Source organism: Cygnus atratus, chromosome 11 (assembly GCF_013377495.2).
Source record: "Cygnus atratus isolate AKBS03 ecotype Queensland, Australia chromosome 11, CAtr_DNAZoo_HiC_assembly, whole genome shotgun sequence".
NCBI classification, from domain to species: Eukaryota; Metazoa; Chordata; class Aves; order Anseriformes; family Anatidae; genus Cygnus; species Cygnus atratus.
Genome location: NC_066372.1, coordinates 17,084,967 through 17,373,324, shown reverse-complemented (window position 1 = coordinate 17,373,324; position 288,358 = coordinate 17,084,967).

The window sequence follows — 288,358 nt, the reverse complement described above, 5'->3', positions numbered from 1 at the left end:
GGATGTTCCCAGCTTGTACCAATACAACAGCATATTGTACCATTCCCTTCTGTCCATAACCTTTATTTGTTGGAACAGGACCTCATGGTTGTGCTGGAGATGACATAATCTGGTTTGGAAGAGGCAGCTATAAAAATCACAGTTCTTGAACCAGTTGTTAAAAACAATAGCGCTTTTTAATAGGTCTACTCTCAGATGTTACCCTGGAGCCTTTCAAGATCTGTCCTTGGCTTGGTGAGTGGCTGTTCCTTCCTCCTTTTGCCCTTATGTCAAGCTGAGACCTGGAATTGTCCAACCCTTGCTGGCAGTGCACATTAGCTGAAAGCTGTGCTTGCTTCCACCACCTCAGCTGTTCTCTCTTCTCTGATACAGTCGGTATTTCTTTGGCAGCACAAACTTACCTGGATTTTTTTCATTATTATACTCATATGGCAACACCAAAAGTCATTAATATGTGAGATATTCTATAGAGAAGTTTTGGCAAATCCAAACCTGGCACGTATTTAACAGCAAATCATTTCAGAAGTAGTTGAACATTTTAAAAATAACCATTTATGCAGCCTTTTCTTTCTCTACTTGCAAAGCCAAACTACCTTCATTTGCCAAGAGTTCAATTCTCCAGACACAGTGTAAGGAGAATGCGTTTCAGAAATCTCAGAAAAAAAAAAAAGCCTCCTTTAGTTAGCCATTTAATATATAACAATTTGAAGATAAAGTATCTCAGTGCCAGACATTGAGATGACAGACTTGCCAGAATTAGAAGGAAGCTCCAGGACTGCGGGAGCACGGGACAGATTCTTGGTATTGGCAGCAGAAGACATCACTTGGCTTTTCTGGGAGAAGGGTAGAAGCACCTTCATTCTGTGCTTGTTTTATGTTGTGTGTTGCTGATTTCCATAGCCCATGGTGGGGATTTTCTGCTGTACTCATAGAAAGAACATCATGAAATATTCACCATCTGTGTCTGGATGTGCATGTACTGTCCTCCAATTTGAAATGTTCAATCATTTCAAGGGAGATTTATTGACCTTAACGTAGGGAACAGCAAGCAATCCAGTCAACATTCTCCAAAAAGGGGGAGCCATCTTCAATACATGTCTAGTGGTGATAGAAATGTACTCCTGCCATTTCTGCATCAGCCCCTCCTGGCACATCAGACTAGATATCTACATTAACAGGAAGATCCAGGTGTCATTTTTGGGAGGATGGAGGGAAAAGCTCCACAAGCAGGTTGAAAAATTTCCTTAGTTATGTTTTTTTTTTTCAATCCTTTTCCTGAATTATTTGAATTATATCCTGAGTTGTATTATATTAACAAAGGCTTGAAACGACACCCTAACAGCACAAAAAAGATTATTAGTGACTGCACTAATAAGATAGATGACATCATGAAATAACGACTGATTATCTCATAGTTTTCCAGGTTTTACAAGCCTCCTCAATTTATCAGATTATTATTATTCTCTATCTTTTCAAAGTTTTAGCTGAATTTTTGAAAGAGAAAATCTTGAATTCTAATAAAATATGCACTAAAGGAAAGCCTTTTGCAATGATCAACAAGATATTTAGATCCTGGTTTAGACCGGGATATTTTATAGTTGATTGATAAATGACATTGCTGTTTAGGTACGTAGTAATTAATGGTAAATAACATATTTACCATTGACACACACAGCAAATGAACAGAAACCATATTTACTCCCCATCTACAATACTTCATATCTACTTAAACTAATACTTTTCCTGTAATAAATAATCATCACAAGACCATAAATCAGCATTAAATGGAAGCACTGTTTCAGAAAGTCAAACGCTACATTATATGCTAGAACAAAGATTTTCAGCTTTTCTTAATAATGTCTTGTTATTAGATTTCTTTAGTACCATTCACACTCCTCATTTTTCCTTAGTTAAAAGCATTTAACACCAAGCATAACCACACACGATTTACCTACTAATGAAAACATCAGACACCTAAGTCTCAGCTACATAAATGGGTGCCTTGCCTGAAATTTGCACCCAATGTTAGCCCCTCTCACACAGTCAGTATGTTTTTTATGTACTGAAGACTAGTCTTAGACTGGACATAGCCCTACTCAGGTTCTGTTGTATGAGATATTTTTCACTAATATGCTGCTGAAGAGGACCAGCATTAAACCTTTACACCAGTGCAGCTGTTCTAGGTAGTTACTGGTTTTATAAAGCTGCAGCATGGTTGAGGATGGCAGGATCCATTTGCACATTCTCACTTTGCCTAGCATACCTCATACAGTGATGTCTGTGCTTTACATCAAAACGGAATCAGGACAGGGCCATATGCGTTTGATAGTAAACTGCAAAATTCTGCAGTGGCTCAGATGAAGGAATGAAGAGGTCCATCACGACTCTGCAAAGGTTTTTAGCTGGGGAGGGAAGTTTAGGTTTTTAACGGCCTTCAGAAATACAACAAGCTGGAGATAAAACTAAAATGCGCTGCCATCCAGTGCTCCAGGGCTGTCTCTGACTGATCCAAGAGCTTTTGTTTACGACACGGAGACCAATTGATTTACATTATTTTGCTTTCAACAAGCCTCTCACGAAGAAGACAGTGACATGCTAAAGTGCCAAAGAAGAAGGAAGGCACACTGATGAAAAAAAGACACTGCAGCCATTAGCATCGATCAGCCATTGATCAGTGTATAAGTAAGCAAAGAGGTACAGGATGATTATTGTGTATAAAGAAACCTGATTTAATCTTGTTCAGAAGGCGTATTTTCTGTGAAGAGGCACTTTGGTCGGGAGGCACAAACTTCATTAGCACAAAACCAAGAGTCATGTGAGGAGGTTTGTCTTGGAGGTTATGGAGGCCCATCCTTTTGCAGACAAGAGGATACAAAAATATTTTTAGATGATACGTTTGTCAACCGGGAGCTTTATGTCAAAGATTCCATGCAGGACCTCACCTGTGTCCTTTGCTTAATTAGATGGTGTTGGTTTTTTTTTGTTTGTTTGTTTTTTGTTTTTGTTTTTAGGACTAGCTTAAAACCGCACTATCACATCACTACATGAATATGATTAATTTGGGAGAACAAGCAGGGGGATGTGGACAGCTGAGAAAGAATTTGGTTTTCTGAGATGCTCGAGATGCTGCATGTATGTTGAATAACAAACATTTTGTTTATTTAGTAATGCTGATTTTGTTATGAGCAGGTTCTTCAAACTTAGGCAAACCTGAAAGAGCATTCTCTTAAGTGAAAAAAACCACCCAACCATCAACTTGACAGAGGCATGAGTTAACTCTTATTACACTTAGTCTGAGCTAAAACGACATCACTTTTCACTCTCACCCTGAGACCTAATGAGCTTCAGCACTTGAGACGTGAAAGACCAATAACTTAATCCACTGTTTGAAGCAATCTCTATTTTTAAAGCAGTGCTGTATTTGATTAAGCCACTGTAAAGCTCAGCAGAGCTGTGTCAAGTTAAACTATATTCTTTAAAGTAAAAATGCTATTTTACATGTAACATAAAACTTCAGTCTTATTGCATTTTTATAAGAAAACCAAGTACTATTTATTTACAGCCAGACAGCCCCCATTAATAGCAATCTATAGCTGGCAGACATTGCAGGACTGGATGCGTTTTTAAAGTACTAAAATATTATCATGCAGATTTATAGATTTAAAATATTGAACTATGTTTTCAAAGGTACTTACAGATCCCCTAATTCAAAGGCAGAAGATACCCTTGTGATAATCACTGAGTGATTATGCAAGTCCCAATATGATATAAACATTGTTGCTTTATCAACCAAACTTCTAATCTCACCCAAAATGTCCTTGCTAGCTCAACAAAGCATGTTTCCCACGATCCTACATTGACTGGCATTTGTAACGTTGCCCTTCTTAAGCCTGTTACCTGGGTCACTCCGTTCGCACTCTCTAAGTATTGGCACAATGTTAGATTTCTTCTAGTCCTCTGGAAACTTACCAGTGTTCAAGGCATTAAAAATCAACACTAAATGCCCGGACAGTTCCTTGGCCACCTCTAGTTGCAGATGCAGGTTGTTCATATTCAATGTTTTTAAAATTATCAACTTTGTCATTTTGGAAAAGAAACTAATACAGCAGCATCATAATAATATATGACTATGTAGCTTGGCTTTTCCTCATATACAGAACAGAAATGTTTCTTGTGCACTTCTGCTTTTTCTGCTTTGTTATTAAATATTCTACCATATCCATCCAGGAATAGACCAGCACATTGTTCAGGTTGTTTCACTATCTCGACTATAAATTCTCTTTGTGTACTTGAGTTCTCATCATTTTTCTATTCTTTCTAGCATCTGCACAATGTGGTGTTATAAAAGTACATTTTCTCCATTTCTTATATAATAGTGATAATAAATACTCATTTCCCTTCCAAGCTGGGCTGTTCAACAAGTTTTGCCTTTCTTCTTGAACATTATATTGTAGTTTTTGAGGGATAAAGAAAAATTCTGAGACTGGCTGTAGTGGGGCCAGCACACCATTTCCACTAAACTGCAAAGCTTATGAGGATAAGATGATCCATTTAGCTTTGCCAACAGACACCAAGCCTGTTCTTGTTCTATCCACGATCCTCTAGATATTAACCTGTCATTGCAAAGTTATTCGATAGTGATATTCCATATAGAGCAACATCAACTTGAGATACTCAAAACTTGTTTCGTTTGTGACCTGAATCATATGTGCATTGCTATCTACAACAGTAAAGATTAACAAATATTAGACAACAGACATGAAAATTACCAATGATGACACTTAGTGTGTACCTAATTCTTTCATTACAAAAAAAAATCAGCACCACCAGGACTTTCACTGATTAACTTCCAAACTTAGAAATAAGATATACCATCAGTCATGTCTGTGAGATGTACATCTCTCTGATGAATTTATAAAAAATATATGGGACACACTGGAATGGATGTGTCTTTGGCATTGGGATCTCAATAGCTCAATATGTTCTTGCAACATCAGCAGTATTTCAAATGTGCAGATGTTCTAGCAGGATAAACAGGATACTACATACCAAAGGCTATTTTTAGTCAAACTTCTTCAGATTTGGAGGTCTTCAGGTCCTCAAAATATCCTGCCATTTTCTTTGGTTATTTAAACTGAGCTTCAGCCTGATATTAGTTGCTCAGAATTGCAGATATTGGCCAAAAAATCGCAAACCTCAGCAACAACCAACCTCAAACTATCTCCTAAATGTATATCCCACTTGCTCTGTTTAACTGGGGAAGCACCTGATTTTGTCAGCAGGCTGTACTGGTGAGAGGAACAAAGGTGAACCGAAGCACTGTCAAATTGTTGTCCCCTCACTTGTTACTACAGAGAGAATGATTGCCTTGTGCTATCACATTGGGGCATTTGGGAAGATAGCAGTAAATTTTATAAAGGTAATCCCACTATTAATTTCCCCTATACTTTATTAATTGACCATACATATGGTGTGAAATTCAGCCATTAAACTGAGAGCTTTCTGGCTGAAGCAGTGCAGACCATTTACCAGAATGCCTTGGGAAGCTAAACAAACTTTCTTTCCATGCTGTGCTCATGGGAACATGAAGTTTTCTCTCACAGAGGTTAAAATGTTTGAAAAGTGGAGCCCTATATAAAATTCTGTTTGTGCAGCTGAAGTTCTGACGCTGTTTACCTGAAATGTTTCTATAATTCCTAAACTTTTGAGTTTCAGGTTGGTGATTTGCGAGTAGCAGATTGCACTCTCCTGAACTAAATCTAACAAGCGCCACAAAGTGAAAATAAACTGGAGAGACTTGAAATAAAAATCACTTCAAGAAATCTAAGCACGGTGGGTTTTTTGTGTGTTGCTTTTTTTTTTTTCCTCCCACTTTAAGCCAACTAAACTCCCAACACATTCTGATCATCTCGCCACAGTGTGTCTGTGCTGGTGACAACTGATTCATGTGTACATTTACATATCCCCTCAGTGCCAGCAGCAGAATACAAAATGGGTCCTCCTGCTCTGGCAGATGACACAGCGCTGGCAAATCAGGAGGAGCTGTCAAAAACAGCTGTCCATTAAAAGAGTTTGCTGAAACAACTAAGGGCTGTTTGAAAATGCTAGGTGGTAGAATTTAATTGGAGTAGCAACTGTTCAAAATTAAGATTAAAAAGGACCAGTCGGTACGTGTGGGTTTCAGGTTTAGGGGGTGTTTTTATATATGGATATTTACATTTGGGATATGAACAATTAAGTCTGCTGATTTCTTCTGCCTCTTTCTGCGTATGCTCATGCTTCATCCCTTGGGTCAGAAAGTTCAGGCATGTCCATAACCGATCTGTTGTGCTTTAAGCACAGCAAGTATCCACACTGGTACCCAGGCAGTTTTATTTTAGAGATACAGGGAAAAATGTGAAATTTCTGTTTTTTAAAAGCAGCCTGCCTGTGTGGGTGCAAACGCTATTATGCTGCACTGCTGGTACATTATTAGCTGCCCATGTGGACAGGGGACGTGGCTGGTTTTCTGCAGTGGGAACAAGATGCAGGCACAGACGGCCCAAACGTAGCTTCTAGCGAGTGTGTTTGATTACACCATGCACCCTATTTAAAGACCGCATTTGTCTCAGCACATAAAATTGCATGCACATAAATGAAGGGCTTTATGAAGTTTTCCCCATAGTATGAATATAGTCTTGGGAAAAGAGACCAGTGTAACAGTCCAGGAAATTTCATTTTTCTCTAGGATCTTGATACGAATGAGCTGGAGGCAATGCTAAGTCCTGGTCTGGCTTAGGCGGTGTCTGAACTAGAAACTTGACTATGGAATAAATGTAACAGAATTGAAGCACAGGCAAGCAAAACTGTTTGGCAAAAAAATAGAGATCCTGCATATTCTCTCTAGCTTAGCTGAATATTTTGTTCACCAAAAACATTTGCAAAAATACTGAAATGAAGTCAGTGTTTCATTTTGATAGTGTCAAAACAAAATTATTTTAATTTTGCAACTTAAAAGGTTTTACATTTCAAAAAAAAATTTTTTTTTTCTTCTTCAGAGAAAAATATCCAAAATCCCAGGAAAAAGTGTTTTTTTTTGAGCACAAATAAGTGTTTCTTTTTTGGATATTTTTTTCCCTTCAGTAGGCTGTAGCATAGGCAGGCAGAAGATCTGCATTTAGTTCTTTGTTTTGCCATGGAGTTCTCATCACAGTGCCTCAGGCACTGACTCTACTTATGTGCTTTAGCTCAACGCATCTGTAAGTGCGTGTCTAAAATGTTTCTAGTACTTTGATTACTTAGTACTTACTCTTTTACTGATAGAAGTAAAAATCTCCTGGTTGTTTCCTTTTTGAAAGCAAACACCATGGGGCACTAACTTTGTCCTCTCCATTGCAAGTTGATGGACTTGGTCTCAGGCAGTGAATCTAGAGAGACAATCAATAGGTAGTAATTACATAGCCTAGATTTCTTCCTACTTGAAATACATCTTAAGTACTTGAAATACATCTCAAACAATTTCAGAATGGCCATGGACATTTTGCAATAGTATTTTGTAAGCTTTAGTGCCCCTGAACTTTTTCCTTGGTTATAACTTTTTAATATGTTGGCCCCCAGTTTGGGTTTGTTTGCTTTAAATAAAATCTGCTTGAAAATGTAAAACAAACAAAAATAACGCTGCAACAAATGAGGAAGCATGCAAGCACTAAAATTAAATTTCCCATTCTGAAAGAAAAGATAGAAGTTGAAAAGGCATTAGGCTCAGCTTCCCAGCGGAAACCTTACAGTAATGCCTGTGACTGCAAGTATATAGCTCAGTGTATGCAATACATTGCAACTAGAAGTAGCAGTGACAGCTGGTGGGTTAGTAAACAGATTTCATTTCAGTTTTTGTCTGAAAATTATACAAATTTTTCTTTAATATGATTCTTCGCTACATCTTCTGTTTCCATTCAACGATGAGGCCATTTCCAATTTGTATCCAAGCTCTGCTAAATATTTTATTGGACTTAACACACATAAATGAAACAAACAAAATTCATTCTGAAACACTTGAGTGAAGTTTGTAGTCTATTGGAATGATTAAAAAATAATAGAGTTTAGGAGAGGGTAGGAATAAAGGGAAAGCTTTTTAACAGCCTCATACACACACACACGCCATTAAAACCTGACGCATCCTTTTAGGATGTTTTACTTGAACAGAGATATATTTTTTCTTTATTCCTTTCTGAAATTTCCTTCATGAAATTCCTCAAATTCTCCCCCTTTTCTTCCCTAAACTGCATCAAAAGCCTCTGAACTGATGTAGGTTTGAGGAAAAAAAAATACTTATGCAAAAAAGCAGAAGAAAGGAAGTCTATAGTGATCCAAAAAATGTTATCTAATGACACAAAAACGCAATGGTCTCTATATTTATTTGCATAGCTATGTTTTAAGAATTGTTGGTCTAGAAATTACTCTAACCAAGTCCAGTGAGAGCAGATGGAAAAGGGAATTTAAAGGAGATAAAGAATGTACAAGTTAACTGTGATTTTCGTCCATAGGGAGCTTTAATATTAACACCTAGTAAGCATGAAGCAAACTCATTACTGGATGCCCTCTTTTATACATGTTTCAAGATTGCGTCGTTCAATGCAAAGAACAGAGTGCTGTATCACTGCAGTGGAAACTCTCAGCCTTCCTTGAAACGATACTAAAACCTCTGCACACCAGGCCACTGAAAAGCTATTTGAACTAAGTAAAGCTGTCATGATGTTATCCGCAGGGCAAAATCCAAAAGCAATCTCTGGGTCCAGCCACATACAAAGGGGTCAACTGCATAGGCAACACTGATCTCAGCCAGAGCTAAGGCAGCTCTAAATAGAAATGTAAATTGAGAAACAAAAAAGGGGAATATGAAGAAATGAGGGACCATTCTTAAATCAAAAGCTATGGCAGGTCACACTGCTCACTCATCTGTGTGTGCACTTCGTGATTCTCATTCAGTTCTTCTGGATTCTCAAACAAAGTGCGGAGTCCTAAAAATATTTGGAACTATTACAAAGCATAAATTATAAATGTGTCGAGAAAATGGAAAAAGGTGTCTTGGGCCTACTTAGAGCACAAAATGATCTCAACCATTATTCAACAATGATATGAAGATCTTTTATTTCATTTCTTCTTAACAGTTCCCTGTGTTTGCTATCATTTCTTGCCCAGCACCGTGTCAATAATTACTAAATTAGCAGGACGCCTGTACAATTTCAGCTCAAGTGTTATTACTGACAAGTCAAACAAAGAAAGCTGATCGAAAAGATGGGACTCCATCTCCTTATTTAAATGGACCGTGTTCACAGAAGAAGATTGAAACTCCTTTTTCTTCAAAGGAAGAAGGGAAGGGTATAGTTTACATTTTGTGCTGCGCAAGGACAGAGAGTCAGAGGAAATGCCTTTTTAATGTAAACCTCTTTTCATTTCCAAGGGACAAAAATGAAGGTTATTTAAAAGAATCATGCTTGGTGGAAGAAGTAATTATGTATTTTTTTTTCAAATCTCAGAGGAATAATGCTTTTATATTTCCCTGAGATGACCCAATTCGCTTGTGATGTGCTCCCTTAAATGTAAGTGTGCTGACTTCTTTGAACCTCATTGTTTTTAGTGTCTAAAGAAGCTCCTCTTATACCACATTGTTGATTGATTTCGGCTCTGTACCAGTGCCCAAATATCCATAAAGCTATTGCTGGTTTATACAACCCACAAGTGAAAATGGTGTGTAATCTCTACTCCCGGGTATCTCTGAAATGCTTACATGTAATGACATGTTCAAGTTAATTCTTGGAAAAGTATTGCTCCATTATACAGCATCTAAATTTGTAACTCATTTGGGCTGGAGAGATCGACAGTCTTGAAAACACTAACAGATTTCCAAAATCATGCAGACCCTTCTTAATATTTATTTGATGTTATCTCTCAGGTCATTTTTGGTGGAATAAATGTGAGCACCTATTGGTCTGCCTACATACGTAAAATACAATGCAGTCCTGTAACATTCCTCAGAGGTATAATGTCTATACTCACTGTTTCATTTATCTATTTTTTTTTTATACAAATCACCTACTTTGACACTGTTGAAAGTAGGATAGGTTTTTAGGCAGCAACTATGAAAGTGTGGGGGAAAAAAACAAACAAAAAATCTACAATCACTTAATATAGTACAGCAGAAATGGAGACAAATTCCATCAGTCTTAGTCATCTAACTATTACTATGTGCTACTCCCCTAAATCTGGAATTTATTTAGTTGTTGTCACTTGTCATGTAAACAAGCCAACAGGGACTATTTAAATCTATAAAATTAGACACTAGGTTTTAGGCCCTTCCATGTTTTTTTGATTAGTCCTAGGAAAGATCCTAATCACTCACTGGCTCTCTGGGCACTGCCTTAATGTAAACAAATAAACAATGATAAAGTTAACTACAACATCTTACTGACATTTTTTAAACCTTAAAAACTCTTTTATCGCAATTTTTTGGCAAAAGTTCTGAGTTGAGTTCTCACTAGCTCCAAAGCAAGTGACTTCTGTTCCCACAGAGATGATTCCAATTAGTAATTTCACTTGTATTACAACCTATTCTATTTCTTAATTCATAATCAGAGGAATAACTTGTTCAATGTCTGTTATCTGCTACTTGCAAACCTACAATATCACAGGCTAGGGTACAATTATAAAAATGAAACCATTTTCTAGGCTAGAACTATTTAAAAGTCATATTTTTTTGTTTAATCTGTCTGAAACTTACTTCTTTTTGTTAGACAGACTGTTCTCAAAGCTTTAATTTTCATGATGAGATTGAATACAGAAGACTTTTTTTTTCTTCCCAAAACAAAAGTGTTTCAAAAAAAAATGTGAGCAACAGGAAGCAAAGAAAAAGATTTTTGGAAATGAGTAGGGGTATTGCAGTAGACTTCACTTCAAAAAAGCACCAGTCCTTTTTAATGCTCAAGGTATTTTTGAGGCTAGCTGCAAAGTGATCTAGCAAATATGCTAATGACTTATTCAATTATTTTCCTTTTATTCAAAATTATCTGGAATTCCCTTAGGAATGCCATATCAAAATTATTATCATCTTTCAGTTTCTGAAGATGCCACAGGAAATGTAGAATGAAATAACAAAAGAAAAATAGATCCTGAATCAGACAAATTTTGAATTTTGACTTTATCACAAAGGTATCACATTTTCTGTGAAAATGACAGAAAGCAGACATTTGAAAATACTTCTTGCAGTACTCAGAAATTAATCAGTGATGCTCTAGGCCACAAGATATCTACCGAGGACAAAAGTTTAGCAAGAGACAAAAAAACGACTAAACACATATTCTAAAAGTTTGCTTCAATTACAGAAAATTAAGTACTTTAAGTGGTTCTTAATCTCCACAGAAAAAGGAAAAAAATTTCCTTTGAAATGAAACGAGTAGATTATGCTATATAGGCATAATCCAGGCATACTAGGGAGTTTCTTGCACCCTCTTGTAAAGCATCTAGTTCTGCTAGATTCAATCTATGGAAGTAAGTGGAACTGTTCTGATCCTCCACCAGTGCTTTCAATCCTACCCAAACAGGGCCATATCTGGGGTAACATGCAGCTACACCTCAGTAATGAGCAACAACATTACAAAAGGAGAGATGAAATACATGTTCCACTGGTACTGTTTGAAAATATTGGCAGAAAAGGTATAGCTATCCAAACTGGATTTAGAAATGAAGAATTAATACCCACATTTGGAAAAAAAAAATATCTAGACAGTTTTGCATGAGATTCATGTGAAATCATTCTAGGCAGTGAGAAAAATAGATGTCTGCTTAACCATCTGTATTATTATTCCAGGAGAAATGTTCTCCTTATTCATACATTCCCAGTCCATGCAGGAAGGAAATGATGATTGCTCATTCTAGGATGGATTTTCTTTCAAGCAGAATTGTGATGGTGTTTACTTTGGCAGGGAATAAATTTAGTGCTAGTTAAAACCTTTTTTGTTGACTTTTACACTCATTACATGCTGTTGCAGCAAATCTTGAAAATTATTAATAGTAATCCAAATAGCCAAATGTTTTTTAAAATCACTGTTTGTTGCCTTTGAATCAAGTAATCAGATCTTCCTATTTAGAGAACTGCAATACTGAAGAAAAGTATGGTATTCTGAGGAACTAGATTCATTACAGTGTATTTTGCAATATTAATACTGCATAAAGAAGCTGAGAGTCTGGTATAAAGTTTTAAAGAAACTTGAAGGATTTCATAGCTTATCTCTAAATTATTATTTTTTATCAGCAAGATTCCTGAGGGAATGTTCATAACTTCAAAGACATCACAGCAACAGTGCAATGTCAACAATTACTTCCAACATGCAATCTGTTTGGCCGAGATTTATCTCCCCTGTATGAGGCAGCTAACTCAAGTACCTACCGTAAAAGCTTTGTTACCCCACAAGTAACTAAATAGGTGTTGGAGGGAAACAGGAATCTCATAAGGACAATTCAGATCACAGACAGACTAAATTGCCTCCTTAAGGTGCCTCTCTCACTCCATTGACTATGGAGACTGACTGTGGAGAGCCACAGGAGAGTGTATCCTTAAGTACCTTACTGAAGTGCCTAAAGTTAGGTCAAATAAACCTGGGCCTTGTGTGTGAAAATATTTTATACATATACAGGCCTGACTCACGTTTACATATTGGCCTCAAGGCACTGTACAATAGACAAGCATCTTACATGACAATAGACAAGCATGGTTTCAATGTGCACTCTCAGTACCTTGGCCCATTATTACATATATTTTCTTCCCATTATAAGTAGAGTGAAAAAAAGACAGTTTAATGAAAATGGCAGTTTGCTCAACAGTATTTAATTCAAGACAATCAGCTTGGTGTATATATAGGGGGATTCTCCAGAGTGCTCAGTGTGTGTCTAATTCTGCTCCTGCTGAAATAATGTTATATCTAGAGTAGGTCTACCACAATGCCATGTTAAATTCTCAGTAAGTACAATTCCATGGTGACTATTAAACAGGTGACCTTAGTAAGTGATCAGATGTTTCTGTTTGGCCTTCCTTCAACATCTATGAAATTCTATAGTAAACATACATGCACACATAGAAATGCATGCAAGCGTGCATGAACATTATTGCCTTAGTGAATTTTAGACACAAGGTAATTTCTTCTGTCAATGATAACCCACAGGAGGCAATTGAATCTTTTAAGTATCCCCTCATGGAGCTCTCTTGTAAACACCATCCCCAAGGAGAAAGCGCTGTATCACACTAGACTTTACAGGAATGTGATCACTGACAGTTTTCAGAGCAGGCACAGGTCTCCACAGCTGGTGTTCTCCTGATTCCAGCATCCACACAGCTGTGCATCCAAATTTCTGCCACCCCTGAAAGTCTTCAGCCATGAAGAGTGGACTCCTGTGTTTAATATTCTGGCTTTCTCCTTCAAAATAACTCATAGCTTCCTGCCTTTCCATAGGAAAATGATGATTTAATTGCAAGACCCTAACTTAGAACTAGTTCTTAGGAAGGACAGAAATAGTGCATAAGGAAAAACCAAACCCAACGCCATGGTCTCAGTGCCTGGTGTTATCTGGAATGAAGTCCTCATATGCGCTCCAGGTCCAGCAATGCGAAGTTGGACTTATAGTGGAAGGAGTCTTTAACAAAAGCAATTTTGCAGGATCATCTTCTAGCAACAAGAACAATGTTATGGATGTCTGGGGGCTGGTGCATCTTCTATGAAATTACTCTTTGGAATGGGTGTGGTTCTGGTAATTTTGTAAAAAGATGATTGCTCATTTGAAAGGGACTGCAGGCTGGGACCTTCAGCTCGTGATCTGACATGGCTTCCAGAAGCCATGCCAGATGACACCTGCTGAGGTCCTGGCACACCAAATTTTAAATGGATTTACAAGTTTCTTTCCCCAATACCAAATGCTATGATGTCTACATCAAACAGTCAATTATGTGTGGGCTGCTTCTAAACAAAAGTTTTCCTAATTGTTTCAGATACACCATCTGTTTCTGATCAAAACCATGGTGAAACAGCAAACCCTTATAAACATCATCCTAGATTTCTCTTTTGAATGAAATAAGATTAGTACTGAGGGGTATAATTTCAAAGATCTCCGAGCTGCTGTTGTTATCCAAATGTACGTGAAGCTCATGGGCTTTCCTAGTTGACAGATCTCAAGGGAATGGCTTTCATGCTAGTTTTTTTTTTTTTTTTTTTTTAACCTATGGGGAAGAAACCTTAAAGATACCCTTTGCCAGCTGCTTTTTGTTGTTGTTGTTTCATTTCTAGAGAAAGTTAAGCAGAAGTGGCTATGGATTTCTTTATTATTTTCATATAAAAACAATCTCAAGATTGGTGGTTACATAGATGTCAATAAATATTTCAGCTGAAATCCTTAGAGTGCTTTTTCTTTTTCTAAGGGCATCTCTTCCCTTCTAGATACAAGTTTTGTCTTTAACTTCAGGATATTTCTTAATATACTGACCACAATAGTGTTTACATTCCCCAAGCAGGGCTCCCTGCTTAGCCCATTCTTCTACTCAGAAATATACTTCAGTGTAGCTGGCATGAGACAAAAAAGAAAACTTCCCTTGGACCAACACCAACACATTTCAACAAAGCTTCTGATCAAAGTGCAAAGAAAGAAATGAAAAACAAGAAAGGCAACAGTTGCAACAGCTATTGTGGAATTTTTTTAGGGAACCAGAAACCATCCTTAAAGAATCTATATGGTGGCTTTAAAGTGTGAGCAGCATTTCAACAAAATACCAAGTACAAAACTTTCATCAAGGAGGTTTAACCATTTCTGTCAGTTTAGGGGTCAAAGAGGCAAGATGACAGTACAACCCAGTGGGAAAAGGCTTCCTCTGTAGGAGGTGAAGAGCAGGTGAAAAGGAGGAATGCATCTAGTTCCAGAAGTCTGGGTACCACGAGTACAGTCCAGCAGCGTGGGTTTGTTTTATACAAAATATGTGACTGTCAGTATGACGATATAGGCAAAAGCTTTCTCCTGGTTATTCTTATAAGGATGAATTGATCATAGCTGAATAACTCCAGATGTAATAATGGGGAATCTGTCCCATTATATATTTCAACCTGAACTTAATGGATGGAAAGAAAATCCTTTGAATGGTAATAATGAAAGAATAAAGAAAAAACAATACGACTATGGCTTAAAAACACCAACACTGATCACAAGCCTGGTAATGAAATAGTGTTTACTGGCCATGATATTTTTATTTTCACTTAATCTCAAAGATTTCCTGTGTGTAATTGCTTTGGAAGTTACAGCTCTAAGGCACGACACATTTTTGTGACGGTAACATCAACGTGTAGAGAGAAACATTAGCGCTCAGTGTCAAGCACACTTGAGTTTTTCAATACATTTGGAGGAAGATACTCATAAAGGCTCATCACAATGGCATGGAGGACTAATATTCCAGACAATTAGGCTTTCTGCTTCAAATGGGACAATTCAAATGCGGATGTCTTTAAAGCACATTTTCATCCCCTTTATGGCTCACAGGAGGAAAAGAGATGCCTTTTTTGTTTATAAAATGTAGGGCTGAAAACTGTCTGAACAGATGCTGGAGACCATAATGTCTGTTTCACTGTTACAGAAACCACCACTTGGTCATCTCATACCCCTTTCTCACTAAATCTCATATAAATATGATTATGACTTAAATTGTTATGGTTTGTGGAGGGTTATTGGGGTGTAGAAAACATAAAGCTGGAATCAGCCATCTAAAAATCTTCCCTTTCCCTTCATGACATTTTCTTTAAAACTTACAAAATCTATGCTTGCTAAATAAAAGTGAAGGTCTTTGCCACCTGAATCTAAATTGAATATAATTGGGTACTTGTATGTCAAAGCACTCAGAGACATAAATCCAAGTACCAGCACATCAATAGGAAGGCAATTGGGTCACAAGATAACCTATAGTATATATGATATATCTTCTTAAGGCTGTTCTCAGAATCCAAGGAATTCTTTTGTTAGACACTGAGTGGATGTCTCTTATTAAGGGGGTGTTTATAATGGTGGACAATGCAATTCAGATATAGAGCCTACAGTAGTCTTCCATCAAAGGTAGAGAGACACCTAATAGCCTAAAATAAATCCCTGCAATACTTCAATAGCAGAACATTTGAGCAATTTTTAAACATAGTCGCAGGTATCAGAAATGTATCTGAAACTAATGGAGAGCACAAAGGTAAAGGAGACCTTGAAACGATCAAAACCCACTTGTCAATGTAATTATGCAGACAATTTCTAACATTTACTTTTCATGCCTAAACTAGTTAAGAAGCCTCAGCCAACACAAGAAGGATCCCTGGCCTAGTGATATGGACAGAGGATTTCATGTTCCAACAAGGGATATGAAAGTGAAATGCTAATTGCATGGAGGAAGTCTTACAAAATAGTCCTATAAAAGAAGAGAAGTCAAGAATAAAATTAAGTGACGAAATCCTAAACAGGATAAAGTCTTCTAATTTTACCTTGTTCCTAATTTAAGAAGCTCCAAGTTTAATCACAACTAGAAGGGCCAGTGCTTACAGTAAAACACATCAAATCCATAATCATTTAGCTGAAAATGGGGTTATGATGACAGGGCAGCAGAGTTACATTGCTACTGCTGGCTACTAAGTAGATCAACGCAGCCAAGTACCTGACAAGCTGAAATGTACAGGTTTTTTGATACGGTGACTTGATTTAGCACAACCATACACACAATCAGACAAACATAATTCTGCTTTATGGCACTCCTTACTGCAGCATATGCACAGACTTCCCTCCCTTCCCACCAAGCTATATAGATTTTCTAAATGCATGCAAATGTACCCAAGATGGCTCATTTTGTTATCAATTCCCCAAGTGCTAGCATTCTAATCATTAACTAATTGTCTCTGTGCTCTATTGACAACTTGGCCACCTTCTTGCTAATTTTTGCTGACATGATGGAGGCCCTGAAGAACTGGGTTAACCTTTCAATGTCCATTGAAGATCCACAGGTCTGATGACGATTGATTGACCTGGCCTCTATGTTAGATAAAACCTCATCAGCTTTCCGAGCGATTTGTGTAATGAGGCGTCAGTAACTGACAACAGGTAAGTGAACTTAGAAGTCCCTTTCTCTATTGCTTTGCTAAAATGAGTAGAAAATGCATGTATCTATGATGGGTGAAAACTTGTAAGAGTTAACGTAAAACATAGATACATACGTGTGCATTGTAGTATCGTGTATTTCGTTCCTACAGATATACATAAAAACACAGGTATAATGTGCATAAAATATATGATGCTTGGGGTTCTCTTCCTACATATATGTGATGTGTGTAATTTATATATGCATGTGTATATAAATATAATACATACATACTGTATTATATTGTATTGGTTTGTTATGGAGGCATATGCTCTATCCCGTGTTCTCATAAAATCTTTTGCATGGTTTATGCAGAAGTCTATATAGTATGCATCAGTCTGGGTTATGATAACAAAGCTACAAAATGTCTTCTGTTTCCAAATGCTTACTGCATGTTCAAGCAGTAAATTGGAGCTGGATATCTGGATTCTTGGCTGCCCACCTAGCCCTGAATCTATTAAGAATAAGAATTAAACGCTCTCAGATGAGCACAGGATAGTTGCCTAGCTATATTTTTTACAGGTAGTTTGCACAGCTCTACATGTGTTTTCTCAGTGGTGCTACATGGATTATGGAAAGTGCCACATTGTCATCTCTATGTGAGTCAGCTCTGCTGCTCCCCTTTCAAGTCATTTCTATGTGTTTCCAAACATACATTTAAAGCACAATTCACATTTTTGCTATCAAGACATATTCCAAATCATTGAAGCTGTTCTAAAAATAGAAAGGGAAAAACTGAATTTGCTGTACCATAAATGTTTATGGTTGTCTTCTTTTAATTTTACATTAAACAGCTATAAAACTACCCACATAGGACAATAATACAAGTTGAAAAAAGAGCAAGTACTATTAACAATGAGTGTTTCTCTAGATGACTCATCATAGCCAGGTGGAGAACATGAAATGTTCTATCTGTGCAGATAGGCACAAAGATATATACACCAAAAGCACACAGAGAAATGCTCAAATGAAATACAAACATAGTATGTCCATTCAAAACGACGTGATCAAATTGAAAATAAAAAAAAAGTTGCCAGAATTCTGGATTTTGTATCCTAGTTCATCTGTACAGAAACAGAAAAATCCCTTGTCTTCCTTCTTTCCCTCAGTGTCCCTACACTTTTTTCATTCCTTCCAATTTTTTTGTGCCAAAAAATACTTGCAGTTTCCAGATAACTCTGTGTTGCAGTCCATGTGGCCATCAGTGCTTTTCATCTGATGACACACAAAACTGGCAGCTCTTGTCATAATAAAGCCAATATAATATCATACACGTATGTAAATTATTGTTTGATTATTTTGTGGAAAATTGTTTGTATCTTGAAAGTTTTCAAGAGTCCATATACTTTATCTTCATCCATTATGTGGATTTGGCACTGTATCACTTTTAATAAAGTTCAATTAATTACAATGATCATTACATAAATAGACTTTCACAGAAAATAAGACATTTCTGTAGAAATGAGGACTCTATAGATATTGTATTCAGAAAGAAGAAAATGGAATCTCATTTGCATGTATGTTGTTTAAACTACCTTCTTTATACATGTTTTATTTATCTTCTAGAATTTTGGAACAAGGGTCTGAGCTGTGTCATGATGAAATATGTCTACTGGAAAGAACCTGTTTTTAATTGAAATTTATAAGACTTATCTGCATTTTTTAAAACATCCGTTTAAAAATATTTAAAATAAACAAATAAGCAACCTACTATTGTCCAACAATATTTCAATAAACAAAATATTAAATACTTTAGAAATATTACCTAATATGAAAACTGCATTAGTTGAAATTAAATATAATGCATAAAATCCTGGCACAACTGAAAACAATGGCAAAACTCACTGAATTCAGTGGGCAAAGGATTTCTCTAACATTTCTTGTGTATCACAACAGCTTGTTAAGTTCATCTCCTGATTTTATTGGAGTAAACTACCAATTTCTTCATCTGAACTTCTTACAGGCTGTCCCTTGAAAAACAAGAACTTTATCAAACATGAAAATGAAGATACACTGACCTTTCTACTAGCCGCTATCAAAAGATTACGAATGTCCCCAACCCTCATAAAACGTGTCTTCCTCCCTGCGATGTTATGCATAGTTTTGTTTGTGATACAGCTGTTTTTTTTTTCCCTTATTTTAATTAAGCAGGCATTGTTGTTCTTCAGGGGCATGCATATTCAAAATTCTTGTCAAGAATTCAAACAGAGCATCAGGTGAATCCTGCAAAATGACTTGGCACAGACCCTCCCTGCACCTCTGCTTTGTACTGTTCACTTTGATGAAGCCAAACATGAGGTCTAACCTTCCCATAGGCAGAAACCTTTAGATAGCACAGTTCCTAAATATGACTAGAGACCAGCGCAGTCCAGGAGAAGAGCTGTCTGCATTTGATTCTAGAAGAAAGTTGGATTTGGGAGAAGATCATGCAGACAGACATTTTTTATTTGGGTTGACAGCAAGATTACTTTCCACAGTGAGTTATCGCCTCTCTTGGGCTGCAAAACCCATTCTTCATAATTGTCCTGCACATCAGAGGACTAACACAGCATAGGTACCTTTGTATGTTCCTTATCATTTTTGAGAAGTCTATAAAATTTAGTTAAAATAAGGCAACCAGGGATCCCAAATAAAAATACAGGAAATACTGTATAATTCAACAAAATAACATATTTTTAAAAAGGTGAAAAGTATCTTGAATCCTAGGAAATGAATCTATAGGAGAAACACAAAATGAATAACCTAAGTTGACAGGAATTTCCTTTTTTCCTTAAGATACTTTTTACTTTTTGTTTTAACATTGCTCTCTAGAAAAAAGTTTCTCTACTTTCAGTTTGGTGATTGGATGTAAGTTATTAAACCTCATAATAATCTTTGTACTTAATTATGTTTGTCTATATCAAAAAAATTACATCAATGTGGAAGAAACAGATTGAAATTATTCTTACATATATATGTATGCACACACATATTTTATACACATATATAATCCCTGCAAAAAATCTTGGTAATAAAAAAAGTATATATAATGGTAACTCCTACCGATCGTTTAAAAATTTAAGTGTTAATATAGTGAAGTTTTAAACTGCAAATAATTCTTATTGAGTGCTATTTGCTGTATGTATGAGAGAGGTCTAGAATGCAATAACAATAAAAATATTCTATTTACATTTGTATTAAAACTATTGGAAATAGAAGATTACCAGCTAAGTAAAAACAGAAACATGAGGTCTTGATTGAATATATTACATTTAAAGTACTGATTTTATTGATATGTTGCATCTTCTATATTAGATGGTATGCAATAAAGAAAAATCTAAACTGTGTGATGATGTTTATGTTAACAACCAATAGTGAAGAAGGACAGTTATCAGTGTACTGACTAAAGAATTCATCAATTTTATCTAACTGCCTATATTTTAAAAATAAAGGCAACAGCAAAATTTTGTGAGAACGCATGAGCAGTGTTGATAGTTGAAGAGACAGAGACTTCATATAGATACAGAATATATGGGTAACATTTTCAAGAGCACTTAAATGATTTAGGAGTTTGAGTCTGACTGGCTTTCAAAGAAAACGTTTTAAGCAGTTTTTGTAGCACGGATCTGCTCCAGAGCACAGATAACAATGGAAAGTCAATGGAAAGATTCACATTTCGTTCAGCTACCTTATATCTATACCTTGTTAAGATACATTTGATGCATTCCTGCAGCTTTTCAGCTGCAGTGATGAAGTTGTTGTGACTCTTTGGGGCAGGCACGGGTCTGGTGAGAGAATTCATCAAGTGGACTGCATCTTTGGCTAATATGAGTATTAGCAGTAGCTTTGTGTACGTAATACTGTGTTCAGTGCTATATTTCCTTTGCAAACATCTGCACTTTTTCTCTGTTAGGTCCACCGTGGAATGATTCACCTTGATGAAATCCCAGACAGTAGTGCAAAGGCAGCCTACGAGCTACTTGGATGGTACAACAAAGGGCCCATGTTTCTTATTTTACCTAAATCGGTTAACACAAATCTTAGTTTTAGGTTGAAAGAACAATGAATCATGCAGCAAACGCTGGGTGAGGACCATTTGTGGTTATGTTTCCACATTAAAACAAGGTAGGTGTGAAAATTCCACAGAACTAGCAGGATCGATGCTCACAGGAACACTCCTTCCTCTCTGCTGGTTCCTATTACCATAGGCAAAGCAGAAATCTGGCATCTATTACTAACGACAATAAGTAAACCTGGTGCTTAATCAATCTAATAAAGAATGTTGTTGCCTTGGGCAATTGCTTATGTATGTTGCTTACCCACAGGACCACCAAGCTGAGCATCAGCAGAATTCCATCTTCGGCTCAACCCACATGTGCTCATGTTTTCCTCTTTCTAATGTAATTATTTTAAGATATTCACAACATTATTAGTTTTCCTTATAAAGGGTGTTTTGGTGGTTACAGTTTTCTTAAGGTGATCTCTTTAAACCTCTTTCATTATCTCATGACCTATCTTTTTGAGCACTTGGTCTGAACACAAATATAGCAGTACAAAAATAACTTCTCCTCTGTACAGCGAAAGTACCAGCACGGGCTGTTTCAGATGCACAGCTGGGAAAAGAACTGTGTCCTATGTCTAACATAAATGACTTAGGCATCAGACTAGAAAGACATCCAGCTCCTCTACTGTTGTACTTTTTCTAAATATTCAAGAAAGTACATCACGCCCTCTTCCTTCTTCTGCTCCACCCCAGCTTTGACCAGGGATTCTTGTCCGAAACCCAAGAGCTCCACATGAAAACAGTTTTGTCAAATGTGATGTTAGCTTCGCTAACAGGTACTGCCTGGGCTGTTTTCAGTGATGAGTGTTTTCTTAGAAATTCCCAGCTGGCTCTTTTGCAATTCCCAGTCCCCCACCCAGAGCTTCAGTTCTGTGTTCTCTTGCTTGATGCATTCTTGACTGAATACAATGGCTGGAGCTCAGTAACAACAGCCTCCCTAAGTTCATTTTTATCCTATGCTTCCTGCCTAGATTTCCTCCAGTCCAGAAAGCTGAGGGGGCATCCCTCTAATGATCACTGTTGAAGGGAGACAAGGCCCTCAGACCTCTCAGATGGTCTGTTAGAGGCATAAATTGCTCCTGAAACCCTTATACCAAAGTTTCACAGTTAGGGGACCCCTTACAAAGGGAAGCGCACATGAGGACTCGAGAGCACTTTCTCGCCATTTCCCAGTGAACAAGGATCTCCGACCCATGAAGGGCAGGATGGTCCCCAGTGGGTCTGCAGGAGATGCAAACCATGAAAGGCACCATGAAGGCCTCATTTTCTTCACACAGAGATCCATGAATACCTGGGGTTTATTGCCTCTGGACAGTGTGTTGGGGCAGGGTCCCTCTTTTGAAGTCTCTGTGCCAGATAAAACTGCATCCTGCAGAATCAATACACAGCTCTCCTTCTCCAAGTGGGGCTTTGAGATGTTGCTCTGCACTGTGCTGAGGTCACGGGGGGATTAGAGGAAATTTATGAGAGATTACTTTAAAGATGCTACTGACCCTTGTTTTCTACTAGTGCAGAACAAGCCAATTGTTATCAGAGAACATAATGAAAGCTTAAATATAGTTCTCTGCCATGATTACAATATCTTATTGCTAGCCTGGCTATTTATTCTCTAATTAGGAAGGCAATGTCCAAGGCCCTCAGTAGAAATGCCCACAAAGATGCTGTTTCTGCCTGTGTCGAGGAGCACGATTCCCCGCTGTCACTGCATGGGCCCACTGCCGCATAAAAGCCGTGGCAGCTCACCTCCACCAGAATTAACTCTGCCGTCCGGTTTCATCAGAGGCATAATTTTTCCCTCTGCACCTACAGCTTTTTCTAAAAGGTCTGAAAACAATCAATCCAAACCCAAAGATTTACTTTTGCTTTAACACCTTAACAACTGACTCGCTTTACCTTGCGTTGACAAGTCATTCCTTTCCCCGTCAGTGTTGCTACCTGCACTGCTCTGTTTATGAGATTTCCACTGTTCTCCCCTGAGTTTCCATGGAAATAGTTTATTATTGTTGTCAAGGATGGACAATCCAAATACATTTTAAAGAAGTGTAATGTAAAAACTGAAAAACACACCTGTAGCTGTCAACTTCTTCCAGCAAGATTTTCTTTCATTCTTTCTTTTGTTCTTTCCTTTCTTTCTTTATTTTCTTTCTTTCTTTCTGAGTAGTTTCAATGTAGGCATTAAATTAACAGTGGTATTACAAGAAAATATTACCTTAACACACTTAGAAACGGAGAAATGGCATTAGAGGAATAAATCTCAGAAGAACGTAGATAGGCTTCTTTCACTAACTTTGGTGTGTATAGCATTTTTTCTCCATTGCAGTGTGGAAGGCGGAAAAGCTAATCAATATTAATCGAGGCTCATTTAAGTAAATCAAAATTTTAATAAACAACCTAATATTTTTTTATTTAAAAGGAATTTATTGCAATTTAATATTTATAGGGTCACATTACCCATCACGGTTCTGTAAGTGCACAGCACAATTACTTGCACGAAGACTGTGTATTCCCAGGACTAGGGCTATTGGGAGTAGAGACACAAGACTCTCAAAATATTCACCCTTTTCCAAACAATTTTCACAAATACCTGAACTCCCAATCCCCTTTTTATCCCTGCAATAGAGGTCTATATGTGGGTCCTGATGCTCAAAGCTTTTTGGGAGGGGGGTCTTGCACATCTGGCCAGAGCCCCCCTGAGATCAACCTGAAGTTCCCGGGACCTGGGCTGCAGACTCAGCCGCGAGGCTGCACAGCAGATGCATTTCTTAGCTCAGTGATCCAGGACCATCACGAGGAATAAAATGTAGGGAAAATATAATCTTTACATATTTCTATGTATAATTTATTTGAGGAGTTTATTCAGTAAAATTCCCCCGCATAGGATAGAAACCTAACAATGTTCCTGAAGACTAAATAATAGATTCTCTAAAATTTTATGTGCAGCTTTCTATTTCAAAGTAAGTTTCCCTATTGACAGCATCTGCCAAACACCACCTTTTTATGTCTGGGAGCTGAAAAAGGGTGTCAAAATTAAAAATTCTCATCTCAGAACCAAGTGATGAACTAACTTAGCTGCAGCTACTTCTTTTACAATCAAAAATAAATAAAAAATGTGGCCAATATTTAATCAATTACTATTTCAGCTTCAGTAAAAGGTAGAGTTTCCCCTAGCCACCTCTGTTCACTCTAATTCACTCTAGGCTTTAGTTTGAAAATAAGACAAATGAAAAAATAAAATAAAATAAAATGAAATAAAATAACAATATAGACATTAAGCTCAGGTACACATGGATACTTGCTTTATTTAAGAAAGCACTCAGGATCATCTGTAATTCAGCCAGGCACATAGCCACATACTAGTCTTTGTTTTACCTAGAAAAATAGATTTTAGTATGAAAATCCCTTCACTGACTCATCATTTTTTGACTAACAATCAATTGAACATTAAGCACTTTATATAAGCTATGTTAAATCTATTACTGAAATAGGCTGTTGAAATAATGTTTTTACAAAAATTACTACAAACAAGTGGGAAGTTTTGGTGACAATGATATTCCTCCTGGAGATTACCTCAGGCCACTTGCAGAACTCTGCAGCAGAGAGAGCATCCTCAGCTGCGCTGTACTAGGTGGTTTAAAGCAAAAGTATGAAAAGTTAGATGTTTTCCCTTAAAGTTCTAGGACTGCTCCACAAGGGGCTTTAAAATGTAAACAGATACTGAAACAGCTGTGTATTGTCTTTTATTTCCCTTCAGTCATGTCTTTTTTACTAGGCTTTTATTTTTATCTTATCTTTTATAGTTACAATGTCTGATCCAAAACTAATTTATGTCAATAGAGAAACTTTCTGTTCAGCAGACTTTGAATTGGAATGTTAATTTTGTATCTTCTTAAGCCTAACTTCCTTTTAAAATAATTGTTATGTAATGCCTTGAGTACACTCTCATGGGAAGTATTTCAACTGAAGTTATTCCTAAAGAATAATACTCTTTATATGTCTGCTGCAAAACACATATATTAATTTTATACGCATGCACAGTATAAAATTTTCATATACACATACAATACATGTGCATAGAATAGTAACATACCTCCTTTTTCTTTTCTTTTTTTTTTTTTTTAAATAATATTTTATTTTATTTACTAGAGCCTGTGGCTGGTAAAAAATCTTATTCTTTGCCTAAGAAATGTAGCATTGGGTGAATTTTCTCTTGATTTTCAAGATAAACTTTGTGTTAATTTGTAATTTTCTATTTAACAGCTGATGAAAATTGACAAATGGGAATTTCCTATGCAATTTGTGCTTTTCCAGCATTATTTCTGTGGCTAAAGCCTATTAATACAAATTACATTAAAAACCTCAGTTCCATTGACTGTTAGCACAGTCAGAGCTTTCAGTATAATTTTACTATTTGATAGATGTCAGGTATTTAACTTGTGACTTTTTTTTTTTTTTTAACAGGCAGTACAGCCCAACAGCAGCAAAATGTCCTTTCAAAAACTTTTCTTACCTTAATGTTTTGAAAGGTACCTTTTATTTTTTGCGCAGCTAAAGAAAAAAAAAAACAACATGAATTCCTTATGTGCTTTTGGAGATTGGTAAGAAAAATGTGAGCAGAGCGACGAGCATGGGGTATCTTTTTCAGATGTTGTGATGTGAAGGATTTTCTCTCTCATCTCCCAAACCCTGTAGATGGAGCCCTCCACTAAGATCTTGCTGTATCTCTAGCACAGATTGACTTCTTTTGGGTTGATGATGATTGATCGTGTTGTTTTCTTCATTACTTTAAACCTAATCAGTGCTTGGTGTAATTTGAGTAATGATTGCTCATTATTGGCAATTGTGAAGTTTAAGGCTTTCTTCATTTTACCTCACAAGACAGCCAGTTGGGAGATGCTCGTACATCCCCATTTGGGCAATGCTTGAGGTAAGAGAAGGGGGAACCATCATCAGTAATAGGCAGTAGCGAGAGCTCTGTGCAAGTTTATTACTGCATGTTTTCTTGGCAGGGAGCTCCTGATCTGACCCCTATGATCAGATCCTAAAAAAACAAGTTTCTTAGCAGTCTCTATCATTTAGGCCTTACTGAAATTCCTCAGCTCAATAAATCATTCTATTTCTTAATAATGTGTCTTATAAAATGATATGGATGGATTTGAAAATGAAAGGTTTTCCATTTCCTGAAACAAAAGGGAAAGAAGAAAAGATAATGAATGAGGATCATCTGTGGGCCAAAACTGTATTGTTTCTCATTACACAAATTCTGCTGCTAACTTTGGTATTTTGAATGAAGAATAAGGGGTATTATTGCAGAATGGAGTGGTTGATTTACAGGTGATAAGCTTGGTAAGCAGAGAAAAGGATAAGTTGTTCAGTACCTGGAGGACACACCATGGGATTCTGGCTAAGCCCTTCGTTTATGCTGAAATTATGCTAAGGACATAAATAAAATCTATATAAATTGGAAAATTTTACATTCACAATTATGGGAGCAAGAACAGTTTTTCTCCTTGGGCCTACTTCCACAGTTACAGCACTAAGTATAGATGATTATAAATAATGATTTATCCCAGCATAAGAAGAAGGAAAATATATTTCCTTTCCATATTATTGGTAATTCTTACCACTTGCTTCAGCCATATTTAGCCAAAAGTTGCACGTGATACTTCATGAAATGTTTTACCAATTAAAAAAAAATAAGTTGCTGTGGAGTTACTTGGGATAAAATATGTGATGCTTGTACAAGGTACCACAGTTTTATCCACTCTATTTTCAATGCTATTATTTTATATTCCTATTGACAAAAATCATTCTAAGAATATTTGCTAGCCAATTCTTTAAAATGTTGTTGTTTTTTTTTTCAGTTGTCTCTTACACCCATGAAAAAATCTGCACTAAACACAAAACATACAAACCTCAATTTGTTCTACAGTAAACCAGCTAATTCTGGGGTGAAAAGGTGTCCAGAGACATCAATGGAGCTTGCGTGGAGCAATTCTCTCTTTGTAATTCCACGAGGCACTTTGTAGTAGAGGAAGCAGGGATGCTTTCTCTCTCCATCTTACCGAGCTGACATTGGACAGCCGAGAGCGTGGTATCAGTGACACGCTCAGTAACTGAGGTGCCTCCAGATGAGGAGGTTATGCGTTTCCTACCCAACGTGATCACACTCAGCCTCAGGGGCAGTTCCAGCGCATGCGGCAGCACTGATACAGAAAGTCTCAGTGGCAGACCAGGCGCTTGCTGGAGGGGACAAGATATATCATTTGCTTAAGTTAGACCAGAGGACCCCAGCATGGATAAAGCTCTGCCTGCACGCTCTCTCTCTCTTTTCCTACTTTGCTTTTTTTTGGAGAGAGAGTACTATGACTATGCAAGTAAAAATAAATACATTCTGATATTATAACATCACAATAATGTGATCATTTGAATTCATACTGAGAACAGTAAAAACAATATGCTTTCTGATTGAATTATTCAAGCTCTTAGCTTTAAAGTTTCAATTATAGATACAAACAACTGTATGCAAGAGAAACTGAACAATAAACAGCATTTTCTAGCTGAGGTATAAAAAGCAACGAGTTGCAGAAAATGATTTTTTTAAAGATGAAAGTGTAGCCCATCATTAAGATCAAATCTAAGAGAGCAGAAGCACTGCAAAGCATGATGTTGCTATAATACACTACTCCAGATGTAATACCACACTGACTTACTTGACTGTGATTCTGACTTATTCAGTAATTACAAGCAACAAAGAAAACAGGCATGTGATGAGTGTATGTTCAAATACCGAGTTTAGATGAAAAGTAGCATGCAAAACCTTGAAAATAAGTATAGAAGGCAAAAAGATGTTTTAAATTCTTAGAAGTGCAAAAACTTGTGCGTGCATTTTTTAAAAACAGAAAAAAGCACAGCAAAATAGGAAACACTGTGTGTGTTTTGTGCGTGTTTTCTCACATACAGATTTGTGCTAACACTTGTGTCTCAGAAGACTTTTGCAAAATGTTATAGTCTTACAAGCCTACGTACGCCGAGACGAACTATCTAGTGTATGTAGTGGAGCATATGCAGATGTGAAGTAAAATAAATAAGAATCACTCAGTTTTAATAAAGATTAAAACGATAACAGGAAAACAGGATATTTATAGCTCTAAATTAACTCACCATGTTGTTACCATAATCCATGTTCCTGATTCTAACCTCCCCCCCCAACAATTCTCTGATTTTATGTCTTCATTTCGGGCCTGATGCTACAAGCATGTGTGCATGTATTTACAATTGCTTTAATAATATCACAGCAGCCAGCTGCATTGTCTTGGTAGCTGGCGTTGCTGACCTAATGAGACAAAGCCATGTATAGCTGTTTAACTTTATGTGCTGTGAATGGCCATACTCACGGCAAATGTGGAAGTTCTTCCCTATCAAAATGTATAGAACTGAACCACTGAAGGTTTCAGCAGCTCTCATGTTTTTTCTTTTCATCTTGGGACAAAAAAACATTACTGCAAGTCTCAGAAATAGTTATTAGCAAATTCACTAGTTATAGGAATTATCTTTTTGGATACATTTTAAAATACGGACTTCCTTTTCTTTGTAAGAATAACAAACAAACAAAAAGCACAGTTATTTTGAAAATGTAATTCTTCCCCCTAAAGTCACCTTTCAATGAAAATAATTCATGGTCAAAGCGCTTCAGTTTCCTGCAGTCCCAGGAAATATTTTGGACATGCAGGCACACTGGAAATTCCTGTTCCTCCTTAGTTCCTGGAGGTACCAGAACCATTAACTCCTGAGAATCTGTGGCTCTGGTTTCGGACAGCAATGCAGCCCTCCCTCTCTTCAGTCCTTGGACACTCACTGCTCTGCCAGAAAACCAATAAGAAAAGACATGTTTTTGTCTGACAGGCTGGTTTTCAGCAGGATCAGGTTAATTTTCAGCTGGAGCAGTCCCAGCACCTGATTCACCGTGTGGCTGCAGATGTGCTCCTACAGGTACAAGCCGCGGGGGTGGGGGAGGGCAGGAGCTCGGGCAGTGCCGTGTGCTATGCAGTGTGGGCAAGGCAGCTTTTAGTGGCACTCACTTGTCTAATAAGCCCATGGCGCATACTTTTAGCTGGAAAGGAGGGCAGCAAACACGTCCGAGAGCACTAAGTATGCAGTAGGACTGTTAGTGCCTCACAGCTTGCATTGCTTCCCAGTGCTGTGCTGCATATGGAAATACCCACTGAAGAGAGCCTAGCAAGGCTGGGTCTACCTTTTCCATTTTCTTACCATGCACTTGTGGCTATTTTTTATGCATGTAAACACATGCATAAACATAACATAACATAACACATGACCAGGTTACATTTAAATAGATGGCAAAAGCATAAAATCTGACCCACAAAGTTTAGATATGGGCACCAACTGAATTTTCTTTTTCCTCTCTCATGGAATTCTGACTTGAGATCTATTTTCTTGGTAAGCAATAGATATATATGCATTCACATACCCATAACTCAAGAACTTCTAAAACAAGGATTTCCACTTTTTGGCATATTTTTCATCATTTATCATCATGATTAGCTTTAGATTAGACCAATATGTATTCCCATTTTAAGTTGTTTTGAATGAGATCCAATATTGATTGCACGTGTTTTCCCACATCAACATGAACAGAAAATGAATGATAAATACACTCTCTATGGATGTTTTGAATACAGCAACATTTGGGGGTTAATGAAGGTAAAGGAAAAACTCTCAGAATCATTGGCCTCCTGCCACAAAACTAGAGAAGTAAACTGGAGCTGAAATTTCCAGTTTTGGGGAAGCTGAAATACAAGCACAGAACTTCAGGACTCCAAGCACAGCCCAGCACCCTGCACAAAGATTTTAGGTCCATTCACTCCATGAATGGAGAGGCGGAAAGTGCTCTGATGGAAAACACAGTCTAGAGGTTGCAGTAGCATTCCTCTTTCATGTGCACATATTGGAAGAAGAGGTGGATAGATGATACCATATGTCAGAAATAATTACAATGCTATCGAGTCTCAGAGGAAAAAAAGAGTAAAGTAATGACTTTGAGGAAATAAAAAAAAAAAAAAAGGAAAAGAGGAAAGTAATGACTTTGGCTAGCGCCAGAGAGAATATAAAACAATTATTTATTTATTTATTAGAAAGGTCAGTGTCTGGGAAGATCACCAGAACTGGCAGTGGGTGAGAATAGCAAATTTTGAAGCCAATTCTTCTGTTTTTCAAGCAGAACAGCAGTCTATATCACTGATAATTCATGGGAAAGTTTAGTTATCTATTTTCTGTACCCTGGAAGAAGCCAAAAGTGTCTTCTCAGCTGGATTGCCACATTCAAGAGCTGACTGACATTTTAATGTGATATCATCCAAAAGCAAAATCACACTTGCTCCCCTTGGTGTGGTTCTTCAGGCTGAGAGTTCAACACATCACAAAAGGAACCCGTAAGAATGAATCTCGTGGGGATTAGCTTTTGAGGAAGCAGATTTTGAAGAATCAGGACACAGCCATCTTCCCTTTGAAAACTATAAGATTCTCCCACAGAGTTCAACAGGCCTCTACTTGTACAAACTATTTTTTTCCCAACGACCCAGTGAGCCGTACTGCTGTGCCGTTCCATTTCCCAGGCATTAGTCCCGCAGCCCAATGATCTGCCTCTCTGCCCTAGCTTTTGTCAGCCTCTCCCCTGTGCCTCCTTTATTACCAGTTGGGCAAATGTGCCTGGATTGAGAACTGAAAAAATCCTGTCTGTTTTGAAAGAATTTTAGGTGCTTCACTGAGCAAAGGAAACAGCTACAGGACTGTATGGTTGTCCTGAGAGATGATTTAGAGGCATAATTTGCCTGAGAAATTGGTAAGATCCTGGAACAGCAAAATATTGCAGCAATGCACCCCTCAGAGAGAAAAATGAAGCCAATCAGATGAACATTATAAAGTTGATCCTTGCAACATTTATTTAAAAATCAACCACCAAAATGACTGGAAAGTTTAAAAAACTAAAGCTGAAATAACTAAAATATACCCTCCCTCTGCTAAAGTGCTCCTGCCAGAGGACTTCTTGTCTCTAAAGTTCCTAAGTATTCCCACTGGGGAAGAGCAGCAAATACGAGCTATTTTCCAGAAGTCGTCTAAGGTAAGCCTTATTTCCCAAATCCTCCTTAAAAAATGTTCAGTTCTATCTAAAATGACAGCAAACATTGTACAGCAGTAATGGTTAGCACAGGATCAGAAGAACAGGGCCAGTTTACACCAGATGAAGAGCCAACACACAGAGGCAGCCTGCTGGTACAGGGCTGTGGCTCTGGCTCCACAGACCTGAAAGCTCACGCTCAAGCCCTCCAGGAGCTTTGCTGATAAAGGGATTTAGGAGTCTTTTTTCGACCACAGGTGGCTCAGTGGCAGAACTTTCTGCAGCTGGATGAAATGCCTGGAGTTTGGGATCCTTAGATTCCCTGGGCACTCCCCTGGCAATAGAGGCAAGTAGTGCAGAGGTAACAGGAGTTCCCGAAGGACGCTTTGGATCATGTGGCTGGCTGCTACGCGAGGATCCTGCTCCTTCTGGCTGAGGTGGTCCCGTTCACTCCTATCCTCCTTTTTCAGTCTTGTTGGATAAGCATGTCCAGTTATGCCACTTGACATTAAAATAGCTGCCAAGTGAGTCTGCTTCTATGACAGGATTACTCTAGTGGGAGAACAAACTAATACATTTCCCAGACCTTCTCCCTCTCCTCCTTGATAGCGAATGCACCCATAATGTACATTTTTGGGTTTACTCTAGACCAAAGGGCAATATTTTGTGAAGCTTCTTGTTCAAGTCCTTGGAACATATAACTTTCAAGCATGCACTTTGACCCTCCCTGAGCTTGGAACGTTGCTCTCTGGCAATTGAGCGTATTTTTCCATCCTGCTGATGACTTAATTATATAAATAAATCTTTCAGGCTGATACGGTCGCCTCTAAGTTTCATTCCTTGGCTGAATGCCTCTTCTTCTCCAAAGTACTGTCAAGTATGAATAGGACAGCATGGGAAAAAGAAGATTATGGTCCCTGCTAGTACTCTTATCATACTGTACTAATGGAAATCAGAAGCCTTAACATGGACCTATAATCCTAAGAAAAAGAACTAGAATAGGACTAGGACAACCCCTACCCTGAGGCAGAATCAGTATGAAAATTCTCTTTAAAGCAATATGAAGGAAAGAGCTGAAAATATTCTCCCCTTTTAAAAGACACTGAGTTTTTGTAATGTTAGTGGAAAGTATCTGCATCCTTCAAAGAGGAGCAAGCATATTCAACTCAATCCTTTAGACAACAGTGCTCCATAGGGGAAACAACAATAACTATTTATTTTATACATATTGGTGCAATACAGAGTGTAATACTGAATGTCATCTCTTATCTGCCACGAAAAGACACTACCACCATAAACACCTGAGTGGAAACAATCCCCTGCAACCCTACATCATCTCTGCTGTATACAGCCATTTCCTCGCCTGTTTGTTTACTCAGATTACATGCCCTTGAGCAGTATGTCAGAAATCTGAACACTGATTAAACCTCACAGCTGACCTAACCTATTGGGAAGAAATGTTCATGTATCAGGCAGAAAAAATTCTGCCGAGTTATAACTGCGAAACCCAAATACTATTCAAAATAGGCCAAACACATAAACCCAGATCCAAACTGGGTTTCTCTCAGCTCTCTCAGGCTGTCCAAGTCTAGATTCAAACTCTGCTACAAAACAGCAACAGTAATAGAGCTGCTTCAGCATGACTCTGGGGTCAGAGAGATGTCACGCGATTTAAGATAAAATGGGACTTATTTAATACTAACAATATATTTTTTATCCCATTGGTTTGGGTTATTTTGTTTTTCTTTTCTTTTTTTAAGAGCTGAGTCTGAAAAGGCAAAAACAAGCTTTCCTGATGCATGTCAACTGTGAGACCAAGCATTCCTTATTGGTTATTTATGAAAGACTCTCTTGGCTGACTCTTAGAGTTCTCTTTATCAGTTTAATCATAATTAGTTTATTATTGCTCCCTGTAAAGTCTAGGAAATCAAACTCCAAGTACAACATGATTTAAAGAGCTTGTTTTATAATTTTGCTCTCAGTGTCCTTTCACCGTGTTTTCAGATGGCAGGAAAAACTCCTTGGAACTCAACAATGTTCAGAAAATTGTTTTGATTAGTAAAACTGTTATCCAGTCCTCTTGCTTGATCCCCAGTTGATGGACTTAGAGATAAAATTTAAGTCCTGAAATGCTCAGTGACTACAAGGTGTATAATACAACCACCCCCAGAGGATTCAAGCATTTCACAAACTATTTCCAAATGGTGCTCCATAGTTAACCCTGCTTAAAATGCAAGCTGCTCCAACAGGTGGAAGCAGTTTTGTACAGCGTATCTCCTCTGTCAGGTTGAGAAGGGATCATTTGTATCACAAGAACCCCAGGTACTGTAAATGTCACTGTTTAGAGTTCAAAACACTGAACTGAGTGAGTTTTTTGCTCTGGTGCTGGCCAGAAGGCAGTGGTATACGCCACAGGAAAAAAATCACAATTAGCCTGCTGCAGCATGTTAGTGTTCTCTTTCTCAGCGAGTCCAAGGGACAGAAAAGCAGATATTTGCCCTTTTGGCCTTTTGCTCTTCTGTCATTACATGCACTGGACCAATCTGCTCCAGCCACAAAGATAGCTCAGAACAGCTTCTGGTGAATTCACCAAGTTCTGCCAGCAGTGTTTTTGGTGGGTGGCAACGAGGGGCACAGCTTATCAAATAAATCAAAAGCTGCAATGGAAATGCCGTGGGATGTTCCTGAGCCTCAGTAGTTTGCAGAAGACATGCTGCAGTTCAGTGACTCAAGCCCACCTTCACTTGAAAAAAACAAACCCACTATTCCAGTATTTCATGGCAAAGGAATACCGGAATTCCAGCCTTAGTTTGAAACCACAAGCATGTGTAGGGTTATGTTGTCACTAAATGCTATTTTAACGTTGGTACTGTGTAGAAATTTTGATGGTAAAGTAAGAAATTTTTAACTGACAAAAACTATGAAAATAATATGGAGTTATTGAATGTAACCATGTGTGGCAGGAAATATCTCCTCTGATATATCTTCTACATTTCCAGTAGCAGTGTACATACATATTAAAAAGGAATTTGCTCGAAAGTATGTGATTAGATAACCCATCTCATATTTAATGTTAATTTATGAGCATTAGACAAGTTCTCATGAAGCCTTTTTAAATCAACTCATTGCCACGGAGATGATCATTTATATCAGTCCTTGTACTCAGGTAGTAAAATTCCATAATTCACTTCACTTCACTAGATAACTCTCAGCAGAAGGCTTTGCTAGCGCTCAATACATTACCATCAATACTGAGGAAAACTATTATTTCTCACTAACAGCATTATTCATGATGAATGAAGATGCCCTGTATCTGCTACTGGTACCTTTGATGCTAAATAATCCTATTCTCTCCGAATGTAGAGGCACGTGGCTGCTCAGAGGAACAGGGAGACTCAGCAGTTCTGTTCTTCAGTCTCAGCTCTGCCACTCACTCTTAGAGACACGGCTGAACCATGTAAAACTCCTAATCCTGTGGCAGCTGCTTACTGGCAAAGCAAAGCTTGACTTCATTGCACCAAGATGCCACCACTTTGTCCTATTCTCTATCAAAGCCTTTTAGCAGTAATTGGGAGTGAGTCAACATGAAGACATAAGACACCTGAAGCTAAGAAGTTATGGGAATCCAAGACACATGGAGTTGGGGCTATTGACACAGCGATTGCATTGGGAGAATTATAGAGATATAGCTAAAACCTTACAGCCTCAGTTTCTATACACTGCTACAAACAGAATACAGACTTTGCCACAGCCCAATCCTGCCTTTGCTTTCGGGTGGTATTTCCAGCCAGCTTGTTCACGTGATTTGAATTGGGAAGCATGATTCATCCGATAAATAATTTCAAAGTTCCTAAGCTATTGGAGACTGTGAAAGGGCAAAGTATTATTAGCATTACAAGCGTGTCTGAAAGACAAAAACCAGATTTGGATTTATGGGTTTGATTTCTTTGCCAAAGCTCAAGTCTGGACATTCAGTTCAGTTTAGTCTGCACATAGAGACCTGCTCTGTCTGATCTGATTTCTGGTTTCAGATTCCAAATCCACTCAAAGTTTCTAATATTTATTGCAAGAGGTCAGATTTGCTTTACCCAACCTCCCTGCAATGCTGCTGTAGCACTGTGGCCAGCTGGCATTCCAGTCCCACAGTCACATCCATACCTTCTCCTCATGTCCCCCCGGTGGCCTGAAGAGCTAGACAGAACACGAACTTCAGGAGGAAAGAGACAGACACCAGGCTACAAAAGTTGATGTGGTGTTTCAAAACGGCGTTTGGTGAAAGGACATCTAGCAATGTAAGTACTAAGACTATACAATAGGTTTGTGGAGCCCTACATTACTCAATAAATTACTAAATAAAACATGCTTGATATGTACTTGCCATGAATTAATCTACATTTCAATATAATCCTAAGTACGTGGGATATATCTAATCTAACATTAGCAATCTCTCAAAACCCATCTCTTTTCATTGAGTAGGAAAGCAACAGGAAACGCCCATTCCCTTTCCGGTATTGTGCAGAGCTTGATTCAGATGAGGCTTCAATTAGCATTTCTCTTGATGAGTATTTGACAAACTATTATTTAAACTATTTCCACTGCCAGGTCTTTGGGAAAGTTACACTCAGTGCCAAACAGTCTGTTAAAAATCTTGCCTAACAAGTCTGCACGTTCCACACTTGAGAATTTAAGCAGATGCTTTATACAGCTAAGAGGAAGAGCTCCCTCCCAGCGTCCACAGTGGAATTTCAGGTTGCATTAATGGTGTCCAAATTCCTTCCCACCAGACACATTTCCTACCAAATCATGAATAAAATACATCTTCTGCTCAGGCATTAAAGCACAGAGGAGAAAACACATCAGCTGTGATGTCTTAATGAGGAAGGCTGAGAGATAAAAGGTATAAATTAAGACCCACAAACAGAAAATAGTATTGCTTTTTGGGCCATATGCCTTCTGTATGAACAACTCATAATGTCAGTTGGCTATATGTTAGCTAACGTAATAATAAAGTTTGAAGGTGTACATATTGTATTATTCAAGGAGTATTTGAAGACTGAATGCAATCATGCTCAATAAAATATTATAGTTGTCTAGCACTTAATGCATTAGAAAAAGGGCAAAGAGGTAATGTCTGATAGCAAAGAAGAAAAGGATTACAAAGTGAGTTCAGAGCATTCAAATCCAGGTAAAGTGTTTTTGAGGAAATCTGTTACCCAGACCCCAGAATTCTCAATGACTCTGGATGATCTCTAAAGTGCTCTAGTCACCAAAACAACTGAGACATGTTGGAAGCTGGTATTTCATGAGATTTCTGCCATTTGGGGCTGCAGCCACCTGAGAATAAGCTTTGTGATATTCCAGGCAGAGAAAGACCAGGAAAGAAGGCTCTTCTCTCTTTGAATTGAAATAGAAGATGAAAGCCTGCGATGAATTCCACTCAGGGACCGAAAATTCACCACTCTCTTGTAACATTCACAAGGCTATTTCATTTCTAAAATAGAGTACAAGAAAGCAAAATAATATAAAACAAAATGAAATAAAATAATGCTTACTGCTGTTAAGAACTCTGTAACAGAGGACCGAGGACTACAGGTTGCTAAGACATACACTGTACTTTCAAAGTCTTGATCTATGCTTTACTGCTTTAGTCAAGATCACGTACAAGTTAAGAGCTGTTTCCTATACAATGTCTGCCAATAACTTCAGAAAGTTTTATGGGGGACTGTGCTGGCTATGAGGTCCCAAGTTAAGGCAATAGCCTCAGCATATAAAATGACTTCCCATATTCCCCAAGTTCCTCTGACCTATGTGGAAGAGATGGCTACAACATTGACCTTCTTATCCAAATCTCCAAATGGAACAACAGTCATCTGTTCCTCTTCATATTGCTTTTTCCTTATGCCACAAGGGAAATTACATAAAATGCATAAATAACCTAGAATGAACACAGCTAGACACATCTTAGACCCTTCAGAGAGTATAGCTTACCATCTCTCTACAGTCATTCAAAGATGGGGAAATCATTATTATCAAGTGAGAAGTTTGCTTGAATAGTTATGTAAACTAGTCAATCCTGTAAAACCCTCTCTTTCACCAAGACAGATAGTTTTGTCTTTATACACCCAGCACCACAGGAAGAATTCTCTCCCTTTCTTTGCTCTATCCTTTGTGCTAAGGCAGTACCCCTTGGACAGGTCAATGAAATGGGACTTCGGACACGTGGTTTCCCTTCCTGGGTTAGCACTAAGTGATATTGTGACTTGATAAAAGTCACCTCACCCCATTCCAGTTTTCCCGCCAGCAGACTGCTGTCAACACCTACATATTGTCTTTGGCCTGGGGTACCAATGCTGTGGCCCCAAGGAGGTGTCACAAAGGTCAACACTCAAGGACCATGGTCAGCTTTGAGAAGGAAAAAATCTGTTTCCCTATACTTCTCTACCATACTGCCTCAACATGGAAGTTTCTTCAAGGGTTTCCTGAAAAAACTTGTGTATTTTTGTGGTGGACAGATGGAAAGGAAAAGGTCTTTCTGAGCTCCTCATGCTGGATATCTAATATCAATAAACCTCACTGAAAACCTTAACTCCTGTGAGCTCAACCATCCATGTCTCATAAGGTCGTAATCAACCAATCTGTAACAAGCCTGGAACAGTCACAGGCAATTCCTTCCTAAGCACGAAGTGAGCAGTTTTACATCAGAAAAAAAATCTGTTTTCTGAAAGGTTTTGAATATTTTGAGAGGCTTTTTTTATTTTTTTTTAACTTTATACTGAACACAGTCTACAGATCACTGTAGTGTATTTGTATAAGATTCTGGATACAAAGGATTGCCTTGATTTTCTTTTCCACACAAAGTATCAGGTCTGGATGCTTACTTCACTAACCAAATGAGGTGCCAAAAAGGTACCATTCAGTGTCATCAACGATATGGTTAATTGTTTACTTTGCTACAATAAATAATTGTGACATCTAAAACAGAGCAGTCAGGGAACCACTGGTGGAGGATGAAGCTTATGGTAAGTGTACTGAGATACTGCTGGCCCAGATTCCCTGTACAAATTAACACTGGTTTCCAGCTTTGCTAATGAACGGCTGTTACACTTTGCAGCTGGAGGTTTCTAATACAACAAATTCTGAAAGAATTTTTGAGGTAGAAGAAGGAGAGAAGGGACAGGCACAGAGACCGAGAAAGCGTAGTTATTGCAAGAGACCATCACTTGGACGTTTCCTTTAAGAGTGAATTATATATGATAATGGCTTCATTGTCATCAAATAGAATACAATTAATTTTATTTTTTAGTATGTTATCAGCAAGCAAACCACCAGTATTAGCTAGATACCATCTGGGAGTGACAGTTTCCTTATTACAAAATATGTAAAAATATGGACTCCCTTAAGGAATCTGTTGCACTACATCTGCTCTGATTTTTGTTATATGCTAATGGATTTTAACCCAGCATATGAAGCATGTAAAAAAAAATAACAGAAAATTTTCAACTAAATTACTTGTTTCACATTTAAAGTGTCACAAAGACAGAGACAGCCACATATGCAGCCTTAGCTACAGGGGACTGGGAAGAAACAAAGAAGTAAGGAAGAGGCATTTCTTACCTGCTGTTTTGTTATCCAAGCCTCTCTCTCAAGAGGGATTCTAGCTGCCCACATAATTAAGGCCACTTGATATGTGAAGGAAGTATTGGAACTATACACAGCTCAATCTCCAATAAGCTTAGGTGATAACAAAAGATTGTGACTGCTGAAGCACAATTATCTTCCTTATTTCCCTCTGTTCATAATATTTTAAACAATCACAATGATTAAAATGGGCTATTACAATTAAGAGACTATTCTCCAGGGTAGAGGGTTGAATTTTCGTGGTCTTCACAAATTTCCTGAACTTTCCTTGCAACAAGCAGATCTTGAAACTCAGCTGGAATGACAAACGGTTCAGTTAGGTAACGAGGAGCTGTCTGGATTAGACTGAGAATATGGTGGATTAAAAATCCTCTCTACTGAAATACTGGTGTCATCATCTTTGAAAGAATGACCCATTGCCAGAGCTGGAAATAAATGACTGTGCTGCAAGCACAGGGCAGAGGAGGGCTGCTCTGTGGTTTTGTTTTGTCTTTTTTTTTTTTTTTTTCCGTGTACAATTATGCAGAGCTGTAGCTTTAGGCTAACAGAATTTTTGCACTTGTAAAGCAGTTTGGTATGAATTGCTTTTCCATGGATCTGTGTCCCCAGGCCCTGCACTGTGAAATATACCAGGCATTACGTTTTCATTAGCATCAACACAGGACGTTTCTATGTATTAAGCACTAAAAAATATTTCATGATCTGTTTACACTTCATATATATATTAATTAGAGCCGGGAAGTTTTTGACTGCACATAAGCTTTTTGCGTAACTTTTCTTTAAATAAAAGTAATGCACTGCCAGCTGTGGAGTCCCAGAGATTTTCCAGACTATTTGGAAAGACTATCTCTTCTCTTGCTTGTGCATGTATATAAACACGCATATATAAATATATATATACATATATGGCCACACACATAAATGCTCACACAAAAAATATTATTTACAGGTGCAAAGAAGTAATTCACAATGAAGCTCTAAATGCAACATTTTCTAGAAGGGAATATTGTGTAAGTGATTGTACTCTAAATGTGTATAACTTCAATTAACGTTAGTAGGAGGGAAAACTGCTTTACTCCTTTAAAAATTAGTACTTACATGCTTTATACACAGTCTCCTGGCTGATAAATTGGAAGAGCTTTAAAAATATAAATTAATTAAATTTCACAACACACTGGTGAGCTAGTTAGGTGTTCTTATACTCACAAATAAACCCAAAGGGTTGATTTAGGCGTAAAGAAGCTGCTTGAGTGACAGAACCAGGAAAGAACTCGGGTGTCCCCAAGGTCTATCGCCCCTTTCCTAACAACCAGATCGCATTGCTTCCAGACAAAGGAAGAAATCCCTAATCAAGAGAGATGTATAAATCAAAACAGAATACTCCCTCTTTTATCCTTGGTGGTCCAAGTTCAAGATTTACAGTGTCTAAAATTTCTCTTCTATTACTCAGGAAAACACCTAGATTGAAAATAGCTATGGCCAGGTCAGAAAATTGTAATGGTACTACTCCTACTAATTAATAAGGTATAAGAAAAAAAAATGAAAATACAAGAGAAATGTGAAAGATGTTTCTGAATAACGTGGGGTGGTTTTCAAAGAATAAAACTGAATAGAAATATATTCTAAGATACAATACTGCGAGCTGTATTTTGGTGCTTCCCATTGTTACATGACTTCGTACCTGCTGATTCCAGTCTTACTCAAGCAGGTTAGACAGTTTGACCTAAATAAATCAATAAGTTTAGACACATGAGTGTCATAACAGGAAGCAATGGTTTATGGTAGATGTTTCTGGCTAGACATTACAGCTTGCCCCTCCTCGCCAAATGGGTGACTGCTGTCTCCCTGCAGAGAAAGTGCAGCTGGTATGACAAGGGACGGATTTCTGCTGGGCCCAGGGCAGGGGACGGCATCTGAGGAGTGGGACCTACTGCCCTGATGGCCAGGGAACACACAGCCTGGTGTGGCCAACCTGAAGAAGGAGCCTAGATTCAAATGCCTCAAGCCCCTGCTTTAGAAGAGGGACAGGGAAGGGGGAAAGCAAGTAGCTTGCTGTGTTAATGGTATAATGAAAACCACCCTTCAGCACCTTGCTCCCCTGTGCATTCAGAGGGGAACAGACCCCTGCAGCACTCATTTACATTTACATGGAAACACTTCATAGTAAGTGGCAGAGCATTATTGCCTCCTCTGGTATGCTGCAATAGCAAATACTTGTGCTCCATTTCACTGCAGTAGCTGTGCACCAAGACTAACTCAGCGAGCCACAAAAGCACTTCATCAGGCTTGCGTGAGTGCTCTGATCAAAACTATTGTTTCCTTTCTAGGGACAGTGTCACCCAAGAGAAGCCCACTTTTGGTATTTTTCCTAATGTTTTGGACAAATCTCCCAGGGAAGCTGAAGAGAGGACTCAGACTACCTTTGAAAGGGAGCAAGTCCTGATGGAGACAGTGGCTCTTGTCCACACGGCCCAGCTCCAGCACCTTTGGCACTTTGATTGAGTTGAGATGTGCTCTCAGAAAGCACAGCTGCATTCAGCTTCAGCAGCCTTTTTAGACACTCATTTTCTGATTCCACATCAGCGTCTGCCTTGATTTCTGTGTTGACACGGTCAAGAATGCCGAGGTTTTCTGAACCGATAGTGTGGTAGCACTGACTTTGTGGTGTGTTGACTTTGGACTTGAGCAGTAACTGCCGAGAGCTGGATGGGAGAATTAGAGTTCAGCCTCTCAAAGAGCTGAGGATTCTCCAATGGCGTAGTCAGGTGTGTGTAGAAAAGGCCAGGGGGGAATTTATAATGGATCTCAATGAAGTCAGAGCCAGAGTATCATTCCAGTATATTTTTAACAAGATGTTCAGGAACAGATTTAAGTGGTACTTAATGTTCCTCCACCTACAGTACTCGCTGTCACTAGGCGCTAAATAAAAACGACTTACAACCTAGCTTTGAACTTGTGAGCCAGCACAACTGAGCAGGGCTTGCTGAAGGCCCCACAGAGTTCAGGTTCGCGGAGATATAATTAAAATACACAAGACAGATGCTCAGTGAACTCCACCTTTTAATATTTCACAAACAACCTGGATGCCTTTCCTCCTGACTTCCAACACAGATTTTTTTGCCTCCTGATACTCAGTCCACTTGTGTTTAAGATTAATGGCTAGCCGTTTGGCTAAGGGCAGTTTTGCCATAATAACTTTAAAAAGCAGTTTCATACCATTTTTCCAGCCATATTTCCCCCCTAGTAGTGATAACGAAATGAGAGAGAAGCATACACCAACAAATGAGAAAGGTCTTGGCCAACTGATATAGAAAAGTGAGCTAGGATAGTACAAGAAATCCAGCCACTGTCCCCAGACTCCCACAGTACCCATATTGTACCTGTATTCTGCTCAAAGCAGGGGTCTCTTAAGCATAGTTAAGTCATAAGCTTAATTCTGGGCACCAGTAATTCCTGTGAGTTATTTGCCCAGTATCCCCATGAAGGGACTACAGCAGCCAGCAATGCGTGGGGGAAATCTGGGATATAAATATGACAGGTTCTGCTGGATCAAGCAGAAACACGGGGAAGCATTACGTTTTATGGAACGTAGGAAGGACTGAGGTATTCTGTAACAGGCAGACCTGGAACACCCAGTTGGGAACAGGGAAGCACACATCCCATGCTGTTTTGGCACTCGTGTAGACATGGTACTCAAGCTACCCATTATATGCCTATACCATATGCCTATACTTTTACTTCCAAAAATTCCTTTGTGGAGAGAAGAGGAAAGTTTTTGCGTTGGCTTCATTCCATGTGTTACACCATACTGGAGACTTTCCATTGCTTTCTTGTCATGCAAGTTCTACATCCCCCTGAACCACCAGCCAGTATCCTGTATGTTACAGTACTCCTAGAGTAGAAAAAAATAGTTAATGAAGCCCATGTTTATTATACAAGATACCTAAAAAGAATTGGATGTCTGTGAATCCCAGGCTCCCAAATCAACTTACATATTCTCTCTTTTCTCTTCTCGGTATTCATACACTTACTACCTAATCATTGCATCACTCACAATAGAGGAGAACACTGCAATTCGAACCTGGCACTGACCTCCAAGTGTTCTTAAGAAGACACCAGCGAAGGAACTACTAGAAAGGCAGACCACAGCAGAGGAAGAGTGAGAGGTCTGTTTCATGTCAATGTTTCAAATTACCCCAAGGAAAGGAACACACATTTTTGCTTCTGGGAAGCTGGCTTTGGCAAGTGGGCGAAACAGTGCAAGAGATCTGATATGATGTCAATACCAGATCAAAGAGACTCATCAAGTCAGCTAGTGAGTGAGCTGCGAGCCCTGGGAATTGCTGCTGGATTCCCTCTTGCTTTGGTGCTTTGCAAATTTCTTAAACTTAGCAATATATCTAAGGGCTGCTCTTTCCCTTGTCCTTGCAGATTAACAGATTTTTACTGAAGACATTATTGTAGATATTATTATTTATTAAATAGTATTGTCAATTGCTGTAGATGAAGATGTTATTTTAGCTTATATTTTAGATATTATTATTTCCCTATCTCTGTCTGCTTTAAGCACTCCGCTTTCACAGCACATTAGCAGCCCCCACAGCCTTGCTTTCCACCTGCAGTCCCTGTAGTTCAGGGACTTTGTTTTCTTCTGCTCTCTCCCTAAATTTGGAGAACTGGCTAGTTAAGAAGTATTAGGATTGATTCAAAGATTTAACACATTAACTTCAGCAACAGCAAAAGACTGGCAATGTGTTTTTAGAAATGCCAAGGGGCTTTTCTTACCTTTTGAGAAAAGAGCTCGGAAAAAGGAACTGGAAGACTCATGTCAGTGATCTATTTAAGGACCCAGCAACCAACAATGTAAGTTTTATATTTTAACAACTGAAATACTCATGTCGTTGTAACTTGAGACATAAAAGCAAATCACATTTTAGATGGAGGTATATTCATTTTTAAGACATACTGTCACGGAAACTGCTTTACACAAAAAGCTTCACTATAAGTTTGGTTTTGTTTGTTCAAAAGCAGGCATATCTGGATGTCTTGATATTTAAAAGACGTGGGGATATGATCTCATTTTGCTGTAGATACATGGCATGAGATTTATGCAGGATAATTCAAAACAAGTGTTCTCAGACTCTCTCCTGGCTGTGGATCACAGCTTCAGAGATTCTGAATGGATTGCTAATTGGTGCCTGACAGGCAATCAAGTACAGCAGCCACTCCACAACTCCGCTCTTACAGCAAAATAGGTAAGTGTACTGTGTGTACACAGTTCCCTTCTAGTATGATTACAAATGAGAGAAGGAAAACAAGTTGCACTCACAAGGAGCACTCAGGACCACTAGAAAGTGCCAAAAGTACAGACTGAGAGCCCCTGAATGCAGAATATTCATCTTAAAATGTCAAATTGATACAGGCTTAGAGTGACAATCTCGGGGATTGGCTGACTTAGGTCAGGGAAGTGTTCGTTCAGCTAACAAGGGCTCTAATGCCCAACAAACTCTTTCCATTCATTTCAACAGCCTCTGTGCAGGCCCTGCAGTGGTCCTCTGCCTGTATAATGAGCCTCTATCTATGTAGCAGTGCACAACACCTTCCCCATTGCCTGCTGTTCCTGCAGATGTAGGGCCATGGATGTTCGCAGCCGCTTGCTCTCCCTCCTTCCAATCTTCCCCCATTCCCTCCTGCTCTTTATTTTTCACATTCCTGCTCCGCACTTCCCAAAGTCTCACCCCAGGTCCAGTCTCCCTGGTCTGTTTCTTAGGGTGCTCACCCTGTCCCCTTTCTCTCCTATTTCCCTACAACTTCCAGCTTGTCTTTTCCACCTTTCCTAATCTGCTGCCCTGATGATTATAATCAAAGGTTAGCAAAGTTGGCACAACAGATACAAGTCCTGCAATAGGAAATGACAGGTGACTTTTCACAGCGTTGCCTGCCTGCCTGTTGCTTATTTGATACTAATAATGCGTTGCCAAAAATAAAAAGGATGAAACAATAAGGCAAATCTGTTCAAACATTTAGTAATCCCTTAGATATCCATATAGCTACTCACACTGCTGTAAATCCCCGGTAGCTTCTCTAGGTTTAGTGAAATTATTCTCTGTTTACAGGCAGGAAAAACAACACGAGAGTCCTGCAAAGTAATCTTAGCTTACAAAACAAACAAGAGTCTGGGTGCTCCAAGAGATCTACACTCAAACAATTGGGACCCTCCAGTGAGTGCAAAATTTGGAGGCATGCCAAGCTTGCCATTTATTTTTGGTTTTGTATGTTTGTTTCCAAGCACAGGTACTCTCTTTTTATTTATTTATTTATTTATTTTTCCAGCAGAGTAGTACCCTATTCCTTTAAAAGCTCATGTTATTTTAGTGCAAAAGGGTCTCTCTCTTTCACTCTGCCTCTCAGCCTTGAGGTTTGCATTGCACTGATAGCACTAATCTCTGAAGAACCTTTTCAGGATCAATGATTATAGTACTGCTAGCCCCTTGTTTTGCAGACTTTTAAAAATAAAATAAAATAAAATAAAATACCCAGCACAATCAGGACACATTCCTTTTCATCTCCGTCTTTCTCATAATTTTCCATGGCAGAGTTCATGTCAAAAATGCTTGGTTTCCACCCTCCACCCAATTGTAAGCTCTTCAAAGGGAGAGAATAAAAGTTGGAGCCTGAATCCCAGAGCAAATGCTCCTGCAGCCATGCTCAAGCCAGCTTTTGAAGTCTTTCGGCTCACCTCTTGATGCCAGGCAGGCCCCTATTATTACCAATGTTGTTAGCCATTTCAGCTCCATTTCCAGGCCTACATGGACAAGAGAGCAAGGGAGGCCCTTTCATGTCAGGCTTTGCAAAGCTGCTTCAGTGTTTGAAGGATGAAAGTCGCTCTTGTTTGTTCTTGCTGCGGTGCACAACATTTGGCTTAAAAAATAGAGGATGTTGCCTTTCTTGAAGTGGACTGTGCATTGCTGGACACAATCAACACTAATGGCAGCTCTGCAGTCAGGGTTTTCAGGATTTTTTTTTTGCTTAAAGAATGTAAATAGCCGAGCGTAGCGGCAGCAGGATCTTTTTTAATTTAGAAAAGAAAAATACATTTGTGCAGATATCAGGGGATGGGGGGGGTGTGGAGAAACAGCCATTTCCTCATGACACAAGTACAGATGAGAGATTATTTTAATGAGGCCTGAGTAATGAGAGCCCTTAATTCAGGGAGAGCAAGAGGAAAAGCTTTTCCCCTGTCCTCGAAGCAGCCAAAACAAAGCTGACTTATCCCAGACACAGGAGTGGTCCGCGAGCCCCGCAGAGAGCCTCTGCATGGCTTCGGCATGCGGCCCACGGCCGGACTGATCCCTTCCAAGGGGAGGTCAGAGCAGGAGGATGAAACCTTCCTCTCTTTGGTGCTGTATTGACAGGTAGAGGTTTTCATCACCATAGCCTCTTTTCCAGGCTCGTTATGTCCTCTCTCAGTCCATGAGTTTCTACCCACACTTGCGTTTTGAAGGGAGCCAGGAAGGGGAGGATAAGGAAAAGGGGAAGGAAAAACAAACCCCCTGAAGCTGAACATCCTTTTCCAGGGAACGAAAACCTGAAACTCTGCGGCTGACACTATCCCCCAGCAAAACTGCAGCAGCGAGGTTGCCAAGATAAGAGAACCCCAAGCTAGCAAGCAACTAAATAAATAAGTACATGGAGAAAGGAAGTTTTTGTTTTGATTTCTCGTTAGTCATGATATTTAGCCTTTTATCGCAGCAACGTTCCCATCCACCCCCTTGAAATCCGGTGCTATATATTCTTCACTAGTAACAACAACAATGCTAAGAAGTCTGAGAGCAGGGAACAGGCGGTCAAATGTACTTCTTGGTCCAGCTGTGTTTAGTTTTCAGATGCCCATGTGTTCCTTGTTAGGCTGTCTTCCAGCCCTCCTCTGCCTTCTTTTCTATTCTTCACAGTCCAAAACTATGAACCAATTACAGACCACAGAGTCAGCTATTTACCCCCTCCTGCCTTTACACAGCTATTTCCTGCCTGCTATCAGCAAAGTTAGACAAAGATGACAACAAGCCCAAGGTTTTTACCATAAGTTGAACCATAAGTGGGGACCTGAAAACACCCTAAAGCTGTTATATTTTGTGTAGGGGAAAATTTGAAAAGGATTATCCGAGGAAAGCAATCAGCTCCAGACTGAAATCTATCTCACTGGTGTTTATATGATAAAATAATTGCCATTTAGGCCTCTATCACACTTGGAATATGAATCATATGTCTGGAGGGGTCTCCTGCAGAGGTTCGGGGGCAGAGCTTCCTTCTTCTCCCTAGTAGCCTCTCTGGAGGTGCACATGAGTCTCTGGGCCAAAGAAAACAGTTGTGATTACGGAGTGATAGAGGCAGCCACACGCTGATTCAAGGACCTATAATCTTCTCCCCTTCCACCCTCCCCATCCCAAAAGCAACAAGTCTGTAAAACTCATTCACTTGCCAGAGGCTGTTTATTCTGTTTAATGGCCACCTATCACCCCTTCACTCATTCTTTTTAGATTTACTAGACAAGCACAAAGCAAATTAGTGCAAAATGCTTTCAGTCAAGTGTCAGGTGGAATCAGACTTGATGAATACTATACTGCTGGGCTTTATAACTCTAGGAACACATATACTGACAACACTGTCTCCTTCAATTAAAGCTATGCTGCCTGTTTTCTGGATCCCTCATCAAATCCTCCGTCTGCCCCCCCACACCCCCACCCCAAGTCAAACCTATAACTTTTTAATGTCTTATTTTAATAAAGACATTTGGACATGCACTGTGATGGTGCAAATGGAGAAATCTCAATGCTGGAATTTTTATGATGTGTTTCAAAAACTTACTCTTCAAAGGAAATGTTTCAGTGACATGCTGACCTGCGGCAAAGTGTGGATATGTTCGAAAATATCACCGTGTCTGAACCTTGTAATGTAATATTTATAGTATAAAGCCTGCTAACTTGCCATAAAAATGAGTCTCCATTGTTGCTCATCCATAAACACACAAGGCCAAAGGGGTGGGGGTAAGGGTGGAGAGGGGACTTGGTTGCTTCTTGACAAGGCAGGGCAGAGGTGTACTTTCCCCTTAAAGCTGATGCGTGGCGCAGTCTACAGGCATCAGGGGAGAGCGTAACCCCAAGGGGAGCACAGGGGTTTCTAGCTGCGTGACTCCCATTAAAGTCAATAGGAGCCATGTGGCTGAAACCCACACACAGATCTCAGAAAATTCCCCCCCTGAGCCAAAAACATTCCTCTGAAGATGGATTGTATCTGATGGGCACAGCTCAGAGTAATGAGCTGCTGATGCCGTGCTGCCCCAGGGATGCGGTGTAATGCAGCTGGGTTTTGCTGGGACACTCAGCTCGTGGAGCAGGGCAGCACGGAGCGCAGGACACCCCACACCACCCTAATGTGCTCAAAAAGGCTTCTTTTTGGTTTTCCCTGAGCTCAGGGATTGTGATCAAAGCGGGTTTCTCCGAGCACTGGGACATCAGCCACTGTAATTACAGCAAGCAGACAGCTAAACCAGAAATAGGCACAGAGCGATAACAACCCCACCGACGGACAGGGAGCTGCTTTGAAGAGGGAGAGACCGCAAGGCTGCCTGGAGGAACGACATCCGTCATATCGCTGTGGCCACACAGGGGCCACTCTGCTCCAAGCCTGTGTGCCCGAAATGCTCCTCCAGCAGAGAAAACGGAGCGATGGCTGCAGACTGACATTAGGATACGTGGTTTTTTTGTTGTTTTTTTTTTTCCTGGCAGGTAGAGCAAGCTGATGTTAGTCTCATGAAAGGCTGTTGTCGTCAGAATTTTCATAACAACAATTTAGTAGAAAACAGACGTGTAAAGAAGCTACAGAGAAATGACACACTTTTTGAGGCATTCTGATACCATGGTGATGAGAGTGGTATAAATAATATAGCAAGAAGGACGGATCCAGTCCTCTGAATTGAAACCATCTTATGTCTCTTTTCAAGGCCTAGTAAGAATAAACAAAGATACTTCAACCTGATAAATTAAATAAGCAAAACATCATCATTTCATGTCAGCTGCTTAAATTCCAGATAAACTGCATATGACTGTGAAGCTGAAAGGTAGTATTATAAATAAAAAGTATTGCTATTCTCTTTCTTCTTCAGGACACAGTGGATTTCACAGGCAATGTCTGGTTCTGTAATATATTATAATTCCTAAAAGCAACCCTAAACAGGGATGAGAGAGACAAATAAGGACCTTTACGCAGGTGTATTCCATGAAGGTTTTTTATGGATGCCGAGTTGAGGATAAAATCTAATTTACAGCTCTAAATTGGAAACATGCACAGACCCTTTGGAATGTGTGTTATTAGTAAGCTAGCTCAGAAGTCTGCATTAACTCATGCCCAATTGCTGCAAGGAGAAGAATATTATAATTATTTCCTCTACTGCTGTTTGCTCCACCTGAGAGCAGAAAGTGCCCAAATTAATGCAAGTATAACTGAATGGGGCTGACCATTAATTTTGTTCTAATTACCCCCACCCTCCCCAGTAAATTCAGTGATGGGGAAATAAGGAAACTATTTTCACTCGCTCAGCATTTGCACTTTTAACATATCTTTTTTTTTTTTTTTTTTCCTTTTCAAATCTACTTGTAGCCCCTGGAAGCTACCCGCATGCTGATAACCCTTTCAGGACAAACAAGTACAGTAGGGGAAGGAGGACAGAAAAAAGACCATCTTGAAGATATTGCCCAACACACTGGCTCTCCCTCTCAGCCATGATCAGAGAAGTGGCACTTAAGGCATAAAGACGGTGCCAGCTGTAACTGATCTGCTACATACAAATGCCCTGGAAGTCACAATATTTGATACAAAACTAAAACATGCACTTCATATAGGAATAAGCTGTTGATGTTGGGGCAGGGCCATTTGCAAAAATGATCCAATATTTGACACCATACAAGGTGTGTGTACCAGTACTTACTGACATTTCATATACAAGTATGCAGTAAATTCAAACCCTCACGTACTGCACACTGCAGTCCTACTACACGGGAGCTCTGGGATTCTTAGAAATCCCCAGCTACTACAGTTTCTGAGTGTCCCTCACTGAAAATATATGGTAGAAAGGGAAAAGCTGTTCTCCCTCCCCTTTTGTTTTCCTAGAGAAAAAACAGTGATACAAAGAATAGGATTAATCAACCATGTTTCAGCCATCTCTGTAAGTTTACATGTCTGGAAGTCTTAATTAGTCATTGAGGCTCTGTCTGTAGCCAGTGAAGGGAACATGGTAAATATTTTTCTCATGCCATCTTATTTTTGATAACAAACTTATAAATAGCACCTTATGGAGGCTCCACTTCCTACATGGAGGGACCTAAGCTACCCAAAATGACTGTTCCAGATTTGGCAGGGGCATGCCACCCATCCTCAGTGCTGGGCTGCTCCTCTGAATTTGTTCAACTACAAGGTGGAAATTCTTTACCAGAAAATGTCATTTCCCTTTTCCTGGGAGCTTGCCTTAGCAGCACACACATGACACCAAATCCTGCAGCAGAATTTCAGCAGATATAAATCAGAACAGTTTCATTGTCCAGCCCGAGCCTTTTGACTGTTCCAGTCTTTTTCTGAGGCAAGTGAAGAAAGAGCACATTTTTGTAAACAGTGGAAAAATGTATCATGGAAAAGTCTACTAAGGAAACCTGTGAAAACAAACCTGTAATGTTTACAGCAATTGTCTTCTCTCATCTGTGGTTTAATTTCCTATAGTATCTATCACAGGGCTTTACTAATTCCACAGAGAGCTGAGAACCTGGTATTTAATCCTGCCAGGGAAAAGCAGCTAAGAATAAAAATTTCACCTACAAATCAAAGGTGCAGAGTTATCCTTCCTACTAAATAATTCACCAAGATTTAATACACTAGCTTTAAAAACAATTATAGAAACAAAACCTGTTTCAATTTCCTCTTTCATTTTAAGGTGTGGCTAATATTAAATTAAGATCAGAGGCTCGTATTTGAGGTACTTAAACCAGACTCCATGTGTGTCATTGCTGTCTCACCTGTTGGTTTTTTAAGGTCATTAGAAGAAATGAAAGTTGCCAGATTTAATTACTCTTCCTACACTGGGAAAAGTGGAAGAAAGTATCAGTAAGCTGGATTTATGTTTGGTGAAAATGTTTTCCAAAAATAAAACAAATAGGATAAATAATAAATAAAAATAAAAAGGAATATAAGGCAGTTATTGAAATTAAAATTGCAACATTTAAAAGGATGAGAAACATAAAGCATATGACAATATAATTGCCATATAGGCTTATGTACTCTGGTTAGGGTTGTTGGCTCTGTGGACTCTAGAAATGTTTTCAAAAAATCTTCTTTAATAGTTCCCTGCCTTCTTGACTAGATAATGAAAATGTAATGACAGATTCTAATCCTCCAGTCCTTTTATCTTGTAACATAAACAATCCTACAATAGTTTAATTAATAAAAAACAGAAGCCCAGACACCCAGCTTCTCCCACAGAAAGGGTGTCAGTCAGAGGCCACAGAGATTTACCTCTGCATTGGTGGAAAGAGAGGAGATGTTCTGACACCAAATTTTCATTGGAAACAAAGTTTGAGAACTAGATAATAAAGAAATCTTTTTTCTGGAAACCAAAAGATGATGATTCGGCATCAGTAACACAGAACAGACAAAATAATCATTGGCAAAAGCCTAACATGGTGTCTCTGTTGAGGAGTCTCACCACTTCTAATTCTAATTCTAATTCTAACCATGGGATCTGGAGGTGCACAGTGCTGCTGTGGGGCTGAGGCAGCGGCAGGACGAGGAGGACGCGGCAGGCCTCATGCTGTTAAACAGCAGGAACATCCCCAGCTGAACGGTGCCAGTGCAGCAGTTACTCAATGAAAGCGATCGGGGGTGGGAGATGGGGCATGATCCTGGTGCTAAGGCTGCGGCTGCCACCTGGCCAGGAGCAGCAGAACAAATTTGGGCTTAGGGTGAGGTTAGAGGTCTGCACAAAAGCTTAGGAAAATGTCCTCCCTTTCTGATTCAGTGCTGGGCTTTATCGGCTATTTGCCTGCAGGTCTATGTGAGAAAATGTGTAAGGCAGGGCAGGGAGGAACAAAGGGGCTTCCTTCTCGCCCAGGGAAGGCATGAGACTCTGGAGAGGGACTCAAAGCACCAAAAATGGCTTCTGGCAATATCTACAGGCAGCAGGGACCTCAGCATGAACTGGTGAGGAGCCTGAACATGGTCGGAGGAGGACAGCCAGCCCTCAGGGAAGTGGTCTGGGAGACGAGACCACGTATCCAGAGGGATTGAGTCCTCACATGGACTTTGCAGCATGTGGCTGGTGGGAAGAGGCCACGCTCTCTCCCTCCTTAGTGCAGAACTACTTCTCTCGTTATACCTACGTCACTGCAGTCAGCATATGGCTCACTATCTCCAAAGGTTATTTTACTGACAGCATTTTCTAGCGTAACACGAAGCCATAATCTGCTGCTGACTGGCTCTGAGGAAAAGCCAACGCTGTCTGCTGGCTGAACCACAGAGCTGGGATTCGGGAGCCTGAAGAGCTTTTCCAGCTCAGCCAGTGGTTTGCTCCACACTTTTGACTACGCCGCTTGGACTCAGTTCTCCCTGGTGAAAGGAAAGGGTAACAACATTCTCCGTTGTGGGGTAACTAGAAACTTAATTAATGTTTGCTATGTGTGATGATCCTCAAAGGGGAGATGCCAAACATCACAAAGCACTTGGCACCTCGTTTTCTCTCACAGTCTCCAAGTCAGCCAAGCATCTTGATTATCATAAAATCACACAATAATCTGTGTCTTTTCTGCCTGTTACTGCTGGTGGATTCATGACAAGAACTGCATAAAAATGATTCCACTTTCCCAGACTCCACAACTCATATGGCAGGCCAAGAGAGAGCCTGACAAAGAGGTGAACTCTTCTGCACCCATGTCACTTTTTCCCATATTTTACAGCTTCAGAGAAGTGTGTTGAAGTTCACTGCCTGCTACCTGGTTGGCAGGTCTTGCTCAGAAATTATTTCATTCATTATCAGTACATTTTCAGAATTGGGTGCTTTTACACTGCCAAAGAGTAAGCGCCATAAAGTGGTTGTGAAAAATGCGTTGGCTGACATAAACCAGCCTCTGTTGGATGCACTAAATATGTCAAAGCAAACTCAGATGGTCCTTTAACTCAGTATATGCGGCATCATGGGGAAAAGTGCATTCTTCTCCCAGCAAGCAAGAATAACAGCTCAAACACTTAAGGACTCCACCTGATTTCTCCCTTGTGAAACAAAATGTAGATTTTATTACCCACCGTATAACTCACTCTATTTATGGTTTGCATAATTTTTCCTCTTTCCAAATACATTTCATTTTATCAGCTTCAGGGGCTTTACACCTGATAGAGCCAAAGTCTGAACTGTGTCATTTAAAGACATCTCAGAAACCACAAGGCAGAGGTAAGGCCTGCTATCATGTATATTTCCAGGCCAAGTTTTTGCCTCTGTTATTACTCCTACAATACCTCCCTGGACCTTCACAACTCTCATTTTATCCTCAGTACAAATTAGGATAATCCCTGGTTTTGGACAAGATTCACTACCCAATCTAAACAGCCCATATACTAAATCTTTTGCAAAGCATGATTTCCTGAACATTTCAAAGATGGATTACAATATCAGTTGAGTACATGGTTCTAGAAGAGAAGGAAAAAAAAAACAAGACGTAAGTATGTCCTCAGAAAAATGATACCACATCTTGCAATGTTCCTTTAAAAAAGGGAAGAAAAGAAAAAAAGAAAAGAAAAGATGGCTGACTGCCAGAGTTTTGTGTTAACTTGAAGTGCAGAGGTGATTTTTAATGCTTCAAACATCATTCATGAAATATTATATACATAATTTGTACTCAAAATAACATGCAAGCTCTCCAAGGAAACATTAAAATAAATAGCTTCTTTAACTCTTTTGTACCTTGATCGTATCTTATTTTGATGAATCAATAAAAGAGAGACATAAGATTGATGTAGGACAGATCAGTAGGGCAATCATGTACTTTATTACATATTTATGAGTCTGAAAGATCAAAGGATGTTTTTATGCACATAACTTGGCAAATGTGTTTTGCCACATTCAGATATATTCCAAGTGACTTTAGCAGGAATGTGAAAGAAGCTGGCATGCTGCCCACAGTGCTATTTGGTAAGACTTTGAATGACGGTGGGATTACAAACCATGATAATAAAAACACATACAGCATAACATTGATGCATGTAAACAGTATATACAAATGCATATGTGTGATCTTATAATGTGTGTATATACAACATATTGCATTTTCTGCACACGTGCATACATATGCAAACTACAGCCTTGATTCAACATTTCTTTAAGTCACTGGAAGTCTTTCATTTTCCTTAGAAGACACCACATCAGGCCTTTAATGCAAACAAGAGAGGGGAAAAAGGTTGCCCTCCAACCATAAAACATTAGGTTATGGACTGCCACGAGCAAAAATCAGGCAATAACAATGTTTGCAACTACATTCATTCATTGGCATGGCACACCCATTCCTCTTGGGGTTACCTTCAGGTGCTACCACTGCTATGTGGGCAGCGAGATGGAAGAAATATCTCCTTTACTATCAGAACTGTAATTCTGTCTTCTCCCAACTTTGGCACATGGACATTTCAAACCCTTCTCTCACACCAACACCGGTTTTTGACATGAAATGCCTCAGTGTAAATGGACAGGGCACCCAGCTATGGCTTAATCAGAGCCAGAGGCAGGTTGATCCACACACATGCTCCGACACCCAACTGCTATCACAACTCTGCACCAGTGCAGAGGTTGCAGACTGTGCAACAGGTTTCCTATGTGATCCAGGACAAGTCACTTTTTAACATGGTTCGGAGAACATCAGTTTCCTAACAATACAAAATATTGCTGTTTTCAGAACTGCTCATTACAAACAACCCAGCTGAGGAGCTATACTCTGCAAGTCTGACCCAAAGTGTGTCTCAAATAGGGCTAAAACATTCATGCACCCAGAGTCATCAGACCCCCTTCTTACATCCTCAGAATGAAACTGTCACTTACTGCCTATTTTCAAAGTTAATAATAATACTTCCCAAACACAGAAGGGGATGAATAAGAAAATTGGCTCCTGTGAAGATACAAAGATTGACAAAAAAGCATGTATCTTCCTAAAACTGAGACAGCAGGACTGGTACCATTCACCTCTTAAGTTTTCTTATTATTATTTAAAAGTTAATGGTAATTTTTTATTAGATTTAGCAGAACTTGATTGACTCAAAGATGCTGTAGAAGCCTGTCAAAATGTGCTAAAATATACACTACCTGCCAACACCACATAGGAAACATCAGGATATTACCTGCAGCTACGGGAGGGGTGGGCCTTGAGATCTGTCACTGCTTGAAAGGTGCTACCAACATTTAAAATAAAAAGCTAGTGAAAATGACGCTACTAATTCAGGCTGGTTATTAGAGTGCCAGTGCAGAAGTATTACGGATGGAAGAGACACCATCTTCGTCTCCTACTGCATTCTCAGTTCAGGTAAATACTCCCTTACCCAGGCTAGTTTAAGTGTTAAGCAACAGTATTTCCTCCACTCCCTTTGAGCAGCTGCTCGATGGTATCACAGATCACACCAGGAGATTTCAGCCTATCATTAGGGCTGTGATGGATTCCAGTTGGTGGTTCTGGCTATTAAAAAACACCACAGAGAGTTTCCCTTTCCTTCTGTTGCTCTCTTCCTCTTTGCTCATGGAAGCAGGCAGCTCTCCTCCACTTCCCCTGCCCCACTTCACTCCCAAATCCTCGCAGCTACATACAAATCCCCAAATCCTCTTTGCTACTTGGCCCATTTGGCTATTATACATTTTCCAGCACAACCCTGCTGACTATGAACCTCAATATTCCTTTTCTAATTTATTTCATGTCAGTGTGAGTCAATGCCTAGAATAATCATTTGACCTTGGTATTTACACCCTTCCAACGTTGACAAGGTGTACTCATGGTCCGTAGTAGATGTTATTTGGCCAGGCCATATTACTTTGTTAATGTTTTGTTCATTCTTTGTAAGTCTTTCTCTCAATCTTCCTGATCTATTTATTTCTATCTTTTCTGGACTGTCTTCCTTTTGTCGGTATCATTGTCACTGAAGTGCCCAGAAATGAAGTATTCCAGTATCTGCAGTATCAATCCCTACATGCCGTGTCTACCCTAAGTACCATTAGGAAATCTCTCATACTGATATCTTCCCAAGTGGTCACCTTAATGGCTGTCCTAGACAGCCTGGACTCCAAAGTAATTTCTACCATGCTATCTATACCGGCAGATTTATTGCTTTTAGCTTTTTTTCCAAGTTTTAGCTGTCTTTATCAATAGTTACTTTCACAAAGGTCTCCTTAGTGTCTCAGGGGTTGATTCAATGAAGCCTTTCAGCTGCTGTTTAGAGTTAAGCACATGAATAAACTTCCATTTGAAGACAATAGGACTAAATAGCTTAAAAGACAATATACATTTAAGTGTTTTTGTAAATTAAGCTGTAATTGTTCAGCAGTCTTGTGGGATTTTTCTTTTCTTTTTTTTTTCTTCTCCTTTTTTTTTTTTTTTTTAAAGGAAAAAAAAATCTAGCCAGCTCATCTCTGTATTTAAGACTACATTTCTGGTTACCCGCTGGTAGCAAGGCTGTTATTTTTGAAAACTACTGATGGATTCTTTTCGACCAAGCGTTTATTAAGATAACAATTATTTAAAACCCCACCTCACCACATCCCCAAGCCACACCCGGATCTTTCTGTGTGCAGAATTTAGCAAACAAGGGTGTTACGAGACAGCTGTGAGCTCCAACAGCACTAGGCAACATTGAACTGCAGCAAACTCAACAACTTTGTTATCCTAAATATTAGCACTACTGATGAACCTTTACTCTGTTTCAATAGACACATAATTAATTCATTTACAAGACCTGCAGGAAGAGGTTTGTCTCCACAGGAAGGGGCTTTGGAAGATTTGTTGGCAGCGTTTCAGGTGGGTGGGCTCCATTTACAGTGCTATTCATGAGCTTTTGTTTACGATCAGGAAAGTGCCCTGAAGTTAGTCTGGGCTTAATTATTCAGTTATAAGTCCCTTTGACTACAGGATGATTTAGCCCTTATTCTCTCTTGGTTTCATCAGGGCATCCTTTCTCAGGGTGACATCAAGTGGGATGATACAACCAAAGCATCTCTGCTCTTTCCCACTCCCTCTAGAGGCTTCCGAGGACTCAGATGTGGACAGATGTCTGGGCCCCGCTGCTGGTGAAGTCTACATATGAAATACTCTGCTTTTGGGCATGCAACACAAATCCAGTAGTTCCTAGTGAAGAAGCCTCTAGTCCTTTTTTTCCCTTCTCTGAATGGTGGAACATCATTAAGCCCTCAGGTCCCTCACCACCCTTGTTCTGCACAGGACCTTTAGGGAAGAAGAACAATTTTGTTATTACAGACATGGTACAGACTCAGGAGGCTACAACCACAGGAGAAGCCTAGAAGCCTGTTGGGAACAGACATGGCATCACTTTCTACGTGCCCCCAGAATGGTTTTGGAGAGTGACAGGCAGGATGAGCAAAACCATGGCCAGGACCGTTCTCACAGTTCACCGGGACAGATGATCCTGTTTAATTTACTAGTACAGGTGTAGCCAGGGGAAGGCAGTGAAAGCTTTCCAGTTACAAGAGATACATACATCAAAATACTCCACAAAGAGTAAGTCAGGGTGAAAAATACTTAAAATTAAAAACCGCTGAATGTGGCAAAGCAACATATTGTCAGCAAGCAACTATATAAACAGGCTTTCCTGTTCTTGTCTTATTTAGACAGAAAAAGAAAGGAGAAAATTAAAGATGGCAGCACACTGATACTGTTCGGGGATGCTGTCATCTGTTACACTCTCTAGCTGACTACTCGGCTGAGCCAGCTAGAAAGCAGTATCCACATAACTGAAGGTGAGAATTTAAAGCGAGAGTTAGACTGGTTCACAAAACTACATGGACATGTTTATTGCAGTGTAATAGTGGCTTAATTTGAATTTGTTAAAGTTAATTAGAAATGGATTTAATGAACTTTGAGTAAGTTGCCATTATGCCAAAGTAAAATTATCCATACAGCCTTTTATTCAGCTTAACTATCTCAGTTATCTCAGTTTAAAACCTCTTCAGATCATGCCAGAATAACTTTTTTTTTTTTTTGTCTTTGTGTAGACAAATTCCTACACAGAAAAAACACCATCGCTCAGCTGAAGACAGTGGCCTGAACTTATTCCTTATGTAATCCCCTTTGTCAATATGTTTATTGTCACATACAGCTCAGGATCAAAGGACATTCAGCTAGAAGATATAATTAAAAAGTGAGGATGTAATAGACAAGCCCATCTTCTGCTCAATCAGCTCTTACTTAGTCCTGAGATCTGAATTTCACGCAGGCTTGCATAGGCCTAGAGGTCAAGAGTTTGGTTCTTCGAGTGAATCTAGAGAGGCTTCTTGTCTTGTCCTTTGCCTCTGAAAAAACAAGATCACCTGTCTTGCGCAGCTAACCCAACCCAGCCCAGCTGCAAACTTTTCGTGTGATCCAGCTGTGATATGTTTGGCTATGATAAAGATTTCTTTGTCTTCAGTTTATGGAACTCTCTACTACCAAATAACTGCAGCATAACCAGCAGTTCCTTTTCCTTCTAGATGAGGTGGCTCTGTACAAAAACATGAAGAATCCATTCATGGTGGGTCTGGGAATAATAATAACTCTGCTCTTTTTTTTTTCTCATTTAGGGAAGATTATGGTAACTGTGGTATGAATAACAACGTCCTGTTTGGCCTGGCCCGCACCTAGGGTCTGAGGTAGGATCAGAGGATCCTCAGTGACCGAGTTTAGGCACAAAGCTTTACTGCCCCTCACTGAGAGAGGTTTCTTGAATGACCCCACACAGTTTACATGACCTTGTTTTATTTTGCTATGTGATAGACTATGATCATATCTGTTCTTAACCTTTAGGATTTCATGTGTGTTTTCATCAGAGCTGCTTACACTTAGAACACTGATCACAGAATTACAGAGTACTTTAGCCTACAGGGGATGCTGGAGGTCATCTAGTCCAACCCCTAGCTCAAAGCAGGGCTAACTTTGAAGTTAACTATTAAAAGTGTTTAGTTCTATGAAATCATCTCTCTGGGCTTTGTGAACACTAATCAAGGGAGGTTGATACCAGACCTGTGCAGTCAGTATGAACCTCATTGAGGGTACAAAGGTACAGAAAGAAGGTTTCTACCCTTAAAGTTAATAGAAAAGCTTCCAGTGAGCAAGAGAGGAATCCATCTCCAAGCCTACAGTTGACCAGGAAATATAATGCATGCCCTCAGTTACACAGCAAAACTCTTTTATTTCTCTTAGTCATTCTTATGACAAACGTCTTTCCTCGAGCCTTTATTTTATGTCTAATTATGTTCAGCTTTCTTTCTGAGCTTAAAAAAAAAAGGTTAGATTTCATATGGGGAAGGACACGTGACTTTCGCTGTAGACTACAGCTTTTTAACGTCTAGCAGTTTGAGCTGTTGGGTTTATTATTGCTTCAAGTTGAAAAATATTGGGAAACTTCTACAGAACAGTTCAGCCATTTCTAGGAATAAGCTTCAGGAGGAAAAAATGCACCAATTGTTTTGAAAGGCTTAGATTTTTTTTTTTTTTACTGAAACTCCACTAATGTGCATTGGGGGACAGTCTCAAAATGTGGTAGAGGCCAATGCAGGAAAGAGAGGTATCGTTCACTGTCCTCATGAATATTCAACAAAACGTGGCCAAATTGTAATCCTCTGCAAATCACCATCTGCATAGGCTCAGTAGAGGTTTGTTAGAGGCTAGCAGCACAATTCCCAGAGCATTCTGTCTTAATTGCATATATGCCATATCTCCCACAGGGCTGTATGCCAACCACATGGGCCTGCTCCATGCCCACCTCATCCACTGACCTAGATTCTTCCACAAATTGTACCTCAGGAGTGGCTGCAGCTCAGCTTAGATTTACACACAAGGAAAAAAAGTGGATATTTCCAGAACTTGAGAGTGGCTATGGGACAAGAAGAGGCAAGTTCTAGACATAGCAAGAAAGTACAAGGGGATAAAGGTGGTGCAGTTAGCACAGTGTTCAGGTTACGTGTTTGAATAAGAGATTAAGATGGTAATAAGGTATTTTGCCCACATTAATTTTGCCTGGTGATAAAGCATCTGGGATGAGATGTCAAAGAGATGAGCAGATGTCTAGGCTTGGCTGCTCTGAGGCAAGTCAGTGCAGCAGTATCTCCATCAGGAAAGGAGCTGAGTTGATAAAAGCCAAAATTATTATTACGATGGAAATGATTTGGATACAGATGAAGATGAGGTCAGAGAACACTGCCCTGAAGAGTTTAAAAAAAAAAAAGAAAAGTGTCTTAAGAGGTCATTGAAAGAGCAAACAGGAAGTTAAGGGGAGGAACAGGTTCCAGGACAGAGCCTTTAAACCAAGATTTCAAGACAGAGATTATAATCAGAGCTGTCAGATGTAGCCAAAATGTCAAGGAACATATGAATGGAATAATGGCCTTGAGATTTGGCCCTGAAGAGGTTACTAGAGACCTTGGCAAGAGCAGTTCCAGTGGAGTGGAGAGAACAGAAGCTAGAATGAAATACAGAGTATTATTACACACTAGAGTGATTGGCACCAGAGGGATCTGTTCATCCCACGGGCCATTTACTGGAACCTGATGGGCTAAATCCTTAACTGGGCTAAATTGGCTTAACTCCTCCGGAAGTTTTGTCAGCTTACATCCCTCAGAAATTCCATCCAGACAAGAAAACCTAAAACATGCTTGTCTTTTTCATCATCATCTTTTTCTCCTTTTTTTTTTTTTTTTCTTTTAAATGAAGAAAGAAATTTCAAGTTTATTTTAGGCCCTCCTATGTAAAATAATCCCAAGGCCTGCAATGTAATCCTTTTCCCCAAAGATCTAGGAGTGGAACACTTTCTGTTTCTTTATGTTGTCTAAACAGTATAAAATTAGGCAGATCTCAAGCTAGCTGCTCGCGTTACACAGTCTGATGAATCTGAAAGGGTAACAAACTCCAGGATGAACAATTAGTCATTTAGTCTTAACAACAGCTTTCTTCCTTTACCCACTCCTCTTCCTATAAATTTCTTTTAAAAAATGAAAACAAAAACAAAAAACCCACTTGCTATGAATTAGCTGAACTATTAATCTCTTGTCCTTTGCAGACTTTGTGTGTTGGACAACAGCCAGGGGATCACAGCACCATGTGCTGTTGCAGGTATTCCCCTTAGAGATAGAAGACATATATATTCTTAGACATGCAATAAAACTCGGATCTTTAGAGTACATATGAGATGATCTCCCTTGACACTTTGTTTTTAAATCATCTATTCGCTGATTTAAAACCAATGAGTTTGAGCAAGTCTGGAATCAGATCTATTTGACCATCTTTAGTTCCAGTGATGTCGGAGCTAGAATTATATGGAAAACAGAGTGCTTAGACTTAAAATTAGCAAGAGCTCTCCAGAAGGAACAAAAAAGGTATAAATTATGTCTGATTGAACAAACACAACTCCACTGTTGAACAGCCACTCAATGAAGAGGGCAGGGAGAGGCAATGGAGCACGGTAATGTGTAATATTACTAGTCAATGGGCTGTGTGCAGCAGTGGGCTCCCAAACGCTGGAGGTGTCAGGGAGATAAATAGCAGAGTGTCCTCCTCAAAAATATGATTAATACCCTCCTCGGTCCACTGCTGAAGATGTAGTGGGTGCAGCTGGTTTGGACAGCAGTTGCATAGAGGAAAATTACAGGACGATTGCAGCAGAGCAGTAAGGGCAAAGAGTAGGACAAGTAGTCAACTGAGTGGGAGTGCTGAGCCCCAACAAGGGAAGAAGTAGGCCAGAGCTGGCAAAGGTCTTTTGGCTGCTGTTTAAGTAATGTTTATAGAACTTTCATGCATGCACAACTGAGTTTCGAGTTCGTGATCTTTGGAGGAAAAAAGGGAGAGAAGCATGTTCGAGTTCATTGTCTCTTGTAATAGTCATGCCAGAGGTGGCTTTCAAGGAGCCATTCTTCTCTCCTAGCTAGCCTGCCCCCCGAAAAGCCTGTACGTCATAAGGAAGCAGGTGGAAAACTGAGAAACGTTAAAAACAAACTAAAAAAGCATCATCTTTTTTTCCTACAGTAAATCGCAATTTCCTGAAAAAATCAGGAGTGTGTCAAGTGGGGTTTTCACATTGTCTCATTTTCAAGGAATCCTCTAAAATTCTCAGAAAACATCCTTTCATGCATCTGTTGTCACAGCACTCAGGGGACAATGTCCAGAGCTCAAATTCCCAACATTAGAATCTGAACACAGTGTAATGTAACTAATGCTCCTGAAATCAAACAAAGGCAGAGGGCTACGGATGGCTTTATTTCTTAGGGCAGTGATCCCTGCCTTTGTTGGTTTGCAGGCAACAATACCAAGCAAGCAATATATTACCAGCGATGCCATATTATCTACTGTCTTGCATCCACAATGAATGTCTCAGGGTCTCCCCTGAAAGCCTTGGGTGGGGACGAATGCCTCAGGCAATCAGTCTCCAGTCGTCAAGAAGGAACTGCAAAAGCTGCAGGCGCAAGGCTGGTGCTTTATGGAAGGACACACATGTTGTTAAACACACAACACTAGCAGGATACACGTGTGTACTTCTGTTTATCTTAAAATGGCCATAAATAAATAAATAATCAGATGGGAGAAAGGAAAAGTTCCAGTGGATTATTGATCTGAAAGACAGTGATTAATAATCACCAGTTTAGTATTCTGCATCACACTGCCTGTCACACTTCCCTGGAAACAGGATTAATATAAGAAGATATTACATATGTGAGCAAGGCACGAAGGTAGCACTATATTGATCTGAACTTTAGAGCTGTTCAGTGCCATTAACCAAAACAAAAAGAATGCATGCACTTGTAAAAAGGAGAATGGCTGACAAAAATAAAGTCATTGGTTTTCCTCCTGCAAATTCCTCATCTCTTCAATCAGATTCAAGAACTGCCAGCTGCAGATCTCTGGTAAACTCAGCATAACCTGCGCCAGACCATTCAGCACAGGCAAAAAGCCTTTCTCCTCCTTGTGTTTGCACGATCAGTCCCTGTCTGTTACACAGAAAGTTGATGCAAGAGCTTACATACCCCCAAGGACTCACTTCTTATACTACAGAAACAGCATTGTTATCTAAGAGACTTTAGAGAAATATATACTTTTTGAAACTTTATGTAAACCAGAAAACTATAACATCATTTTTATTTTATTTTACTAAAAAAAAAAAAAAAGAAGTCTAGCCTGGCATACAGAACATATTTTAAGAAAAACAAGGAAAGTAAAATAAAGCTAGCTAATATATTTAAAGACACTTTCAATGAAATGAAAATCATTTAACTGCTATACTAATCTGCCATCTCAAATTCACTTTGTTCTTTTCCTATTATTATTTTTTGTTTCTGTGTAAGGAGGGGGCACCACTATTTGTTCAACATAATATTAAGCATACTCCGCTACTCAATTAGTAAACATGTCAAGAGGTGGGTTAGTTATTCATGGTTCAGGGGCACAGCCCCCTTTCAAAAAGAACTTTTTTTCTCTCTAATGAAATGATGGATAATCTGGAAGTAGGTGCTTTAAGAAGATATTAATCATTCTCTGTGGTAATGTTAATCATGCGTTCCATCATCTCCAGATGCTGTGCATCACCTTCCTCAGAGATAAAGGGCACCCAAGCCAGCAGAGTCCTTTTGATCACCTTTCTCACAGTAACTCTCATAAGGCATTAAAAGAAGTCTTCACATTTCAGGGCATCCTTAAAAATGAAATAGAAAGTGGGAGAGTGAGGTAATGGAGGGATTCATGGACTTCAATCTTGACCCTGTCATTACTTATGCTGCCCAGATGGGAGGTGCATAGTTCTTTCGTCCTTTGTCCTAATCTCTGACATTTTTCAATGCAATGTTTGGTATGAATGAGGTATGAGAAAAACCCTGATCACAGGAAATAGAAAATTAATTCACAAAAGATTTCAGAGAGAGATATGAAGGGGAAGCAAAAAAATCAACCCTCATTTTCTGTGAAGAAAAATCCAGCAAAATTATTCCCTCATAGCCTGCTATTCCATTCTTAGAAAACATTAGCAGAAGTCAGGTCAGATTTATCTCAGCATACTGTCTGTGATGTCTCTTCCAGTTAATAAAATACCCTGCCACTGGAGAGACTTCTGGCCAATTAGACCATTTTTACGACTAATCTTTTATAGTTTTCTTTTTCCTTTTTCCTTTCCTTTTTTTTTTTTTTTTTTTTTTTAAGTTATGTATAAACCCAGGGCATATCTTAGATGGCTGACATATCTCCTTTTGCAGACTTAGATGCTTCAGAGACCTCAATGCCTCCAGAAGAAACTTTGAAGGTCTCCTAAAGCTAGGAACTTACTTTGTATAAACTGTTGAATAAAGATAAACCACAGGGGACCATACCCAGTCAAAGGCAGGCGGTGTTTCTGTCACAGCATGTAAGTGCTAAGGAGAAAAGAAGTTGAAATAAAATAATACAGCTTTCTTATATCCATGTTTAAATAGTAAATCCATATGCAGAGGAACTGCCGCCTCTCCTGTACAACCATGATCCCCACTTAATGTCACTCCTGAGCTACTCTATGGGGTAAGTGGGGAAAAAAAAAAGTCACAGGAAATATAAAACGCCTTGAACCAATAAATGCTTTTGAAAATGTCAACCAAGTTGCTTCACCACTTTTTGTGGTTTAGATGAAATTATGATGAAATATCTTTTCTCCCAGAATTGAAAGTACACAGGGTATCTAAATAGCCTTACAAAGTATTTAAAAAATAAATAGTTTTGCTTACAAAAAGAATGACAATTCCTAGAATAACCATCTATGCAAAGTCTCTATCTCTTGTTCTGGTAAAGAGTTTTGTCTTGCTAGCTTGCAAAAATGGATCATGTTGCAAACCCTCATTTTTACCTATTTTGAGTTGGCTTGTATCTTCGTCAGGAATAGCTACACCATAGGGCTGACACTGAGCACTACCATGTCACCAGCAACCCTTCAGAGAGCAGGTAACACAAATACTTGGGCAGCTGCGGTAAGGATATTCTGGGGAGTAAATGGCCTGCACCTCACTGAGATTAATAAAGTATTCTTTCACATGTAAGAAACATTCAATAGTCTTATCTAGGAGACACCAGAGGGAAGAACCACCACCTAGATGCCTTGCCACTGATATTAAGGAGTTCTGTTATTTGTATCGAGTTATGCACATGCTATACTCAGTTGCATTGGAAAGCATGGATAGACAGCATTATCCAATACTCTACAGAATATATGCCAACTGGTCTCTTAAGTTTTCATTTTTCTCCAGTAATTCCTGGGAAAACAAAGCCACCCTTCTTTTGATGTAACGCTGCCTCACCTATATGGACTCATTTTTGAAGCTTTGGACAAATTATATCCTAATGTACTGAGGAGCTTTGCAGTGAGTTTATGGAATGCAAAAACTTGATTCCCTGCTTGCAACAATTTATGTTCTATTTTACATTCCCCCATATTGCCATCTAAGTGGTACACACCATATTAACTTAAGATCACTAGTACAGGCCCTTTGTAGACAGCAAAACCGAGAGACTAATGGATATCTGAAATGAGAATGCTTTTTTTATTCCTTGTGCTCTTGTTAGCATATGTGTATTTGATGGTGGTAGCATTATTTTCGACTTACACCATTACACTACATTACAGTTGATATTAATTATTCTTGCTATCAGGAACGGTTGCATGTTTACAGATTTTTCTTTTCATGGTCAGTTCTAACTCACTTTTTGTAAAGACAACTGTTGTATTATGCACAAGTTTTTACGGTCCACATAGAACTATGGGAAGTTTATTTATATTTAGGCAGGCACAAGACAAGGTATTGCCAAATTTTGGAAAAGCAGTAAGATTTACAGGACCTTGCTAACTAAAATTCTGCACTTAGAAGATAATAATTCACTCTTTTTGTAAAGTAAAACATCTTAAAATAAATATATATGAAACACAATAATAACAATAGGCCAGAATTTCAAGGTGTCTTCAACTCTTCCTTCACTCAAGTGTATACAAATCTGTTTTGAACATCGTAAGAACTGGGATATCAAAACATTAAAGGGAGCTTGATCAGGGAAATTAGCAGATACAGAACTGAAGGGTATCTGGTTGATCCAAGGTGAATATGCTGATATACTTGCTTTGTGAAATCCTGGAGTGGTTTCCAGGAGAAATAGGTATGTAGTCTCCCACTTTATTTCTTCTGGGAAGTGAAGTACTCTTTCATTATCGGTAAGATAGAGAGCTGCTTTTTCTATTCATTGCACTCAGCTCAGAGCTCAGAGATGGTATACAAAAAATTCATTTTGGATGGAAAAATTCAAGTACAGTGATACAAAGGTGCTTTGTAGATACAATCTATAAATCTTGAAAAAAAAGGGGGGTGAAATAGTGCTTTCTCTCATCATAGATAACAGATTTAGATCATGAAAGTTACCCATAATGCTAAGCCAAATGCATTCACGAGGTATTTTGGTTGGTACGGTCAGAAAATAGAAACTTTGCTAAATTTCTTCAGACATCTTCTGTAAGTATGTGTGTACATGCAAAACAGGAGTTTTTCCTGGATTCTGAGGTATCCTGGAATCTATCCAAGGTATTGATGAAGAAACATTTTTTTGGAATTTACTGATTAAAATTTTGCATGTAAAATAGATATCCTCATCTGTATTAGGGACTCTGCAAAGTGGAAGAACATTTACCTGGACTATGGGCCAAATCTGCATTTTAAGATTTTCCTTAGGCTAAAACCCTAATATTGTCAGAATGAATTTCCTTGAATAGAGAAGAAATAGTGGGCTAAGGCCAAGCAATTTGACTTTGATACTTTGACTTCACTACTTCTGGAAATTCTTCTCGTAAGTATTTGGCAATGAAAGGTGGAAATTTCCTGAAAAGTTAATCTGAACCAATTGTTCACCACCTTGAACCACTGTTTCACAAGAATGGATGTCTTCTATTTTCAAAGGTCTGTGATATTTCTGTGATGAAACATAAACTCGACAAGGAAACACAAAGCAGTCTGCTGGAACCATGTTGGAGAGACAACTGAACAAACAGCTGGTTAAAGGATTAAAGCCAAAACAAAGCACTGTTTGAAGGTCTCTCTAAGTTTCAGATAGCAATGGGAATCTTTTGAAATGGGGGCACAGTGCAGCTGCTATAGAAAAGGAAAGGTTTGGGACCTTTACCCATTTCAGAGATACTGAAACTCTGCAGCACTATCTGGTGAGTCTTCAGCAATGACAGAAGGCAGTAAGGATAATAAGCAGATGAAAATTACACCCTGATAATCCCAATTCATGTTTTTAAACAAAAATCTTCAGTCTGTGGAAGGACCCTATGCGCTCCTGTTTATTAACTGATTGTCTTTATTATGTTACAGTTTTTATTACCTTCCCCTCCTTAGTCCACTTTACCACTTGCTTTAATGAGTTACTGCTTTTCAGCACAATTAAGTGTTTGAAGCAACCAGGAGGTACAGTTTAAGCACAGTAAACATGTCCGATTGAAAAGACTAAAGATCAATATCACAGGTCTAAAAGGTTAGACCAATTCTATCAGCTTCAGGGAAAATCTGGTGCTTAGCTACCAACAAAGAAAGAAATAGCTAATGGCCCACAGACGATCTTTGTTCAACCAGGGTCCTCCTGTTTAAAAAGAAATCCTCTCTTTATTGAACACTAATTTTCACATGGCTAAAAATGCAGAAACTTTAAATTCCAATTTTAATTGTGCTGAAAGATGGGAAATAGTTTCTTTTAAATACTTTTCTTTATGAAAGAAGACAATAAAGGCTGCCTATTGGCCCTCATTATCCCCACCTCGATTTGACTTGCCTACCTGCTCCACTGCACTGGTTCAAGACAATTAATCCTAATATTCAACCCTCCTGGTGTAATTTCTCATCTTGGCAGGTCTCTTTCTATAATGACTAAATGGGAGTGGCCAAATTCTCAAAACCTCTGGGGTGAGCGAGATACATTTCCACAAACACAGACAACAATTTGATCCTGATACGTTAACGAAATTTTGTGTTATCAAACCAAAGCGAGCATTTAAAGCCACTGCCCAAATAGCCTGGGTAATAAACCACACAATACAGGTCATTATATTATGGACACAATAAAGTACAATCACAGAGATTTCTGTTGATATGAAAAAAAGGACATTGCAGGCAACTATCAGTTTATGTCTAAGACACAGCTTATGTTGAAGAAATATTTGTATTATTTTCCTGTCTGGAAAACACAAGCCCATCCAAAACTCACCAAAAACTCTGCACAAGACTCTCAGCTGCTGCTAGCTGGCACAGGTCCCCAAACTTGTGAATTGACCTCAACAGCACAATGTCTTATTAGCAAATGAGTGACGTCTATTTGTGAAATGGTTGTTTGTATTTGGATTATGGTCAATAATCAGTTGTTAGATATAAACGTGTTAATTTGAAGTTACTCACACCACCAATGGTAACAGCTAGTCCAGTTTCAGAGATCTGTAAAACAGCAGAGTTTGACTGGGACTCTGCTCCAGTCCCCAGTCCTGTTCTTCCTTTTCATTTTGCTCCCTCCTCTGACACACCAGAACGCTGCCTGACTAGGAGAATGGGTCATTGATTGCTTTTTTCCAAAGCCAGTGCCATTTAATGAATTGAGTCTTCACCCCCCAAGGGACAAATAGGTAGCCCCAGAGAGGTAACTTCAGGGTAGAATAGTCTGTTGCTACAGTCCTGCCATTCTGGTTACCCTGAGCGTAAAACTGACAATTAGGCACAACTTCTTTTAATGTGAAGATTGATTCTTATTTGCATCAGGTACATTTTTGAGTTGCAGTCATACAATACATGAAAAAACCAGAAGTTGCACTGGGTTTTCTACAGGTTTGGAAACTCTGTATTTACAGACTTAAAACTAACCTTCATATTCCATTTCCTTTTTGTCTCAAAATACCTCGCTAAAATGAAACGTTTCTAAGGCTGAGGACAACATTCACTATAATCAATGACAGCCACTCTGCAGCTAATGGCGTACCTCTAAACTGTGTTTTGAATGGCTCTGCACAGTTAGGTGTAGGGTATTTCTTTTGTTAGGAAGGAAAATTCCCATGATCTTGATCAGATCCAGCACTTGCATCTAAACATGGAAGATCCACAGCGCATCTCAGTTTTTGAGTCAAGACTCAGTGACACAATATACAAGAAGTGAGTTTGCATTAATTTACACCAGCTGAAGAAGCTGGCAAAGATAATTTCCTAGCTAGTAAAACTGCTTTAGCTTAGTTAAAAAAAAAATATGCATATATATTTTTATAGCCTTTTTTTTTTTTTTTTTTTTTTTAATGGCTGTGGTTTCACAGTAACAGAATTAGTCTGCCACCTCTTCTTTGTGCCATGGCTGCTTATAAATGAGTGGTGAATGGTATTGGAAATTGATCCATCAAGAAAGAACCCCAAACTCATCTCTTTTATGGCCTTTTCAGGCAAATCATTTCCTCAAGTCGGGTTACTGCCTGGCTACACATGGAGGCACACCAGCTCGAAGCAGGGTAACACATGGAACGGAGAACAAGTAAGTGGGAGACAGAGGAAGTGCTGTATTGTTAATTTTGGCACCATGACTAAATAACTGTGAGCTGCATCTCCTTGCATTTGTGCCCAAATACAAAGGTAAAAGAGTGGTCCAAATAGAAATAAACTTGTGTGTAATACTTATAAAAACATTCCAAAATATTGTTAACAGCACCTTACTGGCATAATGTCAATATAGTAAATATTTCTCAATTGCATCCAAGTCCACAGTCTCCTCAGATCTAAAAGAGATATTTGGAACCTATATCAATTCCCACTGAAACCAGCAGTCAGGCCAGTAGTAAGCTCATTCCACACCACCGGTGCAGTGGAATGTTTGCAGACATATTTGCAGATCAAGAACTATTTGTTGCAAAAATTCACAAATGATTTCAAGTAATCATCAGATTGATGAATGTTGTGATCTGTTATTAGAGAACCAGGGAATAGGAAAAACAAGAAAAATTAATTGATGAAATTTATTTTCTATAAATTCTTTGGTCACTGGAGCTATACAAGGTGATTTGAAATCTCATATTAAAGAATAAATCCCTAATAAATTAGCCTGATAACCTGATTTCCAAATTAACTGCTATGAATTTACCTGTGAGAAGTAATTCTTTGGTGGGTATTCTATGAGCGAGATCATTATACTACTGTCTACATCTGATAGCTATTTTGTACCCTGAGGCATGTGGCTTGATTTAGCCTAGACACTAACTACAAATGTCATTTTCATTTATATGGCCCTAACTCGGTTAAAAAAAATAAAAAAAAATAAGCATATGCTTAAGGCCCCGAGAAGTCAACTTCTCACATGTTGAACATTAAGCATAGTCTTACGTCCTTCGTTAGATTCTGGGCAGAAGGAACAGGATCATTCAAGTGCTTAGAGCTGAGCATGTTTTTATTTGCTTTGCTCAATTACCACTATAATGATCTCATTCTGTTTTGCAAATTCCAAAGCTCTCTGCTTCAATAACCATTATGGTTTTTTACTCAACAATGATAGCTAGAATTTTTTAAACTCTCCCTGGTTTTAACTTCAGTAGTTTGCTGTCCACCCACTCTTTTGCTTGCGGCTGAAGTTCTGCAGCTCAGGTGAATGGGCAGCAGTAATTCTGGATTACAGAAGGATATTGAACTACCAAATTCTGACGACCAAAAGCTCTGATTCATAACCATACTGGATTAACCACGGTGGCGCAAAAGGTTACTGCCCCAGCTGTCTGCCCCCCCCACTTATCTTCAAGGTTACTCTGTTGGAAGTTATCTCTTCAGTCACTGCAGCTAAACCCAGCAAGGAACAGGAATTAAACACTTCCGGTTGTTTCTGAGGATGGGAAAGTGTAAACATGATTGATCCCTCTCAAGTCCTGAAAATCCTGCATTTCCAAAATCCTATGCTCTGTGTCCCGGTCCAATTCTTATTAAAGAATACAGGTGAAGGCTGAACAATTTCAAAGGGAATTGGAAGAGTCATGGAGGAGATGGAAAAGTGAGTTTCCACACCTTAAAACCATATGAATGTTAAGATGTTCTTAATGTTAAGCACAATGTCATTGTTCTGTATGTTTATGTCCAACCATTATTTTCAGAACCAAAAAATTCTAGCAAGGTAGCGGAGCCAGTATTATAGAACTATGTACTTAGAGGGATCTAGAGAGTACATTATTTTAGTTCTCAAATACTTCTGCTAGCCAGAAAAGATTACAAATAAAACCTACAGCTATATATTCTGCAAGACTCTGCTAGTCTTGCTAACAACTAACTACAACATATTTTTATTTCAGTCCTTTGAGGTGTGTTTCCTTTGTACAATTAGAATAATGCAAATAAGTCTATTTCCACAGTTACCACAGAGCTTTACACTCTGCACAGCTAATCCCAGCACCTCACAACCAGTTGTGCATCTCCCCACTTTGCTTCTGTCTGAAAACACCGGGTAACCTCCCTTTAAGCTGCTTTCTGGTGTCAGGAGCAACTGCTTAGTGGCAAAGTATCATAGGTTATGTTGTCGCTAGCTCTGGAGTGACTAGAGACAGGAGAGCGCTTTGCTGTCTTTGCCACACAAACACACAGAGCAGAGAGATCTTCTGTTTTTCTCCTTTAAATGGCTGAAAATCAGTAATAACTAGACTGAAATCAATGGAGCTTTACTGCGGTGAGCTGTGCTAACACAAGATGCGAGTCTGCCTTTGGGTCCGGTTTCTGCAGAGCCAAATGGTAAGCAGGAATGCTCAGAATGCTTTGACTTCACTCACCATTTGCTGATATTAACTCTATATATTTTAAGCAGACACTTGCAGTTTCTCAGATGTCTTCTCTTTCTCATTTATTAGTTGAGTTATATTTTAACGGTGCTGAGAGATTTACTGTCAATGTATTAGATGTATTCATTTTGGTTAAGGCAAAATCCTTGTGCTATGATCCAAATGTTGGACACATCTGTTAGCAGGCCAAGGACTGATCCTGTATTATTATTATTTTTTAAACCTGACAGCTCACACATTTGAAAATTCCATTAAAATATGTAGCTTAGCAGCTCTGTCTTCTCTTTGTACTATTTGCTCACATCCGGATCCATTTTTTACCCTGCATCAAGGCAGGGGGAAGGATAACCCTGTATCAATCGCTCCCTATGCCAGCTCCCATTAGGGAAACCCCCAACGTTTCGTTTCAAATCAGCGGCATCTTTCCTTTGATCCAGGAGACCACAGCTGGGAAGCTGACACGGCTGCTCTGTGCTTCCCCTGCTCCGAGCCCCGCACCCACGCTTTGCTTGTGCTGCTCGAACCAATTTGAGCAGAGTCACCTCTGCTCGGTTTTAGCAGAACCTTTTCCTCCCTGTCACCGACAGAGCAGCCGTATTAATCACACTCAGCCCAACTAACGTTAACAATCCGTCAAAGTGGCCTACGGATTGCTTCATCTACTGTAACTAGAAATTTCACCTGAAGACCTGCTGATTTGTCCTGACACTTCTGCCTGTAGGACAAAACAGACAGAAACCACTTTTTCCTCTCTTTCTCGATATTTTCCGCCACCTCTTTTGTTGTTGGTTCTCTCTTTTTGTTTTATTCCCTTACAGTAGTTCAGAAATCATTGAGCGTGAACTACACTTCTGCTTAAGGAAATGCTTACTCGGTGTTCTCTCTTTCATGGTACATGCACCTTTACTGTTGATGGCATCAGACTAGGGGTTGTTGGAAGTTCCTTTGGCAATCGTGCCAGCAAGTTAATACAGTGACTTTGTAATCCTGGTGCCTTGCTGTATTTTGACAACCTCTTTTCTATTTTTACTCCTAGCTATTTGGCTATCAAAGAAGGAAGCCACTTTTAGCTGGGCACTGTGGATAAACTCTCCCCTGTGAACAGATCTGCCCTCTGCAAGCATCTGGAAGGGAATTCACTGTTATCTGTCTAGGACAATACTGTAAGGCATGGGCTTCACCTTGTAAGAGCGGCTCTTGCAAGCCAAAATATCTAAGTGGCTCCAAAAAGTGATTTTTTAATGTTGTCTTTCTGAAACTATTTTATTAAGACTTTTTTTTGCACATCCCACCAATGGATTCCAATCACCCTTGTACCAAACATTTTTCCATCTCCTTTTTACTCCTGAGTAAAAAGGATACAAAGTCACACATCAGAAGGACAGCTTTTCCAACCCTCTTTAAAAAGGCATAAATGACAACACTGTGCCACTGACAGAAGCTTTTGTCAATTATATCAATATGCGAACCTATTTTTACAGATTTGTTGCTTTGAAATTGGAGAGGGATGGAATTTACTTAAACAATCAATGTGTCTCAAGCCACTTGCTTACAGGGCAGATCAACAGACCCCAGTGCAAGTTTAAGTTCAGTCCCTGTGGTGGATTTGCTAGCACTACCTTGTGCTAAAGTAACACTCCCAAGGAACTGCTTTTTGAGGCTACCTATGGCGGTATAATAGTCAATATTTTCCTTGATATGGGGTAGAGGCGATATTGAAACTGTGGCATTCAAGTGGTTTTAACCTCTGCAGGCTAGATATGTAGCTGGCTGATATGATTAACACACTAGTTGGTCATCCTGGACTTCTCCTTAAAGTTGCTGTCCCCAGAGCAGAGGTGGGGATGTGTTCCTACATTTGAGCCACTTCTCTGCTAATGTATTTGGACTGAAGTTTAAAGCTGAGTTTAGACTACGAAGTATGTGTATTCAGGTCCAAATGTTGACACAGTTCTCATTCAGCCACCTATGCTGGAAGGCTGCAACATTAAGGTGAATGGGGGGAGGACACCAAATATGCCTGTGAAGATCAATCACATTCCTTGTACTCAGTCCTATAATGGACCCCACTGAACAGCTGAAAAAGGTCAGCCTTCATTTTAGGACAGAAGTGTGATCTGGAAGGCAAGAATGGACAAGGAGCTATTAAGCTGGGTAGCTACCGAGCCTTAGCTTTCATTCTCTTTTTCTAGGACTACTTCCACACTCTCATTCATTTTTTCTCTTCTTTCTAGTAATAAAGATGCATGAAATATATTTCCAGTTGCCAAGCTAGCTTCTAGGCTCCTCATTCAAAACCACTGGACTTGCAGGAAATGGGGACCCTGGGATCCATCCCTAAATCAGCAGTTTCTTGTAATCAATTTCAGTTTTTTTTAAGGCACTCTAGGCCTTTCAAACTTTTTTTTTTCTTTCCTGGATTTACCATCCCACAGACAATCTCTAAAAACTGATTGGTCTTGTTGTAGTTCCCGAATGTAAGAAAAGAGCTCTCTTCTTCAAATTTCCCAACTCTCAGAAATTCTTTTCTCCCTTTCACATTGTAAATGCTCTAATACCCACTGATTTAGGTACACCAGGAGATCAGTGGGAGGCTGCCAAGATGTATGCAGTGTTACATGGCTTGCAAGGTTGGGAAGAATCACAAAGCAGTATCATTCGGTTGTGGCAGGAAGAACACAGAACAACTATTTTTCATTGTTATTTTTAACAGAGCCAAGTGCAAGGTATTATTGGCTAGTAACATCAAGTGGCAAACTGTTAATGCATTTAAGGACCTTATTCAACAACACCCATAAACATATTTCTAACATCTGCATTTAAATATCTGTTTGACTTCAATAGGTTTTGAGCATGTGCTCAGAATTAACCTCTATGCTTTTCCTGACTTGGGGCTCTATGTAGGTAAAATAGTATCTACTGTATCTGCAAAGCCAGGTTCAAAATCCAATCCTTCCCAACCTCCAGGTACTATTGAATACATAAGCCTAGAGTTGAAGAGGTAGGTATGCACTGGCAGAATATGAATAGGCCCAAGATTTTGAGGCTATTGTTGGGGTCTGGTTTGTGTTTAACAGACTTCCAGTTGTTTAGCACAAAAAGACTTTATGCAATTTCTGAACATCTCCATTTTATGGCAAAATTCCCCTCTCAATAAAGAATTAGGGTATGCCGCCACCTCTCAGACAGCAGTATCTGAACCTCCTGGTGCCCACAGTCTGCCCTGGTAGTCTGAGCTGGGACACTGAGCAGTGGGGGACCAAAACACCACTGGGGGAAACACTTAGAGGAGCTTGCTGAGTGACATACGAAGAACTGCTCTGTTACATGAGAGTCCTTTTTGTCTGTATTTTCCTCAATAAAATATTGGGGATGAGACATTCTCCTGAGAACTGCTAGATTTTCTTTTGCCTGTAGCTTTTCCTCCAGAAGTTCTTCCCATCAAAAGAGAAAATTAAGCTTAAATTGGGACCAATATGTCTAATCATTCATGAGAGTACTACATATAATCGCTCAGTCTTTGCTTATTCCTGTAAAAAGGATATGTAGTTTGAACCATGAGAAGCCATTCCCTCTTATTTGTGTGTTTTTTTTTTCTCCTGTTATACTATTAAAAGTAAGCAACTAATTACTACTACACAGAGAAGCAAATTAAAATATCCACTTCCTATTGGAAAATGTGTGCCTTAAAATGAAAACCAAACCATGCCTCCCCTCCGCAGTAAAACACTGCAACTGGAACTAATTTGCTGGTAGCCTCAGAAAAGAAGCAAAAGGTTCAGTTACGAGGAGGGGAGATGGTCCCCAGATAGGTCAAAGCCGAGGTAATGCAGCCAGGCGGGGGAGGCTTGCAGAGCTCTTGGCTGCATGTGGCAGGTAACAGTAGGCCTTTAGCTCTCCAGGCTGTCAATCTGGCACAATTCACACACACTAAATTCACTTCAGTATTTAAAGAAGTGGCATTATTGATTCTTTTCAACTTTTTTTTTTCCCACTCCAAGGCCACTACAGGCCACTGAAAAAGAAAAAGAGACACACAGGCATACACACAGACGGCAAAACTCAGGGAGCACTTTAGCACTAAGTAACAAGTACTAAAAATACTGACCTCGCTGCAGTCTTTTTAATCAGGGGATAGTAATATATGGCCCAGATAACACTATATTTTCTTTATTACCCTGAACTGTACTTAATTGACATAATTCTGTGGGAGGATTAGCTTTTATACAAGTATCCACATTTTATTGTATTGCCATTCCCTAATGAGTGCAGTGCTCATATATTTCTCTTAATGTGACTTTGCAAATAGGTCATTGCACAGTCATATGCTCAGCAACAGTACTTAGATGTTTAGAATTCATTGATTTTTTTTTTAAATGCTGAATTCACTGGAGTGACGGATGGTTGCTTAGATATATAATTCTTAACCAATGACTACGAACATCTTCTGACTCAATTATAATTATCAGGTGTATTTTGTTACATATATATATATCTTCAGTTGTGATGTGGGGATAGAAAAACATAGATGATGAATTGAGATGGAATGACCCGATCCGTAATTTAGAGGGCGGGTTGCTTTCTGAGGTGAGCGGATAAAGAACTTAATTGAAACTCCAAGGCTGCCTGTTCCCTTTGGGTGAGCTCTCCCCTCAGGGATTTACAGACTACCTAAGTGTTAGCACATTTAGCAGGTTCAAGGCCAAATCTCATTCTGAAATGAAAGCAAAAGTTATACCTGCTCTGCTGCAGGAATTTGCAGCAAGATTGCAAAGGAAGGGAACAAAACATTCAGGAGGATTCAGCAAAGGAAAAAATGTCTGAGTAGGTAGGGAACCCAACAGATCTCAAGAGTACCATGGCCTGCTAACACCAGTACGTCAGGAGTGGCAATGGGAGCCAACGTGTTGGGGCTGAAAGCTCCGGAGGAAAGCTAGAAGCAAGGTTTGCCAGTATAACTCAAAATTACTGACTCAGCAATGAATGTATCTGTCATCAGTCTAGGTATGATATTCACATGTAAAATATGAAACGTGGGATATATTTCAAGTGACACAGACTAACTCCTGCCCTAGGTCACCAAACCATGACGATGCAGTCAAGGCTGAAGGAAGCACTGCTTCTTCATGAGATAAACAAGAGGATGACAGGCTTCTCTCCATTCATACTGCCTCGTGCTCCACAGCTCTGAGGGAACACTGTGTGCTAGCCAAGGGGCTGACTACATCTCTTACTCCACTCCAAGCATAAAAAGTGCCATCTGTAACATTTGCCTGAGGAAAGTGTTAGCTGCTGCCACCACAAAATGCACGTGAAACATAGCCCACAAATATAAAACCTTAGCTAGCCACTAGGCATTGGCAGGTCTGCTGAAAAGGCAGTTCAGAAATCCACGCAGTGACCAGCATCCTGCTCTTCCTCCTCATCATAGGATAGATTTATTCCTACATAAGGAGAAGAAATAGTACTACTCAACAGCATACGAATAACCTGTCGTGGTCTGCATATTGATAGATAGATTACATACACGGAAAGAGAGGGCTGTCGACTGACAACAAAACATCATTGATTTAAGCAGCAGTACCAGGGAATCACATCAATTTAGGATGGTGAATCACATGCCTACATGGAGCTCAGAATTGCAGGCTTACAAATGTTATCACTGTTAGTGATTTTCTTAAAAGTACTGTAGTCCTCTTCACATCCTCAAGTCAGAGAATCATAGGATTTTCAGGTTGATTTTGAAAGACCAAAACCTACTTTTATAGTCCTCACAGCTACAAAGGTAACTGAAAATATCAGATCTGAAACATCAATCAAGCTTGAATGTAAGATTCAGAATCCACAGGGGAAAAAAAAAATAAAAAAATTAGATGACTATGGCATCTGTTAATTTTATAGCCTACTTTCTGAAGAGAAAATGTATGTGATCTGAAGGTGTTTATGTTGGGGGAAGAGAAGGACATACTTGACAAAAATAATTATGTTCATACAAGCCTTGTGAAAACAGGTGGCTGCAGAGAAGTGACTGTAAATGTTCCTCCTATTAGTGGTCAACAGGAAAAGCACAGGCATGGGGACACGCAGTTATGGCAGTATTAGGCACAAGAGCGTCCACCAAAGAAACTGCAGCTACAGGAAAATCTGTTGAAACTGGCAGACAATAACGAAAAAGAAATCATAAGGAACTAAGTGTTTCTTTTGTGCCAGAATTCACAAAAACTAATTGCTTTAAAAAAAGGCTCATGATTTCTACACCAATCTCATAATTTTTGAAAGTTTAGGATTGGCAGTGAGACTTAAAGCAATTTGCAAATACCGAGCTGAATAGCATTGCTCCAGCATAAGTAGAAGTTGCAGAACCAGGGTGCTAAACCTTTGTATTGCCACTGAAGAATGATTCCTGCTGCAGTAACCTATAGCATCGCTGCACATGCAAGTAAAACACAAGTTAGGGTTAGAAATGAAACAACAAGGGAATCAAAGCATCAGGAGAAGAACAGGAAGGCATTACTGTGGATGATCAGAAAGATTTTGCTGCTAGAGAGACTTAAATACATCTAATTGATACTGAACCTCTGGAGCTCAAATGCATGTTAATAAAGACATGCCTGTTTTCCATCAAAATCATCCAACTAAATTCCCGCATACAAGAGTCCCATTTGTCGGCAAGGAATGTGCACATATAAAATCTAGCCTGTCTGCAGATTACATTCATAACAGACACATGGTCAGGATCTCACTTCTGGTTTTCATAATCCAGTGAGTGCATATTTATTTATTGGTCTCTGGATATACCACAGATTGGATCCTTTCCTCTGTTCTAGAAGCCTCCCATGGATCTATTGGTGAAAGGCTGCCATACACGTGATTTACCTTGCCTTGTGCGGTTCAGGAACCACCAGTTGGTGCTGGGGACATCCTAATGACTCTTTTCCTTCCTACAACCTTTCTGAGGACCCCTGATAGCACTGGCTACACTCTAGCATGCTTTGCCTGCCCTGCTTTCCCTGAAGGGAGGTAGAAAAGCTTAGAAAAGACTGGAAATCTCTCCAACATATACTGTTGGGTTATCTCAAAGCCTGGCAGATGCACCACTGGAGGTTAACATGGATGGCTTCATGCAGCACCACTGTTTTTGTTGGTGGAAATCTCATAACCACAACAGAGTTACAAGGCAGTTTAGACCACCTGCAGAACCTGCCTGCAGCCAGGCTGGTGGCTGCTTGGACATCCCTAAAGACATGACTGAACACATTGCATTCCTGAATTTTAAATGGTTTTCTTTTCACAGAGTTTTTGTAGATCAGAAAGTGAGTGGAGAGTTCAATCCACAGTCCATTTCTTTTTCTTACCAAAAAGATTCAGTGGAAATGCCAACAACAGCAAAACCAACAAAAACAGAAACCCACCAGAATTAAATTAGGACAATAACAAGCATCTGCATGATTTTCTCATCTCCTTTCAGTGAATTTGGAGAACAGTCATTCCCTATTAGATATACGAGAAGTCTTTTGTTGATATCATAGTGCTGACAAGTGTAATAGTGACAGCAACATCATATGAAATTATAACAGGAATCTTCCTTTCAGCAGTAGGTCTTGATAAATTGGACATACTGATTCCTGCTATTTGTTGCAAGGTAGTGTGGCATCTCTTTTTTTCTTTAATAGGCGCTAATTATTGAGCATCAAATAGCGTAAAATATAACAGCTGTGCATACTGTCAGTGCTATATGGGCTGCTGAAGGTGTCTGTGCATGCATATGCCGATGTGTGAGCAAATGACAGTGGGTGGCTTTGCTGTTTGCTTTATAAATACATTTGAATAAACTGGATTATTCTGCAGGACAGTAGAAATTCAACTGGGTTACAGTTGAGTTAACAAAGAGAAGCCAATTTCTAGAATGGCCCTGATGACTTTGCTGCAGTGCTGGATAAAGAAGCATATTTGAGACTACTGGGCATGGTGGTGGAAGCAGCTAAGGTAGGTGGAACTTCTTGCAGACTAACGACATTTTGTCCTTTTCTGTATGCCAATCGCACAAATCCCAAGTAAATTATTAACATATTGTCAGGAATCATGAATAGGAAGTTCCAGCATTTGAAAAATGGGAGACGAAAAGAAGGAAAAAAAAATCAAGAGAAACCAAAATCCTGAGGTGCTATTTTAAGGTTTCATAGACAAGCTGTGTCAAATAGTGGGAACAGTTCACGTAGCAGGTGAAAGTTTGCTGCCGAAAGCTTTCAGTCCAAAGAAACTTTTTCCTTTGTGAGATGATTTAAACGGTAAACCATAAATACCCTGGCACCTCCCTGACCAAGATAACAACCTCAGGGAAAAAAAAAAAAAGAAAAAAAAAGAAACCCCTAAAAATATTACTGTGACCTGTTTTATGGTAAGGTCAGGCTCTTAATCAGTTTCGGGGTATAGCTCTTGAAATGAGAATGAAAGACTTTCTCCCTGAATAGTTTGCTCTCCTCAGGTTATAGTGAAACAAAATATGTAAAGTTTTTTGCTTCTGAGTGTTAGAGCTGCTCTTTTAACTTTCCTTTTAAGTTGGAAAAATGCAGTGAATAGAATCATTCTTTTCAACTCAAAACTTCTTCATGAAGGGTTGAGTCTTTTTTTTTATGGTTGCACTGGTACTAACACACCAGCTTCAGATGACCTTTACAAGTATCACATGGAGGCTTTATCCTGATTAAAATGGTTTTCTACACAGAAGGGGAAGGCCTGTGACACCACTCCGAACAAAACCTCTGCAGGACAAGGTGTAAAAGGATAAAATATATTGCTTCCTCTAAGAGGAATGGAAAAAAGGACCGAGAGATTCTGAATAAGAGAGAGACATGAAAACCTGTGTTTCATTTTGATTAATTCTGCACAGTTCTTCTTTAAGCAAATGACTAATGTGGCCTTTGACCCACCAGGAGAATTCTTTTAGCTCCATCCTTCAGGAAACCCAAAGAAACAGTGCTAGGGTTACACCTAATGCTGACCTACCTCATCCATCTGCTTTCAGTGAGCAAATGTCAAGTTCATATTCTTTTCCCATCGATGAAGGGGTGGGGAAGGGAAGAGAGAGGATAAAATTGCTGTAACTTAATACTGGCATCAAGATTTATTTACTGTTGATCACAGCTGGTGAACTTTTTGTATCTTGCATATGCACAAGGTTGTTTGGGTCAAGGTGCATATGCCAACAAGAGAGAAGCAGGGAAAAAGAGCAGGAGAAAGGAAGGCCCGAGGATGTAGCAGAATGGCAAGGGAAGAGAAGCTCAAGGGTAAATTTATAGTTATGTGATCTGAGCCCAGAGGGAGGCCTAAGCAAGAATGCTCCCTGACCGTAAAAACGCACTCGCTGGTAATGGCTGTTAATGGCGCAGGGTGATTTTACGGAGTTAGATGTTGTGGGGGTGGCGGGGCAGGCGGTTGGGAAGTGAGATGATAGTGGGGTAAATGCAGCAAAAGACTGGAGGTGGTGAAGTCATGCTCACAACTGTGCACGCCCCGCTTCCAACATGCACAGGTAGGGAAATTAAGAGTCAAAAACAAAAAATAGAAGAGAAGCAGAAAGAAACACGTAGGAAATATGATAAGGAGCCCAAGTGGCATTTTGTGCTGCTAACGTGCATGACATTTCAAGAACTGTACTTTGCATTTTTCCTTTTAATTGTTCTGCCCTTTTGCTCTCTGTTCACAGTGTGTGCCATAGCATTCTGCCTGCCTGAGGACAGCAATGAGCAGGCAATGGATGTGCGTATAAGCACTTTGGGTTCACAAGCCTCCCATTTTCAATTAGCAGATGGATAAAGGATGTAGGGCAAAGTTTTATTTTTGATAGTGTATTTTCAATTAAAATCCTTTCTTTCTCTTTTTTTTTTTTTTTTTTTTTTTTTGCCCCTTTCTAAATAAGTCTCGCCTCTACTGAATCCATGCTCAGACCATTAGACAGTCCTTCCAGCTCCAGTGCTTGCACTAATTCCTGCTGAACTTGGTGGAAAAACTGCATTACAGGCATCTGCTGCTCTGATAATCATCAGCAACTGGGGATGCTGGCTCAAGGATGCAAGGTCTCTTGAGCACCAGTCCCCATTACCCTGTGGCAGCTGGTTCCCACAGAGAGCCAGTTACTCCCCATGATAAGATCACAAAACACACAAACTTTCTTTGATTGTGATTTCCAGTCCAATCAGCAAAGAAAGGAAAGTGCTGTCTTTGAGCAGTCTAGAACCTATCTATGCCTTTCTACTCTGAGTTGAAGCAACAGTCCAACCTAGGATCCACTGACCTAAGGGACTACTGGATCAGGCCCAAGTTAAGTAAATAGGTTTATTTTTAATGATTTTAATATGGGTTTTCTTTTTCTCTTGTTTAATAGAAGTTCATTTAGATGGCTAAATCTCATTGTCTTTCAATGAATATCTGATGATGCATTATAATTGAATCCCAGCTAAGCCTACATTTGATCAGGATGGAAAAAACAAACAAACAAACAAAAAACAAATATGCTACAGCTAAACACACAGTTTTGCCAGAGACGTAGCTGCTCTGTAAGTGAATAGAGTAGAGGGCTATTGAAGTAGTTATTGCTTTTGCACAGAAGCAATCCATTTTATAATTACTATTACAGCTAGTAGCCCACTGTTCCTGGAAGTGTAGTTGTTCCGTTCAAACGTACTTCAGGGCCAAAATATCACCCACAGGTTTCTGCATAGATGTGCAAGAGCCAATTAATAAAGAATATCTTCCAAGTTTGAAACCTCTGAGAATCCCTAGCTTTCCAGGTACAAGAAGATATATCACTCTTCTCTCCTGTGCTACATCATTATTTGTTGTACTTAAACAGTTCTGGAAACTGCTAGGCTCATACACATATTTTGTATATGTATACAAAGAAGATGTTCAAAGTCAGTGACAACTTTTGGGGTGTGTATAGGAAAGAGTGCCTATAAAACACTAACAGAAAGACTGGATAAATTGTATCATATTTACTATAGCATTTTTAAGGGAAGAGCATAAGACCTTGTTTTTCATGAGCATTCAGAAGTCTGTAAATCACACCAACCCATATTATGCTGAGTACACATTGCTACTTTGGGCTCTACTGAGACTATCCTGCACTCGTGGTCTTTGGGCTTTTTTTGACAGACAAGCAATGTTTAAATTAAAATCAAACCTGTGACCAGAATTAACAAAGTCAATTTCAAAATAGATCTTTTAAGCTGGGGGTAAGGGCTAACTTGGTGCAAAAACAGAACTTTTGGGTTTGCCTTCATTCTGAACTACCTAGTTCAAGCTGTTTGTAAGGGAAAATCATAATGTGATTTATTAAAGCAGGAGATAATATTTTATCTGAACCTTATGCATGGGCTAACTAGAATAAATGTTGCTGATTTTTAATCCATATAGTTGCACTCTTTTTCTTTTTTTCCTTTTTTTTTTTTTTTCCCCTTAAGGAGCACACTGGTCAAACATATCAAGTGCCTCTTGTTAGAAGTTATCACTTTAGAAATGAATTTGCAAGCTGTAGCATTGAAGCCCTTGGATCAGCTAGTGAGCTCCTCACCTCCACATGCCCGGCCTTTGAGCAGAACTTGAGAGAGGGAGGGGGAAGAAGGAGGGAGAGAAAGAGAGAGAGAGCAAAAGGATGAAGAAGAAAAGCAAAATAAATCAAAAGCAGCTTTCTTGGTAACACCAACATCTCAAAGGCCAAGTGTAAAAGGACCAGGGCTCTAATGATATCAATTAGGCTCAATCCTCTATGTCATTTTAGATATATTGTACCCACTGAGTATACTTAAGTCCATATGTATAAGGTCATTTACTGGGTCCAGAACATAACAAATTATCAGCAAAGATGTTTTTTTTTTTTTTTCCTTTTCTCCTTAACGCTTTCCACTTTCTGAAATAAATTACAGCTCATAATGGATTCATGTAGAGAAACTAATTTTACTTAATTTTTTCTTGCTATACCAGGAAAATGATTATTATATCACTGCATATCTCCAATGAACAAAAAAAATACTTGTTAGATTTTCTTGGATAACTTGTCTAAGACAGGTGACTTCCTTTTCAGATGTCATGGTATAATTGGTATCAAAGATGCCAAAGAGATAGCCTTTACAAGACATTATCTGCCTTGGCTAATCTTTTTCAGTGTCCCTCATTACACTGTGGGCTTCTTCACAGCAGTGTAATTGCATATTCGTTCTGAAGGGAAATCGTAAACTGCTAAGAAAAGCAGAATAAGAGCCTTCGATATTGTCTGTTTGAATATTTTGGCAGCCCTTCAGAAACATGTCATCTAGTTCTATCAGCAACATCTCAGGATGTGGTGACCACCTAAAGGCACACTTGAAGGCTGACAATAAACTTGTGCTACTCCCTACACTTCCTATAACAACAGGCTTCATGCTGGATTTGCCGTCATTTTTCAGTCCCTTGGAGAGGAACTATGCCAATTTGGGCAAACACAGCAGAATCTTGTTACATAAATTGAGTCAGTCAGTTCAGACTGTAGCTCAACTGTGCTTTTCATGATTAGGCAGAAATGTTGTCTTTACTGAAGATATATAATTATTGCTTATCATGTCGAATAACAATGCCATTTCCACTGGAACAGTTAGAGAGAGGTTGTTTGATCATAAATAAGATTAGATATCTGAAGCTATGCCAGACACATACACCTCTTCCAGAGCAGTGGATTCCTACTGGCTACTACGCAGTATGATTTTCATAGGGTTTACTTACGTCTCATGTTCTCACGGGGCATCCTGCAGGCACCCTCTATGCCAAGTAGCTGATCAATGAAATATTGATCAGTTGGAACAGTTAAATCAATAGTGTGGTGGTCAGGGCACTCACCTCGGCTGTGGGAAACCCAGGCTCAAGACCCTGCTCTAATGAACGCTCAATTATTTATGCAAAGTGGAAAGCTCCAACAGAACAGATTGAGGAAGCCTACCCCAGAGTAACTACCCATTTGGGGGCAGAACAGTCATTAGGCATGGAGAAGGCTGTTAAACGTGAGCCTCTGGCCTAACCAGAAAGTCTCTCCTAGAAGAAAGAACATTTTTTTTAGGTTAAGTGGCAAATTTCCAACATGTTTTAGTTGAAGTGATTGGGCATTTCAACTAGCCCTGTTTGCAAGCTTGTCCTACTAATCCCCGCTGCGTCGTGGGCCATTATGCTCCTTGGGGAGAAGCAAGGCTCAACCCATGCTGTGGATGCAGCTTGTGAAGGGTGTGAATTCCTCCCCATGCTGCCATGGCTCCACCAGGGCTCCTGAGCTCTGCTGAAACAGCAAACAAGGGTCAGGGCAGGACCCTGGTGTTTTGATACATAGCCAGAAACAACCAGACAGTTGGCCAGAGGACTCTCGATTACAAGCCTTACCATAAAACTCAACTGCTATGAACTTTTTTATCGCCATTTCTTGTCATTAAATCTTGCTTTCAACTCCCATCTTGGCTTTTTCCACCAGCTTGATAAATGTTATATAACCTAGAATTTACTTTTACTTGCACTCTCCTTCCTTCGTTTCTCTTCCTCATCCAGAATCTGCACATCTGTTTTATATTTATTAATGGGGGAAAAAATACTGTGTTTACCCTCCTCTATATTTCTTACAGTTTAAACGAAGTAAAAGGAATATTCAGGAAAACTAAAAAATAAAACAGCCTTTAGTTTGGCTCTTTAAAATGTGAAGTTTCAAGCATTCCACCTTTTTTCATCCTTTTATATCCCTCTTTAGTAGGGATGGCCCCCTTTGTGCCTTATGTCTATTTGTAAACTGCTCGGGCTGGGGACCAGTCCATGGTGTGTCCCTACTCTGGGGACTGCATGGGGAGCCCCAGTCTCCGGGGCCTTCAAGTGTTTCTGCAATACTAATGTAGAAGAGAGAACAAATGTGCTATGTTAGTTCCTCAACAACCTGGCCAGAACAGAGCACTCATTACATTATGATCAAACCTAAAATTACAGGACAATGCCTGTTTTCAAGGACTTACAGTATTATTTCTATCACTTTTCAGGAGAAGTGTATAAAGGCTTTTGGAAGAGGTGAGGGAAAGAGGGAGTGGACAGGCAGGACCACGTAACATCAGCGTACCAAGATTTCAACCTAGCTAATAACTGCAGAGATGATGGTTGCTCTTCTAAGAGATATAGACAGACAAATTAGACAGGGGTTCACAAGTCAGTGCTGATCATTTACCTGGCCATTATCACTTGTCAATGCCTGCAGCCAGCACACTGGAAGTGTAGCACAGGAGGCAGGACAAGGTAATGGTTTCCCAGATCAAAATAACCCTGTTTGTCCATGAAGACAGATGCAGCCATGATAATTATGGGTTTTCAAGGTGGTGCTATTTCTGCCCTGTTATGTGAGGAGATGAACATCCAGGAACAGTTAGGGACTGCAGATCTGCTTCTACTTGCCTGCTAAATCTACCTCTCGTCTGTTCAAAGTGGATATTTGCATGTCATGCCTAGAGCAGTCCAGATTTATAGCTTGGCATAGCTTCACTCCTGCTACTGTAGGAAATTAAGTAAGGTCCTAACTGGGAAATTTCTTCGTCTTCAAGTCCCCAGACAGGATGGATACTCAACTCACGTAAAATCAAAATTACACTCTGCAAAACCATCTACCTCAATTAATCTGGAGAGCATTAGGCTGCCTCATGGTTCTATAGTTTGGACTTTCAGGGAACTAAGGTTGATTGAAAAAAAAAAAAAAGATGAAGTTTAGGCAAGGTGGGAGGACTCTTATTCCTTGTAAGCAGAGATACCAGTGGAAAACAGGAACTGCATCTTAGTTGTCAACTCAGAAATATAAAACTTCACCAACTTGAGTTAACAAACTGACTGCGCTCACTGTGAAAAAACAGGAATGGAGGCAGAGTTAGCTACTTTTTTTTTTTTTTCCCCAAAATACTTCTTGGGAAGACTGCTTCCTTCACTTACGTACATGGAAGAGTTCCTGAGCTAAACAGAGTGAAACAACCACACAGCTGCCCATGTAACACTTCACAGAAGTGAAATGTTAGGTCTCTATTGACCAAAGACCACTTCCTTTCCTTTTTTCCTGTACCACATCTCCAGCCTGTAAGATTTCCTCCTGTACTGCTATTTCCACTGATCGAATATGAATACTACAAAGTGATATGAAAGCCAAGCAGTGAAGGGTCTCTACATGCCTTTTAATTTTTTAATTTTTTTTAAAACTTTAAACTGAAAAAACAATCTGATAAATTAATGCTCAGGTGTGAGCATAAAATAAGACGTCCTTTAGGAGTTGGGAATTAGCCCAAGAGCATCAGGGATACAGTGGCAAAGGGCATGCTTTAAGAATACCAAAAAAGATTTTGTAACAAATTAAGCTGGGGATGAAGCTTTGCCTGATGTTACAGGCCATTATCATGCACAGTTATGAAACACTGGTATGCATTAATAATAAAGATCAGTGTCGCCTTCTAGGGAAAAATTGAGCATTCTTTTAATTAACTTAAATTTTTCATCAAATTGATTGAAAAGCTCTCATCCTTTTTTACTTTCATGTAGCCCTACATTTTATGCCGTAGGCTGAGAGCAGTTTTATCTCAAATACTCGGTGTTTTTGAAAGAGTCCATCTGTTATGAGGTTCAAAAAATAAAATAAAATCACAGCAACAACCTAGAAGCAAGCTGGGCCATGAAATGAGAAAAAATAAGTAGTGGTTTTCAAGTAAATCACCTTTTAAAATTTTGTGTTTACCTTAGAAGGGAAGAAAGAATATCTTTTCCCTCCCGCTGGGGCAGGGCTTTGTGGCTGTGCTCAGGCCAGGGGCTGGCCAGTGTCTCGGGGGTCAGGCCTGAGACAGGGCTTCCAGCTGGAATCGGGGATTGCTGCTGACCTCTCGATGACTAACAGCTTCCGCCTGCCGCAGGAACACTGCTGAAAGCCTCCGGCTCTGCTTGTGCAGTGTGAGAGCTGGAAGCCTTTGCTGGAGCATCTGGCTGGGATGCTGCTAGATCTTTTGGGGGTACTGGCTGGAGCTTTGGCACAGCACACCTGGAAAGCCACGGCAGTTTCTCTGGTGTCATCTCACCCTGCTGCAGCGTTGCAAGGGGAGAAAGAAATGCAAACAAGTTTGGCTTTCTTTAACTAGAGCCTCCTCAGAGGAATTTTCTGCCTTTTTTTTGTTCATAGACATCCCATCCCCAGAGATGTCAAATAAGAAAAATGTTCTTCACATACACCTGCTCCACTGTTAGGTAACCTTCTGCACAGCAGGGCCTGGAGGTGACGCTGAGCCATCATGCCCAGTTGATGCTGGGCGAGCAAAGGCCCCAAACCAGGGACATCCATACTCCTTCAGGAAGGTTCAGACTCCCATTGCACCATCCTAGCTGAGCTGAGAACACCTGGGACTTGTCTACAGTGACAGGCACGGATACCTATGTGCTGTCTGTCCATGCTCTGGTCTGGGTGGGCAGCTCAGGCGAAGGGTTTGGCTCCAAAACCACGTAGCTGCAACAAGGTAATGCCATGCCATAGTCCAGCTGTAAGGCAGCAAGAGTATCCGAGGTGCGTTCCTGGTGAAGTGTAAGACATGGGCAGACACTTTCGGACCATTATTTTTACCCCAACCTTTACGATGCATGTGTAAGCAAGCAGCTTTGTATTTGCATCACACAGCTCAATATCTAAACCTAATCAATAGACGATTGTCATTAAGATGAGCATTAAACCCTTCTGAAAGGCGAGCTGAGGGAAAAATAGGAGGGAGGGAAGGAGAAAGAAGAGGCGAATGGATAGAAAAAAATGTTTTTCTTATTGACGACACAAATATATTAAGCTTTGCTGCTTATATTTCCTGCGCATCTACACAATCACAGTCCTTTCCTCCTTGTTGCCTATTAGCATTCTACAGTAACCGAGTAGAAATTTTAAAACATGGCCTACATTTTTTTAAAACATGGCCTACAGTCATATTTTATTGTTTGAAAAGTATTTTAAAACATGGCCTACAGTCATAAAACCTTACCACGTGAGATCTGACAGGATCAGCACAGCAGAGGAGCTATCAGCCTGGGCACTTGTATGGGAAATTACTTTTTTACTGGAAACCTCCATGGAACAGCTGTGTGCGTCAGGCTGATTCTGCAGCTGACATTTCTATCTGAGCTGGAATGAACCAATATCCCACGCTGGTGGGAAAGGCCACAGGAGATGCTGGAGCCAATTCTCCTCTCACTTTTACGGGTGTAAAACAGGTGCTTAACAAGATTTCATAGCTATAATGCTGGATTGAGGACCAAGGCGATTCTTCTGGAGGAGATGAAAATAAAAATCAAGATCCCGCAGACCTTTCTGCCTACAGTATTTCATTAAATTTTTCATAAAGGTAGAGATATGAGAGGAATTCCAACTTCATTTGTAATCAACAGCAATATTCTCATTGACTTCAGTCGGGCCAGAAATTGCACCTATTAAAGATACTATTCTCACAAAATTCTAATTGAAGAAATTACATCCTACCATCCTAAATCCCACCTGGATTTTCAGCTGGATATTGTGTTCTTCAATTTCTGGCCCTGTACCCTTGTCTAGTGTTTCCATGCGCCATTAAACAACTGCTGCATTTCATATCTGAAGCAGGTGCAATTACGTCTCAGTTTTTTACACGTGGGAAGTACTTTAGGATATTCTGGGGTGAAAGGTACAATATGACTATGAGATATTGAGACCTTCTCACAGTGAAATTTGCTTTATGGCTCTACACTTTTCTAGAGCAGTGTAACTCAGGATTCAGCGTATGCTCCTTAGTGTAAAAGAAACTTTAGGAAATGATTTTGATTAAAAGAGTTACAGTGCAAAAAGACTTTCAGTACATGACTGTTTTAGGCAAAATTTTCAAGCTGTTTTAAAGCAGAATTTTGTTGCCGTGTTTGCAGTTGCTAATAAATAGCTCCTAATCTATATTTTTATCCAGGCCTATCCTCTCCTTACCTTGCCATTCTTTTAATGTGTACAACACCTTATGCAGCAGTATCCAAGATTAAAGTTCCTCTCATTGACATAGAATGAAGGCAAATTATACCGTTTGCAAGAGAAGAGATAATAAAGGGGGAGTCTATAGAAATACTTTGATGAATTATATAGTGGCAATTTTCTGACATTAGTAATGTAGGGCAGAAGACAGTGTTTCTGATATATAGATGTAAATTCATCATCTAGACTGCATTAAAGAAAACTACATAAGATTCCTTGATTTTTGGATTGCTTACAAGAGCAATCAGTAAAATGTTACAGTCTTCTCCAAGGAAGCTCCCTGAGTGCAAGAGGTGAAGAATTACACAGATGAAATAGCTACCCTTTTGTGCTAGCCATCATAAAAACAGAGCCAAAAGACTTACAGGAGCCTGCACCTACATATAAAGGGAAGGCCTTTGTACTGTCTGGTGAATGACTAACTGCAGCTGGAAAAATCAGATGGCAGTTATTTATATGTGTGTATAGATATAGATAGATATATAGATATTTTTATATATGTATATACATATGGATGGTTTTACTTGTTTGCAAAATAAGAGGGTAGACAATTCTCTGTTTTTAAAATAACATATGAAAGACCAGCTTGCGGAGAAGGGCAGGAGGACATGATACAGATTGCACACAGTAAGTCCTGTGAAAGAGATCACAACAGTAGGTCAGGCAAGTCTTGTTTACCGGCTCTCTTCTTCTGAAGTGTTCAAAGTGCTTCATTAGTACAGAATATATTACAAAAAAGGATAAACAAACTACTCGTGTCATAAAATTAACCATTTTCAATCTAAAATTTAGGAAGTGTATTGCAGCTTCATTACTTTGAGCCAGGAACCAGGTGTCCTTTTCATTTTTCTTATTTAAAGTCAGAGTGGAAATTTTGGAAAAGCAGTGCTTTGGGGGAACTGTTGTAGATGTGGAGAGCTCAGATTTTTATTACCCATTCCTTTCTATAAGATTGAGGCAAGGAGAAAAAGTGGAAAGAAAGAGAAAAGAATTACAAATGAAAGGCAATGTTTGAAAAGTTAATAAATGAATTCTGTCAATAGCATGAACTGAGCAGTCCCCAAAACACTGAGGGTTCAGAGCAGCTGATGTTTGCTCCAGCTGCTACAGAGAAGCTTGAAAATACCATCAGACACCAGAGCCTGACCAAAGCTGCTGGCCAAGTGTTTCCTAATCCCTGGCTGCCTCTGCCAAGTCTGTGCCGCATTAAGCACGCAGAGGCTACAGGGTGACCAGCAGCATGGGATGGTGTTGGTTTATTTTCCTAGGACTTGTTCTCCACAGGTACATGGACCTCATGAGCATGTCCATGGCTCGGTCCCACCAGCACAGCTTCATTCAACTTTTAGGACAATAACAACAGGAAAAAATTTCTCATAGACCAGAGATTTCAGCTCATTCTGACCTTCAGGGCTCATCAGTGTCTGCGTTCTCAGCACACCATGTCCCGGGTGCAAGGGAAATGTGGAGGTCACAGTCACATCCTGACGGCTATGTCCAACGGGGTGCACAGGCACTTTCTGCAGTGCTCAGAATAGCTCCCAAATGCATGGGATTTTATTCTTTTATTTATTTATTTCATTTCTCTCTCCCACCCCCCCCACACCGGTTTTGGCCGTTACAGAAAATAATGGCTTTGTGGGTGGATTCAAGATGTCAGACAGAGAGAACAAGCACTGCTGTTCACTTTGTAGTGAGGCAGGGAACGGTATTAAAGTGGCAGAAATCAAGGAGTGGGGCCGCAGCAGCAGTAGCTCATCCAAAGCAATAACAACGCGCGAAGGCAAGCCATGGCAACTGAAGGAAGGCTGGAATCTAGCATACCTATGGTCTTGTTCTTATTATTACAACACAGCGTGACTAAAAATATCAAACCAAACAAAAGAAATTCCTGCAGGCAAGGGGTAAGAGAGGAGGCCGACCACTGCTGGAAATGGAACTTATTGTTCACCTAAGTAGTGCAGCGGGGAACAGAAATCACAGAAGCAAAGGCCAAGATCAACAGCAGGAGCGGCGCTGAAAGTAACAACAATGTTCCTGAACAAGGAGCCACAGACTCCAGAAGAGGAGAGTTAGAAAGGGGCTTCCCACCCTCTCGATCCCTCCAACAAATCTCTCGGAGCGAATGCAGGAGAGGTGGATAGGATGGCTCGGCTTCCCAGTGGTGGGATGCTGCGTCAGTGATGGACCTGGGAAGGGCTCGGGGCTTATGGGCCCTGCAGGGACCAGCTCTCGGGAGAGCCAAAGAGCAGATTGCTCTGAAAGCTGGGGCGAATCCTTGTGTGTACCACTTGGCGAGGTACCTGACACTGGGGCAGGCTGAGGCCAGCGCTGTGGGCTCCCAGCTGAAGTGGCCTTCAGGGCAAGCCAAAAAGCCACTGGATGCTCCCGCGTCTGCAGGAGCCGTGCAGCCAGGCTGCAGGTGGAGCAGTCAGGGAGCCTGGCAGAGCTGGTGCCTCAAAACTGGGGAGCCCAAGGCTTTGGGACCCCTGGACATACCCCTTTGAGAGCCTGGGACAGGAGCTATAGGGGCACCAGGATTTTGACTCCTTGCCAGGTGAGTGGTTCTAGCAGAGACCTGCTTGGTTTCTGCAGTCAGGCTGTCTCCACAAAACACTGCTTTTTGCTCAGTCGGGCATTTTCTGATGGAAATCTTTCCATGAGCAGCTGTGCACACTGAGAGAAGGCTGGACTCTGGATGTGGAAGGAATTACGCAGGAATTATCTATATAGCTAACTTGTAATAAAACTATTACTAATGGTCATATTGTTGCTTTGCTCTTTTGTGATACCTTCCAGAAAATCCCCAAACCTTTTTGCAAATTAACAAACTAAATAAACTTCCCTGCTGATGCGCAAGGCAAAAAGTTTTACTACCTCTTTTTCTCCCAGCTGCTCCAGGCTTGATCAGTTTTCTTTGGCCAATCTGTTCACTGGCATCACACCTCCATACCTCGTATGAGAGCTGTTCTTTCCCATTTCATGCTCCCCTCCATAACTCTGCGCAGAAATGTGAAGGAAATCTGGCTTACAGCTGACTCACATGATATGAATTGAGTGGCCAGTCTAAGACCTAGAAGAGGAAACTGTGACCTGCTGCGCTCAGAGTGAGAGTTTTATAAGGTAAAGAGCTTTGGAGGATTGCAGAGGCTGAAGGAGAGGCAGCTGTTCGAGGCAGTTGAGAATTGGGAATAGGTGTAAGGGACATGCAGGCCTGTTGAGTCAGAGTCTCAGCTGGTATAAACCAGCACAGCTCTGCTCACTAAAACTCTGGTGCAAAGTTCATTACAAGAAAGAAAACAATGGCTGGATAACACACTGCTGAGAAATGCATCTTCCTTTTATTTAAAAAGGGATGAGCTGTGCGGCGAGATGGTGACAGGCCTAGAATTTGATCTTTCCAGGATAGAACTGCTGTCTGTTTTCTACATCTGCATAATTTTCCCTTTTAGATTCTTGCTTAGTAATGAATAAATATTTGTTTCCCATGCCACAGCTCCTTTCCCACTCCTTCAATTTCTCCTGCATCAGGCTGTTTATAAAGGATGCTCCTGGGATGGAGAAACAGGCCCTGAGATCTCCGAGATGATCCTGTCTTTAAGCTTCTACTGCTGCTCCACCTGCTTCATTCCTTCCATTTTAGTACTGCACGATGCACTGAATACATAATTTTCTCTCCCTCTGTCAAACACACACATTTTTTCTATGCCTCTATAACCCAATCTATAGAAATTCCCACAATTTCTGCGCCCATCAGCCACATAGTAAAACAAAGGCTTTTATGTATTCCAACTGATGATAGATGGATTAGAAAGACAGATAGCTAATGTGACTTGTACTTTCAATGGAGCTTTAACTGACTGAAAACACATAGTTCATGTTAAGTCTTTGTTGAAATTCCTATCAGTAATAAGCATATTGAATCATGAGAATAAACATAAAATGTCACAAGCTTCTTTTTTTCCTCGTGGTGGTTGCAATTTCAATATATTTGTTATAATCAGCAAAAGCAGTATGCCACACTGGAATAGCTGAGCCTCTGATTCATTTCTGAGGATTGGTGATAGTGCATGCTACAGGCTGGAAGAACGTTCCTTGCCACCAGGCTGGTATTAATTTCCTGTTCAAAAGGGGCTATATTGTCAATGTGACACTTTAATCAGCTACCAAAGTGACTCTGGAAACACAGACTTCACAATCAATGTCAATGTATTTCATGTAGTTTCAATACCGCTTAGTCATTTTGCTTCAGAAGTGCGCAAGGAGGGTCAATACATTTCATTAGTTTGTTTCATCTGAAGGACAGTACAACATCAGAACTTTGATTATATTATAAGAATTGCCTTAATGTGACACCAGATTCCCTGATTGTGCAATACCAGACACGGGAGTGCTAGAGGGCAGTCAAATTATCCTTCACCCACACGTACCCAAGAAGCACCACTGAAGCACACTACAAATGGGAAGAAAAAAAAAAAAAAAAAGATAAGAAAAGAAAGGAAAAGAAGAGGATGCTGATAACTTGCATAACACACAGTAGATTAGAAGTCCCCTAAATATATTGTGGAACTTGAAAAAAATATCCTTAATTTTCAAGGATACCAGTAGTCATATATCAACTGGTTTTTACTTAGAATTCCACATTATAAAAATTATTGGTGTATCTAAGCAGAGACATATTTTCATGTAATTATTTACCATTCCTAAAAACACACTAACCACAAATATGCATTTGTATATGAAGAATTCCTTTAAAAACAAAACCCCAAAAAATTAGAAATGTGAAATTTCATGAAAACATGAAAGTGAACATTTTCCAAGGCAAACACATGCAAGTATGCAGATTCTTAGTATTTCTACAACTGTTTTGCTAGGAGCCTGATTAATAGGGTCGGAGACAGGTGCATCTTATTATTTAAGTAACTTAAATAGAAATGTAAGAAATGACAGGAAAACATAAGTAGGTGTTTGGTTGAATGAAATTCCAGGAAAATCACTGGCAAAAAAGAAAAGACTCAGACTGCTAGACCCCCTCTGAACTTTTTATATATAACAAGAAAATGCTATTCAAAATAAGACAACAGTGTCTGAGGCTATGTTTCCAAATCCAGTTTACATAGATCGGTCAGAGTTTTTCATTTCACCAGCTAAAATCAGGTAGAAGAACGCTTTTACTTTAGCCACAAGGTCTCTCTTAAGAAGACAGGAACTTTCTTAATATTTTCTCACAGTATCAGGTGCCATTATGGGGAAAGCCAGATATCTGGTCATGAAAATCAACAACCAAGCAAAGAAAAATGCTCAAGGAAACACCTCGTTTATGCCATCTCTCCGTGTTGTAACCAAAATAGAAATCAAAGAACAAGAATTATACAACTGATACCACTCAGAAACAATAAGCATTACTGTACAAATGGGATACGAACTTTACAAAATCCACTGCTTATCCTAGTTCTTTAAAGAAAGGAAGATGAAATTACTTTCTCTCTCTCTCTCTTTTTTTTTTTTTTTTTCTCTCTCCCATTTGAAATACCTTCAGCTGAGAACAGGCAGAATAGAGGAGCTGGGAAACTTGGCCGTGGTCCCAAAACAAGGACAGGTTAACCTCAAAAGATTCAGATGTCTCAGTTCAGATAAAGTATCAGGGAGGATTTTTCAAAATAACTCAGTGTTGATCTAAACTTACTTCAGCTGAAGTCAACAATCAAACTCCCTGTGGAAGAAGAATCAGTGACTTTGAAAATGATACTCATGAAGTCTTACAGAAAAATACTTCCAGCGTCTTTGATCATGTAATTGAGATAGGAGTTTAACAATATTAAAATTCTTAAGACTTCTTCTTGCACTTAAATATTAACTCCTACATTTTATTACTGCCTACATTTATTAACTGTAAAGTTCACAGACATCTGTTGTTTCATCTCAACAATAGTACAAATCCAACCAACGCTGTGTGGACTTGTTCACATAAGCAGACGGGAAAGCCTTTTAGTTACTCTTGAATATTTAAATACTGTAAATTGTGAATTGAAAATGTTACAGATTAAGATGCAGTCAAGTTTTCATATTCATAAAATAAATGAACTGAAGGATTTTGGAAAATTCACGCTCCCCAGCTTGCATCATTTCAGATCCCAGAGTTTCCACATCTGACATAATGTGGCATGGCTAATGGCCAGTCCTCAGGAGGAACCATAAACTGCTTTGGAAATGTTGCTGGTGAGGAAAGAAATGTAACGTCACTGTGAATAAGCCTAAGAAACGTGTGTCTAAACTTGCATTACAGCTTGATCTCATCAGCTCACTTCAAACCTGAAATTTTATTAAAAGCCTTCCTCAAGGAAACTTTTCTTTAGCCTACAGCTAAAAACCACTGGTAATTCAGACACTGTTTTAAATGATGCTCCTCATAACTTAAGACAACAATTTCCATTCAGTTTTGTTATGAAACTTTCAAGTGCCCATCTCGTATCAAGTATTTGCCATTGTGAGACAAAAAATGGCTTAGCATCCGGCTGTGTGGTCTTGCTATCAGCAATCCTATTCTACCGACAAGCTCTGGACAGACTTTCAGATTATCTTCTCATAAAATAGCTCTACGGAGACAAGAGTCAGATCTCCTTTTTTAAGAAGTGGTGTTGCACAGAAAGGGTGATTTTGACATAAAGAAGTACAGACAGTTTTATTTTATGTTTTATTATAGTACTAAAAAGGATTTCTTTAACATGCAATATCTACGCAACACTTTCCATTACTTTAATAAACCCCAGTGCCATAGATGTTAATTTTAGCTGGATAAGGTTTTGGCCCACATGTAGAAATTTATATGGGATTTTATAGACTTTTTTTTTAGTAGGAAATGTAGGAGATTTTTGTAGAAAAATAATAATAAGATCTTGCATTTATGGAGGATCTTTTCTTCCATTCCATTTTGCTGTTGGGATATCCTTGGATGAGTATCACAGTAATCTGAATGAATAAAAAGACGGGAAGGCACAGAGGTCTACACTAAAACAAGGACTTTCTGATATCAGTAAATTATAGAATCTGAAAGGAGTTAGCACCTTAAAGGATTTGGCTTAATAGAAGCAATGAAGCCTTCATATTTAACTGCATATTCTCTTTGAAGCACAGAAATTATGGCAAAATTCCACTGGAAATAAAAATTAATAAGGAATGTTGAACATACACACACACTTAATATGTGAAAATAGGAACCAAGATATGTACGTCCAAAATTAACATTGTAGGAAACTTTTTTTTTAATTCCTTAAAGGCAGTTGTAAAAGACTAAGACAGTGAATTCAATTTGCGTTGCTGTTTTTGTTGTTTGTTTTTAACAATAATGGGAGAGGTGTATAGCACTGGAAGGGAATAATCCTAACGGAATTCACCAAATCTTTTTAATTACATGAAAAGAAAAACCACATCAAGCCAAAAAATCCTTTTGTAAAATAACTTAGCTTTAGAAATACAAGTGCTTTTAACAGTGCATTTATAAGGAATATCAAAAATTACAGAAAGAAAAGAAGAGAGTTGCTTCCGTGAGCTGACGCTTTGCACGGGCAGGATTCCCTGAGCGGTGGGACACCTCCACCTCACGCAGCCGTCTGCTCAGGGCAAACAGCTGAGGCAAGACCTTTTCCTAAGCCACCCTTTTTCTAGGGCTCAGGTGTTAGCCGGAACCTCCAGCAACCTTTTAAAACTGAGAGAAGTTCTCCCGTTTTGAAGGACCCACAAGTCATAGCCGCAGTGCTCAACCAGCTGTATCTGGCTATTAGGAATGGAAACAACCAAAGGGCTTCAATTGGCTTTCAATGGGAAAGGTCCACTTGAAAACAGGATTGCCTATGAACACATGCCTGAATTTAATCACCAAAAAGGCCTCAAAACTGGTGGGATGAAACAGAGTTAGGACACATGGGAAAGATGTGTTGTCTCCAGGAAAACAAAAGGTACGAGGGGAAAACTACTCCTAGGATCAAAAACTGGGTCTTGTGTTATTAAAAAGGAAGCCTGCCTCGAAGGAAGCGTATGTCTCTATGCTTGCAGGCCCAAATTCATTTTAATGCACTAGATTTTGAAGAGGAAAATTCATTTTAAAAGGACAGAATTTTAAACAGTACTGTGATAAAAAATTTTCAAAATATCAGGCAGATATTGATCACAAAACAAATTTGCTAAATCCAGCTATTCCAAAAAGTATCGTTAGTATACACTATAGACATTCCCTAAAAAATGTTCTGAAAACCTTTGACTGTGTATGCATATTCCAATCTACATAAAATCATAACAAAAATAAGTTGCATGTTTAAAGTATTTTGAAATGACATATTACATATTGCACTGTAATCCTCCCAAAATAATAACAACCTTACATGGATTGGGCACGTACTTCAAAAGCGGGATGTTTTCAACTGATTTCAATAACTTACAAATAGCTGAAGTAGATTTGCTTCATTAAAAGGAAAAAAAAAAGAAAAAAAAGCAAAGTCAAGACCTTTCTTGCCAAGATCAAACCTAGAGAATATTTTGACAGCTAAATTATAAACTATGAGAACCAGGGGAGTTGTTATGGACCATCAACTGCAGTGAAGCCAGGGAGTGTTATTCAATTAATCATTTTACTCATTAGAGGTAAGTAAAAGCCAAAATAAAGTTAATCAAAGTCCTTCATACCCTGTGTTTAGAGCAGCTCCCTGTGTCTTGATGAATTCTTATTGTAATAGGAACATTTCAAAAACTGATCAATGACCAGAAATTCCTGAAATCTTAAAAATTAACACCTTTCTCTAGTTATAAGTCAATGAGGAAATAATACCCAAAAGAAATGAGGAAGTCAACACAAGTTCAGTGGGACATTAACATGTGTGTCCCAAATTGTTAGATTTAAGTCATTATATTTTTCCAAGCAGCTAATTTTCCCTTTTTGAAGTACTCACAGAAGGTCAGGACGAGTTTAAACATCAAAGCTTTACGAATTAAACAGTTTCATAGAAAACAGAGGAAGAAACCTTGCCTGAAGTAAGACTGTAATGTGATGTGACATGGCCCACCTTCTGTCCAGGACAAAATACAGCAGGGAAATCACTCCTACTGCCCTGGCATAGTGGAGTAGAGCTGAAAGAATGGCTTACCTTAGGCACACACATGCATAAGCATACAGTCCCCACCCCAGAGGTATTTTGTCCCTGAAAAAAAACACCTCTCCTGCTTCATAGCTTGACTAATTCCACACTTTCCACTATTGGCAGAAATTTTATGAATTCTTGCTGACATGTTCTATACCCATGTTTCAACCCATGCTAAGAATGACAATGCATGAGATAGGAATGTGAGTTGTTATAAAATAACCCACAACTCAGGGACTCTGTAAATTTGTCAATAAAAGAAGCTGAACGGCAATAGCTTTCCTTTAGAAAAAAAAAAGACTTTAAAAAATCCATTTCTAAGACAATGCAGCTTTGACAACTATCCTTTAGATGTCTCTTCAACAATTGTTACTGTAACTTCGTTTCTGTTGGGCAGCCTTGAACATAGCATATACATTTAGAACAAAATTAGTAAGAAATTAATTCTGAACATAAGGACATTTATGATTAATAACCTGTTATTGTGATGACTAATGGAAGACTCCCGTGAGAACTGCAGTTTTGATTCCTTTGGGAATTTTAACAGAGAGCACTTATCAGAACATAGCTAAGTCTCCTTGGCTTAACAACTGAGCCAGAAGTCTAGCAAAATCAAATTCACTTCTTTAGCCAAATCTAGGAATCCAGTGAAATGATGAAACAACAAAAATCCTCATAAATTTTCGGTATCTGCAAATTCTCAGGCTGCACACGAATGGGCAGAAAAACAGAACCTTGCCAGAAAAAAAAATGTTAAAGATGGTATCTGTAAATGTGCAGCTTACCTGCTCCCCCAGACACTTCTTAAATCTGTTTGCCAGAATGATTGCCTTCTATTTGCTGTTGCATCAAACAACATACAAAGCATTATTCAGCAAATCAAAGGTGCATCTAACCGCTGAAGATACACTCCTATCCACAAGCCAGTTGAAGTCCTTGTCATGCTGAGTTGATATTGAGAAACATTTCCCAGAAGTACTCAGCCAGATTCTCAAAGCTAAGTGCCTCGGCACGGCTCTGTACTGCATGACTTGTGCTGGTGGGACTCCGCTAATTTCACTGGAATTGCATCAGCAGTAACATCAAGGAAAACAGTGATAAATAAGATTTATTTATTTTTAGTTTTTACCTTTGCCATCTCTGCCACTGAGCTTTAGTAGAATAAATGGTGAAAAAGAGCAAATTTAATACCACCAAACACGTGGAAGATATGTTTCATTTTCCACAAACAACATTTGTTTCAAGAATGGTATTCCAGGAGTTACATGCTTCATACAAAGGAACAGAGAAGGACTAAGATTTGAAAAGAAATATTTTCATAAAAATGTCTACCACCAAAATGGGTGGTGGATGCTTCACGTGAGGGAACATTCACTATACTGATCAGATAAATTTGCTGGTTCAAGCAGCTCCATCCATGACACCATTTGCACATCTTTTAAGTAGGACTATTTCTATTCCAAAAATACACTGTACACTAAGAGATACCAGACAGAAAGGAAAGAGATAAAAGCAGCCAGTCGGAAAGAGAAGATATGGCCCTCAATGTGTTAATTCACCAATGCATTTTTAAAACAAGTAACTTATAATGCAGATTGCTACTCCCCGGCATTTGGGCTACACATCTTGCAGAATGTTCTTTTAAAAAAATTGTACTTGAAGTGTAAGTAAAACTATGTTCAAAGTGTATTTTTGTCTCAGGCCTGATGATAACTTTATCGTTTTTTGGGAGTAATGGGTTTCATGAATTTCATGGGTAACTGACATTCACTCCCCTCTTTCTTTAAATTCTGAATAGCAATGGCTAAATTTTTTTTTTTTTTTAAACTGCAAGTGTTGACCTTTCAGAGGTGGGTCCCCATATGGAAGGTGAAGGGCAGGTGTCCTGCTGAGATAATGTCACTCCTCAGCTTGCTGAAAACCATTGTGAAGTGCACTCAGAGTATGACGTTATCTCAGCATGAGCCACGCACCCTGGAGTGCCCTACTGCTTAAATGACAATGCTGAAAGGTGGTAGAAGGATGGCCACAAAAGAAAAGTTTTACATAGGGATGGTGGCTAGATGTACTACAGCTGGTTAAAATAATTAATAAATACAGAACTGACAGAATGACCAAAATTTTAATCCCACCCCAAGAACAACTTCCAGAAAATGCCATGAGTACAGTATTTCATCCAATATCTTGTCTAATATTCAATACTTGAATCAGCTGCTAGAATCATATGCCAGTCAGAGCTGTTCATAAGAGTGAAATCTGCAAAACTTAATAAAAGTCAAGTGGATGTCAATGGGACTATCGTGAGCTATTATGAGAAATATATTCAAGCTATGATACAATGCCAATGGACAATTCATGACTAAATTATTTGCTGTGATTTATTTGCAGCCGTAACTCAGTTTGTGGCAAGCAAAGAGAGCTGAAAGCTGGGAGGTTTTCCAGGTTCAAAACTAGTTCTGGAGCCAACAAGGACTGCCTGTTAGCTCGCATTAGACCTGGAGGGAATATCAAGCTAATTTCTTAATCAAACTAAACCCAAACTTCTTTCTTACTCTCCTTAAGGCTTCCCTCCAAAATAATTCCTGGTGATGTTAAAACAAACAAACAAACAAACACCACCACCAAAGCCCTGTACCAGATCACAAGGATATAACAGAGATTGCCAGGGAGGAGGGGAAAGGCACCCCACAGCTCAGGTTGCAATGAGGCTAAAAGAAAACTATCGCTACTAGGTTTGTAGAAAATACAGATCCTTGTACTGACACAACCAAGTCGCTGGTCAGTGTAAGCTGAACTTGTACTCATACGCTTTCAGGAACAGAATGGGAGAAATGGTCACATACTTCCTGACTGGCCCAGGTTTCTATTTTCTACCTGCCTTTTTATCCTCAGATATGAGCCCCCCTCTTCTAAGAGGCATCTTGCCTGGCATTGAGATCAGACAGCGCAAACTGAGAACCTGAACTTTTTGCAGCGAGCATGAACACAGACAGCAAAATACAACACGCCCTACTCAAAGACAGGCAAAATCCGTATGGCTGAAGGTGCTAGCACTTTTCTAAACTGTTTTAGTCCATCTCTAATGGAAATCTAATGGAAATCATAAATTACTGAAAAAGGTCCACAGGTGCTGAAATTTACTACTGTGTTGACTGCTGGCAAGGTCTGAAAGTGAGGAACAATGCAAGATGTGCTATGAAAATGAAATATTTATGACATTCATATTCTCCCTCAAGCTTAAAAAAAAATAAAAAAAAGCAAACCTTTTGCTTAGTGACCAAATAATAAAGCTAAAAATGAAAAACAAAACAAATGAGAGAGTAAAAAAGAAAACGTCAACAAACCAAATCAAACCAAAATCCAGACCTTGACCTAAGTGGGTGTTATCTGAACTATCTTTGCAAGGGGGATACTTCTGATAACAGGTCATCGGTATTTATTTATTTATTTATTGGTATTGTAACATTATCTTACTGCAAGAATAATATGCTCTCAATGAAGAGAAGAACGGAATGGCTCATCATGTTAAACTCTGAATAATCAATAACATTTCTCAACATGCTATTCAGTAGAGCGCATTACTTGATATTATATTCACAGAGAGGAAGTTGAGATAATTTTTCCTACAAGTAAATGCTTGCCATAGTTATCGTAGTTTGCATGAGACAGGAATGACTTGGAGCAAGGACAATAAAAAGCCAGGGGGGAAATTACACTACAGATTTGATCTGGCTTCCACAATCAGTTTGGCAATTGGTTTCATTGGGAACAGCTTCAAGCCTTGCAAGAATTAATGAAAAATAAAGGTTGGCTTTGAGCAGAATCGGCACAAAAGATAATGTGAATGGCATGGAAGGTTTTGATTTTATGCATTAGACTTGGGCAGGGGGTGAAGAGCAATCACTTTTAGATTTTCCAAATACAAACTTTGATATTAACTTGGTGGCAGTCCTGTTTTAAACAATTCACACCTAGTCGCACCTTGAAAGCTTAGAAATCACACTGATGTCTACCATATGTGCGGAACGACAATTTAAAAAATGGGGTGACACAAAAGCTAGGATCTTTCCCATCAGGTGCAGGTATATTTCTATAGCATACTTTATTTTTTAACACTAATTCTTTAAAAGTAAGTCTACGATGGAGAGCCAAGGACAGGTTGGTTTTTATGAAGCACAAAGATAGGAAGTGTTGCAAGTACAGAGGAACAAGACAATGCTCCTACTATCAAACCCATGGACAAAAAGCCGGCAGAAGACCATGTGTCCTTCAGATGCCCATCACTGCCAACCCCAGAACCCTCTGGATCATGGCTCCTGCCTTTCTCCCCAGAGCATACTGTGCATAACAGATCAAGCCTGATTTCTAAAGGACTCCACAAGAGGTCACCACAAGATGAACAAATTGTTGTCATACATTCTGTAATGTTACTGCTTAAATTTCACAGACATTGATATGTATCTGCTGAGCTGCATGGGAAGGAGTTCAAGTGAAAAAGCAACATATGTCATCCTTGCAGTATCCTGCACTCCAGCAAGGTCAGAAAGGCAATGGTGTCAGAGTCTACTTGTGCAATGCCTTGTGTTGGTGAGTGGTGTTACCCGTGTGACACAGGAGTTGCCTTGTACGTGGAGTTTGGGCTCTGAGAAAGCATCTGCACTGTGCGAGGGTGTGTGCCAGACAGATGCCCAAGCCTCAGAGAAACGCGATGGCAGTTGGGTATGTCCTCAGGCTGTCTCCTCCAGCCCACCGATGAAACCCATCAAGTTAAAGCAAAAAACAGGGGCTTGGTAAGAGTTAATATTTTAGACAGTCTAATGAGAAACTGTTGGAGGTCAGAGTGACACTAATCCCCAACAACACAAGAATAGACTTGGAAGTGGCTGAAAACTTCTTCCAGCCCCCACTCAGCAAAACATTTAAGCTTGTGCTCACCTAGAAGCATTAGCATCAACTGGCTTGATCACATACTTAATACGGAGCATGGGAGAATCACATGCCTTAAAAAAAAAAAAAGAAAGGCGCTGTCTGGGATCTAAAGAGACAGATAAACCAATATTTTCATTTTTGATTTGCCTGTCACATTCTAAAGGTTCAGAAGCTGTGAAATTCTGAGTCTGGAAACAGTTTCCAAGTGCTATTTTGTGTGCTGATTTGATTTGTACAAGGATCAGCCTGAGACAGGTCATGGAGAGCAAATCACTTTAGTAAGCTAAACAGTAGTAATAATTTTAAGTGCTATTTTCCCCTTGAGATTAATTTTATTTTCTAGTATAACTAGAGGCCAGTCAGAGAAAGAGGAAAAGAGAATGACATTTGCTGAGACCCTAAAAGAAAGCTTAATGACGGAAAGGGGGTTCAAAGATAATGGTAAATAGGGAGAGACAACTTTAATAACACAGCAAGACTTTACACTTATGGAGGATGAAATTCCCCATGACGCACGGGGCTAGTACAAGGATCATAAAGTTTAAATGTTTACCCAGCAGAGAGGTGAGCTTCACCCACGGTTACTTGCCTGTCCTCCAAGAGTGCACACACAGAAGCAGGCAAAATAAACAGACCCAAACCCAATGGTAAGTCCCTCAGAGCAGCAGGTTAGCACAGGGGTATTTCTATTTTATGCACAAAGAAACAGTGTCAAAGAGGCACTAGATAACAAAGATTGCTTTAAGAATTTCATTAGGATGGTGTGTGCGTAGAGATGAGGAAAGGTGGTTCTGAATCAACTAAACCAAGGCAAGTGGCAGGAATGTCCTTGCCTGTGCACAACACCGTGAGCTGGATGAACCACGAAGCTCGGCACAGCCCTTCCCTAGCCCCTGAAAAGCAGCCCATGGCAATGAACCCTGACTTCTCTGAGCAAATGGATCATACACAATCCCTGGGTGTCAAGCTCAGCTCTCCCAGCTCTTCCTTCAGTTCGCTGGTCCTGCTGGATGCACTTTCCTCTCTTAGTTCTTCATAATGTCTTTGCCATGCCCATCTACCAATTCCTATATAAACACAGACACTTCCCCAAAACATTCATTAAATCCCAGTGTTTGCCAATACTGTCATAAACTTCCCTACTCCGTTCAAGGGCTGAGTAATAACTTGTTGAAACATCCTATAGCAATTGTAGGTTGTGTGGTTCTGCAGTCACAGTTAGAAGAATGGAGAATTTCATATGAAGAGTTTCTATAATTCCTGTAGTTAGGACTCAGATAGGTTGTATGGGATTTAAATCAGCTTACAATAGAGTTAATGCAAAAACAGTTACTAGTTTTTGTGGGATGTGGGTTGTGTCCTATAGCCTGTTATAAAAAGCAGTGATATTTAGTTAACCAAAGGCCTCTGACAATGATTTTGGTAAAATGTTGAATGAGAGAAGTAAAAACTGGGATTTTTTTAGAAAGAAAATGTATTTCTACATTTCTTTCATTTGTACTTATGTTTTGAAGCTGGAAAAGGTAGAATATAAGATTTTAAATCCTGTGAATTAAATTCAAGACTTTTTTACTTGTAGGAAAAATAAACCGAAACAACATTTATCACTAAAACTGAAACTTCCAGTTTAGAATGAAATGGCTTTGACTTTTATTTTTAAACATTTTTTTTTTAAATCTTATTTATGTCATCTTAAAACTCAAAATATAAAATCAGCCTAACTAATGAACCAAAGGTTCATTTGCACACTCAACCCCTGAAGTAAGTCATCTGAAGCTCCCTCTGGATTGTCCGTAGGACTGTACAACCAGGGAGGATTAAAATGTTAATCAAACACTACCTACAGTTTTAATCTTCCAGGCACTTATGTGCATTAAAAACTTCCTGTATGCAAGTTGCCCTTTTGAGTTCAAAGCTTTTTCTTACCTATATAAAGTTATTTACATGCACAAGTGTTTGTAGGTTCAATGCCTATAACGTGAAAAGCAACAACATTTTCAATAGTCCTTCTTCAGCTACTTCTTGGAAGCAGTTTGCTCTAGGGAGGCAAGGAGTTTCTGAGTATCTATCGTTTTAACTAGTGTTCTTCATCAGGCGTCTCTCTGATTCTTGACAACTTACGAGATTTAAACTGCAAAATACAATATTTTCTACCACAACAGTGTTACTGGAAATGCAAAGCATATGATAAATTTTGAGTAAACTTTACACCCTTCCCTAGAGAAAATAAATTTAAAAATAAACCTGCTATAGAATCTAAAAAAGGAATCACATTTACAACACAGAACTAAGTCACTGCTGCACATCATGAAAAATTAAGTGAGCTAAAATGAGTACAACTTCCCAAAGCAAACAAGGGGAACAACGGGGAATTGTTGCAAAAAATATCTGAAAACTTAACCAACATTGTTTTCATCTATTAAAATCTCTTACTGTCATCTCTCAGGAGATTTTGTCTTCTGCATTAGAACTCACTTCATGGTTATCCTCTAAACTCTCTGTCCTGCTTTCAGACTGGACAGTCTGCTTCGCCTCGGGTTGATTCAGCAACTGGATCTACAAGGATGCACATCTGCCTTGTTGTGAAGCCCAGTTCATTTCCAATATAAAATGCTCTATAGATAGCAATTTTTTCCACCATTACTAAATATAATGAGTCCTGGAGTGGAACTTGGCAGCTTTTTAGCATTGTACAGCAATTACCAGGAAGAAGTGAAGAACACCATCATTTCCAAATGAAAGAACAGGGAATTAGATAAGCATAATGCAATTCTCCATTGGAGTAAGGATGGGACACCAGAATTCTGTAGCATATTTTTTACATATACAAATGGGCTCTTCTGAATTTCAGAGATGCTCGATGCAGCATAAATAGTCTTTTTTCAACTAAAAATCAGCCAGTCCCCAAGCTGAAGTTAAAGGAATTCATGCTACCTGAAGAAAAGATTCTTTATTTCTTGTCATAAATATCCTGTTGGGGTGTGGAGAGCAGGTTTTAAAGAGAGAATAGAAAAAAAAAAACTGCTCCTACCAAATAAAAAAAAATATACTTCACCAGCTATTTAGATTGTCCCAAAAGAACTCCTTTCTCCTTTTCTCCTGAGCTTGAGCCTACATGAGAAAAGAGTGACCCCTCATTAATACCCTCCTTACAGACTGCTTATTGTTTTTACTTGTTTTATTTCCTTGCACTTGGAAATAGAAGCAATAAATTTCCAGGGAAATGAAACTCACTTATCAGATTTTCCAGGCATCAAGTTTCATATTAGGAAAGAAAAAAAAAAAAGAAAAAAAAAAGAAAGAAAAAAAAATCATTCTAACTGGGCTCAATATAGCTGTAAACCAATATATGGAAGCTCTATCAGAGATTAAACCTTCCTGGTAGGCTCGCTGTCTTAAGCCTTGAGTTTCAGTCACAAATTTTCTTGTAAGGGACAACAAATTTACAGAGCAAGTATTTAATGATTCACAATCAAGGCGCCTCGAATCAAATCAATGCAGCTGACATTTAACAAGATCAAATACTGCCCATGTAAGAAACAAAATGTGGATGGGCACTGATCATCCCTACCCTTTGCAAACCCTTCTTTACCAGCTTAATTACCTAGGTGTTCAGATTTTTTTCCCTTCCAATAAGCAGTTTTTTTTTTTAATGTAACGCTCTGATAGGAAAACACAAATAAGAAATTTCTCAATTTAAAAAGTTTTGTTTATTCCTCCCAAATGCCTGTGTTTTATTTTTTTTTCCTCTTGTTTCCTGGTAGACAGATATTTGCCTTAACGCTGCTCTGCTAATCACTGCCTGCTTCTCTTTCTCCTCTCGACTGACCCCGCAGAGATTTGAGCTCGCACAGGATCAGGCTGACTGAGAGAGTATCTTGGACCAGGTTCCACCAGTTAGAGCACTGCAAATCAAGGTTAACTCCACAAAACTTAGTGCAATGAATCTAGATTTAAATCATTTCAATGGGGATTTGGTTCACACGGTGAAATCCTCCCGCAAGGGTAAATACAGCTATCGGGGTGGGGTGTGCAGGGCAATATCTTCACAAACCGCTGGCAGAAGGGAAAGGAATTTAGCAGAATTTTAGAAACCTCATGAAAGGTAATGTCTGGTATGAAAAGTACCTCCTGCGTGTGTTTACGTGCCATTCCGCGTAGCTGTACCCAGCCACGTGCCTTCCTAACCCCGGGAGCAAGGACGGAGGTTGTTAAAGGTCTCTGAGCTGAGTGCACATCTCAGCCGTGGGGTCACCCTGTGAGCAGCATCGCGCCTGGGACTGTGTTCAGACAGACGGATGGCCACGGCTCCTGCTCCTCACCTGCCAGCTCAGCGTGTCATACAAGCCTGGAATACTGCATCAAAGTTTCTGTTAGATGTCAACAAGGAGACAATTCACTGGGTCCCAATCACGCCTTAATCTCTGTGTTGTTTTTTTCCCCTCTCACTTAAAGGATGCTTTTTCTTTTTTTTTTTTTTTTCCTCCCCTCTCTCCCCAAGAGCTCCAAATTAGCCAAAGAAAACATCGGTGGGCTCTCAGAACAAGCAGGAGCGAAACGAGCCCCTTTTTCTCGTGGTTGCCACGAGGAGGCACTGCAGCCTGCTTTATGGAAGGTGCTTTTTTTTTTTTTTTTTTTTAAATAATTAAAAAAAAAAACAGGAAAGAAAAGAGAAGAGGAGAGGGAGAAAAAAAGAACCAACCACCCTGGTGAAGTGTCTATTCGACACCACCACGGCTTTGGTGTCATTCCCTATTTAATGGCTGTCAGTGAGGGGGAAAGACAACGTGGTGGGTAATTAAAACCAAATTGCAGGCAGGAGATGACTGCAGAAGAATGATATTGTCATTAATACTGATTTAACATGCACCTGGGTAAGGTGAGAGAGTGCAGCTAGGGAAATCGCAAAGGCACGAGGGTTGCCTAATTTAAAGATGTAGGGTTTCTAGCCTAAGCATGTTTAAAACCTAAATAAAACCATCGTATTATGACAGCGGATATAAAACTGAAACAAATGCGCTACACATGCCAGTTAAAAAGAAAAAAAAAAACTCCAACCCTGTGTTCTCTGCAAAGCAAGCGCTGCATCCTCTCTGAAGTTCAAAAGTATTTTTTTTTAAAGAAGGTTTTTTGTTGGGTTCTCTCATATCTCAGTTTCTAATGTGCTCGTTGCTTCCTCTGCTCTTACAAAGCTGGCTGATGAGAAGGGATCTTTGTTAGATGGAGGGGGAATGAACCACTGAAATATCCAGTCTGTCTCATGGAAAAAAATCTGCTCCATTAATATTTCAGTGAGTAAAGATTCCCCACCTGGTATTTAGTGCCGGACTGCACTGTGATGCATTTATAAAGAAAGGAAACTGTGGACTAGCTACTGAGACAGGAGATAAAGCAGGGAAAGTTTGTTAATGATAACATGTTGCAGACTGCACAGTTTTGTACTGTTAAAGCCCTGATTGGATTCTTTTCGAAAGCTCAATCCCACTTTCAGTAGAGCTAGGAAAAGCTCGTTGTCTGTTCAGCATACAGCTAATTGCAACGTAAATCAGCAGCCCTTAATTATAAATCAAAATACTGGATTTTTTTCCTTAATGAAACAATTTATGTTCAATGCTTTAAGAATATTTTTATGATACCTAAGGATGAAAAAGTAAATTTTACAAAGCTTACACTTTCTTTCTTTCTTCTTTTCTTTGTTTCTTTTGTTCATGTTTTTTTTTTGTTTCTTTTTGACAATTTGTTCGCTGGACATCACATCAAATTCAAATAATAGGAAGAGCAACATCTGAGGCAACATATTGCTATAGAAGAATATGTTTAACCTGCAGCTGAAACCAGCTGCATAAACTAACTGACAAATCTTTTGATTCAACAGTAAATGAATGCCTGTGTTACGGAAATGACCATCCTTCTGCCCTACTCCTAAAACACGAGTAATTAAAGAAGTTGTGAAGATGCACAAATCCACAGAGAAAACATATTCGACGTCTTGACCTCAAAAGAAAAAAATAAAATTAAATTAATTTAAAAGTGAAAAGAGCTTGGGTAGAGAAAATGAAAGTGTTGGGTCCTGACTCAAAGCCTGTTGAAATCCACAGTGAAGTTCCTATGAAATTCAGTGGACTTGATCAAACTCATCGCCCCATTAACACGACAGGATTGCAGATTCTCTCTTTGTTTTCCCTTTTTGTATCATCTGCAAGAATCTAAAAGGTTCGCTTATACTTTTAACTGGATCCCAAAAATGTTTGCCATCTTGCTCTGATCATTTGTACAATTCCTCCTAAGCGAAGTGACTGTGAGCAGAACACCCCTCTCCCCGTCCTGCCACGCAGGCTGGCAAGCTGCCCCTGCTCCTCGCGGGCTTCTGCTGGGGGGCACAGAAGCAAGCTTGCCCCGCTGCCTGGAGGGAGGGAGGGAAGGAGGTCGGAAAATGCTCGTGTTCAGAGGGAGCTCAGCGCTGGGTCGGAACATACTCAGACATTTTAAAAGATAGGTGTCCAGTATGTTGAATTCACAGAACCCCATAAAGCCGGGTGAAAGACGACAGATGCAAAGCTAAAGGAACGCGGCTGACCCAGGTGTGGGTTCTGGCTGTTCCACTGGCCCCCGGTTCCCTTTCACAAAGCTGATGGCAATTCTCTGCCTTACTTGGGGGCAGTAAAGATAAAGCCATCGCTGCCTGGGAAGCCCTCGGATTTTGTGATGAGAGGCCCCAGAAGAAGCAAGGCAGGCAGGTGCTGCTGGGCGCGGTGCAGGCGAGCTGCGGCTGCTGCGCCTTGCTGGGAGAGGCCGGCAGGAAAAATCCGAGGTCTGTTAAGTTCGAGCGAGTTTCACCGGCTTTACTGAACAGGCTTGGAAAACAGTTTCAGCCTTTACAGACTCTAAATTAAAGCCTGCTAGGTGATCATCAGATCATGTGTGTGCTCGCCCGTTTCGCTCCAATAACTCTTTTCCAATATTGTAAAAACCAGGACTCCAGTGCCATTCACAAACAACATACGTTGGTCAGATGAACATAACATCAGTTTTTTGTTTTTTTTTTTTTGTAGATGAATATTTTATGGCTCAGTATTTTCCAGATCCTAGATCAGAATTCAGCTATCTATTTTCTGGACCCTGACACTCCATTTTCTTAATTGATAGTAATTTAAAAATCAAGTGACTTATTTGCAGTCTACTTTCTTGTTTAAGAAAAAAAGGGAAGCAGACATCTTTATAATAGCTGCCTAGAGAAATGTCATGACAAATTGCAGCACAGATCAGAAATACTACTTAGTAAAGAGCTTAATACAAGCAGCTTAATACATAAATATGAAAAAATAGGAGCAGGGAAAAAAAAAATAGAATCCTAATCTCTTTTGCTCAACTTTGAAGTCTCTAAGGCCGACATCCTAAAAAACCTCAGTGTTTTATTTTACCATCACAAGCAGTCCCACCTAACTCAAGGTAGTAACATGAATACAGTACGTATGCCAATATTCACGATGATAAGACCTAAAGTACATTGTGTAGTTGGGAATATTAGCTGTGTTTTTCCCTTCCTGTTCCTTCTTTTCTATCACTTGTAAACCACATATTATGGTGTTATTGCATCTGCCTAAACAGAGAGATTCTGATAAACCACTTCCACTGCTGCATCAAAGCACATTCTAAATGTTTGGATATAAATCAGTTAAAATCTCTTTTTCGCTTTCAAAAACGTGTAAGATGAATAACTTTCTTTACTCCTTAGTTTTCTGAGACTTAGACAGGATTTTTTTACCATATGCAGGTTCATACAAAAAAGCTGTTTGGGGATGATAAAATTAGAAATGTGTTTTTATATCCATTATATAATTAATATATATATATATATATGTATATAATGGATCCATTATATAATGGATCATTTTGTGAATTGATGATTTTATCATAATTTTGTAAAGGAACCCCCGAATACTTTCTTATATGACGTATGAGGAGAGGAGAAGCACAGGTCTCTAACATTTTTTATGTTTTGTCCACCCTGAATTCAGAGAAAAAATCCAAACGCAAAATAAAGCCAGCTTCCAAATCATTATCTTATATTCAATAAGCCCTGTGCTAATAAGGCGTCAAATACCATCAGAAAGTTGTGCGTTTCTCACATAAACACAGGAAAGGAAGTGATCAGTCTTCAAGGCGATTGATAATTCATTGGCAGAAAACAACAATGCTCAACCGAAGGAAAGCATCTCTTCTGCAGTGAGGTGGAAATGTGACCCCATTCCCAACAGCTGACTGCAATAACGCCTTGAAAATCATAAAGCAATTACCTGGCACTTAATACTGGGTTATTATTAGAAAACTATTTTCTCCTGAAAAAAAATCATTTTCTTGAACTGCTACAAGCAAAAGGCAAATAACATCCCTTCCACCTTTTAAAAATATTAATGCCTCTATATTGAGTTTATTTGCTGTTGAAGTAAGAAATACATGGGACAAATCCTCCCTAGGTGCAAAGTGATATTGCTCTGTGGGCTTCCATGTAGCTATTTTCATTTATTCTAGCTCTGGACCTGGCAGAGCAATTTTTATTTTTTTTCCCCCCAAGAAAGGTAACAGCTGCCAGCAGCAAACCCAGAAACATCCAGTTTCTGTTATATTTTGCTTTCACATGAAATGGAATGTCTTCGGGGAGCACACAGGCATGCTAATGAGACAGGTTCAATGGAGATAGACATACTGGGCCAGCACCTTAGCCCCTGGTCCGGTTACCCTGTGCTGCTAAGGCACTGCAAAGCGGCTGGGTAGCTGCCCTAAAGGGGGCATGGGAGGATTTCCATTGCGTAGGGATTCTTGCTTATGAACTTTCATTAACACAGGGTTAATTTCTAAGGACACTGAAGAGTCAAAATGTCTTGCAGTCATTCCAGGACTGCTAAAAGGAGCCATTTAAAAAAATAATAATAAAAAAATTGTTTGGATTCATGTAAATGTGTTTTGTTTGCAAAGGAGAATATTGAATGTTGGACTTGTTTTAACTCAGCAAATACTGTAATATTAATGTATTCACTGAGTGGATTATGAAATTTATCTTGTAATTTGTTGCTGCTACTAGTTGTCATTTTTGATTCCTGGAAAAATGAAATAAGATTTAACTTCAAAAAGTTCTTCTTTATTATCTAATTAAATAAAGGTGGCAGATTAATTGACTAATTGGTGCTCATGTATAGATGGAGACATATGGAAAGGATTTAAGATTAGACATATGGAAAGGATTTCTAAGATCTGTAAGACTGTGAGCAGCATTTTATCAGATGTTTTGTATACAACACGTGACCTGCACAAAATGCTGCATTCAGCATATAAGCCAGATTCATAAACGGGTACATCTGAAATTCAGCCTCATGGACATATTCACAATCAGCAAAGATGCAGACTATAATTCCGTTTTGGACACAAACTCGGCAATGAGGAGGAATCCTAAATACATATTAACATATCACATTAAAGAGCGATTTTGTTGGGGGCAGAATCTACCATTCACACTCAGTGTGAGTTATAGCCAAATACTTGAAGAATATGAGCGAGAAGGGGCCAGAAGGATGTAAGCCCCTCTTTTTCAGCATTAATTCACAGGGAGACGGTCTAGACAGCGGAGCTCAATGCCACAATGTACACACAGGCTATATACACATACCTAACATACAACCATGCTTGCAGCAAACAAAAAGAGAAAGACCAAGTCAGACAAGCCCTGCAAGAGAAAAACAGTTACGTTTGGTTAGGTTAATGGGTTGCAATATCCCTGCCACATCTGCAATGGTTTTAGAGGATTTATACCTATAGTGAAGCAAAAGATGACCGCATTGCATTATCTTCTTTCAAATAAATATAATATATTCTTGAAATACTGCTTTGGTCAAGTGCCTGGGATTCTTGTTCAACTCTCTGGAAAAGACTTTGGCTGCAACTCAGTATTGTAATGCTTATTTGGAAATTTTAATGGAGCAACTTGCTATGAGAAAAAAATATGAATTCTTTTACACACACAAAAAAAAGTCATTGCTACACTGAAAATGACACTTGAACTTGGGATTTTTCTAAATGCAGTGATGAAATCTTGAAACTCTGCAAGCATTTATCTCCTAGAGAACTATTCACACAGGGCTAAATAAGCAAAGATGGCACTCTATGTAAAGAAACCACATAGAAAAAGGAGCATTTTTTTCTAAAAGACAGGTAGAAAGACAATAGTCACCCTATAGAAAATGGAGCTACTGCATACAAGTGTCAGAAGAGCTATTCAACTGTAATAAGAAATAATCCTATTTATGTTTCAAAATTCCTGACATGAAATCGGAATCACCTCCATCAATGATCTTGGCCCAGTCCCTGCTGAATTCTTTCAATTAGCTGCATCTCTTACAGCCTCATCCCAACACCCCCATAAAGTTCTGCATGCCAGGATATTAAAAAGAACTAATTCTTTCAGCTTTTAATGCTAATAATGCCTGCAAGTAAGGCATGATACATTTCAAGATACTGACTGGGTTTATCCGCTGGTGTGTGGGTACCCACTTATTCCGGCTCTACCTTCCCTTAGTTACTTAACCCTAACTGTAACAGGAGCTCTCAGTCAAAATATGCACAAGTACCCGTGGTGCCCACAAATAATGAATAATGAATTTGAAGACAGTGATACTGTTCCTCCATTTACTTTTCTGGAAATAGCAAAATACCACAGTTCATCAAAGTTAAAAGCCCTAACTCCTCCTAATCCTAACCATAACCTTCACCCGGACCCGGACCCTGACTCCAAAGACGCCTGGGAACTCGGCACTGCCTGCAAATTTAAAAGAATGATTACTTCAAAGCTAGTGAGATTTTGCTCTTGCTTTATCTCCAGGAACTTGCAAAGTACCACACTGATCTTGGCTGCTCTCCCCCTGCTTTTTCTAACTCTCAGCCTCACTCCAGCTAAAGAGACAAGCGCTTAAGGTTTCCCACCAGAACTTTCAGCACACCACGGGCTGTCACACTTAACATTTTTCCTGACCCTAACCCTAACTCTAACCTAAGCAAGCATGGGAACTGAATAAAGATGAACAGCTTATTCATGGGTTTTGTTCACCTGTCTGAAAGTTGCAGGAGACCGCAGCTGCCCCTGCACTGCAGACCCCGCTTTTCCAGACCTGAGCCTTGTTCCCAACCTTCCACAGGCACAAGAAACCTCTGGCAGCCTGAAACACGGGGCGGGGGGAGAGCTGGCAGCAGAAAAAATGCTGGGTTTCAGGCCAGCATGCCCAAAGCAGTGCTGATTATGGTAAACATTTTATTAAAAGCCTCTCTAAAGGTATATTAAATAATTTAGTAGCCCTCACTTTATAGGAAGTCTAAGAAAGCAGGTATAAGCTAATCTCACAAATAAACTAATTTTGCATAGTGAACAGTGTACGGCAATTTCCTGGCTGTTAGTAGGAGAATAAACAAGACCATAATATGCCATGAAGAACTGCAACAGTCAAAAAAACATACAAAAATACACCAATAATACTATTAATAATTTCTGAATACTACTTTATGAAAAGTAAAGAGGATAGGGAAAATATATGTTGGCAAATGTTATTTTTGGAAGGTTATAACCCAGCCTTCAAGTTCACTTGTATGACGACTTCAAATTTCCTTATCAATGCAACACTTAAAACAAAAGAGATATAAAAGATGGAATCGAGACTCTGACTTCATTGCTAAAATAAGCAGTAATAATGTCCCAGAGGATCTTAAAACCTGTTGACAGACCCATGTTTCCCCCTATCCTGCTAGGCTGCTCTCAGCTATGTGGGTGCGTGCTGTTCCCAAATCCGAGCTTTAGCTGTGTCAGGTACTACCTCATATTTTTCCTGCTTTCTGACATGCGCATCAGTGCCCCACAGCTGGTCTCTTTCTCTAACATGGGAATCACAAATTGCTGCAGAGGTGAGTCCATAGAGATATGTCCCAATGACGAGTTAAGTGGGGAGAAAAAAAAAAGTAAGATTTGAAAAGCAAAACTCTTTTAATCGTGGTTTCTGGTTTTGCTGAGCCAGTCTCTTTCCCTGCAATCCCACCCAGGTTGCCCATTCCCAATTTACAGGGCCCGCACGCCTTTCCATACACCAGCTGCGGCAACTGAAAGTAATTATCACTCCAGACACAATAAGGTGTTAAAGGTAGAGGCGAGCATTTTGTGCAAAAAGAAAAAAATTAGGAAGAAGGGAACCTGATGAAAGGAGATTAGTGTCTGTTAGTCTTTTGGAGAGGAACAGGGGAAAGCAAAGAGGGGGAGCAAAATAATAAATAACCCAGTTCCTTAGAGAATACTTGCATATGTAGCAGACAATGAAATAAAAGTTTTCTTTGAAGAGTGAGTTCCTTTTTGTATGAAGTAAGCGGTACCAAATGAAATCACAGAGTTATGTTACAGTTGATGTATAACTGATCAAAAGAGTGACAGGACGGAGTTATGAGAACAGAGACTGAAAAAAAACAGAATTAAAATAAACATACTCCTTCGGAAAATAATCTACAGCACCCAGGGAACAGGAATAGCCCACTGCTAGAGAGCTGACGGAGGCTATATTTTAGGGTAAGCCCATCAGACCATTTGATACCTGCACTGAACTTCTTTTGTGGGGTGGGATTAAAAGAGGAGAGAGCAAGCGCGCGGAGGGAAGATCTTACTGGAAAAGTTGTCAGAGGCAAGGCACAGAGGGCACAGAAGAACACGCGTTTGCTCCCAGAAGCGGCAGGGAGGTTGGATCCGTTCTGACTCTCAGTCTCTTTCCAGGGGATCTCATTTGCAGCGAAGCCCCCGGGACTCCTGCCACCGGCACTAGTAGGGATGAGATCACAGCCTGAATATTTGTTCTACAGTTTCTGAGAAAGTAGATTTTAGTACAGCAAAGGACTCACATAAGGATCTCTGTGAACAACTAAGGTACGCGTATGCTGAGAAATATTACCGCACAGGAGCTATAGAGGGAATGGATTTTTTGAGCTCTTTTGTATTTCTGCAAGGGGTACAGGTTTATTTCTATAGATTATAGCTGCTCAGTCTGATCTGACTTACAGCAGCTTTTTTCTGAATTAATTCCTCTAATGATTTACTGCCCACTGAAATGCCAGTGTGGATATTCCCTAGGCTTTTCCAGAAGCGGTCGGCTCTGCTATGGAGCAGTGTCCAGCAGCTATACATGAAATTGGTGATAACCCCTTCGGCTAGCACATGGAATACGTGCTGTAATCAAGACTGTTTAGTCTTTACATTGTGTAAATTCACACTTTAGTTCTTTGCCATGAATTCCTCTGAGAAGTCCTAGATGCTGCTCAGTGTCCTCCTCCTTTACTCAAGTGAAATAAAAGTAGAGTCAGGCATGAAACAATGTGAAATATTTCACGAGAAACTACACCCAGCTTGCCTGCTTTATTGGAAGCTTCCAATTCAACTGAGCTCAAATTAAAAAATAAAAATAAAGAAAATAAAAAATAAATAATTAAAAAAAGCAGTTTATGGAGCATTCAAAGCAAGGACTGTTTTTGTACAATGGTAAACTAATGTACATTTTTTCACATGGATTTTCTGGTTTTGAAGAGCTCTGACTTCAAGCTACACAAACCTTTCCACTTGCCTTTTGTACTGGAGATTTTTGAATGCTACAAAATCCCCAACTTTGGAAATGTGAGCAAATACAAATTTAAGCAAGTAGTTGCGATTTGGTTTAGTTTTTGCCCACAAATCTCTGCAAGCCAAAGACACCCTCACTGGTAGAGCAAAAGAACCCTTCCAGTGCCCCTTACAAAACATCTCCCAGCCTCGTGGACCCAGGAATTAGTGCAGATGTTCTGGAGTAAAAAGAAACACCCGAGGCCAACTGGAAAGCATCATCACTTATGCCACAGCAGGCCTGCAGCATTGGCTCTTGATGTACTTTCCTTGACACATCTTCTGCCTAGCTGGGAGAAGAAAGGTGGTGTCGACAGGTGACTAAGGGAAGCAGAGGTAACCAGTCTAGTGCTTCTTAAACCAACATTTTTGTGTTGCCTTTTTTTTTCCCTAGTTTCTTGATCAAAAGTAAGATGATAGATCATCTTAGAAGGCAGTCAGCTGGAAATGATGCCAGAGTGGATGACGTTCCCTGGACTTTTGGGGGGAATACAGGGATCCAGTGATTGCATGTTTCTTTAGAAGACTGTTTCTTCAGTAAAAGTCCTCCCTCATTTTCTCCTCTCACTTTGTAACCTCTGTACCAAGTGCCAGAAATGAACCTTTATGTTTTCATGCAACAGACACTTCCTCAGTGCATACACACATGAGCTGATCAGCACTTCCTGCAGCTCAGTTCCTTTCCATGACATACACTGGTGCTAGAAGTTCAGGTGATGCATCAGTCAGATATTCTATATTCAAAAACTATCAGTTTCTGAAGTTACAAAACTGTCTAAGCAGAATTTTTAAATAATAGATATTGAGAAGAAATAAGCCAATCTGCAGAAGGAAATGTAAGTAAAAATGAAGCTGTTTATTACTTTTTTTTTTTTTAATTGTGAGAAAGAGCTATTTTATCCAGGTTAAAATAAATAAAAATACTGGATGGAGGAAAATGTCTGGGGATTACATTTCTAGGGGAAGTAGAGAATTTGGTTAAGGGCCTATTCCTTCAAATGTTTATACATGTAAGTAACTTGCAGTCAGGTGGTCAAAGGGACCTTTATATGCACACATTTATCTGAGTGGCCTCGAAGTCGCCGTAGGTGAGCACATGAACTAGTGACACAGTGGTGGGTACTAAGTAAAGTAGCTGTTGTTGGACTCAGAGCTGTGTGGCACGTGGAGGCTATAAAAGTGTAACGCAGCATAAGCATTGAATGATGATGCATTGTTAACACAAGCCATTACACTGATGTCCTGTAATGTTTCCTTTGCCGCTGTCTCTAGTATTATGAGAATGTTTTTCTAGGCCTTCATCATTCCCTGAAGCAGAAACTGCCTTCTGGAAAGAACAAGAGCAAAAGCATTATGTGGCATTATCTGTTCATCTGCAGAGCACATGCATGAAAGGCAGCAACGCCATTCAGCTCCTCCTGACTCGAGATGGGGCAATTAAGAGCAGAGACTACTCAGTAAATCTCCAGAGCCATTCCTTCCTCAGCCCTTTTGCTAAATATTCAAATTGGGGAAAAAAGATTTGCAGAATTAGGCAGGGAGGAGTCTGAAATTCAGTTGATCAACAGCCAGCAATTCAGATATTAAATTGTTTGTGATCCATCGCTTCATCTCGTTCTGAAATTGCCTCATGGGGAAACACTACAAAATAAAACTTCAATACTACCATAAGCTCCAAATAAAGCTTTTCTCTTTGATTGCCTCTATCTCATCTGTCTGCTTAGATTTGTGTGTCTAGTTAAGTGAATACAGAAGACCATACACTTGAAATGAAAACTACACAGAGTACTCTTGACTTGTTACCATAATTTACCTTCTAAGTAGAACCTCTTATGAGCCTACTCAATTATATTAAAAATGACTGCACCTTTATTTAAACACAGTGTACACACTGAAACATGTGGTCTAAAATCCTGAGCTGATGTAAAATTGCAGGGTCTCATCAAAATTCATAGGGCATTCCTGATTTACACCAGCACACACAGGGGCCCCCAGAACCTTTCATACTGCAACACTTTTCCCATGTGGAGCAATATCAGTGCTAAGCAATAAAATGAAGTTGCTTTATGTCTAATGTTGATTTCCTTTCTAAACTGATAATTTACTTTATGCTTTTTCATGCAACAATACCTTGAATGCATGGCAGGTTTACACTGAAAAACACAGTTTAAAAATACTTGCTAAATGCTGAAGGCTTGACAGTTCCTTTAAATAATACTGAAAAAATGCACAAGAACATTTTGGTAGTGGAATGAAAAATGCTGCAGTTTACAGCTCTGTATGTCACCGAGAAATTAGTATAGATTTTTTTTCTGGGGACACTGTCAGGGCTGGCAGGCCTAAAATTAGACATACCAGGTATGCACTTCGCACTGTCCCTCAGGTCTGCCTGTCAGCTCCCTGGGAACAAGATTCCTGTATATTTCAATACCCTTCCTGCTCCGCGCATCCCGGAGAACAAAGCCGACGGGCAGAGCGCAGCACTTCATGACACGCAGATCTGCAATCAGGAAGCAACCCATCACCTTGGGGTTTGCTCCTGGCAGGTCACCTATTTAAAAAGCAGCGAGACGTTGCTCAGAAATAAAGAAACATTTTTATGTAATCTGGCATGGCGGAAACCGAACCATGGGCAGCTGAGCTATTTTAAAATATTCAGTGCTATTTTGAAGTGATAATCAGATATGAACTGAAAAATAAATCAATGAGTTCTCTAGTGATAAACTATCAATATTAACTAAAGGTCAGGAACAGTCAGCTTTTGTTTGTCTTAGGTTTTGCTTTGCACAGTTGACATTAATTCATTTTAAACATATACCATTTGCCACTATTATTTTTTTAAACAAAAACTGACAGTAGGATCTCATTTACTACATCATTTACCTTTTTCCAATTACACAAATGACTGAAGTTGACAGTGGTGTGGTTTTGAGTATAAATATGGTAATTTGCTACTGGGAAGGAGATAGCATGATCCTCTCTATTCTGCCATAATCTGTTTGTAATGCTGCAGCATCTTAATTGAAATATTTCAAAACAGTGTCCAAAACAATGTTTTGTGCTGTATTTTTTAAAAAAATAACAGCTCTTGGAGCATTTTCTTTTCTTCTGCTGTGTGTCCTTTTGCTCCTGCTTTTCATCCATTCTGGTATAACCGACTCTGTCTGGATCATGAGTTATCATTGGCTGCCAGTGGAATGCTACAATGCAATTTGTCTTATTGAAACATGGGCTAGCCCCACATGGCTGCAAAGAATCATTCACTTTCTAATAAATCAAACATTTGCTAAAATTCCTTCTTCTCTGACATGAAATGGTGGGATAGACAATGCTCCTTGCAAACTGAGAGGAGATGGTGATAAAAATGCCTTTTTTGTTCAGCACTACTGAATTGTTTTCTGATTAGCGTATTGCAACTACCGAATCCAAGCTCACATCCTTGTAAAGTTGGCTGGTATTTTTTGCTTTTCAAATTCAATAGCTGTACTGTTTGTATACTGTAAATAGAATGTTTCTACACTTTACCTAATTATCAACATTGTTTTTCCATTTAACGGAAGCAAAATTCTAGCCCCTTTGAAATCACTGGAAATTTTGTCATGAAAACATGCAAATTCTGAAGCTATTATCCTGTCTCCGACAATTTTTCAAAAACATTTATCTGACAGAGGCCACAAAAATTATGGAATATGAAAGGCTCAAAGAACAAACAATTATTAGTTTTGTTTGTAATATCACTGAAAGTTTGAAAGTTGCCACAAGTGTCGCTTCTCAGCAGCTGTAGCTTTTCCGCCAAATCTTTGGAAGTCCAGCTCTTTGGAGAGGACATCTGGGATTCCAACAGTGCATTACGATGTATTTTGAACTGCGGAAGTGACACTAATGACTATCATCTATTCAGGAAGAAGCATATGCTGGGATAAATCCTGAGAGTCTATCAAAACACAGTCTGCACTGGCTTCAACTGAACGGTTTACAGTTGTGTTGAGCTCTTGCATTAAATTCCTAACATGAGATCTTTTAGAAGGCTTTATTACTGATCACATTTTTAAATGTCTACAGTTGTAAGGGTCTCTCACACTCTGAAGGCTACTAATTCCATCTGCTAGGATGTCAAATTTCCCTCATCGGGAACGTCTTTTTTATAAGACATTCATATCTGCCCACCAAGCCAAAGCTGCCTTTTATCTTATGATTTAGGAAGGGGAGGGAATTGTGGCTCCCTTATATTGGTTTATGATCCCAAGATTTAGAATCTGTATGGAATCTGTACCATATGTTTGACCATGATCTCTGCAAACTTCGCTAGGAACACACTCCTGTAAGGCAGCCCAAACAACCACGCAATGCTGGCAGGTAGCAGGAGGTGGAATCTCCATCAAAGGCTGGCCATTGCTGTAAAACACTGGTGACAATGGCCAGGAAGCACTGAGGCCTTTCCAGAGCAATGCAAAACCAAACCTGTCCTTGGAGTCACAGGCCAGCTTAAGACATCACCTAGGCAAATTGAGTGCTCGTTTCCTTTGGCCTATTTAAGGGGTGTAATATATTGTTGCCACAGATCTACTGAAGAGTTCAAAAAAAATGGGACATACTGCATAAACTTTGTAGTTTGCCTATCTCACAGCCCTCCTGGGAAGGAATTTCTCTTGAGAAAGGATTTTTATGGAAGACTTATAAAAGTGCTGACTTGCACACTGAGACGAGGCAAGTGGGAATTCTGCAGCAAACCTTCTTCCAAATCTGCTTTGCCACCGTAAGATCACAAAACTTCTCCCTGGCCTCAGAAGGCCAGAATCAGACCCAAAACGCAAGAACATAGCTTATCATAAAAAAGATCCAGACTGCAAATGTGTGATCAAATATTTATCACAACACAGTCTAACACCTGGGAATTCACACAGTAAAATCAAAAAAAGAAAACAAGACAGTAAGGGGTTTAGCAGTACGAACTGCTTTTGCATGACATTAAGTATAGTCAAGGTCAATTTAGGCTGAGTCTCTACAGTGCAGAGCTTTTACTCTTTTTTTCCTCCAATTGCAATAACAATGATTAAGAACACGTTAGGAACAAGATCTAATCTGAATGAGTTTACTTTGATTTAGCCTGTTTACGTTTAAAGTCATGCATCAGTCTGGTTCTAATTCAAGCTATTTACTGGCACCTATGTAGGAAAACTCCATTTTTTTATAGTCATTCTTTTGATGTAAACAAAATCTTTGTCCTGCAGCTATATCTTAACTACATTAGGAGGCACAATAGCTATGTAATGATATCATATACACTTCTGTTGGTGCATACATTATTTTTGCCAAGTTGTAAGTAAATTAGCACCCATATCAATCTACCTATAGTGGCTTAATCATAGGACTGGGCAAATACTTGAGTTCCCATACCCATAGTGTCACTTGTGCTCAGCATGATCCCAAGGCACTAACGAACCTCGCTGATCCCCTTGCCTCATCTGTAAAGTAGGGATAACAATATGGGGTAGGGGAAGGATGCATCCATAATATTTGTAAAGCGCTTTGAAGATGCTGAGAGTGCCAAGTGTTATCACGGTTTCTAAGCTCTGAAATGTTTGATATGATTATGTGCACACATAATTTTTAATGGTAATTCAGAGTGCAAATTAGAGATGATATTTACATTTCTTCCAGGCAAGCTTAATTTCCAGTTATCAAGGAAAATATCTATTGCACAAATAGGGTATCAGTTATTCAAAAGTTCCCTTAGGGCCTACCAGTTCTATAGCACACAATTTTTTTAAGCTGTCCAGGAGATGACAGACTGTAGCAGTTCCGTTGGAGTTATTATGGATTACTGATGAAACAATAACCAGAAGTAATATTTTCCCATCAAAACTGGAGCCTAGGGTTTTTGTTGTAGCTGTTATTTTTCTCCTAATAACACATGTTTTGCTAAAGACCTTGCCTTCATTCATACATAATTTGAAAACCTGTGTGCACAACCCCTGAAAAGATAATTCAATTCATAATGGACTTTTTAAAGCTAAAGCCTGTATTTCTCTTGCGCTGAAATCACAGAACTAACTGTCGCTCATTGTGGTTGGAAAATACATCATTTCTGTTTGCTAAAGCAAACCAGCTGAGGATGAATGTGCTTATTAATCAACTTCTACCACAGCTTCTAAAGTGCAGCGCTCTGACTCTTCAAGAGACAATGATGCAGATGTCTTTAAATATCTGGCCTGTGACCGATGGCCAGGAGAGAGGTAGTGACACAACCTGGAGGCAGTATTTAGTGAGAAAAGATCGAGCGGTTGGGATTCTGTTTAGTTTGCTTATCAGTGACCTGAAAAAAGACAGTGCAGCCCACAGAGCTCTACTCAAAATGCTCCACGTAACCTTAAGCAAGTCATTAGTACATGAGCCCAAAAGACACAGCAGTGCTTCGCTCCATTAGAAGGCAAGAACTGCTCACCTAACTGCTGCTGTGGCTCTGAGGGGCAGTCTCAGCATTTTGGTTTCCCACCAGCAAAATGGATACAACCATACTCCTTGTAAGTCAAAGGGGAGTTATAAAGAAAAATCCATCAAATGCCAGGCTTCCAGAGACAGTGACAAGGACCGTAGAAGAACTTTAGACAGACAGCACCAACTTCTGAATTTCCTTTCATGTGCTCATTTACCCAATCACCTGCAAAACCGTGACATAAGGGAATCAGAGTGCCAGAATTGCTGAAGGGGGAAGGCGCCACTGGTGCACCAAGTGCAACGCTCCCTCCTCACAGCTGGGTTGAGCACAGCACGTGGCTCAGGGTTGTGTCCCGTTGGGTCTCCATGAATAGAGACTCTTTGAGCAACCTGTTGCCCACCCTCACGAGAAGCAGTATTTTTCTTATGTTTAAACACATTTTCCTCTAGCAGCAGTTTGATATGCCAGCAGTAATCCAAAAGGCCAAGCACCACCTCAATAAAAAGTTCACCACACCGTATGAAAAGCAATACAATAACCTGAAACAATGCATTTTGATCTTCATGTATCTTAAACTGAAGGTCCTCAACTCTGTAAGCCACCTGGCACAAGCGACCCAGAATGTTCTCAACATTAATGGGACCATATTCTAATCCTAGCATTAATCAGCTTGCATCCTACCTTCAACTGCAGTCCTTCAGTGCAGATAATAGCCTTAATAACCTTCATGCTCCTTGGGCAGAGTTTGCAAGGCTGAGCCTGAGATACTGGTTATTAAGGATACCCTGCAAGAGGTATCCAAATGGTCTTATTTAACATTCTCTCGGGTATGCCAACCCAAGGCCCAGCCACAGCAAGGAGTAGAGTGTAGTCACATCATTGGGGTCTAATTCCCATTCATACATTGCCAGACTGGAGCCAATAATGGGGAAAACATATTTTCATCAGAATACTTTCCAAAGGATGGGGAGATTTTGGAAAAACCTCATGCTAATTTGAATGCATTACAATTATTATTCTGTGTCTCAGTTAAAATCCTGACAGCTGGTTTAATTCACTGCTAGGTTCTCTGAAACTTTCTCAGATTTTCTCCACATACAGCTTACCTCAAATGCCTGGGCTTCCTTCGAAAGAGTTGTAAAATATACACATTTCAAGATGGGAGAGCAGAGATACAACACAGTGAGTCTGCCAAACCTACCCAGGAATCCCAACTAAAACATGTTCAAAATAAATAATGTGTCAGGATGTGTACACTACATCTGTATCAGTGAGATTTATTGAAGATTCGTTTAACACTTTTCTTCCAGAAAGAATGAGGTTGGCTGAAGGTCCCAATCTGCCCTGTGCACCCAGCTTCACGTGTGCATGGGCACACATTCCCTTTGGACCACACCAGATAATTACACGGCATTATTAAATGCTGTGCAGGATTTCAGGCATTTTGTTTAATGGCTCGTTCTGTTTGGGTTTAGCGTCCCTGTCCACCACAGCCAGGAAAGCTTTTGTTTTTCATTTCTCTTATTTTTGTTTGCTTGTTTTGTGCAGAGAACTGGAGATCTTCGTCTCCCCTTTACGCTGTAACCTTTGCCTCCTGTCTCATTCTGACAGTAAAAAGGCGGCACATTGAGCAGACTCTCCCTGCATCACCACAGGGAGGGGGGGAAGGGGAAGAAAGGTTGTCTTCAACTCTCAGACCACTAATGCTTAGTTTCTTTAATGGGTAACATTTAGAAAGCTACCTGAAATAAAGGCCTTTCTATTCAAACAATGCATGCATCAAACAACGGATCCCAATTTGGGACTTTGGGAGTTCCTGGCCAATTGTTGGGAGTTTGCACTCCCCTCACTCAAGGGAGGTCTGAAATGTCAAAATCTTCTGTCATCCCACTTGTCATATCACATCTCACAAAGGAACATGGAAGCCATCATCCGCTCTGCTGTTTATTGTCATGAAACCCCATAAATACTCACTCTCCATAAACAGTAACAGCCCAATTAAAGCACTCTTTACCAAGCGTGATCATTTTCAGACAGAAAGTATTGATTTATCCACCTATGGACACTGCATAGAAACATCTCTTAATGAGAATGATAGTGACCTCCGAACTCTGCTCTTTCACCCCGTAATATACTCTCTCAATTTTCTGTTAAGTGGTCTAGTGGCACATCAGCAGAGATGGAAAGACACTCTGATTCTTTAATGTCGACACTGGAAGGCTCAAAAGGAATGCTCAAATCTTCATTGTAATGGGAGGTGAACAGAAAGGTCAGTTATATGCAGGGCTTTCAGCTTGTTTGACAAGGCTTCTTTAATAAGTGAAACATTGTTGGGGTACACTTGTCTGTCAACTGCCTTTGGCACTCAGCATCGCCGGCCAAACACAAACATTCACTATCTCCTGGCCGTGTTCCGCAGATGTTGCACCCACCTGCAAACCCTTTGCGAAATGTCCAGGTTGGTTGGTCTTTGTTGGTTGTTTTTTTTTTGTTGTTCTGCTCAGTGATAGGAAGCAAAAGAGCCCCTTGATTTTATTCTGTTCAGCAACTTAAATTTGCAAGCTTACTGCATGCGTAACTGACAACAGACATGGTGCACTAAAGCGGCGCATCCGCTTCTTTGATTAATCCTCCTTTGGAGTGTGATATTGTTTGATATACAGTGCAGGACTGACACAGGTTACTGTAATGCTACTTTACCAAACAGATTACAAAATTGTGCAGGGAGTATACAGCATTCATGCAGATAAATGCACACAAGAGGAAATTCTAACAGCTTTTAATTTCCATGCTTTTCAGTTTTATTGTTGTAAATGCAACTGTTTATAGGACTAATGACACAGGCTGGCTCAACTGAGTCAATTACACCAGTAGGCACTTGGATCAGATATTTTGCCTGCTTTCCATTTGCACTGTCTATGCTTCTGATATTTGACTAAATGACATTGCACTGTGCTGCATTGGCACTTGCCATATGTTATTTCTCAAAGCATTTTAAAGGACAATAACAAAAAATAATAACATACAAGATGTAGTTCAGAGTCAGGACGCAGGCAAAAGTGTCAATCATTATGAGCTACATTCAGGAAATAGCCCAGAGTGTTGCATTACTGTGTCCTCTAATCTGTGGTGGTGTTAAATGAGTAGGAAAGTTGGTAAGGATGCCAGGGACACTGACTGCTCTAAACTGTGTGGGACTGCTTGTGCACGTCTGTGAGTGCGCATGGTTGTTTGTTTTGGGGCAAGAGGGATATTTGGTGAATTTTAGTACTCATGAAAGTTAGACTCTAATAGCACCATCTGGCCTACCACACAGAGCTCTGCAAACTTCCTCCACACAGATCTGCCAATGCACTTCAGTTCTGACCTCCAACACCCCTTCAATTCCAGTAATGAGTCTACAGCATCTCTTGAGAAGAAACTGTCAATTGTTCTGATTTCAGCTAAATTGTGTTATGCTTAGCAATGTGGGCAACTGCCCACTAGTGACTAGCCTGAGGCCACTAAACTCCAGTCTGAACCTTGCCTGCTGGAGGTGAAGAGCTTGTTTAATAAACCCAGGCACCATTTTACAAGCCCCATCTCCTTTATGCTTCATTCCCTCATTGAAAGGATGCAGAACAAATCTGCATTTAAAGTCCAATTCAAAACACAGGATGACGAGGCTTTATGACTTGTCCTCTCAGACCTTTCTGTGACCCAGAGAATTTCTGGTTCTAAGCACTGGAACAGACCGTACAAGGAAGAATTTTTCCATGCACGTCAGTTGGCCTCACATGCATCGCTACTCAGGATTAAATTCCAGAATGGGGCTGCAAGACCTGCCATGTTTGTTCTGAGCAAACTAGGTAATACTGACAGAATGTAGATTTACACGTTGTTGGGTCTTTAACTTGAATCAAAATCCACTCCCAACACTTTGACTGTTGCAGTTACTTGATTTGTTGTCCATACAAATACATGACAGTACTTACAATAATCAGTAAGGAATAAATAAAGCCGTTCTTAAATGTATTAATGTTCTGCCTATGCCTTCCTTTCTTATGTTTCATGTACAATTTAAATCTGAGTCACTGTTGTTGTTAAATGGCAGCTTTCTAACATGGATGTTTGAATTGTGCAATAGTACTGCCGAAAGTTTCCACATTTGACTGTAACAGAGGGAAGTTATGCTAAATTTATTAACTAGGAATTTGTCAGACTTGATCAGGTCTATAGTTGATAGAGACTAGCCTAGGATCTCTTAAAATGGCCAGTTTGAGATGTTTCAAAAAGATACAAGAAATTATGATGGTTTGGGGTAATCTTACCACCTCAAAGATTTGATTTTATTTTTTATGGACTGACTGAAACATGAGGCTTTTTTTTCAAAATGGGTTAACATGAAACATTATAATTATGGATATTTTTACTATCTGCGAGGATGTTAAAATTCTCCCTGAATCTTGGTCTCAGATTGGTTACTGAGATCTGCAGCTCAGTGTGAACATTTGGCTACAGCAGTTTTGACCAAATTAAATGAATGAACGATATTAACAAGTAATCTAATGAAGTGCATATTACTGTGTTTGTGTATATTCTACAGTCCATGCCACCTACCATAAAAGTATTAGAGCTCATCAGTGCAAAGAATATTGCCTTCAACTCCAGTAAAAGGAATAATTTCCCTGCAGGGCAGTAACACTCTTCAACGTGGCGAATAGCCACAGGCTGCGGGGTTGTGACTTTATGGTAAATAGCTACCTCTTTCATCAACCGAGCAATGAATTGGAAGAGCCCCTGGTGAAATGTATGAGGGTAATTTGATTTCTTCAGGTATAAACATGCAACCCACTCGTTTTCAGGCGCTGCTAATTAGGCTGGGTTATCCAGATGCCTTGGGGTAATTATTTTGGCTGTACTTACTGATAGCTGGGAGGGTTGCGAATGTCAGCCGTGTTCTTTCCCACCTTTGGCCACAGTCCCAGTGATTCATACTGCAGTGATCCTAAGCAAGCATCCTTTCTAAGGGGCATAATTCTACTCCCTCTATAAACATGTCTAATCCTCGGTTTCCATTAGAGTTACTTAGAATTTTCTGACTGATGGTCAAACACACAGGCAAAGCAACATCTCAATTTCTCTGTGTGCCTTTGAGTGAAAAACTAAGAGATATGCCTTGTTTCCCTTTCTTTTGCATGCTGTTAAATAAAACTATTTTTCAGGCTAGGACAGTTCAGCAATTCAGTCCAGTGAAAAAATTACCGTAAATTACACCTCTACTATGGATCAGGATCACAGGGTATTTAAATATCCATTTTCTTTAGTAAAAGCTTAATTAGGAGAAAAAAAAAAAAAAAGAGGAGGAGGAGGAGGAGGATTTGGCAATAAAAGCAGGTATACAGAAAGGAAATCACTATCCCTACTGATAAAAGTGCAGCTACCCCTGGAGCAAAATACAGCAGATTTGTATGCAACACAGCCACTGAATACAGTAATACCAAGCAGTAAGGCAAAGCCTAGCACTTTCAGACACCCAGACTGTGTGATCAAATACTGTATGAAATGCAGACTGTGGCATGCATAGCAGCTAGCCATGCCTGCAATAGGACCACGGACTTGCTCTTAATAAATATTCCTCCTATTTCCAGAAAGACCATAATAGAGTCCTCATGGTGTCCCATCCGCTACATCATACCATCCACCATTCTGATGTGCCTCCAATATTTTCTTCTTTCCATCTTTTCTGGACAGTCCCCTTGCTCCCAGCCATTTCTGTGTATTTTGGAGATCTTCTTGTATCAAAGGCAAAAGCTGGAGACTAATGTGCAATTCTGACAAGAGGAGGGGGAAAATGGGACCTACTCTGCACTGTCGTGAGAGTGCAAAGTTGTTTAATTCCAGCATATAATGTGGGATTTTCTAGGCACAATGGACAAGTTGAAATGTCATGTTATATTACCGGGGTGCAAGCCTAATGATGCGCCTAACTAGCCCTTCTACGAGCAGCCAGCTCTTTGAAGTTGTATCCATCATTTCACACTAACAATGTCAATTGAGTAGACCTCTGGTATGGATAATTGATTTTCAGGGATCTGTCCAAATTATATAAATAATATTACATACTAAAACAAGAGCAAGATTAACAATTGTTTAAGGTTGACCTCAAACAAAACAATTCTATCAAACTTAGCCAAAAAAAATATTTAAAAGAATATACACATACAGATCTGTATATATCCCTCTACTTAAACACACCTTGAACCTGGAAATAAATGTTCTATTTAATCTTTTGAAATTATATATTTATATATACATAGCCAGAGATACCTGCCTGATATATATGTAAATATACACTTAGTCTTTTTTTTTTAAAACTGGAAATGATTTTCGAACTTGGTATAGATTCATAAATAGTTTTATTCCAAGTGGAGCGGCATTTTCAGTTAAAAAAAATAGTAGTCTGAAAAAAATTCTCCTCTTTTAGTTAGAAAGAGCTGTAATTTTGAGGATGTAGGGATGTATGGCTGAGATCCGCATATTTCAGCAAGGAGACAAGGGAAAACCCTGCTCTCCCAAGGCAGACATTCCCACCCAAAGGCAGGTAACAGAAAATAGATGGTTCGGTAAAAAGAAAAAGAGGTTCAGTAGCTCCGGGTAGTTTCTGCAGCTCACAGCTTGGCTCACTGAGCACAGACAGACCAACAAGGGGCTCGGAGGGCCACAAGGCTCCTGCTCCTGCTCCAGTGGTGAGGGCACAACTCCGGGGCGCCAGTAACCGTGCGTCTCACATCCCACAGCAGGGCAGATCTGAGTTCATTCAGGAATGGGAACACAACTGCCCTTTGCCCGAGCGCTGCTGAACTGAAACAATTTGGGGGGCCACACCGTGCTGTTGGGGCTGTCTCCTGCTCTTCTGTTTGTGCATTCTAGTCTTATCCCATGGTGGGAATACTTTGAGGGTTCGGGCAATTCCTCTGTCCCGCTGCACACATGGGGATTTTTCTCTCTCTTCACAGAAGCACACTAAAGAGCAGAACACTGACCTGGACCTTGGAGCCTGCTCGCACACGAGCAGCTCTCCTTCTCACAAGTTATGCTATTGACACTGGTCATATATAGTCATTTTCTCCAATTGAACCATTTATATGACAAAGGACTCCTCATGTTTGGAAAGGGTACTCATGTGAGCAACAGTTCGCCAGTTGCTAGTGCTGATTTCTCTGCTAATAACACAAGGGGGAGAAAACGTTGTTAATATTCAAACCTCTGAGATTTATTAGCTTTTTGTGCAATGCACATTTGTAAATGTAAATGATGCAGAAAATTCATGTACATGATAATCAATTAAGAACAGTATTTTACGCAAAAACTAAGACTCCACACGCTGCATAAATGACATACTTTACTCTAAATTGACCTAATACATTTCCAGGAATGTGTCAATTAAAATTTTAGCCTTTTGGAAGAGGAGGGAAATACTATGAAATCGAGGCTATTAAATACTGGGAATAAAATCAGAATATTGGTTTCCAGCTGGCACACTAAGAGAGGTTAAAATTTTAAAGAAATGAAGAAGCCAACCAAAAAGGAAAAAAATAAAACACACACACAATCAATCTCCTAGTCCCACAGAATTAGGCACAAACTTGCCTAACTTATTTGTGATATTTTCATTTTTTTAGATGGTCCAGCTCTCATTTCTTTTAACAAAGGGAGATTATGGGAGGCAAAATAACATCGGGATCCATGTAAGATATCTATAAACTCTGATTAGGGTATCTATAATCTCTGATGTAGGGCCACCCTTCCACCATATAGTACTTAAAGAAGGAAAGAAAGTCTTTCGAAAATGGCACAAACACCTTTTATATACAACAGCTCATTTTTCTGTAATACAGAAAAGCTCTTTCCATAGCTACAGCTCAAATTATTGCAACGATAACAAAATTAAATCTAATCAGTGCTTCACTCTTGTGTACCCTTTGCTGTGCTTTACGGGGCTCAGAGCAAGTCACTTACTCCAGACAGTTTCCCTGTCAAGGTCTTTGTGCTTGATAATAAAACCGCCTTGGCACCCAAAATTAAAAAATCTAGAAGCCACAAGACCCTTAGCATTCGACAGGAACTGCTAAAACCTGCAAGGGAGCACCAGGCAGAACCTCTCCCTCCCGATGCGTGCCTGCACCACAGGGTCGCCTGTGCTGGGTGGGGAACGTGGGAGCAGTCCCTGAGCGATCGCAGAACCAAGCAGTGTGGTTTAAGAGCCAGGCCCAAGGACTTGGGGAGAGTTTTACCATTAACTTCAGTGAACCCATAAGTTTCTCATGTCAAGCTTTTATTCACATGGACAGAAAGATCAGAGATACCCGTTTCCCTGAACTAGGAAGAAAATATTACTACTAAATACGTCTGTCTCCTTTGACTGCATTCCCAGCAGATCCAACGGGGAGACTCTTGAAATGAATTAAGCCAGAGGAGAAGCTTTTCCTCAAAATTTTGAAGATTTGATTTTTTTTCTCCAGCAGTTTCACTGCTGGATGTTCGCTCCTGCCCACCTCTTGCATATTAAGCCTCAGAACTCCCGCTAACATTTAATAAATGGCTCTTTCACAATTTGTACACTCTATTTTTTTGTAGGCTACTCCATTTGTGATTAAAATGTCAAAGGCAGGACTGGAGCTGACATTCTGGGCTGGCCTCTGCGAGCCCTAAATTTCAGCCGGAGCCAAAGTGCAACAAACACAGCCGACAAGCCAAAGAGGTGCGGCAGTGTTTCTGCTCCACGGTTTTTGAAAAGAACGTGAACCCCTATCCAGCAAGGAGGGAAAATCCATTCAGTCCTTTTCATCAGTAATTGTCTTCCCCAAAATAGCCGCCATTATCAACATTTTTGGGGTGGGGGAGGGACTTACATGTACCATATGCACAAACACTGCTGCAAAAGAAAACCAAAGGGAACAAAGCCTGCGATCACATTGCCAATTTTCATTAAAGCCATAGGGACGGTTAATAGTGGTTTCTCAAAAGTGTCAATCATAAATTCCAAACTAGAGCGAAATTCCGCCATCCACATCTATAGCTCCGCATTCCTGCATCTCTAAAGGCTGTGATAGATTTATGTGGCAGTGGAAATTAATGTATGTGTGGGTTTGTGTGCGTGGATTTTTGGGGGGAGTGAAAGCGGGGGTGGGAGGTGGTATTCGCCACGTCTTTTTGTCTGGTGGCAGCTGTTTCTTCTGACCTCTCCCATCTAAAACTGCTGGGGTGTGCAGTTCCAGCATACCTCAGGGGGCTTCTGCAGAAACTGCTATTTACCATCTGATAGAAGTCCCGCTTTTTGTCGATAGATCACCCATAATAATGATAATGATCACGCTCCAAGCTCATGTGCACTGATCTTCATGATACGGGCTCAAGAAGCACCCGAGGAAACATCTGTCTAAAAAATAATTGTGGAATAATATAATTTCTATTCATGCCTCAGCTACCTATGTGGAGGTGTGCTTCCCAGGACGCTCGCTGCTGCCTTCATTACTGTGGCCTCTCTAGCAGAAAGCAAGTTGTCTTTTCGTACTCAAGTCCATTTATATTTATTATTACTGCTGAAGGGAGTAGCTGCCCTCTCCTTCTTAGGAAAGGAGTTCATAAAAGTCTCGATGAGGATTCCTTCCCAGCACAGCAAGTTGCACTTGTGCATGTCATGCGGGCGCCGCAGGCTTGCTCTGCCCCAGCCCAGCCAGCAGAGATGCCCATCACCTCCCCACGTTGAAGATCCGGCCCAGCTCCACATCCAGACAGTTTATGTTTGGTCTTTCTCAGCAGCAAGATAAAGCAGTAAACCTGTGTCTTCTACAGAAACTTTTATTTTCCTTCACTGTTGCCTTCTAACCGTTTTGACAGCTGCGCCCAAGAATGACCTACTGGGGAGCACACAGGCTCTTTGCTTTTTTTAATTTATTTTTACTGTGTGAGACTCACTTCAGTGTATTTCTTAGGTGGAAAAACAATACTAGGACCTAATCCTGTAGGGAGCTGAACATTTCCAGTTAAATGCTGTCCATCTCCCGTTCCCAATAAATTAGGAAGAACGAGAGGGCTTTTGCCCTTTCCAGCACTGGTGCAAGGAGGAATACTTCACAAACATTGTTCACTCCTTATCCTTAGATCCATGCTATCAGCTAGATTCTCTGTTGCTGTAAATCAGCGGTGGTTCAGTGCAGAAGCAACTCCAAAAGGCTGCTGCAGGGTCTAACCAAGGACTGCACAGCATCGTCCACACAACGCTACGCCACGCCAACATAAACTCACAAATAATGTTGAAACTAGAATGCTTTAACAGCCATACTGGGTACATATTTCCCCCCCCCAGTTTAAAATGACTTCCCAAGTAATGGTTTTACTTCTCTCTCTCTTTTTTTTTTTTTTTATATTACCCTTTTATATTCAAAACTTTAAACACTCAATTTTTTGTTTTATGATTCCTTTTATAGTTTTGGCATTGAAATCACAGCTAGTTCAGTGTCACGTACAGAATTTTAAGAATTCTCATTCACTAAATGCAGTTTTAAACTCTTCTCAGATGAACCAAATTAACAATATTAATTACTTCGCTAAGCAGTGTTGCTTTTTTCTGTTTTTCTTAAGTTGTTTGTGCATAGTAAATGGATTTGTGTTTTAGAGACTTGTAGACAAAAATCTTTTACAATTCAGTAGTAAACATATATCACAATCTAGTAACAAAAATAGTAATATGTATTTTTTTTTTTTTCTCCAGAATCCATGTTCAACCCTTTTGCTTTTTTGTTGCTGTTGTTGTTAGCCGGGAGATTTGTTCATTTACCAAAAGAATGTATCAGAGCAATCTAATTCCAAATCGCAGAAGTGCTATACAGGAGAATAAGATATATTGTGTGGTTTATTTGGCCAGAGAAATATATTTAGTTTTAGTGGAACTCATAAGCTAATAAAACTACCTACGGAAAAAAAGAAAAAAAAAGTATATATATATATATCCAGCCATAAATCTTTGCTTCCTAGTTTTTAATTGCAAAACTCTATTACTGTTGCTCAAAGGGTTAATGATTCTCTTGGCTGGAGGACAATTCATTCTACGGCTAAACGCAATGACAAATAACCATTATTCTTTCCAACTGCACTGATAATCGGGACAGCTTAAACATTTTCGCCAGTATAAGTGAAACCATTAATCCTCTTGGATTTCACGATAAGTGGTGACTGCGAAATAATGACTGTGTCATTGCAGGCAAGAAAAAATGTTAACAATTAAAACAAGTTAGCCATTATCTTACAGAGTACTGAATCGCTTTCACATTTCATTAGCAATATTGTAAGTGATATGTACCTTATTAAAAAGCTCTTATTATCCAAGAAACCTAATTAGTCAAAATCTCTCAGTCATTGGTTTAATTTTCTAATAATATAAATGCTGTGTTGGATAATGCAATGTGAGGAAAGTCGTCTGTTTGTCCAAAAAGAAGTTTCAACAAGAAATTCAAAAATATCCTTTAGGATGAAACGTATGCTGTAAGGCAATGTAGTTTTCTTATTACTGTATCAGGTGAATTAGGGTTTTTTGGGAGCTGCTGCCTGGACATATAAGTATAGAGAAATCATTTTCTGCCCTCTGTGTTTAAGCAAATTGCTCAGTGCTATGCTGAATGAAAGGTCCGAGAAAAAGGCAGAGGAACTTTTTGTCAAGCAGCAAGAGACATTTTCATTCTCCTCACACTCAACCCTGAAGCTTCCTATAAATGAAACTGATGAACTAACACCTGAGACACATCTACACCTGGAAACACAGGAGAGAGAGGCCTCTGCATTTCTTGAAAGCAATGTCAGAGATCACAGTTTCAAATCCTACAGGCTTTAGCCTCTAAACCCCTAAAAAAAGACCAAAAGTAATACCATCATTGTTCCTGCTGCTTTTTAAAAAACATACAGTAAGTACTAAAAATCTCTCTTGTTGTTTTTCCAGACAGTACTTTTGCTTTTTTTTTTTGGTCAGCAGAGCGAGCTGTATCTTAACGTGATGCTGAACCAAAGGGCTCCTGCAAGTGCTCCCATGTACAGAGCAGCATTTCTAGGAGCATCCGTGTGCATGCCTCGGTCCACGCGTACCGTTCTTACATGTATGAAATACTGGTTACTGCTGTAACTGATATGATAAAGCTGGAAGACAGAGCTACTCCCTCCAAAAAGTCACTGGAATAAGCAGATGAAGCTGAAGAGAATATTATTATTTTTTTATGCCACAGAAAGCATGTTTGGATTCAGCAAAAACACTCACAAAATCCCACTGAATTAGTCAGATGCTTTCATTCTAAAAGAAAGGTAGAGAACAGGGGACTGTCCCGAGCGTTTAATTTTACAGTGAGATTTCATTTACATTTCACCTGCCTTTTTTTCCTTTTTTTATTTATTTTTTTTATTATTATTTTTTTAGATACAAAGAAGCCCTGAAAATTAAAGGAAATGATTAATTTCAGGCCACAGAATCAATACTTTATATAAAAGTGTGATTATTGTTGTAATAGTTAAAACTTCTTCATTAGTCAAAGCAAAAGATGCTTTGACAGTGACCTAATTCCTCTCTCCATCTCCCACTTCTCCTTGTTTCTTTTCTCCTGCAGATAAAGCTTCAGTTTGCCCAAAGAACTGAAAAAGCAATTATTTAGGATAAAAATCTTGCACAATTTAACACTCCATCCTCAAACAGATACTTTCATACCCCTCAATCTTTCCTGTATTTTGTTTTGAAATGCCCTGCACAGTCCCAGATGCAAATACGGAGGCTGGACAATGCTGTTTGACATATTCTCACTGTACAAGAGCACTAGGTTGATGATGTATTTTCAGTTTTGTATTTACAAACTAGCATCTCAGATTCTGATGCCCCAGAACTTAAATACTTTGCTCCTTTCCTATCATTAGAGCTATCCAAACTCCTTTAGAGTTGCAGCTGCAATTGAACTGTAAAATTAGGGTTTGGTTTTCAGTGAACAAATGTTTGGACTTGGGATTCTGGCTCCTATTTAGCAATTAAGACTGTGCATTTGAGTTGATGAGATAATACGACTTCCATCTCTCTCACAGCAGGAGTTTTGATCCCATGTTAGTGTTCAACATATGTTTTTTTATATATACTATATTAATGTCACTGTATTCTAATGTAATGTACAGTCAAAACATATTTCTAAACCTGTCTTCTTTCTTTCTGAAAGTTCTGAAATGAATAAAAATTAATAATTTTCTTATTCTGATAAAGTGCTAGTACTAAAACTTGTGAGTAATGCTTGCAGAAGAGGGAAGAGATTTGTTTATTTTCATTTGCCATTCCATGAAATACACTGGCCTTGTAGCAAACTAAAGGGACTAAACTTTAACTTCATTTAGTATAAATACAATTCTCTTCATGAGGAAAAAAAAATCTAAGAGGAAACTCTAAATGTTGTGTCTCGGCTCCTTTCCTTAATGCACTGAGGTGCTCAGACACTACAGCAATGAGGAGGTGACAGCTGGGTAGAGGAGAAGACCGTGTAACATTTTTTAGAACAAACAAGCTGCAGAAAATGCTGACTTCTATTATTATTTCAGCTTTCATAAATACACCCCTCTCATACAGCTCCTCAAAGGTTACCAAATTTTTCCCTGGGGCTGCTGCTTTTGGCTTTTATACCAATCTGCTGAAATTAATTTTTTTTACATGTTGTTTTCCTAATCCGTTTAGTAATCATTATATCGGGCTAGGAGCTAAGAGCACCAATAGTGGATGCTGCAATTTATGCATACATCGGATCGGTGTGTACTTGCCAAAGCCACAAACCTGCTATGTGAGGAGTTCTGTATCCTGGTCAGTGAGCAGTATTTGCTGCAGCAGCCCAGCTACCGGGATACCTAGTAGGAGATATTTCCAAGTGAAAATAGGAGCTGAACTCCTCACTGAACTCGGCTGTGAAAATTTCCCCACAGGTTTTTAAAATTGAGGAATAATTGCTTTTCTTTCTGTTTTTTATTACTATTTTTACCATTATTGTCATTTTTTAAGACCAAGCCTGTTGAACCTTAGGCAACAAATATGGAGAGGACATTTGCTTTCACCCTGCTACGACCATATTAGTTTTTTTGAGATAAATACAAAATTAAATACTAACACGCAGCTGACACACCGTCTCTTAGCATTTCTAAAAAGTACTTAAATAAAAATTTAAGTGTAGGGGAAAAACATTGGAATTAATAAACTAATACTCAGAGGGCACAAGGCAACAAACTCTAACCTACACCATGAGCCAGTCACAACTGTGTATTTTGATCCTAACTTCAACCCTTGTTGAAGTTATGTCCTTCGCCACAGGGAAGATTCTAGGATTATTTTCCCCTAAGCCTGAACCTTATTAAATTCAATTTAGTCTGGCCTTTCCTAGCCACTGGGGGAGAATTATATATTTTTTTTCTCTTCAGGCTGGACTGCACTTAAACACAACCAGGGATTCATGCAAAACCATTCAAGACTAAGGCAAGTGCTCGAGGGTGGGAGAAAAAAAAAGCAAACAAAAACTATAGCTGTTTCTGCAGTAAATTGTCAACTGATGTGTTGCTTTAGGATGGGTCAAATCAGCTGAAAGTCAGATCCTGGCTTTGCCAATGAGTCGCAACTTTATCAGGTCCTGCCTCTGGTTATTACTGCCAATGTGACCATCTCGTAACTAAGGAAATGCTAGTGCAAAGCTCGGCCTGTCGTGTTCTATATAATCTCCGGGCCTCAGCCTGTGTCTGCAGGTGTTTCTCTGTATTGAATCTCCCTGGGGAATCTTCGGCTTCACAGCAAAAGCCGGCTGAAGTGAAAGTGATTTGATTTGGATCCTATTACAGGCACTTTACCTCTTCTATTTCCGTGATAATAGCAGATTGGAGTCGATTATTGTACCGGGAGGGAAGTTAATGTGTTGTCGAGAAACATTGGTAAAAGTGGCACAGGAAAAGGCACATAAATAAAAGTTTAGAGTGAAGCAAAAATCTGGGAAGCAAACCTGCATAAGTGTCTTTCTCAGCTCCTACTAGTCTCTGAATGGCTGTGAATCCTTTTCTGTCTTTATTCCAATTTAAAACAAAATGAAAAAAAGATATGGATTTCTTCTTGCTTTAATTTTGTCGCTCCTGTACATTTTTAGTGTAAGTGCTCTCCTCCCCCAGCCCAGACCCTGTCGGGAAACTCTGCCACCCAAACAGAGCTGCCGCAAGGACTGAGTTTGCACTGATTATCTCGCTTTGTATTCCCCAGAGTCTAAAAGTTTGCCAGCCTCAACTAATGCACCTCAGAGAATCACAGAAGCAGGAATGAAACCCTAGCTGGGTTTGAAAGAGGCACTTTATGTCCGTTCACAAAAGAAAAGAAAAACATTGAAAAATTTCCAAGAACTCCTGCTAGGTGACAAAGTAGCATTTGTAAGATGCCCTTCAGTGCTCCTTCAACTTCAATACTGAAACCTTTGTGTTCTCTGTGGTGCGGCTTCAGATGGAAGTGATACCGGGTTAGAAAAACACGCTACATCAAACAAGACGTGGCTAATAAGATGGAACAATCAGGTTTTGCTCTGATTTCGAATGTCACTGAAAAATTTTGTGTAGCTCACCCATATGCTCGATCGTATTTTAAGTGGTGAGCTGAAAAAAACAGTAATTGAAATTGTGACTTTCATCCAAAGACTTTTCCAGGCCAGAGATGTAAAGCATTAGTGAAACATAACCGCTGTTAAACACAATCGGCTGGCACACAGCAGCACAGCCTGACGGGGTGCAAGCTTTGGGAAGGAGGGCGTGGGACGTGGATTGGGCAAATTTGGGGAATACACAAGAACAAAAGTATTTTTGCAGAGAATTTTCACCTGAACCCTCTCATTTTTTCTTCATCCTTCTCACTATAATGAAATAGTCAGCTGTCTTACCTCTCTCATCTCCATCTCTTATTTCCATCTTTTTGCTTTGCTTATGTTTGAAATTAACTCCCAATGCCACCACAACATTTTGCTGCTTGGTAAAAACTAGTATTTTTTATCCCAAGTGTAGTCTTGGGTCAAACCTAAGTTGTCTGGCCAACAAATAACAAAGAAAATAAATACCAACTACAGTTTTATTGAAAAGCTATTTTTTTTAGCTCTTATTTAATTTCTCAGCTTTTAAGATGTACTTTATATTTTTAAACTTTATCATTTTTAGGCCACTATTTTCACATGACTGAACCACATGCCGCAATGAATTTGATTCAGCAGACAGCTGCTTGGGCATGGCTGAACGGATCAATCAAAAGAGCACAATTTGCTTACATGACAGGACAGTAGAGAAATACGGTAGCAGCCCTGTTTGCATTGCTTCAGAGTCCTGACATTTCATACTCTTCCTGTTTTAGAATACCCAGAAAATTGATGACTTCTATATTTGGATATCTTTATCTTTGGGAGGGAAATACAGTACCCAGGCACATCGGCATAGTGTAAAGTTTGGCACATGTACTCACACCTGTGCAAAGTAGATAAGGGAGCACAGAGCCCTGCCAGTCCCAGCTGGAACATCTACGTCCACCTGTACCCACAAAGTGCAAGTTCGAAAAGAGCATGGTATGGGTAAGCCCAAAAATGTACATGATTTTGTGGTTCCTCTTATGGGGGTAGCTGGATTTTTTTTATTTCTTTTAACATACAGAAGTGAGAGAAACTTTGACTGAAATATAATTCATGTTGACATCCAACAACCCTACCACCAACACCCAACATAACCAATTCAGCAAGCAGAAACCTATCTACAAAATGTTTTGGCATCACCAGGTCCACATGTTGTGATGCTGATGTTCGTCTTAGAGGTGCTGCTCCACTGCTCTCCATGTCAGATCAGAAATGCACTAAATCAATGGAAACTTCTTCACTGATTATCACTAATCTCAAGGAGCTTTGCAACAGTGCCTGCGTCTTCCTCCCCTCGGCTATGTCTCTTTTTTATTCCTTGTCCTCTCCCCTAACACTTTTTAAGTCATCTAAAGACTTTGTTCCCTATGCCCTCCATTTCCCCTTCTCTCTTCCTCCCGTCCTTCTCACATTCATTACTGTCTATCACAATGTATCAGAAACATTAAAAGACTACCAGCTTCCTATGCATAAGCTAATCTACTCCTCTACAGGTTCACATCTGTGTGTCTGATTTGTTACAGTAAACGAAAACTCTTCGTTGGAAACTGTGGCTTTTGTAAAGTCATTCCCATTCTACAGAAAGGATCATAATGGGCTGTAGGAGAAATATAACAGCAAAGTAAAAGTCTGCTCAGAAGACACAGTGAAGCCCATGGTGACCGTGTTTTCTCTCACTCGTCTTATGCACCCCCACCGAACCTTGGTGCTGAACTCCCCCCATTCTGGTGAGCCAGAGGATTGGCAGGTCTACGAGGCTGGCATTACCCCGAGTCAACTTCATAACGTGCCACTGAAGTCAGTAGAAACAAACACCTTTCAGGGCCTAGTATAAAGAACACTCTTATATTACAAGTAGATTTTGTGTGAAATACATCTGATGGATCTCACAGTAGTGAATCACACAAAGACTTGGCGGCAGTGCCTTCAACCAGGGCCTTGGCTGGCTTATACAACCAGGGCTGAAATACTTCTCTGTGTGGTTATCACGAAGAGTAAGTTATTATGAAGAGCTTCTCATCAGCTCCATACTCCAGGCATGCTTCCTGAGGCAGCCCAGATGTGAAATTTCTGTATTCCTCAGGATACTAACCTGTCCAAACTATGCTCATTTTAAGTAATATAAAGGTTTGTGACAGTTATTTAAAGACGAGCAATTCCTATTAATTTGCACAGAATTTGTATCAAACAGTGCTGATCAATTGGTTAAGTCCTATTAGAATCTTCAATGTGAGAAAGGTGAATCAGGATGTGTTTAATGAATCTCAGAAAATCTACATCCCACTTGAGAATTATTTTTTCTTTAAATCTGAGTTAAGAATAACATGTAGAATTTGCAAAGAAAGCATAGAGGCCCTATAACAACACAGCAGGAGAAAAGGTAATGAGAAGCTTTTATTCTGAAGTCACTAATGAAGAGTGTCTTTAGTAGTGAATAATTTTGGCTGTGACACAATATTAAACAGAAAGAGAGAAGGAGGACTACATTATCTCTTTATAATCCTTTCTTGGAAAATGGGATTTTTCTTTTCCCATTTGTCTCCTGGGCTAAACAATCACCTTAAACTTATATGTGAGCTTTGAGGGTTGTTTTAGCTTCCTGGAGGATAGTGCGAGAAATAATACTTGGCTGGAAGGAATGAAATCATGGTCCCTATACACAGTACAGCACATTTGAAGTGGAACTACCTCTGTGCATTGAAGTGCAGAGATGCTCCACAGTTTTGATGCATTACTGAGCACTGCTCCTAACCAAACAAAGCTTTACATCTGACTAGTTTTTACAGGCAACTGATTTACATAATTACTTCAGATTTTTTTCCCTCAAAAACCCACAACATATGAATCACTGTACTCTGTCTTAAAGTCATTATTAGCCAATTAGTACTCCAGGATTTGCATAATCACACTTCAGTTATTTCTTGGTAATCATACAGTGATGTGCGATTACCAAACTCAGACTGGTGACTGTACAGTGGATTATAAACTCAGAAATATTGAGGGGCTTTTCAGAAATAAAGCAAATATCTCAGCTGCTTAATTCCCTTTCAAACTGGCGTGAAGGAAACAAAAAGCAAAAGATGAGTAAAAGGCTCCTAGAGTGATGGGGGGAAAAAGAATAGTTTAATTTTCACACGCTCATGAGACTGAAGTAGCGGTTTTCTGGATTTCAGGTGTGATACCAATTCAGGTATAAAAATCCTGTGCATTACAGTCTTATCTCTTACAAATTTCTGGATAAGAATACTGTAACTCAGCAAATAGCGAAATGAAAAAAAAAATCAGGTGAAATCAAGAATTAACATAAAACTCCTGTTAAATCTGCACCATGTCTCTTGTACAAAGCACAGCCCTGGATCTGAGCATGCCAAAAGTCACCATGACCACAGAGAGAGAAGGGCTGCATAATGGCTCCTGTCTCTCAGGGGTAATAATGGAGAAGAGCAGGGACACTAAGAGTTATATATGTAGACAAACTTACTGAACAGGGCCTTTTTCTTGGGATATCTCCTTGTATTATGCTCCAGATACTGTCACGCCAATCTGATCAGGAGCAAAAACCTACCCATGTGGATGATGAATTGTGTGACTAAGTAATAGCCTAAGTCAAGTGTGGATGTGACCGTTCACTGGAAGATGGCAATGTAATGAATCCGCTCCAGGGTTTAGGGGGTTAAGTGGCTTGCCGGAAGACAAGTTAATGATGTACCGCTGCATTCAATGAAGATTGATTGAGAATGGTATAAATGGGCAGTGGGCAAGGACAAAGAGGCTTGTTTTGGGAATGAGGCAGACTGGTAGGGAAGAGACAGATTACAGCTGAAGGTGGCTGGTGTGTTGAGCTGAAAGAATAGTCTCACAAACCATACGAAGAGACATTTCAGGGAAGATGATTTCACTCAAGTCTCATACTGTGAGGCAGACAGCGAGCAGAATGGTCATGACAAGTATCTACTGATAACATTTGCATTACCTACGGCCACTAGACTGCCGCATCATTAAACACAGGGGTGACTAAATAGGATTTTGCATCCTCCTTCTTTGAGATCTTCCCCACATTTTGAGGTAGCACACTGTTTAGTTTGTATTAAAAATGCAATTTAAGCCCAGAAGGCTGAAGTATGCAAGAATGCAACCACGGGGGAGAGCAGAGAAGTACAAAAATGCAATTATAGAAGAGTGCTGTCCTCTAGCCTTGCAGCAAACAAAGAGCATTAATATTTCAGAAAACAGGGACTCGATGACCATGGTGGAGTTTCAACACTAGGCCATCATCAGAGGGAGAGACTGCACTTAGAACAAAGAAGCTGAGCAGAGTTCACAAAACCAAGTTCAACAGGTAACTGACACAAAGATGGGAAACTACCACAGTCTAGGGCTAAGGTGGGAGAGTTTCACGGATTATAAATTAATAGTCTCAAATCACTTTAATGCAAGCTAATACTGCACAGTATTGCTATACCCATGACAAACACAAAAGCTATGCCCCATAAATACCGAAGACTCCAGTTACAAAATATAAATGGAAATGATTTTGGCCTGATAACAAGACAACTAAAACTGTAAATCACACACTGAAGAGTGCAGTGGAAGGAAGTTCTGTGGCCTGGATACCGTACAGACGTACAGAACAGACAGCTGTAATCTCTAGTCTTGTTAGCTTCTTCTATTAAGTAAGCCTGGTGGTACAATAGAGCTACAACTTCCCCAATGAATCTCATTATAGCACTCATTTGTTGTAATGGAAAGGGCACTTATTCACAATAACTCACAGTGGCTCACTTTAATCCACCCTTCCTTTCTGTATCCCTCCTTCAGCGCTTCTATAAACAAAGGAATCCAAAACAGCCTGCTTAAGCTAGCATCCCCAGGTGCACAGAGGATGTCCAATAGATTACCGCCACCATCTTCTTGGTTGATGGATACCTTCACTGGTACCACAGTTTCAAGAATTGCGCTAATTCACAGATGAATCTTTTGGGTCTATCTGCTTTGATTTAGCTAGTCTCTAAAGCTCCATAACAGGATGACAACAGAGGCTGAATTAAGTTATGTTACTATAGGCCTATGCTGAGGACCTCAGTGCCCTGAATCTTTGGAAGGCAAGTAAATTAAAATTTTCAATTAAACAAAATAAAGATTTTCTTCCATAATGGCTGAAAGCAGAATGATAATTCAAGCCTTGTACAATTTCCTGGTGTCATCTGCCTGACTACGCAGAAAGTCTGAAACAATATTTCCCAAAGCTAACAGTGTTGCTCTTCCCAAGACAGAGCTTTCTCCTAAATGTAGAGCCCTAGCTTCTCTACCCAAGCTGGGTTAGTCCTGCAAAGCAGGAGAAGAAAGGGTTGGGTTAGACACAATCCATAAAAACAAAACCAGCAACTACCTGAATCCCGTAATAGGCAGGCTTCCATCCCAGCACTGTTTGTCTACACGAGAAATACTCGTGCATGGTGGGGACCATAAAGCATCAACAGGGCTTCTGCATGGGAATGAGGCAAAGACCGCACCTATGACAGGCAAATGTTTGGGGGGCTTTAGAATGCAGGGTTCCTCTAACACGGCCTCCAGCATGCCGAACAAGTTAGCGACTTTTCTCCAAATCAAAACAAAAACCTCACATCGCTCAGTGAGCTGAACTACCTGGTCGCACTGTCTCCCACACAGCACTAATGGAGAGAGGAGGGGACTGATAGTGTCCAGGGTGCTGCTCCAGAGAGCAGAGCAAGGCTCTGCGAACCCACACATCTATGACACATTGATAATACTTACAAATCAAAATATTTTCAGCTAAAATATTTTCCTGTTAAACCATGCATAGTTGTGCAGAATTTTCACCAATAAAGAAAAAAAAAAGTCATAGGAAAAGAGAGACACAGAACCATTTAGTCAAAAATCCAATTTTCCATTGAAAACCACTTTTGGCCATCCCTAATTAGACTTTACATCTACCTCAGCACAGTACCTTTTTTCCTAGGCCTGCGCTTCCTCTCCCAGTGGCTTTTTTCCCTTTCACCAAGCACAGCGGTTCCCTGCCAGAAGTGCTCCAGCAGGACCTGTCGCTGCACCTACCTGCACAGACACCCAGGTATCCTTTATAAGTGAACCACAGCTCTGCATTACAACCCTTCACCTCTGGGTACACCTAATGTTATACTAGGAGAACAAACCAACAACCCAAAATTTGGTAGCTCTCATTTAAAAAAAAATCAGCTGCACTAAAAGCTAATTCAGTTTGCTCAGTTCAAACCATTCTAGCAGCAAATGCTGCCTGCATGTATAGAGCACTCTGATGCATGTCCCTTATTAGCTAATTCTCTCACATCAAGCTCATTTAAATCTATTTGTCCCAGACCACCCTCTTTAAAGAGAGGAAGGAGGAGGATGGGATCTCTTGCTACTCAGGCTGTCATCCTATTTAGGGGTGAATGCTTAAGGATGCTTTACAAAACTTTCTCAGTCGCCTCTTGTAATTCAAATCAATTGTAGCCATAAAACAAAAATTCTGGAATTTATATTCCTCCCTCCCCCCCTTGGAAAAAAAAAAAAAGGTTTAATTTGATAATTGAAGAAATAAAAGGTTCTTTTCAAACCTGACATTAAAAATCTCTAATAAAAATGGGGAAAATGAAGGTCTAGGATGACAGTCTTTATCAAAGTGTATATAGAGACATTATATGTTCCAGTAATTGTTTAGGCCGGTGAATTAATGAATCCCTGGCTGTAAGTCTCCATTTGAAATGATTTCAGTGGTGTCTGCTGCTCTGCTGCTTTGGAAAAGCCTGTTGTCTGAAGCTCTGGAGAAGGGCCTTGAACCCTGCCATTCAATCCCTTTCAGCCCATCAGCTGAGTCTAATTGCCAGAAAGCACACGAGACCCCTAAGCCTGATTGTTCCCCGACCTCCTTTGAGGTTCTGAGGCATGAAAAGCAAAAGGGAAAAAAAAGCTCTCTTTTGATCTTCTGTTTCTTTCTCTCCCTCTCTCTCTTTTTTTCCTGCCTACTCCTACTCTAAGAATGACACATTTCTTTATATGGCTTCTCCTTCTTATAAAGACAATAATTAATAAGGCCTTTATAAAATGAGGCTTGAATTGGTGTCACCTTCAAGGGTGGTCTGGGGCTCTGAAGTGAAACCCCTGGTGGGCTTAGGCATTGCATGGCCTTTGCACAGGTCAGGTTTAAATACCCTGACCTCAATTTTCACTCTCCTCCACTAATGAGCCGATTCACACATGGATACAAAATTATACGAGGGAAAAGACAAAAGGAGCAAGGTGTAGTTGACACCACATTGGCCAAATTTTATTATCATCTTTGTGTCTATGACATCACAGCTGTGGACATTGTCAAAGCGGTGAAACCGCTCGCTTTCTCCCCCATCCCACTTCTTTTTGTCCCCTGCCATCAGCTTTATATAATTACTTTCACAAACTCACACTCTCTGCCTATTATTTGCTCAGATGTCATGAAGCTGCGACGTTAGGTGGGACTGGGGACTGGTCTGGGTTCTTGTGTGGTTACACATGCAGAACCAGGTCGCTTTTCTTGAGGTTCTGCTTCACTGCCTCCCTGTCAATTGTGAGGATAAAGTGGCATTATGTGTATCTATTCTATTTCACAGGCTTATCAATTTGACATCAAAAGTTATAAAAAAAAAAAAATCACACCAGGGATGTTATGTGTCCATTACACAAAAATTGTTGATGGCTGACATTGAATGAGTTGTCAAAGACAGCAAGACATGCATTGCATAAGTTTCTCTATTAATGCAAAACGTTTAACAAGTTTATTAGGGAAGAAGCTAAAAGGGGGGGAGGGAGGAAATGATGCTATGACAGCCACACCCGTGGGCTGTAAACCTGTCAAATCCCATCAGAGGGGCAAGGTCGGTATTTGGATTGAAGACAGAATCAGTAGGAGGCACTCTTCCTCTGAGTCAGTGGATCCTACACCCAGGCGCTTTCCTAGAAGTATATAGGACACTGCCTCGGGGCTAATTCACAAGCTAACGTTTCTGCATGACACAGCTACAACATGTCGTTGATAAGCTAAGAAACAAGCACTAAGTATTTCTAGTAATTAAAAAAAAAAAATCCCATGCCACTTTTTCTTACCATAGGAAAGCTGTCTCTAATCATACAATTAGGTTCTACCACCCTTAATCTTTAATAGGGTTTCCAGTGGTGGTTGTTCCTTCACTTCCCGTCCTGAGATGTTGCACAGCTTTGTGGTTAAGCACTCACTGAGCTCTGAAGAGGTGGGCTGTACATCACTCAAGCCTCGATTGATGCCTGTGCCTTAATCTAGCTTTTCAGGGGTGGTGTAAGGCTGCTGAAAAATATATACAATGTGCTGGAAATTCTTTGCACTCAGAGATAGCATGCCATCACCCATGTGTCAGTTTTGGAGGTCTCACCTCTCAGGCAAAACTCAACACTACATAACACTATTCTTATTAAGAATAAATCAGACTCCTAAAAATTTGTTCGTTAAACCTCATAACACCAGTTAGTAATCCCTTTGCATCCTTCTGCAAAATACAGCCAACTCTGGTCTGTAAAACAACAGGTCTTTAACAAAGCACAAAAACTCTCCAAAACTAACTCCCCTTAGCATGGAATTGCTAAAAGATGAATATTATTATTTACTATTATTATTTTCTTCTTGTTGCAGATTTCAGTGAAAAATCCTTGCAAAATGTCATGATTTGCACTTTTTAAAAAAATGTGCAGTCTTTGTCTCCTTTTTGCCCTTTTCTGATACTAGTTTTGCAAGTGTAACACTGGAGGGAAAATGTCCTGTAGGATATGCACCATGCATGTATATACACAATATTCCAAAAGAGAAATGTTTCAAAACACAAAACACCAACCAAGTACACTATGCTTAAAACTCTACCCCCCCCCCAAAAGAAAAAAAAAGACAAAAACTAATATATTAATACAAATTTCCTGTCCATGTATATGATATCTCTGAATGCTGGTGGCAACAGAGAAGAAAGTAGCATGCAATCACCACAGTCAGTTTTATAAAATATATAAAAACCTTTGTGGCACTCAAAGACATTTTGCACTTAAGCAGGATAAGGCAAATGCATGGTTTTGGTAGTCGCTTTTCCCCTTCAGATCACGTATATTAAGGACATTTGCTGGCAGACACTTCCCATATTGCATTGGGACTGCCAATGAACAATCAAAATGAGCTAATAACTCTCTTTGGGCACATGCTGATGGAAGAAAGCAGACTGGAATAACCTGATTTGGCCTCACCAATAGCTTTTTGTATGATGGCTAATCATGGCTATAAGCAAAGAATGGATAAATTATTTTTTCTCTTTTTCTTTTTTAATCACTTTCCATTTAACTTCCAAAGTGCTAGTGTGTGTATGAATACTTCCTTGAAAATTAATATCAAATCTTTGACACAAAAATTCATCTCAAAATCAGAAAAAAATAGCATGGGTTTCATAGTAGGGTTGTTTTTTTTTTATGTGAAGAAAACAATGGAAAGTGATATACTTATTACTGACAGGATTAGAAATTCTGAGGGGCTTATCTTAAATTATGTAGCTGTGTAAAGGTCCATTGAATTATGTCAGTTTTCACCTGCTGAGGATCTGGCCTTCTAAATCGATCAATGCAGTCCATTGCGTTAGGACGGGACAATCATGCATCTGTTTTGGAGTGTCTGGTGGGGCTGCAGGAATACCAGTTTATCTGACTTTTCTCCAGGCACTACTTTGCAGTGCTACACAGTGTTGAGCAAAACTAGATTAACGGTGAAGTTAAATGAAAAATTGCAAAAAAAAAAAAAAAAAAAAAAAAGTAGATGCTTTTGATTTGAAAAAGAAAAAAAAAAGAAAAATACAAAAGTTAAGGTTTGCAGCATAACCACAACTCCTCTACTCAGAACACAGAACGAATCAGATTCTTCCTTTTTTATTTCTGCACATTACTCCAGTTCTTATCTTCTCAGATACATTCAATTCCTAGGCTATCCCTTGTAGTACACACGATAGCAAAAATTAGGTCTTTATACAGCAGAGGGAAGAAGCGAAGGACAGTGAAAAGTCCTGTTTTAGCACACTTGATTTGAATTGGGCATTGCACTATTCTGGAGGAGAGGATATTTCCTAGCACCAATTATTCAAATATAGAATATATATCATGACTATGCTACATAGAATAAATTATTATAATTCTAAGTCTGCTTCTTTTCGCACAGAATATAGCTACATATACAGACAGGACAAAAAGGTAAGCGTGCATCATATTTCTAAATGCCTATAAAATACTTCACAAAGGTAGTCAGACAAAAAATAGTCTTTATAGCACTGGAAATTAATTGGGCTTTTTGGTGAGTAAAGTAACAGTAGTAAAGCGTGGTTGTGTAAAAACATAAATAGCAGTCTAGATATATTCAAATATATCACATATTAGTATTTATCTGAAAATACTTACATAAAAACGAGTTAAGTTGTGATAGAATTCATTCAAATTTCACTGGGCTAACCTTGTAAATCCTGTCCTGTTTGAGGACAGGATTGAAAAATATCTACAAAAAAGCTGGAATGAATGCCTGTTTGTGAGGAATATTTCATTTTTATAGTATTTTATTTATTTTTCTTTCCACAAAAAAAAAGTGTGTGTGTGGGGGGTGATGCCTTCCTTTTGAGACCACCCACAACCAGCAGAGTGAAGAGCACATGGGTGTCTTCATGGATTCTCTATGAAACTGCTAATGCCCACCAGCCAGCGCACCCTCCGGGGAAGCCGCTTAGACATGAAACTAATAAAGACATCTGCACGTCTCCCAGCAGACATGGCTCCAAAAGGGATGCCTCCTCACCAATATTCCCTTTGACAACATTCTAATAGGTACCTTATGAATGCTGTGCTGCTAAAATTATAGAAGTGCTAGCCGTGGAAATACTGCTTTAAGTGCCATCTCCCCCCACCTCCCCATGCTCAATGCGCAGCTACCGTTATATTCTTAAACCTATCACAATATCACTACTGCAAGAGTCCAAGAGCACTGGAAATCTTAGCTTCCTCATCATTCCACTCAGCCAGTGTCTGTTGCAATTTCAGTCCCTTGGTGGTATCACTGTGCTGAAAAAGATTCCCCATCTCAGATGCAGCAGTACCATTGGCTTCATTTCCCACTCGAGATTCCTTATCCCAAGCTGCAGTCAGTCTTTGCACCAAGGCTTGCTGAAGGCAGAAATTTGCTGTAAAATCGCTTCCTCCCTAAAAAATATCCTAGGCACCTGAATGTAAGCCTTTTAAACTCCAGCAGGAAATAAATCAGGTCTTTCTGTGTTGGTGGCTCCAGCAACATGTACAGACTGGTGGATTCTTGAGGTTTTGCCCCAACTTTGGCACCAAATAAATTACTCCATCACTTGCACTATCTGTAGGCACTGGTAGCACAAAGCCTTTGGCCAAAAGTTTGTTCTTCCCATTAGGGTATAGAAAGCTGACCTCTTGGTCTCCAGCATCCAGTGCAAGGCTCATTTCTTCCCCATTCTTCCTAACGCGGGCACAGTCCAAACAGACTCAAATTTCTAAACCTGGTCAGCTTCTATACCTGTGGTTAAATATTGTTCAATGCCTCTCTTGATAATTTACTGAAGCAAATGTTCAGACATTTTTGGTATTAAAAGTTTATCACTAAGGAGACTTTGCTGGAAGTTGTTACGGATAGAAAAAAAATCCTTTTTTAATAAATTCAATCAAGGAGGAGCAAACGGGAATGCCAAATGGCAAATACTTTCTTTTTCAAACAATTTACAGCATTATTTTAGTGAAATCTATTCTGTAACAATGAGAGAAAATTAGTGTGTGTTCTGTTCAAAAGATACTGCAGGATGGATTAACATTTGTGATCCAGAGGTTCAGTGACTTGAATGTTTTCATTTTCTTTTTTTCTTTTTTTTTTTTTTTTTTATATTAATTGGATTTTCCAGTATACACTGAAGTGGTAAAATGCATTTAATCAATATGCTTTGGGACTAAATTAGCAAAGTACTAATTTTGTTGTGCAAGGTTATATTATGTATTGTACATTTTTAATCACAGTATTCTCCGTTTATTTCTCATTTGCGAATCTTATGATCCCATTGTGTATAATGCAAAGAGAATAGACAACGAGAGAAAGGCTCATGAGTTTAAATATATAGATAGGGAATGCTTTTAGAGGGGTGGGTTTATTATCCTAACCTGAACAGAACAACATGAAATTGTTAGGCAGTCACGTTTTCTGACAGTTAGCAAGAGCTGCAGTACCTCAGCCAGCATCATCTCTTATATTTTAATAAACATTTTTTAAGAGAAAGGTGCCACTGAAGAGATGTGGAAGGCAGTAGTTTTAGGGAAGCTGACTCTAAATACTTCCCCTCTCCCAGGTGTAGTCCACATTCTTCAAGGGTCACATGGCGGAGGAGCAGGGGACCAGAAAGCAGCCCTGATGGGCATTATCAGGACAGGCTGGTGCTCATTCAGCTGAGAGAGGAACAGGACAAAGAAAGCTGTACGCACACAAAGGGAGAAAACTTCCATTAAATAGCAGAACAGTGAGAAAAGGGCCGAAGAGGAAGCCTAGATCAGACACCTGATACTCCTGTCCCCAGGAAGGAGAGTCAGTGTGCAACACGCTACAGGGTAGGCAGTGAGAGTGCTTTAGCCCCGTGGTTGGGGACAGGCAGGGATGGCACCCCCATGTCCATTGCTGTGCCACCTCTTGGGAGGAGTGTGAAGCAGGAGTCTGGGAGAACAGCAAAAGGGGGAGAACCACATGGCCACAGCTGAGGTTCCTAAACATTTGTGTCACATTTGCACACTCATAGATCGGTACAAATTTGATCCAGATCAAATGTGGCCAAAAGATCCCATTTCTGCTGAACTAGACAGCATGTAGTACAGAATTTATTACGACTTGATGCTTTTATGATAAGACATAAAGCTTGTCATTACAAAGTTACCACGTATAACTTTTAACCAGCTTAGGGAGTTTGTATGGGATCACTGTTTGGTGTTGCAGAGCTGTGGTCCTTTTTCCAAAAGCCAGGAGCCCCAAATTGATCTGATTCTTTCCATGGGCTGGGAAGCATGGCTGTGGTTTACATGAACGTGAATAGGACAGATAGACCTCATCCATCTAGCTGGGGGTTCTGTTGGTTCAATGCCTGACAATCACAGGGCAGGATTCAGCAGGCCAGGGAAAACCAAGGCGCTCATGGGGTTTCAAATCTAGCTTACAACAATAGAGCAAATTTAGTATCAAAGTGGCATCTTTCTCTAGAACATATCTCATTTCCTCCCTTTTGCCCCTGGAGCATGATGTTTGTTCCCCTCGACCATGCTTTTCTGTGGCCTTCTTTCAAAATAAAGGAAGTGACATTTACAGTGCAGCTCCACTAAAGGAAAGGTTATTCTCAAGATTCATTTTTAATCTGAGTCTTTTCAAAGGGAAGCACAGGTTAAAAAAATAAAATAAAATAATAAAAAAGAGGTTGCTTTGGCAACTGCCTGGGGCTGGCACTGCAGTCCTGTTCCCATGCACGCTTGGAGGCACCGAGGTACAGCGCCTGCATCACTTCTCAGGGGGTGGCTCTCCTCTGCATCACCCGCTAGCCACAGGCTGTACCTGAAAGGCACATGGAGGTCTTAACTTTAATGGGTCAGGATGGAAAGTAATGATTTGCTCAGTAGTGGAGAACCAGTGTTAACTGTCTAAAATGGTGTGAATGGCTCAGATGTTCAAGGGCAGTCTATCAGGCACCAGACAGTATTATCAGGATCACCTGTCTGTCAGCTGCATTACCTGGTCTCCCCTGATCCACTCGTTTTAAAGGAGACATTGGGTTTACTTCAAACAAACCCAGCAACCAAAACAAAGCAGAAACAGCTCCTTGCTAAGACCCATGAAGAGAAAAGGGGAAGAGTAACATATTTAAACATAAAGTTGAACAGAAAGGTTTAAAATTTGCAACTGATGCTGTGCAGCAAGGAGATAAGAACCTTCCAGACAAGTTAAAATGCACAGATATGCCAATCAACTCCAGATAGATTCAAGGGGTGGCGAACACAGATTACTCACATTACACCAGGCTATCTCAAGTTACTCAAATGACATAAAGGGATACAATAATCACACACTTGTCTCATTGTGTCAAGTTTTTAACAGGGGAAAAGCCATTGTCCACTTCAAGAGGAAACAGCAAAGCAAACCAGATCAGATTATTCTCAAGTGAATTGTCAGGTTGAGGGGGGTTTCTACTTATCTGATACGAGCGCAGACACTGATAGCAAACAGCTCACCTGACTGCACACAAGGACTCATTCTCAAAGCCAAAAAGCAATCTGTCTCAATTATTAAAAAACAAATTGGACAATCAAACTGGAAATTCACCTTCCTTCTTAACAGAGGTGCTGTTTCAGGGGGGTTGCAGTGACGCAGCCAGAACATCTTTGCTAGGGTTTGGCCACCCAGCAAAAGAGACAGTGGAAAAATATAAGACCAGTGTTGCCTGGGATACAACCCCAGTGCCCTCATGCAGACAAAATACCCACTTAGAATTGGGTGAACACTAGGAAAAACTATTATGGGACACCTGGGAAAAAGATTTTTTTACTTGCTCACAGCTCTTATGCATTTATTCCTCATAGCATTTATGGCACGGACACTGAAACTGGCTGCTGAGCAGTATAAAGCTATGTGGGGTGATGAAAACAAAGACTCGAGGTCATTACTAAAAATGAAAAACTATTAGCTGTAAGTGGGCGAGGACGTTGTTCTCTCTGAACCCTCTGAGTTACCATACACAAAGCCTGCTCAGTTGGGCTTTGCATTTAAGGGGATTGCACTCTAAGACAACTAAATCGTTTCTTCCATGTGGATTTTAGCACAGTATATATGCTTCAGTACAGAATGACGTGGTGCAGTGTCAGCTCATATCAACTGGCAACTTTGAATTAGCTTCAGAGGGCACTGGATCTGCTCCTTTCTGTCTGTAAAAGACACACGATACTATTTTCTTTAACCAGCTCTCCAAGGATGCTGACACAGTCTAGAGAAAGGCTGACCTTCTAAGCTAGTAAGTGGGCCACTGATGAACTAACCTTTCTTTTTAAAGGTCTCTCCTGGCTTTGTTACAGTCCATGCCTTCCTGCACAGTGGGTATCTATCTGACCAGCTGGACACAGCAAGGGAACGGTGGGTTTAAGAGGTACTCAAGGAGTTTCACAGCACATCCTCCACTGGGCCATCCTCACAGTGCCTGTGCAGTGAAGACAATGAATCTGTTGTGTTTTTTTTTTTTTTTTTGGTCAAAGACAAGAAAAAAGCTTTGGGGGGGATTAAAAAATGATAAAGCTAAGAGGCTTTTCTTAGTAAGAAGTGACAGTCAGCTACAGATCAAAGGACTAGAGTCTTGCAGTCCCCGCCAACCGGTCTTTTAAAGGACCGCACCTGACCAAATCGCAGTATAAAATTCTCTCCACAAAGCAGCATTAATTTTTTTCCTTCTGAAAGAGAAATTTTCATGAGGAACTAAGCGAACCTTTACAAGCATCAATTAATTCCAAGAGAGAAATTAATGTTTTTAGAGATACTTCTAAATCTGATGTAAACCTCAAACCTGAATAAGCTGTTATAAAATTTTGGGAGCCTTTTGCTCTGAATTTGAGAGCCACTGAAGCAGCAACACTACACTTCACCAGATGCGATGGATATTATGCCGTGCTCTGTTCAGTTTTCTCCCATAACCTCACCCTGTAAGGAAGGTGCAGCCACCTTTTAGTCTTTCTGCTTACCAGGGCTACAGCTCGGTGTAGGCGTGGTGGCTTTGCGTGCCCTGCATGTCTCCAGGCTGGATCTGTTCTGAGTCCCATGGAGGTTGTGCTAGAGAACCTCACAGAATTGGGGCCAAGAGACCTTCCCTCTATTGCTGCTCCAGCTCCAGGTATTTAAGTGCGTATTTTGCTGAGTGTCTCGACCACAATAACTGCAGGGTTGTTTTTTTTCAAAGTTTGTGGTGATTCACAACCACACATCTTAGATCAGAGCAGAGCCCTAAATGTCAAGTCCAGTGATGTGAATATGAAGGTAATTAGTAATCGGAACTTCTGCTTTCTCTCAACCCTTGTATTCCTGGAAAAGAGCATTAAAGCAGAGGATAATAATAAGGCTTTTTTCTTGCCACTACCAAACTGTCTACATCCTCATCTGAACAGGTTTTGCAGTTTTAATTTTCTCCCTGCACCCCTATAAAACAGGTAACATTTTCTGTGGTTTCAGCACGCACAGTGTACAGAAGTTTTGTGATTCTGCCCCTCAGGCTCCCATGTGTTATCACTTCAAAGGTGCTGATCTCTTTTTAAATGTCCCTTTTGACAACTCAAATCTCTGATCTGGACGTCGAAATTGGCTAAACTGAGATCTGATAATCAGCAGTTTTACTTCCAGCCGCATCCTGTGCTTGCAGTAATAAAAGCAGTGATTATCTTTGATATGGCTGATGATGTTACCAGGATAGTAGACATTCCAGCTGCTTAATTTAATTTCAAATCCCAGTGATAGCATCTAATGGCTGGTGTTTAGCTAGTGCTACAGATTTCATTTTGTAGTGACCATTGATACTGTCGAGGTAGCTTTACGTTCCCATCTGACTGCAGAGTCCCAGCAGATCACTCACCAAGTAACCATACTGTTTTAAAGCAGCAGACTGGATCATTCAAATTAAAGTCTTGGGACTGATTAAATGACAATAAAATCTGACCAAAAAAAAAAATCTCTCTCGATGCTACTAATAAATTAGGATTATAGATGAGAAAATTCAAAATGCAGAAGGCAGAAACCTTAGTGCACTGTGAAATACAGAACTATCCTGTTGAGGCTAAGACTGTGCATAGGCACAAAACTTAAGGCTCTACTACTTTGTACTTCTGTTTCTTTTCTGAGAAAACGAGGAAAGACATGTTAGGAGACATTAGAAATACACTGTAGATCACTGTCCTGCATTTCCCAGTGGATTTTAGGAGAAACGAGCACAGTCAGGCTACAGTCTACTAAATTTCTCTCTTCTATTTTGTTTATTACAGCGTTTTTCACATACTAAAATTTCTCCTCACCACTAGAATGAGTTCTGCTTTTCCTTACCTATATACTCCAAGTTAACTTACTCCATCAGAACAATCCTAAGTTCTCTCTGGCATCTCAGTGATGCCAGAATATAATACCAGCCAAAGAGAAAAGAGTTAAAAATAGCGGGCAGAAAAATTGTCTATGCGTATTAGTGGTGGAACTGTGCATGATGAGATGACAGAGCAGAGGGAGGCAATGTTTGAATGCTTTTTTTTTTTTTTTTTTTTTTTTTTAGCTTCGACGTCTCTGATTCTAACTACAACACTGTATTACCCGGACTAATTTGTCAGCCTCTAAAGTAGCCTGGCCTCTGTTCTGGTGTCTGGAAAGTCAGAGGACAGAAGTGCTGGGTTTTGTTGCAAGATTTTTCATTTTGGGATCTAGTTTTTACTCCATTTCCCTGCGTGCAGCAGATATGAGCATTCCCTCCTTCTCCTAAATTTCCATATCTATTTCTCGTAACTCACTTCCCATACATGGTGTTCCTTTCCTTTAAAGAGCTGAAACAGCTGTGAGAAATGAGACGTTAATTAAGCCATACTGACTTTCAAACCCTTTTGAGAAGGCAGTGGGTTTGTTCAGATTTCTCTTCTTGGGCAGGCCTTGTTCAGTATCGTGGTGGTCAGGCACATTTCTGAGCCACTCTGGAAAACTGGATTAAAATCAAAGCCCAAGATCACAAACTACAATGACGACAAAAGATTTGCCTCATCATTTGTGGACACCTCTAGTACAAAATAATCCAGTTGCCAGATCAACACAGAAACTGCTGTGGTTCCACAGCAGATTCGTATGGGGGAACTCACTTGATGTTCGTGCTCTGGATCAGTAGGCCCTAGGATTCACACACACTGGGGTATTTCTAAGAACCCATTTTCTTCCTCTTTGTTGCACACCTGCTTTGTCTCCTCTCACTAATGTTCTCAGGGTTAGTTGCTGTCCTGTAGTTCATAGATAAAAGTGAGAGGACAAGTAATAAGTTAGGGACGAAGTCCAAACTCAGAATAATCCAGAAAGAGACAAGCTGTCCAGCTATAAACAACCTGCCAGTCCTGGTTGTATCATGAGGTAGAGTGTAATTAAGAGTTGAAATGGATGCATATAACTAAGAGATTAAATAGAAGTAATGTGTTTTTTGTGTCACTGCACTGGGCATATTGTCCTTGCACTGCATCCCACAGCGCTGGATGTAGCCACCTAGGAATCAGTTTCTATTACATGATAAAGATAAAGGAAGATTTGGACAAAATAGAAGGGAGCAGAAAAATTAGGTGAATCTTGGACAGCAAAACAAACATCCTTCTGGGGCAGCACAAGATCTCTTTCTGCTGTCCTGTGACACTGTTAAGTGAGCAGTGGAGTGCAGCATATTTAATGTGATAGAAAGAAAAAGCAGAGGAGAGATGATCATCTCTGCAAGCTGCCAGTCACCCAGACAAAAAAAGAGGGGCTTCCATTCCCTGTGGAGGATTCTGGTTCAGCAAGCTCTGTTTGAGAAAACCTACTTCTAGTCCAAACACAAAGTCAGAATTGCAGGGCTTCAAGACAGACCAGAGGAGAATGGACTGTTTTAGGTTTTTGAAGCTCTTTTGGAATAGGAGGGGAAGACAGAGTATAGAAACTATGTTGTAGTAAATGGTTTATTTTTTTTCCCTTTTCCTTTTAACTACACTTAATGCTACTTGTTCGATTAACCTCTTCTGAACTGCAGCCTGCTGATTTGTTGAAATAAAGATGCTGCTGTATCCTGCTGCTATTCCGATGCATGATGAAAGCTGGTAGTTCTCATAGAAAATGCTGCTGAAATCATTAGCAGTCTCCCTGAGTAAGGGCTATGTCAGGTAGTGACAAATGCTTTTTTAAAGGGAGCTTGAAATTAAAATACCTTTTTAAAAATGTTCCCATATGTCTGTGCAGTAGAAGTAGAAAGATTCTCTGCTGGAAACCTTTTTGACTGGATGAGGTATAGACTAAGATAGGAAGTAAGTAAATAATAAGGAGAAAGGGGAGGAATCTTATTTACAGGAAGAATAAAGTTGGTAAGGAAAATACTTCAGTCCCCTAATTCCCCATCTGTCTCACTGGTGTGCATATCCAGACCTTTGCAAGCGTGGCTCTTTGCTAACTCCTCAGTCCTTTTGTGAGTGCAGAGCTGCGCGCAGCGCTCTCCCTGCTCCAGCATGGGAGCTGGCTGCTCCAGTGACCTTGGCAGCTGAAGGACCCAGATGCCCAGCTCCAGGATGAATCTCTGCAGCAGTGTCACAGGGTGTCAGCTCATCTCCCCTAGTCTCCTCCTTGGCTTTGCTGACAGACCTGCCTGTGGGGTCTGGTGTGGGGTCAGCTGCCGCTGTGCTGCTATGTCCTCCTTGAAGTCACTTTCCTTTGATTTCTGAGGATGAGGTGCATTCTCTTGACAAGATGCATCTGCAGTGTTTGATTAGGGTAAAAGTGGGGGGGGGGAGGGGGGGCAGGGAGAAGAAGGGGGAATATTCCCGATATTTTTGTACATACAGTACGTTAACTGCCAGTAGTCTAACTGGTTTCCAAATCACAGATGAAACTTCGAGCCTTTTAGGAAGCACAGAGACAAAATACTACTGAATAACTGTATAGAAACCTATCGTTCTACCACGGGTACAATAGCCAGCTTTCCACATTTCATGATTTAATCTATTTACTGCAAATAACATAATGTAGATGTTAAATAAAGTCTAATAGGCTAATAAAAGCCAAGCATGACAGAGTTACAACATGTATGTTTGTTATAAAAAGCACTATTACTAAAAATAGCTAATTTTTACACTTGTACACTTTTATTTGAAACAGTGAATTTAATAATAGTAAAAAAATGATACAATTATTTCATGAAACCTTCTTTGTATCTGAAGGGTCTATGAATATAAAAGTGTATCGGGCCAAATGCAGAAGGTCTTAGGCAAAACTGATTTTAGTGGAAATAAAGCCTGATGGACTAAAGGATTTGGTCAGTAATTTATGGCACCCTTATCTCTGATCCACCTTCTAGGAATGCTAGCTCGTGGTACAGAGCAATGTAATATGCTTAAATATCCATGATTAATTTGGGTAATCTGGTTTATAGAGCCTGCTTATGTAAATGAAAAGGATTTACCTTTATGTCTGAGATGAAAAAAATATACATCAGATACAGTGAACCACATATTACAGAAAATGGCCTGGCTGAATTGTATTAATGTCTCAAAAATGTTGAGAAATGCTGTATCTTCTCCTTAAGCCAGTAACCATAGTACCTACAAATTGCATATCTTATCCTACTTTACACATAGGCAGAAGTGGGCAGCAGCTGGTTTGAAGGCAGTGTATCTCTAATTTGTACTCTTTACAACACTCTTTTCAAAGCATAACAGAGAACTGCAGCTAACGACTTAAAATGAGAAGAGGGCTGTGAGGGATTAATGCTTTACCTGGTAAATGGAGCGGAAGTCAACTATCAAAGAAAAACAGAAACATTCCCGTGGTCCAGTCTTAAAGACTGAAGGTTTTCATGTGATGAAGTGGTAATTCAGTACAAAGTATCAGGGACACTTTGGACTGAGGACTCCCTTTGTATATCTGTCCAAAGAGAGCTACAAATTTAGAGATAATAAAGAGTGGAGGGACCAGAGTGATCATCTTGTCTGACCCTCTCTCTAACACAGTGCAAGGAAGCTCCTGGAGCTAGTTCTTGCTGGAGAAACACTGTCCTCTACTTTAAAAACCTTCTTCCATCTCCATTGGCATCCAGGAAAAATTTTCAGCAGCTTCAGCTCTGAAGCCACAAATCCCTGACAAAGGATTCCAACAAATTTTGGTCCAAAAACCACGAGGGGTTCTCTGGACCTTTTTATTTCAACACATGGCACAGCCTTGTTCCTCACTGGCACCGCATCACAAAGCACATGCAATTTAGAGCATCCTTCGGACTGCTCCATCTTGTGCTTGGAACAGCCCTCCATTTTCCTTGCTTCAGCAACAAGTCCTTTAATGCTCTACCCTGGGTACATACATGTTAGATTACAGACTCTGAATGGTACAGACAGGCTGTAAATGTTCTATGTGCATATGAAAAGTCACTGAACACCATCCTGTTCCAAAACCGGTTCTGTGACTACAGACATTTCCCAGATCTCGAAGAAAAGCTTGATAATTTGGCTAATACTGCTCTTCAAATCGTCTAACACTACATATCATGCAATAATTTCTCAAACAGAAAAACAAATGGGGGTGTTGAAGGAAAACTACAAGTTCTGCAGCTTCAGATGACAGCAGACATCAGGAAAAAGAGACAGGGGACAGGAGTTCTAGATCCGGTTTGGACAAAATAAAATCTGATTTATTCCACATACATCTACTTGAAAGGTAACTGCACCCTGCAGTATTTCTGAGACAAACAAGACGATGTGCCTGAATGGGGTTAGACTATAATACACTTCAGCAACACCAAGTTTAAGCTAATATTCTTTACCCAGTATAGATTATTATATCTATCTCACCCTGCAGTACAATCGCTGTATGTAATCCCCACAGGCAAAATCAGTTTGTCAAGTTTAGTAAAAACAATGTAAATAAGAAAAGGCGTACATAAAAGCTCTGATTTCATATTAAAGTGAAATCAACACCCTCAACCAATAGAGATGTTCATGAAGAGATAAAACACCTCAAAGCAAAGCATCTGTGTTTGTGCTGCTATTTCATGTCAAGGCAATTACAGTGATGTTATTAGGAAAGATCAGGGAGGGAGCAGTGTTGTCATATAGGAATAAGAGAAAACAAACCTTTAAGCAATCATGTAGAGCATGCAGAACATCTTAAAGCTGGTGAAGGAACAAAGCTTAGCACTGTCAGGGTATTGATCTGTTCCAGAAGGTGCAGAGTTCTGCACCACTGTGATTGCCTTCCCTGCTGGGTTTAGAGAGGTCTGAAAGAATACAGTATTGATCTGGCCCAGTTCCTGAGAAGTAACTTAGTGATAAACACTGACTCCCGTCCACCAGCTCTGAAAGCAAACTGTTGCAAAACAGCCCAGCTCTGTTGTGCACACAGCACCTGTTATGCAGATAACAATGCATACGCAATACCAGTGCTCGCTCCATTTGTAGCAGAAAAATAGTGTTGTCCACTGGCAAGAATTAGCTTCTGTTCCCATTTTTTTCATTGAAATATCATAAGCTTTCTGGGGAATGTGGGGTATTTTACTATTCATTCTGCATTCAGGAGATATTGAGTATATGGGGCGGAGGGGGGGGGGGGTCATCTTAGTTGAAGCCTAGCAGAAAATAAATCTGAAGTTCTGAATTTAACAAAACAGTTTTCTTTGTTTCATACCATTCATTGTAATGCTGTAGGAAGACCGAAGACTTTCTAATTTTCTGCTAAAGACAGAAAAACACTCTCCTCATTTATTTCCTTGCCTATCAGTTAAGTGATTCAGATTGTAGCATCTGGGCATTCAACAGAAACATTTCTACCCTTAAATCCCAAAAACGATGCAGAAGTAAAATTCATGTCAGTACCCAAAGGTGGAGGAAAAGGCCAGCACACACCTGCACTTCAAGTCTTTGGCTGCATCAGCTTCCCCATGCTGGTGGCATCATGGCTTAACAGGGGTTGCACTAGAACACCGCAGGCACAAGTTGGGAGAGAAGAAATAGATTTTAAGTCAGGTTGGCAAATGAGAGTACAAGCTTTAGGTAGCCAGACTACTAGGATATGATGGGTTGTTGAATGCAGCTCTGAGAAGTGAGAGTAAGAGCCTAAGAGTGGTACAGAAAGCAATCTGTCACATGCAGTCCTTAGCAGTTGACTCCTGTCCTCTCCTAGGCCAACCTCAAAACACAAATCGGCAAAGATGCACTGAACCACCCGCTGTGAGATTGCGTCGTATGGCTGTGGGTTTTGCTTTGTTGTTGCTGTTGTTGTTGTGGTCTTCCTGAAGACATCTGGGGATTCCTTGAACTTTTCTTGCCTTAAGCCTGAATCTCTTCTTGGCTGATTCCGATCATCAGCTTGACCCTGGGTACACCACCAGCTGCAGGATTTCCCAGCGTGTCAACACTGGACCTTGCTCCTGGGAGCCCAGGCTTCCATATTCATGTTTTTACGCGCAGCTGAGAACCACAGTTACTGGGTCAATTTCTCACGAAGGCACTGCAGTTCCAAGAGGATTACTGCTGGGCTGCATGAGCCCACTCACAGAAGGCCCTCGAGAGAACGATTGCCTGCTTTCTCTCTCCATTGCACAGGTGCATAACCTCACCTGTGTGCCCTATCTCTTCACACTGGAAGAATTTCCCCTTCAGGCTCTGTCAGGTCTGCTGAAAGATGCTCCATCTTTCTCCTAAGCAGACACAGATCTTTTATCACATCACTTCTGCAAACAGTGCACATACATTTTTTATTTTAGGGCTTGTTTTTTTTTTTTTCCTTTTTCTTTTTCTTTTGCAACTCTCATCACTGAGAACAAAAGAAAACTGTTTACCAGACATGGGCACCTGGCTTGGGTTTTGTTTTCCTCTTTTACTCTCTGAATTCAACTCTGTTTTTAAATAAAGAGACGCAGAAGAAGCAGCAGACCTCCTGGGTCAGCCGGGTCAGCTTTCTCTATCGAGCAGGATTTTCCCATACACTCTGACCCCCTCAAGGATTTTATCTAGCCTGTTTTTTGAACACCTCTAATGATGGTGACTCAGCTACCTCACTAGGCAGCTTATTCAACTGTCTAGCCTAATTGCTCTTAGGTTCAGTTTGTTTTCTTTGTACGCAACATGAAATTTTCTCTTTTTTTTTCTCTTTTTCTTTTTTCTTCCTATTTTTTTTAGACCATTTCTCTACTGGGGGAGGGGGAGCAACAAATAACTCTCTCCTCCAAAAATCACCATCCCTGTCTATTGCTAATATCTGTAAAGCATGGCTATGCTACTGGCATGTCTTCCTAATTTATTAGCCCATGCATAAGCTGTATATAGTTTGTTCAGTGAAGGGATGGATGAAAATAGCAGCTGGAGGTGTCCTGGCACCCCTGTTCTCCTGCAGAGTAGGGGTGGTATCCTCAAGATAACTCCACAAAGACAGAGAAATGGAGGGTCTGATTGCCAGACCTCCACATGTTGAAGAACAGGACTGGGAAAGACAACCAAGCACTGGGGAAAGGTAAATATATATTACTTTGGCGATGATGGACCAGCTCTCCAGTCCTTTCCAAAGCAAACACTCATTTTCTTTAGTTTCTTTAGTTCCTTGAGTCCAGGCAGCAGCACCCGGAGAACAATTGGTAAAACAACAAGATGTTGGGACAGCTATGCAGGAGAGGAGGACTGGGTCCCTTGTCCCATCACTGGAGATGTCATTCACCATCAGAAAGCAACAGCCTCAAAACTGCCAACAATCACAGGGCACAGCAAGAGTTTCTTATCAAAATTAGAGACTGTCAGGCAGAATTGCAAACTAATACCTCAAAATGGTATCACAGACAGCTATTAGCTGCGACTCTTTCTGCAGAGTCAGTAGTCTGCAGGCTGGTAGTGGCATAAAATGGCATAAGGCAGAGAGAGCTCTGGTTGGCACTCGCGGAACATTGTGAGAAACATTTGCAAGAGGTCCCCCAGCTTTGAATTCAGGAAGAGCTGGGCAATGCTGCCTCACACAGGGACACAGCCCACATCCAGTGACCTTAACCCCTAGTTTAGAAAGTATATATGTATAGTTTGGCCTATGATCTTTACAACAGTGCATAGCCTTGCCTTACAATACTGGTTAGCATCAATGTAGAAAGCTACAGAAGAAGCCAACTAGCAAGAGGCATTAATGAGTATTAACATTTTATCATTACTTTTCAGATCATTTTGGTTTAACCCTAATTTTAATGCCAAATGGTTAAAACTAGGATTAAATAAGCTAATTCTTCCTCATTTGAAAAATAAGAATAAAAAATTACCAGGGCTTGAAAAATTGAACTTCTGTGTAAATATTACTGGGTTCTGTTCCACTCCAGAGAACCCATAAAGGATAAAAAGAGGAAGAAAGAATTGATCAAAAGAGAGGGGGGAGAGAAGAGAAAAGGTGAAAAATGAAGCCAAGTGGCAAAGGAAAATAAATAGATGGTGGCTGTGAACAGAGAAAAATGCTTGGGTAAAGAAAAAAAGTATCCTACTGCGCAGAAGTGGTTAGCACAGCCACTTACACATCAGGTGTTTCTTGTAACTCAAATGTGAGTACCAGGTGAGCAAGTTATTTAAGCACATGCCTAGTTTTAAGATATCAGCCCTATAAAAGTCAATTAGTTAGGCTCACACTTAAGTGCTTTACAGAACCAGAGTTGCAGAGCCAAGCCTTTCCTCCACCTAAGAGATCATTTTGAAAATCCCCTTGATAAAAACATGCATATAAATTGCTAGGTGTTAGAGCAGGAGGTGTAAGTGCTATTGAAGTGGAAGGCTCGCAGGGAGAAGCATGCTCTGCCTTCCCCCGTGCTCCCCCCAAAAAACAAACAAACCCTGAGAGGTTTCTGAAAGCTATAGGACAAGGACTAGAACACCTTTTTGTCCTTAATTTATTTCATGTTAAAGGGGTGGTGGATCAAGAGACTGCTTTACATAAAAGAAGAGGACGCTCTGTTGTCTCTGCTATCCATACAGGAATATATGCACGTTTTATTACAATAAGAGAACGCTAGCAACTGTTTGATTATTTTTTCCTCTTGTTTTTTATAAAATGAAGTCTATTTTCCTAGCCTTGCCCTTCTAAGAAAAAAATCAAGGGCTGTATTTAAAGCCCTTACAGGGAAAAAAGCAATGGAGAGAATAGGCTTTTCCATGGCCACTAAATGAGAGGAGGGCATAGCTGCAGCAGAGTTACTGAAGTGAACAACCTTGATCTGACCAAAAGGAGTCATTTAATTTTAGGTACTCCCCAAAGGTTTTATTCCTCTTGGCTGCCAGGCCAGGAATGTCAGGCGTGTGGAGATGGGGCACCCTGGAAAGTGCTGAGCCTGAAAGCCAGCAAACAGGTTCCGCATGACTGCTGTTAGGTCTGGGAGCCTCCACGGAGAGCTGAACTCTTTGACCAGATAGGTGTGAACCAAAGAAGGGACTGGGTCATTTCTTTTCAAAGTTTTCTTTGCTTCACAAAGGCTTAAATATTTTTTTTTCCTTCAAGAAGCTCCAAACCTTCAGTTTGAAAAGGGGAAATTAAAACAAAAAATAGAAGCACTTTCTCTCTACAAATAAACCACATGACAATGAGAAACCCAGCAGGGGAATTAAAGCCCTTATTTGGACTGATCCAGCAACATTTTTCTAGGCACTAGCTAGACTTAAAACAGTAATGAAGTTTGTCACTGTGTATGTCGCAGAGCAGAGATATCTAAACCTCAAGGTTTACAAACTGTAATGTCTGCAAGGAAAGAACTGCCTTCTGCTATGGATATACATAGCACCAAGTACAACAAGGTCTAGCTCTTGACAAAGGTCTCCAGCTGACGTTGGAATACAAATAACTAATGGGAACAAGATGGAAATTGTGCTCTAATCCTCCCAGTAGCTATTGTATAACAAAATGAAAGGGGACCTTGGAGAAAAGGGACAGAACCATACCCTCTGAACACATGGCTGTAGATTCAGCATCTGGGTACTGCCAGGGTAGGTCCAGCCGACGCCCGTTAAAAAAACGTACAGACTTGAACTACTTTCACTGGCCTGAGCAAATCCATGACCAATTCTTTCTGGAAGTGCATGGATTATGAATCTGCAAGAACACTGACCCACTTACTGCGTCTGTCCCTGCACAGGACTCCTCAAAGTCAGCTGTGATCCTCCATGCATCTGTTCACCACTGGTGTCTCCCTGGGCCAAGAGTTTTCTAATGAAGCAAGGACTTTCCCTGATACCAAACCTATGGGTGAATTTCACCAAAAGCGAGCACGCTGACAAGATAAATTGTTAACATTACCTATTTTGCAAACTATTTTCCTAAAATTAAATAGAAAATAGAGATTAATAAAGCCTATAAAATATTGTTCCACTACAGCTGAAGTTGACCAGTGTTACAGTCAATCCATAGTTATCTGAACCCCAAAATAATGTTTGCAGACTCACTTTTAACTTAAACTTCACCCAAATCTGCATAGGTTTCTTGGAAATGCATGCACCTTTTATTGTAGCTTTGCTTTACAAACATCTGCTTATTTTTACACACGTCTCGACCTAAAACCTACAATGAGAAGAAATCTTCCTGACTTGTGAGCAAGTTTCCCATGGCCAAGAAACACATGTCATGACTCTCAGAGTCGAGGGCAGCTCTGGGAATGTTTCAGAGGAGGGAGAGGACAGCAGTTGCCAAGGCTGCCACCATCGCAGATAGGCTCAAAATCGCAGCTGTGTACGGAGGTGACTTGACACTGTCAGGGAATTTCCAGTCTAAAAGCCAGTCATCTTCATTAGGTAGCAGCGTCTGCACTAGCACTGCTTTGCTACCAAATGCATCAGAGCCCCGGTGCTGGAAAGGCATTTGGACTGTGCACAGATGTCCTTGCAAGGAGATCAATGTAAAATCTTCCATTTCCTTTATGGGCATTCAATCCACCAATTCTAAAGAATCTCGCCACATTTGCTGCACATTTTCAGGGCCTTGGCTTATTTCTTTTAGAATAGAATTGCCACCACATTTCTGAATACCAACATGAAATAAGAAAAAGCTAGCACAGCAGACATTTAAAGCAAAGTGTACTGAGAGTCAAAGTTCAGCCTTTTGTGCAGTTAATAAATTCTTCCACAGAAATTCTTGCCCAGCCGTAAGTATTTTCATGAATCACTCCTATTTTAAAATGCTAAATTTTTCCCTCCGAACCTTGTTTTTAAATTACTTGATTGTGCAAGATGCTGAGTTACAAACTGCTGCTGCTTTGTATGAAAATTGGAAGCATTTATCCATTGTGAAAACACCAGGTTTTAGTAGACAAGACCACTTGAGTGAGTCAAGTAACTTTCAAGAGTTCTTGTTAGTCCCTTCTGATAGCAACACTGTAAAAAGTCAGGTTTGAAGGGAAACAGCAATTCATCACAGGACCAAAAATGCAGTGATCAAATGACAATTGCCAATTTTGCCAGAAACGTTGTATATAACCCTTGACAATCATTTAACTTCCCCATACTTTGACTCTCCACGTATGAACTAAAGCTGATATCTACCTTTTTCCCTTACCTTTTGCTTATAGTCTGTAAGCACTTTAAAGCAGACCTGGCCTGGGACTCCCATGTACAAACGACACCACAATCAGATAGCAACCATAGCTCTGAGCACTTAATGAATGCAGTATTTTAATAGACCTGTAGGGGATGCCTACAGCTCAGTTCCTCATGTGTGTTTAATTCCTGGGAAAAACATGCGAGTTAAAAAACAGAGGGCGGGGGGGGTGGAAGCAAGAAGATTCCAATTATCAGGTAGTTGAAGCAGAGTCAATCAGCAGAGGCCATTCTCTCTCCCTTCCCCAAAACAATGTAGGTGGTAGTGCATCGCGTCTTCAGATTGCATCATGTGATGCTAAGCCACAGTTCAGCTTTCTACGTTACTAATAAAAGGTTAAGGTTTCAAGCTATTTTTTAATTTAGATCTGTTGTTTGGTAATTGGAATAAACATTTAAATTTGAGCATCAAATTTCTCATTAGTTTCACATCAATACCTGTGCTGAAACTATGGATCAGTGAACTGAGTTTCTCACTGCCCAAGTGAATTCATTAATCATTCTCTCCTAAGATGGGCACATAAGCAGACAGCTGCTCTAAGCAGCTGTCTTCTGATGAAACTCCTAACATGCATACTGCTTAAAACACACACACACACGCACGCACAAATCTACCTTTTCAACAGTCTGCTGTTGTCTTAACTCGAAGATCTACCTGCACTGACAGGTCTGGCAGGAGAAAGGAACTGGATCCCCACTCAACAATGCATTCCAATTTGTAAAAGGTCACTTTATGGTTACAGACAGAAAGTTTTAAAACCATTAAGACTTAGTTACCACTTCTTATCTGGGGTATCATGAGGAAGAAGAAATACAAAACCAGACACTGAAGAATGTATTCAATGAACAGCTATAATCTTAAACCAGATGCAGCTAGACAATTATTTTTTTCCTGTTCATAGTTACATAGACTTGATTTCTATCCTTGTCCCTGTTTTTCTAATAATAGACATTTAGATTTATTTTCAAATACCTTGATGGTCTGGGATGAGATAGGCATTCTTGTCTACATTAGTCTCCTATTTTCCATTACAGCCAAAACAAGTGCTTAGGTAACTGGAGCTTATCCTATTTAAATACATGCAATCAGGAAATTTGAGATTGCCTTGATGGACCATATATTATTTCCTTTAGAAGCTCCCTGATATGCCATCGTCTACAAGTTCATCCATACAGCAAATGGTCTCGCTGGGTAACCTTTCCCTAGTTGCGTCACACACTTAAAAGTAAGATGAGACCACTGAAAAATATATAAACAAGGACTTTTGAACTGACCTTGGCAAACCAAGCAAGAGACAGGAAAAGAATGTATAGACATGACTTGTAATACTTTGAAACATTACAGAATCTTTGCCCTATGTTAAAATGTGCATTTTATATACTTGGTATAAGGTGGAGTTTAATGAAGATTACTTTTATTTTATGAATTGCCAAAGTTCTACTTGAAAAAAACTGTAGATTTGTTTAAGATTGCATTAACAGAGGCATTCAAACATCTGAAGGAAAGCCTTTTGTGGAAAAATGAGCTTCCCACCTGCATAAAATACCATCAGCGGTTACAAAAAATGAAGTAAAATGAAAATACATCTAAAGAGACAATGCAAGCACATAAGTCCATTCTAACTTCAGTGGAAATTCAAATTAACTGAATCAAAATTTGGTTCATGTGAAAAGCTCTTACTGGCCACCACACAGAAGATTCTGTGTGCTTCTTTGTGTCTTACCAGGAAGCTCCAGAAAAGTGCTAACAGTGGGAAGGCCCACAACTGCGGAGTTAAGCTGATACACTAACCCAGCACCATTCCCAGAACAGTTATTAGCAATTGCGTCTTGTTACTGAGATTTGGAAGAAAGTATCATCTTTAACAAGGTGGTAGGTGTAGACCAATAAAGAAACTTTGGCAAACAGGAATGAATTCAACCACGCGCCCCTTCTCAATATTTTACATTAGCTTATATTATTCCTAAAGTTTTTTTCCTCTTTGTACATGCATGTTACTAGAATTTCTGTGACTAGAAGATTTCACCTTTCGTTATGACTGGGCCAATTCCCAACTCAACTCTGAATGCAAGCTTTGCCTGAGTACTCACAGAAATAGACTGAAAACACAATATTATATTTCATATCCCCTGAAATAATCAACTCTCATTCTCTTACACAAAGAGGAAATTTGGATCTTATGATCTCCCTAATCACATTTTCCCTCCCCCAACTCATAATGGCTGTAGAAGGGTCACCACAATTAAAAACACATAAATAAAGCAGAGCTCTTGAAGAAATTGGTAATTTTCTTTTTCAGTATTAATGAATACTTTTTTTTTTTTCAAGTTACTGCAGGAACCCTGAATTAAAAAAATAATTCTAAAAGTACACATTAGTTTATAAAAGCCCAACCATAGTTTCTGTGACAGAATGCAAGACAGTAGAAAAATATGAAAAATATAAGAAATATATGAAAAATTCTGTTCTGTCTGTCCCAATCCAAACAATAACATGCTGTCTGGTTAAAACCTACAAAGCTCAACTGTTGTTTTCCTAAGATGATCAAAGAACAATTTCTCATCTCCAATGAAGTCAATAGCAAAGCTCACATTAACTTCAAAAGGCCAAATTCTGATGGCTTTACTCACACTGAATCATTCTTTATTTCATGTGTAGTTCCAATGACATCAGTAGAAGTATGGATGAAGTAACAGCTACTGAGCCAGAATAAAGATATCAAAATTTGACACAAAGCAATTAAGTTGGGATATATGTGTCATTTTATGACTTAATTCCTACGTACATCTGGGGGGAGATAAAGATAATTTTGTCCCATTTTCTAAGTTACAACATTATTTTAATTTAAGCATTTAACATTTTTCCTTCCTACAAGGAAATGCAGACCTCTCTAAATGCTGGTACTCAGACAGTTATCTCTTGACAAATCACCTGGACATTTTTTTTTATTATTTTTTTTATTTTTTTAAGAAACACTAACTCACTCGTCATCTAATTCCCATTAAAGTAATAACTTGTAAAAATGAAAATGACTTTGATAGCTTGACCAAAGCTTGTATCTATGGTTAAATATGTACAGCAGCTTCCTGAATGAAGTAATTGATCAAAATAGTTTTCAAGAGCTTTAGATTTAAAGAAAAATGTCAATATCAAAGGGTTTGGTGAAGTCATACACAGCAGCTACAAACAACTCTGCCTCCTGTTGAGAATGTGAGACTGTTGTACTTGGACTATTTAGCCCCTTTTCTTACCTTCATAAGGAGCAATTAGTAGATTCTCAGTGAGGAGTGTAAGTAAATCACATGTATGCATGAACCTTCCCCTGACATATCCTCCTGTCTTCCTGAGAGTCTTCTCATACTGAAAGTCACACCTTGTGCACCCTGTTCAATCAACTGCAGTGATGTTGCTGCATTGTCACCATAAGTATATATATCCATAAGTATATATATGCTTTTACATTTGAACCTATTTATAATTTTGGCCCACACATACCTCCTTGCAATTAATTTTACAATATAATGGTGCTTTGTTTCCAAAAGTACTTCCCTGTGCTTGCTTTAAACCTACTGTTGGATTGTATCTATGGGTATCCCTGAGTTGGGTACTGCTTTCAGCACCCAAGGACAAGGTACAAGAAGAAACTCAGTTAGCTTGACCTCTTCCTTGCCTGTGAAGCCTCCCAGAATCAATTATCTTATGTGAGTGGCCACCTCCCTCTGTCATTTCCTCTCCCTTTTTACAAAACGTGTTACGCTTCAAGGTTATTGTTTTATTAACAAATTTGTTATATTAACAAAACCAGTAAAGACAGAGAAGCAGCAATGGAAAGGAAGATTCACTGTCCCAGTTTAGAGATGGGCATCAGAGCTCGGACAGACTGACCTGCCCAAGGACACAGAAGACACCAGGGACAGCAGCAGAAATTGAGCTAACCCTTCCCCATATAAGGTCCCTTTTATTGAGAATCTGCCTCCAGTGGGGACTTTTCATAGGGCCCCACCAGGTGACACTGCTCTAAACTGAATGCAAAAGCCAGCTTCCTGGGCAGGGTGCGCACAAGAGTCAAGCAGTGCATGCTCAGCCTCTCATAAAGGACCCTGGGAACCCTGAGCATGAGAAATGGGCAGAAAAGAATGAGTTTCCTTGCCTTTCCTTTTTCATCGCTCATACTAATGGAGTTTACAACTTCGAAAATAAAAATAAGCACAGTACATAAAACCATATTTTGAAAAGGATACAAAGTGTATCATAGTGATATACTAATCCTATAATTCCTTAGAGAAGCAAATAACCTTTTCTCTTGATATAGGCATCAGGCATTGATCTGTCACACTGTTTGTTCTAGCAGAGCTCCCAGAGGTGCATTCAGTTTGAAACGTTAAGGCTAGTTCATTAGCCGTCCCTAGCTCGTTTCTCTGAGAGAATCAAGATAATACTGTGGTTAGTTAATGGCTTTCTCTTGTTTCCCCTAGAGCCTGCCTGTCTGAAGCCTGCAGGCCCAAGAAGCTTTCTTTCCCCCTTCCCTTCACTATTAGTCACAGCTGGTAAGGCTTGCAGGAGCCTGGATTGTTTGAAAACAGGCAGATCGCACAAATGTTTGCATCGCCCTGCTGCAAACAAGCACCTCAGCCCCTGTTGTCAGAGGGGAGAGCTCCTGCTTGCACGGCAGTGGGGACAGGAAGGGATGGAGGGAAGGGAAACTCCTGATGATCACACTGCAAATAATTCTCATTCAGGAAAATGCCAAAATTCAGAGGGGTTAAAAATAAACAAGAAGAAAAAGGAATTCCCCCTGCAGGGAGCTGCTAAGACAGCGTATTTCCCGGAAGGCAGGAGGAAAAACCAACTGCCTGACTTTCGCACAGAGCTGCTATCTCCAGGATCAGGCATGCGATGTCACCTGCTTTGCTCTTAGGTTCTCTTGTTTATCACCACAGGTTACAGGTTGGACAGCCACAGACAAGGATCTCTCCTGAGAGCCATCCCAAGAGCAGCTCCTAATGGACAGGCGCTATTCCCCCCACTCTTGCTGTCTGCTTAACTCGCTTTGTCCCTCGTCATTCTCACATAATTCTGAAGCCAACAACACAACTGCGGAGCTTCCAGCTGAGCACCGCTGCTGGCATCACAAAGCTAAATGCAACAGCTTAAAGCACACTTCCCTCTTTTGGTTTTAGCTTGCATTTAGGCTTTTTAAAATTAATATCTGATTCCCATGAAAGCAACACAATGACAATGTTGACGAGTGTCAGGTATCTCCAGGCAGATGCGGTCCAAGTTCCCTTTACAGGCAGTAATTCTATCAATGCCCATCACTGCTGATCTGCAGCATACCCGGCTATGCTGGTGCCTCAGTCCTTTATCTGGACATTTAGCACTCACCGCCGTGTTACCAGACACTGCCAGCCAGGAAAGACCGCATGATGATTTTATCTGCCTCCTAGCATATTACCCATCACCCACTGGGGAGCAAACTTAGACTTGTAAATGTTTTCTCTTACCATAACTTTAATTCAGAAATTCAGATGCTTTTACTCAAAAAGCAAATAGTGTCAAGCTACTTACAGAAATCCTGGGGAAGTCTGCAATATACAGGGTGGTAACCATCAGATGAAACTTAGTCTGAAGGACCACTGTTTGATATTCACATGGGATTTTTATTTTTTGGTAGCAGTAAGTATATCCCCTCCTGACAAAACAAAACTACACAAAGAAGCTGCTCTTTGGGATGCAGGTTTCTGATACCAAAATGAATGGTGCATCCCCATCACCCCCTCCTCTGTGCTGAGGCTGGTGGTTATTAGCATTTTCCTATAGATGGAGACCAGCAGAAAACAATTCCCTTCATTTAGCAGAACATTTTTTTTTTTTTTTTTTTTGGCCAATGCAATTCCCTGGCCAGCACTGCAGGGCCCACTGAGACCTGTGCTGGCCCTAGGGAAGCAGCATCTAGCTGTCAGAGTGAGAGCCAGCTGTGAAAGCACGTCCCTCATGCAGGTATGTAATGCCTCTCCCTGGATTGTGTGTACCAGTTCCAGTGTGCACATTTTTCCATAGCCATGAAAATAGACGAAGAGCAACATCTTACCCAATCCAGAATCAAGGCTTCGCTTTAGGCATTAAGACACCAAAACTGATATCAAAGATGAATACTAACATAGAGAAAGGGAAGAAAAGGCTTCCTGAAGGACTCGTGGAGGGCTACAAAATCAGAGGAAGGTTTCTGTGTCTGAGTTACAGTTTGTGGAGATTAAGTCTGACAAATAAAAACTTTCCAAAAGCAGTGGTACTTGATCAGAACAGAATTAGAAAAATAACGTTTAAAACAATGAACACAGTGGATTCTTTTTTCCTTTAAACTGATTCGAATTTTGCCTGCTGAGTCCACAGTACTGTGCTGGAATACTTTTGCCATCCCCGGAAATTACACTGCACAGTGAAAGTAGACAGGACAAGAACTCTTCAGCCTCCCAAACCAAAAGTAAAAGCAGTAGTGAAAGTCAACGAGAACAATAAAAAAAGGAAAGCATTCTTCCATCTGTGGATAACATCCAGGTTCTTCAGAAACACATACCAGACTGAGGTTTGTAAAGAGTGACACCACAATATTGTTCTATTGCAAAACACTGTTTAGCTTCATTTATTTCTCCTTGTTGGAGATCTACCATAAAACATCCAAACTACAGATTGGTAGGGCACGTTTACAACTCAGTAGTTTGTCCCTTAATTCTACATTCTAGATTTCATGATCACTCCAAATGACAAACATTGGGCTTCATGGCAGCCCTTGGCCTCTCAATCAACTTCACAAGGAAGTATCTCTTCCTTCACACACCACATTCAGGGAACCCACAAGTCCTGTGTTTTGCCAGCAGTTAAAGTCTCCCAGGTCACACCAATCTGGCAGCGAAGAACCTACAAGTTCTTATGGGACTGAAAGTATTCCCTGTGAATTCAACAGGCCTTAGATCTACTGTGGAGAAATACTTGGATCTCTCTAATCCTTGAGGTAACTTCAGCTTCTCTTTTGCAATGCAGTTAGTCACTGACTTGACAGTGTGTTTTGTTGTATCTGTGTTGTTCCTTCTGATATAAAGGACTACAACTTTTTCTCAAATTTATATTGAAATTAAATTGCATTAAGTTCAAAAACCAAGTTTTTGGAAAGCAATACAGAAAGTTTGGCATAACTAGACCATTATTTTCAAGGTGAGCTAGAGCTCAAATACATTCTATCAAACCATTATTAAGGAGAGGAGATGTATTAAGGAAACGGATAATGCTGTTTAGTCATCTTAGCTAAGAGCTCCATTTTCTATGGATGAAATGTGCTATTTAATGATCAACTATTATTATTTTTTATATCCTGTTTTATGACACCATGTCATGCATTATGGCAACTATTTACTACTCTGAACACTTAGTAAAAAGAATGATCATTCTTTGCTGTCTCTTTTGCCAAAGAAGTAAAAGGAAAGAAATTTACATTTTTAAAGAGAATACTTTTAATAGCAGTGATTTATGATCACTGTTAGCAATGGTTCTGCTGATTTCTTAGGAAGATGCAGAACTCCCATGATACACAAATAGATACATAATTATCTGAAAGATAAACTAATCAGGGACCAAACTGTTTGAAAAAGCACTCTTTAACAAAGTAGTATACAACTGGTCTCTTCTACTTAAATCTCCAAAGATATCTGACTATTTATCATTCACTCCGTTTATTTTTTGGTGCAATTTGGTACATCAAATTTGTGGGTACTGAAACTGATGCAAAAAAAAAAAAATGAAGAAAAGAAAAAGGAAAGAAAATGTTGTTAGGACATCTGTGCACTTTTTAGAATAAAAGCAGAACATTCTTTCATTTGCTCCAGGGGACACACAGCTTTGTGTGGTATTTTTCCTACAAAATCTGTGATAAAGACGTTTTTAGAAGATCTGAATTTGTGACAAAATTAGGAAACACAGAAGTTCAGAACACTCAAGTCACTTGGCAATTCATTTTCAGATTTGATCTCTCTGTGTTTTAATAAATGTTGAATTTTAGCTGAAGTCACTAGAAAGGATGTGAGTTGCTTCTTTGGGAGAAGGCCTTCTAGCAGAATACTAGTTTATGACTTCTTCCCATGAAATCTTAATTGGTTAGGACAGAAGATTTTTTTTTTTCCCAAAGCAAAACATGTTTCCCAAGTGCTCCAAGAACAGTCACTAAAAAAGAAATCAACATGTAAAACTGTAACATTTCTAACACTCCTACATGACCAAAAGGATGCAATTTTAGAACTGTGATTTGGAACCTACAAACATTTTAAACATTTGTCTTGTGGTTTATTTGTAAACTAATGAGTCTTGATGCTGCTCCCTATGCTCATACTGCAATCTGTTGTTGGCCTTTTTGCAGCTTTAAGATCTACACTTTGGAGAATCACAGGGGGTGTTGGAAAAATAAGCCAACAGAAGCAGCATGATCGAATTTCACTTTTAACTTTTGAGGAACTAAGATTAAGTAGCATGTGTTTTTATTGCATGGAAACATCCCCAAAACTGTGGCACTGCAAAATAGATAAAGATTGTCATCTCCTTTTCCTCAAGACCTTCCTAGATAATATAGTCTGGGGTTTTGTTTTCTTTTTTTTTTTTTTTTTTCTTTTTTCTCTAAATGGCAGAATGCCAGTAGCCAATTTAATGTAACAATGGAAATAATCATGCTCGCCATTTCAAGAATTTGTAACACTGTATCTATGGCAAATGTATTTAACTGTACTGCTAATTATTTTTACTTACTGAAGGCAAGAACCAACAAGGCATTTATGCACAGGCATAACCTGACAAGCGTAAGTGTGTGCTGTAGTACTGGAGCCTAGGTGCACTAGTGTACTAAGATCAAAAACTTCAAAGGGTTACAAGAGTGCGGCTAATCGAAGAGTGTTTTTATATAATCTTGTACGGTGTATTTACTTTTGCTTTTTGGGATGTAGATGCTGCAGCACTGTATGCAAACTTGTAAAATAAAACTTGTAGTGTCTGTAAGAACTTCATTTCACATATGACCTTTTACAGTAATTGGATCTGAATTATAATCAGTCACCTGAGTCCTGAAATAGATAAAATAGTTTTTTAATGTTAAAAAGTTTTAGCCCTTCGTTGATTATCTATCAGTGCTTACAGTCCTGTGAAAATAAGATAAATGAGAAATTTGGTCTCTAATTAGACTTCACTAGATTTACAGCTTTTAATTTATACGCCAATGCAACTCGGGCCGGCACTAACACAGATAGAGATGGAGCCACAGTTTTCAATTGATTTAACAATTTAATTGCAGCATTAACATCCATTAACATTTAACTAACCTTTTAAACTAACCTCAGGCACAACCTTAAAGACTAAATGAAGTAAAATTGCATATAAAAAGGTACTAACATACAGCTGTAAGAAGCCAGAGTGAATCTTTAGGGAGGTTTAGCATTGCTTCCCCATATCAGCAGGAGGGAGTCTGTTTTCCTTCTTGCAAAATTCAGTAGGAAAGCATGCTCTAATTTATAGGAAAAGGAAACAGACACATTTGGTGGTTATTAACTCTCATTTATATCTTCTTGTCTATACGTGATGTCTAAAAGACACAATATCCCTTACTCTGGTCATGCGCTAAAGAACACTTTTATTACTCAGAGAAACAATATTCCTGGATTATCTGTGATAAAATGTGATGTAAGGGAATATAAAATAAGCCACTGAAGTTTGATACAAAAGAGAAACACCATATTTTAGAAACAATGGGCAAATAGGGCTCTTGTTTATGTGGGTATAAATCTAAAGCAACTACAATGAAGCTGTTGAAATTACTTCAGGTTTACCCCTGTGGTACCACAAGAGAAAGTCATAGAAAATAAGCACAGTAAGTGTTTGATTTATATCTGTATTGAGCACCCCAAAACTCTACTTCAAAGCAACAGTAGCTGCAGGTACTCAGGCTTCAGCAGGGAAATCCTTAGAACTATATCTGCTGTTGTGAATCTTTGTTCCTCCAGTCCTATGGCAGTTAAAGTCTGCCAAGGGGCTAACTTGGACACTGGGAGACAACTATGCACAGAGGCCATAAATCTGCAATTCAGCATTTACGACTGCGTGCAGCCATAGACTACCATTGGGGCTGGGTCAAGATTTAAAGGTCTTTTATTTCTGACGTGGAAGACAAAGAGGAGTTTTTGGGACTGTTTAAAATGTCATCTAGCCATTCTTGACCTATATTGTGTCGATTTGACACAATTCTCAGTGACGTCTGTGTAATCCACATATACAGTAAATTCATAATGTAGAATGGTTAATTTGGGTTTGTTGGTTTTGTTTTGTCCATGCAACATGGCATTGGATACTACCAGCTATTATCTAACCCTTACCCCCTTGCAGGAATACTTCCAGCACGTTCACTGAGTGACTTGCATAAAGGCTTTTCAGCATGCCTGAGGTCCATAGTTAAGCCCTCAGCTAACTGTGTGTGTGCTGTCACTATATCTCTGTACCTAAACTGTATTTAAGAATAGCCAAGTGTTACCAAACCATTACGATAATAACTTGGAAAGAATCACAGTGCTGTCTTTTGACTGCAGTGACGAGTACCACACACAGCTAGCAGTAGGTCTTGACATGAAACACTTAGTTGCAGTGTAATATTAATGGTCCAAGGATTAAGTCTCCTTGCAGGACATGTTGACACTATATGTTGTAATGACTCCACTGGAATTATTAGTCATTCCCATCAGTGTTCTGCACCACTGTTTCACTACATAGATCATAATTGTATTAGGTCAATAGTCTGAATATTAGAAGCATAGCAATCCAGCGCATTGATACAACATAGCATGACACTCAGGTGGGTTTTTCAAGCTTTCAGGAACCTTCTTTCAATTCCTGTTGCCACCCTTGAGAAATAAGTCATATATATAGAAAGTCCCTATAGCATTTGCCTTCAGCTCCTCCTCAAAGTCTGGTGGGTAAACTACAGATGGGTAATAGCTGATATTTCTGAATGAATAATTTAGAGAAATCCCAAATCACCACGGAAAGTACTGCTCTATCATCTACCAAGTATTTTTGTACAGGTTAGTAAAAGTTAAAGGTTAATTTGCTGGATATCTCTGTGAATATTTGCTAAACTTAACCACATATACTATAACTCGTTTCTTATTTTCCTGTAAATGCAACCTTTTTCTCTACAATATGTGGATCCATCAATCAATGTTCATATAGCCAAAGTAATCCCCCCAAATACCAACACAATTTTTTTAAGCTGCCACTTTCTCTCCACACATCCATAAGAGGTCAAATTTCAGGATATGCATATAATTCTAAGTAATAAAACATTTGTCTTTTGATCAATATTTTTTCTTTCAAACTTGGGGTTATGCTCATTCTGCTTCCAAATCAGCTTGATTCCAAAATCAGAACTTCACAGCTTCTGAACTAATGGACTTGAACTTTGTTGCATCTCCAACCAAGGTTATAAGCACTCATCTGGCATGACAGTCAGCAGTTCTAACTCCAAAGCGATAATGAACACCAGAGAAGTAGTATGTTGCTTGTGTTTATTACTAAACGTGAATATCTGACTTCCCTTGGTCTCCTATCATCTGCTCTGCCCATCTGCCTCTAGTTTCTTAGACTCACCATTTCAGTGCTTCAGCTTCTGCCATTAAAAACAGGACTCCATCTCCTTCTGCCTCTCCACATCTCAATTTTGGATGAAATTCCACCCATGAACCTCTCTCCTGTTTTTGAAGCATTATTTAACAATGTAATTATATTATTTTAAATATAAGATGTTTGAGTCCATAATTTGCATGACACTGCTGAAACAAAAGCAAAAGTTTTGCTTAAGAGTTTCAGAAATATCAACCAGCATTCAGAAATTTTACTAAAATCTAAGTCTCAAAAGACCACCTAAGATCTGTGTGGAAACTCAGCAAATGTAGATGTTTTATAAGGCTAAATAGTAGATCAACATAAAAAACAACAACAAAAAAAGTATCACACCAATATGAAGACTTATAAGATGATAAACATTGTGTGTGAGCACTAAAAGGAAGATCAATATGAACTTAGAGCATGTAATAGTTAAAGTAACCTTCAGGAACAAGTTGATTTTTCAGATTTCCTTAAAAAAAAATCATCATATATTATTTACTTCAAATCCTGCCATACATTAGAACCATTTTAATATCCTTTCTATATCCTGCTATGCAGTTTCTCTTTGATGGGAAGCTGCTATATGCCTCCCATTTTCTCTATAGCTGGTTCAAGGGATGTAATCAAAGGATGCAATCAAGGGATGAGGTCAGAACTAGCCTGTGTTCTGAGAACTGGAAATTATCAGCTGATATAATAACATTCATCCTAAGTACAACCTTCAGGCTCCCCAGCAGCTTCTAGGAAATTGGACTTAGACTGGGAAATGCAGGGATGGTCTTCAGCCTTCTTTTCAGTTGTCAGGGTAATGTAGCCTATAGTTTGATTCAGTTGCCAACCCATAGCCAACTAATAGTATTTTATGCTCTCAGTTTCACACCTGGTTTTCATATGCTTCTTCAGAAGAACATGAAGCTCCCACAGGTTCCACATGGCTTTTTCCAGCCCCATGCAGGTCTCACGTACCCAGTGGCATCTAATAACACAACATTCCCTTTCTTAGACAACTGAATTGAGTACTTAACAGTGAATTTGAAGTTGTTCTGGCTCATTGACATTTTCTCACAGAATCAAAATAGCTAGTGATAAATGAGATGGGAACAATACCCAAGTCTTTAATTACTCTCCTTATTTTGGAAAAGCACCAGAATTTGGAAGTCGATGTGTGATAGTATTGTAAAACCCTGTAGAAGAACGGTGAAACACGTCCTTCATGTGTACATGAGTGTAGATATCTTTAGGTATAACGCAAACCAGCAGCTGACCAACAAAATACCACAGAATGAGTCACTGAATCAAAGAGACGACATCAGAGATGGCGAGGCCTATTATCTCATATATCCACTCTTCTGAATAGCCTTTGCATTGCTTTATTTAATTCTTTGTTCTGTTTGCCATTAAATATCCCTGTTGATTAGGTTTGCACAATCTATCTCAATTAGATTTACCTCACTTTCCTAGTCAATTCAATGCTCAGTCTAGGTTTATATAAATGAATTCTGGCCACACAGCAATTGCTTTTGGAGTTAACTAAATATAATTACAGTGTAATTTTGAGACTGTAATAACATTGTAGTTACATGGAATCATTGTATAAATTTATGACTAACTGCATAAAATTTATGCTTTTTCCGATTAATGTATTAACACCATTTTGTTTGAATCATAAACTGTGTGGACTGTATTTAGAAACCAGTTAGAAATCTCCCACACCTCAAAGTAACAGTTACAACTCAATCCCCACGTGGACAGCAATAAGGATACCCTCTGGGCAAAGACACCACTCTAAATCTCTCCATCAGTTTCTATGGTGTAACACTACAGATTCTATCCAGAAGTGGTTTTCTTCAACTCTGGCAGCATGCATACTGCAGAAGACAGAAAATTTGTTCATAATGATCACACCGACATAATTCAGAGTGAATTGCATAGTTCAAGGTTGCTTCTGTGTTGTGGCCAAAATAAGCTTGGGTCTGTCTATGAAGAAGGAAAAGTACAGCAAGGTGACTACTGAAACTTTGCTTTGCCTGGCTTCTGCAGGAACAGAGACATGAGAAGCTTCTCACTTAGCCACTTGCTAAGTTACTACGGCCCTGTTCCGTAAGGAAATATCTTAATTACACAAGGAGCCTTTTTTAAATCTAGTACTTTTTTGAATCATACTAGAAAGAAAACTTGGGATACCAAATTACCAAAGATAATAAAACAAACTTCCTCTGTCTACTTATATTCGAATAATATACCAACATTTGTATATACATACCCCAAGTTACAGCTTTAGCTGAAACCCCATCAGCTTGCTGAGAGCTCAGCTCAGCTTACTGAGTGCTTCATACAATGGAATGAAACCACTTGTAGGTTCATCCTCAAACCCTGAAGAATTTGACAGACTTCCAAAAACATCCATCAATTTTCACCAAACTACATGGCAATTCCTACTAAACAGCAAAAGCAGAAGGTGAGACTCTCCCCGTGACTTCTGAATTCCTCAGCTTCTACTCTGGACTCGCAAAAGAGAGGTCCACTACCTCAAAAATGCTATCCCATTTTCAGCTGGTCGTGGTTTACGCATTACACATTGCACAGCTGGAATTACTTCATGAGAATCACAACCAGGACAGTTAAAATAAAATACAGGCCTTTGGCATTATTTGTAAACAACAGGAATGGGTAGAAAATGGAAAAATATGACAGTATATGTCAGGTGATTAAGACATAATCCTGTAGCTGAGGCAATGAATCAGGATCTAAAAGGCTGAGATACATTTCTAGACTCCCCAGCAGTCTTACAGAATGAGTTTAGATAAATTGTTTAGTCTCTGTGTGTCTAACAGAGGAACAATAATACTTCATTTCTTTTACCACATTTCTCTTTTTTGTGCACTTGGTAAACTCTTTCAGAAAAGGAGTCTCATTCTGTATTCATGCTGTGTTTAACATAAGAGGACTCATACCTTAGCTGGAGAATCTAAGTAATATAGAAATACAAATAATTATTAATATTTTCAAAACCAACTTAACTTTAGATAGATGTGTGCCGTAACATGTTTTAGTTTATACTCCCTGAGCTACAACACCATTTCCCACGTTTACTTTTCTAGAGAAAGAAAGAGAGAGAGTGAGGGAAAGAGAGAAAAAGAAAGAAAGAGAGGGAAAAAGAAAGAGAAAAATTGTCAGGAAATGTGCAGTTAATTAGCTGCATGTCCTCAACATGGTGTTTTAAAAAGTTCCCAGAAAGAATTCCATTTTTCCTAGAAAAGATGTGCAAATATGACTTGTCTGCAAATCCAATTAAAGTTGATAAATAATTCAGTTCAGGTAGCTCAATATTCAAATTGAAAGCCAGCATCCAATTTGAGGGGGGAAATAAGCATTAAAAAAACATCTTGAACACATTGTATTACATTGATACTTTGCAGCACAAACTGGACTTTAAATGAAATGCACTATTTTTATTCAGATGACAAATTGCTCTAAACTCTCATATTTAATAAATAATAGTATAAAACATTAATAAGAATAAAAAATATTTAAATATTTATAACAGTGAAGACCACAGATTCAGGATATAAATCTCAGAACTAAAGGCAGATATAGTTTGGGTTAGTTATATCTTAAAAACAGGCCCCGGTCTTGCAATGAGCTCCACGTTAACTGTCACCTCTATTTGCACTGCAAGAGGGTCCTTCTTCAGGAGGTGAAGGCCTTCTTCAGGCCTTGCAAAATTATTTTGGGATCTCTTTTCATTTAAAGATGCCCTAAACCCAAGCATGTGCCAAGACAAAAAAATGCCCAGAAGGGGATTAGAAGCAGGAAATAAATACAAATTACATCAGTTGTTGTGAGAGATTCTAGTACAGATATGAACCACCCTTCCTAGACAACCTGTGGGGACTTCTCCTGTAGGTCTAGGGAAGGAGTCTGAGCGGGTGGAAATGAAGGGTAAGCATCTTGTAGGAAGTTATGGAAGCTTGCACAGCCACTGAGGATGGGGAAAGCATTTCCCGAGGGTTAATTCATTCCTAAATAAGCCAAGCTCCAGAAGCATTGTTCTGTTTTATGGAATACTTATGTGATTACATTAAAGGCTCAGGACAGAGATGACAAAGGCACTGGGGCATCAGTTTATCCCGGGAATATTTTATAATCGGGTTTATGACAGAAGATGTGAAGGAATTAGCTTGATACTCTCCTTGACAGTGTAATTCTGGAATGGCATCTATAGATTGCCTAAATCTAAGCTAGTACACCTAATTATCTGTATGAGAAATTGTAGCTATTATTATGCACACAAATAAAGCATTCAGCTCCATCCATCTTCTTCCAAAATTTAGACCCAAATGCATTATGATTCTTCAATTACTATAAGAGCTTTCTTTACTGTGTGTTTTCGATCCAGGTGAGCCTGCCTAGAAAGCAATTTGTTTCCAACTCTGAAAGAAGGCATAAGTATGGGCAACATCACATAGCCAACTCCTTGGGTTTTGGAGCAGCTCTTAAGGGCTTTCCGGTGTGTGCTTTTAAACAGATGCAGATCTGTATGCCTCATCCTCAAGAGAGAGGAGAATCCTACCAGAACTTGATTACCTTGGGGACGGAAAGGAATTAATTTCAAAAATTCCAAGGGCAAGACTTTGGGAGAACTAACAAGAATCTCTACTATAATACGTGATCTCACCAGCTGGAAATGAAAGAAGTCAGTGTTCTTGCTGTAAAACACCAGCACAGTAGAGCCAGGTAAAAAGCATTTTTTGTCTATTCATCAGGTTAGATTTCTCTAGTGAAGATTAGGATGGTGATGATGCAGGTTCCTAGTGAGATCTCATCCAGATTACATTGGACAAACTTGAACACTGTAGTTCATGAAATAAATTTTTAAATTGGAGAAAAAAGCCTACTAATTAGATGATCACAAGAAGAAAGAACCCATCTTGCAAGAGGTGGCTAAAAAGTCTTGGTCAATTGAGCCTGGTAAAATGAAAGAGAGAGATGATTGCTGGGAGACAAACACAAATGGGACATGGCGTAAATAAAGAACAATTTAAACCTGTGGACAATGCTGGTATAAGAAAAATTGGTATCAATGGGCAACGTATCCACTTAGGTTAGGAATAAGAAGGTTTCTAACAAACAGAACAGTGCTAAATGTAGCAGACTTCTTTTAAGATGTAGCTTGAGCATTTGATGAAAGGAATTATATAATGTGGTAGCCTGCATTGACAGAGAACTGGACCCAGTGACCCAGGCAATTCCTTCCAGTATGATGTTCCTGTATTAGCTGCAGGTCTCCAGCTCTTGGCAAGCTGCTAATGAGGCCCTGAGTGCTTCAAACCTGGTAAAGATAGTGGGGATTCACAGCAATGTGACTGTGGTAGAAACTGAATGAGTGTGCACACTCTGTGTGAGCTGGCACTTAGCATGGTTCACTACCTATTCTCCATTGCAGCTGAGCTGGTATGTGTTTTCTGATGGAATGTCTAATAGCAAGTGGTCCAAAACCAAGGGAGGTAGATAAAACAAATAGGATGAAATGCATGCAAGTGGGATTTATGTTATTCCATTATCACTCGTACATTTTAATGACAGTTTTAAGTTTGTTTTAGGATTTGGTTTAAAGAAAATGTATAAAAGTTATAGTAGAATAAAACAGAACAATGCAATTATAACGATGCATCACATATTTATATTCGTTTATTCAAATTTCTCTTCAGAAGCAAAATATGAAAATCTTTATAGGAAAACCCTGAAATTACATAGTACCATCATGAACAAAAATGACTTATATTTGTGTGTGGAAATTTAGTCAACATCCCTGAACTGCTGAGATCCATATAGGATTATTTTTCTGGGTGGTGATTCATATTATCCTATCAATGCATTAGGGGGGATTTAAATTCTTAACACCCACCATCACACCAAAGGCATAATAGACTACTTAATATGAATAACAAGCACCAGAAGAAAAACACTCCACCCCATGTTTCTTCTGCAACTTTAAATTGGACACAAAGAGGAGGAGAGGAGAAAAAAGAGAGCAGAATAACAGTGAATTAATAATGGAGAAACCTGATTAGAATATAATTTGTCCTCATTAGCACAGCATTCCTGACATAAGGCCGCTCCTTGAATCCTGTTTACTTTGAAACTCCAAAGAAAGAAAACCTATATAGTTGTTAACACTCGGCTTTTCAAGGATAGCTCTGTAATGAGGGTGGAGTGTATATGAGCCGGTTGGTTCTTTACCATCAGAGAACACTGAAAACACATCTGTGCAGTGAAGCATTATTGGGCCTTTCAAACAACCTCTGCGGCCACTGCCTATAAATCTCTTCCCCTGTCATGTTTAACTAAAACCCAATACCCATTCAACATGAAATCCATCAATGTTGTACAGAAAACAATGACAAAGCACTCTCCTTTGTGTCAGGAAAAACAAATAATTCTGCAGGAAAAACAGGGAAACCTTTTTTGGCAAGCTTCTGCAAGGGTGTAGGGACAGCAGTTGGCAGCTTTCTTTTAAAGCAACACATACCGAGCTATTAAAAAAAAAAAAAAAAAAAAAAAAAACAACCTCAAGGCCAAATCTATATCTATATGGGGCATTAGGATGCCTGTTCAAGATGATACATAATACATCAGAATAATCTATGTGTTAAGGCATTTTATCTGAAGTGTGTCTGTCACGAGGACAAAGTCAGCTTATACCATCCAGCTGCATGAGTCTATCAATGCTAAATTGCTTTTGCAGTTTGAGGCAAAATATATATCAATTACATTTTTTTTCTTCTGCTGCTCCTAAATCCATGGAAGCCAAGTGCACATATGTGCACATGTGCACTCATACAGAATGGGCTCATGGTGTGGATTTAGTCTTTAGCCATTTCCTATTCTTCTAACTTAAAACCATGAGCGGGGGGAGAGGAAGAGGATGAAAAAAGTAGGGAATGAGGACTGAAGACAATTGCGAAGGGCACAGATACCTTCCGTAAGGATTCACTAGCAAGTTTAGCCTGGTTACAAGAGATTCTGGGAAACCAGTGTCAACTGGAGAAGATGCGGGCATCTCCAGGTAGAGGAGTTAGAACAGCTGGACAGGAGTGAAAGGAAACCAGACAGCTAAGATGACAGGAATATAGCTCAAACCCTTAGACTTAGTGAGAGAACAGAACTGGGAGAAATATCATTTTAAAGACCTATATGCAATGCCACGTAAACAAGGAGGATTTACTTGATAGTCATTTACAAGACAAGTCTCATCTAAAGCCCAGAATAAAAGCGACTGCCTGACAGGCTGTCTTGCACAGAGATGGATACCTGCATTGCACCGAACCTCTTCAACTCAACTGTAGGTGCAACACTTAATGCTGCCTCTGTCTTTTAAGCATCCCATTAATGTAAAGACATTAGCCACTGAACTTAATTAACAAAATCAATCATAATTAATTCTTTCAATGTTCACAGAGTAATCCCAGACATTTCCTTTGGAGTTTTACTGTAATTTGCCATTAATGGAGAGCCAAAATAGTCAAATGATTTAGAATATATATAGAATAATGTACACCCAGTGTACATAATAGGATGGCATTTTCATTGAGGAGGTGACAGAAGCATCATAAAGCAAAAAGTGCAGAGCTTGGATAGTTTGTCACTGTCAGAAAAGCTGCACAAGTGTTTCATCTGCTTGGTTTCAGGGTATTTTACTCTTTACTCTCATTAAATTTAGACTCAAAACCACATGGTTCTTATGAACAAGGAACTTTCCATACGTGACTCGGGCCTTCGTTTCAAATGCCACGTGTGATGCATATGGTGAAGAAATCGGCTTCCACTGATTATAATAGAAGAGATTACAATAGAAGATTTTCCAAAGATGTTCCTTTTGTGGACAGACACAAAGCTGCTGTGCACCTTTAAACATACATGTCCCTGAGGTCATCTTGTGTGAAGGGTTGCCCACTCACTACTGCATGTTTAATCTCAGATTTTCCCATTTTCCCAACCATCACACTTACTGACGGCATGCTTTACAGTGAAAATTTAGTCCTAACCTTAACTGAAACAAGCCAAAATTGAAACTGGTGACCAGCAACAATTCTCAGTATTTTATTGCACCCAGATGATAGTCCTGAAACTATGCCCTTGTCTTCAAAGGACTGACTTTTGGCTGTGAATGACATCTTTCCCTCTGGAAGAACTTGCAAGGCTGGGCACCAGATAGCTGAGCTTCTAGCATTTCATCTAATTTGCCTCCCATTAGGATGGCAGAAATAATTTCATTTTTTCTAAAGCCATCCCTGATCAACTGGTCTTGAATTGTGCCCTGGCAACTCTCCTGAAGAAAATTCCATTATTTCTTTCTTTCTGCCCATTGTCACATTTTGTAATTCTACCTATGAGGCGATGTGATGATCTCAGTCATATTTTTGTCAATCCAGAATAAATATTTTGACTGGGACACACTGTAATTAGAGTTACTGAAATCAGACTGTATCCTGCAAGACTTATGAAATGTTACTTAAGAAGCGTATGAAACAGAAAGTGTAATTTGAGTGCATGTTTACGTACTTGATGAGACAGAGAGAATATCTATTTAAATATCTATGTATGTGGATACACATTCACATGATACTATTTTAAAAGGTTTACTTAGGAGATAAACTGACATGCTTAAGCTCAATTTCTCCCTCTCTCTCTCTTTTTTTAAACCTGAAGAGCAATTATTTCTATTACACATTTTTCCAAATGAGTTAGAACACAAATTAGCGATCTTGCACTAAGTACTATGAGCTGAACTTTAAATGAGCCATATAGGTTTCAAGGTTTAAAAAAAGGCCTATTTACCCATGTGTCAGATCAACCCAACAGGACAATTCTTCTTACCTACTCTTCTGAATAAAAGAAACAACTTATGATTGCCCTCTTTCTGGTCTTCCTCCATCAATCAATATAATCCTATAAGAGTTCAAACTTAACACTAGTTACATAAGAGAGCTACTGAATTAGATAAACTCAATCATCACTGGTGATGAAATGATTATTTAATTACTGTCAGCTGTGCTTCCAATATCACAGAGAGGAAATCCAAGAACATTGACAGTCAATGGTAATTTATTAATCAATTAAACAGTACTGCTTGGGTAAGCATAATTTGCACAATAAAGATTGAATTAAATGCTTAAGTAAAAGGGGCGGCTTTTGTAACATTAAAGGTTGGGACATGATACAGCAAAGGACTGAATATTCAAAAGTTAATGCTCTACTTTCCAATCTTCGTATAGAGAAAAACAAAAGGCTGGTGGAACTGAGGTGGATGAGATCGATGTTGCTTACAGAGCAGTAACTATACTACAGGGGTAATGCCAGTGTCCTCTAAGATGTGTTCTTTCACCTTAAAAGTCTAGGAAAGTTCAGTATCAGGCTTAGGGTGTTTGTTCTGTGTTGACAGTTGAGGCCATTCCTGATACCTAGCTTGGAATTGTTTTAACATTTAACATGGTTTTAACCTGTAAACAGGTAATATTGCCATCATACACCACAAACTGAATGATGGTCCTCAGAGTGCTTTGGTATATGTTTACATTCCTACGGTGTACTTACAAACTTGCTTCTTCCTCAGTGGGCTGCTTGTGTAATTACCCTTGTAGAGTCTTCTGCACCCATCTTTGGATCTCATTTGGTTCAGAAAGACTATCAATTTATTACTTTCGTGTCCTCCAGCCATGGAGTGGATGGATGACTTCTGCACTTTTGCTAATTTGATTTCTTAATTACAGAGCAAATGCATATTACTCCACTTGAAATCAAGAGTTCCTTCAGCTTGGGACTAATAGGAATCATACAGTCAAAGAACAGGACAGACAAAACAGAGCTTGGGAAGACTGTTGTGACGGACACAAATTTTCAAGGACTGCCTGTGAACAAACAAAGCCTCAATCAGGATCTCCTACCACACATTCTAGTGCTCTCACCATTGGATAATCCGGTGTCTCACCCAAAGCTTCTCTCCTCACCACAAGAACGTGAACCTTCATATTTCTAAAAAGACTACTGGCAAAAACTTTAGACATTCCATGAGTCTGCAACAGAGACCCAGAGACTCCACAGGATGAGTCACAGAAACAAATGCATTATTTTCCACTGCTGTTGTTCATCTCCCATGAGAAATGCTCACATTTCTTATTAGTAGTAGTACCTACCAGAAAATAAGTGCGTGCCGTTAAAATGTATCTGCTTACTGTATGAGCTTTTGAATATGATTGCTGTAAAACATCTTAAGCAATAGGTTTGGTGTATATTCTTGAGTTCAACTACATTTAAAATAAGCTTTTGTGAGAGGGCTGAAGTGTAATTCAGCAGTCATAGAACAGTTCTGGGACTCGATAATCAACTCCAGCACTGCTCTCAGTTCTGTTACCGAGTTGTTCTGCGTTCTTCAGCAGTTTCTGCCTTTCTTTGCCGACATTACCTCTCTACTAGAAGTGCGAAGCACTCAAAGCCAAGTGGTGCTGGGAAAGCAATTTTGCTCCTGTAAAACACAGAGATCCTCAGAAACTCTTAGAGAACGGCACTGGGGGAATGACGCAGCATGGGTAGAGAATGGTGATCAGTCTATTTTGCACAAGATTTTGGAAGACCTTACAGGTAATTCTTACAGAAGAAGCTAAGCAAAAGCCAATTCATTAGTTGAGTTTCTGTTTAAGATTTTTAATTCATCTGAAGCACAAACTTGTGATACGGAGCCTAAGTCACATACAAAAGCCACGGAACTTCCGAAAGGGCATACTAATTCTTGGTAGATGAAACAGTTGACTTTCAGCCATTCTACCACCCTAAACTGTCTCAGTCTTCTTTCTTTCTTAAGCTAAATTTTGTCCTCCCTGATGCTACTGCATTAGGTCTGTGGTCATTATGAGGTGTTTTTAGATTTAAGACGGCTCAAAAGAGAGCAAAATTACATCTTGCCAGATCCTCACAAGATACTATCTTTACAGACCTTTCCTAATGCTCATCCTCACTGGCTGCTGCTGATCTTTCACTTTATCTTGTTTATCTAAAACCAATACCTATTCAAACTCCAATCAATCAATGCTACATACAGCATGATGAAAAAAGACATCCAATTCTCTGGTTTAACAACTTGTTCAACACCTATTGCTTTCAGGGACCATTCAGCATCCATGCCTCCTTACTTCATGGTTACCAGCCTTTTTAATCTAAAAGAAATGAATGAGAATTTATTAGGAAAAGGTAGTAGTAGTCTCCAGGTTCTGTGTTGTTGAGAGAAGTGGCCATGACAGAAACACCTTTAATACTGAAAACCACAATTATTTGTCACTGCAAGCTTGAAGCATCAGGCTTGTTTTGGCTACAGTGGGCTGGTGTGACTTCTGCCACTCCGTCAACTCTACATAACAATAATGGTATTCATAGGAACCTCAAGGGAGCCTGGAAATTAGTGTTACAAGGCAGCTGAAAAGCAAAGCACTGATACTGCTTTCCTGCAACCTGGGTAGGAAACTGATGGCAATATAAAGAGGAAAGAGTTGCCGCAGAAAAATACTAGTTGTGAGAAGCTTCTTTTCTTACCTATTAAAATGCCATGCAGCAGAAAAGGCTCAACCCAGTGAAAGCAAATGCTATCTACAGGGCTTGATCTTATACATGCAACAGTACTATTTAAAACCGTAGTATTACAATCAGGCTAGTGTGGATTTATACAACAGGACAGATCCTACATTCTGCCTGTGTTTAAACTCCTACCAAGTTCCACAGTAGTTTAGGTAGATAAATGTCTCTTCAAATGTAGGCCTAAGTGAACAGCCTAATGCAGGAGAAAATTTAGTAATGAGATTAAGGGCTTGCTTCCTATGCCATGGGATAGGAAGACTCGGGATAATTTCGCAAGTAGGTTTTGGTATATTTTCTTAAAGCAAATTAGAGAACATAGGCAAGTTTTCAACTCAGACTTTTTCCTAAATGTTCAGGTTTCAACCTACTATCCTAGTCTAAGACGTGAATTATTTATTTTTTTTCATGATCACAGCCAGGTCTCAAGGTCTTACAAATGGCACTCCAATTAACAGAACAGCTATCATGGCTTGAAAATCTCGTTATTAAAAAACAAAAACAATGCAGTTCCCAAGCACTGACTCCTTTAAAGTGGCTGCCACCAGCAAAGGAGCTTGGTTATGGATATAAAATGAAAGCACCTACATTATCTTTCTTCCTTCTCGTGGATACATTAATACTGTGCTGGAGGCTGATCTGGCTAACAAGTTCTGAGCTAGGAACTGAGGTTACTAATGTCACTGTTAAGTTTATTATTATTATTATTGAATCTGATCCGACATATCCAAGTGTTTTGTTTTTTTTTTTTTTTGTTTTTGTTTTTTTTTGTAATAATCTACTATCAAAATAAATGGGCTGTGACTGCAAACGGGGAGAGGCAAGTTGTGTTTCAAGATAAAAAGTGAACACATTTCGTGACCAGATATCACTTAATTTGCAAATGTGTACTCTAGAACCATATGTTGTCTGATACAGTCAACATTCCTTGCCAAGGAGCATTTATATAGCTGATCAAACACTCCTGTTCAATACTAAAAAAGATAGAAAATTTTAAACTGTTACACTACTGCATATGCATAAGATGCTTTCCTGTCTCTTCCAAGGTGCCCTAATCAACGTAATTATTTTCAGTACTTTCATGTTGTGAAAAATGTTGCATAATGATTCTGTCTATGTTCGGACTTGATCCTCCAAACACTTTCTAGCTGCCAGCGCATACAAAATGCTGCGGCAAGTTTGCCCTACGTCTTTCCAGGGCTGCCCAAATTCCTCAAGTGAAGAATTGGCCAGTTTGGTCCTTGTACCCTTGATAACCAAATGGCTATACATGAAATGCTTACACCTAAGTCAAAATGAAGTGGGTTTAAATGTACACAGATATAAGATGTGAGAACTTTGATAACTCACAATCAGCTAAGGAAGAGATGAAACAACCAATGTCAACACTTTCATAGGTATAAAAATCCTTAACAGACTAAAGGAAATTAAACTGTGCTGTAAAAAGATCTGCTCTGATTTTGTGCAGAGGGATCTATAACATAAGCATAGTTTTTAAAATGGCTTCTCTAGGTCTGACATTGTGAAGATTTAAGTCAAGTAACAGAGGCTTAACTTTGAGCTCAGCTGTACTGCTGCAGCTACAAGAAAATCAGGAGAGCAGTGTCAGAGAGTGCTCTGTGCTCTACACAATGAAGCTCACAAATGCCGTTTATTTATCTCTGCTACCTAAAATGATATTTTTACTCATGGAAATGTTCATAATTAAGCCTGTGACAGCTCCTGCTATGCAGTTCATCAGCAAGGAGGACATAAAGAACACCGAGGACTCATTACACACAGAACAAACTTAACTCATTAACAGTACTTGGAGTGAGCAATCTCAGACCATTACTTTTAATGGGATTAGCCTTTCTTGTGTACAAAAGGCAGCACAGCTCAGTCTACTTAAAATCATTTCCGTATTCTAATGACATGGGCTACATTCATGCTAACAGGAAAGCGTTCATTCTGGCTTTGCTCTTCATTGTCAGAGTGGCACTGAGCACTTTAGCAGAAACAGGAACAATAACTGAGTTATTCTTAGTTTATTTTTGTCACTCTGGTCTGTGCATTTTTCTTTTCTCATTTTACAAGGCCCTACCTTTGATCATCAGTGAGGAACAGGATTAGTTTACTAATTCTGTATTACTGTCAGCAACATGGCATAGAATCAGTCCTCCACGTGAAAGTGAAAAGAGAATCCTTAGAGGATATAAGGATGAAGACTTCCCATGAGGTCCTAAAATCCAGCATGCTGTATACATCAACATCAGTATGATATCACAGAGTAAGTGCCTCTGCAGCCATGAAGCATGTTCTCAGCCTGAATAATTAGCCATCCCTTATGCTTGTTAGACCTGTTTATACACTGCCAGAGGAAAGCATTGGTGTTAATGAACCAAAAGAACTGCAAGCTATGGTAGTGATTCTCCTAATGTCACACTAACCCCAAAAGCAAGATGCAAAGGACTGCTCAGTATGCATTACAATATTACAGAATGTTTTACATCTAACAAATCTGCAAGAATCAGTATTTTTAATGAAGCATAACTTCAACAACCCTATTGCCAGGCACTTTTATGAAGTAATCTTCTTAAGGCCAGTAATAAAGCATTGTTGTTATGTGGCACATATAAATAACTCTGCCCAGTACATGCACATCAGACTGCACACTGAGAAAACTGCCTTTAAAATCTCTAAAAAGCAGAAACATCAGGACTCCAGAGCTGGTTTTCTCCTACAAAGTGCTTGCTCTTGAGTGAATGGTCAGCATGTTAATAAATAAGTAGCACTTAAAAATAAAAATCATTTACCAGTATAGGGAATGTCTAAGGGGTATCTGAGTGGGAACAGAAAGACTGAAGTCAAGGCATCCAAACCTAGTCAAGCTTGAGTATATTTAACAGAAATGCAACATAAACAAAGGCATCAAAAGGGTCCCTGCAGCATTCAGGTGCTTTCCAGCTCCCACATGTCACATCTCAGGCTTATCATTGACAGGAAGAGACTTTCAATCAATACTTGACGTTCATAAATATCATCAGTATTACAGAGACATATTCCATTGCAAGAGAGGTTTACCCACTATCCTATTTTATGTGGTTCTGTCTTTGATTATGCATGGTACACACAGGTTTCTAAAAATGTTCTTGCCTATTCTGAATATAAATTGCAGGTATGAAAGAATAAGTTGCAAGCAAAAGAAGAATTAGTCAACTGCTGCGGGAGTCAAAACTACCTCCTCTGCTCTCACAGGTATTGCACCTGAGTCAATGTACTGCATAAGTGCCACCCCAAAGCTTAGCCAGAAGCTCTGCTTTCGGACATCCTCCTCCCCTTACCAATATTAAAAAGAGCAATTGGCAGTATTCAGGAACTGGACAGCGGCTTCCCAACATATTCAGAATTTTATTTCTAGCACTACCATCCTGCAAGGTGAAGAACACAATTAACTGCTGCTGAATAAAGTTTATTATGAAACTCACAGGATAGGGCCCTTTTAGCACGAGATCTGAAAACAGTCATTTAACGACTGAAATAAAAAGCAAATCGTGGATTCATTTTTGGGTAAAGTTGGATGAAATAAAGTTTCCTGTTGTCTTTCCATAGCTGGCCTAAGAGCTTTCTCTGTCTCTAATGAGACTAGATTGCAGTACCCCATACAGAGTCAGAGATGGAATCATTTTTAGAAAGGATTTCCACTCACAAAATGAAAGCCTTAGGAGTTCACTTCAGAGACAAGATACCAATAGAGACATTATTAACATCACTGACATGCACACAAAGGAAGCCGGAGGCTCAGAGCTCTGCCTCTGTGTGGTTAAAAATGTAGGCACTTAGCAGGGAATGAAAATTACACTGGTCCAAGGTCCAGGACTTGCCATATTTAGTCCTGGAGTGGTGCCAAAACAAGCATTGTTAGACTAGATGATCAGTGAGAGAGTGAGATTTAAAGTGCGATAGCATCAGGATTGAAAACTAACTCTCGTAAGACACTGGGGCTGCAAACAGAACAGAGAATATCAAAAGACCAGAGATTTCCCTTCCAGAGCTGATACACTGGATGTAGAGTTCATACAACTTTTATACTGCTTTGCAGCTTCTTTTTGGCCATCAGCACAATCATTTATTTCAGGAAAGTGATGTGGCTGAATTCTTGTTGTGGTTTTGATTTTGTTTTTTTTTGAATCTCTAATATAAAATTGGCCCACGCTTTTTCCTACCTGCCTGTTTTTACTATACCTATATATATTCCGATACTATATATCTTCCGATGCATGGAGTTAGTATATTTTACAGCTATTCCTTACAGAGCGAGCAATCAAGATACTGAAATTGGATGTGGTTGTCTTTGTGAATTGGAAGTGCCTTTGTTTTGATGACTGGGACACAGATGTTTGTGGATTACCTTCTAATAATTCTTGGTAAAATATATTAAACGTTTTGAGAACACTGGGCTCCTCGCTGACATGGGAGGGCCTGAAATACTACACTGCTCAAAGTCAGTCTCCTCCCCCTCTTCCTGGCCCATGTTCTCTTTCACAGGACAAAACAGACTCAGCCAAAAAAAAGCTGAGAGTACCTAAACCCTTGATTAAGGACAGCCTATGGATGAACTGGCTTTCAGGCAGAAAAGGAAGATAAACCTGAGCTTTCTGCATCCTGAAAGTATGTATAGGAACCACTGACACTTAGTCTATCTGATAGTGAGAGACACTCTTTCTAGTATTTCCTGCTCCTTCCTAAAAACAGTGGAAATCATTACATTTTAGGTGGAGATTGTTCTGAAAAATGTAACTTAAGACTGAGCAGAGCACATCTCCCAAAGAGAACCCTGCTGGGGGTACAGATGGAGAAACATGAATCCTAATGGGATTTTGGTGTGATGCTGAGCTCCTCCTTGCAAAATATCTCTGGTGCTACTATTTTGTCACTTAGAATAGTGACTTTTGAAAACCTAGATCATCTATTACAAATAAGTAGGGTACTCTCAACATTTTTATGGCTTTGGTTTAATGGCCCAGAGAGTATTTAAAACAAACAAACAAGGCTATTTTATACAGATGTTAAAAGATGCAGGAAACATGCAAAGGGTTAAGACAGTTAAATAGAGATATATGTTTTAACGGAGTTGTGCTTTAAAATTACTTCTAATTTATCCACTTACGAGACATGTATGGAGGTAAAATGATCAGTGGTAATGTGCAACAGAAAGATATATACTTTTTTAATTGTAGCCAAGAGGAAAAAAACAGCATGGAATAACTTAATCGTTGCTAATTATAATATCACTGAGGTAATTACAATAGATTTTGATTGTCTCATTTTCACACCAGAGGAGGGCACAATACTGGCTTTTCTCTTAATACATATTTGTTTTTAGAGGAGAGCTGACAATTACACTAATTGTAGTCACAGCATGAAACTTTGTTTTTAAAGAAAAATTTGTCTACATGTCACAGAGAATAAACTCATCTTTTTTTTTCGTTAGGTGCAAATTAAAGACATATTAATTTCTTTGTTCACTGTAACAATACAGAGATCTTCTCATGCAAGCACAACTAATTTTTTCAGAGTCACATTACTTGGAAAGCACGCAACTCCCAAAACGAACATGGCAGAATGAACCACCGCTTCTCGGTGGTTAATATGGATGTTTTTGAATAGAATCTTTTCACCTGGAGGTCAACAACAGGCAGCTGTTCTTCCACTGGGGGAGTGGGATCCACTCAGATAAAGTAGCAGGAACCAAGCAAACTGGGTCAGACCCACAAGTCTGATGTGGTGTAAGCTTCTCTGACTTCGCTTGGATTCCCTCCAGCAGTTCCCATACTGCATCGGATCTTTGCTAATGAACACATTTAAAATACTCCAGAGGCAGATACAGAAAATTCGAGGGTGCACAGTACCAGGCACAGCCCTGACCTGCACACAGGGAGGAGAAATACCCATCTCTGAAAGTGCTGTCTCATCATATGCACCACGAGGAGCTACCAAAGGAAAACAGCCCTTCTACTCAGCCTATCAGAAGTCTGTACTTGATAAGTAGCATAGGCTATTTATCTTTTGTGATACTCTCATCCTCCTAACAAAGATTAAGGCATAAGCTGTGGTTTAACCTTACAAAGTTACGCTTATTCCTTACAAAGTTCAGTTTATCATACTGTTTTTGTTTATATCAGTAAGGCACCAGGCTTTCCATTATGTCTTTGAAGCTGAGGACCGGGTGGCAGTGCTCTGAGAAGAGGATTTCAATACATTGTGCCTCACACTTGGGCAATCAAAGCTGTGATCCTCACTCTGCCAGCCTGAGGAGTCTGCAAAGTAATACCGCTGCATATATATATATATATATATATATATATAAAAATATGCTGCACATGTACAAATGCACTTTGCTAGGTCTAAACAACCACAGGGTAGTAGCATGCAATACATTTGCCTCTCCCCTGGAGGTGTGAAAGCAAGCTGGATAGGGAAATTCTCCTAGCTCTAAGACACAGAAAGAGGATGTACAAATGCACTACAGGACTAATCAGAGATCCTGAAAACCAGTATTAACTGGAAATTGCTAATTGAAAATAATGTTCACTTTGTTCTATTTAAAACTTTCAATAAATGGAATGTAATTTGCTACTGTAACATATCATGTCATTAATACTGTTTAACAGAACCTCACCAGCTTACTGCTTATGCAGTGCCAAAACATCAGGCACCTTTCAAAGATGTAGCATTGCCTGTTTCCTGATGGGAAACTCACCATCAGTTAGCATACAGGTTACTTCAGATTGAAATATCCCATCAGACTAGACCAGTACCACAGATCACAGAATCATAGAACAGCTTGGGTTTGAAGGGACCTTAAAGCCCATTAGGTTCCAACCCATGGGCAGGGATGTCACCCCCTAGATCAGGTTGCCCAGAACCCCATCCAACCTGGTCTTGAACACCTCCAGGGATGGGACATCCACAGCTGTACCCACATTATTCCATAATCCATGCAGTAACATTAGTATTCCCATTCTCATACACTGCTGAAACTACATGTTGCTCACAGCTTTTTTGTGTTTCATTATAGCCCCTAACAGAACAGAAATTGTTCTACTTCTTGCCATGGAGCAATGCATCACAGATCACCTGAATACACCACACAGGTTGGTAGCTATGGATTTGTCAGCCCTTTGCACAATCAGGTCTCCAGGACCCAAAGTACAATTGTGAATGAAGGTTTCACCAAAGTTTCTGACTTTTCACCGAAGTCAGATAGGGAAAAGAGGGCCCAGCCAATAGAGGCCCTAAGTTTTAATATAACAACTCTAACGGATTAGCACAAGCAATGAAATACTAACACATTTCTCTTTTCAAAAACAAAGCAAAACAAAACCCTTTTATCCTTTAATCAATGTATGTAAAATATATATGACCCGAGCCCATGACAAAGATATCCTGTTACACTGCTCCAAATGGTTTCTGCAGCAGTCATTTTTCCTGATTGCACAAATCTCTCATAGTGCAAAAATAAGAAACAGAGTAGATTTGAACCGCTTGCTTCTTTAGGAAACCTCTACCTATATCACAGGAATTAATGTTTGACTTTTATACCTGTGTTACACATGCATATTTGCCACCAAAGGAAGCTAAAAGCAGAGAGCAGCTAGAGATTTTACATACCAAGTTAATTAGCAATTCTTACCAAACAGAGTGTATCTTTTCTTCTCAGGGTTCAACTTGGTCTCGATTAGACATATTTACGGGAAAAGTCAATGGATAAGACATTAGAGGCCAACCTCAAAGTCAGAATAAAGCAACCATAGACCTTAGAGAAGTGCTTTATTAGCCAAGAATTGGTTGGTTATTGATCTTGGTCTATGTCTCTGGTCACAATAGCACTTACCCTAATTTTTCTAGTGTAAATATAAGTAAATTTGAATGGGTGTTGTTGAAAACAATCTGTAAATCTACATTTTGTGGTTTATGTTGTAATTGTAGTTACGGGAAGGTTCAATATCTGGAGCATGGTAAGGAGACAAGGCTGTGGCATGGCAACCTCAGCTCTGCAAATATGTCCTGAAGCACTTTCTCAGAGGTTATTAAAATGACTAGAGCTATCACTCTGCTTAGAAGCAGAGAAACCACATGGGTACTCATAAGAAAGGAACTTGGAAAAAAACATTGTAAAGAGAAATGTTATGCATTTAACTTCAGCTTTTCTTTTCACTGAGGTCAACCAGATAATTAAGCAAAACAGATATGCAGAGTTTCTTTACTTTTCTGCAGACAAACATTAATAAATTACTGCTTGCCTCAGCACTACCATGCTTTCTTTCCTATACTGTGACTTTTTTATTTAGTTTCATCTTTAAGATTTATTTTGAGATCACTTTCAATTTACTTCATGGCCTACTGCATAAGACCTTTCTCCTGTTTGTCCTACTAGGAACACCTGTCTTTATCATATTGCTATAGGGTTAATGAGGGTTAATGGCTATTGTATTTCACATTGATATTAGCAAGCAAATTTCAAGTGGAAATACCAAAAAACTTAATAGCTGTATTTGCTGCAGCACTTGTCTCCATTTAAATTAACACTGACTGGACTATAACGTTGCATTGCCTTAAAAAAATGCATACATACTGCAGCGTGTGGATGGAATTTTCACTGTTGCTAAGTGTTTTTTCCTTCCAAACTTCCATTTGCTACTCAGCATCAGTAAGATTTTTATTCACTTCAAACATATTGGGAGAAAGGCAAAAGACTATTTCTCTGCCTGCAGTTTAGCCTTAACATAGAAAGCAGAATAAAAAAGGGGGAATGAAGCTTTAACTGTGTTATTCTAGCACCCTGACAGAAGAAAAGGGAAAGTTCTCTCTGGCTCTGGACCTGGCCTGCAACTTCCCTGCCCTTCTCCCTGGAGCAAGAGATATGTGCAACCAAAAGCAGAAGTGTGAGTCTCCCCTTATTGAAAACATCAGCTGAAGCCATGAATTACCACCCCACTGCCCTACAACTAAACACCAACACTACTTACCTAGTCTGGACAAAATTAAATCCTGTCTGAAACAGAACTGATTTAGAAAACAGAGCTATCTGTTTAATTGACATATGATATGTCCAAATCAGCTCAGTGGTCTGTTTTCTGTTTTTACACTATCCTTTCTCCAGTGACTTGATAATTTCCATCCTACCCATGACTGTTATGTTCCATAGAAACTTTTGTTTAACTGGAGGCTGACTGTGGAGGAGACAGGGTTTTCCCAGCAGTTAGGACCTGAAAACCAGAATTTGCTTCAGGGAAGACATAATGCAGTTTCTCAGTCCAATTCAAAACTCATTGCCACTGCCTAAGCTGCCAAGCTCATTTGTCTCAAATACAACTACAAAACAAAAGGTTTCTCCTACAGGTGATCTGATATATTGATGAGCAATGGGGAGACCACCCAGACAATGTCATACTAGTGCCAGAAAAGATCCAGAAGCAAGTCTGCTTTCCACTGTGAAATACAAAACAACCTTTTGTTCCTCCCCACCTGCTTCCACAAAAAACCCTAGAAACCTCCAGCAGTGGCTGGTGGCTCAGACTTGCACATGCAATCTCTTACCATTAAAAATATTGGCTTATTTTTTTTTAAATCTTACAACAAGATTTGAATTTGGTCCAAGTTGTGCAACATTGTCACTGTCTTTCCATTTGTTTGTTTCCCAGAATGAGCTCTTCATTCCTCATCAGCAGGCTATGTAGACTTTTAGACTCTATAAAGTAAGAAGCAACTTCTGAATAACCACAGAAGACAGTAAATCACATTGTAATGAAAAGCTACCACAATCCAGGATATGAGTGCAATTCCAACCTTGTGTTATTCTGTTTTCCATGAATAAATAAATAAATAATAGCAACTTTATGTGTAGACTGCACATTAAACAACTCTCAAGGCCTCTCCAGTTAAGCACTTTCTTCTGCATTTGCTTGCTATGAATACTTCAATGGAAGAGCTGGTTTAAGGGATTCCCTCCCTATTCTCCTCCCTTCCCTGCTGTGCATACTCCCCGGTATTTCCCTTACTCATGCTGAAAGAATCCTACATACCACATCACTTGAAAATAAATTAATAAATAAATAGAGACCATTTCAGAGATCTGAACTATGCATTTTTCCAAGAAGACCTAAATTCGCCCAGATAAGAGCAACAGTGACTTATATCAGCTTTCCCATCCAAAGATTTGCAATGTGGAACCACACCTCACACAAATTTAGAGCTGAAGTAATTAGCAGCTGTTGTGGAGCTCAGCTAAAACACTTTGTAACTTCATTGATCATCATTATTATTGTTCCTCTGTATCTTCCAGTGTAGTGAAAAACCATCTGGTCTTGAGCATTGTAAACACCAGTAAACCAATAGGAATGGAGGGGACTTAATATCTCACAAATGGGGCTGTTAGTACCCGGAGTATGCTACTACATTGCGTCACTAGTGGTTATTGTTGACAAGTCACAAAATAGTATTTATATTTATTCATGCAATGCAAAGGCAGAACTCTTTGTCTGCATCTCTAATGACTGTTAGGAGACTATGGATGAGAATAATCACAAAACCTGAATGGAGATAATAAAACCAATAGTGTTCAAGTGCTGAAACAAAGAGAATCCCCAGTGGGGCAGTGATCTTCTGAATGACTCAAGTAGTTCTGCACAAGCCTTTGAATTTCACTTTGACGTTTAAATGAAGAAAGGGAGAGAAAAGCACAGGCCAATTTCATTGATTGGTGTAACTCAGGAATCTAACATAAAAGCATTGGGATGACTCACAATACATACAACATCTGAAACCAAACTCCATTCTCTTCTATTCCCATTTCATTAAAATAACCTCCTATTTTCTTCTGTTATAATATCGTATAAATCATGTGTACTCTGGTTTGAAAAACCCCACGCAGGGGGTTCAAACAGAGCTTTCTTTATTGGACATTATTTGGGATGGGAGCTACAGAGTATAACACAATTTAAAAAAACAATCTGCATTTTCAGCTGAGAATTTCCCAAGCCTGGATTTTAAAAGCTCACAAACTCACAGCCTCCTCCTTTAAATTAAAAAAAAAAAAAAATCAGCCAAAACATACCATTAGAAGTGAGGCACTTGCAGGGCACAGAAGAGGCTCCGAACATCTGGCACGGCAGTTCTGCGTGTTACTCTGTGCTGTGCTCCAGAAAGCCAAACTCCAGGAGCACTGTGCAGAGGAAATCCTCATGCAAATACCAAGTTTTAGACAAGCTCTGACGCTGTGGACTCCAACAACAGACCTTTTCTTTGGTTTGTTGTTTGTGTTGTTTTTTGTTGTGGCGGTGGTGGTGGTGGTTTTTTTGTTTTCTGGGTTTTTGGTGTTTTTTTTTTGCCATCATCAGCATGCATCTCCTCTTATGGTTTTGCAGTGTTTTGTTGCTACGTTCTTCCAGTTACACAGAGAAAACCAGACAGCATCCCAGAGAGATCAACAATCACCTATAAACCAAACCCCAATGCTTGTGTTGAAACACATCTTATGAGTACCCCGATGGTTCAAGTTCTTATCAAGCACAGGAGGTATACCAAGCACATATAATTATACGTTCTAGTTCCGTGCTGCTGCAAGAATGTATGTCTACCGAGTGGGTGAGCATGAACCAAGTGTGGTCTAGAAACTGCTCTTGCAGGGCCACAACTGACTTATGCTGCTGATTCTTCAGAGGCTTTTAGGACACAGCACCACAGACAGCAGACCAGAGCCAGAATATGTTTAGCGAGGAACTTTATGCACAGGGCACATCCATTGCTTTAATTTCCTGTATGTATATTTGACTACCACCACATACAGTTAAATGTGAGGGCATTACGATCCTCCCACATTCAGTTTGATACCCCCAATTCACTCAAATTTTCTCTAGAAAATTTTTCGTCTGCCCCTTCCAACACACAAAGGCACACATTTGAGATCCCTTGCTTATACCATTTCACAGAGAGACGAGAGCAGTTTAAATACAGAGAACAGCCACCCTTGTTCAGAGCAGTGAATGGGCTCGTCACCACGGTGCCTTGGGAACTGCGGTGTCGCTTTTAAACCACTCCAGCTGTTCCAGCTGCTCCAAAAGTGACACAGAGGACCCGATACTAACTGGTAGCTTCTGAGAAGGAGATCCATTTGAAAGCGAGTGTGCATTGCATTACCTTATGGAAGGTCCAGACTATGAAATCGTTATAGCAAATTTCTTTGCCTTACTTTTTGACTGATAACCTTCATCATTAAAATTAAGGACAGTGTGAAGTCAAAATTGTACCTTCTAATACAACTCTAATTGATACTGCAAGTAGACAAAATCTCACTATAAATACAATCAATCCCCCACAGATCCTGTTGTTTATTGACTATTTACTTCACCGGGGATAGTACTTTTTAACATCACTTTTATTATTTTTCAGCAGCGATGCCACCATATAGGTCTATGGCCCGGGGGTATTTGGCCATTTCATTTAGACTTCCTGTGACTTTCCCAACACACAGCGCCAATATAGGAGGATGCTGTTAGTACGCAGTCCCCTTGGGTAGCTAGTTATGAAACTTGAATTGCTGCACTTAAAGCAAGACTGTCAGAATGCTTGGCCTCCTAGACACCATGGCTCCGGCTCCATCTACACAACTTTAAGTGCCACTTGCTGAAAGTATGGAAAAAAACCATATCCTGTCTTTGTGTATAGAGAACATCACTTTAATGTTCTGTAAGAGCATATGTAGACCGGGCTAGGAAAACCAGGAGTATTTTTCAGACAAGTGCTCATTTCTTACACTCGTATGAAAAACAGTTGAAATTACAGACAGACCAACTGAATTTGAAAATTTGTTGTAAAACCTTGCCTGCAACTTAGCTCTCTTCTACAAATGGAATTAGTCCAGGATTTGGGGTATATTTCAGCTATTTTGAAGAAATTATTGACAGCCTGCATGTGATTTCTCTTTGCTAAGATGCACCTATACTTCTGCAAATATTGCTGCTGCAGTTACCCAAGAAGCTGGCAGTGCACAGCTGGAGAAAGGGAAGCAGGAATCTCTTCTATACTTCACCTAAAGGCTGGCTGTTGTGGCACAGACCTCAAGAATACCTTTGGCCTGTGCTGGTGTATTCACTGTGCTAGAACTCACAGAAAACAGTAAACATCTGCAACTTACACTGATGTCATTAAAATGGTAACCGGGACAAAGGATTTCTGCTGGTCCTTTGAACTGTACCCTTAGAGAAGACTGAACATACTTTGGGTGTGTAGCTTGATCAAAATGCATCAGTATGAACTAACATTCTTTCATTCCAAGTTCTTACCTCTTTAAGAAAAGCATCAAAATGCCAGCAAAGTATTTTAAGCCCTCTTAATGACGGAGGCAAATTTTCAGGGGTGACAGGACGTCATCAGATGCCTTTGGCAGAGCTTATCCCAAAGACATGTGGTTGGGAAACCACAAGAATGGGCTCACTCTTGAAATTTCCCAGTTCTTGTTATTACTGAAACTTCAGAAGGCATAGTAAAAACAATTGTTGTTATTACTACGATGGCTAAATATAGGGCACTTGTCACCATGGCATCTAGCTGCCTGTATTGAAATCTGAATTGTCCTAACGAGACTGCAAATACACCAGTCTTCCTGATACTGGCTGCAGGGGGAACAAGTTCTTAGAGCTCAACCGATGATTAGATTCACACTTAAGTGTATATACATAGGGAGCCAATTTCAAAGGCGTAGGCCTGCTAATGAGATTGCCCTGCTTCCAGCATCTGCAAAGCTGTACCCTCAGGAAGCGAGCGGTAGCTTTCCAGACGAGCACAGGTTACCTGGTGGAATGGAGATGGTGCTAAGGCTCTTATGAAAAGTGTCGGGGAATCATTAATAAACACGAGCACTCAAGCACATCATCTAAAAGACGGTGCCTCCAGCAGAAAACAGCAGTCTTGTGTTTAGGGCTAATGCTGAGGCAAAGTATTACCAAGTGACTCAACCAAGCTACTATTCTCTTCTGCATTTTTTGAGATACACTACTGAAGAACCAAGCTTATCTATGCTGCTCAGACTGTGAGATCCAATGTGCCATTGCAGAGCAAGGTGATATGGCTACAGAGTAAGGAGATACTCTGTGTCTATGTCCACATATTTATATTACTTTTTTTTAAATCATGATTGCTGCACACAACACTTAGCAGACAACTGCTTGCCCTAACGCTTTGTGAACTAAAAGAATACTTAGGCATCTATCTTTTGCTTGCTACCCCACAGCAACAACTGGAGCACTTCAGCAAGCAGAATGTATCTGTTTTGGTAGGTGTTCTCATGCCACATCCCCCTTCAGACTTTTCCACGATCCAGTTACCAACTTGCTAATATGTTTTTAATTTACATTCACTTAATCAACAGCTCTATTAATGTCTCTGGACCTTTGAGTTCTAGCACTTTTTTCAATATTACTTATATTAATAAATATGACAAAACGCATCAATGAGACCTTCTGGAAGTTGTCAGTGTCTTCTGTGATCTACTGCCTCCAAACAATAAGCTGATAAGAAAGAACAAGTCACTTTGAGAGATGCTCATGTGTGCACACACTTCAGGAGCTAGACAAATCTGAAAATTTAAGGACATGTAAAGTCGGATCTTCAGCTGGTACAAATCAACACAGCCCCCTAATATATACTGGCTAAGGATTTGACCCTTAAAATCTTTTCCTGACATGTTTCATAAAGAAAGAACATTATATTTCGCTTTATAATTGGACCCTATAGTTAAAAATAGCCAGATTCTTTCCTGATTAAAGAGACAGGAAGATATAAACCAGATTTATTGTCTATTAGATTTTATGTTCCATTTTCTCTTGTCACAAGAGAAGTAATTTTGTGTATATAGCCTGTCCAGCACAAAGTCATTTGTTCCCTCAAATACACTAATTCAAGCATAAATACATAGATCCATATTAATAAAGCCACACCTCCCCCATTCATACAGCTAGCTAGGAATCCTGTCTCATGTTTTCACGTTCCCTAGATTTGCACTGTTCTGTGCTGAAGTTCTGTCTCCAGTGATCCCTACTCTTTCCCTATAAGCTGCAAAATATTTGGGAATCTTAAACATTAAAATTGGTTTAAAATATTTAATAATACCATCTTATTTAAGGCAATTAAAAAAAATGCTTTCACTAAAGTCCAAAGATACATTTTTTTTCCTTTTTTGGATGAAAATTCCATTTTTTGTGCACGTGTGAGGAAGAGTCCCATCCAGCTTTATGAATAATGACAGCCAGAATGAATTGCAAGTTGGTCTTAACAAACATGTTCTCAAATACATTACCCCACTGCTCCCTCAGCCCTCTGTGTAAGTGCTAAGTGGTGGCAGGCAGCAACAGCCTTGCCTAGCAATCTCTGTAATTAAACATTCAAACACAGGCATGCATTTCTCCAAATGGGCCCCCCAACTTCCCTTTTTTGAACACTTTCTTCAGAAGGAAATCTCACACAGCTGTTGTAAGAACACTGCATGACATCTGCAAAATGTCTATTGTACAGACCAGGGTGAGAAAACAGCCTAAAACACCAACAAGCTGGATCTGACCACTAATTGAAGCCATTGTTTAGGAAAATTACTCGCGTGTGGTCTAACAACTCATCTGAAATTAGTGATTGCTGCAAATGAAAAAGCAGAATTACATACCATCTCCCATCCCCCATCCCTCCCAAAGGGACTTGTGCTGGAAACAAACATCTACCATCACATACAAATACAATGCTGGTATATATTGTGTATTTTATATGTTTTTTAACTGCATCAGACGCCAAATGAACTGAATTCCAACGCACATTACTGATACTGTCAACAAATATTAAATAGATTTTTTTAGTTTGTGAGATAATCAGAAATGTGTCCCTCATTTCAGCTTTCCACCCAGTAGGTTTAAATAGAATAAGCCATTTCTAGCTTACTGTCTATCTTACACCTTATTTACACTGAATTTTTATCTTCCAATGCATCTTATTTTTTGTTGGCATTCCCCACCATGCAGTTTACATGGTGATGAAGAAATAGCCTTGCAGGCATTGAAAAAGAGATACAACATGTTAAGACATAATTCCCTGCAGGGCATTCGAGGCTGAATTTGCTGTCACAATGAGTCCAAGCTTCCATAACTATCCGTGTTTTATGTGGATTTGAAACATAAAATTAGATTCATCTTAATCTTCTGAAACAGCAATCTTCCCATGAAAGCTGAGAGACAACAGCATATGAAAATGGTAAGAGAGAGAGAGAGAGAAGACAGAAGGAAGACAAGAAGTGAATAATATGAGATGCCACACTCTTCTAGTAGAGGAAGTGAAGTTCCCTTATGGGTAATAATATATCATGAAAACTTTGCTGAAAGGGATTGAGTTCCTGCCAAATTCCTTGTTTACATACAAGTGATCTCTGCTGAGGCTTCTCAGCAAGCCAAGGAACGCAGAGCACTGAGGAAGCAAAAGCTAGAATGGAAATTACTACTGTGGAGAGGAAGGTTTGTGACTCGCTGCATTTCATAAGTAAGATCTGATTTATGGATATGGCCTCCATTCACCTAGACAGGGACACAGAACACCAACCCAAGAGAGCTAAAGTTCAAAACAATAAATCTCAAGTTTCCTTGGTCAGTCCAAGAGCAGCGCTTAAGGAATATACTGCCCTAGTTTCCTGGGATCAGGCTTTGCAGCTGGAGTAACTTCAAGTTTTCCTCTTTTCCTGAGGGGCTGCAGATTTGCTAGCTTTGTCATACTGCTTTTCTGCCTCTGGGCTGCTCAGAAAACAGACCTGTTTTTAAAGAACTCCAGAGCTAAAGCTACTTTTTTTCTTATTTATGTTTTTCCCATTTTAATATGCAAAGAATAGTTTACTGCATGCAACTAGCAAACAGCACAGAACCTGAACAAAAGAGGAAGAAAAAGTGTTTTGGTTTGATGATTCAAACTGACAAAGGAAACATGCTAATTGAAATCTTCCCAAATAATGTATGACTAGAATGCAATTCTTTTTATATTTAATTTAAATCACATGCAGGCTCTTCTTTTATTGCAATTGCTTCAGACACATGCCAGCATGTGTACACGGTCTTACGTTATTCTTTCTCAAAATCAATGAAACACACAGAATAAAGTTTTCAAAGAGTTTCAAATTCATTTACTTTCCTGCTTCACTCATCTGCCTCCCTGCCACTAAAAACATAAAATATTCTGCACACCTCATAGTAATTGACACAGACACAGACACAGATTTCTAGGTTGGAAGAGACCTCAAGATCATCAAGTCCAACCTCCGACCTAACACTAAGTACTCCACTAAACCATATCGCTAAGCTCTACATCTAAACGTCTTTTAAAGACCTCCAGGGATGGTGACTCCACCACCTCCCTGGGCAGCCCGTTCCAATGCTTAATAACCCTTTCGGTAAAGAAGTACTTCCTAACATCCAACCTAAAACTCCCCTGTCGCAACTTTCGCCCATTCCCCCTCGTCCTGTCACCAGGCACGTGGGAGAACAGACCAACCCCCACCTCTCTACAGCCTCCTTTAAGGTAACTGTAGAGAGCGATAAGGTCGCCCCTGAGCCTCCTCTTCTCCAGGCTGAACAAGCCCAGCTCCCTCAGCCGCTCCTCGTAAGACTTGTTCTCCAGACCCCTCACCAGCTTGGTCGCCCTTCTCTGGACTCGCTCGAGCACGTCCATGTCCTTCCTGTAGCGAGGGGCCCAAAACTGAACACAGTACTCGAGGTGCGGCCTCACCAGAGCCGAGTACAGCGGGACAATCACCTCCCTAGACCTGCTGGCCACACTGCTTCTTATACAGGCCAGGATGCTGTTGGCCTTCTTGGCCACCTGAGCACACTGCTGGCTCATATTCAGCCGACTATCAACCAATACTCCCAGGTCCTTCTCGGCCAGGCAGCTTTCCAACCACTCATCTCCCAGCCTGTAGCTCTGCTTGGGGTTGTTGCGCCCCAGGTGCAGGACCCGGCACTTGGCCTTGTTGAACTTCATACAGTTGACCTCAGCCCATCGCTCCAGCCTATCCAGATCCTCCTGCAGAGCCTTCCTGCCCTCGAGCAGATCGACACACACACTTAGCTTAGTGTCATCTGCAAACTTACTGAGGGTGCACTGGACGCCCTCATCCAGATCATCGATAAAGATATTAAAGAGCACCGGCCCCAGTACCGAGCCCTGGGGGACACCACTTGTGACCAGCCTCCAACCAGATTTGACTCCATTCACCACAACTCTCTGGGCCCGGCTATCCAGCCAGTTTCTAACCCAGCGAAGCGTACGCCAGTCCAAGCCCCGAGTGGTTACTGGTTTGTACTTTCAACCATCCATTCTAAATTTTAAGAGAGAAATATTGGGACATAATATAAAAAATTTTAAGAGAGAAATATTGGGACATAATATAAATAGTAAGACACAGTAAATAATAAGAATTTCCACAGCTATCAACATTAGCTGCATTACACATCTTTTCAGTAATTCAGTCTTAAAGTCTTTGAGTTTTCCATGATCGACATATGCCATTATTCTGACATCACATATTTCTCCCTAATTAAGAATACTTTTGCTAAATGGAGTACTTTTGACCTGATTTACTTTCCTGCATACGATGCAAATAAACTTATTTTCCAATGTTTTTTATACAGATCCGTAACTAAAAGAAACCCAGCAAAGGCACTTCAGAACATTCTTAACTTTCAGTTCTTGACTTTCAATTGAAATAGCTTGTGTGGAATTGAAAATCAGACACAGAACATCAAGTATTTTGCTGAACTGGATTTACTGAGTCTGAAGCTGACTGCACCCCCAGCTGCGGCTCTCTAGTTGAGGCTGCAGTGACAGGGAAAAGATATGAACGCACCATGCGGCTTGCCATGAGCCAAATCTGGCTGCACAGCTGATATTTGGGAATCCAATTTCCAGTTTCCTGGTGCAAAATTTTTAGCAGAATATTCATGCTCACTACTGTGCACTCCTATGTCCTTTCCCTCTGGTAAAACCCTAGTAAATAACAGGCTCCTTGCAGAGGGACTGTGAGGTGACAACCCTTCTCCCTCTCCAGCAAATATATTCTTTGGTTATTACTGAAGCCATTGTACTGCAATAACCCTTCAAACTCCACTACAGAAGTTATTTGGAGCACCAGTAGCCACTTTCCTGAATCTATCTTGCTTTCCTACACTACTATCAATCATGTCCTTACGAAGCAGTGCATTGCGGGTCAGGGAGTCCTCAATGCCTTCTCTGCCTTGCTTCTCACACGTGAATCCTACAGCACAAGGGACAGGGAGAGACAATATGCTTCTCCGCATCAAACATCTCGACTCTAAAATGGAACTGATATAAGCAGAAGCACAAAACAACAGCTAATGCTTTGTTTCTAGAAGAAAAATAAAAATAAAAATTAACTCAGCTCATCAACTAAATTAGGAATAATTGGTCAAATGGTTATGCAAAAAACGCATGGAGGCACTGCTCTAGGTAATAAGTTCTGCTGACTATTTCTCCTGGCTACTCCATTTGATATTCTTCATATCTAAGTTCTGTAGCCTCAGACCCAAAATTTTAATGAAATGCGCTGCTCTTATTATTAAGCGCTGCTATACTAAGATCCCAAAGGAAGTAAAGACTTCATTTAATTGTGTTTATCTTAGACCACAATAGATGCAGAGAAAGAGTAGCTGGCATAGGTATGTTGCAAGAGCCTTTATAAGCAACCTTCAATGTATTTTTTTTATATCAGATTTCAGAGAATAAAATCAGTTAACAACATTTTCCTATGAGATTTCAGCTTAGCTGCAGGGATAATACAGTACTACATTTCATTAAAGTTACAGGTTCAATGAATGCTGACTGCATTACTCTATGATCTTTATAAGGGCTACATTACAAAGATAATTAGAACTTATCAAAACAGGTGGGGTGGGGGTGAAGAGGGGTCTGAAACTTTCCATTTTCATAAATATTTCCCCTTTTTATCAAGGTGAGACAGCTACTCCATATAAGTATAAACAGAATAACGTGGGAAATGGGTAAGAGAACTATTTAATTCAATAAAAATAACGCATAAGAAAATTGTTTTCTGTTACTCTGTTAAGTTAAATTCAGGATTCTTGGTCCTCCAGTTTGTTCTTGTGTTCCAGGAAAAAAATAAGGACTACTGAACACTATACCGTGGTCTAAATCTTTGCTGGAGGAAATCCAGATTCATTGATACGAACAGGTGTTTTGATTTCTCTCTGTCTTTTGACTCTGTTCTCCTACAGGAGCCCATATTATTCAGACACATCTCAGTAAGGCTTCTGTAACTAAGACCACCAGAAATAAATGGTATTTTCTGTATTTATACGCAGTTGTCATAGGAAAATTGAAATTCTAATATGAACACTCAGCACTGTTTTGGAAATTTCAAGTTCAACACAGACCTACGGGATGATTTCCTCTTCATGGGAAATACTCAACTATTACACCAAATGTTGCCTCGGCACAGTTTGTCTTTAAAATTCCCCTTCAAGGACAACAAAGGGATAAGACAGTTGCTCCATAAACACATCTTGTTTTTCTTTTCTGTTTCCTGCAAGGAGCCTGATGTGGCTAACAACATGGATGGATTCAGGGTTATTCTAGAGAACTTGAAGCAACTTCATTAACCATTTTCAGACACAAATTTTTTACCAAAAAAATCAATTTGCCTACTAATTCTTACTTCCTTTGTTTTCCACAGAGAATATAAGTCGGTTTCCAAATCAAATAGAAGTAGTTCAAAGCTCATCTTTTGGGGGGTTTAGTTCAAACCTGAAACCACATCTAACATCCGCAAGACATTTTTAATAATGTATGAAGATCTAGGGTGAACTTGGCCACTTTAAAGTTTCACATCCACGGGCCACAAAGGATACAAGTTTTCATAAGCTTCCGTGAAAAAACTCACTGGATTTATGTACAACCTGCTTTTCATTTTGAGTGTTGTCCAGACAAGAATGTCAAAGTGAGGGTAACTTTTACACAAAGAATTGGTGCATTCGATACAGCTCTTGCAGGTTGCTTTGTTAGTCAGTCTGATTGCTTTCTTTTTTTCAGATATACATAGAAATAACTAGAGTAAATGACCTCAGAAAAGAAACATTTAACCTTACCCCTGTTGTAAACATCTCACTCTGATATTGCAATGCAGGTAAAGGAAAACATGGCAATTTACCAGAACAAGGTCAGTACCACAATAAGGTAGATGTTTCCCTTTTAAGGTTAACTTCTAAGGGGATTAAAGCATTCCTCACTAACGTGAGTAAGTAACATGCTGCAAAGGTTTGCCTTTAAAAATCAAGCATAGCAGTCATTCTAGTTGGTCAGGTTTGAAAGAGAAATGTGTGCACAGTTGTAAACTGTTCTAAAAAGTATTCGATGCATATTTCAAATGAATTAGATAATGAACTATATCTGCGTTTAAGTGCTGCTTTTTTCTCAGTAATATACTAACCTGAGACAGTACACGTGCATACGCACATTTATGTGTATATTTGTACATAGACCTAAAGGAAAAGGGTAAGCATAGAGACAATAGGTATGACAAAATGGCGTTCTAGATGCTCCTCTCTTAACACATTAGCAACCTTTATAACCATTAAAGAAGAATCATGATTACCCATGGAAAACAAGTGTCATATGAACTGTTAATAGTTAGTATCCCAAGCGCATGTGAGTTATTACAATCTAGCACATATTGAGGACGCCTAGTGCACACAGAAATTACCAGTTAACACTTAATTTTTGCATTCCACATTTATGCAATTAATTAGAGAACACTTAACATTCTCTCTAACTTCAAGCTCTGCATGATCATGTTTGATCACGAGGGAATTTAAAATCATTTATGTAGCCAAGATTTAAATACAAGAGGAAACAGAGATGGCGATGACTAGAAAGAGAAGCATGAATATATTAACTGACAAACCAAGCTATATAAATATGAAAAAGCCAATACAGACATGACAAGCAAACTTATTCATGGCAACTTATTACATAAATAACCTGGGCAACTTTTATTTATATAGGAAATATGCAAAGATACAGTTGTATATTAGGGACTTTGCTGGTCCATCAACTGCATCAGAGATGAAGACACAAGAGGTAAGCAGATTTAGGACGTGGTAGGTATTTAAAATAGTAAGTGACAGACCACAATACCACTGAATCTGACACAGGGTTTGTGGGTTTGGACCATGTTTTTGTGTACAGCTCCCTTCTCTGGGATTTTGGGAGAAATTCCTGCCTGTCCTCTCAAGTACACACGAGGCAGTGGTCAGAGTGGTCACAGTAGCTGTAGTTTGTCAGAATTTGTTCAGCAGCCACCATGAATTTCTGGTATCATTCTGACTTTCCCTCCAATGTTTGTGGCATCATCCTTTACCCATCTTCCCTCAGGAAGATTCCCCTAGGACCTTACAGAGGTTTTATTGCAGCGTGTGCCTTAGGCAGACACAGCCAAATCTCCATCGCCCCGAACTGCAATACCTCCTAGCAAATCAATCGATCTAGGTGAGTCACCTTGCAGTGATAGCCTTAAGCTTAGCAGAATACATAGTAGGCTTAGTTACAGGATAAAGAAGGTCTTTAATATGCAAGTTCACTGTCTGGAGGGAACGGAGGGAGACATTTAAGGCTATGGTTTAAAGACTGGTTTTGAAGAGACTAATGAGAACTCATTTTAAAAGGTGCTTAGAGCCCCCAACAGTTCCAAACCACTTCAAACGAACCTCTTTCTAATTACGGTGCAATGGACATTCCAAGAGACATTTCTAACCCTGCTGCTGTATCCTACTCCTCAATCTTTTGCATGGTGCTGGGTGCTGCCACTCCCTGTAACACTTTGGGTACCTGGTGGGATACAGAATCAACCTGCATTCCCACTATGATTGCTCACAAAGTCCTAAATAGCCCCAGGGCTCAGGAGCAGACTTAGTAGAAACTGTCCAAATAATGGCAATAGCTAAATTTACAAACATTACCATAATGAATCTTTTCTTTCTTACTTCCCCAAATAAAAGAACTAGGAATGAATCCTTAGCTAGGCTATACTGAGGAAGTGATATCAATTTCCACTGGCCCAGAATGCTTGTAATCAAACACGTCCATTTATTATCTGTGACAAGGTTGGAGATGTTAGGCAAATTACTTTATTATTCTGCAAAAATACCAGCTTGTCATTAATATTAGCCTGTGTCTTTAAATTCAGAGATATAAGCAGCTTCTCCATCTTACTAACTACATCATGCTATAATCCGATGTGCCCTATAAGAAGCTGCAATATTTAAGGTCTTTTAGCTAGTACCTCTACATCCTGATTATCCTTTAGAAATTAAATGCTTTCAATATACATTTGTAAGGGAGACTAACAATCTCCTGCCACTTGAAGGATGAAGATGGTAAATGACGGCTGTTTTTTTGTTGTTGTTTTGATGCTGCCAAGCAGGCTGATGACTTTATATTCTGTGTCCATGGCTCAATGACCCACAAATCTCCTTTGATATGCCAGGCAGCAGAGAGAACCAAGCTGAACGGATCAGGAGAAAAGTGAAAATGCTTCAGCAAGGGGCCCCCGATGAAGCCATCATGTGACAGGAATCCTAAGACTCTGTTACGGAGGGGAGAGGCGAGCAAGCGAGAGAAAAAGAAAAAAAAAATGGAATAGGGCATTGTGGTGGCACAAGTTGATAGAGACGTCAGAGACGCTTCAGTAATCTCACGACGCTTTGGCCCAGTGTGGGGGCAAGTGAGGCCCATATTCAGCATGGCGTGACGGGTAGGACCACCCCGAAAAAGCTGCGAGGGGGCAGGCAGTTGGACAAATCAAAGCAGAAGAAAGTAATTTTCGATAAATTAAAGAAATCTCCATGGAAATTAGCATGAAACATTTTCTAATCTCCCGCTTTTCACTGCCGACAAGGGTCACTGGTTTAACTTCTCTCTCTTATTTTATTATTCCCCAGCCACATTCCTCTGCTTTTTTATATCCTTCAATTTTTACTACCTCTTTTTCTTCCAGTCTATCATTTTTAGCCTTTCTTATAGCTGCTTCTTAACCCTTTTAGGACTTCTCCCAGTAAATATTCTGGAGAATTAACTGATCCATTAGAGTTTAAAGGACATACTCCAAAGCAGTTGCCTTTTCTAACCATCTGCAGTATTTTGTCTACCGCATATGCCATCATTTTAACTGTGATCAAAGTCAAACATTCCCTGTACAGTAAAACCTGGAAAAGACTGCTTTCCACAGTCTCTTTTAGAGATAGAGTGCTGACACTGCTAAATACCAGCTGCAAATGTACTGTTAGAAGTAGCATTGCTAAGTGACAGCATTATGACTTTTTGCTTTAACTTTTTTTAATATAAAAATCTCTTCTTTTTGCTCCTGTTCTGTTCTCGCTAACACAAGAATGTGATATTAGCACCTCTTCTTTCTCACCTTTATTACAAAAGGTCATATTTGGAAGTCTGTTTCAAATTAAGCTGAATTAGGAGCATTAAATGTTGACAATTATTTAAAAGCAAATATAAAGTAGCAGTGAGGTTGTCTAGCAAAAACATATTGCTACTGTGCACATGAAGGACACTGAAAGAGCTACCTGCCTTTTGACTGTAGTAACTTTGCGCTTGTAGGCATGAAATCTATAAAACTACAGTGATCTATGATCCATGGCCTATGGTATAAAGACAGAAAATGTGAACAAAATAATCATGATTAGAATGATTATTTTCACAAAGATTACTAGTACAAATTCATTACTGATATAAGCAAGTATGATTCTTCCTACACTACTGGTAAAGAGACAAGGTCAAATTTATCTTTTACATATTCATTTATAGGATAGATATTTTATGCCATAAGAGTTTTGCAGTTCCAAAGAATGCAGACTTCTGAGACCTCCTTCAGTAGGATAAATTTCTAAAGACATCAAAATATAATGGTGTGTGAAGAGTGAGATCTTTATGCAATGACACATAGTAACAGCAAACTTAATTAAGTCTGGGCTTCTTTTTTTCTTCCACTTGTAGCTGCTATTGGATCTGAGGATGAATCTCCATGAGTTTCATAGTAGGTCAAAGAAGTATGTTCCCTGAAATGGTTCTATAAAAAGTGGTCCAAATATGTCATTTGCTATCACTGAAGAAAGGAGCTCTATATGGAATGATGACTGGTACAGTTTCTATCAGTTTTACTACTTGCACAAGCATTGTGCTACATGTCTCTCACTTTCTTGAACAAGACAGATGCCTCTGGTGTGAAAAATACAGATGTTGGAGCATGCAGCAGACAACTGTGGTTTATCAAAAATACACTGCTGGCACTGACTGATGTCAGACTTAATCATTCAGCATCCTAGCAGGAACGAGTGAATTATTGGGTCTTAGTCATGTGTGGTTTATGTTTAAAAAGTAGTACGTCATCTTGTTTCTTCTTTACAGGGGTTGGAAACTATTGAGCAGACAGCAATGCCTGGGGCTATAGGTAAGAAGCTGAACAGCACCCAGAAATGAAGGTGCATGACAAGGGGTATAGACATGGACAAGTATCCATGTTTTTTCTGAAAGAAATGTCAATGAAGGGCAAAAAAAAAAAATCAACATCAGAAAGATCGCACTGAAAGGGGGGGCAGGGAAAATGGAAGAGCCATGCTTATTTGATAAAAACATTTCCATATTTTATCTCAACAAAATATACACAACTTAATTTTGTGTTTAAATATATGCACAGTTTAACAAACAGATTCTTAATTTATTCACTGCTTATCATATTTTAGATGATGTTTAAACAACACTACACGCACACGTGCACACAAGCATAGACAAGGCTGTTTTATTAGTCATGAAGAATTCACCTGTACACAGAAGTTATTTGTAATCAACCATTTGTTTTGAGGACTAACGTGTCAGGTGCTATGCACTCTCACTTGAGCTTGTCAAAAACGGCCCTCATGTATCTTTTCAATCCTTTGCAAGTTCCCCTTTAGCCATAGCGTTAGAATTTTCTGAGTAGATAACGAAGATGAGGTCTATCAAAATATATTGGGATTGTTCCTTGCTGTCTAACATGAGACAAGTCAGTGATTATTTTAACTGGAACAATTTTAAGTTGATAGCAAACTGTTATATCAAGGAATTATTCCGGGAATGAAAAGGAACGAACTTTTCCTTTAAACAGGAAAACAGCTAGCACAGGCCTAGACAGCTAGGAGATGATGTCTCTTGCAAACATTGGGCCAGTCCTGAAGCTGTTTTTTATATGAGCACAGGTGAAGTCAAGTTTGACAAGTGTTTGGAGCCTTTCCCACAAGTGAGATTTGCAGGATCAAGCCCTGTCAGTACATTACATGGAATGACTATGATCTGCTCACACCTTTAGCGCAAAGGCAGAAACGACAACTAGCTGTGTGACTCATTAGCAGTCACAGAGATGGAGCACATTGCCCAGTCAAGCTTACACCATTACTGCCAAGTGCCTGTGATTACCCCTCCAGGATCCTGAGAAAGGTGTCAGTTAGACAATATCAAGCAATCCCTTTATCATGCATGCTTTTTTTTTTTTTTTTTTTTTTTTTTTTTTTAAGAATTTTCCCATTAAGAAATACAATTTCAGAATTAATGTTAGTTAGCCAGTTATGGGAAGTCAGGCTGTCATCCAAAATTCATGTGTTACTTTTTTTTCTGAATTATATTTCTCATGAACTCGCGATTAGGTAAACAGCATAATGCACAGAGGAAAAAGTATATTAATCTGCCTATTGCTTCTTCACTCCCATTAATGGTAGATTTAAGTTGCCAGAATCCATAAATGCAACAGCCTTCTTTAAAAGCAGTAAAATAATTTTCCTGTATAAATGGAGACTTTCAGGGGATCATTATTGGGAAACTGACATTATATTCTGCACAGAAATAGGTCTCCTCTGGACTTCAACACATACCTGCTACAAAATGCAAAGTCAAGTCATTTAGCATTTATTTCAGCAGAAATGGCTTACCTCCTAATTGAGGAGCTTTAGTTGGAGGAAAAAAAAAAAAAAGAAAAAAGAAAGAAAAAGAAAAGCCTAATCATCTTCTAGCACTTTCACTGAACTGCTGTTGTTATTACATGTGTTTCAGCGGTGCCTGAGGCCACAAACCACGGACCATAGGATCTCTGCTCTCTGCAGTGTGCTGGCTTATTCTACAAAGTCTTGAGCTCGCAAGGGCACTAATATGTTTGTACTCAGGAGCTGAGACTCTTTACCCCTCTCTGGATCAAATCCAAATGTGAGACAAACACAACCCAGAACAGAGTCAGAGGAGTGAATATCTGCCAACCTAGGACCTATTTTGGCAACCTTCCCTCCAAGAAAAAGCATCACTACGAGTGTAAGTTTATGCCATGGGCCCTCTACTTGGACAGTGAAACTGACCCGCTATGGGAAGATCAAGAGAAAGTAGAATGCATAGTTTGAAGTAATCCATTACACCAGTCTGAAACAGCTGATTCATATTCACATCCATGGAGAGAGGTTGGTGGTTTGGGGTTTTTGTGTATGTTTTTTTGTTGGCGGTGGTTGATTTCGATTGTTTGTTTTTCAAGATGGATTTCAAGAATGGCACACAAAATGAAAATTCATAAGATTTAGTGTTTCATACAAATACTTTTTGTCACTGAAAGTTTAACAAGCTTTAACAATGCTAATTTTAAAGTTAATGAAGCTAAAAAATAATTACGGAAGCTTTCAAGGAAGAAGTACTTTGGGATGAGGGTGAGGAATATAGCCCTTTTGGGTTACTTTCCCCATACTAGCGTTCAGATTTACCAGGGCTAAGATAGGAATTGTTTCAGAGCATAAAATAAATTCTGCAGCATTGTGTGATATGCCAAATCTCATGAAGAAATCTCATGAAGATCATTTATAAATTCTATCATAAGTTGAGGAAATACCTACAACTTTAAAAATCTTGGAATATCTCCTTGTTTGTGGCAAGACTTGCCCACAAATGGAAAAATTAGAAAAAACATGCAAGCCAACTTGTTCCTTCTCTAATTCAACAGGATAGTATGCTAAATTTATTTTGCAGTTAAAGAGTGTATCAGCACTTAAGATTTGATAATGAAAAAGGAAAGCAAAATATTATTCCTGTACTCTACGTTCTGTTTACGTAAATGTCTTCTCTTAAGTCCAGACTTTGAAGAGCCACTCCAGGTTAAGTGGCATTTGTCTTCAGTAGACAGATGGACAGTTTTATAGCAGGAAAAAGAATCATCTAAAACAAGTGATTGCCTTTACTAGTGAGAAACTTTCTCCTCTTGAGACTCATTATTCAAGGACTAGAAAGAATGTCTTGCCATCAAATGGTTTTGCGGAAGTTTCATATATTATCATCTCCTGGGGCATGAATTTATATTACAGACAAAACAAATATCTACAGTATGCGATTCATATTTTAGGATGCATCTGTCCATGCAGCTATATACATTAACCATTTTTCATTGACACTGGCCATAGAACATGAGCAGGAAAGCCTTTTCCAGTTTGATGAGAAGAACAGGTAGCACATGGAAGTCCATTTTAACTTCCATGTCTAACTCATGCTTGCTATGCTGCTAGAGTGCTTTCAGTCTGTCTGACCTGTTCTCATTCCATCACTCTAACAGCATTACCTAAGTACTTCATCACCTTCTCTTGACTGGGATTTATCTAAATTCATCTGGTAAGGTTTGCTAATTTATACGGATTATCACAGGAATATAAGTGACGCAGTGGTGCATAAGAGGAAGAGCATGAAATACAAACGGGAAAGGGACTGAATCAATCCATTTCCTTGGCACACAAACCACTTACATTTGTAACTCAGATTAATGATTAGGGAAAAGTGTAAAAATGCAGAGCTGACGTCCTTCTGTTTGAACAGAAGGTTTCTCCACAACAAAGAAAATCAACTTTCTGCAGGGGAAAGAAAATACTTCAAGGAAATTTGGGAGTGGAAACTCAAAACTTTCTGGGAATCTCTATCTAAGCGTAGCATAGTTTCTTACAACAGAAGAACTGGCAGATCACAGATCTGGAAATGGTGGGAGTACCAGCCTCAAGACCCGTATTAATCACTAACCTCATTCTTTCCTCCTCTCTCCCACAGTGATAGGACTTTCTCACGAATATAGCATCCATGAATTGTCATCTACCTACAAGCATAGAGACCTCATGAAACACAATTCCTGCAGGTCTGAGAAAGGAGAGGAAGGACAGTACAAGAATCTCTGATGAAGGAGGAGGAGAAAATCTGATGCAGAGAAAACAGGTAGAAGGCAACTAAAAGTGATGATTGAAGCAAAACTCTATCACCTAAATGTAAAGTTCAAATTTGTATCAAGTTTTAATCTCCTCTAAATGAATAAAATATAAATATTCACCCAAATTATGTCCTGTTGAATCACTCAGGGGAAAACAAAACAAAACACAAAAGATGTTTCTGATCACATTCTTGACTTCTACAGCAAAATAACACGGTCATAGGACTTTCAAAATCAAGTGGATTTTCTGAACTAAGTCTATTACAGAAGTGTGATTCTATTCAGTTACATTAGTATTAATTATCACTAACTCCACTAAGTGGTAGTTTTAAACCAGTCCATAACTGGCATGAGCAAAGAAGTAAATGCTATGCGTAAATACACTGAGCACTGAATGTGTGCAGATAATTAAACTATAATTATATTACTTGTTACAGTGGCGGAAAAATTTTATTACTGTGGTGAAAGGTTACTTAGACTCTTCTTTCCTGTTTTGACATATTAAAAAGAAAGTTAGCATTCACATTCAACATACAAACACTGCTACCCAAAAACCATCTCTTTTTTCTTAACTAGAGAACACCAGTACAGTTGATTGGTAAACAGGCTGCAGAGAACACTCACATGATAAGAGAATATTCTGATGAAAACAATCTTTGAACTGCAAGTTTTCATTTATCTGTGTGGTTTGTTTTGTGTTTTTTTTTTTTTTTCATTTCTGTACCAGCTCTTGTTTCACAGTACTTATTCTGAACAGATGATGGGATCAGTTTTATAAACACCTAAGGAAAAACATCAAAAATAGAGGGCTATTCTCACTATCCTAACTAGCTTCTTGGTCTGGCACTATTCACAGCTACAGATATTCACACAGGAGGTTATCACAGGGGCTGCCTAAAGCTAGGCAAAGGTTGCTTTGCCCGATAGTGCAAAAATTTTCTTGATGAAAAACAATCTCTGCAGTGCTGCATTTCGCAGTCTTTGGAAAGCTAAGCCTTCCTGGGGAAACTAAAAGAAGCGTTATCCCCTTGCATCACACAATGGTGTGGGAAGACTTCAGCTCTGTTGCAGTTTTCAGAGCCCCACAAAAGAGACATGTTCCACATTTCTGGATAGCCTTGTGATGGAGAAATGTGCCTGCATTCTCTTCATTTGGCACTCCCACTTCCCCTATGCACTAGGTAAAATTTTTGTGGTCACTCATAACACATTCTCTCTCCCCAGCTCTCCTCTGCATATCCTTTGTTTTCAATATACATCTTATTATTAGCAATATATTTGCCACTGTCTTCACTGAAGCCACAGCTTCAATACAGGGGGTCTATTCATCTGAGGTTGCAGGGTCCACTTTTTATTTCTAGAAGCAGCATGAGGAGGAGTGGTAGTGACAGACCACTGGCTTGGGCCCCAGGCTGTGTCGTTACATTCAAATCTCCCACTGCTTCCAGACCTCCCTATTAGTTACACTAGAGCCTCCAGCCCTCTGAAGTCACAGAGCTGGCAAAAATGCGGATGGCTCTGGGCTTCCCTGTTAGCAACGAACAACAACGCTCTCTAGGGCAAAACTAATGGGGGAGCTCAGAGCAAGCGTGAATTTCAAGATGAGCAGCAGCTGGGCTTTGCTGACAACTTGCCACCTGATCTCCCAATATGGGAGACACTGTAGGGCATGAGAAAGAGGAAGCTGGGGGCATGTTTGGAGGGGAGATTGATGTGATCTGATCTGAACCTGAAAAACGGCCAGTTTGGTTCAGACAAGGAGGGTGAATGGAGGTTTTAATGTATACTAGCCTAAAAATGGCCTGTTTAGATAACATACTACAAGCTAAGAAGTAATGCAGGCTGGCTATTAGCTTTAGGGATGTATTTGAAGATCCAGGATACATCACACAAGACAGCTTTCTTGTCAGAAGGAGATACAGAGTTTCTATATGGAGATTCACAGTCTGTTCCTTTTTGCTACATTTCTGCACATTGTGCATTTGATCTGATTCTCAACCTCAAGATAAAAAGCAGGAGCTAAAATGCTGTGGATCAGTGTGAAAAAGGACTCTCAAACGTGTTTAAAAAAATCCATGAACCTGTCCTTTTTTAACTAGAGGACACGTATGATATAGAAGTACACCCGTGATTAAATATATTTGTGTAGACTAAGGGATCAGCACGTTGTGATAATACCAGGAGTTCAGCTGGAACAAGCCAGTAGGGCCCCAGCACAGGACAAGAATTTCATACTCTACCTTTACGCTCATAGAGGCTGTGCAGCACAACATCCCTGGTGCAGGGATTCCTAAAGGCCCCAGTGTGCACAAGGGCTCTAAGAGGTAAGGGTTAGACACTGCCTAATAGAAGGTACATAAGCCACCCTTCAGACCTTGAGAAAATTAGATTAGAAAGATCCAGGTCTACAAGGGTCACTTGATTACTTCAAAACTTGTCAGTGACTTTGCTCTCTTTCATTTTTACTAGGTTTTCATGACTTCTGACATTTTTACCATGACAAAATTACAGTCATGACATGCGCATCCAGCAGGCATGCAGGTCAGCATACATCTCTGTGGATCTATCGTATCCTGTTTGACACTCATATTCCTCTGTTCTACAAACAATCAGGGATGATTTTCTGCCACAAGGAACAGCTGCTAAATCTCCCCTTTGCCTTCACCTCTCCTCAAAGGAAACAAAAGAACATACCTTTGCTTTTGCCTCTTGCCCTCGGTCTAGTTCAATGTTTTTTCTTGTTCAACATACAGCTTTCCTCTCTAGCTCTAATAAAACGGTGCTTTGTTTTTATCTATTTTATAAAAGATATGCATAGAAAATTGTAAGAATAACAAATAACCACTGGAATTTGGAGACAATAGCGTAACAAATATCCATCTTAACTTGAGCATACTCTACAGATGCCTGATAACACTTTCCCGTGCATGTTCAACATTTCAAAGTGGCCTTTCTAAATGCAACAGAAGGGGACTACTTACCTCCCAGTGCAGGATTTATTTTTATCACTGATTACAAACGTGGTTTTACAATCTGTAGTGGTTGGGGTGGAGGGGCAGCAAGGAACAGGGGTATGGTGAGTGTCATCAAGCATTGTTCACTGATCCTGCTTTCCTCTAGGCAACAGGAGGAAAAGTGCAAGGTTACTCACGAGGAAAATTTCCCTTTTAGGTTTGAATTCATAAGAATGGAGGCTGTACAGGAATAGGAAATAAATTAGCCATCAGAGCTGCAGGGCTGCATGGTTCTGGGCAGAATGAAAATCTTACTTTCACCTGAAACATAAGCTGAAAGAGTAGGAAAGTAGGAAAATACACAACACAGGCTATGGATCTCTCACCGCTGCCTCATAAGGTTTGGCTTTTTTTTTTTTTTTTCTCCCTCTACAACTAATTCTGCTGCTACAGGAGGAAGGCCCATGTATATGGAGTTATTTGTGGATTATTTGTTCAGTTTCACACATCCATGACATACTGGCTTTGAATATCATACCTAGCCACAGTCATGGAAGCTAACTTAAAGCACAATTTTCTTTTATTATTCTTGTTTTGTGGAAGAAGTTTTCACAGGCACCTACAAAAATGCCTGGGGTTCCTTACTCCTACTAACTCACAGCCCACTTAACTCCTTAAAAAGGAACTGAGAGAGCACTACAAGAGATAGACCAGTGACTTCATCTTGAAGAGAAATATCACCATACATTATTAGGAAAAATTAAAAGAACAAGAATAGGATGGATCTTTACATTTTGGAGGGGAGGAGAGTGTCATGTTTGTTTGAAAGAAATATTTTCTACCTTCATTTATGTTTTGCACAATTTCACACCAGGGCAAAAACCACTGGAAAAGCAATATGGACTAATTGTGAAATACCCATCCCTGGGAAAGGTGCTGCACTCTGTGCCCAGCACCACAAATTTGCGAGCTGTTGAACTCAACAATTTTGTAGGTCACAAGTGTCACCCCATACCTTTACAGGCCACGACATAAGCCTAAACCAACTTCAGCATGACTACAGAAACATGCCAGGTGATGGCTGCAACAACACTGTTGTGCTAAACACTGCTTGAAAGAAATCAGAATGGGATGCTTTTTTATTCAACTCAAAACATTTAAGATAATGCAGCTCAAACATCTTAATTTTGTATTTGTTGGGAACTTCTGGAACAGGAAGGTTGCAATTCACCAATTAAAAAAAAAAAAGAGAAAAAAAACCCTAAAGGATAGATATGCACTATTTTTCAAGATACTGAGGAAATAATACATCTGGTCTGCAGCAAAGTTATCGAGTGTAATTAAGTCAACTGCAATGTAGATATTTATGCTACTTTTCCTAAAGGGGGGCATCAAGAAAAGCAGCTTCTTTTACACAGAGAGAGGGTGGTTTTGCTCTAAAACAAGAATTTAAATAACTGATTTGCACCCAGATGTACTTGTTTTGATTTTTCTCTGTTGAGATGAGGCAATACTGAAAGCTGCATCCTGGGAAGATGTTAAGCAAAGACTGCCAGAGTACTATTTTTGTTTCAGAGTGGCTTTGTTACATTCACATGTGATATCTTTGGATGAGTCCAATCTAATTTTAAATCTATTTGACTGCTGTAGGATCTGAAAGAGCTGATCCTGTAGGATTCGAAAGCGAGTCTTTGAACTGAGATCTCAAGAGATAAATGGCAAATACATTAACTTTACCACCTCATTTTCTTTAGCTTACAACTTAATTGTATTTTTGTAGGCCTCAGCAATCATGTTTTAATTAGGTCCCTTTGTCTGATTTGATAACTTGTTTTGCATCTTTCTTACCTTAGCCCACAGCTCCATGGGGCTAAACAGATAGTATTATGATCTGGTACTTATTTCTAACATTTGCTTTAGTTGAATAAGCTACTACAGGAACTTTGACTTCCCTAAGGTAAAAAACAGATTTACCAAAATTACATCTACATATCAGCAGCCAGTACTAAAATAACCCCCTATCTATAGACCATGTATCTAAGACAAATGTGAAAAGGGATTTTAGCTGAAGATAACTGGCTAGACAACCCAGTCTTACAGATAGTTGCTGTTTCTCCTAAGTGATCCCACACAGGAGGCCGGCAGGTGCCACATTTCAAATCATATGAAATTACAAGTTAGCAAACAGTCTCTCCCCATGGGCTCAAATACTACTTCTTAAAGGCTCAAAATAGGACACAGACTGGAGGGGAATTTTATAGTCTCTGAAAGGGAATTTCTTTTGTTCAATTCCAATGACATCTGTGATCTTTTCTTTCCTCAAAATGTCCCCAGAAATCTTTATATTGAGGACGTGCCTATTAAATCTGTAGCCACCTTTTCTGTAACACCATATTCAGTACATACTTCACTTTGAAAAGAACCAAAAACTCCACAAAGCACCCATTCTCTGTTACGAGGAATATACTGATCCTAGGAAGCCCAAATTTTTCAGTCTCTTTCTCACGTGCTCATAATAAAGGTCAAAATAATGTTCCAGTCACTAAGTCCGTGGACTGTGTCCAAAACCTATTTAATTTAAAATAGTTTCATGATCTCAAAACCTGACTTCTTTATTCCTTAATGTTGATAATATCCCATATTTACTCCTCTTGTGATTTGAATTTGATTTCAAGCAGCATTTTCCAATTTTTGCAGCAAGTTCTATTTCTTTACACTACCTGTTCTTCAATTCTCTTTTGTTCATGATAAACCACATTCTAGAATACTTCTGCAAGACTACAGCAATATTTTAGATTTCACATAATGGAACTCAATTTTTGTTTCAAGCAAAGTGCAATTTCGTCTCAATCAGCAGTCAGTAGCCACATTGCCAATTAGACTGAAGTACACTTTACAATAAAATGTGCAAAATTGTTGGGGAAAAAATATATAACAGAGTCTCAACTGTGGGTAAAATAAATATAATTGATGCATCCTTCAGTCTGCAGCATTGATTATTATTTATTATTACAAACTCTTCAAAACAGGATGATTTGATGTCAACATGTTATTTTAGGAAGTGCACAATTGAAGAAAGAATTATTTGCATGGATTGATTCATAAAATATGTTTACTGAGAAGAGATGTGCATTTTTACTTGAAGTGATTCTGAATCATAAAGAAAAGTCAAGGCAATCTTCAAGTATTATAGTTGAAAAGAATATCTAAGTTTTTTAATAAGCTTCAATTAAAAGAATAGTTTTGGTACAAAACAAATATCTTTTTTTTTTTTTTTTGTGTGTGTGCACTCTGTCTGGCTAAACTTAAGAAAATAGCCATAGTAAATCCTGGGTCACTTTTATTCTGTGTCACCAGCTGAATTTGGAAGCTCCCCTTGAATAGTAAGGATCAGTCCTTTCTTCCTTGCATTGATCTCTTTTCCAAACAGAATACCACCGTGCTTTGATGTGACATATGGAATGAGAAGAAAGTAATAATGAAAATCAATGAGTCTAAATATTCTGTACTTGTACCTCACCTGTCATTCCCTATGGTTATGTGTGGGTCCAAGAGAGGGAATTAAATGCATCTGCACCTTTCTCGTTTCATGCAGTTTGTAGCCCTATGGTGTACCATTAAAACAAGTTACCTGAACTCATTTGAGAATTGTGAGCATATAAGCATGCACACACTTATCACACTGCTATTGTTGCTCAATTTTTGCAAAAAGAAATTAATCAGAATGTTTTACAATTAATTTATAAGGTTAATTACTATTATCATTTATGACCCTACAAACCTGTCACTGTCCAGATGGCTCAAAAGAAATCAAAGATGTGGGGAGAGAGAACAAAAACACAAATCAGTTCAACACTATAACATAAAAGCTACCACAAAAGAAAAAAAAAAAAAGACCCATATCTGTACAAAGCAGGCGAAGAGGGTGTTAAATCCATGCTGGAAGACCAGCAAAGCCCATCAGGTAAAGCAGCACATCCAGATGATTGGCACTAGCTTGCACAAACTTTTGTCATGGGGACCTTCTTATCACTTGCTACTTTAAAAGTTTGCTCTCTTTTCCAATGATCATATTTTCAAGACCACATTGGCTGTCTCATTACTGAGGGCTTTTTTTTTTTTTTCTTCAAATAAATGGCCTGTTTCTGGTTCTGGGTTTAACTAAATCACTCTGTGTAACAAACCTAACTTCTTCCACCAAAAATCACTGCACACAAAAAACAGCCCAAATTTAAGAAAAACTGCTCAGATGCAGTGGTAGGCAGGATGACTGAGATACAAAATGCTAATTCAGCCTTCAGTCCTTTGTTTGGAATAAATCCAGGTAATGTCTTCCCAATTCACCAGTAAAGAACAGAAGATTTATAATTTTAAAGTTTCATCCTGTAGGAGCCCGACTTTCTAGTGTTTTGTTTGTTTTTGTTTTTTTTTTTAATCTTTTAAAAAGTTTAGTTGGCTGGTTTTTTTTTGCATAGGAAACACTGGGTTTTGTCTCTGAAGTCTGCGTTTATTTTTTTTTTTTTTTAAAGGCAAGCATCAGTGTTAGTTTGGCTACAGATACAGTTCCTGAACAATTCAGCCTGTTTTGTGCACCAGACAGAACATTTTCCTGATCAGAAAAGCATCAGAAAATGACACTGTCTCATTGAAGAGTTTTACCACGGTGTTGGGACATTGTTTTCTCTGAAGGTGGGTAGGGGGGCCTCTTTGCTGACATGGGGGCTGGAGTGAGCAACGGCAGAGGCTGGATCTGTTACTATGCGAATCCACCAGCAACTTACCCTTTGACAGACAGGCAGATCCCCAGAGGAGGGTGCCTGTAACTTGGAGACTGCAACACTCGCTGCTGAGCTGGTCCGTGGCCTGTGCAAAGGAAGGTTTATTCTCTCCCCTGCTCTCTGCAGAGAGTTCCCTCACATCGATCCTCTACATTTGGGCAAAGCATGGAGGAACAGATTTGCCCCGAATGCCTCCACAACTTCACTTAGAGCATTACGAGTCACTACTGTTCACCAGAGATGAGCTCAACAATTCACGTTCTGTGCAAGCCCACCAGCATCCACTCCTCCCAGCTGGGGCTCCAGGAACCGCAGGGAAAGACAACCCCAAGGCTGAGAGGTGTGCTAGGCATCCCTTAATTTCACCAGGGTTTAAGAGCGAACAAAATACACAGGCATTCACGTGCTGATGCTTTTTACCTATTCAGATCTGGAGCTGCAGAATGAGAGCCCAGGAGCTGTGGTCTCACCAGGCATTGCAGAACTTACGCTCCGAGAAGCTGGCATTCGATCAGCAGGCAGCGCTTGCTTATCCAGGCTAATGATAGGAGACATAAGCATGTACTGCTGCCTCAGCTCGGAGCACCCAGTGCTGGAGGCACAGGGCAGCCGATGCACATTTGGCAACCAGAGCTTAAGCATGCTAGGTATTTAAAACACGACGCTTTCTCCAAGTGTTTAACGCTTAGTGTAAAAAGAAAACTGTATTTCTGACCACCCCTTTTATTTTCCCAATAAAATTTTCTTACTGCTAACACGCAAAACTGGAATATATTAACTTCAAATGTATAGAGAAGGGCAACTGGTCCTTGATCTCAAATTCCATGAAATTTCAGGTCACTGTGGGAAAGCCAACAACTAGTTTAGTTAAATGCTTAATGACATAAAAACAGTGATTGATTGCCATAAAAATGGCTCTTAGGGATTACAAAAATGAGAAGACTCACAGAAGTTATTCAATGTTCCCAACTAAATAGTAGAAATATTTGGCTACAAGCTAGGTTCCTGTCAGCCAGACAGGGACCAGTGAAACGTATATATTTTCATGAAGAAAAATACGTTAAAAAGTAAGGAAAGTGTCTTATTTCATCTACTACATTTAAAAATATATTGCGCTTGAATATTAAGTAGAAAATCACAATGCAATCACTTTTTAAGCAAAGCAAACCAGACCCGTATACCCTACTATAACCTACAAAAATATTTCTCTTCTCCCCTCTGTTGAAAATAAAAATATTCCAGGAGCTTAGAAACACCGTTAAAGTAAGGAAAGATTACTGGCGTTTCTTTGGGGATACGGCATTTGGGTGGCAGGGAGCTGTAAGGGGGGCGACTGCGCTGCGTCGAGACAGCAAACAAATTAAAATCGCTGTAAACAGAGGGCTTTGTCTTTAACTTGGGCAGAGCGGGCGTGCAGCTGATGGGGGCTCGCATTGCTCCTGCAGCTTCCTCGGCACAAGACAGATGGCAGTGCAACCAAACTAGAGCACGGGCCTGCTGCCGCTCCCTCTGGGTCTAACTCCTATTATCCACTTGTAAATTAACCTGTCAATTTATCAATCAACACCATCTTGATTCTCCCCTGTTCCACTGCCCAGCATTGCAGTGAATTTGCCTCGTAAATAACTGGGAGCCCCATGTTTGTTAGTATTGTGAATGAGTTTATTATCACTTTGATGACTGCTATGAATCACAAATGCTGCCGAGAGCCTGATAAGAAAAAAAAAGTACATGCACACATTAACACAGTTGAAACTATTTGGGAGATAAAAGATTGAGTTACTGTGATAGCAAATCATTTCAACTGGGGAAAATGGCTAAAAATTGTAGGTTTTGTGTTGGATAAAACTCTTAGGGTACAAAATATGAAATAAAAGGAAATATTTTCGCATCTAAGGCTCAGAGGTATCTTCACTGCTCTATTGCTGGGATACTTGAACTTGTTCCTAGAATTTCTGAGGCACTATTAGATTTTATGCCCCATCTGAAAACTTCAGGGAAGAATTATCCTTCGAGATGCAACAAGTATTTCACTTATTTGTTTTTGCCAGTGTAACACTACACCGATCTGTAAGTAATTTATACTACAAAAAATCTGAAGGAATTCAAATAAAAATAAAAGTTACTTTTAGAAGAAAGTTAAAAGGAAGAGGGATTTGAATACAACATTATTTATTCAATATTTACGGCATGAGAAAAGTGTTAAACGAGTAACAAATGTGGGTTTTGTACAGTTTTGTTTCTTCTGATGAAAGTCTCAGTGTTTGCTCAAGTGGCTTAACTTTATTTTGACTTAAACATAACAAATTAGTGCTAATTACTTCTGAATTTAGCATTTAAATCACATTTAATATAATATAAAAATAATGTGAGAAGTATAGCAGTATTCCAGAATTCCTTTGAGAAATCAGGGTTTGGTGGCATATTTGCTTTTTGAAGCCAAACGAAACATACTAAAATCTAAATAAATGATAAACTGCATGTTAAAAAAAGCAGATGTTTGGCTATTTTTAAATAAAACCAATCTTTTGCCAGGTATAAAAAAAAAGGTCTAAATTTGGCTGAAATATGCTTGAAATCTTAAAATGCACAGATTTTTTTTTTTTTTAGAAAGTATAAACAATATAATGAAAAAGAGGTAAAAACTCTCATACATCTTATCATTGTAACTTTAGAAATATTATAATGCAAATAAATGGTGAACTCGTGTTAAAATCTGAGCAGAGGTTCATATAAAGAATTAAAATTCACAGCTCTTACAAAGCAGCCACCACTTATCTTTGTTCCTTACATTCCTTCTTTTTCCTTGCTGGTATTGTGGTGGCGGTGGTGGTATGTGTGTGTCTTTACTCCTTATCGTACTTTTTCCACATCCAAATTATTAAAATGCTTCTAAAAAGTTAGGAGCAAACTTCACTAAACTGTCTAATGTTTTTCTTTTCTTTCTTTTTTTTTTTTTTTAAATTCAATTCTACCAGCCTAATCTACTACAGAAAATATTATCTAAATTTTAAATTACTGTAGAAAATGCAGTGGTGAACAAATACCAGTTATTTTGTTAGTATTTTTTTGGCATCTATTTCAAATTCAGGTAATGATAACGGACCTCATTCTGATCTCAGATCCTGCAAAACCTGAAAGTCTGAGTTGTACATCCATCGTAAAACTGAATAACCCAGTTCAAATCAACTTGTGCATTTAAAACTACAAGCTATGACTTGTACTGCATGTGGCAGAATAAGACTTAAAAGACAAAGCAAAATAAAATGTATATAAGTATTTTTCAGGGTTTTACATAGCTTTACCAAAAATCTAAAAAATGGTTTATGGAATAAATAGCAAGCAATACACATGCCCACAGAGAAACAGTTGTCATACAGCAGTATCTCTGGCACAATTAAAGTAAAGGAACAGAGTGTATGCTCAATATTGTTATGCCCAGTATATCATTGGTGGAAAAGTAATGGAAAATGAAATTATTTGTTAGAATGCAATTTAGGGAATCTGATAGGTTGTCCATTTTATTCAATTTATAATTAAGATAGTGTTTAAATTTGAAATGAATTCTATATATGCATGTTCAATAGGCTATAGCACAACAATAAGAATGGAATCACATCTCATTTTATCATAAATTGTGTAATAAGCGATAAGGTAAAAACTAGGGCTAAAATCCTCCCAGCAAAAATGAAAGAGAGCGACCTCAATTGCCCTAATTCATTCTGCTTTTTTTTTTTTTTTTTTTAAACTCTTCATTTTCCCTCTGTTCACATTATTAGCTTACACATGAGTGCATTATTAGAAAATAACAAAGCTAAACAGGGAAACTTGGAAGTAGCAGGAGATAGGATCCCCTCTACAGCTGAAAGGTATTCTCATTTCATTTGTTAGGAGTTGCAAAAATAGTTTTATTGCCAGGGAAGGACAATGACCTCTCTCTTTCAACAAGCTTGGTGGTTGGTCTTTTGATGGAAAAAACTAGGGGATACAACATCTGGTAATTTGTGTTACTGAGCTTAGCTGAGGTCTTAACGATGTAAGCAGATTATTTCTGAAGAAGAACAAAAAAAATTCCGGAAGACTCAATGAACTATTTAAAGTTATTAGCTGGTGCATTCTGGCACTTCAACACTCTTTTTGGATTTCTTTTCCTTTTAGACATTTGCCTTCTGATCAGATTGTTCTAAAGAGCTCCACCACCTTCCAACCTCACCACGCTTTTCTGGTGGTCCACGCATGTTCTATCATGCATGCTAAGTCCCCCAACCCTATTTTTTTCCTCCATTAGAGGGAAGACGATTATTTTTCTGATTAAGTTTTCCCCTACAGAACATTAAGCGCTCGTACTACGCTTCCTGAGTTGCTGTGTAGGTCAGCAAGGCTGGACAAAACAGATAGCAGCAGTCGAGCTCAGATTAAGGAAAAAAAAAAAGGAAGAAAAATTGATGGGTGGAGAATGAAGAAAAAGATAAACTATGTGTACCCTTGACCAGGAATGTCATGCTGAAAACATCGAGGGGAAATAAAAAAAAAAAAAAAAAAAAAAAGAGAAAACATCCTCCATTCCCTCCTTGACACCCTTCCCCTGCCTTAAATATTTCTGTATGATTTTAGTGCTTCCTCCACTTCCTATAGTTCCTCCAAACATTTTAAGTGCCAACAGTGTAGTGATTTAAAACAACTGCTGAGTTTCACTATTCCTTTGATAGGCAATAGACCCATATTTCTTAATATACACAAAATACACAGTTAGTTTAAATTTCAGACCTGTAATTCACTACCTGGAAAATTAAAAATCATATTGTTGAATGGAACAAAAAACCAAGCTTTTAAGAGAACAAAATAGCTATTATATGCAAAAATGGAGCAAAATCCCATATCAAATTTAAGCCGAAGTCTAATAAAAGCCACAGTTCTTCCTCACAGAAACTTTCTTTCATGCTCCTTTTTATCAAATTTTAGTGGGTAAACTGAGTTTTAAGTATGAATCTAGAGAATTTCAGTAAATGAACAAACATTTCAGCCAAAACTCAGGAAGTTTTCTATGTGAAACAGTCTCTATGATGCAGATTTGAATTGGAAAAGGCAATGCAGTCCTGTAAAAGCCCTCTCCTCATCAGCCTTTTTGAGTAGCTATTCACTATGTGTTTCAAATATGTATTTCAACAGACTCATAGGAACTTTGAGTAATGTTTTGACAAACCATTATTGGAATACAGTCTACTACTGTGACTTGGAGCAGGGCACTTGCAGTTGTTTCTATCAGCTACCGAGAGTTATCTAACAGCTAAACACTTGATTTACATTCATCTAGGAATTGTGACTATACATATATTGAAATTAAAACACAGTTTCAGAACTTGACTTACAACACAGGTTATGGTCATAGTACAGCTTGGTATCCACTGCAGTAAAACAACCACTATAAACTTAGAATTTTAAATCTGTTTTTCTTGTATAGTTTTAACTTCAAAAATTTGAAGTTAAACATCTCCAGCCAAGCTCTCTACAACAGGTAATTTGCATTTTTCACTGGAGAGTACTGTAAAATTCCATTTAACTCTGGAATACCGAAATATGTCCTATTTCTTTCCTATTTGTATACTTAAGTGAATGATTTGATTCCAGAAAAAACAGAAATGTTTACCCATAATGTTTGATAGCTTTGCTTGCAAGACAATTACACCAAAACACATATTTTTAATCGGAACAGTGATTTTTGAATTGATACCCTAACTTCATTGTATACCGTAAGCCAGATATCTTGGTCCAGACCCATCAGCAGTACAGCCTATAATGCTGCCCCCTAATACCATGATACACTAATATTAAACACGTAATTTTCTAATCTTGGCCCACATCTGAAGGCTTATCTCAAAAGTTGTGTGTTCTTGCCAGTGTATCAGATGCATATTTATGTCAGTGAATTAGTATTTTCTGTTTATATTTTTGGTGCTTAGGTCTTTGAACATCAGACAATTTGTACTTGTTTCAGGTGTCCCAGGTAAGTGGAAACACTGAAGTTTTGCAGGACAGAAATCTTGTTTTTCTGTGTGTGCAGCTTTACAGCTTTGGGCTTTTTGGCCACTTGGATAAGATCAGTGAATACCACCCTCCATTGCACGTGGGAAGTAAAAAGAGGGAACTGCTGGAATTTTAATGTTTCTTTTTTACTGAAAATATTTGGTGCCCATTTGCCTTCTCAACAGAGAAATAACAAAATCAAAGTAGGCAATGCGTTATACATTATATACAGCATGTGTTTCATTTCAAGAGCCAACTCATCAAGTAGAAGAGAATTTAAGTCACAAAGACAGATATAGCACGCTGTCATCACTGCTTGCGTTGCCTCTGAGTAAAGTGAATCCTGTTTTTCCTCTAACACCTACTTTTTTGAGTGCTTTTTTCCCCATTGTTTACTTTTTAGAAGCAGAGAATCCAAAAGTGCTTAATATTTCAATATTTGAGAAAAAGTCACTGCTCATGAGGATTCAGAGCAAGAAGTTGCCACAAATGGTGCATCTGTACACACAAGTTTTTCTCTTCCCACACAGAGTGAAGGTTTCAGACCTTTATAATCACACAGCATCATATTAAACAAAATCAGCATACTACCAGGTCCTAATTGTCAGCCTAAAGAGAAACGTATCCTTACACAGAAAACTACAAGAAATAAGGACAACCCAGGAAGATCTCAAAGGAAACATATAAAAGCTGTGGGTTGGGAATCAGGAATACAGAGAAAAAGCTCTTAGGCTTAGTGGGACAACATGGAGCAGCCTTAGAGGAAAGGTAGCCCTCAGGTAGTCACTTATTCCCTTCATCTTCTGGTCTCATTTTATGTTAAATCAAAAATTCTTGGAGACTGGTTTGGCATCACAGACTACAAACAATCTATCAAGAAGTGCCTCTGTGCAGATATTGAACTACCTAGAGGATTCTCTTTGGTTAGAAGTTTGTGTAATGCTCTTTCAAGGTAACTTTCTTTCACACCATGGCACAAAAACGATGAAGCTAGTGGATGTGATCAGACTCAAAGTATTAAAGCCAAATTTGGCATTGATTTACACTCTGGGCAATGCTCTGAAAAAGCAAAAAGGATTTCAGTAGGTTTTAGAGTATACATGTAGACCATTTTATTCCTTGTAAATAAACTGGTAGAAGTACTGAATGGAAAATTAGGCTTTGTGATTACAAAACTGTCATGCAGAGTGAGAATTTAAGAGCTAAATTCTCAAGGGGTGGCCAAATAGCAATGTCTTCAAAGTGTACATATGATCATTACTGCTTCAAAAGTGGGTGCTTGTACTCACTCTGCACTTGCAAATGCAGTATTTACACATTTTTCTAGGTAAACTTAAGCTCCTCAGAATTGCCATTTACAACCAAAGCAGCCAGCTTTAGTAGTTGGTGCATGCTTCAAGACAAGGCAAAGTTTCACCTTCAGAATAAACCATTTGACTTGGGTCTGATACACATGCATGCTGCAAACACAAACAAGAAGTAGAAATCAAATGGTCTGCTCCCTGGGACAAGGTAAGGTACTTCTTGTGTTACTGAGTATCCACTAGAGTGGGACAGAAAATAGCTGTGTTACATAACTCTAAAATGCTAGCAAAGACCTCTAAGAGAAGCTGAGTATAGATCTAGGCAGAAACAGATGTCGGGGCATTTCACGGTATTGTATATACAGAAACATCTTCCTACTCATGTACTTCCATTTATTTCTAAAGGACCACAATCAGAGCAAAATAGTACTCAAAGTCACAAAATCTAACTACAAAAAAAACCCTTAGACATTTGGTACTACACAGAAGACTTACATTGTGAGGTTTAGAATAAGGAAAACAGACAGAGGTATATCAGAAGGGGGAAAAAGGACTTTTAACAGGCTACTTAAAAATGTGTTTCAAAGCAAACAACCCTGATAAACGCCACAAACACTCCTGCCATGATAGATCCCACACAAGAACGTAGTCCATGTAAGGGATCAATGTGTATTTACCCCTATGAAGCTAAAGCAATGTTATCAAAACTACACTTAAGGCACCTAATTGGTACAGTAGTGATGGCTTTGTAGATGGATGGGTAGAAAGCAACTTACTTATAGTGACATTCAAAACACAAGCCTGTGAAATACTTTGGAAACAGACCAAGACTATGAAAGATCCCAAATTTACTGCTGCGATATCATCATCAGGTCTTCATCATGAAACATCTATCTAAAATTGGATAGAATTTCCACCTACCCCTCCGCCCTGATCTGTTAAAAACCATGAGATGAAGTGAGTTATGTCCCATTAATCTTTCTCATAGAAGAATCAGACAGATGGGCTGGATGAAGCGGAGGTGAATGAAGAGAAGCACCTGCTATTTTGAGGGAGTTGAAGGAAATTGGTAAGAAAAAAAAATCCCAAGTGGGCGGAGAGGGAACAGTATTGCTCTATTACTGGATACCTTCTGAAAAAATGACTGATAGGCCTTATGCATCTATGATAATGTGTGCTCATATCTCCTGGTGGGGAAAAACAAACAAACAAACATCTCAAAAAAACAAGGATGGCATTACAGGTCATGAGTCAAAGAGGCTGATGAGCTGTCAGGAAAAATTACATAGCAGTGTGAAATATATAGGAAAATGTCTAATTGCTGTAAAGAGTACGATGAAAAGGAGTGATGAATGTGTGTTCTTGCAGCAAAGGAAGATAATTCTGTCTGAGAAGTCATCCCTGCTCAGAAAATCACATTATGCGTCCTCTGATTTCCACCTTGAGGAAAAGGCAGGGGGCGGAGGTTTGTAAGAGGGATCCTGGAGAAGTTTCTCAATGATTTCTTTACTAAACTCAGTATTTCCTTGCAAATCCAAGAGGAAACCAAACATAGATTGTTAAAAATTGCATCTTCTTACACACTTTCTTCTGTCATGCCATTGAATGTGGACCTTTGAAAGCTTGTGCCAAATGCTGGACAGCAGAATTTCCTGGAGTTCTACACTGACCCAGACAAAAACATCTACCAAGTTTCTAAATAAATCAACTTTGCAGATACATAATTTGTAAGAAAAAAAAATTACTGAATAGCTAAGCACTTTCAAGTGACATTTTTGATGGTTAAGGTAAGAGTAGCACTGATTCTTACTGACACAACAGGACACAGGCATTGATACAAATAAAGATGTAGTGTGCGTTTCAGCAGGTGCTGTTCATCAAACTACGGGTATTAATACCTCTACCTCCATTCAGGATATCTCACGGCCTTGGTTTTAGTAAAAGGTTCCTACTAGTGAAGTTTGCTAAGTTAGTTAGTTTACTTACTGCCTTTGGAGCACAGTACTCAGTATGTGGAATTATTTCCATTCACTTCTGGTGTGTAAGAACGAGCCTGTCTTTAAGCATGCGGTAACATAGCTAACAGAAACACCCGTTAGAACACTGCACTTGAACATAAGCTATGTAAATCCAATCAAAAAGCAAGACTGCCCAGACTTTTTAAAAATATATTTGACTTGGGGAGGAACCATTAGTCTGAATTCTAAAATGGCTTAGGACACATTTTAGGCCTTCACAATTTTGAGATTTCTGTCTTACCGTATTTCATTAATGTGACCCTAAACTGAGTACAAATTTACAAATATGTTTAGAAGTGGGTTTTTACTGTATTAAGAATTTACTTGTCTTTAAAAGTACTCTATTTAGTCAACTTCACATTGCATCTGTTTATGTAATGTTTTTCTTTAAAATCCACTAAAAGGTGTTAATTAAAACTGGGTGATTAGTTCATAATGAACAGTTTAAGCAATTAATGCTACCCCTTTTTTGACCCATGAATTGTCTTTATGCAAAGAGCAATTTTCTTGAACTTGTTATTCAAAAAATGAAACGATTTCTTCTGATCTCCAACTCCTTAGTAATCAGTTAGCTATATTTAATAGTGCGAGTGTGAGTTGCATTGTATCTTCATGATTTGACACTATGTCATATGACGCTGTTCCTATTCCATCATAGGTCAGAGAGATGCTTTTAGAATCAGGTTTTATACTATGCACACAATATTTTTGTGTGAACCAACTTTGTCTTTTTTGCAAATATTCTCAAGCATTAGCTTGAATTTCGTTCACAATTAAGTAAACTGGTTCAGTGGAACATCTCCCTGGTAGGAATATAACTGTGAGAGTCCAGCATCATGAACTCTTGAAAACGAGAAGGAGGTTTTCTGCTGAGATCCATGAAGGTCACATTGGATCATAAAAACAATGAATTAAAATACTCAAATAAAAATGGGGAGTGTTTGTAGCACGTGCCTTGCTGTATAAAGTTACACATACACACTTTAAGCTCAGTTCAAAGGCTAACCAACCCAGTTGCTTAGTCACAAGGAAGGCATGTATAGTTTCAAAATGATTCTTCACAACTGCGATTCAGTCTGGCTAAGACTTTGTTATTTCACTTCTCTTCCACATGATCTCCCTTTTTCCTTTACCTGACTACTTGCATGCTTATTCCTTAATATCTAAGGAACGCAGCTTCAACCTTGAAAATATCACATCACTTTTTTTTTTATTATTATTACTTCACCTAGTGCAAAAAAAAATGCCTAAGCAGAACAATAGTGGCAATGATAGTCTGAGGTCCACATGTATAGATGAGGTCTGTGTGAAGATATTTTCCCCAGCCACGTTCAAAATTTGCTTATATGTTTGTACACAGTCACATGTGAAAGAACATAAGGAAAGCAGCATCTTTCATTTGACAAAACAATATCAACACAAGATAGAGGTTTTGGCATACCGTTGACTGTGGCCAGTAACTGCCTGTTAACAGCAAGCAAACCAATGAACTGGGGATTTTTAAGACTGCATTGGCCCTGCAAGGAGGACTCTTTCATTTCCCATACTTTGTCACTGGCCATAGAGCTGGCTGACATAATGGACTTTTACAACAAGCTCAGAAGCAATTGGCAATTAAGTGGTTTGAAGGGGTGCTTCTGGGCTGCCGTGAAAGGCTTCAGGTGTGAAACGCTTGTTTTCAAGAGCACTAAGCAAAATGTATAGTTGCTTTCAGGGGCCCCCTTGTCCTTCTGAGGGAAGGGGGAGAGATGGGGGAAGCAAGGACACTCAAGAGCAATTTGCTATTCAGCGCCTGAATGCTGTGTGCTTTTTCTCTCCCCCCTCCCCATCCTTGTGTGGCTGGTAAGGAGGGCAGATTGCGATGGCACAAACAGCTTTCGGCACAATGGCAGATCAAGAGAGAGGCAGGGAAAATGAGGCAGGGAGAGAATGGGAGCCTGAATGAAGTAAGGATGGTTTGATTGTTAATTGTGGGTAAATGTGTTGCAAGAGTGAAAAGGGTTCATGGACTACTTTAAAACTATACCCAAGCAATAAGTACAGAGTGTGGGGAAATAAGGAGATGTTCCTGACCCTTTTAAGAGCTATAGTAGTGCATCTGGCCCACTTGAAAAGTAAATTGAGAACTGTTAAAAAGATAGGCAAATACATTTGTGTGCATTATATACTTCCATTTCTAAAGGAACCCTGACCAGGGAATGCACTGGGATGGCATACACACAATATTCCTTTCCCTGAGGATTACTTCACCCGTAGGACAAAAACAAAACAACTAAAACATGAACACGCCCTAATAGACAAATATTTAAAATACAGATTTTTAAAGGTGAGTAAAAGTATGTTTCTATTCTAGGACAAAATATATTTGTTTGAAGGCTAGCACAAGGGTAAAGAAAACTTCAAACAGAACTAAGGGAACAATATCCTTCATGAAGACTGTTTCATGTCACTTTTCCTTGTGTGACCTTTACTTCTAACATATTGATTTTTTCCTAACCCAGCCTTGCTTTGCAGAAAAAAGGGGTATTGAGTCTTTGAGCTGCTTACATATCACTATTGTACGTGCATTCTTAAAGGTGAAGGATCCCCTTTCAGAAGATGACTATCTGACTGACAGTATCATTAGGATTGTCTGAGGACATTTCATTTCAAACATAGTGAGCCACGCGCATCAGTTGGGAGCAAGGGGAGGGACATGAAATAGCACAGGTGTGCAAATATTTCATCAACATAGCACCAAGAGATGGGCTCGGTTATGGCCTTTTGCGTTTCGGCAAGGAAGGCGAGACTGTGGGGGAAAACCAGATGCACATCTTGGACCCCCACAAGAAGCCACTTTCTGCCTCTCGATCTGCAGACCTCCCTAGGTGGCTGCTCAATGGTGCCTCCCCACCGCTTAAAGTGGAAAAAAGTGGCTCTGGATTAAAAACAATTCTACCAAAACAGTTCTTACTCTATGAAGTAGAGGTACATCTATATTCTCCCCTCTAAAATGACTACCTTCTCACTTGTATTTCTGAATATCAGAAGCAACACCAATTCATTCACTGAGTGAGCCTCAGTGAAGCCAGCACGAAGAGAAGGAAGATCACACCTCTTGCCATTCTTTCCTTCACTCATCATGAGAGAAATGTCATTCTTGCCTGCAAGAAAACACATCAAATTCTAACCAAAAAACAGAGAAACCTCCATTTATGCATGCATGCCTGTGTTGAAAATGTACGTGCAGAAACCCTCTAAAGTTTAGGAATGGTGCCATCGAGACGTCAATGCAAATCTTTCCGTTGGTTTCAGCAGAAGTCTCCCTGCATTTTGTCATTCTCAAGACCAAGCAATAGTGCTCGATAAGTGTGCACACAAGGGGCTGTGCTTCGCAACCTACATATGCAAGGGCAAGCCAAACCACAGCACCCTTGGAACCATTTTTTTTCAGATGCAAATAAACTTGCACTGGACTGGTTTTACCAGCTGTGGGGTTCAGCGCACTCAACCCCCCACCCAGAAGTGAGAATGGCACAGAAAGCTGTAAACCAACTGGGTGCTCAGCTGCAAGTGTGTTGTGGTTGCACAGACTGTTGCATAAACAAAAGAATTTATTCACAGCATGATGGACATGAATTTATGCATGTAACCTCTGGCTCATGGAGATGAATCTAGATCCCCTGCCTGTTGTTTTGTGCATCACCATTCAAACTTTGGAAACCCGAAATGCATACAGGTAACATGGAGAGCTAGTCAGAAAAAATAAACGCATAAAGAGATAAAACTCAAAGAAGACAAAATGTTTCATTTAAAATCCGTGTTTGGGAAAAAATAGTAAGGGAGAAATCAAAGAAAACTTTTTAAATTCAAAGTATGATGAAAAGCAGAAAAAGGAGGGAAGTGTTTCAGCACTTCCCATCATGGAAGCGGCTGAACTGAGATGTTTAAACAAACTTTTAGTTATCATAAAAGTATGGAATTTTATTTTGTCACAGGGAGCTTCCTCCATGGAAAAGAGAGAAGCTCATTTACAGAAAAAACTCAAAATGCATTTTTTTGTTAAAGTGTTTATAGAAAGAAATGCCAAAATGATATCTGTACAGCACCTAATGACCACTCATATGCAATAGATTCAGTGTTAATTAGGACAAAAGGGAGGGGATTTACTCTTGTACTACCAAGGTGTGCAATACGTAGGCCCTGCTTGCTTACAACATAACCAGAAGAAAATAACAGGACACATGAATCTTACAGTTATTGCTTTGTACAACACTAAGTACATTCTAAATCACACAGAAAAACATGTGCTGCCTGCAGCTATTTTAATGTAAGGGCCAGATATATTGAAGCTGCACTGAGTTTCCCCTATCAGATTAAACTCTGAGAAACTCCATCAGAGTTGTCAGACTTTCTACTGCTCTTAATCTTCCCATCGCAATATGGGCATGCTGTAGTGTCTCTCATCTAAAAGCGAAAACATACACACTTTAGCCCACTCCTGTCTCTCCAATCGCTGCTTTCTCTCATTTTCATTGTACAAGCTGTTTATAGCTGCTGTCAGTTCTTCTCCTTCCATTTTGTCCTAAACTGTTCCTAATCTAATTTCTGCCCGTTACTGTCAATTGACACAGTTCTCACCGGAGCCTCTGGTGACCTCTTCATAGTCAAAGCTCCAATAATACCTTTCTCGTTATGCCAAAGTCCTTTTGACACGATTTCCCATGATGTCCTTCGTTAAAGTTTGTCGTTGTTTGACTGTCATGATACTGAGCTACCATGCCCTCCTCTCACCTTCTAGAAGATCTCAACACCACTCAGCTTTCTGTTGAGTCATCTCAGCTGGACCCATTTTTCTCCCTCTGACCCTCATCTCTGGGCCATCTCAGCTGAGAAATTCAACTACCATCTGTACACTGATGACATGCAATTCTACACTTCCTCCAGATGTGCCTCCCATTCAAGTCAACTCTGTGCTCAGCACCCCACAGATCTGGGAGCCAGCTCAAGTTCAGTGTGACAAACAGAGCACCAAGTGTCCTCTGCTCCCCCAACACTATCTCTTTCAGTCACCACGAAGAGGACTGCTATCTTGTCTATTCCTCAGACATATATATAACCCAGCCTCTACCTTTGAAGACAACCTTGTCCTAAGTGCTTCTTAAAAACACAGCCTTGTCTATTCTGGCTAAAAGCATCATCACCTTGCATCATCATTAAGGAAACACCTTTCTCCCCAGCTTTGACAAATGCAACCACTCATTTTCAGAATATTTCCACAAAGATCCTTTATCCTGGCCCATTGCTTTGGCCATATCACCTCTCTCTTTCCATCCCTCTGCTGCCCTCCCCTGTCAAACTGCATCAAACATAAGCTACTTGTCTTCGCTTCAAGGCCCTTCAGAGATTACACCCATGCTACCGATCAGCTCTTTGTCAGGATGATGAACCTCATCTCCAAGGAGCCAGTAACACCAGCTTCCACTGCACACCTGTTGCATTTTTCAGACAAGCACCTTTCCACTGTCACACATCTATGGAGACACCTCATTATATGTCTTCAAATCTTTTTTAAAGGTCTGAAAAGACCTGAGAACTGTCCAGCTGCTGCTAGGGTAAGACCATTGCCAAAAATGCTAACTGGTATGAAGCTATTCATTCTAAAGTCTTTTTGTGTGTGCAGGTATCACCTCCCCAGCAACACGTTAAGTTGTAAGCTCTTTGGGGTATGGATTGTCTTTTTGATTTGTGTTTGCACAGTGTGTAGCACAACAGAGTCTTGACCCTTACCATATTCTATGGAAAGAAAAAAAAAAGTGGCGAATGGGATGTTGGAGAAAGGGTTAGTCAGTTTACATCAATTAGTTGGTAACCAGATACTTTTCTGGAACAAATTACAAGCTAATTAGACTATTTTAATGATGTCATGTTTCCATTTTGCACTTTACTTGTTAAGACTGTTGTAGTGCCTGCTGAGAAAACCATGTAGGTGGAGTTTCTGTGAAATTGGTCCTTTCTCCCCCTCCAATTTTGAAATTGTCATGATCATTTTCTTTATTAGTTATGTCAGGGTTTTTTGAGTATGTATATCAAAGAATTTTAAAATTTAGATGATTATAAAAAGGGAAAATAATAATATTCAAAATTATTTTTCTACTAGTTCAAGTCAAGAACAACTATAATTTGCCCCCACCAACTTTTACAATTATTAATAAAAATAAAATAAAAAAAAAAAAATCAACAGAACTCAACCCACTTTAGGCCAAACAAGTTACTTTTTAAGAATGGTAAACTTTTTAATATACATTGTTTTCTCACTGATGCTATCTAATACAGTAATTACATGCAATCACTAATAACAATACAGCCAATAATTAGCAATGAATTGAATAATTATGAACAGTAGTTAGCACTGAAAAATACTCTCTATACTGAAACTTCTTTGTAAGCTGAGAGTCATTTCAAAAACATGCCGGTATTTAAGAAGAAAATTATCTGTACCATTATATCCACAAGCTGTCATTCCTATTTGGAAGAGAAGGTACGCAGCCGTGACTTGTGTAAGGCTGTAGTTGGAACAAAGCACAACACAGAATTTGAATGTGCAATGGCATCCATACAGATAAAAAGCCATATTTAAGATTGTCTATTACTACTTGCCACATCTACTATCCTTTGAAACAATTTTTTGAAAGAATGAGTAGCTGTTTCTACAGATCTACAGTGAGCTATCATCATCAGCAGCTCTAGGAATAGCTTCTCCTTGGCTAAGGCAGCCACAGTGGCCAGACAACCAAATACTAAATACTTTGCCCTATGTTAAAAGGCTTTTAACAAAGCTAGTAAACATGCATCCCTTCAGGACATTTTTATGTTCAGGGTGTTCACTGAAATTTCACCTGAAAACTTGTTTTGTCCTCCCTGAAACTTACACTTCCATATAAGTTCCTTGCAGAGAACTCATTGTCTGCCAAAGCTTAGGCTTTGCTATCACCCTCCAGAAGTATGAGACAGCCACATGCTCCTAACTTTTCACACATTAATTTGGAAATCAGTGGAAGCATTGAAAACATGATGCTACTAAAAAATCCGCTGCACAACTTCCAAATGAGTTACTAATGCCCTTTTTTGTTTATCATTGAAAGAAAATAAAGACGAGAGAGATTTCTTGCTTGTACGGTTTTCCTTCTCAGAGCTTTTATTTTATTTTTTATATTTTTTCCTCCAACTTAAAATAGGGCTAATTTGTTACAGCTTTGTTTTCTTCCATAGCAGAGCCCTAAATTTTCACTGAGGGTTCAGGTGCACAAGCTCCACCCCAAAGGACAGGTGCACCAGCACGTTTCAGTACGTCTCACCTGTGGCAACTTTCCACACAGTCTTCAAGGTCCAGGCAAATACAAATATATTCCAGCTGGCTTGATTTGAAGAAGCATGGCCTAAACTGCTTTAAATATTTAGCATTCACCCCAGACTACCAGTATGCCACATGCTTAGTTACTGCAGATCAGCTAATGATGGTAACTTTTTCTACAATTAACCTCCAAATAACTTACTCCTTCCTTCTAAAAATTATCTCATTAAGTAAAATTATCCTATCGTTTCACCACTATCTTCTATAAACCCACCTAAGTACCAGTTTAAAACCTACTACTGAGCAGTTATTTCTGTTCTTACCATCTGTTGCATATAAACCCTGTTAGACTTGTGCAAAGAATTTACGTACAGCCTGTCCAAAAGTGAAAAGGGCAAAACAAAACAAAAAAAAGCCATAATCCTATACCACCCCAGAGATCTTACAACTGGCTCATTCTGGCTGCATTCAACTGGAACTATCAGCAATTTTTCAGGAAAATCTCATTTCAGGACATTCCCCAAAGGTTCATTGACATACTCTTTTCTGGTAAGAACAAGCGGTGGAAAAAAAACGTACTTTTTTTGTCCAAGGATCTCTGTGACTATTTAGCCTTCTTGATTTTATTTTGACTCTTACTGAAACTCAAATATTTATGCTAGTTTTTTGGAGCCAAACTTATAAAGTTAGAAAATACCACGTGTATGACAGCCAGTATTATCACCACACAAAACTTAAGCACTTGAATGTTTAAGTGATGAGCTGATACAGAGCACAATGTAAGCATTCAACATATAAAATACAATCTTACCTTAGCCACAATTTCGACAGTATGATGTCAATAAATTAGCGAATATATAAAGAGAAATCCCTTGCTGTGAAATAACCATGTCTAGATAGAAATGGCAGACAGAAAGAAAGGCGAAGAGATGTGACATGACTTCCCTCAAGGCAGAGAATAGGAAGAAAGCAAAGCATGAACAGAACTGAAATTTTTACTTCAGATTTTTTTTCCCCTCTCATTAGATCATGCTGTCTCTCCATAAATAGGATTTAACACAGGCTAAATTCATGATTTAAAGTATTTTCAGAGAGTGGTTACAGTGCTTGGCTATTCATATTTCACACATGAAAGTCTCATCTATACTTCAACAAATTCATTAATAAATTATCCAAAGACTTGTAAGAGTAAATTTAAACATATTTGTTTACAAATACATTTCCTATGCTAACCATTATAAATAACAAAAAACATGTTCAAGTTTATTAAGTGGCCTCTATTTCAAAAATTAGTAAAAAGCTCTCCTTTGCTCAAGAACTGAATAGCAGCCCAGGCAGATAGTACTGCTGAAATATTTTCTCTTAATGAAAAGGTTCAGACAACAGCGAGAAACTCTTCTGTACCTCAATGCCAGCAATGTGGTGCTATAACAGAATACAGTTACTGCCAAGAGGTGTTATCAGCAGACTGAAGAATTGGGGACTCAAAACGGGAAGTAAAACCAGGATAAAGTCCCGATGCTTCAGCTTGGTCCTTAAGCAACACCCCATTTTCTCAAAGTAGAAGTTGCATGAAGTTGTACAGTACTGCCATCGAAAAAGAGGAACTGATGGCACTGGAATTGACATCTGAATTGCCAATTCAGGCCCTGAAGATGATCTGATTTCAGCTCATTAGCAGTTGATTTTTGTGGGTGTTGCAAGGAAGATGCCTACTAGTTTCACCAGTACAATGCCACAGCGCTTATAACTGCGATACAGCTTCAAAAGGGCTACAAAGCTGCCGCTTCGCAGCAGCGGCCCATTCTTAATTAACATTTTTGGAATCACTGCAATTCAGCTGTATGGCCATTCCATCTCAATTGATAGCTGACTGGAAGTGGTTTTCACAGCTGGGCTGCCGATCCAATGCCCAGGGAGGCCACAATATCCCTAATTTTGCAGCGCTGTTTACAGCCGTAATTAATATTTCTGGAACTACTGCAAGGCAGCTCGGTGACCGTGCTGTCTCGCTTGATAGCCAGCTGGATCCTGTGTGAGAACTGAGCTCTAACCTAGTGCATGCACCAGCACAGAGATTTAATGCTACCATAAGTCACTGTTTTGACATCTCTGCAGGTCACTTCCAGCATATCACTGTTACCTTAGAGGTAATGGCAGCCTGTAAAATTAGATATTCTTATTCACGAAACAAAGAATTATTGAAGAATCTCATCAGTGCCTGTTTCTCTGCAAGGCAGTGACAGGTCCCCAACCATTGCTGTCTGGGGATTGCAATGCTCCCATCGACGTCAGTGGGACCAGGACTAGTTTTTCTACAGCAGACCCTTTGCACAGCAGATCTGCTTTTATAAGAGGTTCTATAAGATCTGTAAAGTACAGCTAGAAGAGTAACAGCCTACTGTGCAAACACATGAAATATATATTATCAGATTAATTAGAAAAGGGAGACTTGGTCTCAACACAGAATGAATACATACCTTTCATTTGATATAATTAAGCCCATATTAAAAATAATCAATGCCTGGCAATCTTCATTGGAATTCAAAATGATAACATTCATCATAAAATTTTGGACTTCAGGATTGTCCTGCTGTATCATCTCATTGAGTATAGAAGATAAATAACACAGTGGAATTTTGAACTAGATGTGTACTTTCACATTCCCGCCAAAGAATTCATATTTCTAAAGACCCCCATCACTTTTATTGGACAAACTTTTAAAAAAAGAAAAAAAACTTTTGTTTTTGGTAATATAGCATGAAGCATATTGCTGATAAAACTAGACATGCTAGAAATAGAAAGTTTGTGTAGGTGCTAATGTCTGTCATATTTCAAAGCCACGCATTAATGCATTGTACCGAAAGCAAGTTGGGCAAAGCTGTTCAATTACTTCCCCTCAGATTTCTAAAGTTCAGAGATCATATAAAGCAAAAGAGTTAAGTGAAACCTCACGAAAGGCAGTAAAATAGAAGTCAGCTGTGACCCAAGTTGCAGATTTCTCATTTGGTGCTTGTTTGTTCAGGGTTTATTTTGTTTCCCCTCTGCACAATTTACCAAGTATGTATTTGATGATATGGATTATCCACATGCTTAATGCTTTTCAAGGCAAATTGCATAAAAGAGGAATTTGTTCTATGCATGTTCCACTTTGTAACAAATATTCCTGTACTCACTCTGTATCTCTTTATATTATACTTGTTCCCTTGGAATGAGAAAGTCTTTGTAAGTGGGGTGGGGGATTGATTGTTTATTTGTTTTACTTCTAACCACCAACCGAAACCAAAGGCATTAGAAGTGCCCAATGAGGGGAATTAGAGAAGATCATGAAGTCAGGCCACTAAACAAAACACAAGTGTTGGTATGGGGGGGAGGTAGGAGATTAATCTTATTAGGATCGTATATCATGAGGTTGTCAGGTGTGAAAGCAAACGAATGGCCTCTGTTTATCTGAGCTAAACCGTGTGGTTCACCAGAAGACTCACTCCAAACAGGTTTTTTTTTGTTTTTGTTTCTTTTTCCTTTTACCCTTAATAAATTGGTTAAGTCAGTGTAGAATGTTGATAATGAAGTATGTGCAAGGGAAGTCTGGGCTCTTACCTTCCAGCATTTAGATGCAACCAAGCTTTTTTTTTTTTTTTTTGTCCCCCCCCCCCCCTTTTTTTTTTTGCTTTTTTATCACAGCTGATTCAGAAAGCCCTTTGGAAAGATGAAGTAGGTAGAAATCAAAATAAATGGATTCTATTAAAACCAGCAATGCATCAACTGCTTGATAAAGTGATTAATAAACAGCTTAGGATGGTGATTGATTAAACTCTTTAATCAAAGTGCTAAACTGACTTAATATGGATAGTTTCAACATGTTCAAAGTATACATTTTCTCAGCTGAGGGTTCAGAGTTGTTTATGTAACTTTTCTGAAGTGTATCCCTTAGGTCTAACCTGCAGATAGCTAGGACTGTGGAATGTTCAAGTATTGTAGAGTACAATATATATCACATTAGTCACTGAAAGTTTGCAAACAAATTATTCTGTTTTCACTGGACGATATTTATCCCCCAGAATTTTAGGGGCAGTATTGGTTTATATCGTAACAGGAATCTGAAAGAGCACAGTACAAAATAAAAATCAGCTTTTTTTAACCCATTCCTTTGGGACCCTATTATGATCAATATTATAGCATGAAATCTAAACATAACAGTGACAGAAGAGGATTACTTTTGGATGAGAATTTACATATTTACTGCAAAAGAGCATCTTTCATTTGCCTCAATATCTGATGTCATTTTTGACACAGTCAGTCATCAGCTGGGTTCATTAGCTTAATTCATTATACATAGCAAGGATACATAGCAAGGTCTGCAGTTCTGGGATGCAGACATGCATGCACCCAGTAGCACAAATTCTGAAACTTTTAATCATCTGGACACAGTAGTATATTGGCTTTCATTCAGAATTATAAAATAAAGCAGTGTGATCCAAATGTATCAAAAAGCTAAAAACAACCCTAAAACAAAATTCCAAAACCAACTGCATAAAACTAAGTCTGTCCTGCTTTTTACGCCAGCATTGCAGGGTGGGAGGCAATCCTGACGAGAGCTTTCAAGGCTCCCTAATGGTTTTGAACATTGAGATCTAGGAAGCTTTAAAATCCCTATACATGTATTTTCAGAAGGAACTTTGGAGACTTTCTTCCTTGATTTTTGTTTGTAATTAGCTGGTTGCTATTAAAAGCAAAGAATAAGCTGGCTGCTAAAGTGGGCAGTCCACCTGGTAAAAACAGGTGCAAAGAGAACCACAAGGAGAAGATCGCCCACTGTGCCCGCTGCAATCTGAAGACTTATGATAGCTCTGGAAGCCTGGACTGTAATCTCAATGCCTGTAGCCATGTAGAAAGTAATAAATGTTACTATAATTTTAATGCACCATAACTATTTTTAAACTCAAACTATCAATCACTATTACATAGACCCCTCTCCATGCATGCATGCCATAGTGTTTCAGGTAGCAATATAATTACCCTGTTATGAGCATATATAAAACAAACACCCCGTACAAGACCTTGCAATAGCAAGGTGCTTCACATTCAGAATCCCTGGAGGAAGGGAAGTTCTGCAAGAGAAAACTAATAATGTGTAATGGTCTGAGTGAATCTGCACAGGGATTTTCAATAGTCTCGTCACTGTAAAATATACAGGACAAACAAATCACTTAAATAGCTTGGAAAGTGGCTGTGCAGTGTTTTATAAACAATCAATAAAGCTTTAAAATCAATACCTTGATGAACCACTGGCCATTGGAGGTTATTAAGCAGAGCAACTTTTCCATAGGAATATGCAATTGGAACAGCTGTAAGCCTATCTAGCTCTATCTCCTGCTTCCACCAGTGAAGTAAGCCAGATATTTATAGGAAAAATCACCACACCATACACACAGTACTACATGATGGAGCAATTTCTCCCATACTGCAGTGTCACACCTCTTTGAGTCACCTGACTTTGAGTCTTTCTGTGGGGTTCTGCAAGTATTTAGTACTCACTTCACCAGATTTGCTGATGGTGCTTTCATTCAGAGCGCCAAAAGATGGAACAAAAATTAAGTTATAAAGGGGCTTTTGGAACTACAGGCTTATTTCTGAAGTTGCAGTAGGCTAATGCTGACTTAATGTGTAAAATCTTCATTGAATAAAAAAAAGGAACTTCAATAGCCGATAAGAGCAGTCCAGAAGAGATTTGCCCATAGATGAAACTAAATAAAAATATGGATAAGCTGGGGAAAGGACACTGCTGCTATAGAAAGCAATTCCAAAATATTAAAAGCTGGACATTAAAAAGGAGTGGAACTGCCTTGCATAAAGCTATCAGCATCATGCAAAGCATAAGAAAAAAATTTTTTTTTTTTTTTTTACGGTGCAAGTGCTTGATACCCTCTACACTCAAGTCTCTTAAGAACTATACTTAATTGACATAAACGATTCACAGCACCACCCATGAAATGCAGTTTTATAAAAAACACAAATTAGATAACTATATGCACAATTCTGTGAAGTATCGGAGTCATTTATGTTACTTCTTGATACTATTTTCGAAATATGCCTATTTTTCATGCAATGTTATAATGCAATTGATATTGAGTAGCTGTAATTCTGTAATATTTTTTCAATGTCTAAATTTAATAAGGGCACCACCATTTGGAGGAATTTTCCCTTTATTTACCTAGTCTAGAAATCTGTATTTCATTCCAATTTGCATGTATTGCAAGACTGATTGCTTTTAATTCCTTGTGTTATGGCAGGTTTTGACAAGTAGGTGATATTCAACAGAGCACACTGAAGACCTACAGGGCTATGAAGAAAGGAAGATTCTTTTATTATGCTTATTCCTACCATATCTGTCCACCTCCAATTACTCAGTATGGAATTTATAGACACATGCACCCATATCCGCAAACGCTCCTTTTCACTGAAGAAGGAGAAAGGGTCAGAGATACAGCAAGAGTGAAGAGATTATGGCCATCCTCAGTCCCAGTGAGATTCCCCACAACACTTTCTGAGTGCAGACTTGGGACCAGATTTGCAAATGACAGCACTGTGAGCCCAGGTTAGGTACTGAATATTATCAATTATCATAACAATACAAAAACGGTTGCTTAACTAGGAGTAATTTAATCAAACATCCTTCATTTCTGTCATTTTATGCAACTGATTGTTTTGCAATGTACAACTTCTGGGAATAACGACTATCTTGGACAAAAAAAAGTCACAGGCATTGGTATAGTACCAGAAAGGAAACGGTCTTACAAAATTTATAGTGCTGTTCAAAACAGAGAGCACCAGAAAGTAAGAGTCACCTTTGTCTGCAGCCTCCTGCAGTACCAGAGTATTTGGAATCAACTAGAATTTCCAGGTGAAATACCTCCAGTATCCACTGCAGCATTAACAGTTAGGAGGTTAACTTTTTTTTTCCTTCTACAGTTCAGGCATGAGAACAGAGTTTTAATTTTTATTTTGTACCATTTTGAACACTCTTCTGTGTTTAAAATCACCTTAGCACTGTGTCCTCCCATCAATAAAGCTAAGCTATTTCTGTGTTCTTACTGACTGCTGCAGGTGGAGTAATTAAAGTTTCAATTCAGTCTCCAACTTAAGCAAAGTAAAATTTTTAGGACCTAATCCAAAGGCCATGAAAGTCATAAAGAATCCTTCCACCTCACAAACCTTGAATATACTAGAACAACTTCATAGGGTCTTTGACTCACTCTCACACCGCACATCATTCGGCATCTTCAGTTTTTGACATGTGAAACTCGTCAGATTTTAGACCAGCACTTGCATCAGCCAAACTTTGTCTATATGTTCAAAGTTTTAACAGCATATAAAATCTGTTTTGATATGTTAAAAGGTTGAGATTCATCTTTCTGTAGAAAAGCAAATTTTAACATAGACAACTAGGGCTCTGTATTCAGACAACAGCAAAGACAGGAAGCGTTTCCTTTGTGTCATCTCTAAACCAGCCAGCATACTGAAACTCAAAGCAGGACTTTATCCCATTAGTCTTCCTTTCAAGAAGAACTAATGTTTACACTACAAGCAAATTATGAATTCCCCTCCATAAATATATCGTGTGAAGGAGGCCCCATTTTTTAAAGTGAAACAATATTTCTATGTGTGTATGTTCAGGGCTAACAAGCAACACCATCTGCAAGGCTGGAATATTTTCACACTCCTTTCTATTATAGAAAACAATAAACCCTCTCCAGCTGATTTCTCTCATTGTAGAATGCAAATTGCCTATGAAAGACCTCGGGGTGTGAGAAGACACTTATCAAACAGATATTACACATGCTCTCATACCAAGTATGCTATCAACTAAACGATTTAAAATATATTAAGGATAAAAAGGTATCAACAAACCTGCTTTTTGTGGTTATAATAATTATGATCTGAAACACCTCTGTTTGTCAAGCCATTGCTTAGGATATGGATTGTTCTCACTTTAGGTCTATGGTAGCATCTGCTTCATGCTAGGTGCGGAACTAAGTTTTGATCAAGGTAGCTGAAAACTAAATTAACTAATTTCAGTCCTTTTCCAATGTATTAAAAAGGAATACTTTCACCTTGATGTAACAGACGGTACAACAGAACGTCAAAAAAGCTTCATCTTACACAAAGTTTACTGTATAAAGATAAACATACTATTAAAGAAAGTGAGGTCATTAACATTTGGGTGTGGAATCAAATTTCCAACAACTGATATCATAGCTAGTAACAGAGTGGGGCACTCACATGAAGTAACCAATCTCTGGGAAGGAACCCAATTCTTGAGTTTGACCGCAAGCTCTTCCCTACTCAATTCTGGGTATCAAACGTGGATCTTTAAAAATGGGGTCTGGATGAAGTAACAAACTTCTCAAGCACAATGTGGTTTGTTCTGTTAAGTTTCAGCTACTGATACCAATCCAGTTACCAATTTCAGTAGTATGGGTTAGTTTTATTTCAATTACTTTGCTTTTAGAGGAAATCAGTTAAAAATAGTCACTGAGAAGTCTAACAGTGGAGTTGTCTACAACCAGAAATTCAAATTCCTTGTTCTTACAGGGAAGCAATTAAGATCCAATCATTTTTAATGCATCATAAATAATCTTCACACTTACTGTTAAGTTAATTAATATAATCAGTAATGCCAAACGCATCAAAATGAAACTTATTTTGCAAACATGCAAAATGTTCTACCTCATTGCCTCTCTATCAAAATTAAATGTCATTTTACTAACAACTTTTGCAAAGTTTTAATTTCAAACCCGTTTGATCACAAATATCACCAAAAAAATGATACAACTATTCCAAAGTATAGTTGCCTTTTTCTGACAAAGTGCCACAGGAACACTGCAGAATCTGGCTTGAAGTGCTCAAGCAAAAGTTCTGGGATTGAGTTACTTATGTCCTGAAGTGCTTCATATCAAAGTACTGTTTACTATTCCTTGACCTTCACTGAGTTGCCCAAAATTGCTTTTATGTTAAAAGAAAATACAGTAGGTGTCTACATTGTTCATTAATACCAATGCAAGTTAATAAAAAATAATAATAATTACCTATATGAATAACAAGAAAGCTAAATGCAAGAAGTGAAATCTCATTTTTGGAACAGAAAGTTGACAGCTATTTTGATGACCAAGGACCTTCACTCAGCATTCTCATTCTGTGCGCAGAGTTCACACATTCATATGATAATTGCTCAAAACAAAAAGATACGGAATAATAATTTTAAGGTTTGTTTTGTGGTCCTGTGCACCCCGAGAAATCCAAGTGTGGAAAGGTTCACGGGCCAAGAGGCACTACTGGGATGCTTTCAACTGAACCCTGAGGTACAGTGCATCTATGTGCCCGATGCATTGCTCACGGTTTGGAGTCTGGTCTGCCCTCTTCCAGCCCCTCCACAGAAGGCGATTATGCTCTCTTCTCCTATAAAGCTGGCTGGAAGTCAGTCTGCAGATTTCTGCCTAGCAGCAGAGAGCTTGAGTTCCTACAAATGCTAAGTTATTCACTGGCTGTTTTCCTGCACTGCATGAACATCTAACATGCATATTAAATTTCATCAAATGATATTCAGGATCCTGCCAAAGTGATAAAATAAGAAGAATCACCTAACATTTCAGTGTTGTTTCCACTCATTAGAAGATAGAAAGATTACTCAGCAGTTATTCTTCATGGTGTTAAAACAACAAACAAAACCTCTTCAGGCAGGCCCTCATTTTATTCACACAAGATTACTAGGAGATCAAGTATGATAGTGAAGAACGGTAAGAAAGCTTTAAGAGTTTGGCAAGGAATGCGCCACCCCAGGCTCACAGTTGACATGTTGGGTTGTCCCCATAGACACAGTTCTTGGTTTTTCAAGATATTCAACTAATAAATAAAACTTATAACAAACTGAGCATTGTAAAGTTTCTCCTTTTGGGGGAACATCTGTGAACTTATCACAGGTTTTAAGTATTTACTCTAATTACAGATCTTCAAATAAATTTGCTAGTTGATAGACTACATTAGTTTTTTCTCAAAGCATCCATGGCAGGTACTAAGCAATAAAATGTTAGTAGTGGAGCTGTGATATTTACTGTTAAGTCACAAGTCTGTTTCTCTGAAGACATAGCAGATAAAATTTAATTTCAGAGTTTTTAATACTATGCACCACCCATGCATACAATAAAGATACAGCCACATTTCCAGTGGACTTCATGATTTCTCAAGATTTTTCTGTGTTTTAGAAGGGGAAAAAACATTGCTCTTCATAAAATTTAAAACCATTAATTTACTTTCCCACAAATAAAAATTCAGAGTGAAACAAAGGCAAAGCCCCAAGTGATTTTAATAGTTCGAAAGTTTTACACTGTAAATTTATTCATCATCAGTGAATTATGCAACCTTCTAAAAGTCTTCAAAAAAAATCACTGCTTATGGCCATTTCTTTGAACTCCACTTATGTAAGTGTTCAGGAACTAGTACCAAAGGGAAATGAACAGATCTAATCAAAACCTCAGTTGCTTCTAATTTACAAGCAAGTTTTTCTCTATTTAGGCAAGACCCGTCTCAATTCTTCAGTGACCTCTCCAGAATGACAAGAAAAAGATTCATCCAGTTTTGAGCTCAGAAAGAGATTAAGTCCCAGTCAAGTCAGTGATTTCCTATCAATGAACATTTGCTTTCAAGTAATTATTTTAAATACATGTGATTCAAATAAATAAGTTGAAGGATATGAACTGAATCTCAAGTTTTTAAGAGCAAACACACACCATTGGACATAGCTTCAGAGTGTGCCAGCATGCGAAGCACCTTTGCTGAAACCTCTCATTTTTAATGTAAAAAAGGACTGAACTCACCCATTGCTCCAGAATCCAAGTCAAAGACATCCAATGATAATTTCCCTCCAGGAAGAACTGATTTCCATGTCTGTAACTAGGAAAGCACAGACCTGAACTTCAAGAATGCTATCTCACCTCAGCTCCAAGAGAGGAGATGCACTTTCCCCTACTGCCTGGGTTAAGCACAGGGTGAGGCTGATGGATCTAGACATTGAAAACACCTGATGAGACAGGTGACAAGAGAAGTTGCAGAGCAAACCCACTGCACTCACTCACTGCTTAGTCTCTGCTGCTTCCATCTGAAATGCATCTATACTGCCAATATCATGGGGAATGGGACAGCCTCCCCCATACGCAGGGCTGGAAGAACAGGAGGAAAAGAATTAGCTCAGGGAAACTACATCAGATGGTATGCGTTCCTTTATCTTTCCTCAGAAGGTTGTTCTCCTGACATAAGGACAGATCCAGCAGGAGAGGTGACCCTGGCGTTACTTCTGCCAAGAATGTGATGGTCTGAAGCAGCATGAAGCCTGCTCTCTTGGCTTAAGGAAAGGTAGATCTGCTTATGCCTTCCCAGAGAGGTATGGAGACTTGACTGCAGGTTGGAACGAGAACTCTTTTGTAATACTGGATTTACTTTTCTGCCAGAGAATTAATTCTTCCCAAATAAGATAAACCCTGGTTACCCAATCACTCAGACTTGAGAAGAGCCTCAGGAATTTTAGCCCTGGCAAGTACAGAATGTCTCAAGCTCTTCAGTGAGTGCAAAAAGTTAACACTCCTTTCAATTCGAAATACACAGAGGGCAAGACACTCATTGACTTCTGCAGGAGCAGAATCTGGCCCAGATACATGAAACATTTCAAAAGAAGCCTTGACTTGCAACAAGGATCAGTTGAGACAAAAGTATTTGAGTGAGGGCATTGCTAGACAATCTTGCTGGTTGTCAGATCTGCAGTGTAATGACATGTCAATTTGATTCCTTTTGTGCCTGAGCTTGGAGCCTATCTTTGGGCCTGAATTCTTCTGTACTTTAGTTTTTCTTTTGTTCCAGTGGCACTTCTCCCAACGTTACTTGACAATGAGTGATGCTCCCCAACCCTGATCTTTCACACCCTGTTGGTGACCTATAACTTTTCATGCATAACCTTTGACCCAGGCCCTGACAGTTTGATTTATTGTCCAGTGTTATGATTTATGAGTATCTTCTCAGAATAATTAACGGACAACAGGTGGCAGCATAATAATTTTGATTACCCAGCGGTTCATGAAACCACGACAAAGGTGACTTCATTTACTGAATAAGAAAAGGACAACAATTAAAAATTGCACAAAGCAATCCTTTTATGCCTTTTTGGTTTCCACCCTTTGTCTGTTGAACAGAAGACTTGACTTAGGCTCATTGCCTTCCTTCTCAAATACCCGGAACTTAAATTCTGTGAAGAAGACAATACTTCCTAAATCATGGTGCTGGTGTTTTGCTGTTAGAAAACGCCTCATATAATTGCATGTTGTCAGTTTCTATAAAATGAATGAGTTATTTTCAATACGTTTGCAAACTTGTACAATGCAGACCAAAGTTCGTTCCAAAGTGCAGGATCTTGTTAACTTACAATTTTGCAGAGCTGCAGAAATATCGTTTCTTGGATATATCACTTATCTTAACTTGGATCCACAGTAAAAAAAAAAAAAAAAAAAAAAAGTTATTTCCACAATTCACCTCTGAGGTAGGCAGAGGTTCTCTATGCAAATTTTTACCCATCTGTAGTGATCACAGAGCAAAAGGAAATTTTGCTGCTAAGTCTCTCAAATAATTGCTTAACTGTAGGTTAGAGGACATGCTCTCTACCCTGGCATCAGGTCCCAAGCTCAGACAAGTTTCGTTTAGCTAATTCTACGATATTTTCTGAACACCTGGCTTCACCCTGTCTTTACAAGTAGTTCTGCAGTCATTGGGGCTACATGCAGGAGCAGCACAAAGAAAGCAAATCTCTAGACTGTGCAGACTAGTAGTAACGGTGATACACTCATACAGTAGTGCAACAGAAGTTCCACAGAGTGGCACAGAGTCAGAGTTGTCTACTTCTGAAAAACAGGTGTGGGACAATCAGTATTTAGAACGTTTTAGTTTCCATACAGTCTTTGTAATCCACAAAGTCCAAAATAACTTTTTCTCCCAGAAACTTCATACCACTATGAATTCTTTCTAATCACTATTTAATATGGTGCCCTCTCCCTTATTTCAGTTGATCACAATTTCTTAGCTTTTTTAATAGACATATGTTGATATGGAAGAGGATTTAATGATATCATCCATATGGACAGTGGGATCCACAGCCAGATTTTCAGAGCTAATCAATAAGATTTTCAACAGAGTCAGTGGGAGTTGCAAGTGATTAGAACTTCTGAAAATTGAGCCAATGGTGAATAAAGAACGGAGCTGCTGCACGTTTGCATGCAGGATATACATTACCTTGCAGAACAGAGGCATACTTTTAACAGACATTACACGTTCAATTACTGTTAGATACACTTTAAAATATTAATTAATATAGGAGGGGATAATGGTGTGGTTTTTTGGTCTTTATTAAAAGATAAAGAGTCTAAGCCACAGCTAGTGGAACTGAGTTTGCTAATGCCAACAGACTTCTCTCTGCCAACATGCACCAGCCTGGACATTGGAACATAGCACCTCACTCTCTCCTCCCTAAAACTAAACTAAAAACATGCTAGTGAGTTTCAACAGCAAAACTTGTTTTGCCACAATTTGTCTGCATGCCCAAGACAGCATATGCAAAAAGGATTTTTGTACTATCACAATGACAATATTATAGGCTTATCATTTTTAATTGACTTTATGACTTATAAAAATATTCCTACAATCCTGCTTTACATCAGTTTAGAAACAGCTTAACACACAGCTATGAAATATTCATCCCTGTTACACTCAGATTTTAAAATATATGATGAAGAGCCTGGCTAACAGATAAAGCAGAGTTCCCAGAATATTAAAAGCACTCAAGCTTTTGCAAGGATCCTTAGTCGACAAACAAATAAATACTGCTTTTGAAATCAGACTTGTTTCATCCCCATCCCTTCCCCTGAGAACTCAAAGACACCCCTACAACCAAACGCTATTATAATGAAACCAATTTTTTCCTTAGTAGTTTTATCAAACCTTTAATACCACATCAGCTGCTTAATATACAATGAATGTAGAAACAGAACAGCACTAGCACCCAACTGCATTCTCAGTAGAGATGAAGGAAAAATTTGCAAGAAATCATTTATCAGATTAATGCAGCTGCTTTTGCTGCATCATGAAATAGCCACAAGCTTTATACAAATGGAATAATAATAGTAGTCATAAAAAATACAGTGTGTATGCCACGGTTTGTTCTAATTAACATTTTAATTTGGGATACTGTCTCAGTGGTGATGTCTGGTATATCACATGATGGCATTTCTTCTCTTCGATTGGGCGTTGCAAGGGCATTCGTGGTGCAAGTTTTACATGCAAATCTTAAAGGGACAATTGTGAATATATACAAACACAACTGGTGTTCCCACTAAAACTCAGTTCTGTAAATGCTGACACATATTTAACCAGAGCAATTGGTTTCAACACCTAAGTGTAGAGTATTTTCTAATTTCTTCTAGCTTTTAAGCCACAATCAGCTATAAAGTCAAATTTATTAATTTTAATAAAAGCTTCATATACAATGTAATTTCACCAGACTTACACAGATAAATTAAGGCACAAAGATTTTTCAAGTTCCATGGCATTGACTCTGACTGTTCTGTTTCAAGTCTCACATGGGAACTGGCAAGCTTTAAAACGGTATATGCGCTCAAATCATGATGTGATTTTAGTACTTTGTTTCCCATCAATTTTTAAATTAATTATCTGGAAGCAAGCAGCGGTTCATTTTTGGTCATGGACTTTTTGATTAGAAGCTGTGACCCTTTATGCCTTTTTGGCATGCTCTATACAACACCAATGACATGCAGCATGACCTCTGACACCTGATTCAACAAAAAGTAACTCCCTGACAGATCTTTCATATTCAGCAATCTCTTTGTTACACCGGGACACTTACCCAGTTCCATCCCTTAAAATCTGCCCCGTCTCCTCATTTCTCTCCTACCCCCTCCTACTCAGAAACTTATTTGGTTGCAACATTTCTGTCCTTCCATTTGTGCCTCTCCTTCTGTTTTTACAAACTTTACACTATACCATCGTCCCATATGTTTGTGCTGCACACAAGGAGGTTTCTTTAGAAAGCGCTGATGCTAATTATAAATTTAATTTGCATTTTAATTAGAATGGTAGCAAATTAAAAGCGTGGCAGCTGGAGAATTTTGAACGCTTTGCAGAGATTTGGTGTCAGTATCTCCCTGCTTCTGACTTCGCTCTCTTTTCATTTTTCCCCTCACTATCTTTCATTCACACAAACATATTGGCAATTTTTCTCCTCTCTTGTTTCTTTTTTTTTGTCTATTTTTTATTTCTCCATTTTCCCCCCAAGGATCAAGTTATAAATTATTTCTTTTTTGTACTGATAAACAGTATACTCTTGTCTTGTGCCAGTACACCATGTACTGTAGTGATAGTGCAGCTTTTAAGTGAGCTTTTGTGAGGCTCTGTCAGTGCTGCCCTATTTTGCTATTTATATCTGCAGTTTATTTACAGGTAGGAATCTATTCTATACCCCCTTGACTAATTTCAAATTCCAGACCTTAGCAGCAAACTCTAGCCTAGCCCTAGACATTCCATTTTCACATGCTACAAATTTGCAGCAAGTCTGTGGAACCTTAACAAAAGCCATTCAGAATGCATTGGGGACTGCTCAACTTTATTCTTCACTTAGCAAATGCAGCATTTGGTGTGCTTTTGGACAAAAGGCTGAAGTAATCTGTCAGTCTTTCGGTCCATATAATGGCATATATTCTCTCCCGGCGCTGTCTTTAATTTGCTGTGTGAGCATGTCTGGTTTTAGTACTCACGTGAGCACATTTAGTCAGTTCTGTCATTTTCCCTATGTTGCATCTCCATGGTCATTTTCATTCCTTCTGTTCGCTTCCCCCACGGTGTCCTTGCTCAATAATTTTCATTAATTGATTGACAGCTCTGATAGACCCAACTAACCTCTATCTCACTCTCATGTCGGTTTTTAAATAAGTACTTGTACGTCCAATGACCTTGTCGCCTCATCAGATATCAGAAAATGAGCATGCAGATATGGAGGAAGCTGATTAGCAAAATAAGGAAGATCTCACTTCTGGCGTTAGTCCATAATAAGCTCTGACAACTAACTTTACATTTGCTTCTTTAAAGGCATTTAAAACAAAAGGGACCAACAAATGTGGGATAAATAGACCTTAACCAGTTTTTGAAGCACTGGCTCCAGTACAAGGAAGATTTAGAACATTACTAACATAACAGCTTTTCTGGAAAGCTGGAAAATAAGCTGCATTTCCAACATGGGTCTATTTAAACTTTACTTAGAATTAAAACCACTAAAACAAGTCCACTTTGAATTACTTGTACAACACTGTTTAGCCTCACATTCCCTCCATGGAAAGAGGGGTGAATGTGTAAATGAAAATACATTATCTTTAGTTTTATTTAGCGTACAGCTAAATGATTTACGGAATACCAGTGATCTTTCTCTCAGTACAATTGAAGCTCCAAAAATCTTGTTTTTTTTTATACACACATCTAAATCACCAGATTCACATGTATGCTTTTATGAGAAATTGTCCTTGTAGAAAATAACATGCTTTACATGAAGACTTCAAAAAGCATTATTTTTATTTTAAAGATGGTAAGCTGAGTCATGGTGACAGATGCAGAAGAACTCTTGCAGGTCAGAAATGAATCCAGCTCCACTGAGGCCCATTCTATCACCTTTATCACAATGCCACCCTCCTTTTTATCTATTTCAGATCACCGCAACCTTGTAAGTTTTGTTTAGAATATGGATAGAGCTTTATCTAGTGGTATTTCAGCTTTTTGAAATAACTCAATGATACCAAATGACATTCTCACTGAATGTGCTTAAATGAGCTAGTTTAACTGAACAACTCACCATAAAACACTGTTTAGCAAATAGTAAAATCCAACCTAAGTTTGCAGCAGCTATTTGAGCTACAAATCTGTTAAAACCAGAAGACAGATAGATCCTCCATTGGCAAAGGGGGAATGAGTCCACTGAAATTTCATCTTTACTTGTTTTTTTCTCCCCTTGCAGTAATCATTAACTTCTAATGAGATTCACCTAATTCTGGAAGCTACAAGAGCTATCAAACACCCAGCTCTTCTGATTGTAGGCCTCACCACAGCGTTCACACTACAACAACCTACGCACCATATTCTGTACCAACGCCTTCTAAATTAATGCAGTAACCATAGTATGACCGTAACATTGTTACAATCAGTAACATTGATTCCATGGATTTAGAGACACAACTCTCAACAACCTCGAAAAACTCTTGGCTTTGAGATTTGAAGTTTTTATTCATAAGTAGTGAAGTCACGTGATGACATGTTGTTGGGGTATTTTATTTACTTCCAAATCTTATTCAGGAGGTTAAATTAAATTCCCTTTTAAGAAGCAAAACTGGCAGACCCAGGCATTTACAGAACACAAGAGTCTGACCATGCTCAGCTCAAAGTATAACTGGAGTTCCCAAATGCAAGTAGATAATTACTCTGATGTGAATCTGTGCCCAGTTTCACATTAGCATAGCTCCAGGTCTTTCAGTAGAGTCATTCCTTATTCTGCTAGTAGGAGAAAAAACAGTATATGGCCTTGAAAAATAAAAGGACCAAAGCTGATCCTAACAACCTTGTCTTCAAGTACAGGAATAACTTAATTCTCTCAATATTTTTGCTCTTGAATAGATGAAAGGTTTCTTTCTGTAGAAACTGAAAGTTTCTTTCTGAAAGGCTTTTCTGTATGAGAAAGAAGTATTTTGTTGGCTCCCACTAGACAGAAGGCAAGACAGGAAGATGGAAAAGGTAAACAAGTCAAAAAATTGTCTAAAAAAGCAAGAGATCAAGAACTAGGGACAATGAGGAAAATAAGACCATTTCTAGAATTAGCATAAATAGTGTAGGCATGTTCTAGTATTTATGCTTCAATATTTTATGGAATGATATTTAGTGGCTTATTAAGATCAGCCAGCTTTTTGGTGTGGCAATATACCTTGATTTTCAGAAAGCATGATGCCTCGGGTGGTTTAAGTCTGGATTTTCATACAGCCAGCCTGATAGAAAATTAGTTTGCATTTTCATGTTAGCACTCTACCTTGGCACATCACTAATAAGAACAAAAAGATTAAAAGTGATAAATTAACTTCAAAAAGAGAAGAAGCATGTGACAGATAACGTGTAAAATTTAAAACACTGCATAACATGCCGCAATGAAAATCAAGTGTCTTTCTAAAAATGCTTTATTTTTACAGTACTTTTTGTTTTTGCAATTTCATTTCAAAAAAATCTTCCCTCCAATTTGCAATTTCTATCTGTAAAGGATTCAAATCCTAAGTTTCTCTGTGCCAGGGGACTTGAAAGCAAAAGCCTATTTCTGAAAATCCCCTTCCATGAAGAACTTTCCTCGGGTAAACACTTCCATTAATTTTGAAAGCCTTCTGGGCTACCAACAAAAATTTAGTGACCTCAGTGTAAGTAATCACATGGGTTTAGACTAACTATTTATATGAGTAAAGCTTTGCAGAGTCTAAATCAACTAAATTATCTCCAAGAGATCTAACTTCCCTAAGTGGTAAGTAATACTAGGCAAAATGTTGATATTTTGTTACCCTAATTAACCTTGTATTTTAATCATATTATTGCATAGTAAAGTTCTAATTTCTATACCACTGTTATATGCCCCGGAATACCCTTCAACTCTGGAAGATAAACAAATTAAAACAAGTTCGACTGTTGGATAAACTGTGTTCAACTGAATTTCTTGTAGTAACTTTTTATTATGAAATTGTCCATGGAGTGCACAGGATTCTCCAAATTACAAGTCTTCCAACTTAGCACTTTGGAAAGGCTTGGATTTTATTTCATGTAAGTTTTTGCAGCTGTACAAAATACTTTCATTAACCCAAGAATGGATTATTTGGAGTGCTAATTAATTGATTCTTCAAAATGCCAATTGACATACTCCTAGGGAAAACCTGATCTAAGCAACTATGTTAATCAAGCTATTGTACTTACGGTTCTGTCTGAATATCAGACCATCTGAAATGAGGAGAACTTTGCCATTACTATCCTGGACCTCTTGTGGGCAACTAATTAATATGAGTAGACTATGACAGTTGCACTTGTACATTCACTGTACTGCCTGACAATAACTCTATAAAATTACATTTCAGCTAAAGAATGGAAACAGTGTTAAATACCATTATTTGCCTTCCTTTGATGTCTGAGAGTCATTATGAAAGCAATTACAGCAGTTTCTCTGTCTGTATGTCTACAGGGTATTTATCTGTATCTGTCTGAGTCCTTTGCCAGGTGGAGAGTATATGGCATATTAAAGACAAGGGAATTCAGCCTCAATTATCAGACTATGAACAGAAGAAGAAACAAAATCAGAGTTTTGCAGATGATCCTGCCAGAAAACAGTAATTTAATATTAAAGGCAGGCAATCTGGAGAAAACTTGCCCAGTTCAGAGTCTTTTTATTTTAATATTATTGAATTCCCTCTTCCTTCCATTGTCCTGTTTTGTTTTCCATTCTTTTAGCTTCCATGTTTTCTACTACCACTGCTCACTTTAAATAAGCTTATGCCAGGTTTGAGAGTCTCACTAACAAGACTTATTTTGTAAATCCTACTTTTTGTTTCTTAATTACATGCAGTTATTCTGCCATCTAAGAACCTCTTAGAGGAAACAACAGATTCTAAGTGGGGTGAGGCCATACGAGGCAACATGCTGACAGGAGAGTTAGGACCTTTGTGCTGCTTACAGGCTGAATGAAATACATAGTCTTCTGTGCCTAGTCATTATTTTACTGACCCCTGTGGTAGTATGGTTAGGTCCATAGGTTGTCAGATGAATGAAGAGTGCTATTCACTTTACACACGAGGACCAATGCCAAATTTATCCCTTGGATTCATTTAATTGTCATCCCACAGGAGACAATTCTCCAGTTACTTTTGTATACCAGCGAGTTTAGAACTGACCAAAAAAATTTAAGAGCTCTGCCAAAGACCTTTGGAAAATTTTGAAACCAGACATATATACAAAAAGCATGAATGTCTTGATTATTCACCTGAAAAAAAATATTAGTTCTATTTGTTTTCTGCATATTGAAGTTCCATCCATTCATAACTGCTCCACCATTCCTTCATAACTTGCAGTCACAGATATTTTACCATCTTCTCCATCTGGTGTTCTATACTAAGAAACCCAGTTCTGAAATAGGCAACCTCACCACAAATCTCAAACCTTCTATTTCACCTGGAACTAGAGCTTTCAGTACTTTTAGAAGTAAACTCCTATGACAAGATTTAGTAACTGTTGTCTGTGCATGAAAACATCAGAGAATGCTGTGAGTTACGCACATAAAAGACATGCCTTGGTATCTCCAAACAGATTACCCAACTGTACCAGACACAGAGTGGAAAGTAATACAGACCTGGCTGAAAGCTGTTATTCAGGGCTGACAGGATGCTAATTTATCTTAGTTGCCTGCTATCTATCATAATTTATTTGAAGATCTAGTGAATGTATCTATAAATCCAATTTATTTATTTATTTATTTTGGTAGCTAAATTTTCTGATGCTTTGTCTTGTTTTAAATGGAAAGGCAAGAATATTACTAGTGTCATGCTTCTCATCAAGCATGATGCCTATTCTGAAACTTGGGTAATATCTGTAGGAACAGCCTTGGGCATGTAATAGACAGCCTCTTCATACTATTCAGATTTTCTGAAGATATGTAATATTTTAAAAGGTTTTAGAGGCAAGTTACACAAAAGGTATAATAGTGTTGGACTACATAAGCTACCATCAGATGAAGTCTGGCCTAGTCTCGGAGAAATATCCGGAACTGTGTATCTTATGGCTCTGCCATTAATACAGCCATCTATCTTGGGAAAAGGGTGTGCAAAGGAGAGAGAGAATGCAACAGATACAAAAATGTCACCGTTTTCTTTATTATCACAATCTCAGGGAGGTACTGGCAAACGAAACCTAGGGCAGTAGTTTGCTGTAGGTGCCTTGAGGTACTCTACAGTCCCTCCGCCCACACCCTGTCCTACTGACTCAGCACTGTCACTCAAGTGCATGTACCTTTACAAAACAGAACTCTGCTTCGTTTGCTCTAAAGCTTATGCTTCCAAGGCCACAAGATGATACACTAAGATGTCATCGGTAATGAGTCCAAATTATCCATTATACTCAAACTGCTTATGCTTGAGCTTTTAATACATTTTGAATATTAGATACCATGTGCAATTTTATTAGGATCCCCAGATTTTTTTTCCAGCTGCACTTTTTTTTTTTTTTTAAACTTTTAAAGAAAGCAATTATTAGACTACAGACATTTCTTTATACCCTTCTCAGACATTTTACCCGCAACCTCATGTTACAATACTGTTTCCATCCTGTAAGTGCATATTCTGGTATTGGTCATCGGAAATCTTGCCACTAAGCCTTGTAAAATAAGAATGTTTACAAGAAACATGTATGCATGTGTGTGTATATATATATATGAGATACAAGAATTTTGTTTAAAAAGATTAATAAGTCTCATTAAGACATGAAGACCTTAATACCTTGTAAGCAGCAATAGTGTGGCAAAGAAGGAAAGGATTTAATGATAGTATTAGACATTTTACAGTATAAATATCTTCTTGATTAATTAAATCTGTGAAGTATATTATCCTACCCTGAGGAAACGATGATCTTCAACAATGTTTTTTATAAAGGAAAAAAAATAAAAACCAAACAACTTGCTTTTGATATTTAACCTAAGAAAAAAAGAGGTAGTGAAAAATATTTCATGAACTTGTATAAACAAAGAAATTTGATTCATTCCTTTAATTAAAAAGAAACAATGCAACTTGCAAGAAACACACTTATTTTGTTCAAAAAGGAAGATTAATACAGGCTAAAAAGGCTTTCTAGTTTTACCAAATTAATACTGTGTTTAATTATATGAGATTAAAATTTCATTATACATTATACTTTAATTGGTATAGAAGGGGCCAGAGGTTAAAACCTTTGCACGAGTTACCTTTTGTGCTGTTCCAATATCTAATAACATAGCAGTTTTAAATTATAAACCCTGACAAAATTTAACAAGTTTCTTACATGTTTTAATTTTACCTTAGTAATCTTTTATGTGGACCTGCAGTGTTCCTGAGGTCATAATCCTGGATGATGAAACAAGCCGAGACAGAAATCATTACAAAACCAAAGTGGCTGAACATTAGTGGATTATGGTAAAGGTGTTACCTGAACTCAAACCATCAACTGTAGGTTTAGACATAGCTACTTTACAACAGTTACATGCTGTAGTAAATAAAACACACTGGCCAGCAGGGAACCTTTCTGCCTCCTAAACAAGCAGTCATACCTTCAAAAACACTGGGAACTTCTTCTCAGGAAGAGATCAAATAAATCTAGAGGGTACTTCTTCCGAATGAATAAAGTGGCCTTGAACTGTTTAACCACGGATGCTGTGTCCTACAAATGGGATTTTCAGAGGGCTCCAATGAGTTTAGGCATACAAATCTCTAAAGGAATTAAAATACCTATTCCAGAGGTGTTTCGGAAAACCCAGCACTACTTAAAACAAGGTTTCTTGAACATATTTCTTGAACGTAAACAAGAAGAGGACCTGCTTCCAGGACAAACATATCTCCATTTTAGAAATAAAGCAAGCAATTTTATTGATATGTATGAGTAACGGTTTGCTGGTAAACTAATGCCATTCCCACCTTACCTTCCCCCTATGCCCAAACCTCGAACGAACCAGGCTAGTGCAATTAGTTGGGTCTGGAGAGTCGGTTCTTGGTCTAAGAATGTTGATGTGCAAGTCTGTGAATAGGTAAGATTCTTCCAGTGATCACAAACTGGTAATTTATCCTTGCTACAATGGATCATTTGAACGGCCCTTGTTCCTGAACAATCCAAGGAAAAAATATCTCTGCTTTGTATGAATGAGAAATTGTCTGGCTGATGTATGAATAGAGAACAAAAAGCTTCTTTGGGGGAATCTGTACTACCTTCTACTTCTGCAGTACCCACAAGGCTATCTATTACGATTGAATTGAGTGATTATTGATTACCCTTTACTATCGACAAATTCAGTGTGTATATGGATTACCTGCCATATAAATGCCAATCCCAAGAATTTAAAATGCTTTGGACCATCGAGAAACTACAAAACAACTTCCTAATGCATATTTTGTTGTTTTTTTCCATCCTACATCTCTGTGCTTGTGCATTTTGAAAATTAAAAATCAACTGCTAGTTTGTATGGCAATCCACTCAGCTCAGTGTCAATATCATGTAAGCTGCACATACAAGTAACAGTCTGTTTAGTGCTATCCCAAAGTGACCTGTAGAAAAGGGGTGTTTGCTTGCATTGTTGAACTGAGGTGAGAACAGAGCTCTAATTACCTGTTTGTGTGTTTTTTTTTTCCTGCAATAGTTTACAGTTGGATCTCATTATTGGATAACTGTTTAATCAACTCCAAAAAATACAGTATAATTAGTACTGCAGATACACTATGAGGCAAACATTTGCAAGAATAACAGAAGCCTATTCAATATTTGGTTCAAACAAGAAATGAAACACTAAAAGAATACATGTTCATATGATTTTAAAATCTTATACCACATATTTAGATATGAAAATAGTTGTTCAGGGTCCCATTTGAAGTAAATTAACATAACTTCATTTAAATCAACAGAGATGTACTGATTTGCACAGTATGAGACTTTGACCCACACGTTGTTTTTTTTAGTAGCATACCAACTTTAAGCCTGATAATGTTTTTGTTGAAAAAGAACACTTCAGACGGCTTTTTGTGTGTTTAATGAAATTCAGGATGAGGCCTTCTACAAGTAACTATAGTGAGCAATTTTAAACTACCTTCCTCATTAAAAGGACAAACTTTCACAGCCAGTAAATGAAATTCTGTAATTAAAACATGTTTGTTTAAAAAAAAAATCTGGAAAGGTCTTGGACAGTGAAATAATATCCTTTAGATTAATGTTTAATTGAAAACAGTATTTACTGCTCTAGTGCATTTGATAGAGCTCTTTGCTGTGTTTCTTTATGTATAATTGTGTTCCGCAACCAATTTAAAATAACTAGATGAGTGCAGTCCTTATAGAGGGTGAAGATGAGTCCTTACAAGGATATCAATGTCTACAGGGGTTTCTTTCTAACAGATATGAAAAAGTAATTTCCATTCTGCTACTTTTGTGCGATCCTTTCTGCATATAAAATGCCTTTCACATACATACAAGTATTCTCACCTGAAGAGAATATTTCCTAAAATACAACATAACCTACCCCAATTTTCCCATGTATCTTTGATTTAATGGAAAAACTAGGTGATACTAATTATCAATATCAACTTTTTCCTTTAAAAGCATAATTAGTTACTTTATAATATACATATATTAATGTGATTGCTACAGTTAAAAAAAAAAAAACAGATACAATTCTGAGTTGAGTATGGAATGTATAGATAGTTTTAAAAAGATTTTCTGAGGGGCTTTTGAAATACCCTGACTACAAAGTACAAACCCCAATGCAATTGGTAAAGCAGAGTTCTGCAAATGCCATTCTAATATTACATGGCCTCCAATCCAATAAAAATATTTCCAAAAATTTTTATTGCTGTCCAAATTCTAGTAACATCTAATTAGGTGGAAGACCCTAATTCACTTCAGCAAGCTCAGCTTCAAGTATTTGAATCGGTACTATTGCAAATTGATTAGTTGAAGTCAACTGGGTTCTACCTCAGTCTCTCCCATCACATCATTTTTTACTCTTAGGCTTTTCTAGTTATCAAAACACTGCAGGAGAAGCAGACTTTTTTGGTGTTGTTGCTGGGTATCTTTTGGAATGCAACAATCCGGGGGAAAAAAATCAAAAACTGAGATTCTTATCTTGACTCCTCTTTCCTATATATGATATAGCTGTTTCTGGAGCTCATTATGGACAAGTCGCAGAGGGAAAATTAAGGAGTATCGACACTTCTCCCAAAGCTATTAGAGGTATCACAGGTTTTAGCAGATTTAGAATTATAAAGCTATTTGACCTACTCTGGCAAAAAGCCTGAGAACCCCAAATTTGGCCATACCACTTGAAGCATTAATGAGCTGTTTTCAATGATTATCCTACCTGCTTCCTCATTCCTCTGACAATTTCTCTTGTTGCATCTTTGAGCAAGTTTAGTTTAGATGCCCTCAGATCAGTGACCCTGTCTGTCTTCATGCGCATAAAAGATGAGTTTACTATGATTCTATTGAACTAATAATAATAATACACTGCAGCAGAATTTCCCCCGGAGTGTCAAATTGGAGCATAAAGATACTGCATTTTTAAAGGAATTTTTAAAAGAGGGAAGGGGACCTTGGTATGACTTATTTGAATGTGAGTGACTTATTGTCTCCCCCTACATACTCAGAGCCTGATTGCATTTAGCATACTGGCCTATTGTTATAGACAAGAGAATGTCCAACTCTCTCAAGGTTAATTGACTGCTGTTCTTTGAAATATACATGAGAAACTTTATTGACTGTCTTGTATCCGACCTCACCTGTCACACAGGAGGAGGACAGAAACAGGGAAAACAACTCCACAAAACGATGAGAAGGACAAAGGTGAAATGCGCTAGATTTTGCCAAAATATTTCCTCTAATTATTTGTTGTTGTCCTGTGTATTTTCTTGAATTTGCCTTTTTATTATCAGAAAGTCTGTAATTTTTAAAGAGATTTCTCCTAAAAATTTACAAAATTAACTTGTACTCCTAGTACCACAGGATATAAGGACAGCTAAAAACAATGAGACAGCAGTATGCAGATGGCCAAGATTTTTTGTAAAATGAACATTTGTACTTAAGCATTTCCTAAGAACAGCAATTTCTTCACACATGTGAAAATGGCATGGAAATATATAACTCTACACTGTTACAAACTTTCATAAGTAATTACTTTGTTTTTAGATACTATTAAAGCAGGACCTGAGTTACCTAAATCATGCAAGGATAAAATGAGAAACATATTATGTTGGCACGGAAGCATTCCTGACAGAGTTCCATAAGGAGAGTAAATTAGACCATCTCATTGTTCCTGAAGTGATACGTATAATTTCCCTAGGTCTTCTACATCAAATCTGGGCCTTGTGATATTAAACTAGAATATGCAACTACATCTGGAAAAGTTGTGTAAATTATCTCCAAGAGTTCTGTGAGGGAAATAGTGCTTCCTCTGTGACTGTCACACATGGTCTGTATACACGGATCTAAAAGTACAGCATCTCCTGGAGATACCTCACAGAAGAAATACTATCACATTGGAAGTGACAACCAAAACTGCAGCCTTGCCAATCTCAAATCTTCAAGGTTTTAAATTAAATTTAGCCTAAATATCATTCTTGAGGTTTGAATGTTCTTACACCTTAAGAAAGTATCTGTAATTGTTAAACTGCAGGTCACCTTGAAAATAATTCCACAAAGAAAAACTTGAAAAGAATTTATTTCTCAGATAAAAAACAAGCATTATTTTGTAAAACACTATGTCACTCCACACAACAGCAATTATTGTTATACTCAAATTGGTAAAAGGGTTTACCTTAGATTGCTGACACAGTCCTACCCACACAGAACATCCCCCGAAGAGCATATATAAGCCAAACACACATCTGATTTTTAACACATTCCATGACTTATTTCTCCACAATAACAACTCTGCACAAGACATTTTTGATGACAACGAGATAACCCCTTGTAATGCCTCCACCATGATAACTGGATTTTTGCTAAGCTTTCCATGACCAAATTACAGCCATAATGATGACACACTGCACACCACTGCCAAACAGCATAAAATGACACCTGCTTAGAACAGCTTGAAATGGAACTTGTCAATATGACCAGAAACATTACCAATAACTAAGAGACTGTTACTGAAGCTTACTTCTCTTGCATAGTACTTGCTCAGCTTCACAGCCTTACAGAACCAGAACATAACTTTATACCAGCTGAAATCTCTGAGATCAAAGAAGCATTTTTATCTCATTGATATAACAATAATAAAAAGCTATCCATATCACACAAAGGCGTACCACTACAACAAATCCAATTAAATCTCTTTGGACTGGTTTCAACCTCCATCTATACTCCATACTACAGAAAATCCACACACTCATGCTGTGCAAAAGCCATAGGTACAATATTTTCATTACCCAGTTCAGCACTGTGAGGTTAAAAAATGCCAATGTCCTATTCCCTTTTAAAATCTCTCGTCTCCTACCCCCTACCTGCCAACTGTATAAAGTATTTCCCTTGCCACTAATTCTGATAGCATGCCCTAATTAACTCATTTTATCTTTCAGTATAAATCAATTACAATTAAAATATAGTTTGTCAAGCCTCAGCGGAGTATTGTTTCATGTTAAAAACATTTTCACTCATGAGAGAAAGTGTGATTAACTTCAATAGAAAGCTTAAAGTTCAACTTACTATGAGCTGAGGGAATCAAGTATGATTCTTCCCTCACAGAACACTTCAAGCTTCGTCTCAGTGCAAGGAAAATAAAGGAGTGGAGAGCTATACCCTGGTCACTCAGATCCCCAGAATGTGGTAGGACCTGAGAAAAATAAAAAAGACATTTTTTGTTTGGTTGGTTGGTTGGTTTGTTACTGTTTGTTTTCATTTTTAAACATAGCGAATAAGGTGAAACAATATCCAATGCCTGAAAGGACGAGCTTTTATGGTATCATACTGTTTGGAACACATTTGAAAAGGTGAAGTAGTATATTTTAATTTCGTGTGGTAGATAAAAATGCAACAAGCCAAATTTCCAGCTACAGGTAAGGGATTCACTTTCTTCAGCCATGAGGTGAAGCAGAAGAAAACTTGTCAAAGCTACGCCATTTTAACAGAATCGGAGGTCTGTTGCCAGTGCTCTATCCCAAAACCTATTACCACATGAATCATTTTAAACATTACCTAACATACAGTAGAAGAGCCTTCCAGCCCACAACACTTTTCCCCCCTAAATAGACTTGACAGAGAAAGGTCGAAACATGAAGCGAGGCCTTACCGAGACGTATGACAGTACTAGAGATTTTTTTTTTCCCCTTGGATGTTTTTGGTAACATACCCCCACTACAGCAACATTGGAAATCCTGATCTAATGGAGTTTAGCAGTCCTATTTGGTATAAAAATTCCTGTTTTGGTCACAGGTACTGTGTTAAACACCACCACAAACTGCCTTGTGTTGGCCGCAGCCTGTTCTGTCAGGGAACAAAGCTAGCCCCAGTGCTGGAGCTGGGTGTAGCTGAGGCCATGAGGCAAGGCCCGCGCCATAAGGCAACGCCCGGAGGAAGAGGTGCATTTTGAAGAAAACAAGGGCAAGACAGGGAAGGACCCATGCCTGGGGACATAGTTGGAGGTGTGCTTTCAGAGGAATGCTGTGGCTATGGGGGGGGGGGGGGGGACACCTGTGGAGGACCCCAACCTGTAGCACAGCACTCCTGAGGGAGCACAGCCTGTGAGCAACCACGCTGGGGCAGGAACACCTCTGAGGTATGACACAGTGAAGTGTCACCTGCCTGTTCAAAACTACCAATTTTCAAGAAAAATGAGAACAAACGTTTTATAAAGACTCTTCCATTGCCTGGTTCAGGCTATGAATGGATGCCACTATTATTTGTAGCCCATGAGTGCTCTATGAGACTGCACATGCCAGATTTCTCCATGTTGGAATAGTACTCTGAGGACAAAAATTCATACCTGTAACAGAAAATACTATTTACTATTTGTGGCTTAAGAGCACACATGATAGAAAGTGCCTTACACTGTTGTATTATATAACAGACTCAAAAAAAAAATCCTTATTGTTTTCTGGTTATTTATGTCCATGTCATTGTGCTTTGCTGTACTGGCCTAATTCTATACAATACACAACTTTACAAAATGTTTACTACACACAAATATCTGCTGTATGCCTCTGTGCAGCTGTGGCAAAACACTGCAGAGTTGGTTCAAAACACTGGCACTCCTATGATGCAAAACACTGAACTGGTACAAATGCAATCTATGTGTTAAAATATGTTTACAAAACCTGAAGTGCAGCTATGCCAGCATTTTCTGATGAATATGGTCTTATCTGTTCATACCACTTCACCTTATGTTAGGTCGAATATCTACCTTTGTACAGGTGGCATAAACCTTTTACCACTCACAAAACCTATTCCTTTCTATGCAGGAAATGTGAAAATAAAGCATTTCTGATGCACACGCACATTGTAATGAATATGAACACTGTATTTACCATTAACTGGGAGGGGTTTTTTGTTGTTGTTGTTGTTGTTATTGCTGCTGTCAGAAACTTCAGATATTTCCTTTATATTTTTATCCTGTAAATTTCCCTGAGTATTTTACTGCACACTTTTGACAAGTACAGCTCTAGATTAGCAAACCGTGGTTTTGTTTGACCCCAACAACCATGTAAGCTTCTAGTTTTCTCTAGTCTAAAATACACTGGAGTATTTTTCTGCTTTCCTGCAGTTTTTAAGTAGATAATAAGTCCCAAACTTCACCAGCCTTTAGCTGAAAGAAGCTTGTCACGGTGGTTGGTAGCTAATGAAGATCCTTTTAGTTTATCTTCATCAATTGTCAAATATTTGAGTCCATGAAGTGGTGTGATGAGGTACAAAGACAGATATTTGAAGGGATTTTAACTCATTTGAGCAATTACATGCTTAACTGCCCTGCGATAATCTGTCAGTCTGAGTCTTTTCTACACAGCAGAAGTGGGGAGTATTAGAATAGCTGGATTTAGAACATAAAGGCCTGGTCTGAATGGAAGAAAGGCACCAGAGAAATTAATTGCCAGTAACAAACAGCAGGGCTGCTTGCAAGTTATATATCACATAGTTACCTACCAGCAGTGGTAGAAGCCAGCTGTAAAATAACATACTGGATTGTGACAAAACAGTTGCTGCTATGAAATCAGTGAATACCAGGAAGAATTTAAACTAATGTTGGCTAATCAAGTACACTGTATTATATAAATTATATAGATACAGAGATAAAAATCTTGTATTATATAAATGTTTGCTGAATGTAAATTTCAAGCAAACAAACGTTTTTAATGACAGTTGTAGCAGTTTTAAGAAGTGATCTCATGTTTGTTTATGTATGTCTGTCTGCCATACTCACAGCACATGACACCACTGTAAATTTGGTAATGGAAAAAAGAAGTAAAAAAAAAAAAAAAAAAAAAAAAAACAAGAAAAAAGGAATGATTCCTTTACATTTTGTTCTTTAAATCTCAAATACTATTTTTTTTTTCAGATTATCAAGCAAGTCTGACTGATAATGTATATCACTTACAGTGGTATAGGTAAGACTTCCTTAGGCCCAGGAAGTTCCACAGGAAGTCAAGCGAGCACCATTACAGAGAAGCCATCTTACCTACTCTGGACAGGCTCAGCGCTACTCTGGGCCCTCTTTCCAGAAACCTGACGTACTGTCCTTTTTCTTTTCGTTCTACTCCCGTCAGGTCCCTGATGCCATCTCATTGCTTCACTGGTTGCCTCCCTCTTTATACAGCCTTCATATCCACCATTGCATTGCAGAAGAGGGCCTCTCCAGGTCAGAGTCAATGCTCTTGACTGCCAGTGAATATAAGGATGGCACAGTGATATTATCACTGGGAATCCCAGTTCATGACACCTTTTTCCTACACTCATAGAATCCTGTCTAATTCAATAACACTCTGGGATTTCCAGTAGTGGGAAAGAATTAGTCCCTGTTATGGTCTTTTTACAACAAAAAAGCAGTTGTTGACTTCTGCACGTGATTTTTTAATTCCTTTGGAATTACACCAGGAAACCAGTGTGAAGCATACGGACACACGCCTAAATAGTCTTTCACTAAGGCAAGAATATGTGAAAGTACACATACTGAATTCTCTGATTGCCACCCTGGTAACATGAACCATAAATGACAAAGGGCATTTCTGTACAGAGAGGGCCATTTCATTCACATTACTCATGTTAGTTAGGATGTTTATTTTGGATTTGCTGTCTTCCTAAGGTGCCAGCTCTGAGGGAACTAGTTAGCATGGAAGTGTTAGGTACAAAGCAAAAGCCCTTCACCTCAGAGACTGTGCTTCAGTTCTGACCATAGGTCAGAAAGGAAATAAGATAGGTAATCTCAGCTCTGTCCCTAATGACCAGTATTCCACATCACAATGCTACACATGGCTGTCAGCTTCTGCTCAGGAGAGGCCCAGGACACAGCCAGCGTGGAGAACTAATTACCCTCCCATCCCAGGGAACAAACGGGCAACCCAGCTCAGCAGGCTGAGATCACTGGTGAGATACGGCAGCAGGCTAATAAAGTGGAGGAGCGTCACATGTATGGCTGTGGAATACAGTTCATGAGGCGCTTTATTTTTCCCTCATTAATGAGGATTTTACTTTAGACTCACTGTATAACATTAACATATTAAAAAAAAATAGAGCTGATTTATTCAGTGAGCCTGGTGTTGCAAACATCACCTGCCTTTTGTTTTTACAGGCCTAATTCACATGGGCCAAATTAAGTCCAGACTTTTACGAGTGGGGCATAAAGGGCACAAAGAACTGCTTCCTCCATCAGAGGAATAAGGAACTATAAATTGGCTGCTTACACTGGAGAATCCAGAGGTAGAAATTCATACAGTGCCAGCAGCACTAGTTGGGTCAGTCAGGCCACATCTGAGCTGGATGAACTAAGACAAGTTCTCATTTCCTCCTAACACCAAGGCAGGGTAACCCAGTAAGGAAGTAAACTCTTCAAAGAGCTGATGCTAAGCGTTCTCCTCTTGCCCCCAGTGGAGCCGCCACCACCACCCAGGGTATCACTGCTCACAGTGCACAGAAGGGTGTCTCTCTCTCTCCACGTGGCATGCAAGATTAATTAGCACACCACTTAATACTTACTGGGATGCAACAGCTTACTATAATTACAGTGTTCGCTAACTGCCTAGACCATAGGGTAGAAATACCTGGCACCAGAAACACAGGTCACTGCCAGTACCTGTGCACACAGGTGCACGACTCCATTACAACCACCAGCAATGCTAGGAGAGCCAGCAGGGCTTTTTTTTTTTTTTTTTTTTGATCTTAATATAGCACAGAACATACACAAAGCTTACAGTAAAAACAGAGCAGCAGGTGTAAAAGGGTTACCTTAAAAAGCTTCTGGGTTTATGGCTGTTGTAATAGCAAAAGCATTAATTAAAAGGAAAATAGATACTGAATGAAGCAATTAAACATTGAAAAAAGAAACATCACTGTTCCCAGAAAGGTACCTTCACACAGAAGTAATGGAATCACACATCTGCATATGAACCACAGGCCCAACAACCCACCACCACCTCTAACGCACCCTTAATACTCTAGTCGTGCACCCATGCTTGAGCATTTATACCTGACAACAGTTAGGAGCCTGTGCCTCTACCTCTGTGGGATCCTGGGAACTGTAGTCTGTTAGATGGCCTTTCTTTTGCCTGGGTTACTTTGGCTGTGTTAAATAACACGATTTTAAAAGATTTTAAATATTTATAGAAGTATGTGTGATGCTGGGCTCTTTCTCAATTAAAATGTAGATCTGAACTTTTTCAGGTGATGGGAATTATAAACACAGCTTTGAAAAATAGCCTGGTCTGAACAGATAGGAAACTATGCCAAGTTTATCTTGACCTGACTCAGACTCAGCAGTGTAAGTTGGAGATGTTTGTCTTTTCGTTACGAGCACTGATTTTTGGGGTGCCACTATAGCATAGGTGAATGCCATGGTAGCCACATCCCCTTCTTCTTAGAAATAAATTTAGTGTTTTAACACCCATTAAATGCAAATATATCAACTAACGGTATATTTGACTCCTCCCAGAAGAAATAGGTAATACTCATTTCAGGTTGATGTTCTCCTACCCTGTATGGACCAAGAGTCTAATTCTTAAGAAATCCAGGCTGAGAGATAACTCCTTATACTCTCAAGGAGGGAATGCTCTGGGTCAAAATATGCCTTCCTAATGGTGTTTTCTTTTGTGTTGCTAAGACAGCTAGAAGAAAAGGGACGCACTACAGGAAACAAGGTACTCTGTGATAAGAGTAGGCTGCCAACTTTGTCCCTAGATTTCGCATCTATCATATCCTAGCAGTAGCATGAGAAAAACACCTGTAAGCTTCAGTGGTAATCAAGGAAAATGAATCATACTGTTCCCACCCTTTCTGAAGAAGACAAAGATTTGCAACTTCTGCAGACTTTTCCCTCAAACTATATGTCACTTGAAAATGTCAAATCAGCTGGGGGGTAGATGTAGAATCAGGGTGGAGTCTGTTTCACTGGAAAATAATCATAATCAGCCCTCTTTTAACTGTGAGGAAATCTGTACAGAGAGACTACTAGACCAAAGACAAGCATTGCACGCTCATAGTTTTTTAGAGTTTTGTTAAGAGCATGTGTCTCTTGCTAGAAATATTCATCTAGTTCTCATGTCCTGAATTAAGCTTAAGCATTAATTTTACTTGCTGCAATGTCATTAAGCCACCAATAAATGCAGTAAGTTCCAAAACTGAATCACTCCTCATGAACCCAGTCCTGGCAGATGCTCATGTTTTTCTGGATGAGAAACAAAATTGGCAGAATGAGGCACAGGCTGGACTTTGTGTCTCTACACCCAGTAACAGAACCAAACTGGTATATTTAGAAATCTACCGTGGTGAGACACAGATCCAAGACAAGGATGCCCTGGTTCATAGTGTCCCTCTCTGGGCCATATCACAGATCAGTGATCCTTACACAGGCCAGATGTTAACTAAAAGTGGTTACCATGGTCATAATTTGATATGGGGTACTGGAAGGTAATGGGGTACTGGAAGGTAAGGCATTAAAAATACTTGAATTTTAGAACTTACATTTAGGCAACTGTAAATAAACTTTGCAAACACAAGTAAGTGAATGGATTTTGCCATAGAATTCACTGAGGATTTCACCCTATACCTTTTTAGTTTACCAACCCTATAAGCTAAACTTTACCAAGTTTACCAAACTTTACCAAGATGCTGCCGAAAATAGGGCTAAAGGATCAGGTGCATGTTGATTGCTTTAAATCATATAGTGATTCCTGGTATAATAGAGCTTTTGTATTACAGACAAGTTTTGCTGACAGAGGCAAAACAATCTTGCAGAGATGGTAAAAATTATTATCACTTACATTATCATAACACATGGGAGGCTTAGCTGATGACTAGAATCTATCACAGGCAAATATGAAAGACAGTGAGAAAGAAGTTTTCAGAATGTAGCATCTTCTATTTTATAAGTGACAAAGATAGCCCTCTAAAAATTAAATCTGCAAGAAACATGAGAGACAGTAGTTTTGCCTGAGATCTGTTTCATATTCTTATTAACATCATTCCCTAGGGGCAAGTAATTCTGAGTGTGATACAAAGTTTATAATATGCTGAGTATAATTATAATGAGGATTGATTAAGTTGGTAGCCAAAGTACAGTAGCTTTATATCTGAGAGAGCATCATAAAAGAAAACCACATAAAAAGTTATGGAATAAACTATACACAGGGACTGACAACTATCTCCCTAGTGAAATAACATCAAAGCTGATATACGTTGTATGCAAAACAACCCACAAACAGAGAAAATATTCTAATCGTTTTAAGGTTTCCTTGTCAAAAATTTTAAATCTGAATACATTACATGCTGCAAAAGAGAATAAAGTATTGACAGCTGTAGCTATTCCATGCAATTAAGCTCAACATGCCCCTTTTTTCAGTGGCTGTTGAACAACTATTTTTGCCTTTGGAATTTTCTTCTGAGTTTCACAGGAACACTTGGCAATAGAAACAGTTTTTGAAGAAATCATTTCAGGAACTGATTCATCCCTGATTCTAGGAGAATTAAAAGAGCTAACTGGTATAAGGACTCATTAAGTCAATCCACTGTTTTAAAGTACTTTCTCCTTTTGTTTTACATTTTTATTTCACATCTACCTGAATTTCTGCTCTGGGTCTGACATTTGAATGTGTTTTGAATTTGTAACAGTGAACCCAGCTAGCTGAAGTCAAACAAAATGTGAACATTTCATATGCCTGAGTTCTCCTTCTCTGACAGGCAGAATTCCATGGATACAGCTTTTTAATTATTATTTCTAGGTCATCCTCACTTAAACGACCAAAGAAGCAAAAGATTATCTGTACCAATGTTGTAAAGTGGAATAACCGTCAAGAATTTTGAGATTAATTCTCTGATGGGCTGAAATACTGGCCCCAAACCAGCAGTGAACTCAAATGCCTCCCTTTGTAGGGAGTCATTCCAGTGTGCAATTGTGGGTGCCAAAATTAATGAAATGATTCAAATGCTAAATTTAAAGCATCTGCTTTGGAAGACCATTGCTAACAGACCAGCATGCTTCATGATCAATATCATTTTAGTGTAAAGTGTAAAATATATTTACTTCCATCTTAACAGTATAGCAGTTATTGTATACGACTATGAAAGTACAGTACTTTTTAGGAACATAGGACATAGAACTAGAAAGCACCTTCTAATTCAGCAAATTCATGTCCCAGTTATTGCAGACAACTACATCATGAGAAAAAAAAATTACAAGTAGTTCACATCTCATCTTAGCACAATCGAGGCATTCTACCCCATTGCTTCATTACTCCACTTTGACACTTGCTCTTCTGATTTTCAGCCTCAGTGTATTTGGCTTATCATATCCAACTGTTCTTTCTCTGATCTAACACTATCCTGAGTTATGAAGACCTCACAAAGTTTCTAAATTTTTAAAGAAAATTGCAAGAATAGTCTATCTACATGTTTTACCCAGAAATGCAGAGCCTTTAATGATTCAGATATAGCCATGTGAAAAAAATCTGTAGGGCAGAAGGGATGACAAGTATCACTGAACAGAGTATTACAATGTTGATGTATAAATGCAGCATAAAAAAGGGTAATGCTGGCTTCTGCAGCAAAATGATATTGACACAATTAGTTCGATGCTGTTTTTAGAGTTTACAGAATATGACCTCTGGATTTTTCATCTTCAAAGGTTACTTCTAATTAGCATCCAGTGATAACATGTTGGAGATGCTTCTTTAAAAGATATCACAGCTCTAGCAATGAGTACTGACATGGTATCTATCAAAGTCTCATGGTGCCTGCAATTCTGACAAAAGGCACTCCAAAGGACTGGCACGTACCACCTTATTTGCATTTTTGCATTTCATTATGCTCATAATTGCATACCACCACAGCAATTCTTCCACACTATCTCAGAACACATTATCAGCTACGTCTGAAATAAATGCTTAAATGTCAACAATTGACGAGCAAGAAAAGCTGACCTTTGAAGGATCCCATTCTTTTGAGAATTGCCCTGGTATGACTCACTCCTTAACTTTCTGTTTGTGCTTGATAACACCAAAGGAACATAGTTTCTGTATGGATTGGATTGTTTTTATGTATTGGAAATAGAGGGGAAGTCAAAGAGCTGTAAAAATACAATCCATTTCTACTAGTAGTCAGATGGGTTTGACTGAACATTTGCAATGACAATTCTTAAAGTCACTGAAACATTAAGGTAAGTGGACATTAACATTAGGCTACAATGGAATTTCTATGGAATTATATGTTACATCCACGTTAGAATTAAAGTGAATTTATCCATGATTAATGTTATGACAATGAACAAAACAACCTTTCTTCCACAAACATGCTAACCATTTTACACATTGTAAGAAGTGCTTGACAGTTATAAATAGCTAATCTAAAAGCAAGAAAAACTATTCACAGTCATCTTACATACAGTGCAATATTGACTAGCCTTCACTAGATTGAGCTTACATATTGCTATGGTTTGTGTTTTTACCATCATTTCATGGCTCCATTTACGTCGATTTGCATAGCAATTTTGGTGCACATTTTAAAAAAAAAAAAAAAAACTAATCAGTTTTAGCTTAAAATAAATTACACCACCACAGAAATTGCTGCCACTGTCCAAAAATGCTAATCAATTTTGAAAATCTACATCATGGCTTGCATCCCAGATTTTTTCCATCCAATCCACATCAAAAAGAAATGATAGAAAATTATGTTAACATGTTTGACTGCTTGTTTGCTTGTTTTAGTCAAGGCATTGGTTATGCTTCAATGGCAAACTAATCGCCTGTTTGGAATCTCATCCAGTTTGTGTTACTTTTTTAATGGCAATATGGAGATGTTGAGGAAGATTTCAACATAATCCATACCGAAACTTTTGGATTCTGTAACAGAAGCATTTTCAGAATGTATTAGTAAAATCAGTTTCAGAAGTATTAGTAAAAAGAAAATTAAACTGTTTGTTTTGACCAGTACTACATTCTTCTGTGGAAGGACTTCATTTCCCTCTATTAGATTTTGTTTTAATGAGGTGAAAAATACAACAGATCAACCTAAAAAAAAAAAAGTCTGAGAAATTTGCTTTTTTCAAAGCCTATAAAAGATCATTACTGTAGGTTTTTTTTTTCTTTTTTTTTTTTTAACGTTTTAAATGAAACAATGGTTATAAGCCAGTATTTTCACCCACTTCAGCTCTGGTTGACTCATATCTGAGTACAAGAGTGGGGTCTTTTTCACACAGCTTTCACACAGGTTCACACATTCCTAATTACTATCTGTTGTGGTAACAAGGCTACCTGCACCTCTGTCCCCAAATTGTTTCTGTCTGCTTCTGCTACACCTTTTGTGAATGTATAGGACCTTTTTTTTTCTATTTTCCTTAGGATATTACTATATAGTTCAGTACCCTGTAGAAACAACTGAGCTACTTCAAGATTAATTAACCTTATTGAATATATGCTAACAGAGCTATTGAGCTTCTGGTACTGCAGCTAATCTCCATTTCATGGCTGCATTGCTTCTAAATGAAACAGTGTACAGATAAAGTAAGCACCAAAGGAAAGATGAGCCCAACAGTATCCACAAATCTAGAAAGAAAAGGTGTTGCCTTTTGTTCTCTGCAATTAAAAACATCTTGCAGAGATTCATATTCATGGCCAGTACTGTGGTTCAATCAATTATCTGGTCAATTCCTATTTTAAGAAGCATCAAACAGTGTTAGTATCTCTTTTCATACACAGGTGTATGCTGCCTTGACTCTAGGGGGCCGGGATATCATCCAAGGTGAGCAAGGACTTGAAAGGATTAGACTTGCAGGTAGGTTACTTTCAGAGGTGTTCCTGTATGTTACCTTGCAAACAAAACGGCCTTTAGAAATAACTGGTAAGAGGCACATAGGGAAAAAATAAAATATATATATATATAAACAAAACAAGATAGCTAACAAAAATATGCATTAAAATTTCATTTAGAAGTCCTATTTTGCACATTCAGCTACACATGAGAGTCGCTTATTCTTCCAAAACAACCTTTTCTGTATCATCAAGTCCTGAGGAGCTTTCTAATTCATTGCTTCACCTTGTTTGAACCACATATATTTGCTGTAGTTTTAATAAATTGCACGATGTCCAGATCTCTTTTAAGACGGCTCATGTGAAATAAGGATGCAGAAGCACTATATATCCCATCACCCTTTCCTTGTTGAAATAGGCATAAAAATAAGAGGGAGGACAATAGCAATAGACTTGGATCCACCAAGTATATCCATCATCCTTATGCAGTATGAAATATATGGCAAACTATAGACCTTGACAAATTTCAGTACTACTGACCAGCATTTTCTAAAAAATGTATCTATTATTTTCCCTAGTTTAGATGTTTGAAACATCACTTTTTAAAAGCACTTCAACATGATTTCCATTTAAAAATCTCCTAGACCTCATTAAGATCGCGTTCTTTGTTTCTGGCTATTGAGAGAGCTCAAATAAAGCTGAGACTCCTCATTATAAAATATTCTGCAACATGATTTAAAACAAGGCATGAAAAACTAACTGTAAAAACAACTTCCCACATGGATATGATTAACAACCAAGATGGAAGCATTTCTTGTTGTCAATAACAACTTCCAGTAATGATTAAGATGGGCCATTATAACTGGAAAAAAAAAAAACATAAAGCATTCCCCACATTAAAAATATATATAAATCAATATTTTATATGAAAAATAGCACTGGAATTATTTAAAGCAATTCATAGGTTTATGTCCTTTTTGTGTGAAGTTGGAAAATGAATTATTTTTTTTTTTAGTTATGGTGTGTTTACTATAAAAACATTTGTCACTGTTCTTCATTGAGAGATAAAATGCTGGAAATGCACAGTGCACTTATTGGACAATTTAACATGCTAGGGTCAGGCACTCTGAGACTTCACAGTAGCACAACAAGAACAGATATTGAAGATGCTCGAAATCCAGATTATGGCTTTCAGAAGACATGGTGTATTGTTCACCCAGGTTGAAAGCAGATGTATGTTTATATACTTTAATCTTGGCTCAGATGTGAGCTACCATGTTAACAATTTTGTTGCCCAGGCTGCCCTGGCTTGGGATTTAAATAAAAACAAATTACAGGTCTTAACAGTGATAGATGGACTTCTCTTACATTTGTGTAGAGTATTTTTGCCTTAAGATTAAAGGCTTATGCATTTATCTGCATAAACTAACCCCTGGAGTAGGGTACTGCTGACATTTTCCAAGAAAAATGAATATCCTAACTTATTCCAAAGAGAAGACTTGGTATTTGTATGGCCAGAGTGACCTTTGCAAGTGCCCTTTCAGATTAGGTGCACTACATGGAAAATTGTGCTCTTACAGTACTCCATAAATCATACCTACCAATTTTCTTTAAAGGGGTATGTAAATATCAGTGTACCAGGTGGGTAAACAACACTAACCTCGTACAAATGGCTTGAAAATTGAAGAAAAGCACCTTATTTTGCTGCTGAAATTGCTTTTGAAGCCCAGCATCGTGGCTTGGGTTGTAGAATGCATGAAATGATTTGTGCACTGGGAATAGAAAATGGGTTGATGATAACCACACTCGACACAGTTCCTATGTTTCTGAGTTCTTTCGATGATCAAAGATATCATTGCTGTATATTACTTTTCTTTGCAGATCCCAAATGCATGTGAATTTCAAGTGACATACACATTATCTGCATGTTTCCAAAATGGACAGACAGCTTTTTAGTTTGTATTTCTCATTTGAGCTGGTTAATGTTTCTGGTCCAGTTTCTGTGCGAGTCTCCTTGCAATAGTTGTGTAGTATTTCCATTTAATAAAAATAAGGCAGAAAAGTTCATGTTCTAAAGAAGAAAAAATTTGAATTTGCAGCCTTTGAAACCTTCAACAGTGTTATTTGAATAAGTACTACCTATGAAAGAAGGAAGATGTGTTAATTGTTGCTAAGCTGTAACAGATAGTAAAGATTCTGAATCAAGAAAGAAAAAAAAAAGCTCTGGTTTTAGATATACTGGTAGGGTAACATATATACCATATATATCATAAGTACCTTGATGAAACTTTAAGAACCAACTTCAAATGTGATCCTCACAAGATGATTTCACTTCAACTTTTAACATTTGTAACTGCCATTAATTCTGGAGGTCTCATTTCTACAGACACGTTGTCCTTATGTTGCTTATCCCACAATATTCCAGAGGTTTTTGTATAAATATCTACAGAAAACATTGCTACCTCATTTAGCAATGGATAATGAAAAAGCAGAATTTAAAGTTCTCAGCCAACATCTATAATCCTGGCCTTATGCTTAAATAGAATTTAAGTACCTGAAGATACCAAATGCAACTATCTGATTTTTTGAAGAATTGCTTTGATAAGTAGGAGCCAACATTCATATAAAAGTAAAGGTGAGACTTAAATTTGAGAAATATGTAAGTCCTAGGATCCAAGAATGCAGTAAGACAAAGTACTGACTCATCCTAAATACTTTTCTAATAATTTTTAGGCCCAGTTCACTGGTGTCAATAAAATCATTTGGGATCTTGCTTAGCAAGGCAAATGGGAACAGCAAGAATATACAAGTAACATTTCCAGAAATTTCCAGTCATTTTGGCTTTTGTTTTACTGTAGAGATGAATATCAGAAGTCCTGGGCTCTCACAGCTTCAGTTGCATTTATTGATGCTCAAACCCTCTGATGACATGTCAACCTGGGCAACAAAACCCAAACTCTTACATAGTTCTGAAATATGGACCTTAATGGTGTGACTGCAATCATGTTATAGTAGTAGAAGCTGGGAGCAGAAATAGGATCCACTTTTCTTCTTCTTGCCTACTACGTGATGTTGAAATAAACAGATGAAAATTGTAATCAGCCATTTGGAAAGATGAAGTGTGAGTAAAGAATAAAAGCCATAATCCATTTCTAGCATATGCTTACAAAGGTGCCTTAGAGTTATATTGTGTATCAACATTTCCAGTGTCCTCCTTCAAAAATCCTTAAATCAGCTCAGCTCAGAGTGCCTTCAGGGCATAAGACAGAAGACAGAAATGCTTGCAGGAAAGTATTTGAAGCATTTCTGAAAACAGATTTATTTTTCACAAGAGGGAATAAACCCAACAACAGAAGGATATCATCTACCTCCCAAAGAAAAACAACACTGGAGGGAGAAAAGAGCTGCAAATGCTGTAAAACCAAGCTTGAAGTATTTCTGGTAAATTTGTTCTCAGTGAGAAGGGAAAAGAAATCATGGAGAGAATGAGGTTATTGTCTGAGGACATTTCCAGCCTGCATACCTGTGAAAAAAAATCAGGTTGTACCTCCTTGCTAGCAGCAGATCACTGTCATGTTACCACTGGTCCACCTTACAACTTCTTCAGAGAGACAAGTTTACAGAGGGGATCAATGAGCAAACCTGTATTTAAAACATGATTTAAAAGCAGCTTGAAAGACTCATAATATTTCAAGTCACAAGAGGACACACAAACACCCCAGAGATACAAAATGCCTTACTGGGAACATGCCACATGTTTATCAGCTGTTCCCATCTCCTTGCCACCTCTGACTTCATGTGATCAGTAGCACTATGAGCTTCCAAGAGCTTACAGTTAGCTTGGAGATGCTGAATTTCTGCTCCCTACAGACTATCTAAAAGACATGTGCTTCCTGCAGCTATTCTGGTGGGGGGGGATTGTTTGTATTTTATTTTATTTTATTTTATTTTGTTTTGTTTTGTTTTCTCTTGTTCTTTATTCCTTGCATTAGCCAGGGGGAAAAATGCTCATTCTTAGAAGTTACAGTGTCACTAATGCACTGCATGGGAAAACTTTGGGAACAAATCTATCGTTTCGAGCTTAACAGACAGATGAGTTACTGTAAGTTAGGTATTCCATTGCATCCAGAATCTAAGGATGTAGAATTTCTTTCATTTAAGATTAAATCAGAAACAAGTGTATTTCAACAAGGGACAGCACAGCCCTATTTTGTTATTATAGAAGTATGCGATACATTTAAAGAAACTATTTAAACCTCAGAACCTTTTGTTAATGGAAGTCTCGGTTCTCATCTATGTTTTGCACTGATACTGATTTAACACAAGACCAGGAAAAATTAAATTCAATACAAAGACTCATATTAGTAGCTGAAAACGTGCACTGTTTCATCTAGCTCCAAAAGGCCTCATTATAACAGAGAAGTGGATTACCCTTGACTGGTGCAGTTATGAGGAAGCACCTGAGAAAACCTTTGCATTGTGGTGAAAGGAATAGTTTGTGCTTTTTTTCAGAAGTGCCTGTATGCATTAGGTAGTGAGGGGGCTGATTAAAAACCACTGATGTTTGTATGCCTGAGCAACTTACATGTTTTTGAAAATTCCCACCTTTT